Source organism: Oenanthe melanoleuca, chromosome 3, assembly GCF_029582105.1.
Source record: "Oenanthe melanoleuca isolate GR-GAL-2019-014 chromosome 3, OMel1.0, whole genome shotgun sequence".
Taxonomy (NCBI): domain Eukaryota; kingdom Metazoa; phylum Chordata; class Aves; order Passeriformes; family Muscicapidae; genus Oenanthe; species Oenanthe melanoleuca.
Window position 1 is genome coordinate 79,878,944 of NC_079336.1, and position 220,624 is coordinate 80,099,567.

Consider the following 220,624-nt stretch of genomic DNA (forward strand, 5'->3'; position numbering starts at 1 on the left):
ACCTGGGTTTTTTCTTTCTGTGCTCATCACCTTTGTCTCTTATTGAATGGCATCTGTGTACAGAATACCTATGTTTTCAAGCTGCAATCCACATCTCATTTGGCAACCACACATCTGTTGAAAAAAAAAAAAAAGCTAATACAACAGCTCACAACTTTTCACTGACAAGGAGAATATGATTATTCCTACCTCCACCAAAAACTCCAGTTGAGAAACTTGTGGTGAAAGGAGCTGCACAGATCTATAGGAGTTGCTTTCCTTCATGCCAATGGGCTCATTGGTAATTTTAAAGAAAAGGTCTAAAAGTCTATTTCAGCTGGAAAACGGGACTAAATAATCTCCTTCTACCCATTTTCACTCCAAGCTCTCAGCTGCATTGTAATTAACTTTACTATCTGCAGCAGTATAAGAACATTTTCAGTCAAAATAAGAAATAATGCTTCTTCTATAGTACTTTCTATCCAAGACTGAATTATCATATCATCCTACTGTCTATTGCCTTCCTTTGCTGTGAAGCAGCTTGCCTCTGCTGACAGCAAGCAGTGGTGGGACAGAAAGACTGTCTTGCTGGCTTGACTGACTGCCCACTCCTACCCACTCAGCTGTCTCGTTTGAAGACAACGTGAAAGAGGCTGTCCTGCGTGAGCCCTTCTTGGTGGCAAGCATGCCTTGCTAAGGAATTACAGATCTCTTCAGAAGTCCAGCAAGTTTTAATACTGTATCTAGAAGAAAAATGGCTGCATTTTGGTATTTTAAAGAAAGGAAGGTGAGGGCATTCCATAATTTCTTTAAAGCAAAGAAGAAATTGTTCTGAACATGGAAAGCGCCCTATTCAGATCATCAGGACCATGCCTGGACTTACATGCCATCCTATAACTGTGAACTTCAGCATCATCACAGAAGGGTATCATTACAGAAGGAGTCAGTCCTGATTAACATAAGTATCCACACACTTCTGGGACACAAAAGGACCATGACAGATCTGGGTATCTCTGTTCTCCCTCTCTTCTGGGGGTAAAATGCAGGATTCCTGGCAGACATCATGAAGGAAGAGATTTGCTTCCTGATGTTTGTCATAAGTGATCTAAGAGGCACACTAAACCACAAATAGAACTGTTTATATTTCTAAATCAGTCCTGAACATGGTAGTTTTTCTGGAAAATAGAAATAATATAAATTAATTTGTCAGCTCCTATCTAGATCCCAGCCTGTTTCACAGCAATACATTGAGAAGAGCTGGTTGAAATAATTATTCTCGACTTATGCAATCATTCTTTTTATTTCTGAAGGCTAATGGAGTGAAAACATGCTTTCCAGACCTTTGCTAATGACAGAGTCAGAAATAATGATTGGGGACCCTTATGTTCCTCTCATAATGAGGAAGGCAACACAAAATGATAGGGATGTGAGTCCTCAGCAATCACTTGTTCTTTATTTAAAAGGCAAATGGAGCATTCAGACGAGTTCTTTAGGTTAATGGAGCCACAAATAAGGTTTTGGGGCAAGAATTTTTCACAGATAATGCAATACAGGCAATCACTTCTCTGGAGGACAGAATTATTTACAGATGTTGAAATTTCTTTATCACAGAGAGGCAACCGAAAAGCCAACACTGTGAGGACAAGTCAAATTAATCCTTTATTTCTCATTGCCCCAAGTCTGTGCACAAAGTCCCCTGTGGTGCAGAAGCAGCATGTGCCCAGGCTGGGCGTCAGCTGCTGAAGTGGTACAGGATGGTCACAGGAAATGAGAGCCCCAAAACTATTCAGAGAAGGGGACATAGAAATTGAAAATCACTTCTTGTGTGCATGTCACCTGAACCTCATGTGCCTCTGCCATGCACTTTCCTGTCCCCTATCCTTGCCCAAGCTGAGATTCTGGCACTAACCCAGCTCACACAAGACCCCCAGCAAAATGAAATGACCCAGAGACTCCTGTTCCACTGTTTGCTGGGGGTCATGAGACTGGACAAAGCAAGCCTAGGAGATCCCTCAGAGGAGCCCTAAGTAGGATCTCAGGCAGTTTTATCCCAAGGGAGAAGAGGGCAGAGGTAGTCATCCATACAACCATCAGCTTCAGAGAGGAGTAGAGTGTGGGAAGTCCCCCAGGCTCTGGTGATGGTCAGATGCAATTTCTTTGACAACTGCTAAAAAGAGCTGGAAGAAGTGAGAGCCTGGAAAGATTTCTTCCCTGCTGGGTCATTCTTGCTAAGGAAATTGTATCTATTTCTTTCTCACAGGCTGGTGAAGGCAGTGGCAAAATGGAGCCCCCATAACCTTGGAACAGCAGTTCAGGTCCAGCTCTCCAGAGGCTTCTAATTTTTCGCCACATCACCACATGAAGCAGGTTCATGTTTCCTTTATAGTTCTTGTCATACTCATCAGTACTTCTGTAAATAGATCTGAAACAACAACCATAGGCTGGGGACTTTTAGGGAAAGGGGCCTAACTCCTTGGTTGCTAGCACCACAAAAATTAATTTTACACCACTGCTTTCCTTTCTACTGCAGAAGGTAACCAACTGCAGGTTCAGATGGTTAAATGAGTCCAATGCAGGTATGCCCATGTAATTGATTACTCAGCAGGGGGAGGAGGAGACAGTATATAATCCACTAAATAAGTTCTGGAAGATGCATGATTAGTACAGTTTACAGTATCTCTTTCCTTTCAATATGAAACCATCACAGGGAGAAAAAACTTTTTAAACAACTTTTTTAACAATCACTATGATGTTTATAACCAGGTATGTATCGAAAAACAGTCTCCTGGACAGAAAGAGAGAATATTTCACAGATGCATTTGTTTTTTATCAAAGCCTGCCTAGCCCATTGGAAAAAGAAATTTAAACCCATTGATCTGTCAGTGTTAACGACAAGAGAAGCACGTCTGAGAAATTGGTTCAATATTCAAGACCCTATTTTAATAAAGCTGTTTTCCCAAGTTGTGATCTCATCAGCTCTCACAAGCTTAGTGGCAGGAGCTTTTTGAATGTGTTCAGTGGGGTGCCATGGGCATGTAGAGGAGCATCTTGAAGTGATGGGAGAGAGCTGACCAATCCTTCAAGTCTGGACTTGAGCCCAGCACCCTTGTTAACATCTGCGTGGTGTAGTGATCTATGAAAAGAGACGTGGAGACAATGTACTCTAAATATGTGACTATAAAATATTACTATGTGACTTTGTGACTATAAAAATATATAAAATATAAGCCTTTGTGGGCTTACATTAGAGTAAGTGATGTTTCATTTCAAGAAGGAAAAAACTATTAAAGTAGAGCATCTATCAATAGATCCATTTTCATATGTGCAACTACTCTGTTAAGATTTTTTACTTTCACTCCAGATTCTGCATGAAATCAAGCTTTTCCTAATAATTAATTGGAAATAGACTCCCCCGGTATTATCTTTTGCATTATTCTATAGAAATATGGGGTTTTGATGCTGTAAAACAAATACAATCTGCAGAAATTCTGCTACTGTGACTTTCCCTACCCTGCCCAAGACAGTGTGAGATGCTAATCACCCTTCAAACCTCACAGCATGAGGACTGAACCTTGAGAGTCCATTAATGAAGACCCAGCTGCAGTAAGCTGGGCTCGTGGCTTGGACAGATGGTACGAGACTGCCCAGATAATGAACTGGGAAGGGCAGTTGTCCAAGAAAGTGCTTCAAGTAACTTTAAATGCATATTTGACTGGTGCAATTTATCAGCCAATGTACAAATCTTTAGTCACAAGCAGAGCACCAAGCTCAGGGACGATGTGAGCCGCTTTAATCAGCTCGCCCCCGGGTAAGAAAAGCACGCAAGGAGAAGTGTACTGTCAGCTGCAGAGTGACATGTGCTGAGCACAGAGAAGGTCTCAGCAGTCACCTCCACCAACTCTGATTCACTCACTGCTGGTACAACACTGTCACCCTCACCTGTAAGAGACTAACACTAACATACGCAACCACCTAACAACAGTCTGTGCTGGCAAAAAAACATTTACTAAACAGTCAGTGATCGTATCCAAATGTATTACCCTAACAGATATTTCAAGATGGGAAAAAAAAACCACAACATGGAAAGAAAAGGAAACAAACTATGTGCTAGGGCTGCCATGAGTAAGAGTCAACCGTATCAAAACTGGTTTCCCTGCAATCCAGGTAAATGACTTAGCATTTGGCAACATTAAAAAGCATTTTATTGTAATGGGCACTGCAGACTGCACCATCCTATCTCCCTGTGTAACCACTCTGTCCCCATCATTATTGGCTACTCCTTCAGTTTGTGTGTCATTCTCAGATTTATCAGCAGCAATTTTATATTTATTTCAAGATCACCAATACAGAAAGGGAAATAACACTGGACACAGACTATTTCCTAAAAACCTCACTCCCATCAGTCAGCATTCCCTACCTCTTTTGACTCAAGTGAAAATATTGTGCTGGTACATGCTGAACACAGTGCAAAAGCATGTTATCTCTCTGCAGTCTCTGTTGACAACTGAATTTGTAATCACATACAAAATGGAAGTTGTTCTGTTTAGTAGACTCTACCTCCTTGAAAGCTAAGTTGCCTGATATTAATTATATTTCCAGTTAGAAACTCGTATTTCACTGTGCACTATTTTGCCAGATACTAATTCAGGTTGTTCAGTTTATAACTATCTTCACTACTCCTGTTATACCCCTCTGAAGGGGTGGCAAAATACTGGCAAAACTTAAGACATTTGCAGTCATCTGCAATATTACCAACACTCCCAGGTTCATTAAAAACAGATGTTTCCTGAGCCAACCCTCTCAAGAGTCCTAGATATATTTGGTCCTAATAGATAATGTTTAGCAGACTCTTTGGTTACTTCTTCTGAAAAGTAATCAGCCTTATCCAAGTCCATATGCTGTGGATTTTCAAATATAGAGTGGGAATCATGACTCAATGCCTTTGACTCCCTGCCTTCATTATAATATCTTTAATTATCTCTGGCTGATGATGCCAGCATTCCTACGGTTCCTAGACCTACAGAAAGTCCTCACCGCCTCTACCTTCTCTCACTAAATCAGACGGTTTGTGTGCTATGTTTAGCTGCTTCCCACTCCAGCAACCCCTTTTCTGCTGCCATTTTCCCCTCTCTGATACTGGAAGGGTGTTATAGTCAAGGAACAGCCGGCAATTTCTGGAGGGGGATCACAAAGGATGCCTAAAACAGCTTTGGGATTCAGAGGCTTTCTGCAATTCATTTACAGTTCATGGGGCGAAAAGCCCTGCCTGCAATTAGAGGGAAATTATGTGAAGAGAAAAATTTGAAAATTCCCATTCTCATGGTCTCTATGCTGTTGTACAGGGTTTCTGTATGTCAAAAAAAGGTAATGAAAAGTAAGTTAATAGATGGCACAGAGGCCATAACAAAGACAGGGGCAGAAGTCATCACTCTAAACTATTAATTTTGAGTCTTTTTCCATTTCACTCATTTTTCTTTTCCCAAATTACCTGGCACATCTTGTCTTTACTGCCACATGCACAACTGAACTAAAAGCTTTGCTCTCTGAATAAATATCTGCTACAAGGAGAAGTTTGTTTCTGTAATAGCACATTCACCACACACACACACACTGCATCCTAATAACTACAGCTGTGCAGAGAAATCCTCTTAAATCAAAGAAATACCACAACGAATAATGAGAATGTTCAACAAAACTCCGTGAAGCAAACAGGGAAATAGAAAGATTGTTTGACCTTTTAATACTGTAAATACATCTGGAGTGCCCAAGGAATGGCTGCATCCCACAGCCTCCTGAACAAATACCTGATGCCTCTAATAACATCGTTTTCCTGCGTGTGTCTATAGCAGCCACATGGCTCCTCTTAGCAGCAGGACAGGACAGCAGGGATTATATGGAGCAGCATTTCCCAGCTGTTTTGATTTCTGTGGGTTTTGTTTTGTTTAGCTTGGGTTTTTCTTCCAGGAACTGCATCCAGTGAATAGGCTAAGTCATCGAATATAGCACCCATTTCTTCTCAGTAGAGCTAGGCAATAGCAGAACACCAGGATGCACATGTGCAGCCAGTCAAGGGCTACTTTGTTAGTCCTGACATCCTGAAGGACCAGCTGCAGTGAAGCACATGTCCCACTGGACAGGCTACACTTCGCTGGGAGAAGGAACATGAGCAGCCTGATCTCAGAGGTCTCCTAGTCCTGAAGAAATTGTGAGGGTCAGAGGGGAATTTTGATGAATGCTTGAGGCAATGGTATGCTCACCTTCTCAGAATCTCCATGTGAGGGAAGCAACCTCCATAGGTTTTAGGTTCACCCCATGCAGAAGTGGTTGCAGAAAGAGGTTTCTCCTTGTCTGAGATGGGGGATGAGTGTATACACTCTCCAAAGTACATTCTGAGGAGTTCCAAAGCATAAAGTTGTCTTCTTGGTACAACCACACGCAGGGCAAAGGCCACCAAGCTAATTCTGCTCTAATTATCATCCAAATTGGAAGGCGAATAGCTGTGAAGCTGCTTTGCTCTACTGAAAGGCTAATTTTCTGGGCACTGAAAGGTCCACTGGATTTCTGGAAGCTGAGTTTGTTACTTGCACAGAGCTGCTCTGTGCCATGAAGACTCATCAGCTTGTTAAGAGGGGCCAAAACACAGCTCTGGGTCAGGTTTTCAACACAGTTCTGTTCCCACTGAGTTAGGTCTGTGAAACTCCAGCCCCAGGTGTTTGGAACTGTTTGGAAAATCAAGCCCGAAGCTCTTGAAATCTGTCCTTTTTTCATGCTCTTCCAATTACTACTGATCTCCATATTTAAAAACCTGGTTGTGCTGAGGAGTGGTGTGATCAGGATGGTAATAGAAATAGATTTTTGGAGTCTGATAAGTTACATTTGGTTGAAATGTTTTAGCCATCTTTTTTGAAAGTAACATTAAGAAGAAAATAGTAACAGGGTGTTTAAAATGACAGCCAGGAAAGGCAAGAGTGTTTCACTAATCTCTCATAATTCTTTGGCTGTGTCAGAGGAGAGCCATGACCTACTGAGACTGTTAAAATGCTTTTGAGCAAACATCACAAAAAAAGAGAAACTGTAGGAATTCAGAGAAGGAAGTAAACTATTATTTTGATGAAACTTTAATAAAGGGAAAAGAAGTAAAGAATCAGATGGCCTATTTTTGCCCTGGAAAGCATCATATGCCTCAAGATTCCACTCTGGATTCCACACTGTTTAATTTGCTTGTATTTATGAGCAAACTAGAAAGGACTGGAACTGAAATAGCAAAAAATGCACCAGCTGCAAATTTTTAGGTGGGTGAGTAGTAAGAATTATGATGATGATGACACTCAGAAAGACCCTAGGCAACCAAATGACTGGCTCAGGCAACCAAACAGTGCCAAAACACCAAAGATATGTAACATCCAAGAAGGAGAGAAGAACAGAGTATGAAACATGAAAGAGAAAGAGGTTGTGATGTTATAAGGAGAGGGAAAATAAAGGATGGAGAAAGAGCAGCAAGGAGGAATGGTCAAGAGCTGGAGTTTGGGAGAGGCCGCTGCACTGCAGGTGGTACAAAGATACAAAGGTGACACAAGGAGGCAGTCCAAGTCATCACTGTAGATATATCCATGGAGATTCAATCTGTGCACAAATGATAGCAGAGAGCTAAAATTAATTAAAATTTTAATACTCAAAAATATTTGAGCAATTCTATGTAAGCACTACAAATCCAGCTGAAATCCTACACATAACATCTCTTCATAGGCTCTAAAACTTCCTCAGAGATACTGCATAAGTTAAATGGGGATATTGTTCCTGTTAAAGCAAAATATTAAGAAGACATTCTAGGGAAAGAGTGGAAGACAAGGCTATTAGCAAGGGTTAGGTTTAAAATCACTACAGTAAGAATGCTACAAATGGTGCAGGGTGGAAAGGAACAAGGAAGGCATTCTGGACTGACAACTCTTCCACCTCCAGAATGCCTGAGAGTCCTGGGAAAGGCTGTTCAGACAAAAAGGGTGAGTGGTAGGGCTAATGTTGGGAGAGAGACATAAGCTACTGCTCCAGTTGGAGTAGGGCAGGAAAAGGCTGCCAAGGGATGGATGGTCTGCAAAAATAGCTTTCCTGTAAGATCTTACTTATCCTGAAAATGACTGGGAAAGCTGGGACAAAAGCCAGCCAAGGTCAGCAATTTGGAGTGAGGTGTGGATGTGGTTTGTGTTGGGAGAGGTGCAAATCTGTCTGTATTTTTGAGTGGGGCTGGAAGCAGACTGCCAAACCTTTGCTTAAGCTGCTGAAATAATTCATCTCCTGAGACCTTTTGTACAATAATGTGATGAAGGAATGTGTAATCTTTAGAGTATACTCACTTTATCCCTCCTCCTTAGCTCAAAATGTCAGGAAAAGAGACATGCAGTGAAAAAAATCACAGCAAAATCATCACAGATAGAAAGAAATATTAAATACCTTTTGCAAACAGGTGTTTAAGCCTATGTACTCATTGCTATAGTAGACCAAGGACACAAGGTGATTCAAAATGAAAATGTATTTGTCTATGGATAACATTAGTTTCCAGAGTCATGGGAGTTAATGATAACAACAATTTTTAGAGTATATTAAATGCCATCCTTCAAGACTTAATCCAACCTCTAACTATTTTGGGATCAGGATGAGATCTAATGGGGCTTGAGAACAAGGTTGAAAGGATTGATTATCCTGCATCAGCCTGCTGTGAGGTTCTTACATCTTCCTCTGAAGCATGTAGTGCTGGCCAGGGTCAGAGGCAGGCAGCTGGATAGGAAGGCACCCTGGATTAGCTTGTTTGTACTCCCACTGCTCTGCCTTGGCTGCAAGCTATGCAAGGTTTTATGTCTGTAATCCACAGCTCTCCTTGAGGAACACATAGGACCTCTGAAATGCTAAATAACCCGGGGAAAGAAGCTTACCTGAAGCCATGAGTAAACCCAGCAGTCAAACCTCTGCCACAGATTTTGGCTTCTTCCTCTTCTAAATGGCTCAAGGTTTGGATGTCTTTGTTTTCAGCCCTGTATCTGAAAGATAAAGGAATTAACAGGATTTCTTTAATCTTTATGTTCTCCCAGATAAGTGTATTAGAGGAATTTTATGGGTTATGGAAATATTTATTTTGAATTAAAATTAAAGCTGCACCACATTGTGTTTATTGTATCTTAGTGTAGGGCACAACTGAGCCATGAAGTCTCCTATATCTGACTGCAAAAACATAATTCCTTTTGCCCAGACCTGGATAAATGAAATAACGACGCTCATTTTCAGCAAAACCCAGTTTATATCTTGTTGTAATGCAGCACACACGGAGCCCAAAATGTCTCCTTAAATAGGTATTTTATTTTCAAAATTTCATGGGGAAATTGATTTTGGCATTCAAGCAGCAAAGAACTAGAGGTGTAACCTTGGGCATTATGGAGTCAGCATGCCCAGCTATTGACAGAGGAGACCAGTAATTGTATTTCTGTGTAAACTTCTTTTAGTGAACCTAAGAATATCTCAACTGGCTTTACCTGAGCTCTCTCTAGCTGGTTTCCTCTAATTTAGCCAGAGGAGAGGTTGCTGCTACTGTCAAAGATAAAGAAAAATACAGAAAGAAGTGATAGTTAACAGGCAGACATGTTCCCTCTCTATGAGCAGAGTTCTTGCTGGTGTCCACAAAATTTTCTTCCCACCTCCAACTGAAATACAGTTTTCAGAAAAGATCAAGCCTAGAACACACTCTAAATCTCACAGGCAATGATTTGAAAATCAAGTGGCCATATTTCTGGGGTGCAGTGCTCCTCTGCTTGAACAAAGGGATAGAGGGGAAGGTGAGTAGTACAATATGAGCACCTCCCATCTCAGAACCTACGGTGTCTCTGATTCCTCCTCATGGCAGTGTGAAGCCCTCCCTGAAGAGAGCAGCCCACCAAGCAGCATAGCCCAGCACCAGCTGAACTACATTTTCACCTAAAAACCCTAACAATCCTATAATAACCTTCTGAAAATCACTCACTCTTAGGCCTGGCCCAGTCAACACTCAGGGAAATGCAATTTAATTAACCCTTTGTCACAAGGACCCCATTCAATACCACAGTCAGATAAGCACTAATGTTGGCTCAGTTGTATTGCCTCAGTTTCTCTTGTCAGTCTCTTTTTTTTCTCTTCTGCCTCTGGTAAGCTTTTTAGATTCAAGCACTAACCTCAGGCCAATTTTTTATTTCAAAGCTGGATTACTGCCTTAACTCCATCTTCCCATTTTTCTACCACTTAGTTCAATGCTCTCTGACTGTGAGGATGTAACACAGCAACAAAGGACCAGGAAGAAAGACAAGGGATTAAAGTATAAATGGATTTAAATACTTAATAGCTGGAAGGAAGAAAAGTGTGGCCTACCTTAATCAGAAACAAAGTGGTGACAACATGCTTCAGCTGGCTGTGTACCTAATTGTTTATTTATTTGTTTGGTTAGTCATATATTTATTTATTTTTAAAACAGCAGGTATCAAGAAAGCATGCTTGAAAAGCTTTCATTTAAATGTGGCTTCAGACATGATTTGGAAGTTCTCTACACTTTGGAAATAATCAAGGCATCATTCAAGGAAAAAAAAATAAAATCAACTTTATGAAGTCTAGCCCACTCAAGAGGCAGTCAAGAATTGCAGATGGAACCCACTGTATGTAAATTACATAGATTTAAATACACCACAAGGATCTTTGTTGGCAATTCTTGAAACTTATCCACATGCCTTTAAAACTGCATTTTGAAGCTCCAGGGTCTGGAGTCAAGAGATTGTGTAAGTCTCAACTTCCATCACAAAAATAGCACTGAATATCAACAAAGTTCAGATATCAATTAAAAAAACCCCAACTTTCATCTATCTGTTTTAGGCTTATGATTTTTGAAGGCAAAGTTACAGGGATGGTGTACCAACTTGTCTTTTGAGTCACTGGAGTGAGCAGTGCAGCTCACATAGGGCTGCTGTAAATGTGCAGATCTCTCAAGGCTGTTGGCTGCATTCTTTACTCTCACTCCACCTGCATTGTGAGAAGGAACAGAAGATTTCAATGGCAAGTGCAAACACCTAGACTTGTGCCACCTCCTGCCTTATGGGAAATCGGGGTGGAAGACTTGTTCTGCTGAGATTTCTTGGCCTGCCCCAAACAGAGTTTGCCTTTGGGGTACCCCAGATTGAAGCAATGAGCAGCTGAGAGCAATGCATGGATGGCTTCAACCTATACCTTATTTTCTCCCTTCCTCTGTAGCACTGCAGCTTGACTCATCACTGTAACTCATCTCAGTAGCCTCTTGAGCCCTGAGCTGGATTGGGTTTCCTTTAACAAATCAGCCTTCTAGCCCCCATTTTAACACTAATTGATTGGAGATGCTTTCAACTGTTCCTTCTGGGTGTATTAATTTTTTACAGATTGAATTTGGTTTGATGAGGCAGGAAACCTGAAACTATTCCTGGCATCTCCTGCATACTCAGAATAACCACTCTAATGCATTCAGAGCAGCACACACAACAGGGTGGTAACAGAGCAGGGCTGCAGACAGGGGGGCAGAAGAAGTGGGGTAGGGTGAGCCTGGGTAGTCACCTATCCATTTCCAAAAAACATCAGTAAGTGATTGCTTACCCATTTCATCTTTTATATTAAACACTTTTTTTTCCCCAGCAATGCAGACATTCTGATCAGGCTGGGACTGCTGACATTAACAGATATTAAATACACTCAGGAGAAATATGATCAAATGTTTGAAGTGTCTAGTAAATGTGCTGCTAGCTGCCCTCCCAGGGAGGCTTAGTGCAGGCTATTGTGTTTTGCTGAGCAAGAGAAAGGCTGGAATATTAGACAAGGATTCCAAAGGCAATTTTATCAGCAGTGTTATGCAGCCCTGGAACACATTGCTTTTCTATTGGAAGCTTTTCTGTTATAGCCATCAAATTACTTGCTATTCTTAAACATTGAAATGCCATTTTGCATTTTAAACCCTCCAAGCTGGCATGTGTAAAGGATTGCTGTGTTCAACAGCAATACCTCCCTCCTTCTTCTGCCACTGTGGTGAGGCTCTGGACAGGGCCAGGCTTTGATGCCCTGTTAAACCAGATGAAGGTTTCATCCTTCCTGCTTATCCTGACGGGAGTGGGAGAAAAACTTGGCCAAGTTCCTCTCTCACATAACCCTACTCAGGTCAATGTTTAGCCCTTAGACGAGGTTGACTGATTCCATTCCTAGCAAGGTACCCTGAATCACCAAATAAGCTTTGTCCATCTTGGAGAGTGTTTGTTTCTTCCCACAAGATTTGCTATCCTTTTATTTACAGAGATGCAGTACCAGCAAACCCCAACATTACAGCTCAACTGTTCTGCTCCTGGAGCAGAGAAATAACAGATGAGAAGATAATTGCCAGAAGAGAAAGAGAGGTGGCCACACCAGAAGTTATATGAAAGAACATCAAGAAAATAGACTGGGAGAAGATTCTCTCTGAAAAATATGTCACTGGCTATTTCTCCTCTGTTTTTCAGCTTTTGGTTTCATAAGAAGGAGCTTGAGGCTGCTCTTTCCTCTTGGCATAGGATACTGAACCTGTGAAACCTCTGTTAGGTTGGGCAATGCAAACACTCCCTTGCGGAGGTTTTCTCATCCTTAAAGCAGCATCTCTGTCCTGCAGGACTCTTCCGCAGGGCTATAGAAAGGAAACCAAGTAAAAGTAAAGGGCCACTTTCTTTGGTAAAAGGCCAGGTTTCCCTTAGGGAAAAATTCCATTAGGCTGTAACATTTTACAGAATAAATTCCATTTATTACTAAGTTACATAGATTAATGACATGAACAGTATTTTTGGAAAGCATCCTTGTTCAAAACTTCCCTGTATATCCAAATAATACATATACAACCATATCTGGAATAGATGCAGTATTTCAAACTGCTCCTCTCTAGCCAAAAGCTCAATTCCAAACAGAAAGACCAGCTTTTATTTTGTATTAAAGAATTCAAATGCCATTCTTCTGGTGTACATCCACACCTTACCTGAGGGGGTCAGTCCCAGGAGCAGCCTGAAGCCTAGGACTACACATCCAAAGGACCCATATAGATGATTTGAATCATCTATATAGATGATTCATCCTGAATCCAGTCCTGTCCACCTTTCCAAGAGGAAATGCTAGTGCCTTGTGAAGAAGGACTTGGACTATCTCATCTGTCCAATCAACCATGTGATGTTGCTACAGGGGAAGTGAGCCAAGCATCATGCTCTGGGGTCTCTGCACCCACCTGGTGGTTCCTTTTCTCCCTCCTCCCCATAACCTGGGCTGAGCAGCTGAATTAGCCCAGAAGTAGCCCAAGGCAGTGATTGAACAGGCTAGACAGCCAGTGCAGTTGGCTTCATTCAGGGCATTGAGATTAGTCATCAGTTGGTCATGATGGTCAACAAGAACTGGCTAGTGCACTATAGAGGATTTTAACCCAGTGTTCAAGCACTGGCTTTGGTGAACTAATGGTCTCATTGAGAAAAGCATGCTCTGGGCCCTCCTCTTTTTTTAGAGCAGCATGCTTATTTTAAATTCAAACCTGCTCTCTTTTTCTGCTCCTCTTTTTCTATTGCTAAAAATGGGTTTATGACAGATCTTGATGGATACGAATTGTCTGCCATATGTTGTTTCTTTTCCTGACTGTTATCTCCATATGTCAAATGTACTTGGATCTGATGATCTCCATACAAATGATAACAAAACAAACAGACAAGGAGAGGCCAGACTACAGGGGAAACAGAATCTCTACTGGAGAGCTGAAATACCAGCAGACAGCCTTTCTACAGGAGACTGTACAGTTTACATGCTGTCACTCAAAAACAGTGACTCCTTCTAGGCACTCTCACAACTTAGTTGCTCTGTGCTAAGACAGGATGTGTTCAAGGGGAAATTCCCTGGGGATCTACCACCAAGCTTAGGATATGCAGGGTATTGAGGGACATTATAAATAAGGTTTGTTTTTCCTCCTGCTAACTGGTACCAAGCTTTTATAATTTGGGGTTTTTTTCCTGATAAATTTTGTAAATTATCAGAAGTGCCTCAAGTGACTTAAATTTACCAAATATTTTATGTCTTAAGTCCCTTGGACACTTAAGAAAAGTGAAACTCTTCTCTATTACAGTCATTTCTTTTCTCCTTCATTTTCTTCTTAGCATATTGCCATTTTTGGTGTGTCTTTGAGACTTCTCCCATTCTCCAAGAGATCGAACAGCAAGGTGTATTTAGAAAACACAGGATCATAAATACCTCATAATAAAAGATAGTTTAAGGTTGGAATCCTACCATGTTCTCCCTGATTACTTTTTCCCTAATGGTCCCAGTTTTGCTTTCCTAGAACAGACACAGGAATTGCAGCTCATCCTTTAGGCTGTCCCCCCTTGCAATGGGCATCTGTGAACATGGGAGTACTTAGCCTGGCCAAAGTCTCCTTGTCATGTCTGTTGAAGAGAGGGCAGGCTATTCCAGGGAGACTGGGGACCCTGAGGATAGGTGAAGCCTTGCTCCACAGTGCTTTCCTCTTCTCTCTGTGATGGGAATTTTCTCTGAGGCAACGCAGATCCAGAGTCACGTTGTCAGCCCCTGTGACCATATTACATCACTGTAAAGGAATCATCTTTCCAAATGGGAAGCATACCTGTAGCTGTGCCTCCTTCCGTGCCCAAACTTTCCTCAAGAAAGCATGACACAGTGCCTTTCTTCCTGGCTAAATCCACAAGGAATTAAATTGTTCTTTAAAGGCCAAGGTAAATTTGTGTGCTCCTGAGAAAGACCCCACCAGGAAGGTAAAAGTTAAAAAACACATTTCAGGTATGATAGCTTTTGACTTCCTCAAGTTCTACATCTCTGAATCCTTCTTTTCTTTCTTTCTTCCTCTCACAGTTACTGCCTTGCTGAGCTGCTCAAGAAGGGAAGAACAGTGTTAGAACAGAGATCTTTCCAAGGTTAGAGAAGACACCTTTCACTTTAACAAATGACAGTCTCCATCTGGTTAGCATCCCTCTCATGTGTCTGTAACAGATACAGGCAGAATTGATTATCTTTACTTCAGGCCTACTAATTAAAGCCCTGCTCTGATGTAATGGTATCACTAAAATTTCCACTTAGGTCATCTGTGCTTTTCTGTGGATCCTGTTTTTTGTTTTTTTTTTTTTTTTCAAGACACAGGAGATTATATTTAAGGGAGTAAATTTTTTAAGGGAGACCAGATACAAAGAAATGAAAGGAGATAATGAGTCTAAACAACCAATACAAAGGAGTTTTAAGACCTAGCACAATTCAGGTTTGAAGGGATTTTAGGAATCCATCTAAACTAAGCACAAGCCCAAAATCACCTTCAAAAGCAGTCAGATTGCTGAGGGCCCTGTTTAAAAGTTTTGAAAATTTTCAAGGATGGTGATGCTGCACCCTCACTGCAGACTTGTTCCAGTGCTGGACCACACAACATAGAGGCTAATACAACAACCTAATAAAGGGGTTTGTGGCTGGTATCTGTCTCAAGCTATCCCTTCAAGGCAAAAAAAAAAGCAGGCTGGTTGTGGCTGGTACTTGCTTGGGGCTCAGCATCTACTCAAGAAAACTTTAGGGCCCAGAAGAGGAGCTGGTAAATCGGTGTTTCAAGCTTATGTTTGATTACAAAGCACATCAAGGATGCTAACTCCTTGGGAAGAGCAACTCAGCCTGTACAGCCATTTGGTGAGCAGAGAGGAGGAAAAAAGGTCTGGAACAATTTGCCTGGAAGAGCTGCTCTTGTGTGCCCAATGCTTCCCAGAGCATCCCTCATCAGAGGACTGGCCACAGTGCTCTTCAAAACCAAGAGGGTTTAGGGACTCACTTATCACTCATCACACTACCAATGTTTTCATTAGTCTTCCAGTGTTACATAGACCTACTTTGCTAGATAACAGGCTATAGCAAATTTCCTTCTGTCCATCTGTCCCATAATCTTTTCCAGGACTCTGTTGTGAGATCCAGGTCCACAGTACACTCAATGGGGCAGTCACAGAGGGTACACAGGCAGATACAAGCAGCAATGTGCAATCCAGATCAGAGGAACAACAAAACAGGTCATGCTAGCTTCAGTGCCAAAGTGGATGAATTAAAATTGTGCTCTGAGGCTCATAAGCCACAGAAGTGCTCTTCTTGGAAGTGCAATGTAAGTAAAGAAATGAAGGATAATGTACATAAATCAATTTAAATTCAAGAAAAATGACCCTGGGTAATTTTTCTTACCCATTCGGCTTTCCAGGACTCTGGCCTTCTGATTATGCTTTGACAGGTGCTCTGAAAGCAGCAACCAGTTAAGCAAAAGGCATGGGGTATGGAAAGGGCTGAGGACCAGAAGGGATCGCTTTGTGTGGACTGTCACCACCCCAGCATAAGGGCTGAAAAAAAGCAAGAGTTTCAGACCTTCTTTCACCACAGCCCCAGTTATCAGAAGTCTGTCTGTCTATAAGGATTTACATAGTAAATAACTCCTAGTTTTGTCTCTGACCATTAAGCACCAGTGTTATTGCCCTTGGGGAGCACTTAATGTCTCTATATATTTTAATTTCATATCATTTTGCACTGGTTCTTTAGAAATGCAATTTCATGCATTGCTTTGTTTCAGTCAATACCATCTAGACAAATTGAACTCACTACATACACAAGCTCCTTAAAGGTAATAATGCCCTGTGATGAAAAGAAAATATTTGACTGCTTCATATGCTTCAACAGGAAGGACTTGAAAGGACCACTTCCAACATCAGAAAACCTCACCATTTAGTTTTATATTTCAAGAATTTGATTATGTTTTGTTGTCAAATTCTTGCAGCTCAATTCAGTACTGTTTTTATCAATATACCGTGCACTTCAAAGCTGCTGCTGTAATTGCTTCTGTTTAGATGGTGCCCTTTAATCAACACAAGATCTTGCACTACAGACAGCATACGTGGAACTCCTAGAAAGCCTTCCAAGCCAGAACCTTCACAGCTCTAAAAAAACAGGCCTCTCTGTGAGTGGAAAATAATAGAAATCATAAAGCTTCCCTAATTAGTGCATTCAGTTTTGGTGCCATCTAAAGACTGAAGCATGTAAGTCTCCATGTTTAAAATTAATTTTACAAGACAGAGAGGAATCACTGTAGTGCACAAGCAGAATGAGGAAAGATGAGAGAGGAGGAAATGGAACAGCAAAATGACCATGGCACTAATGATTATGGCTAATAACATGATGTTGCAAGAGCTAAATTGTCCAGAGAGAGAGAGAGAGAGAGAATATATGGGGGGTGTGTGCATGCATGTGTATTTGAAAGTGTGGGACTTGAATCAAAAGGGTGAACTACCAAATCTCAGTGGATCTTATAGTCTATTTAGTCATTGCAAAATGTCTGTTCACAGCTTTGAGATTCACCATTTGAAGTTGTATCTGAAAACCTGTTAATTAATTCAAGTGATCTACAGTTCATTCACTAGGTGTTTGTGGAAAAATTCAGTACCTAAAATTGTGCTGGTTTTGTATAGATTTCTGGATAGATTAATATGCTTCTCTATCCCTAGCTGCTGTGCTCATTAATTTCTAACATTGGTTTTCAAAGGCAGAATCTATTGCAAATTTAAAATTCACTGTCTGAAAAAAAAAAAACACACATAAAATTAAAGGTAAAATGTAAAGGATGAAATTTTCCCTTTTTCTAAAATTTCTGTGGGCACATCCACTCCTGGGAACTCTGGCCTCCAACTTGCTTGGGACAACATGGCAAGGACAATGATAACAATGTCCCAAAACAACAGAGGGCTTGCAAACATCACAGCAAAGGACTAGAGAAACCAACTTGTGGGAAAAGCAGAAGTTTGAGCCTACATCTCTTGACATGAGACACATTTCAGACAGATGCTTTGCATAAATTGAAGAGGTTTCCCAAGCAAGGACAATCCCAGCAAGTTCATTTGGAATCAGAAATGTTGATGGCAAATTAATTAAAGGAGTCCCTGAAATTCTTGATATTTCAATAGCATTAATGAGTGGAGGCATCCTGAGTTTAGGTGGTACATTTCTTTGCACAAATGAAGGATGGTCACATCTCCTCCTGCTAAAGCAGGACATCTCTAAATCCCACAATATTTGGGATAATGACAACAATACAGATACTACAGCACATGACTGCAGCTGCTGAAGTTTAATTTTATTAACATCTAAGGAGGACAAAGTAACTTCCTGAATGTATTTGAAGATCAGAGTTGAAAAAGGGCATTGTAAATGGTGCCTAAACATAACAACATGTCTGTATGGTGCTAAGCAAGTCAGAGGATCCAACTGCAACACGGTGAGGACTCACACATGCCATACATGTTAAATATATTTCAGGTGAGTTCCCTGATTCAGCTCCTCAGATGGATATAAAATGTGAAGTATCATTTTAAAAAAATAATTTCTAATAGCACAATCTACCAAGCCAAGGGACAGAATTGTCAGAAAAGGGGTATAACCCATAATTTTGAGATGCAGACATTCAGTTTGATAGCTGCTCTGTCCAGAGGCAGCTAGAGGGAAGGTGATTCAGTCTTTTCCATGTATAGCTATGATTTTCTAGCAGCCAGTGTTAGGGAAAAAAAGAAACTTCTGTTTTCCTGAGGGTAAAATAATCTACTCTTTCAAATTCATTTCTATGGCAACATTGATGACTCCCAGAGAATGGGACAGCGTGTTCTCCACTCCACTTTGTGCTCTGTCTTCAGACAACTCTTCCCCTGCTTGGCACCTCTTTCTGGTTCTTATTGCTTCTTTGTCAATGGCAAACCTACATCCATCACTGCTGCTGTAGGTTATGGCATCAGGCTAGACTCTGAAATCCTTGGAGGCAGGACTGACAACAGGCAATAATTTAAATTAATTGAGATTTCCCTCCTCGTTTGGAAACAACTCAGGGAAAACATAAACCTTGTCATGTTTGAAAGACGGCTTAATTCTGCACTCCTGAACGAGACATGACTGAGTCTTAATCCCACTGAGTGAAACTTGACCTGTTTGTATTAAGGGTTTATTATTATCTCTGATATTTCTCCCACTCCAAATCCTATGTGCATCATTTACATGGGATTTTTAAATGGCAAAGCAAAATCCATTTGGAGAGACATTTTCCCATTTTAATAACATTTTCACACATATCAGCTAAGTCAGTCACTGTTGCAAGCTCAGCCTCTCTTTTCTGCAGTGATCAAAATTAAATGCCAGCTGATCTCCTGGGAGGCTACAGACTGAGCCCAGCACAGCAAGATGCTGTGGTAGGTACTGATGCTCTTGGTGAATCCCATCACTACTTATTCATGTGTTCAGCAGTAATTCAACACCATGTTATTACAGAAATCACAGGATCCTAGTCCAGCAATTTTTCCTGAGGGAGTTTTTTTATGCTCTGAGACCACACTTCAAACCACCTCGCAGAAGTGCCAGGTTAGAACCTACCTCCACAGTGGATCAGGTAAAGAAGTGGCCCTGAAGTTAACACAGGAACTTAGAGGTAAAGATGGGAGATCTTTCCTATCAAGAACCTAAGAAGCAGATATAAAATTCAGGCTTTGCTCTTGTTTGGACTACTCAATTATAAAGCTTCTGTTTTTCAAGAAGGAGCAGAATATAACTTCTTTTACTTCTCCTCCCCACAGAATAGGTTTCTCCCTGTTTCTGCTGAAAGGAGCTGGAAGGAAAACTAGAAAAACCAGAGCGCAACCTTCCTAAGTCATGTTCAGCATGCCAGGCTTATCCAGAGCTGGCCAGGGTTCATCTGAAAGAAACACTGGGGACTCCTAGCACCAGCCATGTGTTTTTACAGGTAAGGTCCTTCTTCCTAAATGCTCATTTCCTGAGGATAATAGCCCACAACATCACATAATTCAAGACCTATGGATTTGAATTGGCAGAGAATATATACATGTTCTTCTGAGTACACCAGAGGAAAACAACCTCACTTGCAGAAGCAGGAAATAACTCTCACATAAGGGTTTCTTCCACAGTTGCTACCTCCTCTCATCCCCCAGGAATATCTGTCTTTTTAATAACCTGAGCCTGAGCCCCTTCACTTCTATAACAGAGAGCATTTGCTGTGAGAGTAATCCTCAAGGGAGGGTCACCCAGAATTTTTTACAGGACTAAAAACCATTTCAGAAAAAAACCCCAAACAAAACCCAAACATGCAGGATCACTGCATAAGAAAAGACCTTTCATTCTCTCTGAGGTATGAAATGGATCAGAGGTCACATAAATGTTTTAATTGTGAGTGCATGCTGAAACCTTTGTCATCCATTATATGCTGCAGTTATAGGTAATCACAGGACACCCAAAAATTATTGAGGGTGCAAACTGGCACTGCTGTAGTTCCTACTTGGGCTTATATTTTGAAAAATTAAATTTTCTTTGCAGGTTGCAAGTGAACAAAGTAATGGGAAATGCTGTTTTATACCTAGTAGCTTTCTAACTTTAGGCCAGTTTTGCTGCGTGAGGATTGTGCTCAGTCTCAGTAATTCTGTCTTCAGACAAGAGGCAGAAGAACTAAGGAAATGTGCTACCATGTTTAAGCATTTGCTAGTAACAGTCTGTGATTGGGACTATTATAGCATCTGAGCTAGGCTTGCTTTGCACCTTGCACGAGGCATTCATGCTTGAACAAAGAACATACAAAATGCTACTCTTTGGATTTGGCAGCATGTTATAGGCATTTGGCACAAGCATAAATTTCAGTGTAAAGTGCAAGGCAACAAAGAATCCAATCTCATTCACTCCACAAAGAAAAGAGGGGGAAAAAAGAGTATTTTGCACTTACCTAAATGATAAAATTTTCCAGGGCTGGAGAGCTTTTTTTTTTTTTAATGTTCCTATCAGACTTGCTTTTAAAATTGAAAGAATGGTAGCTGAAGGCAACTAATAGCTTACAGGGTCAATCTCAGCAGAGGGATTTGAATGAGGAGATGAAAGAAGTCTAAAGGGAATGAAATCCCCAGACACAGAACTATGATCCTTTTGGGAATCATTCCCATAGGGCCACTTAGCAACAGGCCACCATCCAAGCACAACACCCCTGAGAGCAGAAGAAAAACTTTCTTCTTTGTATCTTGCCCTCTCTGTTGAAAATAATGTTTTCAGCTTATTCCCTGGGGAGTCAGAGGCTCATCAGGAAGAAATAAAGCTGGCCAGTCTGGGAGTGATTGTGTCTCATGTTCTGCAAAGGCACACATTTCTCTTATCCCCAGGAAGAAAATTGCCTCATTTTATATTCAGATTCAGATGTACTGAAATTATAAGCAGTAGAATAATTACGTTCAACATGACACACTAGATCTGACCTTAATAAGACAGCCTGGTGTCCTTAGCTGTTATGGGACCAGCTCCTTCCATTTGCAGTCCTGGGGATCTTTTCCACATTCTCCCTCCAGTAAAAATAAGTTATGTGCTTCTTGCATCATGTCCGTGTGCTCTGTGTGACCCAGGCGCTGGAGCAGTAACTCATTCAGTTCTGTTGTGTCTGAGTGCTGGCTTGGCCAGCACCACTAACATAGATACAAAAAAAGTAAACTTTTACTTAGAGAGAGTAAGAGTAATAGACACAGCTGTTGAGTTATTTTTAACCCGTATTAGTTTGGTACTGAATTTTAGCAATGCTAGAAGAAGCAGTGACACAATGAATTTGCCTTGAATGTTGATGGCTCCACTGGAGTAAGAACATACCTCTTTCACAAAGGTATTTGGTATCAAAACTTTCACAGACCAAAATCTACCAGCTTCTTCACTTCTGACCTCGAGGTCACATTGGTATTCCAGTGCTACCCCCCCACATCTCCACATGGAGATGCACATGGCCAGTGCTGCTCAGCCATGACCCACAGACCCTACTGTTGTAGCATCGAGCACCTCACACTATGCAGACAGCTCATTTTTCTGGTGGGATAGGTGTAGCTCAAAACCATCACAGCAGTTGGAATGGCTTGCCCTTGTTTGGAAACCTCCCTGTACTTAGACAGTGGAAAGCCGCAGGATGGGAGGGAGCAGGAGGAACAGATCTGTCCAGGACATATCCTTTGGAACCTGCAGATGTGGTTTTTAATCCCTCTTTTCCTTGGGGATCAATTAATCAAAAGTACCTAAGAGATGAAAAATCAACACATCAGCTTTCTCCTCAGCAACAGGAGCAGCTGGAGAGAAATGTGTGGATATAACTTAGATCTAATGACTATGTGCCAATTCTACTCCCTGGAGAGGTGCATACATGAAAATTTGGTTAAGAGCTTGCCCCCACTCCCACCCCCCCTTTCCCTGATAGACAAGGAATTAAGGGTTTTGCAAGTAAATAGCAGAAAACAGGTTATTAAAGTGCTTCCTTCTAGAATTTATGCAAACATTGCTTATTAGCAGTTCAGCTTCCCGTATAATTTCAAATTTCTTCAAACCAGAGGCATGAGACATGCCTTAAAACCCTGAATTGCTACTTGCTAGATGTAAAAGGAGGCAGTTTAGCATTTCCTTCACAGAAATGCTGGAAGGATAACACTGCAAATGCTTGAAAGGTGTTCAGAGGCTGTGGGGTATAGATGTTGTAGAATATGAGGAAATACGAAAAGAATTGACTTGTGTCTTTACTGTGAAATTGCATACGTATGCATCAGACTAGGAGACTTGGAGAAAAGACATCTGTATTATTTTCCCAAGTCTGTCCTCAGTCTTCTAGGTGATGGTGGAAAAAACACTTTTTTTCTCAGTACCTCCATCTCTCCAGCCGTAGTATGGGTGCAATACTACTGACCTTACTGAGGAGCTGAGGAGGTTGGGAAAGCTGAATTCACTCACTTGCAGAATGCTTCATGATTTGCACCACAGATCATGAGTTAGAATTAACAGTGTCATTGCCCTGGTGCAACCCCAATGCAGCTGATTTTGAGTCTCTCATATTTCAGTGTTAAAGCAAGGAAAGCAGAAGTCAGTCTTGCTTTAACCAGCCTTGAGCAAACTGCCTGTGCTTTCTGACGTACACACCTTGGAAAAGGATGACAGGGCACACTGTAGCCCTTGTGTCAAGGACAACCACACAACATGAGGTTGCCTCTGCAAGAGTGACAAGCCATATCACCTCTTGCATGAAGCCCCATCCCTGTCCAGTGATCTCTACAAAACAAACCACAAATAAAAACAGAGGCTACAAGAGAACTCAAAATCTCTGTTGTACCTTTGTCCACCAGAGCTTCCCTGGCTTGCCTGGCAGAAGTTTCTCAGTGCCTGTGATCTGCCTTGGAGAGCCTGGCAGGACAGCAGACGCCTCATGGCAGTTTGTTATTCAGCATTACAAGTCAGGGACTTGTGTTCCCTTCCCTATAGGAAGTCTCTGGCAGTAATTTCCAAGCTTTAGTGTATTCTTTGTCTCTGAGGAAGATCCACAATCTGAAGTTGGAGAGGGTCCTCTGCACGGTAGGAACTGGTCAGTGCCCTGCTGCTTCCCAATGACAGGGATTTTGCTCCTTGTCCTATTTCTCATGGCCTCAGCATTTATAGACTGTAGCCTCCTATACACCCTGCTCTTTGCAGTGCCACCATGAAAATGTCTGTATAAATGTGAATTTCAATAGCCATTATACTCCCAGCAGCAGCAATCGCCGGTACCTCAGAGCCTGCTAATCTGTAGTAGTCATGAGGTTACTTATCTCCTGCTCTTTTCAAATACCTCGGCAGCAGATACAAAAGGGAAATGGCAGGAGCTATTCTTCTCTGGAGTCTGAGAGGGTTTTTTTTCCCCCTCTTTACTCTCCTTCTTTATTTCTTTTTTTCTTTTTTTTAAGGTGTACTGTTGCTACATTACGAAGCATCACATTCAAAATCCAATGGCAAAGTTTGCAAGAGAGATAAGACATGAAAATCTCCCAAATTTCTGCTTGTGTAAAGCTCTCAGCCCACAAGGGCAGCAAGCTGCAGGTTCCAGAGTGTTTAGCTGTCAGCTAATTAAAGCACTGTGATCTGAGAGCTTTGAAAGATTTAGTTCAGATCTTCCTTGGGGTCATTTTTAGCTCCACTATCTATTTGCTGATGAATCCTCAGCTCCAGCCTACAGGTGTTGAGCTACAAAGGATGTTTGGAGAGGGGTGCTTGTAGCCATGGACTTAGGCATTGTTAAAAGGCAAATAGAGATGTGGATCCACAGAGATTTCTAGTGAGGATAACGAGAGCTAAAAATGTACAAAGAAAATAAAGTAAGAAAAAAAATTATCATTTGGACTGGATTTAGAATGCTGTTGCTATGCCTCTTATGGTGAAGAATTTGGGTTGCTCATTCATTTAATGTCTACCACTGCTGACATCCAAAGTTGAAGCCATTTTAGCAACTAAAAGTCTCCCTGAGAGCCAGTCCTCATCCTTTTTTATGTCCCTAGGTGGACTGTCACAGAGTAATAGAACACCTGGAGATCTCACTGTGTGGCCAACTGTGACAAAAACAAGGCCAGAAGAAAAAGCATTGAGCCACAAGCTCCATGATTAACCAGCTAGGTTGGACAAACTGTTTAACAGAAACTGAGGAAAATTCTCTAATGTGGGATGAAGTGTCCCAGACAAGATCAGAGGTCTGCCAAGTGCAAATCTAGCTGTGGAGCTGGGTCTATAGAAACAAAGGAAAGTAACTGGGCTTGCACTTCCTAGCATGCCTGAGCCGTGCTGGGTTCTGCAAATGAAGAATAATAAAGCTAGCTAAGGTGGGACACAGGGTATAGCAAATGTGAAGGAATGAGGAGGATGCTGAAAGTGCCTAGCAAAGAGGCCCAAAAGATGGAGATGATCTGGTTCTCATAAGGAGATGGTGATAATACAACTTTATTTTCTGCTTATTGAAATTAAGAAACTTAACAGTTATTTCAGTTCAACTTTAATAATTTGGTAAACAAGAGATCCTTAGTCAATGCACAATAATGAAATCTTTGTATTTGTTGTCATCACTCAGGCTTTGGAACAAAGGGATAGAAGAGGATTTTCTTCTATCCTGCTGCCCAGGGTCCCAGAAAATTCAGTAAAGGACAATGTGGAGCTCTTTGGAAAGTATCTTTATTTCCTACTGGATTTCAGCAGGCACAGTCATATATAAAAATAAACAAGACAAGGCAAAATGAAAGTGAAAAACAAGGCCTTGAAATCTAAGATAAACTGTGCTCCTTTAGCTATTGATCACCTGAACCCTGCACTTTCATTCCTAGTCAAATTGGAGAAAGAAATAACTTAAAGATTTCAGAGTAAATAAGCCAAATATGGTGTACCTGAAAAAATATCTAACTCAAAAGCTGTGGGCCAAGAGCAGAAAAGTGAAGTTGAATTAAAATCTGGCTTTTTTTCTCTCCTCTTCCACTCCCCCACTGAACTGAAAAGCTTCTGCCATCATCTGCTTGTAGAAAGGCAAAGGCTTCAGGCACCTATCCTTTTCTGTGCCAGCATCATTGTAATTACATGAGCAGCCACCAGTATAGTAAAGGAGTCTTTTTCTTCAGTGAGCCTGCCTGTTTGTCCATCCTGGAAGGAATATACTCTTTGGTGTCTTTCCTTGTGCATCCTCACACACGGCAGCTTGGCTGCTAGCAGCTTTTCCTGCCTCACAGGATAGAAATCCAGGAGCAAGAAAGTAAATGAGAGAGTGCCCAAGGTGCCCCCCAACATGATTAGGTTTGCCTTCTGAATTATTGCTGCCACAAGCTAATGAACATTTCTCTCCCAGCTTTCTCTCACAAGGACAGAAAACTCTCTTGGTTTAACAGGATTTTCCACATGCTTGTTGTCGTGGGTACAGCTATGCAAGCCAGAAATGAGAAATATTTTCACTGTTTGAAGCAGCTGCATAAAAGTAATCAGAAAAAAGAAATAAGCTGTTATAGAAATCAGGAAATGCAATGAATGAGCTCAGATTTGCATTCCAACATTACCTCAGTCCCCAAAGGCAGAGAAATTTGAGGTGGTCTTTTTCAGCATGATTCCTTGACATCTTCTGGACATTCAATTGTATTCATGCATAAATACAATTTTGTGGTATATGTGTATATGTATATGTGGCATGAGTGTGTGTTTACATGCTGATTATTTATGTGGACTCTTTGAGCTGGGGGTATTTAGCCTGGATAAAAGGAGGCTCAGGGGTGACCTTACTGCTTTTACAACTACCTGACAGGAGGTTGTAGAAAGGAGGGGGTCAACCTCTTCTCCCAGGTAACTAGTGACAGGATGAGAGAAAATGGCCAGAAGTTGCACTAGGGAAGGTTTGGATTGGATTTGAAAAAATTTCTTCACTAAACAGGTTACCAAGCTTTGGAAAAGGTTCTCCAGGGATGTATTGGAGTCACCATCCCTGGAAGTATTTAAAAGTCATATAGCATAACAAAAGATGGCTTAGTAGTGCATTTGGCAGCGCTGGGTTAATGGCTAGACTCAATGGTCTTAAAGCTCTTTTACCATCTAAATGATTCTATGATTCTAAACCTATTTTCTGATGTTTACTTAAGCAAATAATAATCCAGTTGTACTTACAGCACTTTGCAGCCAGAACACTTGGGGCACTGCAGAACAACAATAGAAATGCTTCAGAACACAATACAAACACAGTATTAAAAACATCTTATAATTCAAATAAAGCATGCTGAGTTCCTGAGAGGCAAAGCCATGGAGATGTCAGAAGGGAATAAATATGTGGTTACAATGGTTTTGTTTCAAAGCACAGTGTGAGAAAACGTGGTTTAGATGGATTTAGCAGAGGAGTGATGGTGGGGTGAGTTCTTCATGCCAGAGCCCTCTGACAAAGACCGACTGTAAAAGCTGAGCTGTGTCTGGTGCTGACACATGGTCAAATTAAGCTTGAAGGAAGCAAGCCTGGGTTATTGCAAGGATCAGCTCTGTAAAGGGCTTTCAATAAGCAGTATCAGCATGTGACAGTTGCTCTGCTTCAGAGGAAGCAGCCATAGTGCTGAACACAGGGCATGTGAAATTTAATCTTTGCCATTTTCACCTACTAGTAGGGATTGAGGGAGTGACCTCCTGACCGAGGTGGGAGGCATGTGAAAAAACAAGGCATGGCGCTGTGAGCCCAGAGGTGAGGGCTGATAAATAAATAGCAAAACCTGTTGTTCATACCCGTGGCCCATCCCAGGTGCAAAATAAAATCCCTTACCCTCCTCTTTTATTACCATGGGCCCTTACCTTCTCAGAGGTTTACCCAGAGAAACACAGCTCAGCTCACCAGGAGCACAAGCTTCCCTGCTCAGCCATCAAGGAGACCCAGCAAATGCCACTGGAGCAGCTGTTACTCCTCTCATGAAATATCTCTGAACACAGCACAGAGATACAAAGGCAGCAGAAGTTTTTCAAACAAGAACTTCATGATTTGTTGAGAGCCTTCTCCAAGGCTAGTGCTACGCAACAGGAGCTGCATCTGGCGATAAGCGCCTGCCTCCAAGGCTGCTGAAAGCTAAATAAGCCCGTGTTTGTTTGTTGTGCAGCAAGCAGAGCTCTAAGCTGGATGCTGCCCAGTGCTTTCCCCATGTAAATCAGGGAGTTCCTGCTCAGATGCCAAATGTTAGAGCTGCCTTTGAGTGCCTGACATTGATTTCAATGGAATACAATTGCTGAAGCTTGATTCTCAATGAACAAAATGAAAGACCTGAAGCAAAGTTGTGCCTGGTGGAGCTGAGTTTGGTGTAGCAAGAGAAAGGAGGAACACTGCCCTCTGGCTTTTCAACTCTTTGGAATAGGCATTTTTCATGCCCAGACTCTCATACTATTCCAGGAAAAATGCCAGGAAGCTCTCAAAGGAGCTTAGGGTCAGGGCTGAGCCCTGCTGGGGGTATGCATAGTGAACTAGAAATAATGCTGCGAGGCAAGAGTACTGAAGAGGGAAAAAGTTGTAACCAGGAAAGCACCAACACTGCAGTGGGGCACAGTTGTTCAGCATCAGCTGGCTCAAGGAGGTACCAGGAGACCACAGATCATGTTGGTTGTCTCACTGTCATTGCAGCAAAAGATCCCATGACCATCTTTCTACCTGTCCTGATAACTCTCTGCCAAAGGCCCACCCTTTGACAGACCTGAAGTAGTATAAAAATAAGCCCTATACTTTAATATAATCCTACTGTCATAAACACAACCACAAATTTCACATGCCAATTCAATCACAAATATGACATCCACATTTTCACTCTAATTTAAAGAACATTGAATGATCTTGACCCAAACTTTAATTTAATATAACCAGGTAGGGAAAGAGCCTTCAGCGTATGGAAAAAATTACTTGTTTGCTATATCAGAATAGAATAGAATATAAATTAGTTACCAATATTTGTACAGCACTTAGATAATAAGTGCTTGGGCTCTTGGAGTCTCCTTTCAAGAAAAGGACACAAAAGATGCTGTTCTACCATCTTTGTGTTCCCTCCAGGGAAGGGGGTCTGGCTGGCACAGGGCCTACAAGAGTTTCTTCTGTTTTACAATGCCAATACCCCCAAATGTCTAATTGTTACGTGACATGCAGGGTGTTGTGTATCTCACATGCAGTGCTTAATCTGCACTCCCAGTAAAGTCACTAGGGGCTGAGAACTTTAAGTAATATTGAATCAAGAACCAGAATAGTTTAAAATTTATACTATCAGAATCACTACTGATATTCTTCAGTCTGTGCCTTAGCTGGAAAGGTTCCTTTGGCAATAAACCCAGCATCTCTGAAAGATTCAGAGGCAGACACTTCAAGCTGACCCACCCAAGTCTAAATTTATTAAGCAGGACCATGCAAGAACAGACACAGCAGCTTTGTCATTGCAAGGTTAAATGTTTGAAATCTAATATACGAAAGAAGGTGAAACACCAGGATATATTGGGCCAAATGGTATAATTAACCCCCAAAGGAGGACTGAATTCCACATGTCCAGAATCTCTTAAGTGCTACCTTCCTCTCTAGAGACCTCCCATTATGCTGCCTCATGTATTATTAGTGACATTAGACCTATATCTATGGCCTCTCTCCCTGTCACAGTCCCTACACATCACACACTGACATTGTCCTTTCCTCCTTCATATGAAATGACATTTTTGACATCACCCTATGAGCAAGGAGTAAAGAAACAGCAAAGCAGCAAGATATTGCAGGATGAAAATGCAAAGATCCACCTAGTTAGTGATCTGAGAGTTTTATAGGGAGGTGAGGTAGGTTTCTTCTTCACATGGAGGGAAAAAGGATACATGGAAGAAAGAATATCTCCCAATCCAGGGCACCTGGTGAGAAAGCGAAAGTGTTCAGAAATTTCCAAAGTTCATTTCATTCTTTTAGGGCACAGTTACACTTCTGGGTGTTTGAATTAAAAAACCTCCTGGGGCTTCCTTGTTCATTTTGAGAAACTCCTTTCTTATGTGAAACACTTCCCTTGGACATATGGGCATGAGAAAGTGTAGAAAATGTACAGCCTAGGAGAAAAATCTGGAAAGGCTGGCTATTCTAGGCATAGTTTTGAAGATGCCAAAAGAGACACTGAGGACACTTCTGCCTTCCTGTTCTATTATTCTCCTTTTTCCCCTTCATTTTTGCTTGAAAAGAACTTGAGGATAATAATCAGCAGTAACACAAATAGCAGAAAATGACAGATACCTAGAAACTAATAAAGGAGATGCTTTTCTGGGATTGAGCTGGGGTCCATAATAATGTTGGAAGATACTGAAGAACCTGACTGCCACATTGCTCCAATCTCTCCATTCAGTTTCTCACTTTAGTTGTCTTTGGTGCCAGCACTGCATCTATACAACAATGTTATATGTAAAAGAAAAAAAAAAAAATCCAAAACAAAAACATGTAATGCTATCCAATTTTCTGTGGTTCTAGTTCAGTTTTAAATCAGTCTTTACTTAAACTACTTCTGGAGAAAGAGCTGAATGATGATTAAATAATGGGCATGTAAAAATGAAATGGATAAACAGAATATGAAATGTTTGTCCTGGAATTTTGTTCATTCTTCAGCCATTACCCTTTATTTATGTACAAAGGATTTTTTTATGAAAGGATGGTACAAATATGTTCCAGCCTAGACAAAGTAAAATTGATGAAGACTAGAATGCCAGAGCAAATGAAATCTCTGAAGGCTCAGAAACAAACTCTCTGACATATCCACTCAATATTCATTGAAATGAACTCAGGAAACTTTGCTCAATTAAAGACTGGCTGCAGGGGAGAGCAGATCCAAGCTGACCTCTGCAGAAGTGTTTTCCTGGACGCCTAAGATCTAGGTCAACAGAGATGTAATTGTCCAAGGGATGCAATATGTTATAATGACATCTTCCAAAAGCAGTGTTCTGGAGTGCTCTGGCTAATAATGCTCATCTTTCACAGTTAGACCACTGCAGTGTTAACATCTGTACAGCTGGCTTAGTAGCACACCTGTACCTAGAAATGCAGATTCCCATGGACAAAGTGGACTTTTGACCCTATGAGTCAGTGAATAACAATTAGGACAGATTCTTTTCCTAGTGACATTAAATCTGGAATGCATCCATGGAAGACATTGAAATTTCAGCAGTTTTAAAGCAATATAGACTATTTTAGCTTATTTAGTTGTGATACTGCAGACTTATATTGATAAAATCATATATCTCATGTCCATTTCATTTGGAGAGGGGAAACTACAGATGGCTAGAGCCAGCACTTCTCATCACCTCCCCAGACTCCCCATAAAAGCTCCTGAGAGGCATGACATGACCAGGTTAAGCAAACCTGTACTATCATACCAAACAATGCCTTCCCACACCAAGTCATATTGATGGTACCACTGCAATAACTACTTACATTTCTGTAGTACTTTTCATCCCAAAGGAACCAGTGAGGGAACCTGTTTACAGGCTTGGGTGGAATGCTTTGACTCTCCTTTGTTGCACATGAGCTTATTAATTAATGGTATTTTCATAACCAGCACTTGCAGCCCATTCTGCTTCCCACTGCTGCAAAGTGCTTTCCTGGAGCCTATGCAGCTCAGCCTGAAGCTCTGGAAGGCCACATCACCCACTGACCACCCAGCAAACCACCATGTCCAGCTGAAGCTGTGAATGAATGTGAAAGGCTGCCAGAGAAGAGCCACCCTTTGCAGGTGAAAATCAGCAAAATCTCATTGCTCTATACAGTGATGCATGAGGTGGGCTGTAAACCTTAAAACAATGGATAAATGGCCTGACCTATCAAATATGAAATTGGATGAAGCATACACAGAGACTTATCAGTCTTAAGAGAGAATCTAGGTTGGATGGAGGCTAAGCAAAAGCTGAGCATTTTGTCATGTTGCATCCTCAGGTTACGCCATGAATATCTAACACAGAGAGAAAAATCTCTCCTTTACCTTCACTTTAGGTAATAGCTCTCATGACACTGAAGGCAGAATATCATTTAAGTGAATTTGATAACTAACTCTGGAAATAAGGGAATTAGAGCTATCAGTAAATCTTTTCACCTCAGAACCTAAACAAACAGGATCAAATTGCTATCTGGTGTGATCTAATTGAATTCTGTGGATTTACAACCACAGATGAACTTTAGCCAATAAAGAGAAGAATGTAAATGTTTTATTCTGATACTTGTGACATCACAAAGCTAATATAGCTATGCAATGAAGAGAAGATTTCTAAGCACATTTGTCTAATTTAACTCTCACTTATAATCGAAAGTAATTAAATACGTTCCATGAAATTGGAGCAAGCAGAAAAGAATGTTGAAGAATGTCACTTAATTTGTGGGACTTAGATGTATTTTGTTGTTTCCTGCTGTTTATCTTTAGCTCTGTGAGCAGGAGTTCACATTTATGTTCAGTTATCAGCTGCCAGCCTAGAGCCCATTGGAAGATGCATGTCATTTCCAGAAGGATCTTAATAAACACCACCAGTGGAGAGGCATTTCACTCTTGGCAGTTCATCTGTCAGAGCAAGGCATAAATTCAAATTATTTCCATGCCTATTCTGCAAGTGTTTGTGGAAGACAACTAATGCCCAGAAGATAATACTTAGGGAAGGTACAAGTTAGAGAGGACTCACTGGTTTCATTAGGAGAGACCACAGCTCAGCAAGCTCAATGGTGACACTTGTCTTACCACTTATATGCTACACCAAGTTCATTCAGACCAGTGAAAGAAAATAGACATTTCCTTGCAATGAAGAGCTCCATGCTACTAACAGCATTCCATAGCTCTGGAGTGCTACCTCCAAACCTCCCTCAGCTACATTATGGTGGGCAGAGCATCTGCAGGGGGAGATAGGGCCCAGACAAGTGCTTGCATTGCACAGAAAAGTTAATAAATCACCCTTCAGCCTCCATAGGAGCCTGCCTCTTTAGCAGTCCAGAGTTATAGCCTTCTGTTTCCCTAAAAAATTCTGGAAGTTGCCAAAATTACTCCAGCTTAAGAATAAGGCTATAAAGTTCATACAAGAATCAAGTGGGTGAAAGTGGTAGCACTCACCTGAGCACTGCTCATGTCCCTCTGGACTGTGCCTCCACTGCCTTGTTTATCTGGCAATGTTCCTCTCTCACCAGTTTCCCATCTCTTTATCACCTCCCTCCAATTCTTTGGTAAGAGGGAGAATGGGATGATAGCAAACAGAGAAAACAAGATGCCTGACTCACAAGCAGGCAGCAGAAACTGAAGCAAGTATGAGTGTCTCGCATTCCCTACCCAATGGAGAGGCAAAGGCACAAAGAAAGACGTGCATCCACAGAATCTCAGGAAAGATTCTATTTCTATTTCACTGCGTATGAGCAGTGCCTCTAAGAAAAGGCATGGCTGAGAGTGTGTCCCCACAGCACCACAAGGTTGTAGTAGGTCTTGAGAAACAAGAGCTTTGCAATTCTGGACATGTATCCCAGAGGTTTTTTTCCTTTTCTGCTTGTCACCATGGATATCACTACATCATTACACTGCAAGTTCACCACTCCCAGCTACTGCCAGCTGGTAACTACAGAGTTTGGACACACACACACACACACACACACACACACACACACAGTCACACTCTCTGAGAGTACACAGCTCTTCTCGCTCCCAACAGCACTTCGACAACAAGGGTATTGTGACATTTTCTTGTTCTAAGAACATCTATCCATCAGCTTCCCCCAGCTCATGAAACATTTTTTCTGGGGCACTTATGCAAGAACCACTCCATTCTGCAAAGAGTTAATGTGGAATGCAAATGAAATATATATTTGAAAGGCTGGCAAAGGCATGAAAAAGCTGGAGGCTACTGAGCAATATCTGCTCCTGTGAAGTGTAAACCCACTGTATTTTTTTTTGCCCCATAGCTTAACCTAGTTCTGAGCCTCACTGGCTGGTAGAAAGGTGAAGAACAGGGTCTTTGGACATGGCAAGATCAGCAAATTTCAGAAAGTCATAGCTCAAAGGTATGGGTGGTTTTACACTTCTTCTTTAAGCCCAGATGCTAACCATGCTAAAATGAAAGTTTATTATGCAGCCTGGCAAGATTTCAGCAATTTTATTGAAAGGGCATTTTGTTATGTTTATTAGATTTGTCAAAAAGGCATTTTATGATGTTTATGAGATAGCATATAAATTTATGAAACTGTAATATTTTTGTCAAAAATAGCCTTTGCTGGGAATCAAATAATGCAAGTAGTAAAAACTCCCATTGGAAAAATCCAGGCAGAGTTTTCTATCAGGCAAGGTACAGACTCATCCACAGAACAATCTGTGAAACTTGTACTGTCAATAAAATCAATTGTCAATAAAATCCATGCTGTAAAGCAGTGGAAAAGATGCTGGGTGCATGCAGGAAGGCTGCAGTTCTCCCAGCTGGGTGCAGATGTGGCCATTCTGTCTGATGTCCTTGCCTGACTACAAGTGAGGGGCCTGCTGGTTTTGATGCCCCAGCTTTTGCAGAAGGAAGGAACGAGCTTCTGGCTTGTGTCTGGCTTTGTGCTATGTACTGGTGCCCATACTAATCACTTGTCCCTCTGCTTTCCAGAACACAGCTGGCTGAGGTTGACATAGCTCACAGGGATGAGCCACAAGCACATCCTCCACCAGCTTTCTGCTCTGTCTCCAATCCAGAAGCCCCTTCTGCAGGGTTGTTCCTTCTCTTTGTTGCTGTTGTTGCTTTTAATTTACTGCTGTTCATTTCTCTCTCCCTCCTACACCCCCTTCAAGTTAAAAGCTGTCTTGTATTTCTGCTCAGAGAGCTCCCTTCTTCTCCTCATTTTTTTTCTTTTGTTCATCCTCCGCAATACCATCAAGATGATGAGAAATACTCGTTCTCTTCTCTTTTCTCTCTTACTTAGGAGGTCAGTTTGGCACTCTGCAATTGATGCTCTCCCCTTTCTTGGAGACTGTGATGTGGCAGCAGGACAGGCTGACAAACAGATTAAGCCATTACTATGGCAGCTGGGATCTTGATCACAGCCATGACGTTTCCAAAATGAGGATTTTGGAATGGCACTCCCAAGTCTCTTCCCAGGCAGGGAAAGGTGTAGCAACAATAAAATGTTCCCCATGTTGCTTCCATTTTGCTGAGGAACTCAAAAGAGTTGGAAAGGTGGTGGGAATGAGAGGTGTTGGGAGGTTAGGCAGGAGAAACCCATGCATTAAGGAGCTGAAAAAGTAGGGATGGGGAGAGAATGAAGTCAGCCCTACCTGTGTGTCAAGGCACAGTGTTCTTATACTGGAGAAGTTCATCCTGCCATGAATCATAGAATCATAGCATTTCTGAGCTTGGAAAAGACCTTCAAGAGCCCAACTGTTAACCTAGCACTGCCAAATCCACTGCTAAACCACATTCCTATTTCTGCACTTACATTTACAGCTTGCTCCATGATGTATCAAAATGAAACAGACCTGATATTCATACAGACTTCATACCAGTAACTACTGCTAGAATACTGGAAGAAATAAAAAATTAAATGCATGAAAGCTTGCAATTTCCAACTGGTACCTTTTGCACCTTTTTTATGTATTCCAAGGTACACAGTGAAAATGGTATAAATGTACTACTCCTAGAGAGACTGCTGTCTTTTAAGCAGCTGCTTTTCAAAACACACATGATATTTTGGTATTGGAAAAGCAAAAAGAGTGTTGCAACCACAGTATTTCAATTTCAAGTTTTTTATTAAATAAGACCCTGAGGGGCAGAGAAGGGAGCTGTTTAAAAGCAGAGCACGAGGAGAGATGTGATCACTTTGCGCAACCAAATTGTCGTCTCACAAGTCATCACTTCACCAACAACTCTTCTGGACCTGCTTTGTTTTGCACTCCTGCTGAGGAGGTGCAAAACTGCCTTGCTTGCTGTTCTCCCTCGTTCCACTAGGGGACACATTCAAAGTCCTGCAATAACCTTACTAGACCAAAACTCTGATGATGCCAAGAGTGTGACTGTGACAGTGACCAGCCCAGGGATGTTTAACCTCCTTCCATTTCCACACATCTTTTTTGGGGAAATATACCTCATAAAATGCCATTGGAGCTGAAAGCTGACAGTGTCCATCAAATAGCAAAGTGCCTTGTTTATTGCCCGAGCTCTCCCTAGCTGCAATAGACTTGGGTGCCCCTATTAAGTAAATATCCATCTAAAGTGCTGCACTGTCATTAGTTTGACTGAGGTGCAGGCATGTACTACAGTGATTGGCCTGAAAAGTATGAAAATGCAAAAGGCTGGGAGAATGGGGATGGTAAGTAAGCGAGACTGTGCAATTACTATGCAAATTTTAAAGGAAAGATCATCACCAAAGAAAAATTTCTTGGCATGGATGCTGCTTTCAGCAGACTTAGAATCCACAACCCAAACAGATTGAAGAAACTGCCTAATTCTTTTTGGCCTAAAATGTCTTCAATTGCAGGGCTCACAGAACACATTTGTGTGCCTTCCCTCATCCCTCCCTCTATAATCCAAAGATACACCTGAAAGTGAAGTCTACCATCACCATCTTGAGCACTCTTCTACTGTAGCTGAACAGCAAGTTTGTGCTGTATTTAAGGAGCTTCCTTGTCTGGGTTTGTCCAGGTTTTTTGTTTGTTTGTTTTTCCACAAGGAAAAGGTCTTAGGTATACAGGAATTTTACATTCTTGTAGCCCTGACTAAGTTAGGACAAGACTCCTCTTCTCCACCAGCACACAAGGTCACAGAACACAAGCTTCTGCACCAAATATCAGACACAAAGCCTTGGGGAAGAATTTGGTACATGAAACATTGAGAGAGAACTTGTTTACAGACTCTGAGTTTTTTTTCTCATTTTTGCCAGTTTTAGTCCATCCTTGTTGCAATGAGCTATATACTAAGCACATTCTTCTCCATTATTTTAGTATATACTCCTATATCTCCAGGTCACTGTCAGCATGTCTGATCAGCCTGCTTTTCCTGGGTGTACGATGACCTATGAATCCTGGATGACTCCTCATTTTCTGGGCAAGGAGACTGTGAGGTGTTAAATAGTGCACGAGATTTCGAGTACGTATTCACAGGCTACTTTTGGGTACATGCACCATTAGCTGAATCCCATTAGCTTGGCCCTTGATCCAGTGAGAGCCTACAGGTAAGCAGATGAAACAACCCTGGCATGAAGAAATATGGGATAAGAAGTATGGGGTATCAGCAAGAGGCCAGGTAGAAAAGTTCAAAGTATAGATGTGTCCACACAAAACTTAATACACCGTAGCTCAGCCAAAGATTTTTGCACAAGCCCCTTTTTAAATGAATCCAGTGTATCAAAAGTGAACATTGACTTGCTGTATTTCACTGTGTGAATTCAAAGTGTTTCAGGTTTGTAAGGAGAGGGTAGTACAAAAGCACAAATAGAATAAGCCAGCCGTTAGGTAGCGTTTGTCATGTGGCTGTGAATAACTGAGGGAAGCACGTGAGCAGCACATATGAGAGAGCCACAAAAAAAAAAAGAGCATCAAAGATAATGTCAGAGCTTGTTCCTCTTTAGAATTTATTTAACCACTGACTGCTCATTTGTTTAATCAAAAATAAAAGATTACTGAAAAACCTCCATCGTTCTTGGATGATACATTAAGGATATCTTAATTCAGCACTTTGGGCTGGTACCCTTTGGACTGAACATTGCCTTGGCATAATCCCAGTGCCTTCTACCAATATGCTCCCCATTACAATAGAACTGAATTTGCCCTTTTTTCCAGGGGCCACATAACTGCACTCGACAGTTGTGAAAGGAATGTATGAAGCAGAAATTAAATAGAAAGAACAGTATGACTTCATGAATTTTAGTCCAGTCCAAATGAACTTGGAAAGATTTCTAGGCAAGATTTTAAAGTCAGGAAATATTAAGGCATCAGGTTTTTAATGTCTATCAGCACTGACACTGATTTAGTATTTTCTGTATCACTTTAAACACCAGATTCACAGACAATCTGTCAGACTTTCAGAGGAGACTGTCCAACCACTTTGAGGACACAAATGTCTCAGAAACCAGATGTCCTTAATATCTGCATGTTGTTAGCAGGTCAGAAGAATTTCTTATCCACTGAGAACCTTGCTTTGCCTCTGGTAACTTGATATAGATTACTAGACCAAAGAGAATTTGCTTAATACATAGAGGTGGCTATTGCCAGTCCTGGCAAAGACCTGAGATCTTCTGAGGCTTGGAGCATTGTTTACTGAGGGAACAACTTTACTGCACTCTGCTTTAGGGCCTTTGGAAAAGAGCCAACAGGAGTGGGAAAAAAAGCATGGCTCTGAGAGGCTGGATCACCCCCCCACCCAGTGCAGTTTGCCTACCTTGTGATGGGATGGCAGTGGGTATCTGTCAGCTGAGTCCCACTTTCCCTTTCCTTCCACCTATGCTGCCCCAGATAGGTTTGCATCCTTTCCCTGAGTCTGTGGAATTCTCTGTCTGCACACCATGAATCCTTGATGCTCCTGTGAGATAAGCAGAAGGGTATGTGAGGGACTGGATGGGTTCCAAACTACTTCCTGGGCAGCTCAAAGCAGAGCAGCTTGTGGCTGGAGAGATGGCATTCAAAAGCATTCAAAATACCTGGGCTCCCCCCAAGCCAGATCCAACAGGGCCAATTCAAACAGCTATTTCCAGTTACCCAATTTCACTCCATGTATTTTCGTGTCTCTAATGCTTTAGATAAGACATCACATCCTGAAGCTGTGCCTGCTTTGTATGCCTGCAACATATTTTGAAGCATTCTTGGTGAAAGCTGGGTTTTCCCCTGTGATTCTGGGTAATGTTTGCACCAGGAATTATCCAAATATCTAACTGACAGGAATCCTAGACCTTCTGGGGAGTAAATTTTCTGGGGAGGTATTCAATAGATAAGATATTCTGCTATGTATATATCAATATTTACAAATTCTAGGACTAAATCTGGAGTCTCACTGAATAAGTGGAAGAAAACACACATATTTTGACAGTGCTATGTAAGCACTTCAGGCCTTATTTCTAATTTATAATGTGCTTTGGGATTAAAGGTGTCCTATAAATGTAAGATAATTATTAGTAACAGTATCTCTGCAAGTCCCAAAACAGTCAGCTAGGAACAGATACAGGGTGTTCTGCATGTTTGTCAAATCAAACATAACCACTATAGGAGAGTATTTCTTGTCTTTTATTAGAATGAAGCAGAGAAACAGTACGAACAAATATAATTAAAAATACCTTCTGGATTACATGTACCCTGATTGTTCTTGCAAGCCAGATATCAAATTTTGCACTGTTTTCTAGGGGTTGATTTTTACCCTATAGTCTTCATCTGATTTTACAGCCAGCATTACTTCAAGCTTATTACATTTGTAACACAATACAAATGCAACACCATTAATTTAATTTTATTTATATTTCAGAGTTATTCAGCCAGAATAAATTGAACACAATTTGATTGAAACTGTCCTGCAGGACTGACTTTAGGCACATTCAGCAAGAGTGCTTTATAAATAATGGCAGCATTTAGTAGTACACAAAAGACACCCTCTTGAACTGGAGGATTTGCAGGAGTCATTATCTGATGAGGGAAAAGCAACATTGCCAAGCATAGTGCTAAGTGGAACGCTTCTCTGGAGCCCACTTTTCACTGCATGTGCCTTCAGAAGAGACCTTGGCTGGAGAGCATGATGACAACACATATAGCTCTTACAGAAAGCAATTCCCAGCTTGGATGTTTCACTGGCACAAAAGCATCAGCACTCTGCTAAACTCCTCAAGTGATGGAAAAGGAATGAGGAAGGTCAATGTTTGTTTTGTAGTGGCCCTCAGAACTCCCAGTCAATGACAGGAAAGCTGTTGTGAAGACACTGTACAGAACCAAATAGACCATCCCTACCTTCCAGGTGTATGTAAAGGGCAGCAGGTGCATCTGGGCACACAGGAAAGTGGGTTGTTTGGTTTGAGTCCCATTTGTCAGTGTGATGGAGAGTGGCACGTTGCTGGCAAGCTTTCCATAGGTAAACCCCAACAGTGATTCATTCTCTTTCTCCTGCATGCATAGTTTTCATAGACAACATAGTAAAGGGGTGTTTTCAGCAGAGATTTGGAAAGATAATGAGGGTATTTTGCTGCTCTTTACCAAGATTCTTCCCAATAGCAGCAAGGAAAAAAGCCCAGAAGTTGTTTCTATAAAAATGTTAACGAGTGAGAAATAGAGACTGACAGAATGATGAGAAGGAGACGACATTGTCATAGCAAAGGAGAGCTCTTTGGCAGGGTGGGAAGGGGCTTGACAGGAAAGATAAATAGCTTGTGTTTGATGGAGTAAAGGAGAGGAATGTAGTAGAGAGGAGTGAAGAATGTGTAAAATCCTCAAACTGATGGATTAGGAGGATGATCTTTCTAGTAGTAGTTTGCACATAAACTGAAAATACACTTGGCAAGACCAAAGAGAAGGGCATTTCAGTAATCAAAATGCAAGACAATTGAATTTTAGCCAGGTTAGATAAGGCCATCTGATGCCTTTTAATGGGAAGACTAGACTACTAGCACTAACCATCTTATCCTGCCTAGAAGTGAAAGTTTTGAATCAATTTTTCCTTCTGATTATCATTGGGTTTTGTTCCAAATTCTGACAGCCTGCAGCATCCATGAGACATTCCCATTCACGTCTCTGAGAGGACATAGAAACAGAATTGTTCAGGTTGGAAAATATCTTCAAGATCATCCATCAAGTCCAACCATTAAACCAACATTGTGAAGTCCAATACTAAAGCATGTTCTTAAGTGCCATATCTACACATCTTTCAAATAAGTTTAGGGATGGTGACTCCATCACATCCCTGGGCAGCCTGTTCCAATGCTTGACAACCCACTTGGTGAAGGCTGAGGGATCTTTGGTGTCCTGCCACCTCCCTAACTGAGCCTGTGTAAGTCCTGAATGAGAATTGGCAGATACTGCTCTTAGGACAGGTAAGTGAGATTTGTTGGTGCTGATTTGGTGGTGTCTAATAGGTGGGCAATCAAGTTAAATTCTCTTATGGAACTAGCAGAAGAAAAGGGGAATTTCGTTACAGACCACTGAGATTTTTGTGATCCGTCAGCGAGACTTTTGATTATGAAGAAACAGAATTGCCATGGTATACCAAACAAATGGACCATATAGTTTAATAATCCTGCTGTGATAGGGCCTGTAGAAATAACTCAGATTAAGTACAAGGAACCTAGCAGAAGACAAGTAGGGAATGACTTGCCAAAAGGGGAAGTTTCTTTTTAATTCTTATCAGTTAGCAACTAGCCTAGCCCCTGAAGCAAGAGGGCTTATATCCTTCCATAACAAAAGAAAATATGTATTCCATTAAATAAAAACATCCCCAATTACATTATCCATATAAATGTCTAATCCCTTTATTTAAATCCTACTAATCTCTTAGGCTTAATGTTATCTTATGGGAATGAGCTAATTAGGCATTGTATAAAATGTATTTCCTTTTAACAGTTTTATATTTGCTGCCTTATATTTCCATTGAATGTTTCCTTGTCCTTGTATTCTGGGAGCATGAATAGGAGCATCTATTTCTCCCTATTTGTCCTTTCTACTACCCACATTTTTCACATCCCAGTCAGGGACCTCCTATCTGATGTACAACTTCCAGTGACTCCAGATGTTTCCCAGTCAAACACCACATTCAGATCACTTTGCAATTTCTGCCACCTGTATCTGAGAGCCTCATTCAGAATCTTTACCAAAGAGAAACTAGAGCAAGGAAAAAGGGTTGTGCCATTGACCCAGCCAAAGGCATTACCATGACTGCAGGCTGGTTTGGCCATTTTGGCCAGTTTGGCAGACTGGCATTATCTGCAAATTTGAGCACCCCATTAAGCTTTGAGCGAGAATCCACTGCACTCTCACAGTTCCTTTCCTGAGGCATTGCAATTGCAGGAAAACCCTGCAAGTGCCAGGGTGCTCTCCACCCCCACTTCCAGAGGCACTGTCCTACACATGCTCATGCAGGATGTCTCTGCCATTGCTCCATCTCCTCTACATGTGAGGAGGCTCTGTGGCAGTGTCCAATCCACCTCTAACACCTCACTTCACCCTCCCTTTTCCAAACAGTTAAATAGTAGCCAGTAAGGATTAAGGAAGTGTTTTGCTAACAATCTTCACCACTGAATTATTCCTACGCTTTGTTTCCTTTTGCAGGTGTTTGATGCTTCATCCTTTCACCTTTTACCCACCTTGCCTTTTAACAGTATCTTTGTGTGTGGAGGGTGTTGATACATGTTTTTAAATGACCAAATAAAATCTGACAATTTGTTCATGTCCTGTACAACCTTGCAGTGGTACTGGAGTCATGATAGTAAAGCTTCATTCTTGCTAGACTATAAAGAGCCTGCACGGAGCAAAATACAGAAATTGTGAAGGATTTCTGTATTCTGGATTCAGTACAATATTTCTTCTGGCACTCATCCAAGCTTCTCCACATTAATTTTTTTTTTTTCTCAGAGCTGATACAGGAAGCCAAAAAACCTTTACATTGAACCCAGAAGTAAACTGATCACAAGCCAAAGATAAGTCCTCTCTCTGCAGCTATCTGAACCATTATAGCAGCATTTATTGAGTGCCTTTATTTTTCTGGTTTAATCTGCAGAGTGCTGACAGCTCCAGAAAGATCTTTCTTAATGGACTTCAATAGTGATGCAGCACTAAACTTATATAGCACCTGCTACATCAAGGCATCCCAGTAGACTCCCCAAATAATAGAGTTTAAAGCTTCTGCTTTCACAAGCCAAAGGCGAGGCTCAAGAGAACAAAATTAGGTTTAGCTTTTAAAATATTGACAAACTTGACATTATTAATTTCAAGAGGTGAATTCATCACTGCTGGAATCGATTGCAAGGGATAAACCAGGGGAAGATCAGCAGAGACAGTATTGGTCAGGTCACAGCCACACACCTGTGTGGGAACCCAGGAATGAAAACCTTTGTTCAATGTGCAGCAATTGCATGTTTACAGCTGTTTAACCACTGCAATTAAAATCAGTCATCCAGAAAAGCAACAAGAAGTCTGAAGTCAGACTTGCTGTATGTCATTTGGAGCTTTCATGCAGTACTTTCTATGCAATGGTCTCAAAGCATTCTACAATTATTAAGAGGTTACATCTCCCTGAGAGCAAAAGCATTAAAGGTATTGCAAACCAAGACACATAAAGATCAAGCAATCCATAGAAATAAATTCACAGTAGCACCAAGAGCAGAAACTCAGAAACTCAGCTTCTAGATTCCCCATCTATCACTTAGTTAACAAAGCTTCCTGAAACTCCAAGAGACCAATGTGTTCCAAGAACTTCTCTCTCACTTTGGTCCTAGTCCTAGGAATGGATGTTATTAAGGCTAAGATACCATTAATAACTGTACCTTTCAGCTGGTATAAAGCAGGTTTCTTTTCCTTTCATCAGTAGGATCTCATGCTTTGAAATCCAGGAAAGCAGAAAAAGAATCAGATCTTGTGTCTTCTGAGCAAACCAGTCTTTCAGGAATAAATTAAACATGTCAGAAACAATTTGCAGACAACCTGAAGAAAGAATACGAGGAGATGCTGCAATGTTTAGAACATTTATAAGCACATTTGAACACATCCTGATGAGAGATTTTACCTCAACAAAATAGGAAACCTATTTCCTAGCTTTCTGCATGAGCTGATGGAAACTGCTTCTGAACTGTGACTGCAAAGCTCAAGACAGGTCACACTTTCCAATAGGAAACAGGGTACATGCTTACTTAGTGTTACAACTAATATATACTTATTTTTGGTTCCATATCTTTCAAAGTTAAATGCATCTTCAATTGATTACAGCTATTTTCTGATTCTCAAGTTACTTATCACATCTAATAAATCTGTGAGCACCAATTAGTGCATCAAGCTACAAGTCCCCATTTGAAACTCCTGAAATATTTTTTTTTATAATGGCAATAAATGTTTTTGATTCAGACTGCATCTTACTGGTATTATGCAAAACTGAGCTTGGAATAAGGCCTTTTTATTTCTCTGCTGTAAGATTGTCCTCCATAATTTTCAAACCATTCTCAGATATTGTGCTGCCAGGTAAAAGGTGACATGTAAAATCAGCTACTGGAAAGAAATGGTATGACTTGGCAAAAGGTATGGACCAAAAAAGGCAAAAAGAGCTCTTCTGTGGAAGAGAAAGTTTATAACCAAACTCGATGGAAAAAATAGTCTGGGGACTCAAACTATTCTTATCATCCCGTATGGGAACTTCATCCTTCCCCAAGGTCATTCTCACTTTCTGCCTCCTACAAAATCCATTTACAATCTTTTTCTGAGTGTTTATTGAAGGTGTAAAGAGGGGAATATCTCTGACTGAGCTATGTCTAGGTAGGAACCCATTCACACCTTTCACCAAATCCACAAATTTGCAGCATCACTTCTTTACACCTATGGGCAGAGCATTTGACTGTGGAAACCAAAATGCTAACTTGGTGCCCTTGGGCTGTCCTACATACTTATTTTTTTTGTGTGTTTTGGGACAATACATCTGGGTAAGTCAGATAACAAATATCAAAGCCCCAGTTCTGTCACTTTATGAAAATATGGGAGTACTGTCAGTGCTATTCAATGAAAAAGGTATATATATTTGGATTAAACAGATCCAAAATATGAAGTATTAGTGAATTTGGATGAGAAAATGATGAAGAGATATATTATCCCAAATGCCTAAGCCCCACAAAGGTACAGCATAAAACATGAGGCACAGTACATAGTCAGGCTCCCCTTGGTTCATGTGTTAGCCTGCATGAGCTGGGAAAGAGGCAGTATAAGAAAGGAAAGTGTATGCTACCTTTCATATCCAAAACTGGGGCAAATAGTCATCCAGAAGCAGCTTGATGCTGGTACTGATAAAGGAGGAGATCAGTCTAGGCTGGGTCATGGAGCAAAGGGTTAGAGAGCAAAGGGGACAAAGAATACTCAGTGGTATTACAAGGGGTGACATGTCTGATCAGGTGGGCCTGCCTGAGAGACACTGCCCCCCAGACAGCGAGTTTAGTGGGGGACTGAGAAGCAGCTTTAGCACCTTGCAGGGAGGAGAATGAATGATCACAGCTTTTTGCTAGGTTTTGTCCACATTTGGCATGGTATGGGACAACAACAGAGGGGAGAGGAAGTTTAATAAATGGGTACTTAAGCCTGGGCCTTTTAGTGCTTTTGTACCTGTAGAGGATTTTTTTGTGTTCATTCAGAAGCCCAGTACTTCTGGGCACTGTCACAACATAAACTACATAGGCAGTTCTGCCTTGATAAAGTTACCATACAGGAACAGGGAGACTAGAACAGATCAATATATAATGTGGGAGTCATTGGCAAACCACCTGCTTAACCAATGTCTAACAGCCTGTCACCAGAAATAGAATACAGGAGACTAGCATGGGTGTAAGAGACTCTGCAGTAAATAATTATGGATTAAGCTACAGCTAACTGCTGGTAGCTTGTCTCTCATCTGTTTTTGTACTGCCTTACCTATGGCTGCTGTCCTCATGCATTTTACTTCAATCCCCAGATTAAGAGAAAGCTAGACATAGACCTTTTTGCAGGGGTATAAATTAGAGCCTAGGTTTCAATGTAAACTGAACCTGAACTGGACACAGCTGAAACCTAGACAGCAGAGTTTAATTTTAGTAGTCCTTCAATGACATCACATCTCCTAAGCCTGTATTTTCCAGACTCTCTATTGCCCCTCCTTTTCCTCCTAGAAGCTTCCTAGAAGCCACCTGCTTGTTTCTAGCAAAGCTGAAACCCAAAATATATAAAAGTGCTGATACAGGATCAAAGCAGAGAGAGCAGAATCCTTGGGAAAGCCCTTGGCAACAGGAGGACCAAAAAAAAAAAAAAAGAATAGACCTTGGGACAGATTATGTGATTAAGTGGAGCTGGAGAAAATTTTGTTTTAAAGATCTCCTGAGGAATGGGCACAGAATAAATGCAGCAGCAGAGTTGGCTCTGTAGCTGTGTGTAAAGTAACTGATGCATTTTTCAGTATAAGACAGGAAATGGAGAACCATGGTCTACATGAGAACACTCCTTTTGAGCAGGTCAGTGTGCTGCTAACCAGATGTGCCAATACCAGTGATGCAACATTGTCCCACACAGGCCCTTACAAGTCCCAGGGCTATACCCAATGAAAATGTTGACAGGAATACTAGTCTCCAAAAGTTATTGTTCACAGCCTGCTATGTGGGAATAATGCAGAAAGCTGGTGAGGAAATAATTTTAACCATCTTCTGGTTCCTGGATGTTCACCCCCTTTATTCCTTATTCCTGACTGGGTGCTTCCTTTTTTTTTTTTTACAGAGGACAGACTTGCTACAAGCTCTGACATTCACAAGCAGGATGTATGTCCAACAGCTGCCAGCTAGCTCTCCCTGTTTATTCATATGATGATCAGTCAACAGGTGCTGAAATCTGCTGCCCATGCATGTGTGCAAACTAGCAAAGCTTTGAACCCCTTGCTGGAGAAGTCTCCTGATCTCCTCACAGATGTTATGCAGATGCACTGTGTTGCAGTAAAGATGAGCTGCTTCCAGTGGGCTTTGCTAGCAGCATGGTCATGTCTTCAGTGCACCAGATGTGTGCACTAGCAGCAGCTCAGAATATATAAACCACTGGCTCCCAGGTACTTGGATTTCATCATTTATCTTCTGGGACCACAGCAATGCAGTCTGCTTTTCTCTAAAAAGAGATACACAGCTTTTAGTTTCAGCACTTATCTGGTTGCTGGAGGCCTTTTGTCCAATGTAGCCAAGGGCCAGATGAACGACCCCAAGTGTGAAAGCAGCTGTTGCCCCCTCTGCAGCAAATCAGCATTCCTAGAAAGGGCTGGAGTAGAAGTGAGGGAGTCACAGTGTGTGGCCTTCTGGAAGTAGGGAAATGATGTGCCCATCCCAGAAATGCAGGGATGCACCTCTGAGAGTGAGTAATGGCTATCAATACCTACTCCCAGTCATGCTCCTGAGGGACTTGTGACATCTTCTGATCCCAGAAGTGAATGAGCTTACACATAACCAAAGTTGGTGACAACAGTACTTCAGTAATAAGCACAGGCACCTCACACCTCAGAGCTGTTGTCTATAAATTGCCTTCAAAAGGTGGTAGAAATTCCTGAATAGGGTTTTTCAAGATTTTCTTTGATCAGGAAGCAGAAAGCTCTCTTCCCTAGATGATTAGGCCTGCACTGACACAGTCTTAATCCAGCCTTGACTATGGATAAGAGAATTGGAAAACAAAGCAGTTTGTCCCAGATCCCATTCTGAGGTGTTGAACTGTCATATTTTTTCAGAAATAGAAGTCATTACAGACAAAGCCACTCTGCCAGCTTTTCCCTTGGTCTTCTTAAACCTCTCATGCTAACAACTGCTGGAGGGTTAATAAAGAAATTCATAAACTCAGCAGGTAACACAAGTGACAGTCCCAGCAACACAGACAAGCTTTAGAAGGCTAATTGTGACAGCAAGGGCTTGAAGATCCCTGCTCAGAAGTCTATCAGTTTTTGTATTGCTTCCTAAGAGTTTGCTGATAACTTCCTCTTTCCTATCCTTCTGTTACTCCTCTCTCCATTGCTGTGTTTCTGCCTGTGGTATTTCACTTATCTATTTTCAGCTTGTTAACCATTGACCTGCCCCATGTTCTACCTCTTCCTGTCAGCAGCCTTCAAGATGTACCCTGTAAGCTGTCCTTCTGTTGAAAAGTTGTCTGTAAAATGCAATATTCTTCCTGAAACTGATATGCAAACCCCAACAGTGATTTAATCTCTCTCTCCTGCACACATAGTTTAGACATACATTCCTGTGCCAGCACTCAGCTCCACACCTGAGTGTAGGCATTTGCACTTCTAGCCAGACTCTTACTTCACTCACACCCTCAATTTATGCTACAAATCCACACATTTGGAGCCCATACAGGCCAGATTCACTGGTGAAGTCAAAGATACATTTGGGAAGCTGGCACGGTAAGTCAACTTTCAGAAAGTGAAGAAGCTGCAGTGAGCCCATTTCCATCTCCTCTCCCCACCCCAAGACCTCTACCTCCCTCCCCATACACAAACACTGACAGCCACTTTCCCTCCCACCTGCTCTCACAGCAGCTGTGTGACTCTGGGGCCACCTACGCACTTGGTGTGTTACAGGCTATGAAATCTGGGATGGAGAGTCCCAAAGACTTTGGGACAAGGCTTGCCATGCCTGCTGCTGTGGGTAGGAGAAGGATGGCTGCTCCTTGTGCTATGGGGAGACAGCATCTCTCGCCTCCACCCAGCAGTGGCCTCACACCATGCAGCCCATTCCTCTTTCTGCATTGCTGATACTATCAACAGAGCTGTGCAGGAGCAAAGTAAGGATCAGCAGCTGGAGCTCCCACTGGGGCTTGTGGTTATGAAGTTCAGGTGCTGCAGCATGTCTTTCATCCAGTTTGCTCTCCACTCTCCATCCCAACTATAGTGTTGTTGCAGATCAATCAACTTCTTCCTCTTGCAGCTGGGCTAAGGTTTCTCATCATGACTGGTATCTTGTCAGAAACATCTCCCTAACTACTGCTTCACTTCCAGATTCTGAGTCCTAACTCCTCCAGTTCCCTGGAAACCATTCTTTCATGGCTTGCTGCTTAGATTTCTTATCTGTTGCTTTGCTATCTAGGTTCTCAAATTTCTCGCCTGACTGAAGCAAAATGGGGTATCCTGGCTTTAGCAGTAGCCTGTGAAATGTTTTGCAGCTTGACAGAGGGGGGCACAGAAATCCCCTGCTGAGTTTCTAAGGAAAATTTAAAGCCTCAGCATTCTCCTTACCTTTGACAAGCACGATTTCCTCACTCTCAGGCAAATATTCCAGCTACTCTAAACTGGAGTAGCAGTTCTGCCCTTGGGGTGAAAGACTCCTTCAGATCTCAGTGTTTTCAGCCCAGGGAGAGGAGAGGAGAGTAGAACACACTGTCCCAGGTAGGTTATTGCAAGAGGCAGAACAGGATTCTCCAGCAGCCCCTCACCAATTCGCCTCCTCCTCAGTATCTGTTCAAGGCCAGTGGCTGCTGTTCTGGCCTGAGGAGCACTAAGCTGGTCAGGGCCACCACCTCCTCCAACCTTTCCTGCTTGTATCCTGCCATCACCTTGATGTGGGGCTCTCTGGAGCTATGACTCCCTGCCTGGAGTCAGAAGGCAACACACATTTGTTATGATGGGCAGAAGGTTTGAGAAACACCACAAGCACTGGCCAGCCCAGCCAATGCTGCTGCATGGCATGATAGTTGTGGTTGGCTGCACGGCATTCCTGCAAGTCCAGGAGTCTGCCCAGACATTTCCAGCCCACAGATGGAGAAATGCATCTCAGAGGAACAGCAAGGGAACTGAGCACAAATGTGGTAGCTCAGTTATACAGCATAAAGGAAAGCTGTCAGTGTGCACACAGCAGGGGAAACTGTGCCTTGGGTACAACTGTTAACACTTTAAACTTGTTTTATAAGCATCAGACAAATTTGAAACAGCTGCTCTATATGCTCTTCATTTCCAGTTGCAATGTATTTTTTTTTTTACTTGATGTAAAAGAAATTGGTGCTGCTGCTGTTTACCAGAGCTGCACTTATGACTTCTGATCTTGCTGTGATCACATGGATACCATAAACGGCAGGATCAGGGTTTGCTCTGCTAAGGTTGGTGCCACAGCCCTGGAAAAGCTAAATGCTGGATACATTATGGAGGGGAGCAGGCAGGGGCAGCAAGGGAGAACTGCTGGCTCTCATTTCAGGTTTTTTAAGACCTTTTGTCATTGCACTACCAAACACTTTCTCATGACGCCAAACAATTAAGCCTCCCTGACACTGGAGTGTTTATGAGGGAATTATTGCTCATCTCAGCCGTGCTCAGAAACACCAGGTCAGAGGTCAGAGAATTAATAAACCTGTTGAGGTGCCAAGAAATATGTTCAGTTGCCCTGTCCCTGGGGCTGACATCTTCAGAGCAGCGGAGGAAAGACCAGAAACAGCTTATATTCAAACAGATTACCAGGGGCAGGCACCTTCCAATCTAATGAAGGGTGAACTTTTTCATATTTATACAAGATGAGAGTTTTATAATGCTTCTTTATCTGTGTTGCAGTAGGACCCAGAAGACCTAGGTGCAGACAAGATCCTTTTGCACAAGGCATTATGTCCTGAAGACACGTAAAGAAAACAGAAGAAATATATCAATATTAATAATATTCTACCTTTCCTTTTCACCATATTAACCAAAAGCCTAAGCTGCTTTTTCAAATAGAAAGACATGTATAGTGCTTTATTAATTTTTATGCATACAATTTATAAACCAAGTAGCTGCACAAAGATGATTTTGGGATACCACTGTTAAGCAAACCTGGACACTGTGACAGAGGAAACAGGTCCTGGGAAGTGCTTATAGGAGCACCCAAGGCATGAGTTCTGCAAGACAGCACAGACTCTGCATCGGTTGCTATATTGGGAGTTGAGCAATGTGGATGCTATTACTAGATCTGCAGGTGCCTTCTTGTGTGACCCGAGGCAGCTTGTTTCACTTTCCAAAGCTGCTTTCCTCCTGGTAAAATTGCTGTCACAATGCTTACCTTTTTTTTTTTTTTTTGTTTTTGTTTTGTTTTGTTTTGTTTTGAAGAAGTACTGGAGATCATTTGCTGAAAAGGACATTCAAAGGCTAAGAATGGGCTTTGCTGAGTTTGCCATCCAGCACCAGGAAATGCCTAGCACAAATTCAGCATCATTACAGATTCATAAGTCTTATGGTTTCTAATAATAATGAAAGTCTCACATAGAACATAGAACAATTGTATCATTTAGGTTGAAAAAGACCTTTAAGAATGCTAGCCCAGCACTGCTGCTAAGCCATGTCCTTAAGTGCCACATCTACTTGTCTTTTAACATCTGCAGGTTTATTTTTGTGTCAGTGATTTCAGTATTAGTCGCTGTCATCCCATTGTGTGAGGTCACTACTCACTTTTGTTTTCTAGGCATCTTCACTCCTTTTACTATATCATGTCTAATACTCTGATTCTTTATTTGAAATATATTATCTGGAATTTTTAGACTAGCCTAGAATGTTTGTTTAATTCCACTCCAATTTTTCCATCTGTGCTTTTTTCAAAGTGCCCTGGATTACATAAGGGGCAGGAAGGGGAAGAAATACATGTGTGAAAAAAAGAGAAGTATTATTAATTGCCTCTGGGTTAGTCATAATAATGCAAATTGCAGCTGGTTAAGAATTTTCTCTTTGACCTTGGACCCTCCATGCAGCCATTAATTGCAAAGAAATGGCACTCTCTTAGTCACAGCAATAGCAACAACAGCAGTTTTTCATTTCTAAAAACACCATCCAATAAAGACTCCTTTACCAGAGTGCCCATGAGATTATTGTTTCCATTTAAGAAAACGAAACGGAGGCACAGATAGACTTAAAATAACCAGAAGTATGTTGAAGTCCCAACTCCAAATTCTGTGTTGTAACTATTTAAACTTGTCCTTTGTTTTCAAGCTTATGTTTAATGTTTTAAAAAGACACAGCTACAAAAACCTTCTAACCTGCATGACTCATAAATTAATAATTCATGGCTGGTTATTTTTTAGGGGTTTTTTTTTGTTGTTGTTTTTTTTTGTTTTGTCAACACAAGCAATGTTGAGAGCCAAGATGAGCTCAGCTTGCTTTCTTTAATCTGGAGATTTCCTTTGAGCAGCAAAGAAAACTGAGTTGGATTCATCGAGGCCAAGCCAGAGGCTAAGGTGCGGGCACTTCTCTCTTCAGACAGCTTGCTCTGACACCTAACTTAAACTAAATGAATAAGCAAATGCTGAGGCATTCAGCTGGATCACACCCTGCCAGGCCAGGTGCATACAAAACCCAAGGTACGTGTTTCAAATGGAGAAATTTCAAATGTGTTTCAAATGGAGAAATTGAGGTGAGCTATTCAGCAAAGAGCAGGAGCTTGCAAGCCTGGCAGCCTCAGCCCTGTCCTGAGTCAGCCAGCCTTTGGCACAGTTCAGACACCTTTTCCAGGGTCAGATCTATGTTGCTGACTTGCTGCAGGTTAATGCCTTCATGGCCTGCAGTCCGTGCCCTGGGCTCTAGTGAATCATCATAATTGTTCACTTTTATTGTTTGCTATGGCTACAGCTCAGACATGTCCTCTCCACTGCCCTTTCCCACATGCTCATTTTATTCACAGCCTCGGTACAAGTTTTAACAAGAATGATCTTCCAAAAGAAAAGATTTCACTAAGAATATCTGCCTACTGGAGAGGAATTAAAAAGTGGTGATTATTTCAATCAGTTCAAGAGTCTCTCAAACAGACTGGCATCACGAGTCACTTTTATAATTTCATGGTAATTTAGATCTCAAGATGGGAAGGAAGATGTACAATACTTGTGACATTCTCCACCTGCTCCACTTTATGGTTGTGCACATGTATTTCAGTCAGGCAATCATGTTTATACTAAAATAAACCACCCCCAAATGTTCTGATTATATACAGGTACAACCTTTTCTAGCATAGTGAGGAAAAAAAAAAGGCAGCTCTTGAGAAACAATGGAATTTAATAGATGCTTCTAAATTTGGTGTTTTGCCTCCTGATTCTGTGAGGTCTATTACCTCATCTAATCCTGAAATGAGGTCCTGCTGAGAATGATCTAGAAGTGAACGTCAGTGAGAGGTTAAAATCAGACTTTACCATGAAAACACTTTCTGCATTTATCTCCTTAGAGACATCTGTTTGTATTTTTTACTAAATTCTGTGTGTCCTGCTAGCAAATACATTCTATTTTTGGTGACAATTTTAAATAAGAAAGTACGGTTATAATCTCTCCCCAAGAAGCCAGACAGTAAACCATCAATTTTTCAAGTATTTCAGCATTTGCAGCCTGTATTTTGGCTGCTTGTCTCTGTATTCTCTGAATTGTCTGAAAAAATATGCCTGGAGAACAGCTGCAGGGTCACTCATTAAAAAGGATTAGCACCTTCCCCGTCTCTTTCATGCATTCAGATACACAGAACTAAAATTGCATGAGCTGTTTCTCTTGTTATGTACTTAAACTGTTGCTCACTATTCGAGGCATCACTCTTCTTCAAATTACCTTCCCATCACTCAGGAGGTTCCCTCCCTCCCATGCATGTTTACAATTATATTTGCTTCCAAAGGCTGAAATATGCTTTGCTGTATCTGGATCATTTGATAACTTTCTGCATTTGAATACTCCCAGCCCTGTCCAACTAATATGCTACCTATCCCTCCATATGTTTCCTAAGTGCTGTTTATCCATTTACTGTGGATGCTGGTACATTTTTTGAGAAAACATCCAGGGCCTGGACTCTGGATGAAAAAAGCCAGAGAAAATATCAGTTAGCACTGAAACTCCTCAGGGGCCAGAGGCCTGGCTCAAGAGGAGATCTGTTGGAGGGAGAGCCTGCACACTGAATGGAGGCTGCAATGCCCTGTTCATGACAGCATTAATTTTAGATCAGCTGAACCAGTTTTCTCCTTGCCAGCCTCTAAAGAAGCGCTGCTCAGCTGTACTTCCACTTGCTGCCACATTTCAACACAAAAACAGATGTTCTGCTGGTTGCAAATGGATGGATGTGATTAGCAGACACATGACACAAATCAAAACATTAAAGCGTTTAGAAAAGCAGGTTCAGATTAACATACTGAATTTTCAAGAAATGCTGAACTGATCATCAGTAATTTTCTGCTGTCTAAACAAGTGGGAAATATCACAAATATACAAAACCAGTATTGCAAAGGTCATATCTAAAAAAAAAAAAAAGACGCCAAATACCTTATTACAAACGTGGCATGAAATCAAAGCACATGCTCCCCTCTTCTGGGTCCTATAGCATTCAACTGCACTATAATGCTGAAGTCTATCACATGTGTTCCTAAAAGTATTCTTCCTTAGGGTATTAGTAGTGGCCAGAGTTAGTTGTTCGTGTATCTTCATTGGCAGCATGCTTAAATGAGTGTTGGCTTTGTGTAACAGCATTGTCCCTGAATTCATGCTTTTCTTGTGTTTAACTTTGGGGGGAAGCACCACACCCTGGCAGGGTTTATAAAAATCTGAACAGCTTGGAAAACTGGAATTTTGACATTATCCCAACATCACTTTACAAAATTATAGAATGGCCTGATTTGGAAGGGACTTAAAGAGAGATCATCTAATTCCAACCCCCCTGCCACAGGCAGGGAAACATTCCAGTAGACCAAGTTGCTCAGACGCTCAGCCATCCAGGCTGGCCTCAAACACTCTCAGGGATGGAGTATCCCCAGCTTCTCTATGCAACCTGTTCCAGTGCCTCACCACTCTCACAGTTAAATATTTTTTTCCTACTATCTAATCTAAACCTACTCTCTGTCAGTTTAAAGTCATCCCCCCTTGTCCTTGTATGCCCATGTAAATAGACTCTCTCCATCTTTCTTCTAGGCTCCCTCCAGGTGGTGAAAGCCAAGGTTTATTTGAAATGACACAAGAGTAGTGAGCAGAGTGACTGCTTCTCCACAACATTTGTAATAGTTGAAAGCTAAATCAGTATGAACTTACCTTAACAGCAATTATAGACATAAAGCCTATTAAATCATCTTTAAGAAGGCACTCCTTATCTGAGGGGAGTTTACAGCCTCTGGTAGTAGTGCAGGTAACCAAAACAAGAGACCATTTCAGTTTCCAGCTGCCTTAGTGGCTTAAAGGGCTGAGTTAACTATTTTTTTGAACATACCCACTTCTCTTGCTACACTCAGCAGTGCTGCCTCAGCAGCTCAGCTTTGTCCTCAAAGAACTTTCCCAGGAACATCTTGGTGCTTCAGTGCAGAGGGCGGTCTGCAGCCACAGACACTTCAGAGTTGCATCAGTTGGGAGTCAGGCAACCCCAGACTAGAATGGTTTGTTAAAATCACCACTATCAGTAAACTGTCACGAACCTGCCCTTTCACAAGAAGTCTGTTTGCATGATTTCAATTAATTTCCAATTTTTTATTAAAAAGTTTTAAGCGTGTGTGTATATGTACTTTGTGTGTATTTGTACTTTGTTAATGCTTTCTTTCTATAATAAATTAATTTGATAGTGGATCCTTTAGGAAGCTTAATCCTAAAGCCATAACATCTTTGTCAGAATTAATTACTTCACAAAAATTCACATACTCTGAACTTTTTTTAAAGAATGTTTATTATTTTCAAAGTTCATTAACTTTGGTTTTAAGTGCAAAGCAAAAATCAAAGTATAAGACAGGGAACAGCAGTCAGGAATAGATCAAAATTCCACATTCATTAATGCCACACCAGTATTTTTTCCACACATTTTCCACTCAGATCTGAAATTTTCAGCAGTATTTCCATTTCACAGTCAAAACCAAGGTACAGGGAGTGCAAGGCTGTAACCTGCTCAATACTATTGACTAAACCAGTGCCAGAAGTACAATCCCCATTACTCAGCCCTCAAGCCCAGGCGCTGGAAATTCCCCTGTCCTTTCCTGTCTGTCAAAGGGCGGCAGGCAGTAATGCTCTTCCCTCTCTGCCATACCTTACCTCTTGCACTGCCAGGGAATGGGCCGGCGCAGCCAGCCCACAGCTCCGCGTCCTCACCCGGCTACAGGGGTGCTACCACAGGCGAGGAGAACCCCGAGTACGTTAAATACGTACACGGCCTCATTTCGGACTGAGGGAACCGAGGACGAACATCTACAAGATAAGAAGGCAATCACAAGGGCAAACGCCGCCCTCGGGCCCCTCCAGACCTCCTTCCAAGCGGAGCCCAAAGGGAGCAAGTCCCTGTCCTCACCCTGCCCCGGGAGGCCCCCAGAGCCGCCCAGCCTCCGGGGAGAGCTCCCGAGCGCGCACAGCCGGCCCGGCTCGGGACACTGCGCTGGCAGCGCAGGACAAGTGACAGATACTCGGTATCCCTGCCGGCACAACGGGAGCGGGAGCGGCAGCCCCGGGACGGGCCCGGCCCGGCCCCCCGGGACCCGCTCCCTCCAACAGACTTCCGCGTCGGGGGCCCGTCCGCGCATGTGCGAGCGCACCGGCACCCCCCCACCCCGCCGGCCGTCCATGGCCGTACCACTGTGCGCCCAACGGATGGGTAGAGGCAAAGGAGGACAACGGCTCCGGGCACCTCCGCGCGCCTCAGCCCGCCCGAGACCCGTCACCGAGAACCTTGTTCTCTCCTCGAGCCTACGGGCGCCCTCCAAACTCGCTTCTCACCCAGTAACCGCACGACATCTACCCCAACTTCCCCCGGGGATGTGCCGTGGTACATGCCGCTCCCAGCTGATTCGGTGGCTTGACGAAACCATCGCGCTCAGGACGGGGGGAGCCACGGTGACGGAGGGGGGCACGCATTGTTGCGCGAGGGGCCGAGCGGTGCTCCGAGGAGGGCGGGCGCACACCGCTGCGGCACCGGGGCGGTCACCGGCACCGGCGGGCGGGCGCCGCCGCCGCACGGAGCTCCGAGTCCCCGTGCCACAGCCCCTCCGCTCCCCTGCCCGCCCCATCGGCAGGGTGCGGCCGGGCCCCCCCGCGCCCTCCCCTCCGCCGCCTCCCCAGTGGTGCCGCCCGGCTCCAGCTGACCGGCCTGGAATCCCGGCCGGGAGCCGCGCGCCCCCCGCCCGCCGCCGCCCCGCGCCCCGGCCCCACCATGGGAGACGCCGGCAGCGAGCGCAGCAAGGCGCCCAGCCTGCCCCCGCGCTGCCCCTGCGGCTTCTGGGGGTGAGCCGGGCCCGGGGCTGGGCTGGGGCGGAGAGGGACGGAGCGGGGCGGGCGGCCAGGCGAAGGGCGAGGCGGAGGGGGGCCTCGGCCGGGCGGGGGGGGTGGTCGGGCCAGGTCGTAACCCCGGGCCCCGTCTCGGGGGCCGAGCCCGCAGCTCGCCCGGGGAGGGGGCGGCTCCGGGCCCCTGCCGGGCGGGCCGCGGCGTTTCCCCCCCTCGGCAGAGGGCTGTCTCCCTGCCGGTGGGTGCCGGGTCCCTGGGGGCCCGGCCCGCGGTGTCGGCTCCTGGTTCAGAGGCGGCCGGTGCCCCGGGGGGAGGCGGCTGCGCTGCCCCCGGGCGCGGAGGGGGAGGGGGTGCCCGCGGCCCCCCCGCCGCCCGGACACCGCGGCCTTCCCGGCAGCGCGGCGGGGGAGGCCCGGCCGCTTCCCCCGGCACGCAGGTCCCGTGGAGAGAGAGGCCGCCCCTCCTCGGGGGCTGCGGGCTGCGCTGCGGGGCCTGCCTTCAGCTGCTCAAGGCTTGGATGAGCAGTGCGGGCCCCTGGGTGCCTGACGGGTGTCCCTGACACATCCCTGCCCCGTGCCCGCGGACGGCGAGCTGGCGCTACAATTCACGCAGGGCACATAACTAACGAGGGAAAAAGGCTAAGGACAAAAACATACTTCTTTCTCCGCCTTGTGAAAGCGAAGTGGTTCATAATAGATAAGGCCCTTGCTAGCTGCTTGCTGATGCCCTTTTAGGAGGAAGGAAGTAGGGGTCATTCCTGTTTGCCGAAGGTGAAAAGAAAAAGTAAATCTGTTCCTTCCTAAACTAACACCTCTAGGGTCATGTCTGTTGAAGATATTTCCGTTAGTGATTTTTTTTTTTTAAAAATCAGATGTGCCAGGGGAGATGGTATTCTAGCAGAGACCCATCGTTGTAAAATGTCTTTAGTGTCTATCTCAGCAACATTAGTCCCTAATGTTCTTATTTATGGAAAATTCAAAGAATATGTGACTAAATAGACTTTTGAAGGCCCACCTGAGATTTACACTTGTCGGTGATTGTACCTTCTTGGGATTTATGTAATGCAATTTAAGGTACTCTGGGGAAGTGGAGGCTGAGAGAAAAGAGATGCAATAAGAGTGATTTAGTGATGTCACTGTACATTTGGTTGGTTTATTGAAGTGGCAGGATTTTAAATGAAATCCCATTTTTGAGTTATGACAGAAGCCTGAATTGCAACAAATGCCATGGCCCTGTTGGGAGTCATCTTGCAAGACAGATTATAAATACATAGTAAATTATTTTGTTTGTTTTTTTTTTTTTTTGCTTAGGTTCCCATATTTGGGTCTAATATTTTTTGTAAAGTAGTGGAGAACAAGTTTTTGCTATCTCTTAATGCAGTGCACTGACTTTTGTAATGTGATACTTATGGGAGAATTGTTGAAAGTTGAAAGTGAACTTTTTCTTTGGGCTCAACTTCTTGGCTGGTTCAGCATGTTTTGATAATGAGAAGAAAATCTGGTGCTTTGTGTTCAAGGATCTGCTTAATGGTTACAGGAGGCTCTCAAGAAAACCCATTGCCTTTAAAGCTGATTTTTTTTAAAACATGCTTCCCTTGCACAATCAGATACCAAGTGGTGTTTTTTTGCTCTCTCCTTTTCTTTCCCCTTCAGAGTGCCATCCGTGCAGGGGTGTTTTTGTATGATAATTTTGAAAGACAGCAGTGTGGAACAAAACCCTCACTTTTTCCACTGATACAGTGGATGAATTGGCCTGTTTTTCAGTCTCTTTAAGTGTCTGCCAGGTGCATTTCAATACACAGTGGCAAGCTAAATATCTATTTTTCCACTTAAAAAAAAAAAAAAAAAAAAAAGCCTGTACTGTCAGTTTCCAGAGTTGATTACTATACTTTTCAGTCCTGAAAAAGCTTAAGTGACCTTATTTACCTAGGCCTTACTAGTGGTTGGACAGATTGTCTGGTAAATCAGTGCAGATGTGCCTTTCTATTGAAGTTGCATTGTCAGGAGTCCATAAGGGTTTTATGCCAGCTTTCTGAAGAAAGTAAGTCGTGATAGCAGAAAGACTTATATTCTTCTGCAGTGGAAATTCTGCTGCTCTAGATGTCAGCTAGGGTTATGACCAGCAATATGTGTTGGATGGCATCTTACCTGTGACTTACCTTAATGTCTGTCAAGTCACGTTTTGGAACTGCAGGACCAGGACATTTAAAGCTATGAAAAGTTCTAAAACTTGTAATTTAATGTATTGGTTTCCATTGAATTTGTAAATAAGGTAGTGTAGAGGACCAGTATAGCTTTAAGTTTTGTGGTCCCTGTGAGTGCAGTGGTTGAGAACCCTTTCACAGTTCTTGAGTGAGCCCAAGCAGGTAAGCAGCAGAGCAATTATGTGTGTGGGGGTCAAGCAGTAAGGTCTAGATTTCACCAAGTATAAAAGATGCCTTTTTTTTTTTTTTTAAATTATTAGTTAATTTTATGTAATGCTTACAGGACTGTTTGTAGTAAGGTGTATGGTTTCTGCAGTAAGCCACAATGACAGGAAGCATTAAGGAAAAGACTGAAAGAAGTATTAAAATTGAAGGAGGCTGTGGGTTGCTGTGCTTGCCCATTGGTCTAACAGGGATAGAAGTAGCTCAGAGACACGTGTTGATAGTGATGGCATGCAAAGAGATTACAGGAGCAGGCTAGTATGTGCTATTGCATTGAAGTTGGAGGGGTTCTTCTTTTAAAAGACTTGGGTTTATGTTAGAAATTCAGATCCTTTAGGTTTCAGGAATCTCTGGAGACTGGAAAACTACTAAACTCTTGATGTTTCAAGATCTAAGAGACTGAAAAATGAACAGCTGAAAGAAGATACTTTTGAGTGAGGCTGTTAAGAACTTCTGAAACATCTGCTTAAGGTCAATAACTAACTTTTGCTTGCCTTTTGTCTGCAGACTTGCCCATCTTTTTAGAATCCCCAGTCTGTCATTTCTGCTCAAGTAAAGTTTAAATGGAGCACTGAGATGATCTTTATATTTTACAAAATCATTTCACTTACCCAGATAATCTCAATTGGGAAACCTCATCAGTATTCATGTTATTTATGAAAAATTCATACAGCTTAGTGTTTAGAAATATTCTGCTCCCCCTTCTCCCTGATTTTATATCTTCAACTTCGGTCATTAGCAACTATCTCACTATTTATTGGAATGGTCTTAGTGTACAAAGATTGGAAAGGGTTCAATATGCAAGTTTTTATTTTAGATTACTTCATCAAAAGTATGTTGTACTTAGCTTCTGATTCCTATGACCTGGAAAAATGCTTTCTTGTTTTCCTGGTTAACAGACCAAAGAATCATAGAATCATGTAATGTTTATTTTTTCTTACCAGAAGCCTTTCCCTTATGGTGTGTATGAGCTCGAGGTTGAAGATTTTATAAATACATGAAAATATTACTGGGTATATTATATTCCAGTTGAGCCTTTTTGCTTATTAGAGATGAGGCTGATTCTTTAATGACCTACATGTTGGCAATTTCCCTTTGGCTTTTAAAGATCTCCATGAAGGTTTCACTTGAGTAGAACCATCAGAGGATTGGGGATATTACTGTTAAATGGTTATATGAATAGAAGGGACTTGTAAGCTGATGGTAGCATATACTGTGAAAAGAGCATGTCACAGAGGGTTATGCTTTTACAATTCTATTTGTACTGTAGTGACTGCTGCGTATCTTTTTTACTGTCCAGACTGATACCATACCACTGCATTTAGTGCCTTAGAACCACAAAACAAGGAAATATGTTAATAGATGTAAAACAAATGAATTCCATTCTTGAAATGGTGGCAACCAGCAGGAAGCTGATTGAAAACACAGTATGATTAGTTTCATCTCATCTTAGTTCTGGCAACTATAAGGTACTGTAGTCAGCTAAAACTGATAGCAATATTATTTGAGAACATGCCAGCAGGGCTTTTGCAGGATGTTGCCATTTGCTCTGCCTTTCTGTGACACTGCATGCATCATATGTGTGATGAGATACTGTGCCCCAAGCATTCTGTGCAGGCCCAATTCAGAGTTTATTTCTGAGTCTGGATTTTCCAGTCACTTATGTATCATCAGATCCTTTCCATGCCAATCTGGCTCTTTCCTCAATTTTGTTTGCTAAAATTAAACATTTGATCAAACGGTGAATCATTTAACATAAACATAATGAGTTTGTGAGTGTATATCACCAAAGCCTGCTTTTAGCTTCTAAACAAACAATGGTTATGTATATGTGCCATTTAGAAGCCTCTTTTCTGACTAGTCTTTTCTTTACTTTTTTTGGTGATTACAGCTGTTCATTCCATAGGAACCCTCAGTGTTCTTTTTAACAAACACTGCCTTTTTAATAAATGCTCACAGGCAGTGTAGGCCATTGCGAATGCATAATGCCTCCCTAAACCTAATTTTGCTTTAATTGTTGTTGCAGCCTCACATAGATGTTCCTAAATGAGGCTTGAGTAAACTGTTGGAATATGTACCTTTTCCCCTGAGAATCTATTTTCACTGGGCTTGGATCATGCAGTTCCTTAGCCAGTCTTTCACTGGCTGGCACTTTGGATCAGATGCTGGAGTAAGCAGTGAATTTGTCGGTTTATGTGAGACAGTGCTATTTTACTCTTAGGTTGAGACTAAAGATACTTTAATATTGTAATTTTCCAATATTATGCATGAACTTATGCTCAGTTAAATTCTTAAGCAAAAGAACTTGAAGCAGTTTATATTTAAATCCAGCATTAACTGATGTAATAATATATCTACTGATGTGTTGCACAAACAAGTGACAGATTATTTAACTGAGAAACAAAGAATCTTATGAGAAATTGATTTATATTCAACTTTCCTATAAAATGCTACAGTGTATGATATGGGATATTGGAGAGACACTATTAGATCCTAATTTTAGATGATATTGAGAATTATGAGATACAGAAGCTTCTGTCTGATGAGAGAGTGGTGGTGAGGAATTGAGCTTTGTCATGTTAATTGTTTGAATAAAAATATGGCAGATAAATAATGAGGAACTGTGATTTCCCTCAATCATAATACAACTAGAAGGACATATCAAATAAAGTCAAAAGATAAAAATTTTATCCACTTCTTTGTAGAGTGAGCACCTGCCTCTTGCAACTGCAGTTGCAAGGTACCACATTTTTTCTCAGTTTTCCATTTGCTGTAGAAGCTTACCTTGTGAAATGGGGCTTATTGGCATTTAAAGTTAAAGCAGATGAACTGGATTTAATACTTTAACTGTAATAAGCTCTTTTCTAGGAATGTGAAAACAATGCTTTCTTTTGCAGTACTTAATAGAATAGACAAAACAGAAAGGAGATTTTGTTATTTAATGAAAACCAGCTGTTCTGGATCAGACCAAAGATACACCCAGCCCTATTTCTGATTTGGGTGATAAGTGATGCTGAGGGAATAGGCATAAGGACAGAGCAAGCATGCAGTGATGCTTATCTTGGTATACCTCCTTTGCTTCTGGCAGTCTGACATAAGGTTGTCCTCTGTTTTATAGATTTACAGCTTAGTAGGTCTTACCTATTTTTCAATAAATTTGCATAATGAATTGGTGAGGCCATATGTACTCTTGACCCTTACAATGTCCTGCAGGAAGGCATTCCACAATTTAACCATTCTCTCTGTGGGGGAAAAAAGAAGTAATTGATTTTTTTTCCTTTAAACTTGCTGTGTGATAATTCTAAGGAGTGAATAAATTTAAACAGCTGGTGTATGAGGGTGTTTTATTTAAGAAGATCCAAAAATAGGCCTACTTGATTAAAAATGTCTGTTAACTTAGTGCAGCCAGAATTTGGGGAAAAAACCCTCTTGCGTAAACCATAAATTTATTGAAAATCTGTATAGAAAATGCTTTACAAATATTTTCTAATTTTAAATGGGTGCTGTGTTAATTATAGACAGGCATATCCAGCACCTTTTAATCTAATTGTAACTTCCTCATCAGTGAGAATGAAATTCACTGCTGTAGCTGCTGTTCTTAGAAGTAGAACAAACAAGGAAGAAGTAGATTGTCCTCTTTTTTAAGCTTGGAGGAGTTAAAAGTTACTGTGTCTAGGTCACCTTCCTGGTTTCTGCCTTCCTGTGCGACAGAACCTTCTTCTTGTCTTCTGTAAACTGGGATTAGTCAAAGATATTCCTGTTTGGGCAGTACTGACAGTTATTCCACAGTTAGTGCTGGGAAATATCTGTCTTAATGCTAATTAGTAAAACGTCCAAATGTTGCATGGTACCATAGAGGAGCTTCATTTTGATGAAGATGCTTTTGGTTCTCAAAAGTTTCTGGTGATAAGCCTAGTCAGTCAGAGGGTTATAATATAGGTATCAGTTTTGGGGAAATACTGCTGCTGATTTTAATTCCGTAAATTTCAAACAATTTACCACTTCTGTTGAAACTGATGTTAATATTGTTGCTGCAGTTGGACAGCTGTTGAAGGCTCAAATTGGTGGAAGCCTCACGACTCATTTTTTCTTTTAAGGTGTTGAAATCAGTGATGCAAAACATTAACTAGCAAGATTGATCCTTGTTTGATGTATTTATTGGAGATGTCTAGTTTTGACTTGAATGTTTTCAGTAACATGTTATGCCATTACTGGATTTTAATTTCTTTTTAAATTAGAAGTTAGTGCAGATAAATAGACACAGGCTTTTTTAGAGTCAGTGGATAAAAATTGTGAATGTGATGTACTTTCTCAGCCAATTGCTGCTTGTATTCTTTGAAGTTAAAAATGTTATTATGTTCATGTATCTCCTCAAATATTAAACCTTGACTGATATAATTGACATTGTACTTTAGAAGTTAAGACATATGTCTTGTGAGTGTTGTTGGTCAGTGTTTGGTCTTGATTACGTTGAAACCCTTATTTGGGTTAAGATAAAATTCATACTCTAGGCTGGTAAATTCCATTAATATTTTCTCCCTTTATTTCTCTCCTTTTTAAACGGAAGTGTCAGAAATATTTCCTGTCTATTTTAAATAGGCAGGGCTCACTAGGATGGAGTCCCTTCTTTGCTTTTGGAAGAACTGCAAATCAGGCAGTAGCTGCAGCATGAATCAACTCTCGATGGTAGATCTGTGAAGAAATTTAGGTCAGGTAGCTGCAGATATTAAAATGGCATCTCCTCAGGACGCTGGGAAGGCCACATAACAAAATATTGTTGAGGACACCATATGCATTGAATAATAAATGGTTCTGACAAATGAAACCTTTGTGTGAATGGCCACAATGGTTTCAGGCTGTGGAGATGACATTAATGTACAGAAGTAGCGGGTTGGTATTTTTAGATTCTGCAAAAATGCCCAATCATTCTTTTCTAATTTCAGATTTTGATGTAAAGCTATTTTTGTAATAGAGATGAGTCTTTTGTTTGAAATGGTAGAAAGTTTATATTCTTAAAGACAATGGGGTTAAACTGTTTTTTGACACTTTTTTGAAATCTTGAATGTCACACAGTGTGTTGTAATGCATAGCTCCATTAACCCTAAGTTATTCCTTACCTGTACTCAGGAAAACATAGTAGTTGAGGAGTTGCAGTATCCCACGAGGAGAAGGAAGATGTTTGCAGTTGTCTGTTCAGTTTCTGTTTATAGCATCTGACTAGTAGAATTGTGGTAAGTGCAGTACTTGCCTGTACAGAAAAGATGTATTAGAAGATTGCTGATGGGTTTTTACACTTAACGTGTCATCTGGCATCTTCTGTGCAGCAGAGAATTCTGCTCCATGTTATGTGTGAAAGACATTTAGGTGTCCTGTTTGATTCCATCTGTTTAAACTGGCCACCATTTGCATGCTCTGAACTTGAACTATATAAGTCAATGCAAGGAAGATAAATTTCAGTTTCTAAATATGGTAATATTTTTATTAGTGTTTTAAGGAAATCTATTTCTAATATTACTTTAATCAGTGTTATGTCCTTTAATAAATGTATTTTGGCTAGTGTTGTATTTCCAATGTTTGTGTGTTGTAAATTGGAGACTAACTGAAAGTAATAAAAAATCTTGAGTGGAGATAAAAACCAATTTTCCTGAAATAATTTTAATAAGCAGTCAGACAAACAGAGAAAAAAGAGTTTGGCTGATGATTGCTGTCTAGTTTTTGGCTTTTTAGATTATATAGTCTCTAATGTTGGGTGAATTGTTTATTTGAAGGCCCGTCTTAGTAAAGTATATATTTAACTTCTGCTTGGTTGAATGTATGATTTAAGTTGAAAGTCCTATTTTAAGTCCTAAGCAACTGAGGAAAAGAGAGGAGAAAGGAGCACAATATTAGATTTGAAGCAGTGTTCAAAAGAACAAAAAACAGAAAAAACAAGCTGGTTTCATGATAATCACCTAGTTGTGCCCTTGGAAAAGCAGAATCCAAAGTCATGTCATCATTGATCTAATTGCTAAAACACAACTGTTCTTCGCAATATGTCTGTTACCAACATCAACTCCGTTGTCATAACTGCAGCATTTTTATCTCTAATTATTATATTCACAAGTGTCTTAGAGGAAGCTGCATATATAAAATAGGCAAAATGCTGTCATTTAGCCAGAGTCCCTCAGTCTTGGAAATTGTATTGTCCTCTAACTATTGATTAGATGTTATTTTGGTCCAAGATAATGCCAATATTAAGGAGCCTGGCTTTCCGATAAATCAATTAAGTGTCTTTGAAACTTTTCTTTAACAAGTATCCCCTATTACTGAGTGCAATGCATTTTTTAGCTGAAGCAAGAAGAGTTCTAGGTTGGGTATTGCTGACGCCAGTTTGCAGGATGAGGTGTTAGTAATGCTTGTTCATTGCTTAATGCCCTACCTTTCCTTAGTAATCTCCTTCAGTGAACTAATGGACAGTAATGGTTTCCAAAATTGTCTGGGTGTTAACAAATGCTTGCTTATTCATGCAAATAGGTTTCAAATGTTCCCCATAATTGTTAACATGTTTATCAATTTAAAATCTATTCATTTCTATTTTTAGAATAAACTTTTGACTGTTTATTTCTATGAGAAATTAAAGCAATTCTCATGTAGCATGTTTCCATAATGAAGATTCTCTCCAATTTTAATTTGCAAGCATGTTCATATAATTACTTACTTCATTTTTAATAGGAATAAAGCATTGTAATTTAAGTTTTTTAAATTCACAGAATTTTACAAAATTTAAGATACATTTCAAATTCTTTGAAGAAGCTGAAATTTTGTTGTTTTGGTTTTTTTGGGTTTTTTTTTTACATAGGTGTGTGAATGGCCATCTTTGTTGCTTTAAATTATAAAGGGCTTTTAATATTAGTCCATATATGCTCAGTACCTTCCCTAGATGCTGACTCAGTTTTGAACTTCTGAAAGAAAGCAATTAGCAATAATATTTGCACACTTCAAATATATTTTTCTTGGCATTGAGACTTTGTGATTAGTACTTCTTGGCAAAATAATTGAAATTAAACTTGCCTTGAAAATAATAATTAAGATGGAGCAGGTTGAATCATTTTATTTAGGAAAGTAGACTAACGGCTGTTTGTTAACTCCTGGCATTGTCAAATACATGGAGTGTTTGTGATACTCCTATCATATCTATTCTGGAGTATAGTTCTTTTCCCAATCTAACATCAAGCTAAATGTTAAAATGCCTCTGCATATAGTGTGGAATGTCACTATGCATTCTTTTCTTACTTAGACTGTAGTTTATTAGAAGTTATTTTATTTTGGACACTGGATGTGTTCCAGTTTAACTTTCTCTTGGGTACTGCTTTAGATGTTGAGCTCTAATGCTGATTTTTTTAAGATATCTGTTTATTAAGAGGCTTTAGAGACTATAAACCCATAAAGATATGGGTAGTGGGATGTTCCATTTTTAATAAAAGTAGCCTTCTTGACAGTTAAGTTTGGAAACTATTTATTGCTATTTTCTACTGATACACTGTCTGACAGTCAGTCCATGTTGTTTTCTGCATGGACTCTGTTTTCATTTGTGAATCATGTGTCCTTCTTTATTCAATTCCATATTTTAGGAGCCTTGAATGAGAGATGTTGTAGCAAGGAGTATTTAGGAGCAAGGACTATTTTAATTTAGAAACAGGTGTTTGTTTTAAATCAGAACTTGCTGTAGGACAATATTGACCCGTTGACATGTTGTTTCCCAGGTGGTTCATCTAGAAGGAAGTGTTTGTGGTGGGTGGAGGAAATCTCTTTCAATCAGAAGAGTTGCTATGCAATTAGAAGAGCAAGAACTGCCTGCATTACACATCTGTGAGTCTCAGGTGGTTTTGCAGCACTCTCTTGATGAAGATAGGACCCCATTATTATCCATTATTCTGTGATGCAGTCTCTCCTTTGACTATTAAAGTTCTTGTGTGACTAATTCAGGAAAGACCAGAAATCTTTCGGGTGAATAATTAACACTTCCTGTTCTGCTCAAGTGACTTGCAGAGAGAGATTCAAAACCACAGTGATGTATATTATTATACAGCAAATTGATGCATTATACTGAAAATGCCATCACTCAGTGGTATAACAAGAACTCCAGCATTACAGTTTAGAATTTATTTGCCTGAGCTGAAGCACAGCCGAAATTCAGATAACAGAAAGTACTGGTTGGTGTTGAAACTGCTGTAATTGCAATCCCAAAGTAAACAGAACTAGACTAGTGCTTTGAGAAACTTAAGTCTACAGCTTTCAGAGATCTTTGTCTTTTTGTTGCTTTCTGTGGTTTTTCCCCCCTTTCAGTTCAAGTTTCCATCACACTCATAGATGCCATTGAGACAGAAAGTGATTTAGCTGCTTTCTTACTAGCATTCTTTTTGACCTTATTATTTCAGTTTGCTGATTTAGAGTGGCTTTCTGACTTCTGCTAGCAAGGTGTTTTTTGCAAATCTGTGTAAAGAATAGATGTTATTATTTTAATTATTATTTTTGAGGACTGTTTAAGGCCACTAAACAGCCAGTGAGTAGTTAAATGAGTTTATGGTTCAAATGGATTTATACTTTTAAGGTTGCCTAGTAAAATTCTGACACAAATGGAAACTTCAAGGACTTGTGTTCTTTGGGTGTCCATGAAGGCAGGTAGAGGAGAGGGCATGGGAAGTGGTGAGCATGATCCTCATCTTGGAATTATTACCTTGTTAATCAGTGGTGCTTAACTTTCTGCGGCTTAGTTTTCTTGTCCCTCATCATTCTGCAGGATAAATTCTGAAGGTAAATGTTACATTTTTAGTAGCACAGCTGACTACTTAATTTGGAAAAAGTAGACCAGTTTTTGGAGGCACAGGCATTTCTTCAGTGTATGGGAAAGTTAATCTAATTTTTCTAAGTATATACCTAGATATTACCTCTGTCCCCAAAATCAGTCTTGCTCATACCCTTAGGTCATCGTGGTTGCAGCAATGACATGAAAGACAAGTATGTTCTACCAGCCAGGAGAGGTGGCCTGATTTAACGTTTCTGTATTTTTTTCAGCTGTTTTCATGTGTATGTTGTTCAGAAACCCCTGTTTCTGGCATGATATGTGGCAAACACTAAATGTGGTATTCTTCTTACCACAAAAGATTGAACTCTTCAATTTGTACCATCTAGAAAAAGCTAGAGATGTGTTGAAATCACTTGGAGTCTAGTTGAATTAGGCAAGTGTAAACATTTTCTTTGAGTGGATATAGTTAGTATTTTAGTTTCTCAGAACAGAGCAAAATCATCTACATGAATTGACTGGAGAAAAATGGTGCTTAGGTGAAAATCTGTCATCTGCCTGTCTGCTGTTTGCACAGGGTCAGATGTTGAGTTAAAATTTTGGGAAGTAAGAGGGCGAGAAAACAATGTACATTAAATTAGTAATTTACATGTTTGCTGAAGACACTTTTTTTTTTTTAGTTTAGTTCTGTTACATGTCACTAAAATTCCCAGACTTCTGTCGTGTTAGTGTAAATGGAGAGTGACAAAATATTGTGGGCCCCTTTCATCAAGGGCCTTCATGTGTAAAGGATGCAGCTGAAGAAGGTGCACAGCTTTATGATTATAAACCTAAAGTCAGGCAGAATCGTGGAAATGCCAGGTTTTCTTTTTTATTTTACTTGAAGATTAGAGATGATTGAGGAGTTATAGGCTGATAGACTGCTTTCTTAATTTTTAAAACTCATTTTAACTCCTGCTTCTGTTAAGGATTCAGCATTAATTTGACGTAGTTAATGATGCAGTAGAGTTGAAATTTGCAGCTGCAGCCTGGCACAGTGGCTAGGTGGTTCAAACTTGCTTGTTCTTGTGTACTGAGAAGGTTACACATAGCTTGGACGAGAGTTCAGGATGAGGTAAGGTTTTGGGGCTCATTTGTATTACTTGCTGTTAATGATCACTCTGCTTGCTTATCGTGCCTTTGCCTGCGATTGCCTTCAGAGATGCATAAAAAGCTGCTCTAACGAAAGAGCCTTTGCTGTTTGCATGCATGAGAATAAAATATTTAACTTGGCTCTGATTTCCCACTGTCAGAATTGGATGAAATAAATGTACTGATTGTGATTTATTCCCTCAGTCCCCATCATTAGAGGAAAATAAGAAGTTGAGGCTTGTTCCCACACTTTCTCCATGTTTTTCTCAAATAGGAAAATGGTGAAACTAATAATGGTTTCTCTGAATGATGTGATGCCCTTGTTTTTGTTCATGTAAATAATTCTAGGCTGTCTACTTTGAACACTTAGAAAATAGTAGGACCTACCTTGTGAAAATGACAGCTGTGAAGATTACAGTTTACATTAATCTGGATCACTGAAGATGGAAAAGCCAAAATATGACCCTGTGTAAAGGTTTCCTTCTCCTGTCATGGGATGAAGGATGTAGGATGAAGGATTTTTTTTTTTCACTAGATGTTTAAAACCCTTGAACTTTAAAGCAAAATATGCATTCTGACTTCTTTCTACCCTGGTAATTGAAATGCAGTTGCCTGAGACCTGGGAAGTGTGCTATGTGAAACAGGAGAAAGGCACAATGCATTACATAGGGGGTCTCATCCCATCTTCGCATCTGACTGACTTCCTTTCTAGAAAAAGTGCTGTTCCCTGACCTGCCAGCCGCTGAAGGGCGCTTGGAGCAGCTCATTTCCTCCACTTCCCTTGGAGAGATGACCAGTGCAAACCTAGTGGAGAAGACTTAGCTGCCCTTACTGCTGGTCCACACTGTAGTAGCCTTCTGTAGTAGCTGTGGTTTTACTTAGGGGGTTTTGCACCTGAGCAGCGCTGGAATAAGAGCTCCTGACTCAGCTTCTAGGCACCATGTGAGAGACTGTCCACAAACATCTGGACTCGAGAATAAATTTAGGCGGGCAAAACTTTAAAGGTGATGGCAGGGGGGAAGGGTAAAGCATGTTCACATTTTGATTATGCCTTTAGTTCCCTTGTTGCCTTTTCTTCTGAGTTCTCCAAGTACAAAAGAAAAACCTAGGTATTTTTATTTTTGTCAACAAAAGAATATAATAGTTTTGGGTGACCTTGTTCTGTCTATCCTCCAGCCATTACATTTTAGTTCTGCTGCACTTGCATTTAGTTATAAATTTATAAGGAAAATGTCAAGTGGCTAGTCACAAAGTGTGGTCTATCTTATTATGTAGACACTGCAAACTTCTCCACATACTGCTTAAAACTCTTTAGAAAAAACCTCACTGCTTATGTGCAATTGAATTATGACAGCAAGAAACACATTACAGAATGGTAAGCACCAATGCTTTTTACAATTTTGCTTTAGGTCTTGACGGAGTCAGTAGGACATCGGAGGGTAAGGTTTAAGATGTTTGAGAGATCCTGATTATTTACATAAAAGAGACTGTTGATGGATTTTATGTAGTTTTGAAGCATACTTTTCTTCAATTAATTGTATGAATTAACAGAGGTTATATGTTTCAAATGCAAAAGAAGCCTGATGGAGATCCGTCTATTTAAATTTGGGAGTTTAGATTTGTGGGTCACTGATTAGCTCAACAGATTTGGTTGTGTCGAAGTTGTTTCCAAACAAGACTTACTGCTGTTGATAGCATATTTGATGATTGACCTAAACACTTAACTAACCCCCCTGTGATTTAGCATGCATAGTGTTTACTTAGTTGCATTTCTCATTAGCTAGATGCTGAGAGGAAATGAGATTAGCGGGTTTTGTTTATGGTTTGGCAGATTCTTGTGTAACACTTTTTTTGTACTGCTGCATTGCTAAGATGATAAATAGGAAATGCTGGGCTTTTCAAAATAGAAAAGCTTCTACTTGTTTTTTTGAGCTTTATGCGATGTGTTACAATTTGCAAGTGATAGCCATGTACATCCTGCTTTTCAGAGCTGCCACAGAGAGACTGAAATGTAAGATAAATACATTTTTCATTAATACTTTGATTCTGCTAAACCTAAACTTGGAACACCAATCACATGAAAATATTTATTTGTACTTTAGGGACACAGAGAGTTCTCTAAACTGGAAAAATAATTTGTCAAGTTGACATTATGCAGAATTGTCAAATGTTAATAAATCAGTGTGGTCTGCACTAGAGTAGTTCAAAATCCTAAAATGGAATTGCTTCCCAAAGCATGTAAAAGAAGTGCGATACAACATAGACCAGGAAATACATGCGTCTAGTAGAGATACAAATGAGCTCAGCTACAAAAGTATAATGTTGGGATGAATGCAGAGGAGATTGAAAATCAAATTATTTGTTATCCTTCTGCAACATAAAGGGAGATCTGTGAATCTGTGGAGGTATGTATGAGGAATGCAGAATGATCTCTACAGTGTATATAATTTGCTACTTACAGTAACAAAATTTGCACTGTGATGGGGTAAGAGCAGAGGGCACAGTTGCTTGCACACTGTACAACCTGTGAGGAGTCATTTGAGCTCAATTTCAGATGAAGCACAGAACAACTTTATGCTGCAGTGGATGGGCATTATCAAACTCCATCTTTGGGAGACAAACAGTAAGCAAGAACTCGAGCTTTATTTTCCCTCTCATGTCATTAGGAGGAGTGAGAATGATTCTGAAAGGCGTAAGGTTGAAAGATGTTTGTGAGAAAAACAGCTACAGTTTCTCACTACGCCTTGGAGCATGAAAATGGAAAAATATTACTTTACATTGATAGAAATCATGAATCAATGGTATTTTCATTCTAGAGAGTATTACAGTCTCGTCTTCTGTGTTTCTCTTGCTGAGGTTATTTTTGTATGCTTTCTAATATTGAAAAGCTTACACTGATGTAAACACAACTGAGTTCTGATATAGGATCATAGAGTCTGTTATATTTTTTTCCTTGTGCAACTTTATTTTTGAGTGATTCCTGGGAGGGCTTTTTAGTTAGAGATGCCCTGAAAATAACATGATCGGGTTAAAACCAAAAGAACTCATTATCTTTCATGAGTAACAAAGCAAACACAGTTCTTGTAACTGAGTGTCCTTCACTGAAAATCTAAATATAATAAATTATTTCAAAGCATTTAAGTGACTTGTGCATTAAACCCTCTTGACGCTCAGGAGTCTTTGAAAATGTCGCATTATCATCCATACTTACATAGTGCGATCAAACAGTGGTTGTAGGTTTGTAGGACTGAATTCAGAGCCAGAGCTGTGCAGAATATCTTAGTGGAGTGATTTACTTCAGTGGCAGAGTCAGCACTGGATAGTCTAATATATGACTTTACCTAAGTGCCTTTAAAATGTAGTTTGTAGTCCATTTCTTTTAGAAAACATGTATATGTTTAATATTGAACCAACTTTTAACAATCCTGAAAGGAGTTGCTTGTTGGAATAAATAATAGTTTTGCATCTTTTACAATACAACGGGGCAAAAACTGTTGTATATGCAATCTGTAGTTCACATTCATTCTTGTACTAAAAATTCAGAACATTTTAAAGGAATATAATGAAATAAGATGACTAACTATGGTTCTAGTTTGCACATCTGAAAATAAGTAATAAATACATGGTGACATTAATATTTTTGAATATCCATATGAAATGCTTTTCTCAGGAGTGCAGTTGTTTTCACTGTAGTTTCACAATAATTTTTTAATAATTTCATAAGGCAGGTTTTGTTTTTTTTGCTTCTTAATGGTTAGTCTTTTATGTGTTCAATTAGTGGCAGAGATCATCTTGTGTGTGTACAAAAATGTAAATGTTTTCCCCATTAGTAAGATGCATCACTCCACAGTAATCACTCCTACTATTGTTTCTGATCATAAACTGTTTTGGAAGAAATACTTTATCAGCATTATGGTCACATTTTATTTATGACTATTTTTTTGACAGACCCCTGTAGCAGTATACCAAATTTTTGCATCATTTGCCTTATTTTCAGTTTTGAGTTGGAAATTCCTTCAGATATTTGTTGTGCTTCCAAAAGATACAGTAATTTTTCTTCACAAAGGTTATGGATTTGTCCTGTGAATATGTTTACAGCCTGCAAAATGGTCTACAGGTTAGAGGGAAAAATTTGGAAATCCCAAATGTAGTGGGTCCGTTCTGTTGCATTTTAACTCCTGTGTGAGTTTCTCTGCAGCCTCGTTGTGCAATATGTTTAAATATCTCATGGAATTTGGTGGTGCTGGTAGTGATAGGATTTTTCCTGAACAGAGCAATCAAATAATTTGAAGTAGGGGACAAGACAGGATTACTGAACACATTGACTAATGTGAGGGGAATAATTTAGATGATGGTAATGGGGGAAAAAAGGGTGTTTAAAATATACTTAAGTTTGGGTATCCTGAATCAGCAGGTTTTCAAGTTCCCATACTTCTTCATTAAATTTGGGGGAGAGGTGCAAAGAGGCAGGGACAGCAGCTGTCATTAGTATGCATGTTTAACGTTCAGTCCTGAGAACTTAAAAGGTACTTGCAGTATTTTTGCCTTTACCAGCAGTGTTTGCCATAATAAATGCACCCAAAAAGGCCCCTCTAGTTTCAATGAGATGTGGCTACCCATGCTGGTTAAGAAATATTCCATGAGCCCAGACAAGCTGTAAGCTCTGACATTCCAGGGTGTGATGTTTGATTCAGTACAGTTTTAAAAGCCTTAGTAACTTGGAAGATGAGTCAGTAGTGAAAAAACCACATTACTCCATCCACACAAATTCTGCTTTTGTGATTATGTATGGTATCAACAGAATGTAATGCTTTCGTACAACACAGCTTTTATGGAGAAGTCTAATGTTTTTGGAGGTGTTCTTCCTTCCCCTAAGCAGCCTTTGAATTATTTGAGACGCTTCCATAAAATCATAACAACTTTTTTTTTCTAGTTATACTGTAAATGCCAGAAGTACAGCTGCAGTCACTGACCTTCAGCTGTATAATAAGAGAAAAAATTTAAAAACCTTTGGGCCTGATGTATAAGTGCATTGCTTTGTACATCAGGGAAATTTCACTGAAGAGTGAAGACCAGATTGTTCAACTGAGTATTCCAATTCACAGGATTTTTATTTTTTTTTTTTAACCATAGATGTACTACTTCTGTTCAATCTGAAAGTGATGATTCAAAATAAGACACTTTCCTTTAGGGAACAAAAAGCAGAAGGAGGAGAGACAGATATGACAGTCTGTCCCATTGACAGCTGAGAGGTAAGAAGCAGGTAGTTCAGAAACTTGTTTGTTTTTTTTTTAAACTTTGGACCATTTTGTTACTATTATTGAGGAGGGTTCTGGACCTTGTGCTCGGGGATGAAATGTTCACACTGTATTACAGGGAACAGACCTTGTCCACATTGTGTGACCTCTTCCAGTATAGGTGTTATAAAGGGAAAATGAAACCTGCAGTGTAGTTATGGTTCTCTTGTACAGTACCAAAAAACACAAAACTGAATATAACTTTTATTCTTCTGAAACTACTTACAGTGATGGTTGCTGTAGCTGATGGGTAAACTAGGAAAGGTGATTTAGTTAAATGCAAGCTAGAATTATTATTTGCATCTTGAAGATTCACTTTAGGAAAGTGTTGGTCACTGATTCACAAATAGTAAGAAAATTTAGCTTTAATAGCAAAAACAGTGTAAGATAGCTGGGGAAATGGGAGGATTTGTGAGTTTTTGTTGAGGTTTTTTTGGGTGTTTTTTTGTTGGGTTTTTTCCCTTGGTTTTTTTTGCCTAGAATGAGTATTGTAAAAGGGAAGAACATAGTTTCATAATTTTAAGGCATTTTATTTCAAGTGTGAGTGTTTAATGTGTATTTAGAAAGTTGTCTGGAGAAAATGACTTCTAAGCATTATATCTTGATATTGCTTTGTACTCTTGCATTAGGAAAGTCAAGAGCTGACTGCTTGAGCTTACAATTTCTAGTCAATTTCAGGTTTCCAGGCAGCATACTTCACAAGCTATAAACTGTCAACATTAACAGTATACTAATGCAAATATACATATTTTTTTATCTGTCTGTCTATAGATGTGTATTTCTGTCTTGGTTGGAGCATGGTGTTAATAATGCCGAGCCATTCACTTTAAGAGTTGGACTTGGTCATCCTTGTGGTTCTCTTCTAATTCAGACTATTCTGTGATGTGTGTATATATATTTCTCAATATCTGTATATCTCACTTACATTGAAGCCATTGACCTTAGTGCTTTTTTACTAAATGGAACATTTAGTCTGTTGTAGCTGACTTTAGCAAAGAAGCTGTGTTACCTTTTTTTAAACTGTAAGATATAGGGAAACAAAATTTCTTATGTGATGCATGGAAAAGCAAAAGCTTTATCAACGTTTAGAAAGCCCAGTAATTACTGTTCTCAGATGACCTGCAAATTAAATTTGGAGGAGAATAAAAATCTGGAGTCTGAAGCCCCAGCCATTTGAAAATATTAAGCGACATACCTTTTTAAAAAGGGGCTACTGAAAGAAGTGTCTCACTTGCTTTTATTCTCTTGTTGTTTTAACCTTTATAGAGACACTTAAAGACTGACATTTTTCAGTGGAACTGGTGGTCCTGTCAAACTACTTCTTTGCTTCTGCTGAAGTTACAAAAATCTCCAGAGCAGAAGTGGGAGTTCCTGCAAACCTTTACTGAGGGAGCAGGAGTTGAAATTATGATTTTACTCACTTTGGTATTGCTCAAGCATTTTGTGAATGACTCTTATTCTATTTTAATATAATAAATATTAATATTTTTATATAGATTCTTTCCCTGGTAGTAATACCTTCCAGTGTGTTCATTCTCTCACCTTCTGATTTGCTAGTTTTATTGTGCTGAAAAGAAAAGCAGGAAAAAATAGACCAGGATTCTTGTAATACATTCTAAAAAGGAGGCAAACAGATACATGCTTGTGTAATTGCTCATGTTTCCTTTCCTATACTGGCAAAGTTTTCTGGGTCGTTTTGTTTACGTGATACTGAATGCTGTAATATACTAAGTTGTAATATTTATCCCATTTTATTTAATTCATTATTCAGCATTAACCCTTCTAATAACACAAAAGGCTACCACATCAATAAATGAATTTGATTACTGAATGCTGTTTTTGGTGAGTGGTACTTCTTCCCTATATATTTACTTGCAGACATGAGCAAATAACATTTGCAGTCTAAATTATCCTATGTAGTGCCCACTGCAGAAGGCATTCACTACAGTCTTGTAATGCAAGTGTAAGCAGGTTATGATTTAACTTGGATTTTGTAGAGCTGAGGGAAGATCTTCTGAACTTGCTATAAGTGGTCTTGTGACTCACCATTGGTACTGGAGTGTGGTAGCCTGCTTCTGTAATGCATTTCCTTTATACATTAAATTCTTTTTAGTGTTTCTAGTAGTTTAACTGATTCAGTGTTTACAACAGCAGAAACCCATGTGTACTGATAGTTTGAGTTGTAAAATGTTTCACAGATGTTAGAGTACCTAGAGAATTACAAATGTTCAGTGCAAACTAGCAGAGACCCAGAGTACAGGTTTCATTAATACAGCAGACAGGCACTGTGTTAACTCCTGCTTGTATGGGTACTTTTCTGTGATGCCACATGATTTTAAGGGTGCTGGGTACAACCCATGGATGTTAGACCAGTGGTGTATTTGAAAGTATATTGAGTCATTAACATTTTTTTACTAAATAAAGTAAGAATTTTCTGACCTTGGTTATGTGTGAAAGCTAAGGGGAAGTGACGACCATCTAATAAAGATGAGCAGTCTCTCCCCAGCTTCCTTTACTGATTTTGTATTGCCATATGTGATATTTTAAATACTTTTTTTAAAATTCTCCAGACTTTTTAAGCCAAGAACTAAACTGAGATTTGGAGTCCAGTCCACTTTCCCTCAGTAAGTCAGTTAGATATACTGAAACAATTTGCCAGTTCTTCACAGGATGTGCTCAAGAAAATGCAGTTGGAATATTTACTATTAAATATCCTCCTGTATTAGTGAACACTGTGGTACGCAACTGGTCTTTCTTAGAATCACTTTTGATTTAATGCATACTGAGCTCATACCGTAAACATCTCTCAGGAAAATAAGTGATTTTAAGAATTATATTTACAAGGTATTTTCAAAGTTGCCTGTAGTTGCATACATATCACAACACCTGCATTATTTGTTTTGTGCCCAATTCATCCTAATACCTTCAAGAAAATAAAGATTAAACTTCTGATTATAGAGTATTGTTTTTGTAGATCTGTCTTCTCAGGTAGTAATCAAGTAAATAACAGAGTTTGATGTTCATGCCCGTGATTCCAATTTAACAAATCGTAGGAGTCACCAGGTATGATGGGTGGTAGCTGGAAGTTAGCCCATGTGTAAGTGATTAGAATGTGCTTGTAGTAGGTTGTGAGGAGTGTTGATTGACAGCATGATTTATTCTGTGTCAGGGATAACAGCAGCAGCATTTACAGTGGTGAATGTTAGTTAAAATTTCAAGCAGAGTCCTTTAAGCCTGAGATGACAGGCTGTATGGAGAAAGATACTTAAAATGTATCTGTGAATCTGTTCTTTTCCCCAGTCCTTTCTCTACTTCTCTGGGTACAGATGCTCATAGTAGAATATAAGGGATTGATTGAACATGCAGAGAGAACAGTTCTTGGTCACAGTCAGAAACAAAACAATTGACGACTCTGACAAGATCCCTAGCACTTGGATATTTTAAATAATTGTGTTTTGTTGGGATAGCTATATTAACTACCAGATCTGAATGTGTGGAAACAAATTGCTGTTGCTTCCTTTTAGAATTTTGAGAAAGGTAGTTTTAGGTCATATTTTGAAAAGGTATAGAGAGTTGAAAGATGCAGAAATAAGAAACTCAGGATAATGTAGCATAAAAATGCCAGTGTTCCATTAGGACATTGTGGCACTTGTCTGATAAATCCAATTCAGCACTGGTGCTGTCTGGGTTGTTTTCTGTGCACTGTTCTCATTCTATATCAGTTCTTGTGGAAGATACTTCATGTTCTTGAGTTCCTGATCAATGCCATGACAGTAGTAGTGACCATTTGGCTCCAAAAGAGAATGGAAAGACATTGGTCTTTAAAAAAAAAAAAATAAATAAGGAAAGGCATCTGTATAATTATTAACATTTACATATTAAGATTCAAAATACTTTTATTTGATTGTATCCTTTTGTTTCATTATTGACAGAGAATGTTAAACATGCAGACGTTTATGCAGTAACCTTTCCCATAAGGGAGAGTTCTTTTATCAGGTGTTTGTTTCAAGAGTTTCAATTTTCTCTTTAGAAGAAATTAATAAACAGAGACTAGTAATACCTCAGTTTTATTCAGTGAATCATGTGCACGTTAGCTTGAATTAACCTGTGATAAAAGGAAATAGCAAAGACTAGAATACTGTCTACAAAAAGAATGCACAGGGTGCTCTTCATCAGTGTTTTGAAAAAGCTTTGCTACAGTAACTTAATGGACTTAGTTCTTCTATAGTAGAACCAAGTTATATGGCTACAATTACAGAAAGTTTATAGTTCCGGCTGCTAGTCTAACTGTAGCTAATGAGAAAATTTAGTATAATAATTTAGTATTTGCTATTATATCAGTGATAGGCAGGTTTAAAATCTTCATTTAGCAAATAGCTTTTTTTCTCCCTCTAGAATTGTAGTAGGGTATTTAAAATGCTTTTTCTTTCTGAAAAAACTTAGGGTGCTATTTGTGTTGTAATTACTCTTGGAGATCAGGCATTTGCATTCAGAATGCTGGAAAGTACAAAACATGGACACTGTGGTGCTTTGCTTTATTTTAAAGTTCTTTCCTATTTTTCAACCACAAATTCTGGACATTATGGCTCAGATCATTTGGGCTCAGGATGTTTATTACAATATGTTTTTTAATGTGTAGTTCTTTAGCCCAGTTAAATTTATTGTAAGCATTTTTCTATTCAAAGGAAAATTGAGAAGTGTTTTCAAATAACATAGCTGGATAAAGTAGAGTTGAGGCAGCTGTTCCTCCTGGGCACATGAATCATAGGATTTGAGCAAAAGAGCACGTTTACTTGCAGTTCACTTACTGAACTCTACCACATTGTTTACTCATTAACTTTCCAAAATCCCTTGAAAAAAAGAATGGCATTGAGCAGCATTTCCTGGGTCAAGCTCAGGTCTTGGAAATTGTGTTGAAGATACAGGGAGGAGCTGAGATTTTCAGATACTAAAATATCTTTCATGTTTAATGTTTTAATCACAGCTTAAGAAAACCTCAAAACCAACCAAACAAAAAACCCAAAATAATGTTTCCCTTCCCCCTAAAAGAACTCTCGAGCCTTTCAAGCACTTCCATTTCATTTTGGATTTCTTAATTGTGCAGATTTCCTATACTCCCCCACTTTGGGATTTGTTTTTGGACAGGCTGATTTAGGATGTTTCATAAAGAATACCCCTTCAGCAGGTAAGGGGACTTGAGGCTGAAGACACTTGCCATGGCCAGCATCCACTGTGTTTTAGAAGCTCCTGGGAAAGCAACTTTGTACCAAGCAGTGCTGCTAAGAGGATGCTGCTTTATATGAGCTATTACTGGAGCTGTAGGTCCCAGCCCATCAAGTGTGGTGTTTCACTGAACTAATGGTTGTTAGTGTATAGCTGCTGTTGTATTTCTTTACCTGTGTTTGTGCCTGCGTGCACCTATGGGAAAGAAAAACATCGCACCTTTTTCTATGTTCTGATTCATGTCTTGCTTTTTTTAAGTCTTTGTTATTATCAGCCTAATTCTGGCTTATAGTGTTTTGGGTGTTTTTTGAGGGCTTGTTTGCTTTTTGAAGTGAAGTGTTACCAAACATGTTTGTCTTGGTTTGTTCCTTAACTCTTTGTTCTAAATTTTACCTGTTCTATTTATTCTTTTTCAGACGCTTTAGAAGTTGAATGTTTAACACAGAAACATTGTGAAGAAATTTTTTATAAACAGTTTTATGCTGGTTAGATGTTCTGTATTGGTTGGAATTATGCTGAACTGTTAGAAAACTTCAGTTACTTATGAGAAGATATCTCTTCCCAAGGTTAAACATTCAAAGTTTTGTTCTGAGCCAAGACTTTGTGTAATGTGTTGGTGAAAACATTAGTTCATAACATTTCTGCAGATATATAGCAATAGAGTTACACTCTGTTTCTTTATTCTGGGATGGTTCTTTTGAGGGAGCCTCTGCTCATTACCTGATTGATACAAAATCAGGGACAGGCATCCACCTGAGAGCTATTAGGAAATAGACCACAATTTTGGGGTGACCAAGATGAACATGTAAATCTGCTTTTGCCAAGAGTAAGATAATCTTGGGTAGTTTATTCCAGTTTTAGAAGTGACTTTTTATGTGGGGTTTTTTTTTCCTACTTTCTTTGTCTTATTTTTTTGCTATTGTAACAGCAGGGGGGAATTGTTTTCTGACAGTGTAGGTAGATCTGCTTCCAGGAATGTTTTGTTTAGTTAACTGGCAAATTGCTCCTAGTGTAGGCATAATCTTAATACAATTCAAATTTCTGAGGAGTAGCTGAAGTACTCCTGTTTTCTAGAATAGGATCATGAGACATAGCTGCATTTTCACACCTGAGAACTGAAAGTGTCTGCATGTAGTCAGTCAGGTGTAGAGACAGCAGTGACTAGAGTAAGAGCTCCATTGCTTCTTGACTGTGTAGTTGGGTATAAGGCAGACTGGGATGGAAAGAAGTGAATTTCCCATGGTGAAATTTTCCATCCAGCTAAAGTTTTGGGGACTACTGAAACCTCTTTTAAATGGGGAGGAGGAAAAATGCCTACTAACTTCATACTGTACCTTCTTTCAGGTATGTTTATGAACAATGCAGTAAGGTAGGATTGCAGGCACCTTCTCAAAATTCTTCAGCTGCTTTTCAGGAAGTGCCACAATTCTGCCATGGTGGGCAGTTGCAGAAGGATTTGATAACCAAGGAGTGCAGAAAACCATAAAAGGGAATTCCTCTCTCATTTATGAAATGTCTCTCATTGCTGCTTTTTGGGGTTGTCTAGGCAGGTGAGAGATAGGACAAAACTCCTTACCCATCTCAGAATAGTAATGCTTTCTTGCTTTGTCCAAGGCATACTCTTTCCTCTTGGTTTTGGCTGCTTTATTTCTTCCTGTGCTTTTTAACTCATAGAATAACTAGGATTCTAACTCATCCTGTCAGATGTTTTGCATATAGTGCACCTTCAAGTGCACTCTCTCTCTCTCCATGTTTGGGGTGGTCAACACTTGAAACTCCTTTTTGCTTCATTAATGTTTGATTTGTTAGACACAAAATGCAGAGCTCTGCAATAAAGTATTCTATAATTTTGGTGTTCTGCTGGCTTTTGAGAGAATACACATGGCACAGTATTTATACCAGTATTTATTAGTGTGATTTGTTAATACTAATGCAACAAAGCATTTTAAAACCAGTTTACATACCGTGTCCTTTTAAATCTTACTTGACATAAACCCTGCAGTCTTGGAAATACTTTTCAAAGCTGTTCCCCTCTCCCCCCAGCAAGAATTCAAATGTTCTAACCACTTTAAGCCATCATAATGGGAGGCATTTTTAAGTATACTTGTGCCATAGAAAAATAACTTTGATTAAAAAAAATTAATACTTCTCTATGCATTTGCATCGAGAAGAGACACATTGGGCTTAAAATCAGCAAAAATCAAACATTTTCCTACTTTCTATGCCAAATTTAGCAGTTCAGGTTGGGAAGTATTTTAGGAGGTTTTCCTGGCAAAGTTTGATATGTAATTACCCATACCTTTATGTTCGAGGACAAAATGGTTTCTTTCTTGAGGTTTCTTCCAGCTGCTATTTTTTTTTCCTAAGAATGTTTTACTATTTAGTGTCTGTTTACTGATCCTGTGGTTAAAGGAATAACTGAAATGGAATAGATTTTTGAGTGGTGCTTATCAGCAGAGCATTTATTGGAGTATCTGATCCAAAGAAAAAGATAAAGTTAATATCTCATATTCTAAATCTCAGGAGGATGATTGTGTTGTCATAGGGCAATGTTAGTTATTACTTGCAATATACAGCAAAATAGTATCCTTGAGGAATTGGTGGAAGATGGGTAGATCACTTTAAAATTTTATTCCTACTTCACTAAAGGCCCCTTCAGCTCCTAGAATTCCAACCTTTTAATTGTCCTTTAAATAGTAGACTACACACCTTCTTGAAAAAGATTTTGAAGAGTTATCAGAAAAACGTTTGCTATATGATTTTGCTGCTGAGATTTTTTTTTTTTAAAGTGTAGAGTTGTGCATTCATGAGAATATGAACCATTTAGCTTTGACTGGAGGGCAACAACATTGTAAGTTCAGCTAGAAACCAGATGAATCAGATTGAAGTACTCACAACCTGTCTTAGCTAGTTTAAATGCACTGGATTCTTTTTGCAGTTTATTTCAAGAATTGTTTGGAGGAGGCTTTCAGTGAAAACTCTCTCAGTGTTTTTTGGTGTTTTGTAAGACTCAGCTACTTCACTGTGTATTTTCCACATTCTCCCCTCTTACCACTTGTGTGTTAGTGCTCTTTTCTGGACTAATTGTCAGCTGAGCACTTCAGTGTCTTTATGTATTTAAAACATAAAAAGTCTTTCAGTCATAGAGTTTTAAAAGGATGTTGCAGTGTACACATTGGAAAAAATAATAAATTCAGATCCAGCTACTTCATTGGGCTACATCAGTGTATCTTTTGAGCATGGAAAGCTGCCAGAAGGGCATTGCATTAATACACTGTAATGTTTGTAAAGTTTGCCCTCCATTTAATTTCAATTTGAGGTTCACTGTGGCTTCACTGACTGAAGCATCATTTTCAGCAGCGTACCAAAAGTCTGTAGATGATAAGCAACATTTAAATTGTTTATGGTGAAAATGAGAAATCCAGTGCCAGAATACTGATGCTTTTAAAGCATAACCCCCTATAATATCTGTAATAATAAAAAAATGTTACTGATAACGCTTTTCTAATTGAACTAGAGTTCTTAACCCTGAACATGAAGGTATAGAACAGATGATGAAGTAGAAGATTTTGAATGCATTTGTGGGATACTGAATTTCAGATCTTAGTTTACTTTAAAATCTGTTTCTGAATGCATGTGATTTTCTTGTTGCCAAGTTCTCTGTAGGTCCACCTGTGTTTGCCATGCTCCATTTCTGCTCTTTTATTTGAAAGGAATTTGGCATGCATCATTTATGAAGAATAATTGAACTAGCTCAGTTTAAAAATATGAATAATTGTTTAAACTGCTCCAGAAAACTTGCTTATATTCCCTTAACAAGATAATAAATTACAGAGGACCTATAAATATCAAATATGCAGCATATATGAAATCAGTGAGGTGACTTCTGATTTAGAAAAGTAAACCAGCTTTTTTCAGAAGGTAGTGTACAGAATATATAGAACTTTCAAAGGACAACTGAGGATCTTGTTAACAGCCTAATTAACCTCCTTCCTGTACAAGGTGAAGCATTAGATGCTCTGAATGAATGATGAAAAGTGTCAGGTAAATACAGAATTGGATCGATTTTCTTTTAATAATAAATAATCCTTCTAATTTATTTGGATGAAAGTAAATGTGTCTGCTATGGTTTTGCTTTTGCTGTGTGCCAGGATTCAGCTCAGAGCGAATTCTTAGCAGAGTTCTAAGGCTTTGAAAATTGCTTTCTAATGGAAATTGTGACAGATCATTAACTACAGTAGTATAAATGCATTAATTTAACATGTGTATAGTCATCCTAAGTTCCCAAATGCATGACATAGTGTGTGCTGAGCATATAGGGAGTATCTTTGTGGTTTTAACTAATTAATGACATGATTCATACTATGTTAATCTTTCTCAAACACAGGGCTCCTGACAGTGTTGGACAGGTATCATTCAGGGACTGATACATTTGTACTGTAGTGACACTGTGATCCCACTGTAATTGCTGTGCTGGAAGGGGATCAAGAAGCATTTAATGTGCTGCATTTAATCACCAATGCAATTACTGGGACACTGAAGTAGATATGTTTTCCTGCTACCAAATCACAGCAACCTCTGAATCATAACAAACCATTACTAGATATGCTATAAGGCTTTGTTTCCAATAAAAAGACAGAACCTGGGATTTTATAGTCATACTTAATTAGCATCTGTAGTTTTAATATCTTTGAAATTAAATGTCTAATGCACATGTGCTACACAAAAGCATTTTTTCTCCAAAATCTGTATTCTTCTGTCATCAAAAAACAGGAGAACAAAAATTCAAGAATTGTGATTATTCTGGTGCTGTTTTTCAGGCATGGAGAATACATACCAGTATGTAGTAGAATTTTTACTGTGAGGCAGCTGCACAATTCTTGTCATAAAAAAAAGGATTAATTGATAGTATAGACCATAAAATTAAGTTTATAAGATCAAGTGCTCTTCTTGTAGCAGGTAAGGCACTTCACACCTTCATAAGAATGTAAGGGAGGTACCATAAGAAAATGGAATCAGAGAAGCAATCTCTTCAGTTTTCATAATTAGTTACATATCAATTGAGGCACATGATTTGAGCACAAATAAGATTTGAAGTATGTGATTTTAGCTGTTTAATGCCCATTGCTGTCTCAGTTTGCATTATGCATCTTTAACTGGAGATGCAGATGTGCATCTCTCTGAGGTTGGGACCTCAGGTTTGTCTGAATGCTCAAATAGTTGCTTTGCTGTGGCAAGTTGTAGGCACAACAGCACAAGTAATAGATGATGGTTTGGAGGGCCTCAAATATGCATTTTATTTTTACCCTTGCATGCAATTTATTTCCTGCTTAAAGTATAAACATGTTAGAAATTCCAGGATTTCCCATTTCTTTGAATTTCTTCCTCTTTCAAAGTCACTTTGTCATTGCTACTGCTTTTATGGCCATGTTGAGGGAGTGGGTTTTTTCTTTTGGCAGCAGAGGCAAGTTTAATACTCTCACTTCTTTCAGACCAAGCCCTGAAAACTGTTGCATGCAATCATTCTGTAGCCTCTGGGCTTGAAGTATCCTCTGCGTTTAGCTTAGACTGCCACTTGACCTTCTGAGTTTGCTTCACCTTGTGGTTTCCAATCTACATAATAATTTTGTGTCACACTTGAGTTAAATGGTTTCTTTTTGACAGATGAAGTATCTTCAAAGAGATTTTAACTATATATTCTGCCTCAGCGATAAGGCCATTCTATTTGACTTGATTTATCTATAAATATGAATGTCCTTCTGAATACCAGTTTAAATTATGTAAAAGTGGAGATTATAAATTATCTGTATAAAAATTACTTTCTAGGGATATTGTACATATAAAATGTATACTGTGAGTAATTCTGGATTAGGTGCTTTTCAGCACAAAGCTGATGTTTTATGAAGGAAATCCAGGAATTACTATAATATGTCTTGTTAAAAACCATGGTGATTTGATATCAGATTCAGAAGCATATCCCAAACCAGCTGTATCAGAAGGGTGTAGAAGTATTGGGTGTCAGTCTAAAGACTTTCAGGCTAAAACACACAATTCTCACTGCCAGGAGTAACTTAGAATTCTGGCTTTGCTGTGCCTTATACACCCTACAGTCATGATTTTGCTATGTGTTCCTAGAAACAGGAATTGTATTGCCTTCCCTAAAAGTCATCCAGGACCATTTTTTTTCCTATGAAGTGGAAACAGAGGGTTGTGTCATGATGAAGACTTTTGATATTTCAGAACTTCAAGTGTTTCAAATAAAATTGTCTATAGAAATAACAGATATTGCAGATGTATGATTTTTGAGAAGGTTGTTGGAAACAAAGAAATTTTACATTTTTTTATTCCTCCCTGGCACTATGAGCTTCTGGTGAATTCCGGAGTCACTGAGAAATGATTAAACCAGTGATGTGGTTAACGTGTTCCGCGAGAGAACAGCAATGTGCAGGTTTGCTCAATTTTAAGTCTGGTGAGTGAACCTTGCCTGCTGAAAAGAGCAGATCCTAGCAATGAAAGGAGGGATTTGCAGTGTAGCAAAAAGCTGTCAAACATTTTACTTGACAGACCTACTAAATTTGGTGTATATAAATTGCATAATGCATTTTCTTCATAAAACCTTTGCTCTAATTGAATACTGCATTTTTCACAAAGAAGCTGATTGTTGATCAATGCTATTACTCTGTCTTTGCTGTTTTCTTAGTTCTAGTGTAGTGTTTCTTTCTGCTTTCACAGAAGTGACTGTGTAAAAGAAGCTAATAAAAAAACCACTCAAGGTTCAGGTTCTCGTTATAGGAGTAGCTTCAGACTGACTTGGATGCCTTGAAAAGGCATGTGCAAGGATCGAAGAGAAAGTGATCCTTGAAACTGTGTAACTTGGCTTACAAGGTCACTTGTCTGATAGTGCTGTCCTTTTAGAAGATTTGATGGGGTTTTGTGTGTTAGAAGAACATGGCAGCCTTTTTTTCTCTTTTTCACAGAGCTCTGTGTTATGTTTGCATCTGTGTTTTCCATTGTGGGTGTACTGATAAGTAAATATTATATGAGGCTTTGGATTGATATTTAACAGCTGAGATGGTTGATTATACCACTGAAAACATTTGCCATTGCCCATTCCAATGTCATCAGTGTGAACCAGCTGAGCTCTGCCTTTCTTTTTCTTTGCTGCCCCTGGGGTTTAATGGCTTTGCAGAGAAGGTCCTGCCTGGCATATTGAGCTCCTCCAGGAGGTCTAACCCATAAGCAGTGAGTACTGAGCTGCAGCACACTAATGCTGTAGGTGTTGACTCACCATGCTGTTTCTAGTTGCAGTTCTCTTGAAGGTAGATTATCTGTGCAGACCCTGACCACATTAAATCTTTGGGTATCTACCAATCTGATGATATATTTGTATGGCTGCAAATGCTGATCTGCTTTTCTTTTCTTGGGAATTAACCTTTCTCCTGTTCAGATATTGTTTGCATTTAAAACTAGATTTCATGTGTCTGTGACTCTTGCTATACCTGGCAAATGGTTATGTCTCAAATCTCTGGTGATTGTTCTTACTGTATTTTTGAGCCTGATGTAAACCAGCTTTCAGATGTGCATGAATTGAAGAGCATCTGTAATGTTTTGATGTGACTGATACCAAGATCTGATTGACCAAGGCTGGAATTACTTTATGACTAGAAAGTCATTCAAAATAACCAGCTGCAAATTTGGGCAGGGGGAGTCTATAATTCTGATACATGTTTATTTGTGATATAATTGCTTTGAAAAAATTGTCAATTTCTTTTTTATGTCAAGGTAACAAGCAGTTTTTTATAGATTATGTGTTATTAGACACAGATCTCCTCTCAAAATTCCACTCCTCTCGAAATTCCATTCCTGTTTGGTTGGAGTTAGGAAACAACTTTTTGGGTAATCTCAGTTGTTTCTTTGTATTCATTTTTCTAGAGAAAAAGGTGCAACTAATTTGGCTAAATGATGTGCTCTGGCTGGAGGCTGCCCTGGGGAGGAAAAAAGGTCTTTTGGGCATGGACAGTTTTGGTACAACCTTGCATGTTGATGGGTACTTTCAGACTTTCCCAGGATGACATTAATGTCTGTAAATAGTGGCAGAGTTGATTCAGGAATGCTGAACAAATCAAATATTGGGCAGTGTGCACAGAAACCAGTTTGTTCTTACCTAAGGATACTCCAACACAAAGAACTTTTGAGAATATTCTCCGGGTCACTTTGTAAAGTAGATGTGATGTTAGAAGAGAACATTTTGTAAACTGTGAGAAACGTGGTGTATTGCTTTGGATATTTGCATGGGAGCCCTAGAGAAGTCTTAGAATCTTAATTTTTTTGTTTTTTACTGACTTTGAGGTTTGACTACCTGTGTCATAATTGCATATGCACTTTGTAGATATCTGGGAGGCTTAAGATATTTCTGTTCTGCTGTTTTTCTCTTAGCAGAAAGTTGCTGCCCTCAAAAGCCCAGCCACCCTTGCGGATCATATGAACTATCCTAGTCCATGTCAGTGCAAAGTCAGCCAGGTTATTTTAAATTACTGCTGAATTCAGCTGAAGGCAGTAATGAACAGCTTGATACAATAACTACTTAAACCATTCCAGCTAGACTTCCAAGAGCACATCTGTCTGTGTCCTTATAAGTACAATACTTTAATCTCTCCGTTACTGTATTGTATTCAGGATTTGTCAGGGCTGCAGAGTAGTTGCCAAGGGGAGTCTAATAAGAAGAATGTATTGGTGCTTCCTGTCTATCATTATTATCACATTGCAATACAAAGATTAGAATGATGAATGTGTAACATACACGTTTAATGGTAAAGTAAGTTTATTTTCATATAAGAGGTGAATGTGTAGAAGTCATATTTTGGAAATCCCTTGGAAAGAGATTACCATACAAAGTCTCTTTCCATACTCTTGTTTCTAGTTCAGCCACTTCTAGCCACTTACCTTTGATTCCTAGCCATTTAAGTTTTTACCTTCTCTATACCCTTGCTTCATTCCCCCCAACACTTCCCTGTATCCATTAGAAATATAATGAATTTTTTAGCTCTATTTTTTTTATTTTTTTGCCCCAGGTCCAGCAAGACTATGAATCTCTGTTCCAAATGCTTTGCTGGTAAGTGCAGTAAAAGGTTTTGTGTTTCCCTTAGATTATTGAAACCACATTCTTGGCATCTCCCTTAGGATTTGTGCATGGGTTTCTTTCCTTCAGTGTGTATATGTAATCAGATTTTTCTCACTTTGGTGCTTCCTTTATTTGCTAATCAAAAACCCCTTGTGTAAATGTACCCATCAAACCTTGTTCTTGAACTTTAGGGAATTTAGGTACATCCCTGAACTACAGAGCTCTGTTGTCAGCACAGCTCCTGTATGGATGATGTGGTTTCCACAACACAACTCTGAATTGTAATTTGGAATTTTGTAGGATTTATTTTGTAATAACCTCTGATATATAGAATGGATAAAAAATTAAAAGGAAAAGTTGGTATAGGACACCTTATTCCATTTCCTTTAACCTGCAGCTTTTGAACATTAAATCATCAGTAAGTCGTTGGTAGGCTGTTCTAATTGCTTCATAATATTTTCTTATTGTAAGGTCATTGATATTGTGTAAAATCTTAAGAATTATTATTGACCTTTTCCTGTTAACAGCTTCTAGCTTTGCCCTTCTGAATTAATATTTTTGTATTATTTAGTATTGTAACCTTCCTTTTAATTGTAATTAAAATCCTGTAATAGCTCATGATTTTTAACTGCCTTGGACCAACAGATAAAATTATCAAAGGTTCAGCTTAATTTTTTTTTTTTTTTAACTTTAAAGCTTTTTTAGCATTTTTTAAACAAAAAATGAATTTTGACTTAGACTTCAGATCTTGGGTTCAACACCACTTCATTAAAAAAACACATGGGAAATAAAGTTTGTTGAAAGGTTGTTCAGCAAAATGTATTTCTCTGGCTGTTTTCCAAAGGCATGGGACCCTGGAAAGGGTATATTGAAGAAAGTAAGTAATTTCTTGTACTCTTTGCCTACTGACCACAGTCACAAACAAGTCTTTGATTTGACTCAGTAGGATTGTTATGTTTCACATTGGCTCTGTAAATAACTTGTGTTTGTGTACTCAGCAATGCAGGCTTCTGATTGTGGGACATCACAACAGCCCATCCCTCATTTGCTGAGTTTAGCAGAGTACCCAACACTTCACGGCCAGCAGACCAGGCATTAGGCAGAGCATCTCTTCTTTTGGTTTTTACCAGTTTGAATTTTTTTTTTGTCTGTAATTTTGTTTCTCTTTAAGAAGAAGAAAAGTTCTTGGCTTCTATTCTGTGGTTTTTCTGAAATGCCATTACCTCTGATACAGTTAATTTTTCTCTGTTGTAAAATTGTAAGATGAGACCTTGTGTGATTGGCAGGGTGGGGGTGGGAGAGCTTATGTTTTTAAAATTTCAAGATGTTCCCTAGAGCCTCTTTATTTTAATGACATAAGTCTTTGGGAGAGTTTTAATAACATGAAGAGCTACTAGTGGTTGGAATAAAGGTACTGTAGAAGACACTGTGGAAAAAAGACAAATTTACTCTATCTTATTTAGGTCTTAACTATAGTTCCTTCAGCAAGTAGTATTGAAATAACCAGTTCTGTTGGAGTCATAACTCAAAACCTCTGAGTGTCATCATGCCAACATAAAAGTGGTTTTCTATTTTTTCTTTTTTTTTCACAGATGTTACTAAAATATTTTTAGCATATTTTTATACTGGGTTTCTAGCTACATATTGATATAGAAAGATCTGTACTCCTGTTTCTGTAAGTTTAACCAGCACAGGTAGCAAGATTTTAGGCAACTAAGGTATTGAAATATGTTTTTCACTGTTTCAGGCACTCCTAAGAGAAAGAATGTGCAAAATAGTTCCTCTTTTTTGTCTTTTAATATGGCAGGTTGTATTGAAGCAGAGGGAATATTTCAAAATATTATTTCTCTTGACCATCATTTCCTTTTCCTTTTATTTCAGAAAAAAGAAATCCACACAACGAAAAAGGTTAGTAACTCTTTAAATTACTTTTTTTGTTAATTTTTTTTCTAGGTGGAAGAATCCAGTCTTTCTTTTTAAAAAAAATTATTTGAGACATAGCAGGAAAGACCCTTACATTTGTGTAAGCATTCTGTTTTTTATATGTATCAGGAGAGAGGAGCAACAAGTCCTTAAGGGATGAAACGTTCTGTTTACAGTGCAGTATGATTTATTTGTGGAACCTCCCTATCTTAGCAGGTTTTTCAGACTTTCTGAACTATCAACAAGTCTGTAAATACATGATCACAAAGTCTTCTTTGCTTCTGCATTTCCTGGCTTCCCCATAGTCCTGCTTCTGCCAGGGCAGGGTTGGTTTCTGCAGTAGCCCGGAGGAGGCATGACTGGGACAGGAGGTTATTCTGTACCACCTCCCCTCATTGCCAGGGGTGGGGGAAAGAGTCATTACTCCAGGGAGAAGGGGCTGCCTTCCAGTCAATAAAGTCTGGCAGAGGGAGTGGTTGGGTAATGCCAGTTCTGAGCATTTTGCATGTGAACCACTCTCCTCTGTCTGGTACATTTTTGTTAGTAATATTTTTGGCATTAATGTTTGTTTTCTTATCTCATTGCTGTTTCCAGTAAATTGTTATCTCACACTGCAGTCTTTACCTTTGTGCCTCCAATTCTCCTCTCTAGCCTGACACGAGGGAAGAGGGAAGTGAGGGAGCAGCTTGTGGTTTGGAGTTTCAGTGGGACACTAAATTTGGGAATATCATTCCTAAACCATGACACCCATCCCTTGGGGAAAAATGGTCAATCTTGACATCCATCAGAGTAATTAGCCCAGAACTGGAGCAAAGACTAATGTCAATTTGCCTTATTGTTTGACCAAATACTTCTGTTTTCTAAATTTATTGTCAAAATAAATTCATTGAATTTTCACATTTCTCTAAAGATGAGACAAACTGCAAAAGCAACCAGATAATATAACAGGGAGACCGTCATTCCTTGTTTTGGTTGTCTTTTGAACTTTTTCTTACCTTAAGTGTGGGAATACTGCTCACAAGTTATTGCAGATATTGTTCCATTTTCTATGTCAAGAATGAGCTCCACATTGGACAGATAACATGCAGCCCTTTGCCTGTAACTGTCCGGTGTTTTCATCTAGTTTCAGAAAGTTCACTAAGCTCTTCTGTAGAACCACAAAATTGCTGTTCATTTGCCACAGACCAGTTCTTAGCTTTTACATAACGTTTGATAAATACTGCAGAAGAGCTTGAAGTTAGCTACCCTCTTCAGTTGTCTTTGCCTCCTCTTCACACCATCTGCCTGTTCCAGTAAAGAATACCTGACTTGTTTTACTTAAACCCTGTAGAAGCAACAGACTCTGAAATGTTCAAGAGCTTCTCTGAAATAATTTCAAGTTAATTGTACTCCTGCAAAGTACTTCACAACATTCTGTCTCCAATTCAGTGCTGACCGTGTGTTACCAATGCCTGAGTCTCCAGATACAGAACAAGTGTAACCCTACATATTGAAGTACTTCAAATAAATACACTCTTTAGATGGTGAAGACACAGTGGCTTCAGACTTGCTATGCATCTAGAATACAAATGCAGTAAAGTGGTGTCGGTTTCAGAAGTTTTTTTTGGTGGGGTTTTCTTGAGAGAATATAGACTGATGAAAAAAAAAGGAGTTAATTATGGACAGAGTATCTCTCTTCGTGACAGCGCATTTATCAAGAATGCTGCAGCCTTCCTTCTTTCAGTACGGTAAACTGTGAATTCTGAGTGATTAAATACAGGACAGTGAGTTAAAATTTTCAAAACTACTCTTTATTAACCTATCTTTGCTCCCATTAGGTTTATGGAAGTTCTAGTATCAACTTCAGGTAGGGACATTGTTTGAGTACTTTTTGAAATGCCACTTGATAAAGTAGGATCTTTCAGGCAGGAATTCTGCATTTGTGGAAACAGCACCTGGTACCTCAAGAATTCAGTTTTAATTGGAACCTCTGGGAACAGTTACAGAATGAACTATTACAGAGTACAAACAAAAATTTAAAAAGAGAAAATTATAAGACTACACTTTGTACTTACATCACCCCCCAGAAATACAGTCTATCTTTAATCCAATTGATTGTGAGTTAAAAGGGCTTAATTTGTGTTATGTTCTGTCAGCAAAGGAAAGAGAGGTACAGGAAGTGGATTTCAGCTTGTTCAGTAGTGTGTGAAGCTAAAGGTAAGTGCAGCAATAGATGATTTGGTGGAGAGATGCAGTTGCAAAACTTGGAAGAATATAAAATATGGTTAGAGTATTCTTGGATTTGTGAATCAAAATCATAGGCATTCTATCTGAACATGTAACTGAAACTTCTGGAGGTGGGTATCCATCCCTTAATCTAGCTATGCAATATTTATATTAATGTTGTGCAGAGTACTAGATCACCGTCACTGAAATTGAAAAATAACACAGCCATATAACTCAAGAATTGTCTGAATTTTAGGGGCTTCAACTCATAGTTCAGTCTTACTTGTAGGTTGAAGTAAAACACATATTTTTAATTACTGGATTCTTGATGAGTAAAAAAACTGGAAATTTCTAATCTTCTTTATACTAGCAGAAAGTATTGCTAGAACCGGATCTGTATTTTCAGTACATATGCTTAACTCTATGCTAGGTTATAATGAAATTTTGAAACTTGGATAGTATTTTTTATGTTCCTGAATTGAAAAGATCTAATAAGGAGTGAAAAAGAAAAATAGACATTAATATGTACTATATATTGTCTGAGTCTAGAAGTGTCAGATTGTTCATGTATTGCTTGAACTCAGATGTCTGACTGTAGAGTTACTTCATATTTTTGCATATCTTAGCCTTTCTTCTTTGTTGAGCAGACCTTTATTTTGTCGTGCTTAAAATTGCACACAGTTTTTGGAGCTTACAAAATTGGCAGTTTTTTGTGTCTCAGACTTATTGAATAGTACAATTTCCTTTTCTCTGTTTTTTTAAATCTTGGGAGCTCTTTAGAACTTGTCTGTTATTGCTGCCACGTCTGGCAGTAATGACTCCTATTGTAAGCATGAGCTGGCAAAAATCAGCGTTCCTGCCTAAATAGATTTTGCTGTTAATTAACTGCTGATTTGATTGTTAGTCAAGCTTACAGCTTACTTACTGGAAACCTTTTCAGCAGGTGCATCTTGCATGTTGCTAGTTCAAATTATGCTTTTTTTGATGTATCCTATTGTATGGTAATCACTAAATTATGCTTCATTCAGCATTGTGTTCATAAACTTTTCAGTCCTAAATGAATGATACAAATCAGTTATGTTTGTATTTTTCATATGCTTGTAATTTCTGATGTGAATCCACTAGTTTTACTACTTTGTTAGAAGAGCAGCAAGAAGTGTTTCCAGAAATTTGAAAACATCACTAAGAACTAATTTTCTTTACCACTACATGAGACTTTTCTTTCTTCAGTATGGTATTCCCTTCGTTGACTCCTAATAGAAGCCAGTGCCTCAATACATTGCTTCATTAGGTTAGAATTTGCTGCTGTATTCACATCTGTCTTTGTACGTTGAAATACATGGGCTGCCTGCTAAAAAAATGTCCTCACTGGCTAGAGTTTGAAAGTAGTCAAGCTTCATCTTTAACTTCTATTACATAGTCAAGCTTGCAGCTAAATATTTCTTTGGAAAACTGTATAGCTGTTACAATGGCAACAAAAATGTTTCTTATTTCTCTAGCGCCTTCTAGTAAAGAATATAACATTTGAGATATAACCATAGATATTGTTTGGCATACATTCAATTTCTTTTACTCTGTACCCAAAGAATTTCTAAATGGGTAAACCTGGTATGAAAAAGATGTTTTAGCATAATTAGTAAGCTTGAAATATGAGATGTGTGCTAAGCTTGAAAAAGAGAGTCACCATGAAATGGAGTTAAGAAAAAGATTGATAAACTGCTTCAGTTATTTATACGCTTGATTTGCACTGCTGACCCCTCCCAATCATTCTTTTTGCTCTGTTAGTATGTATTATTCTTTGGCATTGAAAAAGTGTAAAAATCTGAATAGTAGCTCTGTTTGGACTGCTAAAACAGGCCAATATTTTGTGGAAGGTTTGGGAAGGGATTTTTAGTTGACTCCTTTTACCCTAACCTCTCTTAAAGGTTTAGAGGGGAAATACAAATCAGGAGAAAATTAATTTATTCCAAATTAATTATCATACAGTTGTATGATCTAAACTTATGGACTAATAATTTTACATTTGTCAAAAGTAAACATAAACCAAATCATCCAGTATCTTTATTTATACAGTAGCTTCCTAGGTCTCAGATTATAACAGGAGAATTGGAAATTCTGGAGAGATGGATACCTGACATTTTCTGTTCTTGCTGCAGTTACAGATCACACGTTGAGTGAAGTTAGTAAAACATTACTTTACGGGTCCATATCTACATTGTCATGGCATGGAAGCTGCAGAGTACAGTGCTTCTATGTTGCTTTGTTTCAATACTGAACTGATTTGGCTGTGCATTGTATAAAAAGGTGGGGAGGATGCTGTGTGGAAGGCACGACCCTCGCTGGCCTGGGACTGGGCTGTGTGAAGGCATTGTGTGCACAGCAGTGCAATGAAAGGTGTCAGTAGGACCAAGGGCCAATGGCTCAGCTGCTGGTTTGGTGTGCTCAGTTATTTTGTCCTTTTTCATCCTCCTTTAATTTCCCCTGGATGAAACAGTAGGAAGGGCCAAGCACTGATGGAGGACAGACCCATGACGTTTCTGTGCAATTGTTAGTGGAAGAAATAATTTCTTTCACAGCTGTCACTCAAACGTTGTGTATTGAGGTAAGATAGATTTTTCTTTTTTTCTTCTTTCAGGCTGGTTTAAGTTAGTGGGGCATTATCCTGTCACATAAATGTCTTTTCACCAACAGAGTCTAGAAAAATTGAATGCCTTTTAATTAATAACTATTATAATTTTACAGTCAATCAATCCAATCAGCAAACTATGCTTTAGGACATTAGTGGCTGTTGGATTGTGTTTTGAAAAATTCAATGTAGTAGACTAGGGCTAATTTGTTAAAAAAATAAATTACACTCCAGCAAAATTATGACCTCAGTACTGGCTACTTGAAAAGTCTACCAAAGACTACCAATTAAATCTTAATTGAATTTTTTGCTCTGTCTTGACAAGACATCAGTGATGTCTTGTCATGTGTTTTCTTCTCTCATGGTATTGCCAGTCCCATTGTGTAGATAGATCTACAAGCCAAGAAAAGTGCTCAAGCCCTTTTTTTTCCTCAGACTTACATTATTTTTAGTTTTTCATAGCTTTGTTTTCTAGTATGTTTTTTTCTTTATGGGAGAGTCAGTTTCTTCCTCTTTTCTTAATATCTTGTTCCCCTTCTAACTCATAACCTTTCCAAATGACTCGTTGAAGCACCAGCTGTAATTTAGTCCCTTGTGTATAGGTTCTGTGCTGATGTAAAAAAAATGTTTAGAAACATGACTTAATTGCCATGATGTTTGCACTTTGCCAGCATGAAAGTGGAGTTACCTATTGAGGATGTGCAACCCACAGGTTTAATTTATTTAACTTTTTTATTACTCCATTTTCTTATAAATGTGTGCATTAGATAGAAGGAGGAATGTTATTATTTTTTTCCTAATATAACAATTTACTTGATTTATGGAAAAATCTGTGCTCTTTTTTGTGTATTTGCTCGTTTGGAGCCCTTCTATAGTTTATAGAGACACCAGTGATTTGTTCCTTAGCCTCCCTGTGGAGTTTGTTCCATATTACAATCTAATTCCACGTTCGTGTCGTGCACTCCTGAGCTGTTAATTTGTACATTTCGATGCAGTTTGTTTCATCGTGTTTTTGTAATCCAAACTGAATCTAACGAGCTATGTGCTTTAGGGACCCAGCCTTGCCTTGCCAATTAGAACAAGTGGTTACTGAGAGAGAGCATGTTTTAAATAAAACATGGCACCTCTGTGTGGGACCAGCCGCCTTCTGGGAATAAAAAGAGGATATTTAACCCTTTCTGCCTGAGAAGAGAGGGCAATATCAGAGTACACATTTTAGAAACATTCTATTCATTCCTTTAAACAGTATTATGCAGATTCATGGTTTGTCTCTTAAATAAAATGTGGTTTGCCACTGGAGATGTGTTAGGCACTACTGCCTGCGGAGTATTTAGGAATTCATAAGGATATCAGACTGCATGTTTTCTGGGATTCCGATTGCTAATGCCACATCATAATTGTACAGGACTAGCAGCTACCTTTTTCTTTCCCCTTTTACTGCTACATAAGAGGCTGAGAGAGAACAGGAGGAGTGACAGATGGTGAAAGAGCTGATTTCAGAAGGTATTTTAGAAGGGAAGGAGTCTAGAAACTGCATTTGTTTATTTGGAGTGCTAAGGTTATGTGCTAGATGACTAAAAGGAAGTTACCATTTTGAGGTAGCTGGGAAAATGTGCATTTATCCAGTGTTCTGCTGATCTTCAAACTAACTAAACTTCCTGGTGAATTCAAGCAAGACACAATAATGGTTTAGGAAGTTAACTTTACTTTGCAGTTCTTTCTTGAATTCCACTCCCAACATTTCCTTCCCTTTTTCATTTAATTACTATTAACTTGTACGTCTACACGCTTGAGCATCTCCAAATGGGAATAGTTATTGTCCAACAAGTCTTAGCTAAGAACAGTGAGAAAGAATTTAGGTGAACAGTCATGGCAGTTAGGCAACATTTCAACAGTCCTTGCATACACAAGGCAGGCAAGACCAAGAAAGACCTCCCTTGTGAAAACCTTTTTTGTTGAGCAGCTAGCTGTGAGGGAAGTACAGCTGTTTGCTAAGGGGATTTAAGCTGTTGGGGAAAGCAGGTGTATGGGACAAATGTGATCTGGACAATAGAATGAAATGTAACTGATGACTTTTCAGTTCTTTAGCCATTTCATATGAAGGAAATGTCATCTAGCAGCTAGACAGCTAGCTAGGATCCTGACTTGGTTTCCTTTTCAGAGTCAATGAGGATTTTTTTGTGATACTAGACAAGTTGCGTTTTTTTTGTCTTGCACTTCTTTTCCTCATCAGTTAATGAGAGATGGTACTATTTCCCAGCTGATTTTGGACAACCTGGTTTTGGACTTGCCTTTCATACCCTTGAGGAATGTATGCAGTTAGGGATCTTTTTTTCCTTTATTTAGTCTTAGGCTTCAGAAGTCTTAGGCAAAATTTTGGAATTTCAATTCTTTTCTGTATGTGTCTTTTCTGGAGTTGAATTTCTGTTTTTCATCTTGGCACTTTATCTTCAGTCCAGGTAGTTTCTCCTCTTAATTTAAAGGAAATCATACTGCACTGCTACAATTAATGCATACCATTTCTTTTAAAACTTTTAGTGCTTTTTCTTATGGAGCCTGCAAACATGCCAGTCATTGTTGATTCATACCAGTCTTCTTATATGTATTGCAAAACGTTCTCACAAAGTTAGTCACCAGAGGGCAAACTGCTCATGCAGATTTAGTCAATACAGCCAAACTTCCTGCTTTTTTTTTAAAAAGCCTAACAGTTTGAGTGAGTTTCCATGTAGTAATAATTAAACAAGAAGTTTAATGACTGTTGTATTCAGAGATTAAGAAGTTACAGTTTTACGCTGAATGAGATGGAGTTTTTAAAAGATAAAATTTTAACTGTTGGACTAATTTGTAAGCATTGGGGGGAAAATACCCCTTTAGTTAATCTTTTTCCTTGTTATCACAATAAATAGCCCTTACTAAATAAGTGATTAAATATCACTTAACTATTAGTCAGGGAGAAAAAAGTAGCTTAAAACTGTTTTCAGTAGGAATGTCTTTATCCCTAGTTTTAAGTAGATGAATCTCTTTTATGGGGGCAGATATCTGTATCTGGAGATACAGATGTGGCCTTTCTTGAAAAGTCACCTGAAATAACTGCACCTCTAGCAGTTGAACCTGTAAGATTTTCTTCCTTTCCTTTGCAGACAGCGTAGGCTGTTGACTGAATCTGGCACTGAAGATTTAGGAAATGACAAGACAGGTTATAGTGCTGTAATAATTAATCCAATCTGTGTGGATGCATTGTAACTGTCTTTTAATTATGATAAAAGGATCAGAGTACAGGAAAGCACAAGATTACTGCCCTAATCTCCTGGATTAAATCACAAGTCATTAAATACCATCTAGGTAAGATTTGTTTGCTGAAAATTTCTCCTTTAAATAGCTACTCTGTCTTGATGTGAGGGTGCTGGGGATTCTAAATGCACCATGGTTGATAGTATTTCTAATGAATAGGCCCCCTCACTATTAAGTAATATTAAGTTATGCCTTCTTAATTGCAACATTGTAGGGATGACATTTGCACATTGAGCTGAATAGAGAATATTTATTTTCTTTAGAGAATTTCTTTAAAGAACTCATTAGCCCCCTAGTGCTTCAAGAAAACAAGTAATTTACCATCTTGACATTTGTGTGAGTCAGAGGTTGTTCTTGTTCACTGTATATACATAGATAAGAATCTAAAGCACAAATGTCAAACATCCACAGATATTGGTATCAAAGTATCAAGGTATTGGTCAAAGTATCAACGTTGAGAAGTCTTGGAACTGCAGTCCTTTCTTCATCTCTCTCCCCCAAGACATAACATTTTTTGATACTTTAAGCATTAAAAGTACTCATCTCCCTAACTCTATGGAACTGCAAAGGTATTTAATGCTTCTGTTGCTGAACCTAAGAATAACTTTGAACATTCTGAAAATAAATACTATAAATACATTACAAAAGTCTTGTCAAAATTCTGTAGCAGAGAAAGTTGGTAGAATTTGGTTCTCTTTAATTTTTCTTTGGAATCTTCCTTGGGGTTGAAGCAAAGCCAAGAACAGAAAGGAGCTTTGCTTTGCTTTGCTTTGCTTTGCTTTGCTTTCTGTAAGATTCCAGTTGCATGTTTTGAATGTCTTTCATTCTGTCCAGTAAGGAAGTTAAGGGTCCTCTAAAAGAGAAGTTCTGTGACTTGCATGCATTATGAAGTCATTTAAAATTAAATAAAGAGGTCAGATCACAAGTGTAAAAAATTGATTAGATCAGGCACTTCTTTATTTCAAACTGCTTGACATTTCAGGCTCAGTGGAGGATTTTGCCATCCTGTAATGCACCCCCAATCTCTTGGTATAAATAAATGCAGTCATGTGGAACTGTTAACTGTTACTGGGCCAAAGCATTTGGAAACCATGGATCAGGAGTGTTGATTCTGAGCTGTTGGGTTGCAGTGAGGTTGGACCCAAACACTCTGTCATGGTTGATCAGAAGTGCTGAAGCTGAACAAGCAATCTGATTTGGGTCTTCTGTAGAGTCCTTCTTCTGAGATTGCCCTTTTCTTGCTGCAACAAAAGCAGCTCTAGTAATAGTCTTCAGAACATAATGCAGGATTTTTTCTTTCTCTTATGAGTTCAGGCTTCTGATCAGACAAATATTGCAGGAAGCTCTGGTTTGTATATTTTGTATATATTTTGTATATTTTAAGTACTAACCACATTGTAGCTGTTTATTACTTGAATAAGTGAATGTTATGATGTGCTAGGTTAATGATCCCATGTATAAGGAGGAACCTTGGAGCTTTCTAAACATTTATTTTGTATTTATGTACATTTATTTACATTAATAGTTTGGCAGCATTGCTAGCATTTTCATTAGGTTTCAGCTCCTAAATAACTGGAGCTTTTATATTTTGGGTTTGGGACATTTCTGTCCAGCTCTGTGAAAAAGGTCCCATGTAAGTGGAGAGCAGATTATGTGCAAAAAATAGATGTCTTGGGGGCTTAGTAAGTATTAGAAATGACCAAAAGTACACTGTACATCTCAAATGCTTTAGGATTGCTTGAAGTAGACATGGTGTTTACTGGAAGCTCAGTAGAAGCAATAGAAGATTCATTTATTTTTTGGTAATTCTGTAAGTTATAGGCTTTGCTCTTTTAACAAAAGATGCTGGAGCTTTGCCTTCCATCTTGTTTTTTGCTTCAGAGTAGGAAAAAAAAACCAAAACCAACAAAACTTTCAACACTTTAGAGGGTGTTTGTGGAGGTAAATACCAGTCTGGCTCATTTCCAGGCTGAGAAAGAAATACGCTGTGCTATTTACCTTGGTGTTCTAGCAATGTTTAGTATAGCATTACTGCTCTTCATAGACAAGCTTTCGTTCTTCTCTGTTGACATGTCTTACCCTGCAATATGTGAAGAAATAGGAAGTTGATCCCAGTGTAGGTAAATGCAGTCTTTCACCATGACATTTATTGTGCCTCAGCAAAGTCAGTGCTTAGCTTCAAGTTGTCAGCAGAACTGGCATCTGCCAAAACACTTTGAACAGCAATTTGAAAACTAGTTTGACAATGCTGGTAATTTTTTTTTTTCTCTTGAGATTCAATAATATCTAGAGAAAATTGTGATAGGTATAAATAATCCCAAAAATGCAAACACATATAATGAATGTTGACATCTATTCAATTGACACAGATAAGTTAATGTTTAGAAATTGCTCAGGCATTATTCTTCATTCTGCACTGCTTCTGTTAGTGTCCATAATTATTATTTCAAAAGAGTTAAAATTGCTGTATAACTGAAAACTTTTGACCGTAAAGGTTTAATTTAAGATAGACATAGCAGTGACTTGTTTTGCTAATCAGCACATGAAAATCATAGCTGATATGTGGCTGCAGCTAGTTGGAGGTAACTGTGTGTGTTCCAATATTAATATTTTCTTATTTTTTCTAAATTAGCTCTTAAATCTATGCACATCTGAATTGTAAAAAAAAGTAACTGAATCTAAAATCAAGATGGTTGCCAGTATTCTCCAAATCAATATATTTGTTAGCTGTGGGTAGCAGTAGGTCTCCAGTGCATTTTAGTCCCTTTTTTTCTTCCTCTCTTTTTTCTTTCTTTCTCTTTCTTTGAAAGGGTCCTGGTGTGCTTTAGTTGAGGGAAAAATATATAGGAATATTCATCTAATAGGTTTAGAAATGCAGAGTGCTGGAAGCTTTTGTAACAGAACCAGTTTTTCTTGGTATTAATGAAATGAACTTTTCTTCATGTAAAGGTCAGATTTCATGTATTTGTTCCCATTTGAGTTCTTTTTTGACAGAAGGAAAGCTATTTTGCACTTGATTTATAAGATATTTATTGTGAGTTAGTACTGCATAAACATCTGACATTGTGAACAGCACTGTGTACTGCTGACCATGCCTTGATGAAAGGAATTTTAAGATACTTATTCTGGTCTTTTCTGCAGGTACTGTAACAAAGTAGAGAATGTCCATTTACAGGAAAGCAGGAGTAATTATTTTAACTTGAAGCTGTTTTCTGTAGATAGAGTGGTCAGTTGTGACTCCATCCATGCACCTGGGCCTGAGAAATTAATTGTGACTTACAGGGAAGGGAAACTTACAGCTCATTCACTTAAGACTTCTGAAGGTGATACTGTCAGGAAGACTTGAGAGTATCTTCACTTAGGAGACTTCAGAAAATAATTAAAGTACTAAATCTTGTATTCTCTTATGGCAGCTTGTTCTTTAGTTAGGCTTAGCAAGGTGTTCAAATTAAAGTCTGGCTGCTTTATATTAAAAAAAAAGCGGAGAAGATAATTGTGTTGATGTGATGACATGTAATTTATAAATATTCAAGTTGAAGATGATTTCTGTGAAATTTTTACTAACATTTTATTATCATAAAAGCAGTCTTTTTTACTAACAGTAGTGGTAGCTCTAAATAAATACAAAGCATTTGAAAACTTCTTATTCAACTAAATAATCAATTTTAATTTCCTATATTTGTCAACCTTCTGAGAAATTCCTAATGTTTGTTGTATTCCTAAACCATGAATAGGCAAATGAACTAGAAGACAGTAAGTGTCCGACAAACAGGACAAATACTAAACTTCATTATTTTGTACGTGTGTGTAGGTAGCCTCTAGATTTTTTTAGTTAACAAAAATAAGTTCTAAATTTCATTATTAAATGTGAACAGTGACTAAGAATCAGTCTTTAAACATGTTCACCAAATAATAAAACATTTTGGTTAAAATGAGTCCTTGTGAAACAGAATTAGAATAAGTCTAATTAGAATAAGTCTAAAATCTGAAAACTCTTTCTAGAGCTGCCAGGTTAGAACCTATTTCTTCCATTTCTCTTTTCTTAGCAAAACTCAAAGGAATTCAGGCCCTGAAAATTGAAGAAAATCATAAGGTACTGTGAGTTTGTATTCTTGAGCAGGTGGAGAAGTCCCATGTTCTGTTGTGTCTTCTCCATCAGGTTTGAGTCTGTGTAAGCAACTAGCTCAAAGGGTTGAGATGTTTGCTGGTTTTTACCCAGCCTTCTTTTTTGTTTTGCCAGAAGGAGCTTTGGCTTCTGGACTCTCAGTGGAAGAAGCACTTTAGCTTGGGCATATATCTGGGCCACCTTCTTCCCTCTCGTTCCTCAGTCTCTGAATGACTCAGAGTTGGGTAGGTGGAGAATTTAAAGTGACATGGCATTTACTGTGTCCAAAAGAGACATCTTTCTCCCCCTTGTGTTAGAAAACTCTTTTTTTCTTTTATATTGTGCTTTATATTGCATTTAGCAGGGTAGTGTATTCTACTAAGAACACGAGCACCTTTACAAGACAATCACGTATAACTGAATTATTGAAGAGAAAGTTTCCTGAGTTCTGAGTGTACTTGCAGTTTCCAGTTGGTTGGATGAAACTAGTAACAAATTATCATTATGGCTATTCTGTGATGTTCTGACTCTCCAGGTGCACAGCTTTCTTCACTAGAACATGTCTATAGTAGTATTTAGTATCACTTATTAAATAGAGGCTTAATATAAAGTTGCATTTAATGGTTAAGTGCAGTTCATTTTCTGCCCTTTGCTCAAGGGAAAGCAAGTAGGAGGCTTCCCAACTTCTTTCCCCGGTTTTACTGCTGATCAGGGAAACAGAGACTATAAAAGTTAGCTTCTCTTTCCACTGTGTAAGTTGTGCAGCCAGGTATTAACAATTTTTCAGTTGTGCCCTGGCCTATTAGCAGGAATATACAGTGGTACAAGAATGAATTTGTTGAAAATTTTATGCCTTCATGACCTATTGAAGAATGGTATTCTTCTGCAGTGTTATTAAGTCATTTTTCTTCTCCTCTTAAATTAGTGTTGACATTCTGTTACTGGATTTGTTCTTGTCTTCCAATTGGAACATAACAGAAAAAATTTTATCGCTGGTATATTAAAATTAGTAGTTTAAATACTTTCCTTGAAGTAGAATTCAACTAGAAAGATTGTAATGTAAATCAGTGTATGATTTAATTTTGGTTTCGTGTATGAAAAAGTGCTTGTGGAGCATTCAAAGCATCAGGAGAATGCAGAAGATAAGGATGAGTGGAAATCACAGCGAGAAAAGGGCAAACTCCCGAGGAAGAGGAGATACTCTTGTCTATCTGCGTCAGTACTACAATGGAAAACAGCTCTTCACAGTTCTGCCTTTAGTGAGCATTATAATGCCTTTTCAATAACTGCCTTGTGACACTGGTGATGCAAATTTTGTACAATGTGGGGAGAGGTGGGAAAGCTGTTTGATATTAAAATGTCAGTCCTGACCAGTCCTGGTGGTTTGGTTTGGTTTGGTTTTGTTTGGTTTGAACAGAGCATTTTTACAAAACTGGGTGCAGGTTTGGAACTGGCATTTTGCTAATTCTTTAGCTATAGATTTTTACTCCGATTCAGCTCAGGTCAGCCTTAACTAGAAGTTATTGATAAGGGATTTCTGTTTGCCTATGGAAGATAAGCAGGCTTTATAATCCTGTTTCTATTGAATACTTCATAAAAATTTCAGAATACTCGAAATGAAGCATTTGTTTTGAACTTTAGCAAAGAGATAGATCCGTATAGATGGAACTGGAGTGCTCAACATAACCAATAAAGGGTTTGTGATGTGGAAAGAAGTTACTTGTTTTGCTTATAAGATAATTTAATCATCCTACTTGAAGACTTGAGACAAAGCTTAGGTATAAGTGTAGATGAGCTAGTTTTTGACAAGGGTTGGAGCACAGACTTCTACCAAGAGGGGATGTTGTGTACAAGAAAACCACTCAACAGTTTTACAGCAACAGAAAAGGTGAATAGAAAATAATTCACCAGTTAAAAGCCCCAGACAGAAGCACTCAGTTTTTTGATAGTTTATAAGTTGGGCATTTCAGAATGTGCTGCATTCCTTAGGCAAGTGGGCATTTACTCTTACTGTTTTGTATTTGTTGTGGCTCTTTTGTCCTAGTGGATGGCACACAGCAGCTGATGAAAAAGAAAGTAGTCTTCAGTTTGTTCTCTGGGACAATTGTGGTTTTTCAGGAGTTTTTCTAGTGTCCTCTAATCTGCCTGCTCTCTTGTAGAGTGACAGCAGAATAATATAAGGTGTATTCTTTTAATGCACTTGGCTAATATCTTCAAATGATATTCAACTGGCTGAGTTATAAAATAGAATTTGCTTTACATTGATTTTAATAGTGTTGTGCCTGAGACTTTTATAAATGGTGCAAACTGCAGGTTTTAACCAGGAATTAAAAGTGGGAGTCATGCACTGGATGGAGTGATAGGTTGAGATGGGAAAGTTAGGATTAGACTTAGTTTCTTTACATGGCTGATACTGCTCAAATTTAAATCACAGAAGCAGTAGTTGGAAACTTTTCTACCAAAAGTCCAAGTTGCGTACTCAGATGGTGGGACTGACTCTTGCTGTAAAGATGTGAAGAAAGCTTCTAGAAGAAGTCATAAACTAGTGTAGTAAAACCAGTTTGATCACCTAGCCCATCTGTAGATGTTACGGGATTTCTGGTACTCTTTTTTTTGCATCTGGTGTGGGCTACAGAAATTGTTTTGAGAATTAAAGGCAAATAAATTCAAGGAATTGCTTCATCTTTTCAAAGAACAAAGGGAAAATTCTCATTTCACCGTTGTCTACCACATGAGATACCAAAAGGAGGTGAAATACATATGCTTAAAACCTGACAATTGCACTGCAAATACAAAAAATAATTAATGTTATCAAATACTCTTTTTGCTGTTGAGCTAGATTTGCTCCTAGAAGATTCTATAGAGGTTTTAAAATAATAACATAAGGTTTGTCAATATGTTGGCATACCAGTAAAGCACAAAACATAAATGTGAGTTTTCTAGGGTTAAAATAAGTTATAGGTAACACTGATATTAATATTTGTATTTTTCCTTTTAATTATTCTCCTTCCTTCTGAGAAGTGAGACCTTAATTCACAGATTATCAAGTATAGCTTGGTACCCAATAGGCATGAAGGATCTGAGGCATGTACCTTACCTTGGACTTGTCTTCTTTCAAGAATTCTTATAATGCTGTCAGTCTAACTTAGCCTCATAGGCTATGGCTCCTGCCTTAGGAAGGTACTCATGATTGATCTCAACTCAGAATGGATCATTACCTTATTTTTTTTTTTAAAGGTTTGTATGAAAGCCTGTATTATTCAATTTGATCTACAGAAATGCACAAAAGAAAATGGGGAATCTGAACAGAAAAGCCTTCATCTAATGAGAGACTGAGCTTGGGATCTCTGTGTTGCAGATGGCAATAGTTTGTGCTACTATGTCTGCAGGTGTCTGCTGGAAACAGTTCCCTTGTAGTAGGCAGTTCTTTGTAATGCCCGTATCCCTCTACCTTCTTCTGTTTCCTGGTTTAATTCAGAAGATGACACATCTGTCAGTGTGGGAATACCTTACAGAGTGCAGTACAAAGTGGTTAAAATAAAGCATCTGTATCTCTGATAGATTTCTGAGAAGCAGTTTTAATCCCTAGGATACAATTCATTGCCTGTCTTGTATGATCAGTGAAAAGTATTCCTTTCAAATCAGCTGTTCTCTGGTAACCTTTCTAAATTCTTGAAATTGAACCCACAGTGTTCAAGAACTGTAAAACCGATATTAGGAAGGTTCTCTGAGAGGCAGATGTGCATTAACATGTTGAGCAGCACACTCCTACTGTTTTTTCACTGAGAGAATATAAGTGAAACCTTAACAATTTTTATACTTTGTTCATGTGGAAAGTAATTTCCTGTCATTTTTTTCCATGTAGATATAAATGGTAAATGTGAACTGCATTTTTGAAGGATTTTTCTGCATCTGTGCTGTCTGGTGTTAAAATTGATTGGGCCTTTTCTTTAACTCTAATAATGAGATTTCAAAACTGTTTTCATTTCTGACTGAAGCTTTCAGATATGTTCACGCTTGAAATGTACTGGGCTATGAGTAGAGTAACTATTTTTTTTCTGTATGTATGCTTATTACCTTTCCAAAGAAACTGAAAATTAATCTTAACTCTAACCTGGCAATAGTGTATGTGATATGGGACTGCTCCATGATTAAAAATTTAGGGTACGGTTAATTTTCCGGGTACTGACAGACAAATTGTGAAAGATATAGGAGCTAACTGGAACAGAATCTGTAGAGAAACTGTGCTCCCTTTTGAACATTGTTAATATTTAATTTTAATTTTAGTTCAGCAGCTTGTATCTGTCTCCCCTGGACATTCTAGGGGAATTGCAGCTGTAGCTTGTCTTCTACCAGTATCCAGTGAAGTGAATATACAGACCTCTATCCACAGGGCTAAAAAGATGAGAGAATTGTGTAAAATAAAAAATAAAAATTTGAGAATTTATACTGAATCTTAGGATTCAATTTAAACATATTGCCAAAAAATTGAGTTGCTGTTTATTTTCAACTGGCCAGTATTTCACATAATTCCTGTCAAATTTCTTGAAAACATTAAACAATTGTATTGTATTCACTTATGCAGGGTAGGCATCTGAGTTGGAAAAGCACACTACTCTCTTGGAGCACAGCAAAGCTATTCAGTAATCAGTAAATTTAAAAACAATTTTGTCTGCATGAGTTGGTGATAACATGTGATACCACTGGTGATGAAAAGTTATTAGGAAGCCTGAAAAAATTCTTTACTCCCTAGTGCTCTAGTCACAATAATAAATCTAGGTCATCTTCATTAAAACTGAAAAAACTGGTTGCAAATTTCAATTTTGTTTTACCATGGCAGTAGTGTTTATGGAATTTCATTGTGTGGATTTTCCACTATTTAGGCAGTAGGCAATGTAATTTCTGTGTGCTTCAGTCAAAGATAGAGCTGTGAAAAGTGAGGCACAGAGTAACTTCCTTAAAATGAAAGGAGAAGAGGGGGACAGGTGCTTCATCCAGCTCTGTCTAAGGAGTCACCCTACTTGCACACTATGAACTATGCCTTTTATTGGCATAGTTCAATGTACATTGATCTTGTCCAAGATGGTGATCCTGAGCAAGTAGCATGGGAAAGGAAAATACGTAGCTGAATAGATTGTGTGGAAAAAGGCGAAGATTCCTTTGTGAAAGGATGAGTGCTGGTTCCTCTTCTCAATGCGGAGCTCGTGGGCTTTTAAGGGAAGTTTCTTGCTTGATGCAGGAGAGCGAGACACGTTCTGATGACAAATGTATGTCCAGTCTGAAATCCTGCCTTGCAGAGAACTGCCTCTTTATACCTGGATGTTGAATTTTCTGTCTTCCTTTTAACTTCTGGTGTCATAGAGAGGAAGAATTTATGAAAAAATGTGAGTGCAGGTTAAAGCAGGGCGCACAGAACTCATTGAAGTTTCTGTATGGATGCAGGCTTTTTACTCACAAGGTAAAATCTGGAATGTTGTGAATAAAAGTCTTCAGGTAATGCTTCTGAAGCATGTAAGCATGTACAAACACATCAGGGTTTTTTCCTTGATCAGATGGCCCCAAAAATAACAAATTTTGGATTTGTTGAGAGTGAGCAGCTTTAAGAAGAACTGTTCTTCTATTTTCTTTCTGAACGGAAGCTCCTCTAGTAAAAGTTCAGATTTTCTTGCATTCATCAAAGCAAAACAAGGAACTACCAGAGAGGTGGAAGTGCAGAACTCAGTCTAAGTGGCAGTGGGGAAGAGTTTTTTTGCCTGAGGTTGTAAAAGGCATGCTTGTCCTGTAAAACCATGTAGGAGGTAATAGCTTCTGGGAATACTGTTGCTTGGTTTTTTGGTTTTTTTTTAGAGCAAAATATATTAGTTTTTAACTCTGAGAGCAACTTCTTTCCAAAGATTGTTCATTTGTCATAATTTGATGGAATAGATTTTTTTTTCTGGTTTCCATATTCTGTTGTATGATTGTGGCTTTCTTAGGAGAGAGAGGAAGACTGTGTGTATGTGTGCACAGCCATTTATTTATATTAGTTTCCCTTATAGTGATGCTGAGAGCCTCCTGTTTGGGCAGTTTCCATAGAAGTAAGTGACAACTATCCCAATCTCAGTAGAAAGAGGATGTATTCTCATTTCAAGATTTATTCCTGGACTGAAGACACTCTCCTTTCTCGGAGTAACTATCTGGAGCATTTTATTCTTATTACCAGTTATTGTAGGAAATAAGAATGTTTAATCAGTAAAATGCCTCTTCATCTACTTTCAAACTTATTTCTAACAACATATACGAAACACTTGACAGAAAAACAAAATGTGTTCATCTCTAACTGGAGTTCTGGATGAACATTTGCAAGAGGACATTCTCTACTTTATGCATATTCTGTCCATAATTTATTTTCTTCCCCTGGTAAAAGCTCATTAAACATGTAAGGACATCATGCATCTCTTTAAAAAGGGAAGGGAAACGTGTTCAGCATGGCCTGAAGTGTGCCCTCTACTACCTCAAAAGTTCCAATTAGAAAATTTCTCCTTCGCTAATAGTGAGATAAAAATTTATCAGTTGTATTGTTTTTGACTGTGAATGAATAGGAGATTGAGATGTGAAAACAAAAGAGGGAAGATGGGAGCACCATAATACTGGAGACATTACTAAAATGTTGGATCTTTTGATGCACTATCCTGTGTCAGGGCCACAGTGGAAGGTATTGACTCTTGCAGAGATTCCATTAACCAGATTTTTCTCAATTTAGAAGGCTTCTTGGTAGAAATTTATTTTTTTAACCTGACACAAATCTTTTCTTTTCCTCTGTTGCATTGGTGTAGAAAAATTAATTTTTATCAGATGCTTTATTCTGAGTTTTAGTTCAAGTTCTTAGAAATAAATCTCTATTTCCATAGTTCTAGGCAAATCAAACTAGAAATTTCGTCAGTGAGTTCTGTTTGGTGCTGTCTCTACCATGCAGGTAGGTATTCTGCATGTCAGTTTACATCTTAGCTGCCAACAGGTTTTCCCTTTTGGAAGGTGCAATTCAGATGTGGAACATAGGAAATAGACATCACAAAAGTGTTTAGTTAAACAGTAAAGGGAAGAAAAAAACAATTCCCACTTGTATAAGAGTATCAACATAGAGTATTAAGTTGGACTTCCATTCTCAAGAAAATCTCCTTTCTGAATACATAAAAAGGCAGTTTTAAGTTTAAAGCAGTTTTTCCATTGATAACAGTAATAAAAGTAAAACTTTATATTTTACTGTTTGCTTTTCAGCAGCGGATTGCAATACATATTGCACTACTTTAATAGCTTTTAAACTCATTTCATAGTATTTAAATATTTCCATACACGTAGTTTCCTTGTAGTTTTTTGCATTCTGCTGTGAATTTCTCATTTAAATTACCTCTAATTTTTTTTCTTCATTTCATAAATGGTACTTGTGTTTATTGTGTTGATCACACAATACAAAAATTTTAGCAGATCAGAATTTTTATGAGAAGTTAAGAATTACCAGAACTGTTTGGTTATAAAATTCTGTTTCAAAAGTAAAATTTTCATTAGCTGAGAGATGAGAATAGAGATGGAAAAGAGGATATCAGTCACTGTCATCACAAATGCAATAAATCTCAAAGCAAGATGGTAGCTCTGGAGAATAATAATGGAGCTATACCTAACATTTACTGAACTAAACAAAATTAATGCTTGGTTAATACTGATTATCCAATATTTTCTATGTGAGAAGAAGGAAATGTTTTATAAATACACTTTCTTTAATTCATCAGTTGCCATACCCTAGTTTTGAGTGTAGAATATGGACTAGAATACATTTTGTCCCAAAGTGTAATCATGCACAAATATTTGTATTGGAGAAAAGCTTCAATCTTACATTTATTCTCCATGTACTTTTAGTGCTTGTGAAAGGGGAACATGTTGAAATTATTGAGAGAAGTTAGATATTGCATGTGTGTTTTAGAAAAATCCAGATATATTCTCCTTCAATTCTAAAGTCATTCTTATTGTGGAATGTTGCAAGGATTGCAAAAACCTATGCCCAGTCTGTTTAAAGTTTGTCTATTTGTATTTAAGTATCTACAGAAGAAGGCTTCCAAGCTATTGGTAGTCCTTCATGGTAATGTTTTACTCAGCAAGAGCACAGGCATTCTGTCAATTCTCCATGATATGATGTCATCTTCTAGTGGGATTGTGTTCTAGCCTAGCTGCTCATCTGCCCTAAATATAGTGTTTTCACAGTGTCCTTGAATGCTGACTGTATTGGCTCAATTGTGACATTTTTTAATGAATTTACCTTCTTAGTGTGAGTTATTGTTTCATACACAGTTCTCCTTATTGTAATGCCTGAAATGGAGAAAGCAATCTGATTAGCATCTGCTATGGGTGGTTTGTTCTTTCTTTCCCCAAGGTAAGTCCTACAGGGTTGTTACTAAATACGTTCCTTTATTCTCTAGTCTATATTTGTTAGTGAAAACTACATCACCAGAGTATACCTTGCCTTTAGAGAAGATACCTGTAATACTTGCAGTGGGTTTAGTTTCTGTAGGAATCCATCGGAGAGAATTGAATTGACTGTGGGGAAATCTATCACCTGTGCTATGCAGGTGAGCTTCACCCTTGCTTTAGGCAATTTAGGTGTGTTCTGCATGGTTCTCTTCAGATGCCTTCTAGTACCAAGTTGGCAGATAACACTTACCATGAAGATAAGATCTGACATCTCACCTGAAATTTCTTTCTGAAAAGCCAGGATAAAGGTTTGGACAGGTTCCATGTGCTACTGGCAATATGATGATGACTGCTATATTCAGCACTAGCTGTAGTTCCCTGAGGGTTTGGACTATCAGCATTGCTGTAGAGCATCCATGACAAAGTTGAATGTAGTTCAGGCCAGATCATCACCATCAGCTGGGCTGCAGCCTCCCTTACAGATCTCTTACTTAGAGATCATATTTACCTGTAGGTTGTGAGTACCTATAGGTTGTTATCTCCTGTGGTTTTCACATTGATTTAATGTTCCATATGCTGTCCAAATATTTTTTTTTTGTTCCTGTTGTTGAACACTAGCATCAGGAATACAGTTTTAGTACTACAGGTAAATCTGTCTGCAATTAATGAAAACTGCTTTATGTTGAGAGGGATTCTTGTCATTGACCAGACTGCTGCATATTTTACAGAATCATAGACTGCTTGAGATCAGAAGGGGCCTTTGGATGTCATCTGATCCAAGCCCCCTGCTTAGGCAGAGCCACCTACAGCTGATTGCTCAGGACCATATTCAGATGGTTTTGAGTAGATCAAAGGACTGCAACCCGCCTGGGCAACCTGTGTCAGTGCTCCGTCGGTGTCATAGTGAAAAGTGTTCACAGGATCACAGAATATATGGATATGGAAGAGACCTACAGGGATCATTGAGTCCAAGGATCATTCTCCTGGTTCTGCACAAGACCATCCCTGACAATCACCTGTGCCCAAGAGCATTGTCCAAACGCTTTTTTGAAATCTATTGGGGTGCTGCTGTGGCCACTTCCCTGGGAAACCTGTTCCAGTGCCCAGCCACCCTCTGGGAGAAGAACCTTTTCCTCCCTAACCTAACCCTCCTCTGGCACAACTTGAGGCTGTTCCCTTGAGTCCCTATGTTTCTTCATATTTGCATAGATGCTCACATGTTTCAGTTTGTGCCCATTGCCTGTATTTGAAGGAATGTGGTAGTTAGGGAAGGAGCAGGATGAGCAAGTAGTCTAAGCACATACTCTAGGCATTCCAAAGTAAACATTTGTGAAGAAGGAAAGAAAATAGAATTAGATTTTTAATAGTTCACATTGCTTCAAGGAATATTCATTGCTTCCTTGGGCTATCTATTGTGTGTTGAAGTCATTACATAGAAAGAATATTGTTTTGAAGTTCTGTTTGCTTTGACACAGTCATGTGTCTAAATGCATAATGGTGTCACTAGCCAAATATATCTTTGAATTTCCATTCTATGCTGCATAGCAGTGTTCCATTTTGCTTAACTTTTATGTCTTAGAAGTCAGTCAAGCACAAGTGTACTTCCTGAAAAGGATGAAAAGTTTGTTTTTTCTTTACTGTCCAGGTGTCAGAGGTCACATGACAGGAAGCAACAGGAGAATTTTTGCTTCATACCTGCCAAAATTTGAAGCAGGAATAGATTTAGTTGAGGTTTTAATGGTAGCAAACAACTATTCATCCTCTATGCTGTTTACAAGAATTGTAATACATTAAATAATTAGGTTAGCTATAATGAAGGATTTCAGAAAACAATTTGCATACAATTACTGTGCTACACAAAGTAAAGAATTTGTAGCTTGTCATATGGCAAGCAGTTACTTTGGGTAAAATCAGTATTTGGCCAAGTTCTCACTATCTCAGTTTTTCCTGGCAGAGAATTAAAAGCAGTGTCCCAGTGTTATGTCTTGTCATTTCCAGGAGCTATTGAAGCAATTTTATAAGAACAGGCAAAAGTTGTTGTATAATTTGCATACAACAGGCAGAGATACCAGCCATGTGAAAGAGTACTTATGTCTATTTGTCTCCCTCAAGGACTCACCAGGATTCTCAATCCTGGGTGTTTCTCATAAAGGAGCAATAAGGTAGATGACTGACACTCTCCAGGTTACCTACAAAAGATGTAACTCTAAAATGTGACACTAGAAAACAGCTAAAATCATTTTAGGTTTGTATTTGACTGACTTTGAGCAGGGATGTATTGTGCCCTAGAGAGAGGTCAGGTTAATACTTTAGCATTGTGTTTCCTGTAGAAAAGAGTTTAATGAACTTTTAGGTAGTGTTTGGTAACTGAGAACATAGGTTAAATTGACCAGCTGTTACTCATCTTTGCATTTGCTGCTGTGGCATGTTGGAGAAATTTCACGCTCATTTTGTTTCAGATTGTTCTAATTGTTTCTTTTTCATGCAAAGCATGAGAAGGCTCTCGCAATTAAGAGAATGCCCTCTCTAAATTAAATGTAAACCCAGAGATTTAATCAAACTAAGCCCCAAAATACATTCACTTGTCTTCATTGTGGTGCCTTGAAGGGTTAGCATGTTATTTCATAACTGAGTTGAAACAGGACTTCATTGCAAGTGGTGCCCAAGGTACCTACTGAGTTGTCTTTATCTCTTTCCTTGACTGATTTGCATTTGATAGAATTTTGCAGTTTGTCCTGGATTGCCTGTCTTGGGATAGTTGAATAATAAGCTGCTTAAAAATCCTGATAATTTGCCTTTACATATGTTTTCTGGAGGTGTTTGAGGTCACAGGGCTAATTCTCAGATTCTCAGGAAGAAATTACAGCAAATAGTATTCAGAAAAAAATTTGTCCATGTACAAGATATGGGGATGAAGGTGTTAATTTGAGAGGCTCTGTACAATTATGAAGTGGTACAGTCCCTTGGCAACTCTTACATTCTTCGATGGACAGCAGAAAGGCTGCACCATATGCTAACGGAATAAATAGCACTTCCTCATTATGGGAAGCTGTAGCATCTTGGTGTCAGCTAATTTGAAAAATGTCCAGAATGAAGTCATGCACCATAAATGAGAGCCCTCTTGAGAAGCCAATTGCCAGCTCTTACACAAAAACACTTTCTAAAATCAAAGTTGCTTCAGGGATCAACGTGTTAGTTGAAAAGTGCCCTGAAGCTGACATATATTGGAGGGAAAATCAATGTTTTAGCTACAAAGTCTCTTTGGAAGTGTTATAAGGAAAATACTGTTCACTTTTTCCCTGTACCTAGAATTAAATGGAAACTTATCCTTAGAGGTATGTGTTTGTGCAAGTGAATTATGTAAGGGACTGATAAGTATAAAATCTAGCCTTGGCATAAATTTGATTTTAATTTTCAGTAATTTTTTTTCAATTGTCTATATAGTTTTAAGTGCTTTGTAATTGAGAAAATAATTTTTATTAGTATCTAAGTGTTTATTTTCTGTTGTTCTGTGTCAAGTAATTAAGATCGAGTAAAACAGCAGTAAAAACAGAGCCTATATTCTTGATAAGGTATTAAATACTTATTGGGAACTGTTTTAAACTAGCCAGTTTGGTCAGATAATTGGCTCTGTGAGATAGCAAACTAATCCTGAATTAATGAAATGTTGTCTGTATTTGGTTCAGAAACACTGAAGTTGCTACATGGAAAAGCATATTACTGGTTTTGGGTGAAAAAAATAATATTATCTTTCATTTAAGGATGTTAATTACTGCATGTGTTTATCTAAACATATTTTTGTTGCTGTAGTCTCTTCCCTGACCCCCACAACGATGTAGCCACATGATCCACACGTGACTTGATAAGTAGGGTTAGAAATACTAAATTCTGGTCACTGTGCATTAGGTGTGGGAATGCACTCAAGCAGTGCGGGGTAGTTGTGCCACTTGGTAACCACTGATCCTGGGTGGCACGAAGTGTTACCCTTGTCTGGTTCTAAAGGAGAGCTGACATCACCTTGGCCCTTTTCCAGATGAGCTGAGGGTTGTATTAGGCATAATTAAAGTATCTCTTTCCTGAAGGAGGAAATGTTTCTGTGGGTTCAAGGTATATGCAACTTCTGCACTGAACAGAATTTTAGTGCAAAAGTATCTTGGATTTTATTTGGCTTAAAAATTTAAAAGAATTAAACTACTTATCAAGAGCCTCAGATAATGCCTGCCAGTCCTTTATTTTGAATTCTCTTTTGGTAGACAATGATAGGAACAAATTCTCAGGTGTGTCTGCATTTTTTGTTCCCTGACAGAAGACATTTAAGTGCTTCAAGGTCTGCTTTTTAGGTGTTTCTGTAAGAATGAAGCATTGCTTGCACTGCTTGTCAACCCATTAAGGCAAATTGCTATTGATTGTTTCTCACTTGTTATTCAAAGTTTCCTTTACTGTACATTACTGTCATAGTGATAGAAATGAGAGGGAAAGCAGCTGCACCATGTGCTTTCCAACACAATGAACAAGCATCTTGTGTTTATTTAATGTCTTTTTTGTCATGCAATGGGGAAAGTATTTGCTTATGTCCAGTGTGCAAATGACAGAAGCAATGTCGTATATAATCATTCTCGCACACACTAGAATTTGTTAGTTATAGATGATATTTCACAATGGGTCTCTGTGAAGAACAGGACTTGTCTTCCAGCTCACCAAATGTAGTTGGTGATAACAGGTAAAACAATATAACATTTTTAAATCTCTCTTTAACCTCTGTTGGTTTTGCAGCAGCCTGCCAAAGCAGGTTTCTGTACTTTGATATCTGTGTTGTGGTCCTGTAAGTTCTTTATTCCATGTGGGAAATGTCAGCTTCCTCATTACTAATGGCTTCCTGTTACTAATGTGATAAATATTTTGGATGATTAACAAAAGTTTGTATTGCTTTATTTACTTGGATTTTTAATTTTCAGTTATACAATACATTTTACCAACTATGAAGAATAACAACTTCTAAAATTTCTGTCACTGGTAAAGAGAACTTCTATCCCAAAGTTTTTTTCCCAGGAGACAGAATTCCTAAATTGAGTGGCAGCCAGCACTGGACTTAGGGCTAGTGCAGTAATGAATATGCATATGTTCAAGAGATTATTCTGTTTTCATTACTGGATGCTAATTCTCTTGTTTTCTGTGTGTTTCCATGCCACGTGTTTCCATGGCTTGGACAATACAGGAGATTTTGGAGGGCAGAAATTACAGTTAAGGAACTGAGATATTTATCTTAGGTGATGCTGTAAACTTCACAGCGTTGCCTCTCCAAATTTCCATCTCTTAATGGTTTGAAAATACTTTTTGTTGACCATATCTGCTAGATTTTGCGTTGATAGCTGGGACACATATTTTGGACCTTTACATTCTGACTTCCATCAGCAAACACAGGAATGTGTATTGACCTCAGGTAAGTAAAATAGTTGTAGAAACTTAAGTACTGCACCATACCCAGTGAGAAAATGCTTGGGTGTCCCAGCCTGACAGTTAAATGAGGATATATGTGGTTTATAACTCCTGTAGACATAGAAAAAAATAATAGGGAAGTCACTCCTACTATTCTGGATATAAGGAGAGTAAAAAGCAAGTGCTCCTAAACCTAAAAAAATGCTTTATCCAGATTAATAATAGGTAAATAAGTGTGACTTTATTTTCACAACAGTGAGTAACATTTCCTAACTCAATCAAAACAACGGGGTACTTCTGAGACATAAAACCCAAGCCATGGGTCTTGTACACAAAATAGTTTTGAAGTTCCACTTACACAAGTTTGTGTATATTAGTTTTCAATATGTAAAATAAATAGAGTGATAGACTCTATTTATTTTACATATTAGTAAATATGTAGTGAAGACTTATATTATGGGTTTTGTGGACAAGCAAGTAGGAGTAATGGAAAAATAAGCTGTTTTTCCTAGTTGGCTTTTATTTAGTTTGGCTGTCTTTCCATTATAGAGCTCCTTCAGCTGGTGTTTGAAGTTCTTTATTAGTGTGCCCAGCCAGCCATGTATTCAGTGCTTTAAAAATACAGTCTGAGAGCTTGATCTGCTTAGTTCCACTATATCAATGTTCCTGTTTCTGAAAACACTTTACTGCCTCTCTTCGTTTCGTGCATACAGGGATTCAAGATAAATTCTAAAATGTGTATTTTTTCTTGAAGCTTTTTCTACTGTCTCCTGACAATGCAGAAGCAATAGGAGGAAAACAAAATTCCACATCTTTGTAAGAATTGCCTAACCTGAAAACAAGGGCAGAAAATCATATAACCTCTCAGAAGCTGTGGAGCTCACTGCTGAAATTTCTCCCAGTATTGTTCTTGGGGTTGAACAGATGACAGGATACAGGTTTCTCAGCAGACAGTGAAGTGGCTCTATGTTGTGTTCAGTTTTTTTATATTGAAGATAAAACCATCCTCTGGAGACATCATGTCATGTTTCAGGTTACCACTTTTTCTGTAAATCCCTTTTAGAAGACTTGTACTGTCTACTGATTTAATAGCTGCTTTTATCTAGTATCTTTTGCACTCTAAGCTGGTTTTTTTCTGATTTTGTTTTGGACATCATCTTATAGGTCATACAGAATTATGGTGGTATAGGTTGCTTTATTAGACTTTATGTATTGCTTTCCTCGTTCTTGCCTGTCAAGCAATAACCATGCCTCAAAGTGCTTCAGTTACTGAGTTGTCCAGTTTGCTCTGTAGGTTTCTCAGCCATGTTTTCATTTTGTTAAGTTTGTTTGTATTTGGACCAGTGTTACACCCCTCTCAGTGTCTGGTTCCTGGCTTTGTGTTTGGAAGTTTCATCTGAAGCTGTAGGTGATCAAGCTTTCTATGTTTAGATGACTGAAGTCAAGTTAGCTCAAATGTAACTCACTATAGAGTTTCACTATCAATGTGGACTGGTTTAGGTAAACTGAATTGGAAAGCTTAATTTGCTCTTTCCCTCCGTGGGTGTGGTGGTTTTGGCCACACAGCAGACTGAACTAGGGACAAGATATCCCATCAAAATGCAAATGCCTGGATGAGTTCTGTAGTTCAGTGTATTTCACCAGTTCACACCTTCCTTGAGACCAAAAGGAGGAAGCAATTATACATGGGTTAGCATAGATGGGTACTGGAACTTAATAAACTAATTTCAAACTAAGGATATATTATTAAACTGTCTGACAGTCAATTTAGGAATAAATAGAGTTGTCTTGATTTTGTCATCTGCATCTTAGAATAAAGGAATCTACTAATGGTCTGTTCTTACATATTTTTGACAGGATAGTTCCTTCCAACCAGAGTAATATGGTAGTGAAAGATAAAAATAAATTTATTAATTCCCTTCATTATTGCCAAGAGAAGTTAAAAATATCATAGAAATGACACTTGAGTTCTATTGCATTTAAAATCTTGTCTGGAGTGGGAGGTATCCAGGACTTTTACTAGAAAAGTAGCAAAAAACTTGCCTAGAACACAAAATACACAACTGTCTAGAAACTGATAGCGAAGGGAGACTTATTTTTGACCCTTGTTGGCAACTGATTTGCCTTTAGCAGGAGGATTTAATTTATAATATATTTATTCTTTCAGATAAAAGCATTGTCTATGTTCCCTCTTCTAAATCTAAAATGTTGTCTCCCAAGATATGTCTAGTAAATATTTGGCTGCAAAGAAAAGAATTCTGTGCTTTAGCTGAAAAAATGGAAGAAAATTGTGGAAGATGTGTAGTTGCATTTAGTATGTTTGTTATAAATATTTGACTGTGTCAGACAGACAGTAGTACTTGCATATGGTTTAGAGAGTTACTTCTAAAGGGGAATATATTGAAAACCTTATTTGAGATAATACCAAAACATAAAAATATTTTAAAAGTTTTTCTGTTAAGAAGTTGATGGAGCTGCATGGAGGGGAGGGGGAAAGGTCTAGGTTTTTGACATACTATCTCCTTACTATCTAAGTGTGGAACCATTCATTGATACTAAAATATATATGCCTCTATAGGTAGAGGGTATAATTTAAGAAATTTCCCACAAAGCTGCTGAAGTAACTACATTAGTTGATTTTTGCAGCCAGTTTTCAGATACTGAGAACACAACTGCTCTGAAAATTTATCACTGCTTACTCTAGAGATATATGAAACTGCAGTCAGAGTTTCAAGTGCATTTCTTCTGCAACGGATACAGTTTCAAGGACTCTCTGTTGTTTGTTTCCTCATACGCCCCCAGTTTTTGGTGTGGTTTGTCACACTGGTGTAGGACAGTCGTCTGAGGAGCACGCAGGGAAAGCTGCTTAAACTGCCGCAGCTGTTGGAAGAAATGCTTTTTGAACTTTGGCATGTTTATCTCTTCAAGATGAAATTTTTTAATGATGCAGTCATCTTGTTTTGGACTCAGTTTGACTGGAAAGTACTTAGGTTATTTTTGCATTGGACAGAATCTCAGACTTCTGGCTCATGTAGATAATAGGGTGGGATAGGTTTAGGACTTTTTTCTTGTTTGAGGAATAAAATCATCCTCAACTAGAGATTGAATGAACTAAAGAGAAAACTTTTAAAATTTTTATATAAGAAGAGGGAGGATGGCAAGGCTTACCATTAACCACATAATTGTAAAATGTAAGGAAATGCTGCCTAATTATCCTGTTATAATATTTGGGGACTTTGTTCTAGCTTTTGGTGTATAGATGGTTCAGAGAGAAGGTCTGGAGAAAGAGAGTAGTGGATTTACAGGTCACTTCAGGGTTGTGCTGGGAAATGTCAGATGCTAGAAAACAGACAGCCTGATATTTTCCTTATTTTTGTTATTGCAAGGGATTCATGCACTTGAAATTTCACTGCTCTGCAATAAGACGTGCCACAAAAAGTTGCTTAAAAATACTAATGAAGAGGATGATTGCCCTTTATACTAGATCATAAAATAGTTTAGTTTGATCTTTTAGTCACAAGAAAGACAGAATACCACAGAAATGTTACAGAAGACTGAATTTATTATTTCATTATGTTATTTGAAGTCCTCTATAATATCACAGATGCACTTCTCTGCAGTCTTGCCTTTGCCTGTTCTCTTTTGTTTACAGCCCACCTTGTGCGGTGGAATAGCAGCCCTGACTTGTTTGGGCAGCTGGTTACTACTGCAGTATGGATAGATAAAGAATTGATGCTTTTTTCTTATTTAACCATGTAGAAAGGTTTTGTGGTGTTTGGGAGTTTTTTATTTGTGTTTTGGGATTTTTTTAAATCATTGTTTGTATGTTTCTTTTTTTATTTCCCAATGCCAGTAGTTGGTATAATTCAATATACTGGTTTGCTTTTCTTTCAGTAATTGCAAAAGGTCTGACAGTGGCTGAGGTTTGCTTTTTGAAATGGTCACAGTGTGAGAGACTATGATTTCTATTACAGCCACGTTCTGAAGTGTCTGAAGAAAACATGATATGGTGGCAGTATTATTAGCATGAAAATCTCCTTTTAACTCAAGCAGTTCTGTGACATGCTCTGTCCAGAGAACTTAGATTTGTACAAAAGCATTTGCTTTGCGAAGCAGTGGCAGTGGTTTCTGCACTGAAGCAACCAGGCTAAATAAAATGACTTGTGAAATTAAAGACTGCCATCTCCTTGAAGAAATGCATCTAGTTTTCCTTCTTCCAACCTTTATGCAGCCTTATATTGTCCAGATTGCTTTGGGTCTCTTTGTTAAATGCGCTTTGCATCTCTCAGTTAATTTTGTGCCAGTATCACTTTAGAATGACGACTGTGGGTGTTTGTGGATCCATTAAGCACACTGCCAGGACATGTCCACCATTTGCCACCTCTCCCATTAAACGGCTGTCAGCAGGTTTACAGAGCTGCTTTCTTGCTTTGCATTAATTTCTGCAACTCAGTAGTGCAGTGAAAAGCACCTATAAACAGAGAGCACAGTTCGTCTTGAAATTTTTAAAGGTAAATAGAAATGCCATGAGCAGTTAAGTCATTTTTCATATATAGTCATATCAATATGATTAGCAGGAAAGAAGTGTCACTTCTTTTTAAATTTTCTTTTTTCAACTAACCTTTCTCCTTGAGCTCTGACCTCCAAAAGGAAAAATACTGCATATCTGAGCAAGTGTATGTCATCAGAGTCTTGCATGAGATTGTCTTGTTGAAGTTGTATATAATCCCATGCCCAGATTTACAGTTGGTTCCAAAATGAAAATCTCTTAGGATTAGATCAAACTTTACCCTACCTGAGATAAGCAGTAGGGGGAGTTTAGTGATTTCTCCATGAAAGTCAGTATATAGATGAGTTATTAGTACGAGACTTTTCAAGAGATGTGCTAAAATGCAGAAGGTGTGGTATCTTAATTTGATGGGCTACAGCTAGTTTACTGCATATTAGTGTGGTGTACTTTTTTTTTTTTTTTTTTTTTTTTACTAGAAAATTCTGATTTTAGTCCTTAAGACAAAGAATCTTTTTTTGGGTGAAAATTCCTTTTTACTACTTGAAGCCGTAAAAGCAATAGTAAATAATTAAGGAGCGAAGCACTAATTTTGTATATCCCAGCTCTTATTAAAATAATACTTTGGAAATCTACTGCTGAATGTGTGTGGGAGGCCAGTGCAAGACATGGGAAAACTTAAGTGTATGGACTGGAGGTGTGAAATTGAATCTTAAACTTATTTCAGATAAATTTATGTAAAACTTCACATTGCTTAACCCTATGCTCTGACTTTAATTCATTTTAATTTAACACTCTGGAGCATCCTTTGTAGATGAATTTTGAGACAAATCATTGTGTTGATGAGTTTACAAGCTAATTTGACATGATCAGCATATGTAAAAAGCTGAAAGAAGTTGGTGACTTGTGCAGCATCACCCAGAACACCAGTGTTGGAGAGCTGGATAGCTCCCAAGTGCTGTGATAGAAATAGGTATCTCTGTGCTGGGTGGCCCAAACTTCTAAAAATTACTTAGAATTCTTCTGCTCATTCAGCTTTCTGTGTCTTCTTAGACCATGCAGGACTGAACTCTTCAGAATCTTTGTGCTTTATACATTTGGCTAAATATGTTGAATTGGTCTTTTGAGGGTTGTTCAGTGCTGCTTTTCAGGCAGCCAGTGGTTGATCCCAAACCTGCTAGTGGTAAGCTACCCACTTCCATTGGTCACAGCATATTGGTGAAATAAACATTTTTTAACAATGATCAGGATCTTCACTACCTTCTCTCATAGAAATTTGTGTTCTCTGTTCTATCCCTATGCGGTATTTCTTTTTACCCAACATCTCTATGCTCTCTACAATAAGAATTAGATAAACCTATTCCTGATGCAGGAATAAAATCAAATTTATCTCTAGATATGTTCCAATCCAAGTAGTTTCTAGGCCACTTGAAGATAGCACTATAAAATAATGGTCAACATCTGATTTAAATACTTTGAATTCCTTTCTGCTCTTTAGTAATCATTGCGTTGTTGCTGCTAAAATATTGATGGTTATGAAAATGTGAAAAACAAACCAACATCCAAAACAAAATACAAAAATATCCCTTCTAGAAATGTTTTTGTTCAACTTTCCTGTTTTGTGCTTCATATTTTCTTGTAAACCATAAACTTTTCTGTGATTTTTTTATTGCCTCTCAAAATCTTTGGAGTGCCTACTGCTCCATCTTGCCCAGCATTAGTTAAAATTAAATCAGCTCTAAGGCATGTCTGTTTAACATTTTATGCAGCATTCTTTACCACGTGTCAGTGTATGTTTTGATCATTTTCTGACAGTGCTGAAAAAGTATGATATGTTCATGCTGACAGTTCCCTTGTTCTTTTGGCGGGGGTAAAATCCTGCACAGGCTATGTAAGTGGGTTGCTTTTTTTTTGTAAGATTTTGGGCAAGGGTTGGGACTGAGCAGGTAGATGTGTGGATAAGTATGTTACAGGAGGAATATATATATAGAAAAAACATACTTTGCATATGTAGTCAAATGAATTGAGCTGTTTGTGGTTCATTGTCCTGAGGGAGCTCATTGCAGGTTTTGGTGAACAGTTGTCCTCGTCCATTTCACCTATTTGATTTTTTAGTTAAAAAAATACTCTCTTACTCCAGGGATCTGTCAGCTACTATGCCAGTGCCATCTCTAGCAGAACACCTTTAAGCCTGGCCTTTTTGAATATGATTCCAACAGTTTTAGTAGCCATATCAAAAGTAAAGGTCTGTTTAATCCTCCAACACCCTCTGGGTTTTGAGCAGATATGCCTGTGTGTATCCACAGCTGTGTTTCAGTGTACACTTAGAAAACATACTCAAAATCAAAACCAGGATTATCTGCCACTGAGATAGGAAAAATTCCTGTAGCCAGAAGAAAATAACAGCAGTAACTCTTTGTTTCCCATCGATGGAGTCCATTGGAAGTGAAAGCAGAGCTCTTCTAAGTGCAAATTTTCCTTTAGGAATTAAAAAATCACAATTTCAAAAGCAGCATCTTTAGGCATCTTTACATGGAAGATGGTAGAACACAGCTTTTGAGGTCTATTAGGCATGTAGTCAAGATAGGGTCTCATATTTTATATTTACTTATGGTGTGGTGGTAGGTACAGATATATCTGTGCACTTACTAATTATCTAGGAAACTAAGTCTGTAAAGTAATGTTAAAAAGTAAGAAATTAAACTAGGAAAAGGATCTGAAGATGTGGGATAAGTTTGGAATTTCTCACAAGTTACTTTTCTACCCTAAATTATTTAATTTTTCTGTGATGTCTGATTTGTCAGATATGTATTTATGAGGAATTAATAGCTTTTGAATATCTGAGATGAAAATTCAGGTCAGAGTATTGTGTAAACAAACATAATGGTCCTTGCCATATATAATAAATCATCTCAACAACCAGGAAAAAATAATTTTAATATTTTTCTTTATTCTAGACTTTTATCTCGACCCTGTAAACTGAGGCTTGATATATATTTAGGGCTATGTGGTTGATTAGATTATAAGGTCAGAATTTCACTAGGGCTTGAAGGAAAAATTGAACTCTGGAAGATTTGAGCAAGAGAAATGTAGACTTTAACACTTAACATAGAAATAGCAACCATAAAAATCACAAGTGTGTTAATCAAAGATCTTTGAGACTTGCTCTGGAAAGCAAACTATTCACAAGTACAAAGATTTGTTCATATTGAAAAGGTACTAATTCAGGTTAAGCCTTTCTTTGCTTAGATACTTGTAACTGAAATCTGATGAATGTTTAACTGATGTCTGACACAGATCCATTTATTTACTGCTTGTAACTTGAAAATTGGTGGTCAGATCTTAAAGTATTGACATCAAATGTGAGACACGTTCAGTAACTTGTTTGCAAAAAGAATTTTATCAGTAGAATCAAAATCCTTGTGTCTTTTCCAGACTGCTTTCCTTCCCCTTTCCTCCTTTTTCATAAGAAAATAACTCAGCAAGTGCTGTGGACATATTATGGCTGTGTTAAATGTAAATGTCAAAAGATGTTCTGAAGAGTTACACTGCTCTCAAATTCCAGAAATCTGCAGGTGAATTGTGTAAGTCATGAAACAGTGAATGACAGCTAAGATGTTACTTCATTCTTTTGAGTCTGGTGCAATAAATAGAACAGAAATAAAATGCAATTTGGAGGCTTTGTTTTCATTAACATCTTAAAGTTCCATTGCAGAGTTCTTTGCCACACAATCTCCTAAAGCACAGTTTTTGTATATAAAACACTTTGAAAGTATATATTTTTAAAATCCTTTTAATAAAATATAAAAAATATTAATGGACATACAAAGGATTAAAATCCCGTTGGAATTCTGTAACTAACACAATTTATATAATAATAGGTGAAGTCACAGAAAATCAATATGAAGTTTTGAAGAAAATTTTTCACAGCTGTCTGCCTTTGTAATATTTCTATAAAAGACTGCTGTTAGTGGAGACTATACAATCAATAATAGATACTGAAGGGGAAGGTTTCTTAATCAGTAAAAATAAGATGTCATGAAGTCAGCAAAAGTATTAGAGTATTAAAGTAGTGCATTAGGTTTCTGAAGCCTAATGCAAGTTGCTTCTCTTGCACATATTTGCTCTTCTTTTCATTTCTGAAAAAAATCAAGTTTTGCATTTGAGTATGGATTTGTATTTTAAAAAGGGCAGAGTAGCATCTCTTGTAATTCTAGCTCACGTATTTACTAAGAATGTGGTTTGACAGTATAGTGTGTATCAGAGTCTGATAATAACTGCTTGTCATGGTACTCGATTAAAATAACTTGATGGTTTTTGGTTTTCAGGATTTTTTTTTGTCATTTTCTTTGTCTTGTCTTTTTACAACACGTTGATTAGAAGCAGCAGTGTTGTGCTGGCTAGAGAACACAGTAATTGTTACCTTCTTGCTCAGTAAAGCCCTAATTAGTGTGAATGAGCATGAAAAATGGATACTAAAATACAGTAGATAAAGGTAATACTGTGCCACAAGAGAAAAGCCTTCTTCATTGTGACCAAATTCTGGCATATTTAAAGTATTAAGAGGATTAAATGGATGAATTAAATAGTTGTGCTCTCACATACCATTTGCATTTGAAAAGAGGGACTATGTGGTAGAGTTTAGGGAGGAAATGGGTCCCAGCCTGCTTGAAGTCTCTACAGGGGCAACAGAAATTATAATGGACCTACTGGGTTTCCTCACAAAAGTTTTTCTTACCAAATCATTTTTAGGAGAGCAGCAGAAATGCATAAATATCATTAGATTTAAGGTAGATTTTTTTTTTTTTTAGTTGTATTCTGTTTGTATTTTTGTTACAAATTTTTATTACTAAATTACTTTTTAAAATAATTTAGTGAGTGCTTGGTGTATATGCATGTATATGTTCCTCTAATAGTTTTGAATCTTGATTAAGCTAGGACTATTGAGTGCTTTCTTAAAGATGAAAACTGTATTTTTAAAAAGCAGTATACAAATTGCATGCTGTTATTGCAGTAGCTCTTTAAGATGTTTATTTTCTGATAAAATTGCTTTCAGGTTCATGATACCTAAAGAGCATCTTTTCTCTTGTGGTGCAGCTAATCACTGTTTATTCCCCTTTCCCTCATTATATTTAGTTGCTGAATAGAATCTCAAATAAATATTTTTTTGTTGCACTTACAGTTTAGTTGGAAAAAGTATATGAGGTTGTCTGTTTTTTCATTTGCATCTACATATTTCTAATCACTTCATAATTCAATTATTCATCAGTCTGGTGTGTTTTCAAACCAACCTCATAAGTTGTTGTGATATACTCGGAATATTTGCAAGAAATAGCAACTGTTCTTATTTGGATACATATATAGCCTAGTGTTCTTTACTTTTTGTGATGTAAATTCTAGTTCTTTAGTTTAGATAGTATTTCCAGAAATACATTGTTGGCAGCTGAATACAGACTAGATGTTGGGTTTTGCCTAAACAAGTCATGTAACCTCTTGCTTAAAACTTTCAGAAATTCGTAGTTGTGGACTTCCCACACCTGACTTCTTCTGAAAAACTCAGCAGTCGTAGGTCCCAAGGAAATTCTAGGCATCAGTGATAGATCCATGACATAACACATAAAATAGAGAGTTTGTCTCCTTATGAAAAAATGGTAAAACTTTGTAAGCAAGACAAAAAAGTTTGCAGAGTGGTTTTAGCTTGGCACTTCTGGCACTTTCATTTGAACTTCAATTAGACAGCAATTTTTTATTAACGTAGAGAAGCTGTGCTACCAATCTCTATTTTTAAAAGCAGATGTCTCTGAAGATATTTTAGTACTAATCAGGCATCCAGGTGGAAAGTTGCAGCTTTCTGTTCTTCACCACATGAGAATTGATGAAAGCCTTTCATTGTGCTGTCATTGAACAGGTAAAGAAAAGAACAGAAACTCTCCTTTCTCAGCATCAGAATAGCAGGCTAAGATATGTTTCTCTAAGGAAACTATGAAAACAAGTTAAGAATAGCAGAAGGATAGTTCTGTACCTTTACTGAATTTTCATGTCTTCTTAAATGTGGTACTTCTGGCATGCTCTGCTTTGACGGGATTCAGCTGCACTGAGCCTGCATTGCCTTTGCCTGGTGTTAGTGTGTTTTGCTCTCTCAGCAGCTTAAGAATAAAGTTGTTCTAGCTTCTAGCCATGGTTTTTTTGTTTTTGTTTTTTTTTTCCTTGTGCTTGTTAACAGAAGTAAGAGAAGGACCTAAAGAAGAAGAAAGTAGAATTATGCTCATGTGAGAAGGCAATGCAAATGCAATGTACAATGGTCTTTATTTCCCTTTTGTATAATGTCTTTTAAGATATTATTTGATAGGGGATGTTATCAAAAAGGAGCTGAAAGAAAATGCATGAAGTGTCCATCAGTGTAACACCTGATACTGCTCCCTAAAAAATTAAGTGTTGAAAAGAAGACATGTATCACTAAGATAAAATACTTTTTACAGCACTGAGAGAAAGCTAGAAGGCAGCTAATGCAGAAAATCACAAACACAAGTCTTGAATTTAGAAGCTGATGACAACATCATTTCTGGGCATGTACAATTACCACTCCCCACTGGCCAATGTCTGCTTCAGTCTTTAGCATAAATAAAACAGAAAGGTTGAGAATCCAGCATGTCAATGATTTGACGGACAAGCCTGGTCCTAGCTGACTTTGGGACTGTAATGCTTTTTAAAAAGTCATTACTTTTCTGCTATCTAATTTTGATGTGAAAACTAGTCTGAAAATACTTAAGGTGAGTACCTTGTCTTCAACATGAGGGACTGCTGCAGATTTTCAGACTGATGCAGTTTTTTCTTGGCATTGCAAATCAATACAACTTGTCAAGCAAGTTTGATGGGAAATACTGACTGTGTAAGTCATCTTTAAATTGACATGGGAGCATAAGATTTTTTGAGGGAGCGTGGAGAAGGAAAGAGATTTCAGGTTTGATAAAGCAAAAATAAGAGAAAGTCACTCAACAATCAGACTGGTAATTTTCCCATACATTATAATGAGCTACTTCAGGGTTCTCTGGAAAAGGAGAGCAAAAGTCAGGGACTGAAAAGCTCTTCATGTCAGCTGTGCCATTACTTCTTTTAAAGTTTTGCTAGTCACTTTGCTGTTAGCAAAATAACAAGCTACTTAAGTATTGTGTAATGTTTATAGAGATGTTACAAGTGCTGTTTCTTTTTAGAAGGGCTGGGCGATCTACTTTTCAAAAATAATTTTTAAAAACAGGTTTGTTTGTTTAGAAGGATTAAGATAATTAAGCAAGATAAAAATGGCAAGCCTTACAATTTGCAAGCAAAAATGGCTATTTTCAGAATTTTCAAATTAATTGATCTGTGACATTGAGTTCTTCACACAGTATATAGTTAAGAACTATGTTTTTTCTTTTCTCTGTTCTTTCATCAACTTCATTTTTGCTACAACACTGCATGCTCTCTTCAAATTATTTCCTGTGGACAAGTGAGCAATTCCTAAATAATTCATTAATTTGAATAAAACAGTGTTTGTACAGGGCCAGCCAAAGCTATGACTCGTCAGCACCCTCTCATCAGTTGTGACCAAGGTGCCAGACTAAGCAAATAGGGCAAACTGCTCTCAAAATTTCTAAAAATACTCAACAAAGAAACCCTTCCTAAATTGGAAATGAATGTTAGCTTCCTGACTTTGTCATGCATCTCCAGCATGAAATTGGGCTAGTAGCTTAATTTTCCTTATGCACAGCTTTTCTCTTTCTCTAAAGACAGTGGGATACCCTTGGAAAATGGTTATGAAAATATAGCTAACAGTACTGAAAGTGTATTTGATAATGCTGAAAAGATCACTCAGCAGTAAACACAACCTTCAGTCATAAAGCAGCTTGAAATAATCCAGTTGAACATACTACAAGCTTGGATTTTGTCTGTCACCTCTGCCACCATGGTCTCTTCTGGGCTACTTATTTATTTGTCTCTGTTTTCAAATGAATCTTTTAAATGTGCAAATTTGAATCTGCTAATTTAGGTAGCATCACAACCAGAACTTGGTTTGTTGGTAATTTAATAGAGCAGAATTCAACTTGGGACAGACCAGGCAAAGCTACTGTAAATGTCTGCAAAACATAAAAATGAGTGTTCTTGCTTAAATTAAATATGAGGTCTTGAAATCTTGTAATTGAAAGTTCAGCTTCTGTAATCATACTGTTTATCTCAGATGCAGCTGACACATTCTAGTATAGCCTGGGGAACTTGGAAATGAAGGAAGCAGGAAGCCAGACCAGTGTTGCAGTCAAGATTGAGTTATGTTCTGAACTGGAAACTGGAGGAGATTATAAATTGAAGTCCCAGAGTGCATTGTAGAGGTCACAAATTAATTAGCAAGGGAGTATGTTGATGGCATTGAATATATGGGTTTCATATCAGAGGGTTTGTAGTGCTAATGTGTTTTTAGTCATTGCTGAATTTGGCAGGAAAAAGATAGGGCATAACCAGCAATTCTCTTGAGTCTGTGAAATCGAGTGTAGGAGATTTGCAGATGATTTGCCTTTATGAAACAAGATTTAAGATTCAGACTTTGAGTTCCTATGGAATATCAGTGTAGTTAGCATGCAGGTCTGCAAATTAATTTCTTAATTAAAAGTCTTGGAGAAAGCATGCATCAACTTGGAATTTAGTTCTAGGAAAAGAAAAATGCAAATGTTGGGCTGTGGATTGATTTAATTACCTGAAATCCCTTCATTTTATTTCTGCTTTCAGTTGAGCTGCCAGTGTTATTTGCTGTGAATCTTAATGTACTAGTGTTTACAGAAACCTTGAACAGCTAATAGAAGGGCAGATGTTTCCTGATGTTGTCTTCCAGAATATCTAGTGCAGCTTATTTTTTTATTTGAATGAACATGTAAGACATCTTTTTGTGTGCGTAACCAGTGTTTCTAGAGATAACCCAAGTCCATAGTATGAATAAAATTAATGGTTCCATTGCTCCTGTCCATGTAGAAAAAAAATTCTTTCATTTTTATCTTTGCTATTTTTTTTTGTTGTTGTTGAAGCTTATTTTATATATAGGCATTAAAATGTATCTGGTCTTATATATGTCACTATGGTTCTTGTATATGATTATGAGAATAAAATCTATACTTAAGATCAGTAACTTCAGAAGTTGTTTGCCTCAAATATTTTAATGTACAGACAATTAGTTGGGATTGAAATGTTACCTTACAGCATTAAATGAGGACAAATACTGGAACATCAGTCACAGAGCATTACAGGTTAGATTTACTGTTACTGTTCCCAAGCAAAATCCATTTAATGGGTAAAACTTTGCTCCCCTTTTTTTCTTAGATGTATTTCTGCTTCTCCAGCAAGATCAGATTTAACATTGGAGATTGTCCTGATAAAAGTTACCATCTACTGTTAATATACTGGAGAACTTGCAGACTTTAATTAGAAATAGTCAGTGCAATGGATGACAGATTTCTTCTCCTGAAGACTGCCATTTGGTGTATCTGTATTTGAAGTGATACAGGAAATCCTTGTTCTCTATTTTATTTCTGCTTGCTGGTTTGAGTGTTGCAGGCATTACCTGTTCAGCTCTGTAGGAAACATACAACTCTTGTCTTTTTTTTTTTTTTCCCAAGCAGGGGATTTGTTTTTATTACTTAGGCAGAACCAGAGAAATCATTGTAAAGCAAGATGGCAGGGTTGTGAGATAATTTTTGTTTTTCCATGCATAGCTGAGTGCTCACTGTAGTCAGTAGAAGTGGGTATTTCAAGAGAGCCATTTAGGCACTGTAGGTTGTAGTAGTTTTTTTGCTAGTTGTAGGAACTCTGAATATTTTTTGTTCTTCAAAAGGTGTCTGCCTCAGTCCTCTTGAACTTCTACCAGAATTAAATTCTTGCAGTTAGACATTGTTGGTACCACTCCTTTGTTTCTTGGAAAACTACATTACTTATTTGTTACCACAGATTTATACAGCAGAATTTACCAAAGATGAAATTACATCAGTCTTGCTTCTTCAATTATCTCTCTTTTTCTCCTATTTAGTTTAAAATTTATTTTTCAAGTTTGATAGTGTGCTGCACAGCAAGATGGTGTGACTCCACTTTTTTTTTTCCTTTTTTAAATTTTTTTTCTCCTCCCTCCTCACTGAAGAAATAATTTCTGTTTTGGAAAAAAAAAATTTGTAATGGTCCCCAGTCATACAAAGGATGATTATTTCTGCTGTCTTTGTTTTATGTGTCAAAAAGAGGATCAAGAGGAAGGTTTTTGTTGATTGATTGAGATGGAAGGGATGGATTTAGTTACCAAGTTGCTTCTGTTAAATAATCAAATTTGCTATAGCAGTGCTTATTCTAAAATTGATATACATAAAAAGAGACTCTGATTCAAAGTGTCTTTACAGAAACAAGAAGCTTTTTCTCTGCTGAAGATGATTAGAATAGAAATCAATGTGTAGGGAAGGAAGGTTTTGGAAAACACAGCCTAATAGAACACCTCCCTCTGGTGGTGGCTATTACAGTTCAGCCTGCCCTGTCACACCGTGAACTGGAACCTTCAGGGCAGGGAATGCCGCTGCTACTGAAGAGCTGGGGGAACTTTCTAAAATGATAATTAAATTGCATGTATAGTTTCCTGCCCCTATAGCTCTTTGGGTATGATGAGGGAGGTTTAGGCTGCTTGACCCCCTTCACTCTTGAGTTTGTCAGGTAACCCATGCTTTTTTCTCCTCTTCTCTTGTTGCTGGGGTCAGTTGCATTTTGCCGTTTTTGCTGGGCTGTAGGAATTGGCTCTATGGTTGGTGCTTTAAGCAGGTAGTCAGAACAGTATGCAAGAAACAGCTCATTGCTTCTAGCAGTCATTTGGCTCGTTCTGAAAATTTAATTAATCTCTTAGTTTATTTATATTTGGCTGCTTGGTCTGACTTTCATGTGCCAGTCCTCAGTTAGTTTCCAACGTAATGTCTGTAATTACTTGTACTTGAAACACAATTAGCCACCCTAACTGAACAAGAAGGGTTGCTGTTAACAGGTTATCTTGTAGGGTTTTAATGCCAAGAAACAGATTATTTCAAAGATATTTTTTTTTTATAAGCTGTTCAGGGATGGGTTCAATCTATCAATCAGGCATGTGAGCTCCCAAAGAGGCTGTAGAATTGTTATTTCTAGCTCTGTTTAGGCATAACAAGAATGCTTTAAAATACTTCTTGAGGGCATATTTTAGTTCCTTGCTTTTCATGCCCATTACACTTCAGAAAGTGTAGCAAACTAGCAGAATGTGTGAGAATGGCATTTTTGATCCTTGTTTTCCTTTTCCTGTTTTTCTTTCACAGCATAGTAAAAACTGCTCTTATCCCTCCATCCAGGCTGAACACTCAAAACAGTTTTAGCTTTGTTAAAATAATAGAAGAACCTGTGAAACCTTATAAATCTTCTCCAAAGCTCCTGTTGAAAAGCAAAAAATCTGGTATGTTTCCATGAGTAGGAGTCCTAATTCCATGACTGTGACATTGTTAAACTCAGAGAAATGAAATGTTAGACATGGAGGACTGGCTACAGAAGTATGTTTTTATGTGAGGATCCCAATGTTAGCAGCATTTAATTATTGCATTGGTCAAGGTCAGCATGTCAATGCTCTGGTTTGCAGGTTTATGCTTTGCTACTGAAGACTCCCTTTTAAGAGATTCCACACCTATTGTGCCAAATAACCATTTGCAAGCCAGAGCTCTGGAAACACCACTGGTGTAAGGCTACCTTTCCATTAATCTGCATTACCTTGGAAGTGACAGCACAGGAAGTTAGGTCACACCAAATGACAAATCATGGCTATGAGAAGCAAAAGGACTGGTTTTTTTCTTACACCTCTTTTTTATTGCACTTTGTCTTAATATGGAGATATACACATAGACAAGAAGTTTGTGTTTTAGGCAATCTCAGCAATGATCCTCCAGCACTGACAGGTAGAAGGATCACTTCATCTTCATAAGGGATGCTTTAAGGTCTCATGTCTGTTAAATAAAAATAAGGTGAATTGAGAAGTGTGTTTATCTGTGTTTTCTTTTGGGGGACAGGACATTATGAGGAGAGCAATTTTTCCATTCCTTTTTCTTTTCTACACTTCTCTGGTTTCTTTGCATTAAAAGAAGCATCAATATCAAAATAGTCAGCATTTGTAAGGGAAAAAACCACTTTAAAATCCATGAACTTCAGATATTAACTCAATAGGTGATTTTTTTTAGCAGCCATTTTATACCAGTTTCAAATGTTGAGATGTGTTCCAGCTTTTTTCTTTGGGAACAATTGGCTAATAATGAAAATGGATGTTGTCCTTTACTTAGACTTCAAATGCATTCTTCTAAAAGACAATTTTGATAAAAAATAAATAAACTTTTATTAATTCAAAACTTTATTATGTTTTGTTGCTCACAGAGAGGCCTAAGCAATGTTTATTTTATGTAGGCGTTCAATGTTTGTGCCTGATATTTTTGTTCCTAAAGGACTGGAAAAGAAATATGTATATTTAAACTTCACTGAGAATAAGCATGGTGTGCTGAAGTATAGGTTTGGTTTCTGAGCCATGATGTTCCATAATCAAAATTTAATGTAATGCTGTGGTTTGTGGCAAATGCAGCTAGGGAGAGTTCTCAGTGTTTGAGCTTTGGGATTTATTAACCTAAATCAGCTCTTCTTTTCTTTGTCCTTGAGCTCTTGCTTTTTTTGTTTGTTGCTTGGTTGGTTGGTTTTGTTGGTTTTGTTATTGCTGGCAGGTGAACACTACTCTCCAGCATTTCTAGGTGATTATAGAATGTGATGGAGGGGATGGTAAGTGGCAGACTACAGCTACTCCCTTAAGCATCTGGATTCCTTCCATAGTTAATAAGCTCTGGAGCTTGAGGCTAAGGCAGGAAGGTGTCAGATGAGACTTCAGAGAGTGTTCTCACTTGTATGATTAAAACATTACTTCAGTTTTCTTCATATTATTGTAGATTGTTGAAGTCACAGGTTGTTCATATAAACTCTAACCATTGCAAAGTTGTTGCCCCAACAGCTGAGGGCTGTCAGACTGGGAATTTCCTCTCTAGGTTTGCTGTAGCTACTTCCTGTGGAAGGCAGATGTGTATTACAAGAAGAAGCATCAGGTTCAAATAAGGTTGAAAAGAGTGGGAAGATTACCCCTTATACTTCACCATGTATTGCTTTGGTGGTAAAACCAAAATAGTGAGAAAATACTAAATCTTCCTTACTGACATACATTTCTAAGTGTTTGGTTGGCTCTGGGAAGTGAGGCCAGAGAATGAGACCTGCTCTCCATTTTCTTCCAGAACAGTCTCTGGTCTGTTTAGAGGAAAAGAATCTGACAAACAAGTGATGGTGGGAGATATTTTAAGAGTTTCAATGTTGGTAGTTATTAAGGTGCCTTAACTGAAGATAAGGGGCAGGGAACTGATGAGTGGCTTGCTGCTAAGCAAGGCTTAATCTATTGCAGGGGCCTTTTGTCCCTTGTGAAAATCCTTTTAATTTATGGCATAGTCAAACATTTGGGAGTTCTTGAACCATAAATGTGACTATTATTGACAGAAAATGAGGCAAATGTACACGTTAATTGGAATCACATAAATTAGACTGGAGGAATTAATTAAAAACTAATAGACACGTGTCCAGAAATTGGAAGGTTCTTTCTAGATGTTGGAAAGGGCATGGTAAGGTGATGAAAGATAGCTCCAGTATAAGGAAAGCTAATTGAAACATTTCTTTTATTAAAATAATATTTCCTATATGTCCAGACTAAATATGAGTTGTAATTAAATTCTATCAGTTAACAATCCCATTTTCAAGATCTCTCATTTATTATAAACACACCTTGAGAAGTTCACTTCATTAGTTTGTTTCATAGGACTTGCTGCTGTTGCAAAGTTCTTGATTTATGGGTTCATGGATCAGTTTCCTCCGTCAGAATAAATATTTCTCCCCCTTTAGGAGCATAAATTTTGATGTCTCATCATTCTGAATTTAGTTCAAACTTGCACATTTACTAGTCTGTTTAGTTTCATAAAGGGATACTAATACTGAAAGAATTCTAGTGATAAACATACCAAAATTTAGGGTAATAATAGAGGTGCATTTTTTATGGGTTGTGTGCTCCTCTTAGTTTTATGTTTACACTTTTGAGCATTTTCTAGAATTGTCTCATCTGTTGTCATGTCACACGTTTTCCAAGTTACCTTCAGAACAAATTCTACAGATCACATCTGCTTAGATGTTTTCCTCAGGTACTTTTAAATTTTTTTCCCATATTTAATTGTTATATCTCCACTGTATTATCCTCAGATCCTAAATATTTGTTCTTCTTAAGTGCCGGCTGTATCTTCAAATGGCTGCAGCATTTTACTTTTCCTGGCTGTTAAGTAGTGGTGTTCCTTGTCTTGTGTCTTAGAGTTGGTAAAATTATTGTGATTCCCATCTTTAGCAGAGGAGCATGTAAGAGTCCTCGGCAGGCTGCCCACTCGATGTCTTACTATTAGTCAACTCTGGTATATGCTCTTTCTAATGAATACCCACTCCACATACCATTGAAAAATAAATTATTTAATGCAGTCATGATGGAGTGGTTGTTTTGTCTTCCTCAGTTACATAAATGTCATGCCTTACACTTTCATTGCTCTATTACCAATATCTTTTGACACAGATCCAAGAATCCATAGAATGTCAATTAGTTGGTTATTAAATTGTCTTTATGTTCTAGTTTTACCAGATGTAGGTGCTGTATAAGCCAGCCCCTCACTGGTTTTAGGTTTTGCAATGTTAACAGTACCTTCAAGTAGAGCTTTCTCACTGTGTGTGCTCCATAATAAATTAAAATATGCATGCTAACTGTGGACCTTAGGGATTCTCTAACAGGAAATTTAAAGTGGATTGTTAAAATAGGAGTTTGCTCTTCACGGCTTCAGCACTTTGGAACCCGTAACAGTCAATAATATTTATTCTTTTTTATGTTGGTGAGTTTTCTGGAATAGTGAAATTTTAGTTGAAATAATTGTAAGCCTGCTATGTTATGTGAGAATGGGAAATGTAACACGAAGGTACAGAACTTTTCAGTGACCTTGTTCCTGGTCTGTACTGAAATAGCTACAGTAAGCAAACTGTCATTATCAGGCAGAGCAAGGAGTATTTGTTCTGTGGGGAAGCCGCTCTCAGGGGATACTTTCTCGATTATAATGAAATTCCTATTTCATCAATCTAGGATTTCACAACTGCTTTGGAAATGGTGGGATCATATGCTGTAAAAATGGCAGTTTTTTTTCATATCTGTCATGCAATGTGTTATAAGCCTGGTTAATACAGTTGCTGTAGACTCTCTTGTACAAACTTGCATTTTTCTTCTTTAAAAATATGTCTTGCATATATAATAATGACCTAGATCTTAAGGTCATCTGTAACAATGTTATGCTTGTTGTCTTGATAGTCTTTGCTTATTAGCTATTCATGAATTTTCTTGCTAAATAATAGGCAAAATCTGGTAGTCAAATCTAGAGCTTTCTAGCTTTGGGGAAGAATCATTTTATTGAGCCAAGGGAAATAAGGTTTATTATGGAATGTCATCTTTAAGCAAGGAGTGTCTTTTTGGAGAAAAAAACAGCTCAAAACACATCATCATCAGACTTCCTGGGGAGAGCCCCCTGACCTCCCACCCCTCAAAAACCCAAGCAATGAAAACAAACAAAAAACCCTACAGCAAAACCCCCACCAAGCTAAGTCCCCAAAATATTGATACATTGCGTAATCTTTACAAATAAGGCGGTGTTATATAACTTAATCCTTATTCCTGAGTGATACATGATTGTAGCTGTGTTGTCTAACTGTTTGCCACCCTTGCAGATGTGTCTTTTTTATTTTGCCTTTGTAATACTTCTCTGCTTGTTTGAAAAGACAATTAAATGCTTATGAAATCTCAATATATGCAACATGCAAAGCTCAGTGTTATTTGAAATTTATTAATAATGTGTTGTAATTTTAAAAATTATAGCAATCATAAAGGATAACTTAGCATAAAGAACTCATTTCAGTTTTTCTTCATGAAGAAGAAAAGCTGAAAAAAGAGAAAATGCTGTATTTATTAATAAAACCCTTAAGAGCTGAATACCTTTCCTATATCATATGTGCTCATAACTCTAAGTAAAGTTATTTTACAGAAAAATCACCTTTCTAGTATTTTTACTGTTTAATTCTTTCAGTACTTTGTACTGTGAAAGCAATGAGATCTGCTCATAAAAGATATACTGTAATTGTAATTTTGTACTTTCCAATCTAATATATTTTACTTATATATTTATAAATATAATTTACTATAATTAATACATACCTTTGATTCCTTTTTATGACTTTGTTTGTCACCTCTTAATGCAAATGCTTGTGCATTCCCCTAATAGCTTGATATTTGTGTTTATTTTCCAAGTAAGCTAATGCATCTTTCTATCTGCATGTTATTTAAAAAGAAGAAAGCTAAAAATTCTCTTTCCAAGTGGAGTTTTATTGCCAGACCATTACTGGAGCTCTAGATTGCATTTGAGTATGTACTGAAAGCGAAGGTTTTATCCATCTCACCTTAATTTATTATTCAAAAAGTAGTTATGTATGAATGACACTTGAAATGCCTAAGTCAGTGAAGAGTTCTCAATTAGTAAATAAAATCTTTAGGACTTTCAGTACTATTCCCTGGCCATATGTGAACAGTTCCTCTGTTCTCAATTCTGTGAGCAGACACATGAAGAAGAAAAAAAGGGCCATAACTTAAAGATTTCACAGTAGCAGTTCTAATGTCATAACATTTGTGTTACTGCCCATAGAGTACTCTATGAAAGCAGTTTCTTTTAATTGTGGAACTGTTTTCTGAGTAGACTACAGTAAGTCTGTTGTGTACATTGGGATGCTAATGGACTGGAGACATTTGATGTTATACCAACACATTAATTTATGCTCTATAAAAGAACAAGTTGCTCTGGGAATAAAAAACATGCAGGTTATGCATTTAATGCAGTGTAAGAAGCTAACACTCTCCAAATAATATTTTTTTTTTCAATCACATTGCTATGTGATTGAAGAGTAAGGAAGTGTAATATTTCCTATCAGTAAAAATAATTGCTTTAAAGACTCTGATTTTCTCCCTTTAGCATGCGGTCTACTCTGACACCTCTTCCATAGTGTATTTGAATGAACTTATTTCTTTTTAATGAAAGATCTGTAATAGGTCAGAGAATAGGAATTGTTTGTAACAGACCCTTAACCCAAAAGGAGATTTTGGGAGATGGCATGATTTCTTATACCATAGCAGGAGTGGAAGTGAGGAAGCAGTCTGGCTTAATATTAAGTAATTTCCTGTAATTGGCATTTTGTCTGTCTTTTCAGAAGAAATGCTTTGTCATATGCTGATAATGTTCATACTTACCTTTACCTTAAGTTTTAACTAATTGTAATCATCGAAGTTGCCAGAAGCTGTGAAGGGTTGTTTCCTGCTTAGTCACAGAGCCCTTTGTTAAGCAAAAGTTGAGAGCTCAAGATTTTCTTCAGATATTTTGTTGGATAATGATGGCTAAAGAAGGCTAGGTACTAGAATTGGGACTGATTTATTCTGTCACAGAATCAAGTGTTTTAGGTGGTGGAAGGGGTTTGATGCCCTTAAATATTCTTGAGGCAATGGGTGAAATGAACATGCTGGGAAGATGGGCTTTTGCAGGTTGCTCACCTTCACCTGGTAACAATAACTGGACTATTGAGCTTGAAAGTTTTAGGGCTGTGCAGGGGGTGTGATTTTTTGTAGCAAAAGATTGTCCTGCTAAAGAACTTCTTACCTGAAGTCTGGAAGCAAATGCAGCTTCTTGCCTTCCTTTAGTCTAAGCTAATTCTTTGTATATGTAGAATATGAAATGTTTGTATCATGTCTGTCTATTCACATAGGGGCTGTTTTGTTTATAAAGAAGCACTAAGCAACAAAACAAAAAAAAAAAACACTCTTAGTATTAATATTCACTGTATGAGAGTTCTGAGATATTCTGTTCTTGCTCAATTATTTGAGATACTAGGTGTGTAACCCTTGAATTCAACAAAGCAAAAGGATTTTGGAGCTTGAAGACTGACAGCTACTTATTCCTAACAGCTTCTCTACCATGCAGCAATAGTTTATTGAATGCATTTCATGCATTTTTATTGATAGAACTTTCCATCTACTATTTCCCCATATTTGCAGGAAAGAGCAAATTTGCATGTCTTATTTTGATGCTGACTCCACCATATAGTTAATAATGGCACTCTTCGCAGTTTAACAAAAAAAAAAACCAAAAAAAACCAAAAAAAAAAACACTCACAGCCACCCCAAAAAGCCCCGAAAACCAAAACCACCAAACCTGAAGGGAAAGAGGAAAAAGAAAACATCTTTTCTGACAAATAAAGAAGGTTTGTGTTAAAAATTTCAAAGACGCATTTCATTAACTAGGAAAGGGCTGTGCAGGTTTCATGGACTTTTGGTCACCCTTGTGCATTTTGGCACAGATTTTGCTAGTATAGTGAAAGTCTCAGGAAAAATAAAAAAAAAGTTAGTGTTTCTCATGCCTTTCCAATTAAATCGGAACTTCTGCAAATGGTGATTAATGTCTTGCCAAGTCTTGTTCTGGTTTTTCCTTGTTGAGATTATTAGGCGAGGTCATTGTTCTGTCAACAGAATTGCATTCTGATTTTAATCAGAATAAAGCTTACCTTTCAAAACTTGCCAGGGTCTTGCCTGTATCATGTGTGTATTTTTGTTTTATTTGTTAAGCAGTTAAGGCTTAACTGGATTTATTCAGGCTCAGCTCTCCTGGAAATACTGCCAACTTTTATGGTGCTTGCAGGGAGAGCAAGGTGATCTGCAAGTTGTGTTAATGAGGGTCCTGGTTGGCAGAAGCCAAATGGCCCCCCCAATTCATGGACAAAATACAAGGCAGCTTCAGTTACAGTTCTTGTGTTTCAAGTGCTTGGGATCATCAGTCTTAAGTCTTTTCTCAAGTACTCTTGTCTGTAATGAACAAGGGGTTAGAACAGGGCCGGGAGGTGTTCTTGGGTTCCACTCAACTGAGCAGGCAAAAACTTTTTTGAAAGTTAATTGATTTGCAGTCTGAGTAAAAGTTAGTTCTGAACAGGAGGTCAAGAGTTCACGGAGGCAAAGAGCATTTCACTGCCGTGGTGGATTTTGCTGCTGCAGCAGCTCTGAACTGTTTCAATTGCCACAGCTGCCTGATTGTGGCTGGTGCAGAAAAGTATCTGAAGCCTTCTTAATTGCACAAACACACAGATCAAATCCAGAAGCCCAGTTTGGGTTAAACTTGTTGATAACTAGTGAGGCCTGAGTATAGCATCTTCCTGAGTCCTGTAACTCAGGCCCGGACAAAAAGCTTCCCACTGGTTTTTCATAGCTATATTTTGGAGGTGGATGATTCCCTGTCTGCCACCTTCTCCCTCCTCCCCCTCCTCCTCCCTGGCTTTGAGCTTGCTCCTCTCCTATCTGGACTTCTGGCTGACTCTTCCGCAGCAGAAGTTGAGGCTTAATTTTTCTGGCAAATCTCTTAAATCCTAAATCAGCATTTAGGGACTGTTTGACTGTAGTGCTTCTCAATCCCAGTGACTCATGTTGGCAACCTGTGTTTGTAACACATCATCATCTGCAAATATTTATAGATTGCTCTGTTTTCTTCTGTGTCATGACATAATACTGAGCAACGAAATATTGATTTATCTATGTATTTTTGTATTGAATAAACTCTACCCTTGTATGTAATTTAGAAAAAATGTACTTAGATACCAAATGGTGATGCACTTCAGCTGACTCTTTACAAGGAAGAGGTGAGAGACCTAGATGCTAAGCAAACCAAAATTCACTTGGTTGGCAGGTGTGCTTCCCAGAGGCAGAGTGTGCAGACTGCAATTTAGTAGTGTATCTGGTAGACTAATGCTATAATCAATCATATATCAGGACTGCAGATTTGGGAAGAAGTTTTCAGTAGGGGATTTGCACTTCAAAATGTTTCCCCTCAAACCTGAATCTGGTTTGGAGGCAAGGCAAGCCAGAGGGTGACATTTGTCAAACACATGGGATTTGGACTATGGGAATTGTTTGGAGACAAGTGTGACTTGGCATTTGCTGATAAATAAAAGTTTGAAGCCAAATCGTTTGTATGCATCTTCAATGTATTTTAGTGATTTACCTTCCATACCTAACTCTTTGTTCTTAGATCAGTGCACAACTTTTAGTACCAGTTTTGGAGTAAATGAAGGAAGGAGGAAACATCCCAACGTTTCCCCCTCCTCTTTCCACACATTCCCCCCTAAATACCCGTGAAACCAATGATGCAGAGGCAATCCCTGACCAGCTCCCCATGCTAACCTGGCGCTGTAGCTGTCTACACTGGCTTTGCCAAAACTGTTACTCTTGGAATTTTATATAATGGCAGTGGAAAGTGTAACTTTCCCGTAGTGCTGTATTACATGCCTTGGTTCTTCCCTCACTGAGTGTTTGCTCCCTTGATGTTTCTGTGCATGCTTTGTGTAAACCCTTTTAAAAACAATACCATGTGCAGTGGTAAGCTTTGAATACTCTTGGATGGCTGGGAAAACAAGACCTTTGTGCAATTCTGAAAATATTTTTTCTGCAACAAATAACTCCTAAGGTATTTTAAATCTGAAGTAAAAACTGGAAGGCCAGTGTTTGTGTTTATTAAAGTGATGATACCTCTGGCAGTGTTTTGGGCTTATTTTTGTTACATGGGGGGTTTTGCATAAAATTAGACTGAGCAAGTGTGATGACATGAAATCTTGGTTTTGATAGATTTCCAGAAGAAACAGCCAGACGATGACTCTACTCCCAGCACAAGCAACAGCCAGTCAGATTTGTTCTCTGGGGAAACGGACAGTGACAACAGCAATACCTCTCTAACCACGCAGGCCGCTAACTCCAACCAGCAACTTTTGACAGAACTGAATGTAACTTCACCGAGCAAAGAGGAATGTAAGTGCACGAGTCCTGAGTGACAGCAGAGGAGGCATAAACATTTTGTTCTTAGGTTTATGTTTCACTGACTCCCCCTGGGAGTTAATGGCTTGGCTTTTGGGGTGAAGGGGAGGAGTAGAAGCTATTCACAAAATAGACATTGACGGTTTTAACAGAAGAAAAAATAGGAGTTTTTAACTAACTTTGCATTTGATGTATTGTATTTCATGTATACATAGGCCATTTGATATGTGGAAAAGAATTTAATTGTGAGAAACTCCTCACATTAGTGATAAATTCATATGCATATTCTAGCATCAACACCCTTATCTTGTGAAATTTGACTTTTAAACATGTTGGTTTTTAATTACTGTGGTTGCACATAATGCTGACTGTAATGTGTGTTTGTCTAGACTGCTACTTGCGTATAACTTGTTTCATGTGGTAATTTATCTGTTCTTTCGTGACATATCTTTTGTCTTCATTGAATTGTCAGGCAAAAATTCTCCCTGAAGGTAAGTTAGAATGCTTATCAAACACAGTGGGATAAAACAGACTTTTAAATTATTCTAAACCTCTGTATAAAGTTTATCTTGCATCTAATATATTGAGTTTTAAAATCTGCGATTTACAACCTAAGCTCCAATGTGTAATTTTAGGTTCATTTTTCCAGTTGTAGATTTGTTTTAGAAGGTACTCTATGGAGAGAAACCCCTTTGAGCTGAGATTACTTTAGGTTGTGGCCAGTCAGTAGATCTACACATTGCAAGAAAATGCTTGTTTTTCAGTAGGAAATTTGCAAGACCTACTCTTGTTTTTGAATATTTAGGCCATTGCTGGAAATAACAATGTTGACAAAGTACTAGGACTAAAATGTCTTGCTTTCAGTTGTGTTAACTATTTGCATAGGATGGTTTTGCTGACTTGTCCAAGTATTTATTTTGGACAAAGCATAAAATGTCATTTTGGGATTGTGGTGGTTTATTAGACTAAATAAAGTAAAACTTGTAAACTCTGATATTATTACTAATTGTATTTGAGAATATTGTCAGAAATACAAGTGTTAAATGTAAATATTCTCTGATGAGTTCTTGTCGTAAGACTAAACTTGCCATGTAACTCTTGTCTCTGCTTGGTGTACACAGTTGCTGCTGACCACCCTTCCATCTCTTCCTTCTGTTCAGTGCTTCTTCACCAGAAACCTGTAACCTGCTCTAAAAACAAGGCCTTAAAACAAGTCTCCTGGAGAATTTAGGAAAACACATTATGCTTCAGCCACACATTTGGGCCTTCATACTGCAGGGGACTTCAGCACCCTGCTTGTTTACTCACCAGTGTCACAGGGTGCTTCTGTAGTGCTTACTGGGTCAGCTTTCCTGAAAATTTGTTCAGGTAGAAATGAAATTGTGTTACAACAAAGTGTTTCTGTTGTGACTGAGTAAGATTTGCTAAGTGGGAAGGCGATTACAGGAATGAGAAAGAAATTAAATAGTGTCCTTCATCCTGAATTGCTGTGAGCTTGTGACCATACATTGAACGTGATGGATATCAGGCAGCACAGCCTGCAGAGGATTTGAAAATATTGCCTATTGAAAAAACTCTCTTTATGACTTCCTGCTAGGATGTTTTTAAGTGAAATACAGTGAAGAGATTTATTTACAGCTCTGCCTTCTCTCTCATCCCCACTACCTCTTTAATGAAGCTTAATATCATTTATCAGAAATAATTATATACAGATGGAGATTTTCTGATGGATAATGACTTCATTGTGCAAGGTTCTTTCCTTTAATGAAGAATGCCCAGACTTAAATGTCTTTTTTATTTTAGAGGGTGTCTTTTCTGTGAAATATTTATTTATTTTGCACATATTCTGTAAAGTATGCACTGCTCTTAATACAGCTGTGTTCTTCAAAGATTGATACTTTTCACTGCCATGCGGTGATGTACAGCTATGTTCTGTTCTGAACAGAATTGTGGTAATTCACCAGAAATCAATTGTACGGGATCACTGTGGTAATCCCTATCCAAGTGTGGGAAAATTGATCTAATCAAGAAGAATCCTCATGTTTCGTTCCACTCGCCTCTCTTTCCTTTCAAGATTTTTGAGAAGAGTCTTGCATCAAGGCATTTGCCACAGTACTTGAGTCCACAGGGTAAATAGAGGGGACAAAATTACAGCAAGTCATGTAGGCAATTAAAGTCATTCATGCTGCAACAACTGGAGAAAACTATAGAAATCACATGGTAAGATTCATACTCTGTATGAGAAAAAGTGAAAAGGTTTTTGTTTTTAAATACTTGTTTCCTTTCATATCACAGAATTAATTATATATGAGAAAAGTTCCTTGAACTATATTTTGCAGGAGTACAGTTTGACAGTGTGCAAGTATTTATGTGGTTTTTGTTATTGTTTTTATTTTATGTGGGAGTTGCGTTTGCATTCCTGAGTGTCTTAAATTTACAATAAGGTTGTAGTGACTTTCCATCTCCCACCAGCCTCAGTTCTGAAGAGTTATCTACAACAGTGGCTGCTGTGCCTTCTAGTATCTCTCCCCCTTATAGGTGAAAGGTAGTTCTCAATATTGTATTTACAGTCAACAAAAATGTGGTAAAAATTTATACCCAGAGACAGTGACATAACTTAAGTAATTTTTCCCCTCCTTCACATGTGTTTATTCTATTATGAAATACTGCTAATCATTGATATTTTTTTAAATTCTGTTGAAGTTGGTGAGGGGGAATTCTATGGAATTTTTTCTTCCCCCTACACATATACTTCTTGAGTTGCCTGTTTTTATTCAAAACCTTCAGGTCTCACCAGTAAATTTTCTGAAATAAACTTGCAGTCAAAGAGTAATACTGATATTAGTATAGCTCTAGTTAGTCTAGAGCTGCATGGATTTTACTGATCCATTTCTTAACTGGTAGTTAAATCAGTCTAACTTTTGTTCTGCTGCTGCTTTATGTGCAGATAAGTTTCATCTGTTCTCATTTTTCCTTCCATCTCATCCTTTCATTTAGGAGGTCCTAATAGTAGTTATTTCAGCATCAGTCACTATATCAGCCAGTTGCTCTGTCAAATATTTCCTTTTCATATTGGGTGGGCAAGGTTTTTGTTATTTTTAGCAGACAGGAAAAAATGGATTTGACAATGGCCCTGACTTCCCTATGTCCTTACCTTCAGCCACCAACATTCTTTTTTTTTTTTTTTTTTAAAGCAGCTTATTAAGCAAGGTTCTATGTATTTTGGTAGAGAAAAGGTCACACTGCACATGGAATAATCTTGCTTAGTTTCAGGCCTTCAATGCTTTCTTTGGGGTTGTCACATCATTTTTCTGTCACTGTGTGAGCAGAGCTAAAGCTGGTTTTGTGCAGGTTTGAAATTAACTGTGTTATGTGACAGGAGAAATGTCAATGTGAAGAACACTGACTCTGGCAGCTTGATCAGATTTGGTATTTCAGTAGTTTTTAGCTTCGGCTGACAGGATTTTATTTTAATTGTGTGCTTAACTTTTCTTGGCCTTCTTGAATAGCAAGAACAGTAATTGAAAAAGGACAAAGGACTGTCTGCTGTTTCTAAAACAGTTAAATGCTCTTCTTTCCTGTGTTGAAGAATTTATAAGAAGATAAACAAAATTCTGAGCTACTACTGTGAATGTCAGAAAATGCACTGGAGATTTCAGCCCAGAAAGATGGTTATGATCACTGACCACCTCTCTGTGGGCTGAATTTTAGATGTCCAAATAGAAAGGTATTTCATGACTGGATGTCTGTAAATTTTGGCTAGTTTGTGTATACCCTTCAGAATTTAGACCACTGAACATCAAAACTAAAACACCTTTGTCTCGAACATTTAAATTTGCAAGATAAGGTTAAAAAATGCTTTATAACATCATTTATTTTATTAAGCATTTATGTGCAGTGGAAGCACTGAAATACCCCCAATTGTGGAGTAATTTGAGTGAAGTTGACATACATTAAGTGTACTAGTCATGGGACAAAGATGCAATAGGCTTGTATAAATAATATCTGGTAGAAAGGTGAGAGATTATTTTTTCTACTGCATCTATTGGATGTTTATACTCTGAATTTTATTGCTTGTTGAAGCATGACTGTGTAAAAAGCCACATAGGCTATAGCCCTCAAAAAGTAATGGTATTTTTTCTCTTTGGAATAAAATAAAAATATAGGTCCTTTTTTCAACATAACTTTGTGAAAAATGGATAAACAAGCAAATTCTTTCTTTGCTTCTTTCTTGCTGAATGGCCTTTTCTCTGACACTATGCAAAAGGTTTCTACCAATTTATAACAACATCATGGATTTTGTATTTTGCTTGGGTTTATGAGTAGAGTCCTAGATGACAACTTTTCCATGTATGCTCTGAAAATGCTTCATATTTTGAGTTATTATGATGACATCCTTAACTTCATTTTGTGCTTTTTAAGGAGAGTGATTTTTAAAATGACAGTTGTTCTTGGATGTGATTCATTGTATACTTTTGTAAAAGCCTTTGAGAATTTAGCTGCTTATTGCAGTAGGAGTCTGTTTTGTACATCCTGTCTTCATTTGTTTTGGGTTTTTTCAGGTTTTTTTTCTGGGGAGTGGGGGCTGTGTTTTGGTTTTGGTTTGGTTTGGTTTGATTTTTTCCTAATTCAGTCAATGGGGAACTTTGTTTCCTGGCTTATCTCTGACTGCAAGTTATATGCATATCCACTTCTGTAAGTAGTAAACGTACAGACCAAGCTAGTTGCCTGTTTTTGTGTTGCTTGTCACAAATGGTTGTAGAAAGTAATTTTCTTTGTTGCTAACCTGATTTATTCTCATACCAATTTCTGTGTTTTTCTCTGATTCAAAAGAATGCAGTAACTGGTAAAATTGTACTGGACTACAATGAAGCCTACATAACCCAGTATTAAATTAAACTTATACCCAAACATAACTGAGAAACCTGCTGCTGGGTGATGGTGTATAATTCTAATTTACTTTATCAACTCACAAGATTGTCATGTGTTCTTTCTCATTGTAGTCAATTTTGTGTCTTGTATTAAAGCAAGAAGGGACACACCTCTAATACAGGATATTAACTGTACCTGCCTGTTTTTTTAATGTTATAGGCATCTTTGGCATCTATGCTGCAGAACAATAACTAGCTATTTTCTCAGCCTTTTGCTTTTATTAAATTAGATAATAGTAAAAGTTGTTTTACATTATCTGTGATTTTTTTATTTTTAGCCGTGTTTTCATTTGAAGCTATTTACAAGTAGTCCTTTGGTACTGTTTTTCATGTTAAAATTAATTAACTCAATTTTTTAGTTTGATTATAATTCAGTCTGATTTTTTAAAATGTTTATCACAAGATACATTTATTATCAATGCAAGCACTTTTTCTCTGGGAATTTGTAAGAATGCTTTCAAACGTAAAACCATATTGAGTTGCGGGCAATTTGAGTTGTCTTTTGAGAAATGCCACCAGTATTAGGTGCCAGTACAGGACATAAAGACAGAAATCTGAATGAGCAGTGTCACCATCTTTTCTTCAGTGACGCTCTTGCTGTAAATTTCCATTTATTTCATACAGTCTCAGTTTCTTGTAAAGAACATACGTGTTTTCTAACAAGCAAAGATCTAGCACAGAGATTTATGAAATGAGCACTTCTTTCCACATCTGTGGCATGATAATTTTGAAACATAATGAAGACTAAGGATGTTATAGCACTGTTAATTGTTTGTTCTGATTTGTAGTCACTTCACATTGCAGTGTATCCTAGGGTCCCATTTATTTGAGTGAAAGGACCCCATGGAACAAAAAACAGAAACACAGTCACATTGGAAAAATGTGGGTTAGTGCTGCACAGCTATTGAGGTTAAATTTATTTATTTATTTATTTATTATTAATTTATTTATTATTATTATTTAATTTCTGCTTTCAAAAGCAAGTTTTGAAGTCCAACTTACATCTACAAAGTAGTGAGTATAACATCTATTACTGAGGAAAAACAGGTAACAAAGTGAGACAGTAGTAGGGAAGAAGGTGGAATATGAATCCTGTCTCCCTTTACTTCGTTACAGTTGTTAAATTTACCATCCATTCAGCAACAAGGCAGTCCAGGTTTCATTTCCTTCTCCAAAAGCTTAATGCAGACAAAAGTACCTAAAGGCTGATTTGTAAAATTAGATTTTTAAAAGTAAGTATTTTTATGTGATGTAATCCTCTTATCTGTGTAGTAATGCCATCACTTAGATGATCATGCATCTTGCCCACTCTGCAGCAAATAAGCAGTTCTTAAGTGCTGTAAAGTTCTTTTGCCTTTTTTCCTTAAAGATAACATAATCTGTCTGCAGACTGAATTTAGAGATTTATGTTCCCATTTGTTTATGTATTGGTGCTCATAAGCAATGACTGTCTTCAGGCTCAATTGTGTAGATTAATTAGATTATGTCTCTCCCAGTTCAGGAAATGTACAACTAGGTTTGGACAGGTTTCCCAAGGTGGGTTCTTTCCTATATTGCAAATAGCCAGGAAATTGTTCCTGTCCTAGCTGGAATGCTGCTGTCCAAGGAAATTCAGCTCTTACTTACTACCTTCTTCCAGCCTGCTGCATTCAAGGGGTCAGTGTGGCTTATCTGGGAAGGAACCATCACAGTATCAAAAGCTCCAGGAGGAGTTCCTCTGTCTTTATGTTACTGTGATCAAATGTTACTAAGCTTCAGGCTCCTTCAGTTATTTTTCATGTTTGTTCATTATCGGGCTTGCAGTTTTTGTGGCACCTGAAATTGTTTCAATGAATTATGGTAATTTGGACTTTTTACTTGTGTGCTTAGTTTTGCTCCATTCTGCATCTCTTTCTCTGCTCAGTATGTGCTTCTGAGTGCTGTTCAAATCCACCTGATATGTGTACTCTAGGCTCAAACTTAGTGCTTATTCAAACAGCAAGAAGAAGGGGTTAAACACCCTAGTACTGAACTTTTTTCTTGGATAGGCTGTGACTGAGTGGAGTCACTTCACTTTACAACTTCAGGAAGGGGAAACAACGAGTTGCCCTGACTCAGGGATGTCCTCAGGACAAATACTGCTTGGCAGTAGTTAACAGTTCAGGAAGGGAGGTGAATGATGCAGAAGGACATTCTAAAAGACAGTTTAAAATTCCAGAATTTAGGATAGTCTACAGTAGTAAATAATAGCAATATTAATGTATCTATAGAAATATAAGCAATATATGAAATTTTACTGCTTTGAATAATTAAAGAAATTTGGTTTGAATCTGTTTCTTCAATCAATATCTTTTGAGTAGAGCTAACACTAAGTTATAGAAAGCTGTGGATATCAGAAGCCAAAAACATAACAACATTAACAAGACCCATTGTATTAATATATGATAAGGTTTGAGTTATCTTGTTTTGGCCTTTATTAATTCTATGTTTGAATTTGAAACTTGAGGATTCTCAAAATTCTCACAATTCTTCTGATTTCTTCAGTGGCTTTTAGTATTTTGCACTTATAATCATCTTCTCTTGGGATTACATTATCCCTGTGCAGTGGCTGCATTCATTTGAAAGAGAAGTTGCAAATGTCAGAAACCATACACTGGAAAAAACAGGAGCAGAAGCTGTTGTGTTATCTGTTAATTGGATATAAAGTAGAAAGATATTTATGTTCTTTCATTTTAATGTCTTGTTTGTGCTGAGCAAAAAGAGCTCTACAGCCTTGTGGGTTATGTTACAAGCTAGACATGTGCAGCCTTTTACTGTGCACTGAAGTGTTCTATGTAGCACAGTTAAATAACCTTGAAAAATGTACTTTTTTTGCACTGAAGATGCAGATATGTCCTGAATCATGCTAACTTATAAGCCTACCTTTGTGAATAGCCAAGACAGACTGGTGTTCTATTGTTATGACTTCCCTTTTCTTTCTCACACACAGAATTTTTATCAAAGCTGTGAGAAATATATTGTCTTGTTTCAAACAATACAAAGATGCCTGAATTAGCAGTTATGTATACGAAAAGATTCCACATAGTGACTTCCACATAGAACTGCACAGTCAAGCCCACAGTACTGAATTATGCATGACATTTTTAATGGTGGAACAAAAGCAGTAGCAGAAGGAAATGCTGCAAAGTACATGCTGCCTGCACTGGTTATTAGGCACTAGTGTACATGCATGCAAATCCCCAGATACTCTTTATTGAAACTCTGGTGCTGTGCTATACAAATCAAAGCTGTATGAAAGCCATACCTAATGAGGGAAGAATAAATAACAGGAAAACTCTGACAAAGGGAAGTGCAGCTCGCATGCCAACTTATTGTACTTTAGAGAGTGAGAAATAAAGTTCTTATATTTGGCTGGATACTGAAAGTATCAGCTAGTGTAAATATTTACTTTACAATAATTGAAAGGATTAGTCTTATTTGTTAGTCCACAGTGATGATGCCTCTCACTGTCTATTCAGTGAAAACTGGGAGAATATAACTAAAATTATTTACAGAAGGGCTGCTGCATTTTAAGAGGCAGCTGCGTCTAAAGTCAGTTCATTGAAATTCCGTACCCTGTTGAATTTATTGCTTACACATATTCTATATTAAAACCAAATACTTGGTGTCTGAAAGTAGAGACTGACTTAACAGGCCTGCTCTGTGGGTTTTTGAATATGTAGAAGGTTTCACTAGAAAACTTGGTAAAGATTCTGTTTCAGTATTGATTTTCTTCTCAAATGCACCAAACCCTACACTAAGCATTTTTTTAGCCTTTTGCAATAGTAGTACTAACATAGATCAAAATAACTTTTTCTAGGCCAGAATATAAAAAAATTGAAAATATTATGTTGTAAAAAATTGTTTCTGCTTGCTTGACCATTTCTGGTTGTTGAGAAGAGGTTGTTGGTTGCCAGTGCTTTCAGGCTTGAAGCCAGCACTGCTTCAGTGATACCCAGATGCTTCATCCATCCATCTAGGATGCTGTATTCCCATGTCCTGATGCTTTGCTTTACCTCAGGCCAGTCTCTGATGAGTGCTCTCAGTGTTGGCCTGCAGGCCTTATTTGTCCTTTTCTGGAAAACTGAGAGTGTAAAACTGTTCCCAAGTTAACTTCATTGAAATTAAATGCACCAGAGTAAGTTCCTCACATCTTTCCTTCTCAACTGCAGATTTTTTTTTTTAAGTGTTACAATGCTATGAGTATTTCAGGGTAGACAAAGTTGCCTGAGACCTGAAACTTAGTGAAAAGGAGAAATGAAGGAAAGATTCAAGGGAGAGCATCCCCGAGAGAAGCACAAAGAAACAGTTTACTAACAGGCCAGGCTTGAAATACTTGAAAAGGTTAAAACATTGGCATAGTCACAGTGCTGCTTTCCAGATATGCAAAGACTGGGAAAAAAAGGAGGGAAAAGTATTTTTCAGTGCATGAATACCTAATGTTAAAGGTTATCCTGATATACTAAGCTCTGTTGTATTGCCAGCAAGCATTACTGTATCACCAGCAGTTTAGTGCAGACTTGATTATTGGTATTTTGATAGCCAAACTCTAGTAGGTCTAACTCAATTTCAGGCTCTCTAGCATCTTCCCATTTATAATATCCAATTTTCAAAGCTATGATGTGTTATTACCATTGGTAATGCTACTGTCAATTTGTCTTGGCTTCCCTGCATGGAGTTTATTTTTATTTATTTATTTTTACTGCAAGTCACTGTGTACACTCAATTGGTTGCTATTTTAACAAGATCTCTGGAGAACTCCTCAACGATGATGCATATTAAGAAAAAAGGCAGAGAGCAATTTACTACCAAGCAGATACCAGATGAGTGGGCAAGAGTCCAGAGCTGAAAAACCTTAAACATGGAAAGAGCTTGTTAGCATATGCTTGTGCCACACTTAGAACACATAATGGGAACAAGATAAGAGGCAAAGTCGTTATCTCACTGGAGTCAGTAGCAAGGTTTGATATCAGAGAAGTGATCACTTTGTCCCTTGTGTTACTTGTGGGTCGCTTAAATATATTTCTAGCATTGCAATTATGGTGTATATTTTCCTAAAAATGCCTCTTGAAATATTTATAAAGTATATTTTAAAAGTGTAACTTTGTCCCAACTTTTCATCTATTTTTTGCCACAAGACATTCAGATTCATGTGGGAAAGTACTGATAGTAGACCTACTTCCATATGCACTCTGCAACAACAAATGCTCCTTGTTCTTAAGTATAATCTTGATGTGGTTGTAAATGTTAAATATAGGTGGTGTTTTGAGACATACAATCTTCTCTATTTCCAGGTGGGCCATGCACAGGTACAGCTCATGCCTCGTTAACCACACCAACCAAAAGATCTTGCGACTCAGGTATGTGTTTTGTGGGATCAAGGAATTAGGTTTTGCATTTTATTTAGCAGTCATGGTTTAATAGTAAAGGGTAATAACCATACCTGGCAAATGCCAAATGAAAATAAATATTGTTGCTTTGCTGACAGAAATGTACATATAAAAGGATTAGTATGGCAGATAGGTCATCTGAGAATGCTGTTAAACATAATTCTGTATGTACACTCTGTTTTCAGTTAATCTTTGTAAAAACAAGACATACAGGAGTAATCAGTTTAAGTCTCATGATTGTGACAGTGTTCTGGAAATCTTGCCCTTGAAATGCAAAGTATTGAGTTGAACACTGTTTGAGTACATTGACTTTCCCTGATTGAAGATGCAGTATAGACAACTGATCTTGACATTGAGACTAAATTTTACCTGCTTTGGGTCCTTTCGATGCCTGTATTTCTGTATGCAGGATGTACATGGATAAAGTCTCACAGAGCTGGTAGTAGTAGCAGTGACATGTTAGGCCAGGCTGAAGTCACTGCTTCTGCATAAGATCTCTCCTGTAGAACTATGCATGCACTTGTTCAGTCAGGCACCCAAGTTACCTGCATTGGCTCAGGCCTTCCCCAGGCTTTGGTTTTGTGTGGATTCAGGAGAACTTACATGATCTTTTCCACCAGGACCACTGTTGGAAGCCATAATCTCCAGGGGAATGGTGGGTGTGTAGGTAATGGTAATGTTCTTGCAGTCTGTGTTTCCAAAATAATTTTTGCCTGTATTTGCATTTATGTGCAGAAAGGAAGGTTATTCCTGTTTGAGTAAGGGGCCTTTCTCTTTAAGGAGTTGAAGAGAAATTTCCTCTGAAATAATTCTTTCAAAAAGTGTTTTTTCAAGTTACTGTTTGTTGAGCTGAGCTGTAGTTATTCTGTAGGTGAGTGTTGTTAACTTGCAGCAGATGTGTAAACATACATGTTGGCTTGTTCTGCAGTGAAAGGTTACAGAGAAGCTGCATTACCTTGCTCTTGGTGCAGTTGCAGACTTCTCAAGTAACACATGATAATCTGTGACAGTGAGTGCTGTTTGTCAAAGAACTGAGTTTGAAACTGGAAGCTAGTTCTTCAAAACAGGAAGACTGGATTTTCTTTTCTGTGTAGCCATGGAGGTGTATCTAAACAAGAGGGAATGTTTGCCACTATATCCCTTGCAAACTAATCTGCCTTGCTCATGCAATTACTAAATTGTGTTTTCTTTATATAGTAGCTGTTGTAATGTTTAGCTGGTTTTTGTGGCAGAGTAATTTAAAAGCTTGCTGTGGTGCTGCAGAGACAGTAAACTGAGAATACTGTTTCTTTTGCTTAGCAAAAATAAATGTAAGTTCATTATTTGGAGTGTCAAATGGCACCAGTGAAAGCTCCTTGGAGTAAAGCAGGTTGAAAGTAAAGAGATATTGAAAAGTGCCTTGGGTAACTTTGCTTATTAGTTCCCTTATTTTCAGTTTATGCTGTTGTTTGGTCTGTACATGCTTGTATGTTTTTCATTTAGTGTGTTTTGCAAGAAAATGAGGAGATGACCTTAATTTGATACCACAATTTAATCTTCAGTTAACTAAATCTACTGTTTTTGTATTACCTCAATTTCCCCTGAGGTTCTTACATTATTTACTCAGTAATGTAAATATTATCTTTATAGTGCCTTACATGAATAAACCTGGTACTAGGAGTTAGTTTTCTTCTCCAGATCCTGAATTGTCAGCAAACTTTCATTTTTAAAATAAATTACTATGTTGCCATGGGAATTGACAAGAAAACATGGCTACAAAATATTACCCAGAAGTGCTGTGACATCTTCAGGAATGAGCAGCATAGCATGTAGGTGAACATTTGTCAGGGTTTAACCACAAGGCCAAAACATAGCCCCACTGTCTACTGTGAAGAAAATTAACTCTATATCAACCACACTAGAATCACTTCAGCTTCCTAAGTTAAGCTTCTAACTTAAATGATGCAAGCAGCATTTGTCAACACTACACATTGTTTATAAGCCTATTTTCTGTAAGTATCCTATGCTGCTTCTATCTGGAAGAGCTTTGACAAAAAAATGTTGTGTTGGATTTTATCTGTGTAATTCTGTTCACCCTTCAAGCACAGTTTTTCCCCAATGTTTCCTAAATCAGCATTTGAGGCAGAAAATTAGAAATTTGACCTACTTATCTTATATCTAAGTTTCCATCAGAATATTAATGAAGGAGACAAACCTTTCATATTTTATCAGCATGAGTGTAACAATTGAAGGAAGATCAAAACAATAAATCTGCCAAGGTACAGGAAAAGTTCTCATTGAGAAAAAAGAGGTTTTACCCAATGCACTTGTCAACCTGCATGCTGTAGGACCTTGTCTGACAAAAAATAGTACTATGACACCAAATAGTGGAGTTTTTCCTCCTGTTAGCAAGAATCATCACTGTGGTAAAAGTATTTCTATTCCAGTGTACCCACAGGACAAGGATTATAATGAAAAGAATGAATAAAGCCTTGCAATCATTAGTGTGGATCATGCCTCAAAGGCTTTTGAGCACTAGCAGTCTGAAGATTTTGTAGGAAGAAAGATGGGACTGTGTGGCCCAGTGTATAGCTTCTTATGTATTTTGATTTGTTTCTTAATAGCTGGGTAATGTGATGATTGATGGCAGGTACTGGGAGGCTTGCTCTAGTCTGCAGGGCATCCACATCCCATTTGTATCAGGTGCCTGTGTTGGGAAAGAGCAGTACCAAGTAGCATATTACTCTTGTTTTTCTGCTGTACAACTTTAATGATGATTTACTACACACTTCTAAACAGACAGATTTTATAACATTTTCATGCAGCTTAAAGAAACCTGGAAAAAAATTGATGGAACTGTGTGAGTGTGCTCAGTTAATTTTTAATTGTGCAGTAGAGAAGGTGGTAGAAACAGGCAGATAAAATGTGGTAATGATACAATCAATTCATACATTATATCCATAAAGTTGGTGAGGTTTTAAGTACTTTATTTCTAAGTAGCAGTTCATAAGAAATGTGCATCTGTAATATTTTGGATAGGTATGTGTGTAGCTAGCTCACATTTTATGAGAATATCTGTTGTAGATTGGTGTGGTGGTGTTTATATTATACAAGATGAGAATCTGTCTCTTTTCTCTGTGTGTTTTCTAGTTTAAAATTTGAGTCTAGAAGATGGGAATAATTATTTCACTGCTTGAGTTAAAGTGGTTAAACAGGGTGGTGGTCCTTTTTGAAGTTTCAAATTTATTGATGTTCTTGTACTAAGATATGTGCTTGCTTGTAATAGTGCCAGGAATCCAAATGCTTTGAGGTTGAACCTGCACAATTGAGAGGACAGCCTTTGAGGAGTTATAGGAAGGTCAAGTTGTGGAAATAAAAGTACACAGATTTTGAGCCTGAGCCAAAACCATGAAATCATTACATTGATATGATCATTTTTTTAATCAATCCTTATGTGTTGAGTAAGGACAAAAGGACCTCATATACCACTAATTAGATTTTCTTTTTTAATTGTTATAAAGTGTTAAACTCCTGAGCAAAAAATACACAAAAGATTACTGAAGGGGGCTTTATAGCACTAAACCAACTTTGAGGTCTGTTTTTCATTGGTGTTTCAAGGGACTATTAAGGTGTTCTTTAGTGTTTGACTTCTGGAGGGCATTGTGTTGAAATCCAGCCTTCTTGGAGCTCTCTCACCGACAGGAAAGTGATGATAGAACAGCCTTTCAGCAGCATAGTAAATCACCCAGCCCTAGCAATGATAGTGCCCATTAGGGACGCTCTCCCCCTCCCTCTGCTCAGTTTCCAGCTGTACTAATAGTGCAGCACATCAAGCAAGGCTGTAAATAAAAGTTACAACCTAATAGGTGGGTGCTGAAGTGGAACGGAGGGGAGCTGAGGCATGGGGGCCTTATTGCTGCTCATCAGCAATTACAAACAGGATGAAGTGCCTGGGACTGGCACTGATGCACAGGAGCTGATAGAGGCTGGGAGATGACGCCCTACCATGATCAGATGATGTATGGTGATGGCTTTTTACTGCCTCAGCTTATTGCCTGGTTCTGTGGCATGTTGGATTATTTGTTCAGTGCTCCCATATCTATCTGGATGGACAGATTGGTTTCCTCTCCTCCTGGTTATCTAAGAGCCTTCTCAAAGTGTTATGATTATTGTAGATTAAAATTCTGCTAGTGATAAGGATTATAATAGTCATAGCAGTAAACAAAATTAAGGACTTGCTCTAATTGTATGATTTATTTCCACTATTACCTTTCTCATGAAGCTACCCTTGTTCACTAAAAACAGTGGGTATGGTTCACCTGAACTTTCATTTACACTGGAGGCATCCAATGATTTTAGACTAATTGAGTTAGTTGGAGAATCCAAAGTGATAGGTTTGGGGTCAATACATCAAAAAGTTTAAAAGTCAGCTATAGCTGTGATGATCCTTGCCTCTGAGTTTAAAAACTTCAGCTGTTCCTGGGAAGGTTTATAAGAACTTCTTAGCACAAAATAATTGGTAATATTTTTTTTGAAAAATGTCTTTCTTGATTTTATCTGCCACAGTCTAGCACATTTTTATGCTAGACATCTAAATCATTGCTTTACTAAACTGCAGTGAAAAAAAGCCTTGATTTTTAGTCCATATTTGCTTTGATGTAAAGAGAAGTTTTGCAAGCATCTTCATAGTTCATACATTAATCACTCATGCTGTTTACTTTTGAATAGAATTTTCTTCCAAGCAGTGGAGAAAACACAGCATTCAAAAATGAAAAGACGTGCATCACCACAACAGCATATGAAAACAGTGACTCCTGTCCCTGTCTATTCAGTACAGGCAGGATAAAATAAATAGATTGTTTTTCTATCATCTTATGGTATTAGGACAGGAATACTTTCATCTGCCTGTGTTAAAGTACACTAAATTAAAATTAATGGAAACTTTTCACAGTATTACTTTGAAATTAACTTTCACACTTAGTGGCTCCTAGGTGTACCTTTTCTTTGCATTGATCATCAGGTGAGGAAGCTGGATAGTTGAGATGGCCAAAGGGATGAAAACTATATCTTGGCTGTGAAAGCCCTCTTTCACATGCTGTAAATTACAAAAACATAAGAAACATGCCAGTAATTTTTATTTAGGATTAACTTCTTTTTCTTACCAGTCTGTTGAAGTCATTCTTGAAAGGACTGTTTGCCTTAAGAAATAAAATTACTGTTGTGGAATAAGATAAATAGAGGAACACAATAACTTAAATGCTTGATAATGTTTCCCATTTTATAACATTATATTCCCTAAAACCACACTAACTCAGATTGATTCTCTTAAGAGCAAGTAAGGCAGCCGAACATGATCTCCAAGAAAGAAAACTTCTGGGTATAAGAACAGTTTAATAATTAAAATAATAATAACTTAAAAAAAAAAAAAAAGCAAAATAGCAAAAAGGAGAGAGAAATAATCAACTTTTGCCAGCCAGTTCCTGAGCAGCAGTCCCTGGCCAGCTTTCCCTCCAGTCTGTATGCTGATCATGACACCATAAGATATGGAATGTCCCTTTGGACAGTGGGGTCAGCTGTCCTGGCTGTGTCCCCTCCCAGCTTATTGTGCCCCCCCAGCCCCTCTCACTGGTAGGGTGAGGTGAGAAGCTCAAAAGCCCTTTACTCTGTGCAAATGGTACTTAGCAACATCTAAAACATCAACGTGTTATCAACATTATTCTCATCCCAAATCCAAAGCACAGCACGGTACCAGCTACTAGGAAGAAAATTCCTGGAAACCAGGATATTATGTCATGCAGAAAGTGGGATTTGGTGTATGCTGGTGTGAATTATGCAATGATTCAGGTACATTTTGGTTATGCAGATGTTCATAGATTATAAGAATCAGCTATTTTTTCCGTTGTGGGGAGGAAAAACCCCAACCCAGTAAAACAGAAGTAAAAAGCAAGAATCAAAATCTCTCTGTGGAAGACCTGTGTGACCTCCCAGCAGCTGCTGACACACACACCTCTGTGTACTTCATAGTACTCCCAGCTGTCTGAGGTCAGTTCAAGTTCAGCATCCTAACAGAAAATGTCCTCCAAGTACTTTAAACTGTTATTCCCACTATCTTTATTTATCCCCTCAAATCACCCAAATTCATCTTCTTTTATCCTTTGTGCAGTTCAGATAAGCCCTTGAAACTTTTTCATTCTAACCAAATAACCCCTTCAAGACATTCTGGTTTTGTGTAAGTCCATTCCTAAGCTTTCACTTGTCTTTAGCTCTTTTTGCTGCTTTTCTTTCAAATTTTTCATCTGGTTTCATTTCCATATTCTGAATTCCAAAAAGAAGAACAACTTGGAAGAAAATGTACTTGGATCAATAGGACAGGATGATCTCTTGAGAAGAGTTCACATTGAATTGTCAGCCAATAAGAAAATTACTTTGAATGTCAAACTAAAAGTACCAGAAGATAGGAATAAACACTGTCTGGATTAACTGTGTTAGGAACAGTATAGCTGGCTGATTAAGGGCAGAGATTTTTCCCCTCTTGTTGGCAGTGGAGCAGGTACCCACAAAAGCTGTGAAGTCTTTGAAATTTTTTTTAAATGGACCAGGCCTGAGCAACCTGATCCAATTTCTTTGATGTTTTACTCTGCATCAAGCAGAAGACAGGACTGCATGACTTTCAGAAATCCCTTCCAACCTAATTTTTGCAGTGACACTAATGGAAAACAAATACGATATGAGTGTTTAGAGATACTTAGTCTAACTTCAGTAACATTCATAGCACTTAATGAGAACTGAGGTCTGTAAGTACAGGCAAGCATTTAGTGCCTCAAGCACTGTGGAGAAGAGCCAGGAGAGAGACTCTTGGAAAGGTGGGAGAGTTGGGATGGTCAATGCAAAGCGAAGAGCTGGGAGGGCAGTCCATGCAGCAGGTTCTGTTGGGCCATGAGCAGGATAAATCACCTGTGCTTTTGTAAAGGAGACACTCCTGTCCTGAAAAAAACGTGTGCTGCTGCCCTCATCATTTTATCACCACCTTTTCTCTATGGGCTGATGTTTTTCAGTCTGGTTGGTGAAATTGTTGCCAAATATGAAACTGTGCAATTAATATTATCACCTCTTTTTACCAAAGTCTTGGGGAATTATGATGATGGATTTGTCTTCAGTTTGTTGAAACTGAAGAGGAAATATTTTGTTCTTTATGTATATTTTGGCTAAAGTGAAACATCTTTACCTTGATTATTTTTTAGTGATTTCATGCTATGTTTAGTTTTCAGAGCTCTCAAGATCTCCATGGTCAATTAAATGATCTTTAACAGTAGGTATATACTATGAAAGAATATGCATCTATTACCCTTACTTAGTACTGTTCTCCCAACAGCTCTGAACTCCTTGTTTTATAACCAGACACTGCTGGAAAAATTGCATCTCATAACTTTAAACAAAGCTCATCTCCATTAATTTCGAGGATAGAAAAATCAGGGTTGTATGTCTTGCATTTCTTACCTGCACCCTGCACTGTACTGGAAGAGGATTTGGGGAGCTTTAATTTTGACAATATGGAGAATGTCACAAAGAATAGTTGAAATAATTAACTTTAAAGACCTGGTTCCTGTCAGAGTGAAGAATTGAATTGATTTTACCTCAGCAGTCAGCACCCTGATCTGATCTGTTCAGATCAGACAGCTTCCTTGCAGGTATGCTTTAGCAAATGAGACACATAATTTTAAATTTATAATTTTAAAATTGTTACTTCACTGCACTTGAGATTTTTAAAATGAAATTAAACATTAAATAACTGGCCAAATAGCCACTTACATTTACTTTTTAACTCAATTTTCTTTTTTTACTACTCTAAAACACATGTAACCTGCAGGGAGCAAATCCACGTTCAGATTCCTGCTGAATTTTTTGAAGTGAGTCCCAAAGGTTTCACCCAGCTCTTGGTGAAGTTCCCTATTGTGTCTAATTATTTCAGTTAGCATCAGACAACTTCTAAGAGCAAGTTTCCAGAATTTTCATTTAGATTATAGTTTTCCTAAGGACTTCAAAAATACATGAAGGTAATTTTAAAGCTTTTTGGAAGTATTCTTCAGTTTGTTGAACATACACAGAGAAAGTGTATCTTCCTAGAAAGTGAGGAAGTTGTGTGTGTGACAATTCCATGAACATAAAGGTGATGTCTTTCTGTTCCTATAATAACAATAATAATTTCCAAATTATTTCTGTAGCATGAACTTTGAGGAATAACTAATAACTAAAGAGAGAAACATCTTGGAGCAAAAGAAGATTGAAAAAGAGCTGGATGTAAGAAACAAGGACGGTGCCTCTACTGTTGCATCCTCCAAGTTTCACTCATCTGTTCTTCCTCTCCCTGGTCTTTGGTTCAGGTTATTTATTGTACAAGCTTTCCAAACAGTAAGAGCTGCCTGACAAACCAGCCTGACTTCTGGTGGACTGTAGACACCAATCAGGTGAACAGGAATTGTGTCCTATGCCAGGGCTGGTTGTTTCCCCCCCACAAAAAAAAAATTGCTAGAAAAAGTAACACAGTCAAAATATAAACTGATCATTAAGCTTTATTTAAAGTAACAGGATTAAAACCAGGTGTACTTTGAAGATGAATTAGCTGTACATTTCAGAACCTTTTCACAATGCATTCAGGAAAATTCTTATCAAAATACAAGAGCTCTTAGGGTTTTTTCCTTGACATTAATCAGTTATGATCCTTGGAACTGTAGTTTCTCAATGCAAGATTTCTGTTACTAATGACATCATTGAAGTTCTGCAGTTAAAAGACAAATCAATTTTTTGAAAGATAAATATTGGTAAGTATTTTTTTTTCACTGCTAGCAGGCAAGAGTTCTTTACCATTCCTCTTCTGAATATCTCTCTTAGCCTTGGAAAACCCTCATTATACCAATGGGGGAAGGGTCTACTAAGGAGAACTCTGTGTATGAGTGAAAAATAACAGAGCAAATATTTTCTATATAGAACTGGTTTTAGGCTATTAGTTTGAAGAATTACTTTCCTGAATACTGTATACCATCTGATTGATGAGGACATAGCTGGAGTATACCACTAGGATTTGGAAGCAGAGCAGCACCACTTATTTATGCATGCTGGAGCTGACTAGCAAATATGAAATATTTATAGCATTATCTATTCTTGCTAATCATATTTTAGAGAATTTCACAAAGCATAAGAATGTTCTCATTAAAGTCAGCAAAACCAAAACTATAATATTGCTGAATGCTTTTAAATTTCCTATTTTATCAGAATCAATGTGAGCTTATTTGTGTGTATTTCTACATACATATTCAGATATGTAAATATGCATATTTGAGTACTACTAAGTAGTCTTCAGGTGCTGTGGAATGGCCAGAATGTTCATGATTTGTCTTCACAGGTTCTTCATCGTGTGTGTTACTGTTATGACTTTTTTCTTCCTACTTGTGTCTTGTTCTTCCATTTAGCTATTTGTACATGTGCAGTAGCCCTTCACTTAATAATCCTGTTCTGATTATTCAGGCTACTTGGGATGTCATTTGTTCTCCAGTTTCAAGTGTCAGAATGGGCCTTTGTCCCTCTCCCAACCCTGACCCTGTACTATTAAAGTATATGATTTAATAATGAGAAAAGAAGTTCCAATTGACACCATGAAATATTCTTTTGTAATGTTTTAGTTTAGTGTTGTGGCCCTTTTTCTCTTCTGGCCTTTTCAAGGTTCATTGTAATAGTCTGAATATACAAAGATGAGGTGCTGCTTGAGAGCCATTACAAAAACCCCCACCAACAACCTAAGCCAGCTTTCCTTAGCATCCTCAGAATAGTATCAAGCTTCTACCCTGCATCAATTGCAGTCTCTGCGTGTGTATGATGTTGCTGTCAGCAGCTGTTTTTAAACACGTTCTCCAGGTGTTCACCCTTGGAGCATGAGATGAACAGCATCCCAGGACTGTCCAACCTGTTCTCTCTTCACAAGTTCATCTGTTGTGGCTCTGGAGGTTTGCAGAATTCTCCCATGGATGTAATTCAGGAAAGGAACCCCACTCACTTGTTTTCTAAACAAACAAAATCCTTCTGTCAGCCAGCAGTGGTAGAGGTGGTCATTGCCTTAGGAAATGTTCTTACTAATTGAAATGCCCAAGTTAATCCATCAAAGGAACTGTATGGTACAGGTGCCTGGATACATTAAAATATGTGCTTGTTTGCATCAATCTGGTATGTAAGTAAAAATGCTTGAGAAATAAATTAACATTTCTATTAACTAAAGACATGCTGACATCAGAGAGTATGGGGGAACTAATGCAAAAACTTAAATATAGAACAGATGTAGTATAGGAGCCTAAATATGAAAGGAAAACTAATTAGCTTTTCATGTAATTTTGCAATTATGAATTTTATTGGCAGGAAAGGATAATAGCCATTTTCACATTTTTTCTAATTACAGCTTAGCTAAAATGCATGCAGGAGCCTATGTAGTTCACTATTTGTCATACATTTTCAACATGCATTAGATTAGTCTCTTCTGTTTCGTTAGAGATGGTAGTTAACACCCTCATTAAGTTACACTGCAGTATAGTACACTTCTTTTTTCCAGGTGATAATACTGACAATACCGATTTAGAGGAGAACAAAAAATGGGAATGGTGAGAAGGAATTAGTATGTAATTTTAAATTTTTTTTTCCTATCCATGAAGTAAGAAAGGCTGAGGGTGGGAGAGAGCTCAGGAGACTGATCCAACCTCCCTACTCAGAACAGAGTCACCTAGAGCAGGCTGTGGCCTGTGTCCAGTCAGGTTTTGAGTACCTTCAAGGTACTTCCACAAACCCACTTGGGGAAGTTGTGCCAGTGTCAGGCCTCCCCTACAGTAAGAAAGCATTTTCTTATCTGTAAGTGGAATGCTACCCAAACTGTATGTATGCTTATGTCCTCACACTTGTCTGTTTTCCTGAAATCATAATTATTCATACTCATTCAGTCACATACATACATGTATAAATATATCCTCATTTCTAGCAACACATGTCATTTGTGCCAGCTAAGTTCCTTTCTTGGTTTTTTGAGGGTTTGTTTTTGGGGTTTTTTAAATTAATACAACATTTCAAGTCTGTAATGGAATCCTTTTTCTTAGCTCTGCTGCAAAGGGAGAAGGAGAATTTTTCTGTCAAGAGTTTGAAGTACATCAGTAATGTTTCACATTTGGAACATCTTGCAGCAATTCTTCCACTTACATGTCTCCAACAGCTAGGCTGAAAGTTGTGGGGGTTTTTTATTGGTTGTTTTTACTCATTAGAGCTGGAAACAACTACTGTTGCATGGTTGTGGTGATGGATGAGAAATAATAACTTATGTAATGCAACTTATGGGTGTTATTTATAGTCTCCAATGTGATTTAATGGAGAGCCTCCTGAGGCAAAGAAGCGACTGATGGGATGTGAGCTCCATAGAGACTGCTCCCATGTGGTCTCTCTATTCCACATTGTTTAGGGACATTGAGTTTTAGTGCAGTTTCTTTTAAACTCTATGGAGAGGAAAAAAATAAATCGGTGAAATAATGATGCTAAGGGCTCTGCAATGATACTAGAAAAGAGTTTGTGTGGTTAAATATTACCAAAGGGCTTATGTAAGATATTTTTGAGATATCTGTCTGTAGTGTTTAAAAAAAACTGAAGTGAATTCACAAAAGAAATACATTTCTTACACGTGTGAGTGGTTCCAAAGAGGTGCACAGCCTTGAGATGCAGTCACAAATGTATGAGAAGACAAGATAAGGTGTTCATTTCAATTAAATATCAGAGTTTCAGGATTATGTTTTCCACAGCACTGTACAGCCACAGGGAGGGACTGAGGCAGTCACAGTTGTCAGACTAGGCTTATGAGGTGTTAATCTTGAATTTCTGTTTTTGCATTAATAGTCAACAAGCAAAAGAGTTTTGGAACAACTATGTTAATTTTAGAATCATTTGAACTAGAGAGATTATTTTAAATGATGATTCTGGTAAATGTGATAGGAAAGATTTGTATAGAGGCAGTTTTCTCTAGATGAAATCTTTAATGCATAATCAACATGCCAGGCAGTTAAGTAATCCCTCATCTAAGAAGAGAATAATGAATAAAAAAAATAACAACTAGAAATGGGCAACAAGCTATTGCTCAAATTTTAGTTAATTTATGTTACATAGTTATTGACTGCAGCTATGGAAGTTTCTCCATGGACAGAGGTTTTAACAGCTTAAGCTGCTTCCAAAATATTTTCAGGGGAGATGTCAGTAATGTTAGAAGGTTCATTAAAGATTGCTTGTTCTGTTTTTGCACGGGCAGCTGAGATCATAAATGCCAGTCTGTGTGATAGGTTCTTTATGATAAGAAAAAAACCTGATTGAGTGCCTCAAAAGCTGTCATGAAACTGGAGATTAAACAGATTCATCTTCTTGAAGAAAGCAGCAGCAGAGGAGAGATCCTCTTTTTCTTACTATTTTCCCATCTCTTCCATCCTTCCTCCTTCCCTGTTAAGTTTTGTTAGCCCACGTCTCTGTTGGGCCTAGAGCATCCCACCCTCCCCTCAAATGCCATGGAGGAGCCATCATGATTGTAACTGAAGCCATCTGCATGCAGCCTGCAAACTCCTCCAAGTGCAATTCAAGGGAGTGCAATTCAGCTCAGGCACCAGTTCTTGGAAAAATTTTGAGAGGAGAACATGAGTAATAAAGATGAGAACAGTGACAGTGAGGAACAAATGTCTGTCCATGATGTAATAGTTTTAAGAACACTGCTTGTTGATTCAGACAAGCCTCCAGTTTCAGCATTGCCTAACTGAACTTCTTTGTTCTCTCATTTCAAATGGGAGTTTGATACACAATTAAAGGGATCTCCACCATCAGATATCAGCTAGAAGAATCCTTGTTCCCTAACTCAGAATTAAAATTGCAGTGGAGTGTGTCAACGACAATTACTCTGCTGAGCAGTTTCTTCTAAAATTTTGGGGATTCCTCATCCTTACTGGTCTTTTTTACAGAAAAGTTTTATGATTTTTGACATCTGTGAGTAATAGAAGAGCATTTTGGTTTTCCTCTTGGACTGGGTATTTGTTGGTTTAGTTGAGCAAAGGAAGAAGTAACTGTTGTAGAATGAACCAACTGTCTAAGAAAAGCCACTGTCAGTCACTGATTCTCTCTTCTCTGTAGCCTTTTTTGGTTGTTTAAAGGTTCATACTGGGAATTTCCTCTTGATTCTAGTTGCAGCACTTTGGCCTGTATTCCTAGGGGTTTTTTTTCAGTTGCACTCCAGATAATAAAGCTATGCATGACAATTTCATTTTCCTATCAGATTTTTGAACTTTAGGGTTGCAGGATTCCAGGTGCTGGAAGATATATTTTGTGTCCTGTATTGCATGTGTCAGTATCATGAAAAGCAATGTGATCTGGGGGAAATGCATTCAGGACTGAGTCTAAAAGATCTAATTTTGCTCTGTGGTTTCTCCTTGCTCATTGTACTTGCCCATGGGAAGGTGGAAATGTGTGTGCTGTGGGTCTGGTTTGTGATGAGTATTAGCTTGGACTCCTGTGATCAAAGAGATGGTGCTGTCCCTGAGAGCAGCTTGAGTTTACCTCAGTGCTAAGTGTTTTAGTTTATGGCAGAAATATACACATTGTAAAAAATGAGATATCCGTAATTTCTATGATAACAACCAACTCATGTTAATATTCAGTTAGTCATTACCAATTTACAGAATGTGTGTGATTAAGTATTTTCATTTGTAGGACTACTAGCCTGACTTGAGGTAGCTGTTTTTCTCATTAAGGCATATGGTTTCATTAACTTATTAGACACTGGTTGACTCACCCCATGAATCCCTTATTTGGACTTCAGGATCAGCAGACCACTATGGTTTTCATCAGCGTAATTCAGATTACCAAATTGGCTTCTGAGAACTACCAGAATGGCTTATATTTCCAGAAGCAAAGATATGTGGGAGGCAGCTGTTCCATAATGGCAGTGTGTCTGTTTCTTTGAGTAGTGAATAAACTGCAAATGATGTAGATCTCCATCTGGGGCAGCAGGGTGGGCTGGAGCAGTTTCACTGAATGCTGATTGAGCCAAGTCACAGGACAGAATCTGCCTGCTGGAGGGGCTGTCCTTATGCACTCAAGGCCAGCCTGGTGCCCTAGGCACTCTGAAAACAAGTGTCCATGGGGCAGGACTGTGGGCCTTGGAGTATGAGTCAGGATCTCTGTTCGGGGAGTCAGGCAGTCTGTTCAGAGGATCTTTCCGTTGAACTGTTTTCTCCAGAGATTTAAGACAGGACTAGTTGTTCCATAGCTATATTAATGCATTATGCACTACTTTCTTTTCCTTGCCAAGGCTCCTGCACAGCCAGGCATGCAGAGGTGAGGTACGTTATGTACTGAATGTTAGTTTAGGCCTAATATATGTATTTTGTAAGGTGTAAATTGTAATCTGTGACACTGATCAAAAAGGTGGCTGTCTTGAGGGACACATCAGATAAAATCATTGCAGGTTAATAAAAACTTATCACCTGTATGCAGTGCAGAAAGCAATTCTCTCTTCTATGAAGTGTGAGATATAGAGGCTTTGTATTTGTTGTAAAGCCAGGCACATTTTCAGCATATCTTGAGAGCAGTATGACAGAAATACAATAGGCCTCAGTGAGGCAAGGTGTATATTTGTTATGGCTGTAACACTGGGATACAACAGCTGGAAAAACATTGTATTGCATGTGAGAAACCAGGAGACGTTACCAGTGTTCCAAGTCTGACTCCTTTAGGTGTTTACTCAAGGAAAGTCATGATGTTGATAAGCAGTGGCTCAGATAAGATAGCTAACATAACAAGGTTATGGACAGTGTTGTATCCATGGCAGTTACCTTTTCCTGCCTAATCCAGGACAGCACAAAGAAGACATAGGCAATGGAATCTTAGAATAATGGTACAGACATGTTCAATAGGTTACCATCCTGCCAAAAAGATAGATTTAGCCTGTTGTTCATTGGATTAATGTTGGTTCAAAAGGGATTTAACTCAGCTAATGGGCTTTTTTTTACTTGCTCACCATCATGCAGTAGAATACTGACTGATTGCAGTAATGTCTTTCAGCAGCTCCTTGCAGCACTACAACAAATAATTTAATTTTTAGTACAGTTGGGATTAAATTTATTTGCAGTTCTTTTTACAAAGAAGTATAGCACTGATTCTCCTCTGCACAGATCTGGGAAAGGAAAATGTCTTTTCTGACCTGGCTTGGATTGCAGAGCAGCAGATCTGCTGAAATGTCGTGTCTCTGACATGCCACAAAAACAAGGCTTGGGCATCTCACAGTTCAGTCAGTAATGGGCATTCTATGTGCTGCTCTAGAACCCTTGTCAGTACACTCTCCATAGTGAAAAAAAAACTGACTGAAAAAAAAAAAAAGGCATTACACTACCTGAAGTAAGACTGTTGTAAACTTTAACTTCTAAAGGCTTTCCACATACCATTTTCTTACAAAGTGAAATTTATGAAGTTACTAATGCAAATAGTATTCTGACTTATGCTTTAGAAATAGCTGAGCATTTGGAATTGATAGGATGTATGTACAGATCATGCTTATTTTGTTTGGGGTTGTATTGTTGGTGTCTACTAATTTACATTTAAATTGTTATCTGTGTGGAAAGAGAGAGAAGCACGATATGGTGCTTTCATGTACTGCCTTCAGTCATGAGAGATACAATTTACATGCTGTGCTTGAAAAATCCCCCTCCTGCCCAGGGAGGAAATAGGTCAAACCTGTGCTCAGGTGTTTTTCATCACTTCAGTTTGTGTGGGGACACCGAAGGCGGCGCACAGGAGAAAATAAATGAGACGATAGATGAAGCTGCAATTGTTTAGGATGGTGTATGCTCCACATGTATCTGTGCATGACCCAGCTAAGGCTGGAAGGAAGCTAATCAGTTCATTTTATATTCAGTATAGACAGCAGGAGAGGTTCCTATAGGGAACAAAGATAATTTGTCCTTTACTTGATGCTCATTTTGGTTGTTCAGAAAACGTGCATATGCAATAGAGTGGGAGGTATCACACTGCTTGGTGGTGACCCCAGTTGAAAGCAATATACCTTCAGTCTGCCTAAAGGGTTGCCTCAGTGAGGAAATTCTAATATTTTTCCTAAAATATTTGTTGTGAATACAACAGATTCACAGTCGGAGAATGAGGCTTCTCCTGTGAAGCGGCCACGGCTACTGGATGACAGTAATGACAGGCCTGAAGAAACCAGTCGATCCAAACAGAAGAGCAGACGCCGATGCTTCCAGTGCCAAACAAAACTGGAGCTAGTACAGCAGGAGCTGGGATCATGTCGCTGTGGTGAGTACTGTTTGGCAGCAGCCATGCTCAGATCTGTGCCACACACGCAAATACAGAGAGCACTTGTGGTTTTCACCTTGCAGAGATGCTTTAAACAGAAGCTATAGCTTCCACTGGTAGCAAAAAGTTATAATTAGTTCCTAATTTCCCTTTGAAAACTTTGGCCTTGATGTACTGCCTTGTCTCAAGAGATGCCATATATTAATGAATTTAGCTTCAGAAGTCCCTGTAAGGCAGGAAGGGCATCATAACCACTTGACAGAAGAAGCACAAAGCACGTCAATAAATATGCAAAGACAAGAAGGTTTCTATAGGGTGTAAAGGAACATAGGTCAGTATCTGCTTCTGCTTGTTATAATTACATTAATATTAAAAACTTAAATCCAAAAATCCCCTCTAACTGAAAATATTTTCATGGTCACACTTAGTTTGTGGCAGGAGGACTTATTGTTCACCATACACTTAAAATCTAACTTGGCTTTTCCAAAGTTGATGACACTGTTCAGGTAGTTGAATTGAGGATGATAATCCCATGCAGGCAGCTAATTTGGGGTTTCATATTAAATGCAAATAATCTTTCTGAAACAGTAATTAATGTGACTAGATTCCAAAGGAGATGCTCTCTCCTTCATGGAACAGTTGTGTTCCTAACTGGTTTAAATGTGCTCATTAGACCCAGTGATAATGCATATGGTAGTTTTACCTGCTAATTATTTTTTCATATAATCACATATTGAAGGTTGCATTGAACTCTCTGACAATGGTTGCGTTGATACATTTGGAGAAGTTTGTTTTAATTACTCCAATGGGTTTCTGGCAGGGGATAATTTCCAAAGGATCTTCACAGATGATAGGTGCAATTCACCTGTGAAATATAACATCTTGTGTTAAAACCATTTTCTGGAGATAAGGCATGTCCTGAGCAGCAGTGTGGAGAGGAAAGGTGTAGCTAAAGTAGCTACAAAGACAGTTAATCCTATACTGAATCCCAAATGCTAAGTGAAGAGAAGTGATAGAAAGCTGCAGACATTTTATGTTATTTGTTCTCTTCTTCAGCAGCTGTGTGTCTTCAGGCTGTCGAGATTACTGTTGTGTTGGGCTCTTTTGGACATCACATAGGCTTTGTTTTGATATTGGAGCACTGGCACAGAACTAACATACGTTGTCTGTGAAGCCACCAAACATGAAATCAAAAGCTGTAATGTTGAAATTCTTGTTATGGAAATCATGTGTCAGGATACTTTGAAGTGTCTGGTAACATTTTTATCAAACTGAAGAAATTCAGAGCTATCAATGACGCATTTTGGTATGGCTCTTTCTGCTTAGCATGGTAGAGGCAGGAATTTCTGCTCTGGGTCTGATGTTGTCATGTATGCAACAACTCAGGCTGCTCACCAGTACCTGACTGAAATAGTGGAATGGTCCCTAATACTGGGAGCAACAGAATTTGAATTTTGGGGTGGATTGGATAAATGATTGCTTAAACATTATGTAACATCATTAATCTTCCCTGCATTCTGCAGTATTGGAGCTACATAAGAGCAATGAAGTTGAAATCAACTTTTAAAAAGCCCTTTTCTTGACCAGTAATGTTTTTAACATTACAAAATAAGACCTGCCTTTTTTTTTTCTGTAAACTGGATTACAGATATATTTGGTTGATTCCTCTCAAATTTTCATGAAATATTTTCATAATTCAATACTGCTGCAATATAAATATTATAGGAATTATTCTTTATTTTTCTTCTACTGGATATATGTAGCTTTATGGAAATATTTCTGTTAAAGTTCATAAAGTGTGTTAATAAAACATGAATGTGAAAAAAAATCTGAATTCCTCAGTAATAAGTGAGGAGATGAAAATTGGCATTCCTGTATTACATCCTATACCGTTTATAGTTTGTATTATATACATTTGTGTTCCATACTTTTAATGAGAAAATAGAAGGCAGGAGTCTATTTCCATGTGTACAACAGGGCTGAAAAACTGGAGATTTTTGGTTTTTGTGCAGTTACAGTGTTTCATTAATACTGTGTGCAGCAGGAGTGTGTTACCTGTGCTCTGATGTGATGTGAATGTGGGCATACCCACTGCACTTATATTTAATAGTCAGAGTAATAAGAAGCAACCAAAATGCTGCCACTGAGCAACACAGGGCATCTCAGCTTCACATCACCCAAACTGCTTTACCAATAATCAGCAGCATGTGGCTCTGGTCAGTTTAAAAGATACTGCCTGAGAAACCATTCTTGCTAGTTTGCCCTGCTGTCTGTAAAATTAGATTGCTTTAGGTCATGAGCGACAAGCCCATTCAAGAACTCCAGGAGGAGATGATGGAAATGCAGTAAAACAAATCTGTAAAATTCCCATTTGTTTAAGATATTACCGAAATCTACACATGACTGGGTTATCCTTCTCTGTCCTAATGTGAAGCACAGGTAATGATGTGTGGTCAGGTGGAAGTGATGAGACAGAATCAGCTGGTGTAAAATAAGCGCGTACACTCTTCAAAAGCAGTGGTCAAAATAGAACATTGTTTGATCTGAGCTTTGAACAGCTGCTATTAAATTCTTGGTGTCTTAATCCTGAACTGAAGCAATGGGAAAAAATGGAGGAAACCACTCCCAGTTTTAAACGGTAATAGAAAATCTGATATCAGGATCAATAAAAAGGCAGACACCATCTTCAGAATTACAAATGTATGGATTTGCTTGGATGGAAGGAAAAAGGATTTAATGCATAAAATTCTTGATCCAAAGCTATGTCTGAAACAGTCTTGTTAAAATTCAAATTAACTCCATCCACAGACCAACAATTTAATTGTTTGCAGTTGCATGTCTTCTTGTCCTAATGTTAAAAGTACTGGAAATCATCTTACTTTTTGATGATTTGTCCTGGTGAGTCCTCCAGCGAGATTTTTAGTGAGACATATTGAAAAGGAAAATATATACATACTAAACAGTGTTCTAATGTAGACATATCTGCAAATACTGATCCACTTAACTGGGACTTGTCCAACAAGGCACAGCTCTTTTGGAAAGGAGACAGAGAGAGTGACTGGTGCTTTACAGTGTTTCGGGGATTTTTGGGATGCTGCTGTATTGGCTCTCCTGTAAGCCCTGTCCAGAGAGAGGTGATGCTGCTGAGCTCGTTCCCTTGACTCTACATGGAATTTTAGACAGATTTGACAGTGCTGCAGGGCTTTGCTGTGAAGAACAACAATTCACTACTGAGAAGGGAGTTCCAGCAATTCAAAGACAACATTTTTCAGATGTAGAAAGATTTGTTTGTTTTCATACACACATACTCTCAAGATCTTTTTTTTCATTCTTCTTCCGCTCTGTTCAAGTTATTAACTGCTGACAAGAAATTCACATCTCATAAATAATGCTTAAGAGCCATTGCTATATAAATTGAATGTGTTATGAATTGTGATGGGCCTTTTTGTAGCATTCTACGCCTGGAGCAGGAAGAACAGAGGATGTCATTTTCATTAATTTCTAATGAGGTGCCAATTAAAGCTAAGGAAGGAACTCAGAAGGGAAGAGTCACAGAGCTCCCCTGAATCCTGTGCCCTGGGGCTGTCAAACGAGTGTGCTGCCAAGCCTTCTCTGAAAGTTCCAGTAAATTACAAACTCATCCAGAGCACACACAAGACAAATTCAGCTTCCCTTTGATCTTCAAAAGAGCAATTTGTAAGATGAGTTCTGAGCCTTTTCACACAGCAAACTGGGAGAAGTGATAGGAATTGTTAATTGCTGATGCACTTTGCAAGCTCCAGTGAGAAAGAGAAATTTTAAAATGAATTCTCATTTTGAGCTTATGACAGGATAACCTTTATATCAACACCACTAAAACACAATCAGCTTTGTGTGCACTGTTTGTAGGTGACAGTAAGAGTAGACAAGTCCTGCAGACAGTAATGTTCTCTAGTTTGGGCTGGATGGACCTTCCAATAGTTTAGTGTCTTACAATGGGTAATGATTGTATTGAAGTAATGTTTATTTAATACTAGATCTAGGAGTCAGTTTTATCATCAGAGAATTGGAGGAATCATATTCTTCAGGTTACACTCTGTTACAGCATTTCTGCAAGCAATCTGAAATCAACTGCCTGTGATCCTTGATCTGAAAAGGAAGTTGTTGTCTCAGTGGTGTCATAACTGCGTGGTTACCAGAGAGTTGCTTCAAAATTAAGGGCAGTGAATGTGTAAGTGGAAGTAGCTATAAAACACTGAGTTCTGGAAGAGTATTGTAAAAAAAGCAGGTTGATTAGTTGCAAATTATGCTATAAATTTCTAGGCCTGCTCTTAATTGCTTGACTAGATATATATTGCTACTAAATAAAATTGTGTACAGTTTTAAAAGACACTGGGCTATAAACTTTTAATGTATAGAAATTATTTGCACAGAAAGCAAAGCTTAATTTTATGGAAGAGGCTTTCAATTTTACAGTAAAAAGTAATTCTGGTACCACTAGATCTGTAAAGTCAGCATGCAGAAGTCTGCAGTGATCTTGTTCTTGGAACGGCAGGAGAAATATGAGGATATTCTAGATAATCAGTAAAGGAATTTTACATTTGTCATGTTAGATCAACTTCTAGCCAGCAGTTAAAGAAGAATTAGTGTAGTATGCCAGCTCTGCAGCAGCTTTTGTGTGGAAGGGTTTGGTGTTTGTAGGCCACATCCTTATGGTGTGTGTTTTGCTCAGACTCCACCTGTCTCTTGGTAGTCTGTGGGGTGGCTGAGATAATGGGCCCTGCAGAGCAAGCCAGGCTGTAGCTTCCAGTAGCAGTGCCATTTGTTTGTGTGCTTCTCAGATAGGAATTGTAATGTTTTTCATGTTCTTGGGCCAGAGGAGATACTTAAGAGGATGGGAAGATGTTGAAACCTTCCAGCTTGATGACACTTCAAAAGTAATTGCTCAGTCATGTTGCATTCTGATCAAACACTTGCTAGCCATATTTCTTGCCTGTGTGGACAAGAAAGCTTTTCTTGGAATTCTGCTGGCCTAGACTATGTTGTAAGAAGCTACAATTTCCTGGAATGCACCTGACCTGACAGCTGAGCACTTGCTGCTCTTGGGGGAGGCTGCTGTGAGCACCAACCTCAGGCAGAACGTGGTGGTTTGTAATTTTAATTTGTGAGATTTTGGCAAGTACTGATGTTTGTCTGCTTTTTGATTGGAAGGGATGCAGTTCACAAGTGGCCTCTACAGCAGTAAGACTGAGCCAGGAAACAAGAGTCGAACTTTGCAACTCAGCCAGAGAGCCACCTCAGGGTGCTGAGCCCCTGGAATTGAGGATGGAGCACATGGGCCACCACAGACTGTTCCTTTTGAAGGGCATAAATTTCCTTCATAGTTACTGTGCTTATTTTTCCACATCCCTGTTTTTAGTTTAGTTCTGTATAAATCTATAATGATCTGTTTAAATTATTTTCTTAGTGTTACTGTTGGTTTACTTTGTTTTGGTCTAAGCACAGGGATAAGAGGGAGAGAAAAACAGATTCCTGTCAAACACCAGCAGAAACAAAATACAGCATCCACACAGCAGAGACTGTACCTATTTTACAGATAAAATGGCAGCAAGTCTCACTGTCAGTAATTAAAAAAGTGGAAGAAAAGCAGCTGCAGATTCTTAACTTGGATAACAGAACTGCTGGTCCATAAACACAGGAGATAAAGCACTTGTTTGGATTGTGCCAAAATAAACTTGGAGTGATTTGATTTACTCAGTTAATTTAGAAATAATCTTCAGGATGACAGGAAAAAAGAAACACATTTCAATAGATAAACTGCTCCATCTTTATACAAAGTTGTCAAACATGTATTGAAACTAATGTTTCTCTTAAAACTTGGTAAAATATTAAATCATAGTTCCATTTCCATGGAACCTTTTTCTGTGGAGGAGAATTTGTAATGGTACTGGTAAATTAAATTTCTAGATGGATAAGGTTTATCTGGTACAAACCAAAAAGGCTTCAGGGCATGATTATGTCTTGGTATAACAGATGTACTCCCATTGATTAAGATGAAATATGCACAGTGCTTCTGGAGAGTATGAGTCAGCCAGTTCAGTAAGAAGTATTAAAATAAATCTTATTAGTGACTGGTTGCGTACTACAGTTCTGGCAAGTCTTACTGTCAGCCTGGAAGCTGTACCACGTTCAGCTGTCTTGTGCTGCCTGTTCTCCTAAGGGAGTTGCTCCCAGAATAGTTCTTTTGCTTCAGCCATTTCAGGAATGTCCAACATTTTACCTTATATTGTTACAAGTATTAAAAAAATACCCAACAAAACAAAAAAGTCTATTTCTATTGAAGCTTGAATTTGAACTTGGGGTGGGGGGTGGGAGGGTGTTTTATTCTTTTATTGTATTTTATGAAAATGTTATTCCAAGACTCAAATTTAATTGATAGGGAATAGGAGTTGTTAACTAATATTGGTCTTTCTGACTATGTATTCTGAAAGTACTGGAAATCAAGAAGTAGTTGATTAATTGGTGCATCATAGATTCCAAGGACCCAGAAAAATGCTTTAGTGTCTGGGTTTCAGAAAAGCTGTCCATAGCTTTAAAAGTGTTAATGGAGTTCATGCTCCTTATAATTAGGAATGATGAAATACTGTTTGAAGAGGCTCCAGTGTATTTTTCTAGTTTGTTCAATTAACGTGGGTTTCTTACAGGATGTGCTGATTTTGATTTCTTCCATTGTGCTACCAAAAGTTTGTCAGTGTTGATTTATTAATGTGTATTGAGCCTGTTCCTTAGCTTCCTGCACTCCCAATCAGTCCATGTAATTGAAATGGACTGCTCATCTCTTAAGTCCCCAGGTTTTCCTTAAGTAAAACAAGTTGGGGTGTTCCTTCTAAAAACAAAAAGTGGTTTTATTTTGACATTACTGATGTGGTAAGTCCTTCAGTATATAATCTTCTGTGGGTTTTCAAATGGAAACTGAAGTACTGGCTGAAAAATCAGCATTTTGTAGGTGTGCCACATGAACCCTACATACCTGTATTGTGGTTACAGAAGAAAGAAGTGTATCCATAAAGTGAAAGATGATGCAGCTTTTAATTGTCTTGTATGCACAAGAGACACTAGTGAACTTGAACATAAAAATCTAAGACTACCTTACATCTCTTCCAGTACCTTTAGGGAAGTATTTGCTCAGTCTCTGAGTCATTCTTTTAGGACAAAAGGACAGATAAGTCCCCTTAGAAGTGATTTGAACATGTTTGTCCATATGTTAACAAACAACTGTGCACAGTACTGATTCTACTTGTATTTGATATTTGTAGTAGACACAGAAGGCCCAAAAGTATGCCATAATAATCTGAAGAATCCTGAAGGAACGTTTCCAGCTAGTTAAAGGCTTCAGTAGGGAGGAATATGAATTTTGTTGATTAAAGTCTAAATTATTCACAGGAAGAGGAGAAAAAGAATATTGAAAGGAATTGTCTAAATTTGCTTGAAAAGTCAGGATTCTTTCTAGGAGCTAGAGTATTTTTCCCCTCCAAACTAAATATGTAAATTCTTATCTTAGAGGAAAATACCACCTGTGGCCCTAAATTACATAATTCAGTTATGATAAGGTGTTAAAAGTAGGTACTGAAACTTGATACTACTTGATTTGGATGTTCTAAGGAAATTGATGTCCTAAGGCAATGGCATTAAAATAAGTGTGCATCAGTTCTCACAAAAGTAAAAAGAATAATATTAGTCTGTGTCAGGGCCTTTTAGTATTACTGGCCTTGGAGGAAAGTTTCAAGAGCTGAAAAACTATCAATGGATATTATAATCACTTCTGAGTGTTCAGTAAGTTTCTTTAAGTAATGTATTTATTTACTGTATCTTTATACATATTGAAATGCAAATGGTTACAGAGTTGTTCAGAGCTGTTAAACATTCTTAAGTTGCTGAAAGTTTTGGAAGTTACAGGTGTAAGTCACATATGGGGGTCCTGCCATATTCTGAACAAGCAGGAGCCAGGAATGTTTTTTTAAGTCTACACCAAAAGAAAAAATCTAAGGGAAGAGTGGAAGTATACATTGCTCTAAGCATTTGTTTTCCTTTGGTATAAATGGGGCTTCTGAATGGAGCTCTATTTTCCTATGATTAGAAGAATTACTCTTAACATAGATTTCAAGAGGCTAAAGTAACAGAAGTTTTCCCTGGAGCAGAAGGTGTAATCTAAGAGACCCTGGACATGAAGTGTAAATGGGGAATGAAGACAAAGCACATTTTATTTAGGTTTAAAAGAAGTAGAGCTGCTTCTCTGTTGTTTGGCCAGCAAGCCTAGCTGCTGTCAGACTGTAGATCACTATGGTGCAACCTCTAGGAAGCTACTGAAACCCAGGGCATAAATAATACAAGTCAGGAAATATACTGAAAGTCAAACCTGGAATCATATTCAGCATGTGATGAAGTCAGAATACATGCAGGATCCAGGAGAACTGTTAGAATTAAAGCAACTCATACTGGATGTTAGTACAGACCCTTTCATTATTCATTCCAGTTCTTTATTAGTAGCCTTATCTTTCCTGCATTTTCATTGGGCTAAACAAAATTACACACATACATTATTGAATCACCAGATATTGCTTGCTGTTTTAATTAACTTTCTGGGTACACTTCAGCTTTTAATTAAATCCTCAGCTTCTGGGAGAAGTGTATTAGCTCAGGTGGGTTTGGTGTAGAGAATTCTAGAAGTATTAAAGCTCATGCAGCTCTTTTTAAAGTGTTAAATACTGCACAAATCCCTGCTCTGACCTTAAGAGAGCTCTGTCATCCACCTGCCATTTCTCAGGACACTTTAATTAAGGTTTCACACCACTCAAATCTAGAGAGTCTACACTGCTCAAATATGTTGAGTAGGAAACAAATCCCTCTTGATAAGCTGGTATAACCCATGGAAGATCTAATTTTATAGCAGTATTAACGTTTGTGATAGTGTAACCTGTTAGTATGAGTTACCTCTACTTCATTTGCTGCCTTGGATACTCGGAGGCCTTTTGGCATCATTCTGCTTTTTTACTGTACATTCTGTTTGTTGGATTCATTTTCCCACATACTACAGGATATAACCTTGTGAAACTAGGAATGATTTGGGAGGTGCAGTATTATTTCAGTGTGTTCTTGGTCATGCAAGTGGGGCAATGAATATTCCTTTTACAAGTGTACCAGTGATACTAATTCCTCTTGAATACATCATTGCAAAATCACACAATTATTCAAATAGGGAAACTTTCAACCTACCTAAAGTCTAAACTTTTCATTTTGAACCTTGCTTTTCCTCTCCTTAAAATAAGTTGATCATTGATGTTTACTATTTGATACCTCACTTGATGCTGAAGTTGTTGGGAGCAAAATGGTTTCTTCAAATATTCTCTTGTTAAAATAAAGTTTAACCAATGATTGTTTGGGGGAGTTTTCCTGCCTTTGTGTTTCAACATTTGCACAAGCCTTTGGTGAAAAATGTTTCTTCCAGTTATACTGACAGATTATATGACAAATTAAAATGCTAATTTCTGGGAAGTTGCATGCTTTATCACAGATGAACTGGGACCAGAGCCTAGTTCTGCAAAGATTTCACAAGAGCAGTAACCCAGCAGTTGTGGTGGTTGGAGAGTGAGCTTGTGGTGTCACAGCTACTGCTTGTGCCTGACAGCTGTGAGTGAAAGCTGAGACCAAAATCCAGGGACATTGTATGAAGTCAGGAGGGGAGCTACAGATGCCATTGTCACCACTGTATAAGTCAGTGACCTCTAAGGTATGAAGTTTAGAAGTGAGTATTGATTGCATGGTGTATCTGTGAGAGTAATCCTGGACCTGAATTATAGCTAATAGCCTTAACTTACAAATCTATAGGGGGTGAAGAAGTTGTGATGTGGAAGTGTTTACTCTCAGATGCACGAGTTCTGTACAGCAAGAAAAATATCTGGTCCAAATCAAATGATTTAACTACTGTCTTCTTCTGGTATATGATGGAACTGAGACCCAATTCTGAGACCTGCAGTACTCAGTCAGTCAGACCTGACCCATAGCAACATTTTTTAATGGCAGCTTGCTATGACAAAGTAGATGTGCTTTATTTATGACTTTCATTCATTAGGGATTCTTTGAAATTCAGAAATAATTTCCTGAAAAACTCAGTTCTGTTCCTAAATATTTTCTCTACTTCTCTGGGCTTAATGTTCACTATAGTGAACGTAAGAATCAAGTCTAGAGTAGTGCCATATTTTAATTTTTCCCACTCCAAATACAGTGTCTTCAAAGAACTAGGAGGAAACTCTGAGTCATTCTTCTTAGTCCCAATGACAAGGAATAAAAAGTGTCTTGTGTAGAACCTCCTTAAGAATTGTTGGTCAAGAAAATTCCCCTAAAAATCAGCACGTCCTCAAGTGATATAAATTCTCTGTTTAAAGATTGTTTCCCATTTAATATAGGAAAAAATAGTTTGAAATCTTTCTGTGCAAGTAGTCAGATGAACAGGAAAGTGTATTTGAAATTAGTATGAACTGGGATAAAACATAATTTGTTTGCAGGGTCTCCACAGTGCCACTCTGCATCTCTTGTGTGCTCCCTAAAGCAGCTTCCCAGACTTATGATCTTAAAGAAAGTAGACAGAAAACAACTTTGAAACACAGGTTATACATGACCAAACTTGGAAATACAAAGTTTTTTCCTTGCAGTTGAAAGAATTCTTGCAGAATCTTTAACCACACCTGTCCAGTGGCTGTTACAGTACTAAGATTATGTCCTCTCTCTTTTGTATACAACTTCTTCCATTCATTTCTTGGGCAGTCCTTTCCACAAATGCTTTTTCTGTCTCTAATGCTGATACATACACATTGCTTTACCCTCTTTATGGCAGAGAGCAAAATAGAGGAAGAAGGGGAAAAAAATTCTTTGTTCCCTTCTTTTCTCCTAAGCATAAAACCAGTAGTAGAAATACAAAATGAATCTGTGGGATCTCATGAGCACTCTTATGTAGTACCAGAGATATCACAGAGCTCTGTGCTTCCAGCCTGAAACCTGAAATAATTGCTGACTGAGAGCAGGATGGGAGTCCCAGGGTGCCCATTAAGTCCCAGGGGCAGATTGGCAGAGTAAAAGAAACATTCTAAGGTGTCTTACACCACTTATTTCCTTTTCCTCTCTTTGATTCAGCTGTTGATCATTTTGGTTGTCATGAGTAAGTATTAACCATATGTATGAAGAAGAAAATACTGAAAACTAAGTTGCAGTGATCAATGCAAAAGGTTAGAAAAATAAGCTAATGGGAAAAGTACAATTCATCCTACTGTATGTTTTGTTAACGTTTTGCAGCTGTGCTGTTTGTGAAGATTCATGGAATTGAAATGCCTCCAGAGGGCAATGCTTAAGGCAATGTGAATTGATATTTAGAGACTTCCACCTTTGAGCACCTGGAGGTTAACATTCCCCATCCACTCAGTTTGGAGTGGAAATGATAGAAAGGACTGCCTCAATTTTTTAGAGTTTTAATAAATGTATCTATCTGGTTAAAAAGCTTCATCATACTGGGGCTTGCTCCCCTTTCCCCTTGGAATTGAATGGCAAGATTCCCAACCACGTTATTTTGGGGCACATACTTCTTATTCAGAGTCCATGATAACTTGCAAAGCAGGGAAAGGGAAATAGAAGAGTTTAGTTCACTTATTTCCAAAACCTCATAGTTTAGCTTGGTGGGATTTGGTTTGGTTTCATAGAAATTGTCAGTAAAACTGAAATTTCTTTGAGTTGTGTAATGAAAGTTGACAGTGCTAGTGCAGAGCATTCCCACGGAAGAGAAAGAGGAGAGATAATTAGAGTATATACAAGAACAGAGCAGTCTAAGAGAGAATAATATCAGATACCAGGAGACTAGAGTATGTTTATACTGCCTAATGCAGTGCATTCAAGCTGCACTGGAAGCTTTGCCTGGCTGGACTATAGTGCATGTTCATAACCTCCTGGTACCACGTGTTCTTGCTAAACAACCTCCAGAACACAGAGAGGCAAGCTGGATCATACTGCTGGTCTCAGGTACTCAAGCCTTTAGGGTCTTGCTTTGTATCTTGGTAGTTATTTGTTCTGCTCTTCATTTATTACATATGTCTTTAAAAAACAAAAAATTATTTCCTTCCCACAGTTACTTATATAGTTTTATTGTCAGTATAATTTGCAACACATTAAATCACCTTTCCAGTTGGAAAGTGTTGGAGGAGAGATGCATAAATGTCATTTTGGGGGTGAATGGTGTGCAATTGTTCTGAACAGTGCTGCAGCAGCATGAACTGATCTCTGCTGGCTCATCTGCCTGGTTTGGCTGTGATGTGTAATAGCCTGCAGATATGTCCACTGTTTAAAGAGATGTTAGGATCTGCTCTTGCACAGAAATCTGCTTGTAGACTCACACAATACCTTGTTAGATAATACACCTTTGGTGTAGTTAGTTTACTTCTAACCTTACTCAGTTTACTTCTAACCTTTGGTGCAGAATTTTTGCAGCATCTACAATTCTTAAGTCACAAGGTATTTTTAATTTTGTTTGAACATCTGTTGATTAGAATTTCAAATTTGCAAGAGAAGTAAATATCTTGTGAAGAATATGAAGAAGCCAAAGCACGCAGCACAGAATTCTACACAGGATTATCTGTGTCGTTACTGGGACTACTTTTGAATAGACTTTTTATGGGGCTCTATACAAACACAGGTTGTTTATTAAATAAAATTTTGAATCGTGTAAGCTGCAAATTCTGACAGTTCTGAACTTCTGCCTGTTGACTTGGGAATGGAAATGATAAATACCGATCCTAGTGGGCAGGAAAGATGATTTTTAAGTATCAGAAGCTCAGGGTTTTATGGTAATGTTGACTTCACTTTCTTTTACCTACCAGTGGGAGTTTCTTTGAATGTGTCAAAAGGGGTCACTGTAGTATAGAAGGCTAAACCTTCAGAGCAGTTGGTGCCTGCAGTGAAAGCATAACTGTCTAGAGCGAACAATTAAGATGATTGATGGTACTTAGTAATGAAGGACTTTGCTTTTCTATGTCAGCAGTGATACTTGAATGGCTCAGCTTTCAGAAACTCAAAATGTACCAGGGCTCTTGAGCATAGCAGTGAAGAAAAGGCAGTTGTTTTTCATTACCCACATAGCATGCTGTAGGTCTGTCATACTCTCTGGTCTGGAATATGGAATCCTATTTTGTTTTCTTTTCTCTCCAATATCCCTTTCCCATTAGGTTCCTCAGGCATGATGAAAGCAGCTTCATAGCTGCTGGTCTTGGGCTTCCTTTGTGGGACTCCTCTGTAAGGCAGGGATGGTACACTGCTTATGGCTTTAGCCCTTTTTTCTCTGGTGATGAAATGGAAGTGAATTTTTTATGATGTATTGTGAAGAAGTTTATTTGGTGCTCAGAGGAGCCCAAATGTTTTGAGGCACTACATAATGTTTTTCCATGATGTTTGCATTAGAGACCTGAGGAGTAGGTGATTCATAGTTTACTTATAACATCAGAAAACAATTGCAGTGCTCTGAGATGTATTATTACATTTACTAGATTGAAATCTTCCACGCTGTGGAAGTCTGGCATGTTTGAGGTTGATGACTTGGGCATATGAACTTCAGCTGGCAGATGGATTCCCTCTTGCAATGCTCTTTCCACTAGTAGAAAAGTTATTTATTTTGTCTTTTAGTTATAGTGTGCTAAAAGAAGCATTTCTGCAGTAAATCCCCTTAAGAGACACAACCTGTATTTGATGCCATCCCATAATGAACTTAACAGCATATACACTGCAGGAGTTCATTTATCTAACTTACTTTATAACCATAAAAGCAGAGTTTTCATGAGAAAAGGTTTCACCTCTAAATATGGATTGGCATTATGGATCAAAATACAGATACATCTATTGGCCTTTTGCCCCAGCACACACAAGTTAATAATGGAACTGCTATAAAATCTGATGGCCTTGATTTGACATCAGGCACTTGAGCACATGCAGACCATAGAATGTCCATTCTGATTTTCAAACCACTGGAGAAGCAAGGAGTGAATACAGCAGTAATAACTTAATTGAATATACCCAGTGTGAACTAATGAAAAAATGTTCAGAACTACTGTCACTCAGTTGCTGAATAACAGTGTTTTAAAGGCCTTTAAATTTTAAATCAAACCTACAGAAATACAAGTTCCAATCTTTAAAGCATTTGTAGCAATGAGACTAAAGATCTGAATTCTCTTTTTGGAAATGGAACTTCCAGGAGATCTGCATTACTAATTCAAACAGAATAAGCCCCCTTCCATAAATCAGCCAATATATGCAGAACTATTTTTGTAACATTCAAAATGATCTTGGGTATTCTTTCATTAGATACTATCTCTTCTAATTAGAAGTACATATTTAAATATATATATATATATATATATACATATATACATATATTAATAACAGGTTTAGATCATTTAGTTGCTGAAATTAGACATACTATTCCCATACTCTGGGATAAATGAAAATCACCTGCATTCTTTGTGGACATTTACTGAAACTTTGTTCAAGAATGCATAAAAAAATCCTTGATGAACAGAAAAAAGATAAATAATGTGTCATGTGGAATAAATATAGCTTATAGTACAGATTTTCCTGTGTGAAAATAGGTGCTCTGTAGAGAAATAAAAGGTGTTCAAAAATGAAATAAAGAACAGGCAAAGCACAGGATAGGTTGTATTGGGGTGGCAGGGTAGAAAGAAACATGATGAAGCTGTGCTGGTCTGTATGAGCTTTGTAGAAGGGAAAGAGATGGGGCAATTGAAAGGTCACATTCAAAAGTGATAAATCATGTGGCGTATGTACTTCCTTACTGGATTTGCAGAACTGTCATAGGGTCTTGGGGAAGCAGTGCAGAAAATTGTATACATTTTCAAGATCTCTTTTCAGTAACATTAGGTGGCATTTTTACGTATGCTTATTAAATATTTGGAAAGGATTAGTAAAAGTGCCAGAATTTAAAACCAGTTTTTATATAGAAGGGACTGAGACACCTCCTGCCTAGTCTCTATCTTTGTGGTGTCTTGCATCTGCTTCTTAGACATTCATTGCAGATAAGATGATGAACTTGATTTTTGAGCTCATCCAGTTAGGTATTTATGATTCTTGTACCTGCAGTGGACATTGGTTCAGCAATATGAAATTTTATTTCAAGGAATAAGGGAAGCCTTCAGACCCTGCTTTCTGTGAGAGAGAACTGAGTGAAGTGCCTGTTCAGTATTGGCACTATAGTCCAGGGATATTTTCATTTTAACAATCAGACCTTGAATTTTTGGCACCTCAGGAAAGATATTTGTCGCATTTGAGTGTGGTATGACCCAGATTGAGATTGAAGTGGAGGCAATGATCAAGGGATGAGATACATATCACTTCAATCTGCACGTTTCTGTAGGCTGCTAGGAGCATTTCCATCTATATTTCTGAATTGTACATACCAATACAGAAAACTTGTATCTTTGGCTTTGTTCCTAGAACTGCATTTCAAAGCCAGCCACAGATAATAGGCATGTCTTTTCGTAACCTGGTGCAACTGAAACAAAGAGCAAAGATAAATCAATTTTTCTTCACTTTTTACAAATAATTCCATGTAGGACACTTTTTCCCTCTTTGTTTTCTTAACAATCACTCTAATATAAAGGTAGCATGTTGTGCTCTCCTGCAATTGATGTTTTATAGTCCAGGAACTTAAGTTACTTCACATACATATTCTCATATACCTGTGTGTATGTATATATGCACAAAACACTCCCAATCATTCACTCACTCATTTTTATCCTTTTCCATCTCTCAAATATCATAGTTTTGTGGGTTTAATATCTTTTGAGCATTTGAGGAGCAGCAGTAATGTAAAGCATTCAAGAAAGAGACAGAGTGTTACTCTTTGCAACATCAGGTAGGAAAAATACCCCAGCACAGGCTATATTATATGAAGCATACTTGGTTTTGTATTCAGTGGACTGGTAAGCCCTGGAACTGTTTCCTCCTATAACATCTTAATGCTACTTAGTGCTATTTAACATTCATTTTGGAAGTGGGAAATTCGAGTCCATTTCTTTACTGTTACAAAGTGTTAGGGACAAAGAAGAAAAAAGCTGATTTCCTCTGTAGACTAGAAAGTGGTGGCTGTGGCAGATGCCCTCCTCACCTGCAGGGAAAAGTATTGGCATGTTTCTAAGTCATGTGCTCCTGGAAAGCTGAGTAACATTGAGGAGCTTTAGACAGAGACAATAACCTTATCTTCTCAGCTACAGAGCAAAGTGATGTGGCATGACATCCCTGTGTCAAATGCCTGTTCCCCCCTGTGGTTAGTGTCAGAATGGCTCGTGGGGAGAAGCTTCTGGAGACCGGGATAGCGAAGGAGCAGTGAACTCTCCTGCTGTCACTGCCAACGCTGGCAGTGAGGAGGAAGAAAGGTGCTTAAATTTAACAGTTGACTTGAAAATCTGCTTGGGAGCTGACCCTAGAGTACCATAGGCATGAATTTCAGAAATAGCAACACGGTCCACTTAAAATTAGGAAATATTTCAGAGAAGGTTCTTAAAATGCAAAAGCATTAGCTTTGTTATTATGTAGACATATACATAGCCTAGATGATTTTGCAGGTTTCCTGTATAAAATGAGAGGATGGCAAAAAACCCCACAAATCTCATGTGACTTGAGCTTTGGTACTGTGTTGATAAATTCTCAGCAAAATGCAGTAAATGATACAACAAATTTTTTAAAGAAAATAAGTGAAAATATTAAACTGGTATTAATTTTTGAGAACGGAGTAGCCCCCAGTAGGCGGGGTTCTTCACCTGTGGCTCAGGCGAGGTGGCACCTGTGTAAGCAGTCCCTAACCTGTCTCCTGTCTCCCTCTGGCAGGTTACGTGTTCTGCATGTTGCACCGCCTGCCCGAACAGCACGACTGCACGTTCGACCACATGGGCCGCGGGCGCGAGGAGGCCATCATGAAAATGGTGAAACTGGATCGCAAAGTAGGGAGATCTTGCCAACGCATTGGCGAAGGATGTTCCTGAGTGCAAGACTGCAACCAAATGCTGTTCTCTTAGTTCACTAATGTTAGCCTTATTTAGGACAAAGTCAGCCAGACACCTTGTACTAGGCAAGTTTCAGACTACAGCCAATCAGTTTCCTTTCTTTAGCCAACCGTCCTGGTACTGTAGTTTAGGGATTGATGGTGGTTGAAATTGATCTCTGGCTGGTTACTAAGGTGCCTGCTAGCCACCGTATAAAAATAAAACATGAAGAAATATTATTTTTGAGTATGGCTAGTGGATTTAAACAAAGCAAGAAAAATCCAAAGGCTTCTGTTATTGCTGGAGTCACTCTAAAAGCCTTATGCTGGAAACATTCCAGCTGCAGAGTTAAAACAAATAGTTGTATAGAAGCTGGTGTAAAAGTTTGCTATGCACATGGCTTTCTGACAAACTGTTTAATGTGCAGCCTTTCACCTCTTCACTGCTACTGAATCCTGAGGAGGTGAAATACTACTTGGAGCAGCAACTGCAGCTGCTTAAGCCCAGAAGACCTGACTGGTCACTCGTGCCTTCATCGCGTGTGGCTTTTGAGTTAGGCAGTGTCACCAGCATCAGGGATTCTGTTGGGGTAGAAACACCTTTCTGGTTCTTCCCAGGAAGCCAAAAAGAAAGGGGGACAGAGATTCTTATGAAAAATTTTTATATGTATCTTACTATAAAGAACCTATCAGGGTTTTTTTTTTTTCTTCTTTTTTTTTTTTTTAATCTTTCTTCTCTGTTAAATTATGATCTCTCTTTAAAGCCAACTCCATCCTGGAGCAGTAAATGGTGCATAACTTTTTACATGGCATCCGCAGAGATTCTACGTGTTATGTGAACAGATTCCACATACCTTGAGCAGTGCAGCCATTCCCACTGGCCGAAACCTGATTGGCTCTTGTTTGCCTTTTGCTAAGTGCAGGTATCTGAATATTGATCAAATAAGGCTAATTCACAGCACAGTAGCCATGGCTGGATTCTACAGACTGACTTTCTGTAGCTAGACTTACATATTGGGGAAAAAAGGACATTTTGTAGCAAACGGAATTCAGTAACAGTATTGGGGAACAACCTGTAAAACAAACACCCTTTGTCAGAATGAGTTCGTGTTCCTCACGTTCAGAGTGTCAATGAGATAATCAAAGGGGCTCCACCAGCCCTCCTTCTATGCAGCTGAACGCGCCCACGAAAATCCCTGCCCGCAAAGTGAGTATAGCAAGTGGATGTGAAAAGCGTTACCTGGATAGAACGTTCTGGATCTGGTTAGAGCCGTGGTTCTGTGTTACAGTGTGTCACGCTGAGCTGAGCCCAACCGCACCAGCTTTGCCACTTTGGAAACATAAAAGCAAACATCATAACCGGGCTGTCTCCTGCTGCACACAGGGCTTACGCAGGTAAAAACGATACGTGCCGATGTCGCCCAGCTTAATCCTGAATGAGTTTAACTTCTCAGTCCATCAGTAAGTTATTAATAAGTGGGTAAACCTGTAAGAAAATCTGAGGGAGGGATCTACTTTGTCTCATCTTCAAATACTGGCAGATCTGAAACATAGGGGGTGAAATAGCCTGTCACTTGGAAAACCCCAGCTTGTATGAGTCATCCTCCATTCTACTTGTTACAGGTAATTAACTCCTTATAGGCCAAATTATACTGTTACTTTGATAGCCAGTTAGGAACATTTAACAATGAGACAACTAATTAAAAAAAAAGAATACACACATATATATATATATACACACATATATATACATATATATATATATATATATATATATATATATATATGTCTCTCCACACACACACTCGGCATCTGACTGTATTAGCATTAACCATGAAGCAAATCAGAAGTGTCCCATCATTATAAATGCAAGCTGTCTGGAAGGCAAGCTGCATTTTTTTTTTTCTTTGTTCTTATTCAAGAATATGAACCAGCAGCAAAAGCTTCTGTAATGGGCTGCAGTTTCAGGAAGTGGTCCTGGTGAGAAGGACTGTCCAAGGATATTATTTGCATTTGCCATGAGGATTTAAAAAAAAGATGGATTTTGGCGGCTGCTGTGATACGCACTTTCTTTTCCTACAAAATCCTACCCTAGCATTTGATGGGCATTCTGATTGATACACAAGACTTTTCTGCATTAATACTGAAGATGCTATTTTGTTCCTCCTTAATATTCTCTTTAATCTCGTTACAAGTGCACAGACGGTTTCAAGGTGGCTCTTGAGAGGACACTACTTAACGTTCATGTGAATTATGGACAATGTTCACTTTAAACAAAAAGTTGGGGAGGGGGTTGTTCCTTTGCAGTATCTGTTCTGTGAAGTTTGTAAAACGTAAAGAAAGCTTAAGTTCTTGTATCTTAAAAGAAGATCTTATTTAACCCTTTTGTGTTCTAGATTTACTTACACATGTAGCCTAGAGCTCAGTTTTAGTTTAACATTGTGAAAATATTAAAAGAATCTTGTAACTTTATTCTTTTTCCTCATGCTAAAAAAAAAAAATTAAACCAATCAGATTAAAGTTTGAATTCCTTTCTGCCTATTCCAACAGGTCTTGCTATTTTGCACCATTTCTACTGTAAATTCATGTAAGAAATATAAATGGGGAAAAGATCAAGTTCAGGTCACTAACTTCAAGCTGAATTTACAATTGGTGAAGGGTGGACTTTTTGCAGGTTTGGAAGGGATGGATAGTACTTGTGCTGGGTTTGAATTGAGGAATTTGTTTTGTAAGCAAATCTACTGTAGCCAGTTTGGTCCATTTAACTTTAAGGTTAGATACAGTAATCAAAGGAGTAAGTTGTGCATACTCTTCAAATGCATACACTGTTATACTGTATCATTGGCATTAAAATGTCCTAAATGTTCTTTCATGCACTTTGATAGATTAGCTTAGAGTAGCTGTATTACAAATGAGAACAGGCTATATTCATAATTGATAAACAGAGGAATAACTATTGTTTGTTACTCACTTCGATGCTAAAAACACAAGGCTAATTAAAAACCCCACTATTTACTGGATTAGAGGGAGAGAGAATGTAAAACTAATAATATTTTTAACATGTGAAAATTTGCACTTGAGAATTTGCCTGGTTCATGGGACATATGCACCCATTTTTTTTCGTCAAATTCCTACAGTATTTCAATTATAAAACTTCATGATATTTGAACAAGATGGCTGTGTTCTAGTAAAGGTAAGTTACATAAAACAGCTCTGCCTTTTCATCCAGTTTCAAACCTGTGACTAGGTGTGAACCAGGGCTGCTAGGAGAAATCAAGAATTGCCTAGGAATGCTGCTGTGTACCTGTTCTGTTTCGAAGCAGCTCCGTGTCTTGACTGAGCAGCAGCACATCTGTAACATGAGGTACCTGAGAACTTGAACTGCTCTTCAGTAGTGCACAGGCAACACCCTGAAAAGAGTCCTTGTGCAGTTCCAGCAGCAACTCAGAAGTTATATTATCTGTTTTATCAAGTCAATGGCAGGAGATAAGTACATTCAAAACTTGAATTTTGCATGACTTTTCTTTTGGACAAATAGTAATCCTCTGGCCTAGTGAATACAATGTCCTCTTTATATTTGGCTTTGTACTCACTGTGGTGTTCATTCTGTAATCAGCAATTCCTTCTGTGATTAAGCTACATCTTAGATATAAATCTCTAAGGGATAAAAGCACTTTTTTTTCCTCATCTTAAAATGATTATTTCAGTACAAAGACTCACCAGGAAAGAAAACTGATATTAACTGTGTCATAAAAATACAGATTTTCTAATAGACTCCAAGAACTATGCCGGTATAATATCTGACAGCACCTGTCTTCACAGTTGATATGTAGACAGTTAAGTGCCCTGACAAATTGTAGTAACATTCTCTTTGTTGAATTGTAGTTATGATATTGTCAGTCATCAGAGGAACAGCCAAGTGAAGGTCTAAGCAAAGTAATCCCTTAATATAACAATGAGCTTGTAGCTAGTTCACGCTGGAAATAAATTCATATTCTCCTGGAAACTTTTATGCCTCGAAGAGCAATGGAAACATTTAAGACTGCACTTTTTAAAATTACCTATATTTATTGACACCAGATGTTTATCTTGTTACTGAAATAAATACCTGATTAGAATTCTGCATAAAGAACAAAAAGAATACATGTGGTCCACCACAAAGGCTGTAGTGGCAGGAGCTGCTGTACAAGGATGTAGTTTTAGTATAACCAGTTCATAAGATTATTCTTCATTAAGGCTGCATCTGTACATAATTCACTACACAAAGGACCACAGTGAAAGAAGAGTGTAGAAGATTAAACTGCTCAAAAGTATTGGCAGTGCACATTTCGCATGGTGAACTGGTGCAATAATGGGCTTTATTTCTCACTATCTGCAGCTGGTTTGGGAGAACAAACTTCACTCCTGCTGGAAAGAGCCACTCCTAAATAATGGTCCGCTCTGAAGTTGAGTAAGGGACAAAAGAAGGCATGAAAACAGGAGACAGAGGATGCAAAGTGACAAGTGCTTAGTAATCACATCCACCTTTCTCTTCAAGTCAGATTGGATCATAGAATAGGAAAGAGGCAGGTTCTTACTTGCCAAACAGCACCAACTTTTTTGACTTGGTACTACAGAAAACCATTTTGCTTTATCTTTGTGACTATACATGTGTAGAGTTTGTCTGAGTCAATTCTCCCACAGATGTTATATGTAAAGAAATTAAACAGGACCATCATAATAAGAAAACATTTTTGATGGATTATTTAGTAATAACTACATATTTTGCTACTGGACCTTCCTATTTTGCAAATGCTGTTATTTTCTTTGGAAGAAAAACCAGCAGAACTTTATAAGACTTAAGACTTAACTATAAATGATCTCAAATTCAATACATGCATCTGAAGCATTAGAAAGAGATTACTGAAGTTATATATAGTTTTTAAAGATGGTGATGATGACTGCATCCTCTAGCAAAAGGGTTTTGTTCTTCACATAGTAGCAAGTGTTGATGGCAATGGCTTAACCATGAGCAGAATGTTCCTTTCTGCTAGATTTGTGCAAAGCCAGTAACATGCAGTAGGATGCTCTGAGTTAATAACTTGTAGCATGGTGCAGTGACTGTAAGTAATGAGAATAAAATTACAGAGACCTACTCCTGTGTGTGGCTCTCCCTTCACACAAAAGGACAGGTAACACCCACTGTTTCCTTGTTGCTTGGTGCCCTTTATTTTTTTCTGAGTTGCAGAAGACATTTTCTTTCCCTCTACCAGCATGCTTGAGGAGGGTAGAAAACCAAATTATAACTAAAGGTTTTTTTAGGGGGAAAAAAAAAAGTTGACATCTCTGAAGGCAAAGTATTGAAGTCATCCTCCATTTCAAAGATGCAGCTCCAGAAGGAGCTCTCTTTAGGGTTCATGGAAGGGACACTTGAACATTTTGGGGTGTCTTTATCATCACAGATTGTTTAGGATCTCTTTGAAGCAAAGAGCTAATCCTTAAAAAATCGTAAAAAATAAAGGAAAGCACAGCATTGTGTCTTCCTTTGAAAGGGTCCTGCATGATCAGCACTGCTGCTTTTAGCCAGCTCAATAAAAGGTTCATTGTTGACTCCTGAAATGCGCAGTCTCATCTCTCTGCTTTTCAAAGAAGCAAATAAATACAAGACTCTTAGAGGAGGGAGGAAGGATTATGAGCTAAAGCTAAGCTAAATTCATTCTTCATTCTAGGAATAATTTGTCTTTTTCCCGCCCACCTCCTCCTCATGCAGTGTTTATACTACATTTGCTCTAGATTCCTGAACATTTCAGCTACACTAGGTTCTGGAGAAATCTTTTTAACACACTGCATTTAGCAGCAGCACAAGGAAGATGATGAGCTCCAGTAGGTGAAAATTAAAATTAATCACTGTTGGCCAGCACAACACTTGTCCACACTAGAGTGTTAAAAAGGTGGCTACCTAGAAATGTTTTAGCTCATTCTCCTGTATCAGCTTTGCATGAATCCTTCTCATTTGGGTAGTCTGTCATGTGTACAGCAGTCAGAGGTGTGACTGTTGGCCTGTCTGCAAGCAGACTTTGCACTTCATTACACACGCTCAACCAAGCTTTCCTGTAGATAGAAATGCTCATCAGGTATTCTACAATTCTACAGCTATACACCTATTTGTATACAGTGACTCTATACCTCTTGTTTTCTCCTTTTGACTGTTTGGTCTCAGGTCTTGTCAAAAACAATAGTTCCATATGTATTTCCTGTACATGGACCTATATACACTCAAATCTTCTGGGACATCAAATGGCTGTAGCAGAATGATGGTGCTGGAATAAGCCAGCTTTCACTTCCTTCACACCCACATGTGTATTATCAGTCCTTGTCTGGCTTGTCTTCTGGGGAGATGTAGCTTGTCCCTGTATCTCAATTTGCCTGTTTAATAGTAGCTGTAGCTAAATTATTGTTAACTACTATAAATGGTCCTGGAACCACCATCATGGTCATTTGCAATTCAAGTAAAAACACTCCCCTCAAGCAGGTGTGACCTTGAATTGACTGCCAGCAGTTCTGATCTTTCTCCACAGTGTGTGTCCCACTGTCCCAGGGCACAGGGATCTGAGGAATGTGCAGGATCAGCAAGGTGATGCTGATCCAGCTGCCACCTTAACAGAAACACTTTACCTCTGAGGCAGCAACTCCTGCTTAATTAGTGGAAGCAGGTAAATATGTGTTATTTGAAACTTACTATCCAATAAATATCTATTTATCAGCCTGTGTCAGCACCCCTGTTGGTGTTCGTTTCTTTATTTGCTGTGATTTCCATAAGCTTTTCTCCATCACCCCTTTTACAAATTCTCCCTCATCAACTACAATGCCCACTCCTACATGAAATTGTCATGTTCAGAGACAGAGTCTGTGTGAACACATATGTAAAGGCACTGGGGCTTGTATTGCCATCTGTAATGAAAACATTAATTTTTAAATGTTACATGACTGCTGCTGTTTAGTATATGAAACTCCTAGAGCTGTTGTAACACACTAGCAAATAACATTAAGGCTGTGTTCTACTTCCAATTCAGCCTCCTTCTTCCTTGCTCTTAAGTCTGGAATTTCTCCATCCAAGAAACCTTAGGCTAGCTTGATAGTGCAGTCACTGGAGATACACAGGCAGTGTTTAATACCACCTCTGCAAGTACCAAATACCTATGCTTACCAAGAATAAAAAAATTGTCTTTTTGTTCTGCTTTAGTTCTTTCTTCCTCTTGTTAACCCGATGCTGTTATTCTGTGGATAAAATATAAAGCTATCACTCATTTGCTAAGTAATGCTAAACGTTTATCAATCACAGTGACTGATTTAAGATTTTTAGCATGTGGTTGATACTATGGGTTTGTTTGGTTTCTTCACACCAAGCTTCATGAAGCCAAGTTCAAGTGTAAACTACTGAAACAGGCAGATCTGACTGACATGGAAACCATGCATCGGGCAGACCCAAGTCAAGACTTCTTAACATGAATCAGAAGCAGTTCCTTGCCTTTGCTGTTCTCCATGTGGAGAATAAAGGTAAAGCCAACTTTGCTGCCTCAGCGGCATTGCCTGGCTCACAGCTGGAGGGGTGCTCTGTGCTGTGCCCCAGGCCCTGAAAGATCTCTGGAGTCATGGAACCATCATCCACTAGTCCCTGAAGGCAATCAAGCTGTACACTATACCTCCTCTTTCTAAACATATTTGTTCTGCAAAATAATGAAACTGTGAAGAGATGTGATATATTAAACAAGACAGTGCTGACCTGTGATTGAATCATGCATTTTGGGGTGGCTTTCTCTTAGCAGCCTTTGGCTGGTCACAATAAGGTGAGTAAGGAACTTCAACAAGTCTATGGAATTTAAATCACTCCACAGGAACTGAAACAAATGGTAGGCCTTATGTAGTCTGCATACATCCAGTGAGGCAGAAAGATTAATGCTTTTATTTCACACCAGCCCTGATTCAGTCACTTAACATCAACACAGATCAGTTTCCCTCAGCCAACATTCAGCATCTTTCTAGAGTAAAGGCAAGAAGGATCAATCATTTTGAGAGCAGTCTGCAGATAAAACATATCAGAGTTAAATATCTACTATAAGGATTACAGAGTTTTGTGTAAAGCGTATCAAAATAGAATTCTAATACTGCAATGCATTTCAAATACAACACTACATTTCTGATTTCTCAGAAAGCTCCATGGGAACCAAGACTGGGGCATTAACAGCAGAAAAAAACAAAAGGCAATAGGCTTCCCACACCATGTAATTCTTCACGGTAAGACAGTCTGACCCTTGCTGTTCTTATTGTTTATGGATTTCTTGGTGTAATTTTCTGTTTGAGAGAGCTTAACAGTGAACTACAGTTTGTGGATACTGTGTAATTCCATTGCTAGATAACTGCTACTCCAAAGTGTGTGAGAAGAATGAAAGCATCAAGTGTTAGAATGCCTAGTTTTTATCCTTTATTTTCAGGCACATGGCTAAGGGGTTGATCCCCTAAATATAGAAAAAACAGGCAAATTTAAAGTAGCAAATTTTCTCAAGGAACCTGTGTAAACTTCCTGCACAAATTTCATCAGCATGTTAATTGAGAGCTGCCAGGTAAACAGTCCTCAGTTTAAAAAAAGCCTCAGTGATAAAGTGACTGGCTCACTCCAGCCAGAGGCACATTCTTCATGCCATGCTTCTGTTCCATACAAATTATCTGTGACTACTGGGGCCCTGCCTGTGCCAGCACAGCCACACAAATAGAAGTACAAGCTTTGCATTGCAACTCTCACAGTCCATGGAGGCGGCTGAACTTGCAAAGGTTTGCTCTAACCATCTTTTGTTTTACTCCTTATGGAGAAGCATAATAAATGCCTTTGTTTTGTGAGGTGCCAAGCCAACTAAGATTTAAACCCTGCACATAACCATCCCCAAAATAAAAAGGATCCTTCCTTCTTGCGAATATGAAACCCGGTCACATTCCTCGAGTTGCAGCAGGCCTACGACACTCACAGGGCAGTCTCACACAATCATTATTTCTTCAGAGGTGACAGATTAAGCAACCTTTACCTGCAGGTAGTTCAGCAACTAGTTCATGTAATATGGGAAGGAGAGAGAAATAGTACTGGGCTCCAAAGTATCCATTTACCTCAAATTTATCTGAATGTGGTAGCCAGCTCTAATACTGAGTTACAGTTCACACCAACACAAAAAGAATCAAACTCCATTTCTGTGCTTGCCCCTACTGACTATGCCAAACCAGTACAAGAAATGCCACCCGTGGTGTGAGCACCATACAAGTCCCTTGTCACTCCAAAGTAATAGGCAGCATCAAGGAGTTCAGATTGGCCAGGCTGAGACCTGTGCACCAGCCTCTGTGCAGAGAAAAGGCAAATCCTCTGCTACTGTGGAGAGAAGTCACAGTGACATTCCAGCACTGACTTTGGTAGGCAGGACAGAAGGGCAGCCATGTGTAAGATACTGTCAGTACAGTGATTGAGCCATGCTGGAGCTCCCATAGCACCTCCTGTGTGAGCTCCATGCTCTGCCCCTACATCACTTGGCCATGACTTGCCTGTATTCTGCAAACCCTCTCCTCCAGCAGTAGAAAGGGCTTAAGAGCTCCTCTGCAATAACATCCACCCATGTTCTCTCCTCAGACAAGTGGCAGATCAACCCTGGCAAATGCTTGACCAAAAGTCACCAAAGAGAAAGGAAAAAGAGTAGAACTCCCTGTGCTGCTTTGGACAGCTGAAGACCATTTTGAAACATTCCCTCTCCCCATTCTCCAAATCTTGTTTCAGGTCCTGAACATCTGTCAAGCAAAGGTCAGTGAAGGGATGCACATGCTCCACAGAAGCCTCCTTCCAACATCCCACCAACTCCTGTCCAAAGTTGCAGTGGTGGCTCGGTATTTGATGGTACTGGAAAATTTGTTGCAGGATGCAAAACTGGGGTGGAAAGTCCTCCTGACACACAACAAAGGAAGTTACTTTGCTATTTTTAAAAACTGGCAAGCACTAGTCTCTGTTTAGTGAGCTGACAGTGCCCATTTTATCATTTTGGACACAGAGCTTCCTGCAGAAGCGAGTTTTAGTCAGTGACCTGACCTCTGGGTACAAGACTGGTCCTCAGGAACAGCAACAGTAAATCTCTCTGCCACCGTTTCATTCTCTGCTCAAACTGAGCCCTGCATCAGTGACTGCAATGTCAAGGTGCAACATAAAATATCTGGCTCCATGCTGAACTAATGCTTTGACTCACTATTTCATTTTCACAAGAAATGAAAAACAAATGGACATGGAAGATTACTGAAAGGACAGTTCACTAGCCAGGGTGACTGGGCTCTACATTACACTAACTTCTTACAAGCCATTCAAGTTCCCTAAGGTTAGCTGGAGTACTGCTCTCCTCTTTCCCACACTAAGAGGGTGTTTGATTTTGCTTGCGATGTTGTAAATGTGTCAGATCCCTCCCAGAGGTATTTGCCCTTTGGGAAAAGGATCAAAGCGTGCAATCCAATTTGTAAAGCACAGAAATACTTGCAAAAAAGTGCTGCATGCAGGCTACTAAGAGGCTGTCAGTATTCATTTCAGAATAACCTGTGTGTAGCAGAAAGTCAAATAAGTGTGTGACCCTAAATATAAATAAAGCCAGTATGTGGCTCCTGAAGATGAACATGGACATTGTCGACCCAGAACCTGAAGGGCAGGGTTTAAAGGACTTTCCATTCATTTTTGTTTTAGCAGTCTTGAAAGTAGAAATTCTCCCCATCTCACACGGCTACCTCTCCCACAGATCAGGTCTTTGGTAGTATTCCAATTTCACATCTGTATTTATTAATAAGTGGACAAAATGTATTGAATTGCCACATTTCGCAGCTGAGAACTAAAGCTGAGAATTAACAGACCATATAACTGTGGAAACATCTGGTATCTGACTGGAATGAAACTAGAGCTTAGATAAACCCAAAGTTCCAAATTATCATCCTGACCATTAAGACTCCTCCCAACTCCACTGGTATTTAAAGTAAACCTCTCTGGGATGCTGCAGCATCAACAGAAATTGCACAAGACTTCTCTAAGTTTCTGGGCTAACAGAACTTTTAAAAACCCCAACAAATATCAATGCAATGAAAATGCATTTGCTGCCATCTCTTTAGGCAGCAAAGACTAAGTGACATGATGTCACCTTTCATAAAGAGTTTTAGCAGTTCTGTGGACTGAAATCAAATGCACAGCATTATGCAGCTGTGCTACAACACCACAGTATACAGAATATAGCAAGTGCAGTGCTGAGATCTCCTGACTGCAGATTTAATTAACATCCATACAGTGCTCAGCGACTCAGTATCAACACACTACTACCACAATGCCACAAAGACAGCAGCAACACTGACCAGACTTCAGCAAAACCTCAGGCTGTTTCTTATATTGGGCAGAATTGCCATTTATCAGGTAAACCATGCCCAGCCTTGCCCTGCTCAGCCTCACAGCCCTCCTCTGGCCCCAGCAGATCCAGTGCTTTGGCATAAAGACGTTTTCCTGCTGAAAACTGGACAAAGTCTCTTCTGCTTTAAGATCACCAGGCCACACTGACTGCCAGCTGCTGAGCTCTGTTGTTATCTTTGCTTTTAAAGCACTCTGGACAACCACAATGCTGCACAAAACATACTCATTTATTTAGACAAATTACATTAGCCCTGCCTATTACATTGATGCGGCCAAACTGACATTTTTATTGATCCAGGTAGCCTGTTCTATGTACCTTCTTCATTATTTTCCATTTGTCCAATTAAAGTAAAAGGAGGGAAGAAAAATAGGCTGTGACAGAACCCTGAAACAGCTTGAGTATTCATGTGGAACAACTCCCCACCTTTTCTTTCAGATAAGCACATCAAAGTACACCAAAAAGCTCTCAATCTCTAAACCAGGAGATGTTCTAGTTTATTAGGCTCTAAAATAAGCCCTTTCTTCAAATAGATAAAAACCTGAGATTTGCTTGGTAAGGCAGTCAATAAAAGAGTTTCAGAGCACATTCTCCCTTTCTTCCCATCACCTTGTTCTTATGGAAAAAGAAAGGGACTCTATCTCTCTGTTAGGGTTTCCCTACTCACATTGCTGGTCTCTCCTGCTGAAGATTTTCTAACTGAGAAGAGCGGCTTTCCCCCCCACCACTCCCAAGAGAAAGTACAAGTACTTCCAACAGCATTTCACTCTCGTGTAGCAGCTGCAAGACACACAAGCAGCCCTTCCTCACTGCTACTCCACAACACACCTCACGAGAAACAAAGGGATAAAATAAAGCAGCTGCACCTTTGCTGCAAAGGCCTGCATCTGGTATCACATCCATCTGCTAAACAAATCAAAACACAAGAACTGTGTAAAAGAGCTGGGACAGCTCAGCTGATGTGCCCAACCTACATTACTTTACACCCTGAATAATGAATTTCCTGCAGCCAAGAATAACTAAAAAGTAATTTAGAATAAACAGAGAAGCTGGTAAAAATGAGCTTGGTAAATTTAATTTGGTATTAAACCTGGATTTTTGTTGTCAGATTTTGTGGGCAACTTAAAAGTATGCCATGAAGAGCTATGAAGACAATATTCTTCCTTTTACAAAGAAAAATCCAGACAGAAGGCAGCTGCCAATAAGGTAGCATTTGTTTTAGTCACGTAAAGAATATCTTCCATAACCTCCATGTCTTGATGTCAACAAATGACAGTAATAGAGAAACTGAGATAACAGCAGGTCTGCATGAGCACAGAGGTAACTCCAGGTCTCCAGTGATGGGCGGGTGAGCACTGTTTGACAGATGGCCTGAAAACCTGAGCGGTGGCTGGGCTCATTCTGAATGGCTGCTCTTTACTGTGGAATGCAAAGGGCACGTGTTGACAACACTGCGCAGGAATCAGAGGGACGTGGTTTGCATAACAGCTCTATTGTTATGTTTGTTTGTTTTTAAATGAGGTGTGGGAACACGAAATCCAAGGGTTTTTTTAAGTCCTCTCCCTCTTTACAACTTCCTTTCTCAGCTGCCAACATGTTTTAAATCTACGTGCTTTGAGAATTTCCATAGCAATGGAAATAGCTATGCAATAGCTTCAGCAGTAGTTGTGGGGCTGTTCCGTGTTTTTAGACATATTCAATTATTCAGTTAACATGGAGAAGGCTTTGGTTCCTAATTTGTTTCATTTCTGTCTTCTCCAATACTTCTCCACTGAGATCAGAATTCCAGAAGTCTGGAGTCAAACTGTACAAGTCAGTCAATGTCAGATGCTGAACCGAAGTGCTTTTTGAATAGCAAAAATAAATTTATCTTTTCTCATTAATTACAGCATTGTAGCACCCCTTTATTGTTCTTATCTCCTCACCATCCAAAGATGACAGCTGGGACAGCATGTGTTGGCTAAGCTCTTTTCTCTCATTTGGAATCATTTAATGGCATTGTAAAACAGGCACCCAGCAGGCAAAAAAAAATAGCCAGAAAGTTTTCCATTCAAACACAAGTTTGGTTACAATGGTTAATCTTGGGCCCCTGCCCTCCGTCTCTCAAGCAATTCTGTCATTTAAGATGCAGGTGAAAAATCAGTATAATTAGTGCCTATTTCTCAGTGGTAGCTGAGCTGACCTACCTTGTACATGCCATTTTCCCCCTCCTTGATGCAAGAGCATCTTAACTTCAGTAGCATAAAGGGAAGATAAAGTCAATTAGTGGCAAAAGGAAAAAAAGAGTAGTTCCTCTTATATGTAAGAAAGGGAGAGCAAGTACTGCACAGATTAGGTGTCTCATTACATTCTTTTTCATCTTCAATTTTAAAAGGCAGCAAAAATGCTAATATATCATCAGAAGTATTTGCTAGGAGTTTCTGCAGTCAAGCCAAAGTCTAAATGCAACAAATAAGTATTAGAAATCCCACACAAAACCTTGGTGCCAAACAATTCCTGATCAGAGCAGTGAAATGCTTAACGTGGCATTTAGAATGCCACAAGCATCAGAGATCTGCCCTTTGGAGATGATATAAGGCATAAGAACATCTCATTATCCCTTACACTAGAAAAATGCAAACATTCATCTACTACTGAAATTTTACTGCTAGGTGTAGCCCCAATTGCAAAGAGCCCCAATCACAAACAATTTGTTCTTTCAGGAAAGAAAACCTCTAATATGAAGAGCACTCTTCTCCTGCTAAGTTGCCTACACAACTTTGTTAAGGAAACAAAGCCCAGTTCTTTTCATACAGGAAAATCATCAAATGTGTGGATTAAAGAGAGATTCATCACTATCCCTCTGAGCATGCTGGCAACACTGCACACATTTTTGGTATGAAAAAAACCAATCATCTTCTAATTAGATTGCTGTCTCCATCTTGAATGGAGCTGCAAGTGATTGAGTTACTGTGGTGTACAGTGGATCAGAGCTTGTCCATTGAGCAGCAGCAGCCAAGGCCATGGTGTGCCCTTAACCCATTGCAAATGCAAAGTAAAACCACTTCCACATGGCCTAGCTGAAAATCTTGTACTGTTACCATCTATCACCAGCACTTCAGTAATTCTTCACATGCATTCTCTTCCTCTTGCAAACACAGGCCTTCACACACAGTACCTCAAACATTTGTTATCATAGGAATGTAGATTTAGGGAGGCAGCACTGAAGTTGTTTACATGGAAATTTGAACAGGCCAGGCAGAATAAGATTCTCACTGCCTTGGGAAGTTTTTAAGTGCAGCATAAACCAAATGCAATTTTCATGTAGTGCATGAATGATGGCACTTCCAGAAGGACAACATCTCCTGTTATCACAGCAAAGTGCTGTCTGCCCTTGAAGAGAGAGGAATGCCAGCTCCTCCATCAAAGAACTACACTCCTTGCAGCACAAGTTTTTCCCTCAGCATTCTCCCACCTAAGAATTGACCAGATTTGAACTTGCATTATCTCACAAAATTTAGTAGAACCACAGCCTGTGGCAGACGGCCAGCATGCCAATCAAAATGCTACTCTGATCTGTGCAGTCAGTGTCTTTTTTCCAGCTTGACTGATTGCCTTTGAGATGGATCCCCAACTCCAGTGACATCTTCAAAGAGACCAGCTGCAAGATATTGCACTGCTCATGACAGCAGTCTGGCACTAAAATGGCTGTGAAATCCCACTGCATCAGAATGGGACACAGATATTGTAGTCCAACAAGGAGATGTGCACCAGAATGGGAAAACAAGACACACAAAAGGAATACCAGATCTTCTGATGTTAAATGGCAGTCACCCAAAGTATCATCCCACTTTTCCTTCACCTCTGCAAGTCCCAGACAGATCAAATAGCTTTCTGTAAGGTCACTAGTAAGGAAGAGAAGGGTTCAACAGCCAGTATTTCAAAGTCAGCCTGACTTGAAGCATTCAAGGCACAGCCTCATGTTTGTATCGTGGTCCATTATCCTTGGGTTAGATGACACCTCTCTAGACCACAAAGTCTTTGGGATTCTCGATTAAAGCCAGGGATAACATGGCAGAATGCAAGAGCACCGACTTCACAAAAGGAATTTCTCAAGCACACACATTTTACACAATAGAGGCAGAGATTTGCTGTCCAGGATTCAGGACCCCCAACCCTCCGACACAGCAGCCACCCCAGCCCACTGACAATGCAGAGGAACAGTATAAATACTTGTAGAAAGATTTCAGCAGGTTCATGTTGTGGCCACCTCACTGGCTGCAGGCTCTGAGGCAGATCTCAGCAGCAAGGTTTGCCACCAGGAATGCTGTGGGATGACAAATGGGCCCAGGCTAACAAACCTGGACTAATGACCTGTCCCTGGCACTGTGGAAGGATGAGCTTTAGTCAAGGCATGAAGAAAGCCTGTGGGAGTCCTGGGTGACATGGAGATGGGAAAAGCAATGTGTACCTAACAAGCACCTGGGATCCCACAGCCTGGTTGGCAGAAGCAGTGTGAGAACTCTGAGGGTTCTCTTGGTTTGTTGTTGGCAGGTGCTTATATTCTACAGACAGTCATCCTTTCAATGGCACAACTTTCTGCACATCTATACTCTTACATCAGGGATGACCTGGACTTGTCTGAACTGCTGAAAGGAGACAGACACTAAAGACAATCTACTCAAAAAAAGCAGACTGCTGTCTAGATTTGGACTGTGAAGCAAATTCTGCTTCAGCTTTCCCATGAACGGCCAGGTGATTAGAAAAAAAAAAAAAAAGAGAAAAACAGAGGTGGGGTCACAGGGTGAAACTAAACAAGGAGAGGTCCAGTTCAACAGCAGCTGCACACAGGAATCACAAACACACTCCTCTCCCAGGTGTTTTCTGTACTCAACAGCTGGGAGCAGTCAGAGGTGTGATCTCTGCCCTTGGTAAGAACTGGGCATGAGCATCTCTGAAGTGGGAGAACACATCTCAGGGTAAAATGAATCACTCTTCTGTAGATGCTTGTCAGACTCTCCATCTTGAGAGACCCAAGATGGAAAGTATAAAACCCCTGTTAGCTCTGCAATTTTGCTGCAGTAGAGGAGCTGTAAATTGACAGACATTCAGCATATTTCTTATCAGCTTAGCAATAAAGAAATCATCCCATAGATGGTTTAGATGCACTTCACCCCCCACCTCAACCACAGGGGGTGCTCTGAGTGAGCTAAGCACTGTCCTTGCAGCCCAGGTGTTAACTAGCACTAGGCTAGGAGGAAATCCCAGAAGGAAGTTCTTCCTTCCTAGTGAAAGCCCTAGATAGACTACGCAAGGGTGATCCTGAGTGACACAGAACCACTGAGCAGCCTCAACATGTCAGACACTTCATACTAAAACTGCTTCTGTAGTTGTAAAATCAATAGAAGAGCTCACTCCACACCTGCTGAGGTTTAATTGTTTTGGCCACAGGTGACCAGGCTGTATAATACAATATTCTACATAAACTGGTACAGTCTTTGTGCTTTCCTCTTGCTGCTGAAAAGTCCTCATTAAGCATGTGTGGAAACAAAAATGCAAAGCTGAAACTATTGCAAAGGTGTTGGGACAGTGAGGTCTATCCATATTCCATTTGTCACCTCTGTTAGGGCAAGAGGCTCACCACTATTTTCCTCTTTCCCTCAGCGTACTGGGTCCATTTACATTACTGCTTCACATAATGAAACAGCCTTTACTCCTTCACAGTTCAGTTACCTCCATTCTGCAGATCTTTGTCCTAATGTTGAGGCAAACTTAATTGCTCATCAAGTCAAGTGTGCCTCAGGCTGTTCCTGTGCTGCCCTTTAAACACAAAAGTAGCCACACAGTAAAATCTACAGCGTCACTGAGAAAATTCTTCAGGTCTTGTCTTCAGTGCATTGCCCACAAAATATATGACAATGGTTCATTGGATCATGCTGTTCCAACACTGCTCACTCTCCAAGTTGCAATTTTTTCCCCCTTTCTACTGTCCTGCATTGCCCTGGCCCCTATCCCTCTATTTTTTAATAATTGTTCAAAGGTCCTTGGGACAGGGCTTAACTTTTCATTACATACATACAGAGTACAGTCCTGAGTCTGATTGGGGCCCTTAGATGCGATGATACAAAATAATAATAATAGCTGCAGAGAAGTGGTAATATTCTCCAGTTGTAATGGGCATGCTGGAAAGATTACTTGATGTTTATAAAGCTTTTTCAGACTCTTAGATGAAAGTCAAGCTAGTGATGCACAGGATTTATTATTCTATTCAGCACTTCAGTATCCAAGGCTAGCATCTCTTCTAGTTGAAAAAGATTTTTACTATATTGTAAAATGGAAACAAAATGAAATATATACAGTGCACGGTGCTTTATATATAAGGCACAGGCAGCACAGGAACAGAATTTCATTATTGAAATGGATGTAGCTGAAGCTGTTACACACAGCAGGTAAAAGACCAGATTCAATGACCTCTTATTCCATTTAATCAAAATTGTTAGTATATGGTTTTCCAAAGGCCAAAGAAAATTTCTGATTTTTTTTTTCTTCTTTTCTTTATTACCTATTTCATCACTTTGTAATAAACCTTTGTAGTTGCTTATGATGTGAATCTCAAGCAGACTTGACCAGCAAAGAAATGAAAATAAAGCACATGTAGGTTTAGCAAACAAAGCCACGGTTTTCCTGTAATACCCTGTGCATTTAACCACCAGTTCACAACCATCTGAGGCGGCTGCACTCCTGCTCCCTCATCACAAGTTTCTGCTCATTTCACTGCACCCCCCACTGCTCTATTTAGATGTGAGTTCCCCCCTCCTCCCGTTCTGCACTTGCTGAGCACAGAGGGAAGGCGATGCTGTTTTAATGGTGCTGGTTATGCTATATGTGGTCTTGCTGTTTCTAGGAATAGACATGCTCAGACATCAATTAACATCTAATTGCAGGAATTAATCTTGTTCCTCTGCCTCAGACACCACAGAGATCAAACCAAGCCCATTTGCAGCTCTATTTTTAATTCACTGGAATTATAGTTTTTCCCATCCAGTGAAAATTAAGTGACATGCTGTCCAGACAATACACAGTTCAGGGATCCGGGTGTTAAGGAAGAAATGAACCAAGCAGGAAAAGATCGTAACTATTTGTGCCAAAGCATCTTTGTTACTGCAAGTCTTTCCTCTGTTCACACCTTCTCACCACTACTTCTCTTCACACCTTCCTGCTTGAGTGATCCTTAGAGAGACAGTGAGAATTACAAGAGGGACTTGGGAAGGAGATGGATTTACCACCCTAGCAGATAATCCCTAGTTCTCAAGGTCAGCCTGTGCATAAGGGCAAAACAAGAATGGAAAGATAAAACACGGAAGTGGAGAGAAAAATGTTAAAAACAACAACCACCAAGGTCAAACAACCAAAAATCAAGCAAAATGTTTTTGCAGCTTTGCCCTAAAGCAGTCACCCATCTTCTTTATTACTTCTTGAAGACAGACACTGCAGGCCATGGACAAGGCTTTGTACCGTATTTTGCAATGTTTTGTACCAAATGGAGCAAAGCAGCTTTCAGCAGACAGCTCCCAGTCTTAAGATCCTGCCCCAGTTTCCTGTACACATCAGCAAGGATGGCTCGAGCGTGGCCAGTTGAAGTTAGGGTGGAAACAAATTGGATTATTTAGCAAGAGAAGAACAGAATCCTATACAATAAGAGTGAACATTCAACTATTAGCTGAGCAGTAAAGAGCTGTGTGACGTAACTCAGACACGAGACTGCACTCTGGGACTGGGTCATGACGCCTCCTATACCAGACCTAAAGCAGCTGAAGTAGGCATTATGTCCATGTACAATGCAGACTGCTGATCTATATTTATGGGAAGTTCTTTGATCGTTCCTTTGGTTTTCAGAAAGAGCTGAGCCACTCTTCCTCATTCCTAGGTTAAACTGGCAATGTCCTAGGTTAAATTCCAAGGTCAATTGGCATGACATGTAGCATCACTCATTTTTACTGCCTGTGTCAGTCCAATTATTCTCTTAGTTTGTCAGCACCAGAGACCTGAGCTGATCTCACCTAAGGCCATCACTCCTTTTCTTCCTTTTTCTGTCATTTGCCAAATACAGCATGCCCAGCAATAAATAACATTGAACCCCTTCTCTTACTGCCTCTCACTAGAGGAGAATGTGGAATATTCCCACTTAATGCCAGCTCAAACTCTACCCAGAAATGCAGTTTAAGAAAAAGGTGCATTTGTGAAGCTTTCTGGCACCTTTACTGTAGACTGTCTCTCCTGGTGTAAGGAGCTCATTTGGAGGCAATAAACATCAGTCAGCCCCACACCCAGAGACATTGCAGAATTGTCACACCCCCCTCCCCCCACAAAAAAAAAAAAAAAAAAAAAGGCTGTGGAGGAGCACCACCATTCCGTTTGCTCTCACAGATTTTTCCAAAATCCCACCTTCTTACTTTGAAAAAGAATGGTTCCCAGAGCTTTGGCAACCAGACCCATCATTCCCACATTGCATTGTAGTCATAAGCATGACAAGTGTTGGTGGAGATCTGCCATGTCACGCCTGACTGGAGAAGCTGCTGGTTCCTTCAGAAGGGGAAGATGCTCAAAAACAAGACTCAGTTTGGTGATACTTTCCTAGGAAAAGGTCAAATTTACACATGCTTATGCGTGAGTGAAGGGCAGAGGCAGGCTGTGAGTAGCAATCTGTGCTAAGAAGTAAGACAAAAAAACCAAAGTGAATTTATTCAATGCACATCATTAGTTACTTAATTTACATTCCTACCAAGCAGCAATAAACATCCTTCTGCTGCTTCCCATTTCCCCTCCCCCCAGTATTTCCATTAGGAGCTCAGCTGGAGGCAAGGAAGGAATGGGAGAGAAGGGAAATAGAGAACCTAATTCCATCTATCTAGTTCTCAAAATACTGATACGTAATTCTGCCAATACACCTTACCTTGACTTATGACCTTTGTGTCCCCAGCAGTCCTTACTCACTGTTGACAGCAGAGCTCCCAACTACAAACACCACAGCTCAGCAACAATTTGACTCCCTTGGCACTTCTTTCACTACCTTATTTCTGGAGTTTACCCCAATTCCTCCTAATTGCATTCCCTCAAACCACCAATAATCCATACCATTGCAATCCTGTAACTTTATGCAGAAAGAAAAAGTAACACAATCAGTGAGAGAGCTGAAAGAATCCATTTGCTACTGTCTCATCCTATCCTACAGTAAACAGTATTTTTTAGGAGATGGACATTGCAATGAAGCCAGAACATAAAGAAAAGCAAACCCCTCCCAGTTTAAAGGTCTTCTGTCCAGGTGAAATCCCCACAAAATGCATAAAGTAAGGACCATTCTATGTGGATGGTATTTACCTGACTTGCAAATCACAAAGAATTTTTTTTGTGTGAAAAAGCACTGGCTATCAAGTGCTAAATACATCCCAGGGTATGGAAGACGAGGAAAGTAACCTTAATGTAAACCCTAAGCACAGAACCAGTATGTTTAAAAGTGAGCCGTGCCAAACAAAAACATTTTCATATTCAGAGATTTTCTTTCTTTTGTTCTTCAAAGGCATAGACAGAGACTGGTCCCAAAGCTATGAGGCTACTCCTTCAGAATAATGGATACACACCTGAACTCAAGAGTAACAAACAGGCACAATTAAATTGGTGCAAACATGAGAAAATAAATCAAGTGGCTAAACACAACACTGTTTTGGGGAACATGCCCCAGGCATGGATGTAATGCTGAAGCACACCAGCACTTTACATGGCTTTTGTAAAGAACAGCCAAGATTTTACTGAATAGGAAAAAAGGGTGTTTATATGAAAGACTGTAGTATCCCATTTCTGACTTAAGCTGCGAAGCAAGTCAAAGTGTGACTTGCATTCCTACCTCAGTTTTCCATTTATATAATCAGGATACTAATATTCAGACACCTTTAAAAAATATTTTACTATCTTTGTTTGACAAATGCAACACTAATTAAGTTTATTCATGCTAGTCACTTCCATCATTCTCATTAGCTCTACTTGAAGACATCACAGCTTTATTAGAGACACCAAAACTGCTTCATAAATTTCAATTACCTAGTACAAATCATTATTACTATTATTTTATTAACTCTTGTGTAATTGCCTGTTGTGCATACAATTACAAAGTTAATATATGCAAATCCAACTTTAGAAGTTCTTTCTGTAACTTTTATCTCCATATCTGGCACATGTGTATGCTTACATAATTTTTTCATTAGTTTCAAAATCTCTATCCTGAAATTTTCACTGTGCTCACACACTGGCATGATTTAGACATTAAAACATGATTTTTTTACAAACTTATTATTTCCAAAGCAGCCATTATCACTGAAAAAAAAAAAAAATCATCTTACCATTCAGATGTATGCAGAAATATCCAAATTTACAGAAAATCTTGAAGAAGAGGATCAGATGATTATTTCTTTGATTATTTTTTAAGAGGAAAACAAAGCCACCTAGTTGGGCTCTAGGCATAAGGTATCAAGATCCCAAATTACTAATCCACAGCTTTGACTCAGCTGTTGCCTATTGATGACAATGGTCTGCTTTTACAGAGCACCTGAGGACTTACAATATGCACCTGAGAGAAGGCAGCATTCAGTTTTGAGCATTACTCTAGGGGCCACTATTAACTGGTAAAATAACTATGTGTTCTCTGAGGCAAGGATCAGCACTCTGGACACTCAGGTAACAGAAGTACTTCATGTGGTTTCTTTTCTTGTGTATTATTTTCTGGATGATGACACAGGTAACTGAGCCTCTCTCCCAGTAAACTGCAGGCTTAGAGTATTTCTGGGAGATGTGACTTTGAAAGTTGTGAGGTTGCAAAGAGAACAATCTCTCACCTGACAACAACAACCTGACAAGGTGTTGTACACCAAGATGATACCCTCATCTCATCTCCTACAATGAGCATGCATTAAGGAAGAAATTAAAGTTCTCTTCTCTTTATAGGCATCTCTGCTCAGTAAAGACCTCCAGACAATATCCCAACTGTTTCCTAATTAAACATTTGAGCTCTAAAAAGAGGCATGATAGATGATGAACCCTTTCCACTCACAATTTCCTCCTGGTTAGATATATCTTGTGGTCTGCTGTTCTATCTGGATGTAATTTCAAAGCACCTTTGAAATACTGTTCTGGAAGTCAGGTTGGTATACCCAGCTTTTCCTACAGCCCATACAAGAAGCACAGGTGGGATTCCATACAGGTTTCAGATTCAGCTCCAAGGAGAAGTGATTAAAAAATAAAATATTTACAATGCTGTACTTCATTGTGCTGAGCTGCTTTTGGTACCTAGCTCCTAGAAATGGACATAATGAAGCTGTACTTACCTGCTCTCCTACAACTAAACAAGCACCTGAAGGTAAACACAGCAAGCTGTTTTTAAAAGGAAAAACGCAGGGGGAAGAAGTACAAACCTAAATTGATAGGAAGCTGAAAGCACCTTTCATTGTAATATTACAATGAAATAAGAGATTTCAGGTAAGACTATAGTGGTTTTACCTAGGCAAGGATGAGCAGGTCCGGTACAGACCCCAATCCCTCCTGGAGCACGGTACAAGGGAGCGACTGACACCCCGGGAGCCAAGATCTGCACAGGAAATCATGGAACCACGATTGGAAAAGGCAGGAAAACAACAGGCAGAAACCGAATAACAGGGCACCTCTTGTAAATAAACATAACAACGATGGAATTACTGCCAAATCAAATTATACGATCGCAGGGTGCAGCTGCAGAAAGGCAGATCCATCAGCGCGGCACTGCGAGCAGGCCTCACCCCCACGGGCCGCAGGGCCCGGGCCGGCCCCCCTCACACCCAGCACGGCCGGCCCGGCCCCGCTCGGCCGCCGGCGCGGCTGCCCTGGCAGAGGAGGGGAAGCCGAGCCGCTCCTTCTGCCCACAGGAGCACACCCGGCCCAGGAGCCCCGGCGCCGCCTCCTCGGCTCGGCGGTCTCCTGCTCCCTCTGCCGGGGCCGCACCAGCGCTGCCATCAGCCGCTCCCGTGTCCCTCAGTGACGGGATCCTCCGAGGGGGTGCTGGAAGAGCAGCGGGCCCTGGAGGAGGCGGTGTTGGAAGCGCAGGGGGCGGCTCGGAGCCCGGCTGTGGAGCCCGGGCGGGCAGCGCTGCTCTCCCGGTGCCTCCCGCCGGGATCCCCCCTCAGGAGCCGGGGCGAGCAGTGCGGCCCTGTGCCCCTCCCCGGGACAGATAAACCACCTTTCCTGGAACAAGCCTTCTCCTTTCCAGTTTGAATGCTCTCTTTCAATAGAATAAGTTGTTTTAATCGTTTATTCTGTCTGTACAAAACACACCAGATTTGTGTTAGAGGAAAAGCTATAGCAAAGATATAAACAAGATATTAACAAAGATATCAAAGGGTTTCTCACAAAGCAGTGGTCAATACACGCTTCACATTATTGATACTAAGGAAAGCAAGAGGTGGCCATTGTAGATTATCCATCTCTACAGAGAAAAGAACTCCCCCCAGCAGTTTTTAATGCAAAATTACACCTGGCACCCAAAATGCCCAAATTGGTTCTTTCAGCTGTATTTCACTAAGGATCCTAGAACAAAATCGTAAACCCTTAAATACATGATTGCATTAAGCTCACAGTGTCAACCTCAATATGTCACTATTGCCCTTCTGGCTGGTGGATATCAGCCAGCATTATGTGGATATCAAAACACATTAAGTAGTTTGTAGGTTGCTTTCCCTTCAATCTTTCCTTGCCCAGCAGTTAGGCAGCATTTGCTCGGGATAGTCTGCAAGAAATTATGTAAAAGAAACAAAACTAAACGTTGCCTCTGTTTCTATTACAGTGTGAAGCTCATTATGTAGCTCATGTAAATCTTCCTTTGAGGTCTTATCCCCACAAACTGTTACTTAACTCACCTGCTTTTATTTTTTAATAAAATTGTCTTTAAAATGTATATGGAATATGGTAGAGGACAAGGACAGAAAGTGCACTGTCAGCCAAATAAACAACTAAATGCAGTAAATAAATAATGAGGGGAAGCAGAAGGCCCTGAAACATGGGGCCATAAAGATGTGGGAATGCCCAGGAGACCAGTCTTGTAAAAGAGCAAACATTACAGCTTTGCTTCCAGCCAGCCACCCAGCACAGGGCAGGTGGAAGAGAAATCTGCCACTGATGAGGGGAGATGCAGTAAGGCTCCTAGTGCAGGCACAGGCACTTCCAGGGCTTGAAAAAATTAATGCTTCACAAGGAGTCAGATGCTAATTGCAGGGCACAAGGGAAAGCAGAATCAGTTCCTACTTGCAATGATAAGCTCTGTGCGACTGTCCTAGAAAGATCAGGGACTCTGCCATTTCAGGTCACTAAAAATCTGTGATGTTGCTCAGAAATGACTGAAGCCAATTCAGGGAAATCAAGAATTGTCCCCTTTTCTTTCTTTCCTTTTCTCCAAGATGAGAAGGGCAATACTCACCTTTCCCTAATGCCATGTTGGCAAATTTCCAGCATTTGTTGGAACAATGACGCTGCCATGAAACTGTTAAATCCAAGTTGATGCCATTATTCTCAAGAGTTTCATTGATTTGTTATATAGCAAGGTACATTATTAAGTGCCCAGATCACTGTGTGCCCTTGGCTTCACAGTTTTCCATTTAAATAGATGAGGACTCAGGGAGATATTTTCAAATAGAGGAGCTGTAAATTTAAGCACTGTTTGATTTCAGAGGTGCTGATATTTCTTAACTACCACTGAAATTACTCAGAGGGGCATTTGCTCAGCACTGCTAAAAATCAGGGTGGTTTTATTCAGGTATTGCATCAATTTGGAAATAAAAGCCCACTTTGTGCACCCAGGTTGAGGATTTTTGTCATGATTTTTAGCAAGTATCAGTCTAAGGCCCAGTGCAAGATCCATGTGGCACATGGAAAAAAATCCTCAATTCATTCTTTGCTAATATTAACAGCATTTTTGACTCAGCTTTTCTCAGTAGTACACAGTGTTCTGGAGATTACTGGGTCTGCTCTGTTCTGTTCATACTTAGAGGCTCATTAACAGAATTGTCCCCTTTGGGGAGAGTGATGGGGGAGAGAGGCCTGAGGATTGATAGCTGAAATACTGATACCGGCTGTGAAAAGCCATAAGAGGAATAAACCTATAAAAAGACGATTTTTTTTTTACCATGAAGATGCAAAAGGGCCTGTGGTACATTAATTTTTCATATGGAAAAGATAGAAACAGGTTGCAAGTTTAAATAATTTACTTAGAAGAGTTAACACACTCTCTTTTATCTCTAACTCATTCATTTTTCAAATACAGATATTTCTGAAGAGCAGACTACTGCTGGCTCCTGACCAAGTTTGTAGTGGGTGTGGTTTTACTGGCTCAGTAACTCCAGGTGATAAACCAGCCCTTAATGCCAACTCATCCCACCACACCAGGAGCAAGTGAACAGCAGGGTGAGGGAGAAGAAAGGTCTTATTTGTCAAGACTTCTCTAGGTCTATGCACCAGTGAAACTCAATAAAATTTCTCTTTAAAGCAGCTAAATCTTTAGTGTGATATCCTTATGAATCTAGTCTCAAAGCATCTCGAATTGATGCTATTCCTGGACTCCCATCTGTGAAGATTTCTGGGAACACTTTCATGCTGTAGTTATTAGGTGAAGATCAAGCTTTGCTGTGCTTTAGTCATCCTGCTTCTTGCTGGCATTAATCTGTGTATGAGGAAGAGGAACATCTCCCAAACTTTTTCTGGCTACATGGTGCAGTACTGTTTAATTGGATAACTATAATTAATATATATTTAATATAATATATTAATAATTAATACTATGTAGAGGGTTAATGAATGCAACTGTGCTAAATAGAGAATAAGAAAAGAAAATGTTTCCAATGCACCAGAACATTCAAAATACTTTGCAACAGCAGAAAAATTTGACTGTCTATTGACAACCAGTCCTATCTTTCAGAAATCTTCATCTGAGTATCAGTGTTGGAAGCCTTTCTTTTCCAAAATTCACTCTAATTAGAGATCAGATCAGAAAACAAAACGTCTCGCTGCTTTCAATATATTTTCCTACAAGAAAGAGGATTATATGCATAACAATAAGGTATATTTTTTAAGGCACTACTGTCATACTAGGAAAACAGCTTTGGAAATGTCACCACCTTGAGCCTCCTACCATGTTGGGAACAGCATTAGTGAAGAAGCTGGCAGAGAAATTGTGTCTTAATCTCTGTTGAGTGGTATTGGGGTGTAGCCACTCACAAAGGTTTTTCTACCATGCAAGGTCTACTAATAAGGATTTATATTAATGTCTCTCATCTCTCACTACAGAACAGCCTTTTTAAAAGACAAGTGTAGAAAAATAATTGTTTTCAAAACTCCACATTACAAAACCACCTGACAGATGGCAGCTGACAGTGAATGTGGCTGTTTTGATGTAACTTTCACATCTGAGGAGAAAAGGGTATTCTGCATTTAGGATGTATAGTTAAATCATGCTCATATTATTGGCTAATGATTAGTTTATGAGAGATTAATATATCAGACGTGATTTCCAACACGTCCAATTTTTCCAACAGCTCTATGACCTCATGGAACAAGCCCACATCAATCTGATTTTAGATTGCAAACATTACAGTGCTGAACAGTGATGGCTATCAGTACAGTCCCTCTGTTAAAATTTCTTTACACAGTGCTTAGCTCTGGGTGAGAAACTGTTCTCTGTTCAGAAACAAAATTCAAAAACTCAGTGAATAAACAGTTTGTTGCAGATAGCTTGGGCAGATCAACAGAAGCAGGCTGGACACTCTGTCACTGTTCTCTGTACCCATAAAAAAACATTTGTAAGGGTGCGTGCTGCAGATCAACATAAAGGACAAGCAGAACATCAAGCATTTTCTTCATGGAAAAACAGAATGTGATGCTTTTGTCAGCTGCTTCCAGTAGACAACATGAAGCTGTGGGCAGGAAAGAGGAAGCTCTAATAGAACAAAGCTTTTCTAAAGGGCAAGTCAAGCAAGTGCTCTATACAATTTCCAAAGAACAAGCACACTTTTTGCAGTCAAATCCACTGTCCAACTGGATCTGTTTACCACCTGCCTTATCTCAGAGGCACAGCTGAAATAATAACAGGGATTTTGATGCTGGTGAATTGCTTAAATGTGGCTCATTAAAACCCAGAGCAACTTGTGAAGGTGAATTATTTTCTATGAGACTGAGTAATGTCAGTATCAGGGACTGACATGTAAGAATGCCCTCCTTGCAGGTGACCAACAATGGGGGCTGTCTGCTCAAGGAGTTTGGAATGTGATTTGGTTTCACTCTGAGAAAGGGGCTTCAGTGGGATATGGGAAAAAGGGCAAGATGTATAAATCAGAGAATCTGCAGATGACAGCCTAGTCCACATTTATATCAGTGTCACTATCACATTAGATGGCAGCCAAGATTTTTTCTTCCAGAGTTTTTATAAGGAGCTGAAGCTTCCAGGCAGGCTGGAGAGAGAACTGCTATGGGACTGGGTGCTTCTCCTATTAAAGAAACATGATTAGGCTATTGCTTACAGTACCTCTTAACCTTGGTGATTTGAAACCTGTTTCGTGCTGACCATGGCTGGCTACGATCCCAGTGCACACAACCTTGCTGTGAAGGCACTTGGCTACCCAGGGGGGATGATTAGTGACTCCCCTCATCACCATCACTCAGACTAGGAAAACAGTATTTATCTGACCTCCCCAGAAAATCTGAAGCCTCAAAAAAGCCTTGGCAACAAAGTGAGTAGATGCTGATCAGTAGGAGTCATGCAACTAGTATCTCTGGTCCAATCCTGCCAACCCTCAGAACATACTTGACTTTTTCACCCTTCAAGGAATAGTCATACTTTTCTATGAGTTCCTGAGTCATCTTTTTGTTGCCATGACTATAACAAAGGAAATGGGTATCCACTGAAGCCAGAGACTTTTAACCAGAACTTTTCTATTAACATTCATTCTGAATCCTTATCCACAAAAGTGAAATCTTGGGCTCATATTGGTTATTGCTTCATGTTAAGTAGAACAATTGATTCTTCATGGAAAGGAAGTACTGGCACAGAGGTATCAATCAAAATTCTAGTCCCTAAGCCTCAGCAGTGTTAGCACATGGGAACCAGAAGAACATGTCAGAAGAATCAACGTGCCTTTACTCTTCATTATATAGTAATAAAGAAAAATTTCTGAATCTGTATCTGACTTGTTCTTCTCTTTTTTGTCTCCCCAAAACAGGGCAACAGAATCTACATACACCAACTGATACAAATCAGTATTTAAGACAGCAGAAAACTGATTATAATACTATGCTCTGTCAGCTCTCCAGAGATCTTATCACAGTTCATAATTGCTAATTCAGGCTCAGAAACCACAGTGAGATAGGCTGGAGCCAGTATTTTCTTTTTCAAATGTGAGTAAACAGAGACAGAGTGAGAGGTTACAGCTCATGGAGTATTGCTTCAGGAAGACACCTTAGAAGCATGGCACTACTGCCTGAAAGCAGACTGGTTAATGAAGGCTCATGCCCCATTCTCACAGAACTCCTGAACAGTTTGCCTACTGAGTTTAATGGTCTTGGTCACACGTGGGCAGTTACAGCACCAGATAAGTCAGAGGAAGGTATAAAATTCCTTTGGCATGAATTCACATCATTCCCAGGGCATACATTAGTCACTTCTATTAAAAACACTGTCTCCCTCTTGCTTAATTGCACTAAAACCTTTGTGTCCTTTCTTCAGGATATCAAAGGGATAAAAAAAAAACTAAGTAACTCTGGGGGCAGGGACGCTGTTTGGGTATCCCTTACCCATTAGAGAATCAGGATAACCTATTAATGCTGTCACAGTGAAAATACAGCTCTCCTTCAAATGCTTTAGAATCACAAAGAAAGCTGATTTTAGTGGTTGGTTACATATTCATTTTAATGGAATTTTCCTTTTTCCCTTGTTAGCCAAGAAAGGGGAATGTTTCAGATTACTGCTATCCCCCGCAGATTTCCATTTTCTCCCAGGGAGGTGGCTATATCCAGGAGGCAAATGAAACCTGCTTTGGTTCTCTCTAAATATTTGAGTACCCGGGATTCCCTTCAAGGGCTTTTTCATTTAGCTGCCTCTCCTGCATATACATTGCAGCTGATTTAAGAAGCTCATCCTACTTTTTCCCTGAGAATACTCATAATCAAGTATCTGATTTATCATGACAGTGTAGAAGATAAGCACTTTTCCAGACACCTTTGCAGTCTTTCTTCTCCTGCATCATCCTAGCCTTGCAGAGCTGTAATTTGGAGAAACTAACACCATGGACACGACTGTGCAGTCACCTCTCTGTTTTCTGGGATCAGATTATTCAGATTGCAGTTTATCTTTGGTATGGCTCTGATACAATTCCTGTTATTGCTTAGGTGGAGGACAATGACATACCACTGAGAGGCTTGGAAATTACAGAGCTAATCTGTGTTGCATGGAGCCCCCACTGTAAACCTTAGATTCAAAGCCTCTCAGTGCCTGTGCCACACTGGCAGGACCAGGTGGGCTGTCAGAAAGAGTGTGCAGGAACAACTTCCACATTCTGCTCTAGGATCTCTCTCCCATCTTTTATCCAATAGTATTAAGGTATATGGGAGGAACCAACGTGGCTGAGATTTGCAAATTGCCAAACACTGCAACTGTAGCAGCTCAGCATCCACATTTCCGTTCTTAGTTGAAAACATTTTGCAAGAGATTCTAAAGATGCCCAGGTACAACTTTATCAAGCACAGCTTCATTCGTGGCTCATTTGTTGCCTCTGATGTTTTACTTATTTACACACAGATAAGATCAACAGATTCAACCTAGAATAGCACCTGTCTTGCATTTCCAAGAGGCTAGGGAATGGCTAGGCAGCATGCCAAGGCTGAGTGTGGTGCTGAAGAAGCCACCTGACACAGAGGAAAATGGACTGGTTTCTCCAGCAGGGGTGCTAAATTAATTAACTGTAGCTTGTAATAAATCTCATATGCTTTGGACATTTAATGTTCAAGAAAAACAACACTTTGGAGGGAAATAACAGTGAATAATTGTTTGGACTGGCAGATTATGACTACCATTTCTCTACTTCTAGCTCAGTTCCCTGAGCTCTCATTGTTGCACCATTGGTGTGTGTGATTTCCTTTAAGCTTATTTAATAGAAAGCATATTTGCACATTTCTTTTCACTTCAGTTTCTCTAAAACTGACCTTCTTTCAGATTTTTGGCTTCCTGTACCTGATTTTTGTCATAGCTTCTAATTTTTTTCTTTGTTTTGGCTGAGATACAATTTGAGATTCTGAGTAACTTTGCTTATTGAGGTTCCTTTTTTTGAAAGAACCTTGAAATAACTCAGTTTTCTTAATGGAAACTTCTATTGGCTGTTTTCCTTTTTAGTACCGCTTCCATTTTTTCTTAAGAATCTGTACTGCCCTTTTTATTTGTTCTCGTTCTCTACATCTTTTCCCCTTCTATTTTTGCTTACTTTTTGCTCCCCTAACCTTTTATTTTCTCTTTCTTTCCAGCTTCTCTCTACTGTGGAGTTATGTTTCTATTTGACTATTCTCTGCAGTGTTTCCTCTGCATGTCATTTTACAGTACTGTCCTAAATTCCTGAACGAGCTGTGAGGACACATGTTTATTCAGAAGTTGCACTTCAGAGGTGAAGCAAATGTCATGGTTTGCTGAGGCTTGTAGGAAGTTTTGAGATGGTTATTAGCTGATTAATAATCATCAATCACTGCCCTGCCAGTGGCATCTGACAGTCTGAGAAACCCATTTGAATGCAGAGGTATAATTCACCAAAAAGGGCATTTCAGGTGGAGTGTTTGAAATGAAAACTATGCTTTGGAAAATAAAATTTACATCAGAAAATGAAAGCCTGTAACTTTCAATCTGCAGTCAAATTACAGACTAGATACAAGATGCTCTACATGCCTGCAGGGACTTGTTTGGTAGTCAGAAATGCAAGTTTATTTTTTGTTTCACTCTTGCACTTATTAAAATGAGGCCCAGATTTACCATTTCTGAGCATGTATCCTACACAGAATTTAAACTGTCCTACAGCTATGGATTGTAAATCCTTGGTAGTGAGTGATTCCTATTTGCTCCTTCCCTGCTACAATCATTAAAGAAATGCTTTCTCTTGATCAGAGGCCACAAAATGGATTCCTACAGATCTCAGGCTAGTCAGTGAGTCAGTTAGCCTGTTCTCTTTCTGTCATCAAAAGAACTGTATAGAATGATTAAAAAGAGACCATGAACACGGAGAACAGTGCAATTATTTCAAATCCATGTTTTTACCAGCTGTTAATCATGCCAGCAGTTTCCTCCCACTCTGCTTCATGTGCTGAGCCTCCTCATTTCCTTTAATCATTAATTAGAGCACTTGTCAAGCAAAAAGATTCTCACAAACTCCAAGGTCCCTCTGAATTTAGTGATTGCCAGCCCTGTCAGCCTTTGAGTGAAGTTTACTGGTTATGTTTTATCAACTCCATTCACAGTAACACAGTTTGTCACTGTATTGATCCTTGCTGGTTATATTGCAGGATAGCCACTTTCCTGACACATACTAGGGCCAAAGGGACACTTGCACCAAAGACATGCCAGAAGGTGATTGCCCAAAAGAGCAATAGCAAGAAGCAGAAAGGAGGAGACAAAAATGTGCAGAGCTTAGGATTTATTAATTTAGGATACCGTGTCACATATTGCTTTCTCCTCCCTCTCTCAGCAGTTTTTTCCCTTAACATAGATGTTCCTTCCTGGCCACCTAAATTGTAAGTCTGATGTCCCAGTCTGAATTTAGTTGTGCTATTTTGTAGAAATAAATCAAGTTGAGCATCAGTATAAATACAGTGAATTCAGTGTCTTGATTTTTTTGCATTGTGAAGCCTTAAATCTTGTTTGGTAATCTAAATCCTGCTAAAGGGAAATTTAGACAAAACAGTAATTGAAACACAGATGTACCATGGTGAAATATGAAAGACAGATGTTACAATCTCTTTTGCCTCAAGGTATGAATGAAAAAAGAACTCCTGACATCACAAGTGAAATTTGTTATGTGGTAAGATACTTGCAGCAAATTTTGAGGAAAGGCCTCCTGGGACAGAATATACTAGCTGCTTTCTCTAAATATAAAACTACAATGAAAACAAAATCTGTCTTCTACAGAGACACCACTATTCTGTGGTTTCTATTTTCATACAATAGACATTCGGAAAAGTCTCTTTAAATCCATTCACAGACCTCCTGTCACCCATATAAGTAAAGACAAATCTCCCCAGGTTTCACCACAGGCATCACTAAAGTCATTAGCTCAGGAAGGTTTTTTATAGTGTTTCTTGCTTATTTAAAGATCCCCTTTGTCTTGTGAAAATACCAGCTCTTTGGGGAAGAGGTTGCCTTCAAGCCATTTCTCAGACACCTAACTTTGCTATTATTGGAACACTGATACCTCCTTCTGTTTTTGCATGGGGCCTTTACATTCCAAGATTTTTCTGAACTCCTGCATTATCAAAACTCATATTTATTCAGTCACAGATTTTAATGTTACAATCTTAATTTACCATGCCCATCTTAACTATGTAAGTGTGGGTAGGGTTTATGGCTTTGGTACCTCAGTGCCCAGGCAGAAAACAAGTTTTACTGACAAGTAATAGAGTAAACCGGATAATTGTGCACTTTTGAGATCAGGAGTGTCTCTCAAACACGCCCAGAATCTGCACTGGCTGTGGCACTCTGTTTATTGTTCTTACCAGAGGTCATTTTCCAGGTGACATGGGACAGGAAAGAAGCAGAAAAATCGCTGCATTCTTGGTCTGTGGGCAAGGATGACAGCAGCACAAATTGACCTTATATATCAATGATGAACATTCCCCATAAATACAAGCAGTTCAGGAAAGCAGCTGATGCTGCAGCTTCTTTGGTAAAGCTCTGTGATTCAGTGTGTAACACACAGCACTTACTGTGTAACTTCACTACAGAACTCCTCCAGGTTTTACAGAGTTTCAAACCATGTGAAATCATTGCCAAACCCTGGTGACTTGTGTGAGGCAGAATCAGAAGAGTAGAAACTATGGATAAATATAAGACATTATGTTTACTTGGTTTAGCTACTGTATTGGAGCTTTGATATGTGTTTGCCAGTTAACTGAGAGACTTGGGGAGCTGGATCAAAGAAAGCTCTTGTGTGTGTGTGTCTGTGTGCATCTGCATTTTTTTGTACATACATATGCACAGATTCATACGTACATAACCTTACCAGTATAAAATAGTGGGTGAAGAGTCTTCCAGTCTAGACTTACATGGTGGAAGTAGTTGTACAATCAATATCTATGACCAGTTCATTAATCTCAGAAAAATACCCTAGAGGTTTTTAAAAAAAATGTTTTCTTATTACTCTACTGTTCCTATTTTTGTCATCTTAATGCTGCTGTATACCTGATACTTTAGAGGTGTGAAGTACTAACAGAGTATAGGAAATACCTATAAATAGTACATATGCCACAGACCTTAGACTATATCCTTCCTGATGTACAGCCTTTCAGTACACACCATCTGCCTGATTTTGACTAACAAGGGGAGAGAGAAAGGAAGAAGAGTGGACTTGGGGGTTGAAGGACAGAATATTATAATTGTTTATATATTTTCTGTTTTGAAAACAAAGGCAGCTAGAATTGTCATACTAATGTTGTTTGTTGCCATTAATTAATATTGATATGCATGTACTGTACCTCTCAAAATCACAGTGACATCTTTCACAGTGCTGCTTTCCAGCATCTGATACCATTGTAATAAGATATTATATGAAACCTCTTTATTACTATGGCTAAGGATATAAAAATCTAACAGATGTCTGAATGACAAACATGTAATTGAATAAATCATACTATGCTGTGCAATGATATGTCTACTGGGAACTGGAAAAAATAGCATCTGCTTTGGTCTGTGTTTATTTTTCCACTGTGGTTCCAGCTGAAAACCACTGCATAGGAGCAGCATGTTGCTTGTGTCCCACTGAGTCTGCATTTCTTTGGATTTTGTTTCAGGATTTTTTAGGATGGTTTGCTGACTTCACTGACTCATGCTGCCCTTTACAAGGTGAGTCTTAAGCAGGCTGATGCACTTGTTCTCTCCCAGAATCCCTATTCACTACTATGGACTTGCCCCTAGTATGATGATGTGAAAAGCCATGGTCTTCAGGGTAAGGTGAAACAGCAGGAAAAGTACTTTATGATGAAGAACATGTAATTTTATAAATACCTACTAGATAAATTTGATTTGCCAGTATCAACAAGATATTGCATGGGTGGAACTATGATGCAGTCCTACATTACTGTAGTAGCTCAGCAAAGATCCTTGAGCATGTTGCATGTTTTGAACTTGCTGTAATGGAAGAAAATGTTTCTGGTCACTTCAGGAGGAGGGGATATCTCTTTACTGTGATTCCCCAAGCTTTGCCATGAAAATCAAGTCTTAGTCACCTGTAGGCAGTAGGAAGTCAAAGCTGAGGGAACACTAATATATGATGCCTTCTGTTTGCTCTTCAGTGTTTCTACAGCCTTCAGTATTCAGATATTCAGCTTTAAAAGCCTTTCCCAATTTAACACAGAGTCCCTGATGCATCCCTAACAAGGGAGGATGATTAGATGAGCCAGGCACACAGTGCTGTTCTGCTAAGGATAGTGTCTGTGGCAAATCTTTGAAAAGCAAAAGATAA

General features: G+C 38.7%; 1 protein-coding gene across 2 annotated transcripts; it reads left to right on the forward strand.

Moving 5' to 3' along the window:
• The first annotated feature begins 54,621 nt into the window (after positions 1-54,621).
• On the forward strand, positions 54,622-187,989 carry ZFAND3 (zinc finger AN1-type containing 3). Of its 2 annotated transcripts, XM_056487343.1 has the most exons (7): positions 55,787-56,157; positions 88,088-88,128; positions 90,019-90,045; positions 141,521-141,700; positions 151,950-152,015; positions 168,210-168,380; positions 185,289-187,989. In XM_056487343.1, the coding sequence occupies exons 1-7, from the start codon at positions 56,087-56,089 to the stop codon at positions 185,441-185,443; spliced, it is 711 nt and encodes a 236-aa protein (XP_056343318.1). In that variant the 5' UTR covers positions 55,787-56,086; the 3' UTR covers positions 185,444-187,989. The 2 variants fall into 2 exon arrangements, with proteins under 2 accessions (XP_056343317.1, XP_056343318.1); XM_056487342.1 differs by lacking the exons at positions 55,787-56,157; positions 90,019-90,045; positions 141,521-141,700; ... (1 more) ...; positions 168,210-168,380; positions 185,289-187,989 and adding an exon at positions 54,622-55,702.
• Positions 187,990-220,624: the final 32,635 nt, after the last annotated feature.

What these genes read in the sequence shown, in the direction of transcription:
- ZFAND3 (XM_056487342.1), top strand. Translation starts at nt 54,997, where the DNA reads ATGGGCCGGCGCAGCCAGCCCACAGCTCCGCGTCCTCACCCGGCTACA.